Genomic DNA, 287544 nt, shown 5'->3' with positions numbered 1-287544 from the left:
TTGGAATGCCTCAGAAAATATTTGTGTGGAATTAATTTCTCCCAACAGTTTGCCTTCAAACCAGAACAGAAAGGCATAGATCAATTGGGCAATGGTCAGAAGACTAGAAGACAAGACCTGGGAGAGTATACAATGATTGTGCAATTTAAAGAGGATTCATCTGAAAAAAATGAGATGGAAAACCATTCAAAAGAAGCAAACAAACAAACCCCCAAAAAACCAAAAATAAACAAACAAACAAAAATGGCACAAGGAGAGGGACAATCAAATGGAAAACTCAGTAACTCTTGCTCAGGCCTCTGGCTGGAATTGTTGCTGGAGGCAGACTGCAGTGTTAGACAACAAGAGCATTTCTTGCAATCCTGTGTGTTCTCCACATCCACAGTGAGCAAAGACAGAATGGTGAGGCTCTGTGTTAAATCTGCACAAATGAAAAATCGGATTACCTTGAAGAAAAGCAGAATCAAAGATCTCTCTATCAAAAAGGACAATGATTCTTCTAACTGAATAGTCAAAGGAAAGGCAGGATTTGTATCAAAGGAAATTTTTACCAAAAAGACCTCTTGTCAGGGCATAATACAAATTCTGACTTTAGAGAATAAAATGGACTGGATGACTATCAGGCCTTCTCTCATCTCATGATAGGAGGATTTAATCTTGAAAGGTTGTCCACCCACCATCCTCCCTGCATAGAAAGTCTCTGGATTGGTTTGAGAGACCTGAACTAACTAGAAAACTTCTGTTTGGAGCACACCTACCATGCTAAGTATTATTTTCCCAAGGTAATAACTAAAATGTAAGAGGTAAGGAAGAGCCTATCTACCCAAGGCTGCTCCTGGGTCAGTTACTGAGCACTAACAAACATACATCTGCCAACACACTCTGTGAACCTTCTTTTCATGTTGAAAATATCTTTGCAAACTGGTTGCTAGGAGCTCTACTCCTTGACATTTACATGCTTGAGCGAAAACATGCTGTTTAGCAAAACGTCACGATAGATGTGTCAGGAGGTTGACACTGGCTAAAAGCCAGGTACCCATGAAAAAAAAAAAGATATTCACTCATTCTCCTGTGCTATAGCTGAGCAGAGGAGGGGGAAAGAACAATTGAAAGGTTTATGGGGTGAGATAAGGATTAGGAGAAAATACTCTAAGGGAAAAACAGGCTCAAAATATAAAAGATTTACAGAAAAATTTATAGACAGAATTAAAAAGAAGATAATGGGAACTAAAACAAACCTTTAGAGCACCTTCCAGCCCACCCCAGCCATTCTTTCCTTCCCACCCACAGCATGGGGAGACAAAACATGAAGTTTTTAGTGAGTTTGTCACTTCTAAAAATTTTCCTCAGTTGGCTTAGGGAGAGGAGTCTCTTTTGCTGTCCCATGGGGTCCTTCTCACAGGACACAGTTCTCTGTGAGCTTTTCTAACGTGGCTCTAATTTTCACGAGTAGCAGTTCCACCCAAGCTGGCTGCTGGGTGCCAAGGGGAAGGGTTTGAGCAGTTCATCTCCCAGGAGCTGTACATCACCTTCACAAGACAGCCTCCTAGAGACAGGAAAAGAATGCCCAGCAGGAGTGTGTTACAGGAGTTTTGGACACTTCACACCCCCACAGCTTCTGCAGTGGGACTGTGAGAACAGCACATCTGGGCAGAGCTTGCAACCTTCAGCCATTACTTCAGATAGAGAATAAGAGAGAGGAAAAGGTCTTAGATGGTCTGGGACAGTGGAGTGACTCCAGGCCATCCATTTGAAGACTGATGAGCTACCAAAATCTGTTAAATAATGCATTCCATTCCAGTTTGGCTTGACTTCAATAGCCAAAAAATCTGCACCACTGGGTGTGTGAAACTACCCATTAGCTGATCAGATCTGAATTTAGCAACATTGAAGAAACTCATCACGAGGGCCAGATTTGTCATGGTACCTCAGTTAAGGAAGCTGGAAAACCCTACTTGCTGAAACGTATTAATCTGCATCTAGACCAAGTATTGAATAGAGTATAAGCATAGAAAACTGGCTTTGTGGGAAGTCTGAGCTTGTGTTAAAACAGAAGGAGGAAAAAAATATGTCAGTTAGGGATTATGAGAAACAGAGGTGGTTACAATCCACATAAAGCTGATCTAAATATGAAATATAAAAAGCTCCTCACTTGCCACTACAGGTTCTGAGGGATCCACTGGGGATATTTTGCAATACTTGCTGCTCAGTCTTAAGATCAAGCTTTTTGAGACAGGAAAGAATTCTTGAGCCAGTGTAAGAATTTTGAATAGTTAAAATGTGGTCAAATCCCAACGAAAAGTACCCCCTGTGACCTGAAGGACATACAAAAGGAACCATAACAATCACTGTGGTGACAGAGTGCCAGTGCTGGGAGTGCAGATGCTGCTGCTCCTGAAAGGATGGGTCTGTCCCAGAATGTTCTCCAGAGGCAGAGTCACTGTCACTGGTACAACACAGGGAAACCAGCTCTGCCTGACCAAGCTCCAGGAAGGGACACTCAAGCATCATCCATACATTCCTTAGACACCACACATGGACTCCATCCACACTTACACACCTGCCAGGGTGGGCTCTCTCTGATGTCTTTTGAAATTTGTGCTTCTGAGAGATGGAAAATGAATGGCAAAAACCATCACTCTGCATGTTCAGTGGGTTGCATCTGCAAAGAAGATACTGAATTTGATGAAGGATCCTCTGTCACCCTGAGACAAGCTCCTTTTTGGTGTTTGTAAGGTGACACACCATCAATTACTCTTATAAGTGATGTATTTGCCCTGAAATCCTAAGGCTCAGGCTATAAACTAAGGAATGAAAAAACTTAATTAATAATCTAAGAAATTAACAATCCTAGCAATGAAAACTTCTACATCAGTCATAATATCAACATTTTTCCTTTTTCATCTGCTATGAATACAATATACCTCTGACAACATGCATTTATAAGCAAGACAGATAATACTAGCAGGCATTCAAATTCCTCATGTAAATTTGTGTTAACCAGAGCTACAAACACTCAGCAGAGGACGTCTGTTTCACAGCATCTGATGTTTATCCATGTTTGGGAGACTATTTTAAGAAGGCTGAAGTCAGAGTAAGGTTATTTCACAAACATTTCAACGCGTTGTTTCTCGCAAAGCCCGAGTAATTAGTGCTGAAACCTGAGTTAAAAATACAAAATAGAACTTAAATTTCTACAAGTTATTCAAGACCATGTATTCAATAACTGAGTCTGAGAGGAATGAAAAAAAGAGATTTAGGACCCAACTTTGTGTTATGTTTTCTCCCTATAGCTTTCAAAAGTAATGAGTGAAGTTTAGTCAATTATATAAAGGAAGATTGATGGTTTTGTCCATACAGTAATAGAATAAGAATGTAGTTCATGTTATATTAAGGAGTGTGCATCATGTTTGGAAGGAGGAGGACCCTCTGTAAATTTATACTGGAGTGATCTAAATATTTCCTTTTTTACAGGAAAAAAATACTAGATAGTATGAGATACACAACACCATGAAAATTAGCACTCAAACTTGAGAGAAATAAATAGGTTCTAAATTGTGCAATAACCTTCCATGAATCAAGCCACGGATCAAGAGCCACTTTAAGCACTCCTCAGAATTAATGGCAACCCTATTAACCAACATGTTTTAATTCACTCTCTTGGGGTGATTTTGTGAGGATGCTCTATTCCTGATCACCTGTGGCTGTGTAGCTTTGAGGTGGATCTGGGAGAGGGGCAGGAGCCTGGGAAGCTCAGGATGGGCTTTGTTCAAAGACCCTCTCTGGAGTGTGCTTGTCCAGTGCAGACCAGATATTATTTTGTTGCCTAGCTAGGTTATTTTTTTTTCTAGGTTAAAAGAAGGCTTTTTTTCCCTTCCCCTGGCCTGGAGGCTGCAGCAGCATCTTCCTGGTGACTTCTGCTTTTTTTTTTCTTGAACTATTCAGCTTAGTTATGGTCCAAAATCAGAAAATCACCGAGGATGACCAGGTCCTGTAAGGGGACCATCGAGGGCTGCTCCAGCCAGCCTGAAACCTTGGGAAAAGCTGAACCAACAAGGGAAAGGACACCAAAATCCAACAGCTTCATCTGCTGTGAGGAGGAGACCAATGCCAGAAATTCAACAGGTTCCCATCTCTTTTGCCTCAGCTGCTGCATAAACTCCCTTTTTCCCTTCCCTGACACAAAGGGAAGGCCACCATTCTGCCTTCCCTACCAGTGCACTTCCTTCCCTGGGCATTTTAGGGTTTTTTGGGTTTCTTTTTGTTCTGCTGGAATAGGGGATGGGATGGGATGGGGTGGGATGGGATGGGATGGGATGGGATGGGATGGGATGGGATGCAGGGGTAAGGTTCTGAAAGTTCAATTTCTAGCATTTATTCAATTCTTTTCCTGTGCTGTGCGGGCACTTTGGTCTGTCAATAAAGAGGTTTTTTTCACTTTCACCCACTGGCATTCATGTTTCTCATTGGCAAAAGGGATTAATGAAGCCCTTCTCTTTAGAGGGAACACTGATTCCAGAGTGTTTTCTCCTAAATGTGTCTCTGAATCGAGACATTCACCGTAAAGATGAGTACAATAAACCTTTCACAGTCACGTCAAAACACCCTATTCAGAGGAAGCCCTGAAGGAGCTGAACTTCATAAGGGAAGCAAACATTTGGATTGTTACCAGATGATAAATTGTCTACACCTGGTGTGCTTGTTCTACCAAATCCACTGTCCTAGGGAGCTGCACGATGCCCATTGTGTAAGAACTGGAAGCTCACCAGCCCCAGTGCCCTGCCAGCTCGAGCATGCCAGCTGTTTCACTGGGGTCTGCAAACATTCAGGACCTCCAGGACAGCAAAAATCTGTGTACAGGGAAGGAAAAACATGTTAATGATTTTGGGAAAACGATTATCGTATTCTGGGGCAATTGATGAATATGTATGGAAATACAGTGTATAAACAGAAACTTTCCTGTAGTCAGCATGGATCTGGGAGGAGGTATTCATTCCCACATGTATCCAGCCAAAGAAACAATTCCTGCTTCTTAACACTACATGGATCTGAAGGCTTTTTTTTTTATTTTACAGAATTTTTGGTAATAGGATCACATAAAAAAAAAAAAAAAGTCACACAACAAATGCATAACCCAAATGCATTTCTCAATGCAGCCCTCTGAAAATTAGCTCCATCATTTGCAATAAGAAATCCATTTTTTAGAAAGTTCAGCTTTCTGGAGTACTGATCTACCTACCATAACATCAAATCATGGTGCTTAAAATACTCCTTCAGTACAGAATCCCATGGAGGGGGACACCACCTTCATTCCACCCATTGTAGCATAAATTTAATTGTTTAACTGATGCTGATGCTCCACACCCCTGGACTATTCTGCAGACCACAAAGTTTTTTAAAAATGGAAATATGTTTCTCAAGGTTTGGTTTATGTTTTAAGCAAAAGCCCTTCATTCATTGAGGGTAATTTATTACACACATGCTGGGAAATTCCACTTTTGCATTTACTGATAAAAGAGACCTGGCACCTCTTATTCTGTGTGCAAACAGATCTTTTTAGCATAGGATTCCCCAGAAATAATTACCAGGTAGGGCTGCATCTCCCAGACATGCTGTTACTGTCCAGTTTATAAAGTTATTGGAAAATTAAGGTGTAAATGAGACAATATGACAAAGTCAATAGTATGGATTTTATTTAGTAGTGAATGTGAGTGAGGGGAAAAAAAAAAAAAAAAAACAAAAAAAAGGAAGAGAAAGAAACAGAAAAGAGGTGGGGGAACAGAAAGAGTGATGGAGACAGAATAAAGAAAGTATCACCAGATACCACCAGAGTCCAAATGATCCTTTCCAGCTGATCTTGGTGGTGAAGGTCCCAAAAAATGCATTTGGATTAACACATGCTCAGGCCAGGTGGGAATGCCCAGATAGGAGGAAATTAAAAGTGAATAAAAATTAAGTGTCCCAGGGATTTTAATATAAAAATGTTACCCTTAAAATATTTTAGATGAGTTTGTCTATCTTGAATAAACAGGTATTAGGGTAATATTTTGGGTAATATAATGCTTTAAATAAACATTTCACAAAATGTTAGAAAAATATTTTCTCCTGCCTAAGCAATTTATCTTTCTACTTCACTAAATTAAAGAATAGGTCAAATTACCAAAACCTAATTTGTAGCACTGAGATCACAGTGAGTAATCTCACTTAATGAAGCTGTAATCAATGTCTGAGCAACTCCATCATTAGTATCATTACATTATATATTTATGCATGATGAACACTTCACCAAAAACAATTTTCAACGACAAAATTTTCATATGCTGATTTATAACTCCAGAGTGTTCCAGATTTCTGTTTAAATAATTTTTTCACATTTTTAACAGCAAGAGCAGCTAAAATGGATAGAGGATGTTTCAGCAGTTGTCAGAGTGGAAATTACAGGAGCTTTCTTCAGGAGCACTTCTGCCTGCACCATTCCACAGTGATTATGAGACCATAGGATACAGCCTATCCTTTCACAAAAGATTCCACTTGTGAGCTCCACTGGAAGCAACAGAGGAAATCTCAATGACAGCAGTTAAAACATGGCCAAATGATAAAATAAAAACATGAAACAGAGGTCTCCACTGCCACCTCTGGAAACAGCTCTTTTCACATGGCTCCTATGACACATCAGCAATAACTTCAAGTCACTCAGCCACTGGAGGAACTCCTCAGATATTAAATAATTTGTGATGTCTCAGTGCACTAAGAAAACTTGTAACCCTTTTCTTCCCAGTACTGGAAGGCAGCAGTTCTGTCCTTATTATTCAAGTACCTGTCACACTTGTTTCACCTAGTGGCACCTGCAAAGACTTGGTCCAAAGCCTCTAGAACCTTTTCTAGAGCTTGTAAACCCTTAAGTCTCCCTTTACCACTTCAGAGTAGGAGTAATAATTTGTTTTATATCCTAAGATGGATGAGAAGGGAGGAAGGGAGGCAAGGCAAGGCAATGCAAGGAAGGCAAGGCAAGGCAAATCAGACAGTTTCTTTCATAAGTTTTGTTACCAAAATATTCAATAAGCTGGTCCAGGTCAAAAAAAAAAAGGCATAGCAGTCCCCTAGATCTATGGCAAACTAATTAAATGTCTTTTTTCATTAACCTCAGACACAACAGGTAGTGCTTATTTCATAAGATTCTGTTTTATGCAGTGATAGAGATACAAAGCAAGAGATAGAGATACAAAGTTTCATAATCTCAAATATATATATATATAATTATCATTATTTTATATTATATATTATATAATTATTTTAATATCATAAACTATACTCTGTCTATTCATGTAAAATTAAATTGTGTCCTATAGATATGCACTTCTTAATATCAGTGGTCTTTATGTAGGGGAATGCTAAACAAAGGCTTACAAGGTATAGAAAACTGTTTAATAGCCAGATCCCACCTATTCACCACTGGTGTGTGTGAGAGAGAAACAAATGTACACACTTAATTTCACTTATAAAAGAGCATAAGAAAGATCAGCTTTTGTTGTTGCCTAGAAGTAACTTGATGTAACTGCCTTTATTTTTACAACATGTATGATCACAAAGCTTTATGAGAATACAAATGTTCAGCATCTTTTGGAATGATAAACAGGTGATGCCTTTATAAATTCACAATATGAAGCTTTGATGTCTACAGCCATAAGATCCCATGGAGCTACAGAATACAGCCTGTGAAGTGTTTATGTGGTTTTTCTGTCTGTGGCCTGTACACAAACTTCATGTTCCTGTACAAGCCACTGAAACATGTTCTTGCTCCTTCAGACTCACATGAAAGACATCAATCACATATGGAAAATGAAGGCTTTGAAAATCAGGCAGAGCTCTGTCACCAGAGTTGAGCTCCTCCATACAAATTCCACAGTTTAGCTGTCTACAATTAAGCAATGTTTCAAGTCCACATAAAATTGCAAAACCTAAAAGGATGATTGGGCAAAGGGGAGTGGAAGTCAGCTCTACTTTATTTCCAAACAGATGATGCATAAGTAAATTTTGTGATAGTTCATGTGTTACAAATTTTGCATATATATTTACATTGAAGTTGCTGCTAGTGGCATGTGACATAATCCAATTATGGAGATGCCAAGTTTGTTCCAAACACTTTCATTCTCCAGTGTTCTGTGTGGAAAGGAGCAGACTGTGATACCAAGATCTAGCTCTGGACTAATTGAGATCTTTAGCCAAATCCTATCTTATTTGAGAAAAAGCACTGACTGCCACATCCATCCAGCTGCCACAATGATTGCACACAAGCAGAACTTCTAACTGGGAAGAACCTTTCCAAGAAAACAAAATTTATCAGTACTTGCCTTAGAAAGAAAACAGACACTTGATATCCAATTTCATTACCAGAGCTGTTCTTTATCCTTCAGAGTCTTCTCCTGCACCCCTACTTAGGCAGTAGTTTACTCAAAGAACAACTTCAGAGGATGAAGCAACAAAGTTTACTACAGCTGATGGCTGTCCCAGAAAAGGCAGAACCAAAGAAAACCTCAAATCAAATCAGAATCCTCCTGTGTAACAAAAAGCTGTTTATTTCAAGAGGTGTGGAGCTGCTTTGCACCTGCTGCTCTGGGTGGAAGTGGCACTCTTGTAGACTGACACAAATGTTATATAAACTAAGCCTAACTAATGCAATACAGCTGTACACTTGTATCTATTGATGTCAGTAACCATAGCTAGCCCAAACAGGTTGCAGTCAGATGTTAACCTCGTGCAGTGGAAATTTAAAATCACATTTTTATAACAGATGATGTTAAAAACAAAAGCAATGGTGAATGGTGAATAAGCGCCCTCTTAAGGGCATTAGGTACGAATAACATTCCTTCAATGCACTTGCATAACTTTGAAGTTCAATTCTCAACATTTCATCACACTAAAATGGCAGCTGCTAACATTTTACCCCATCACAATATTCTAAAAGTGCTGTGAAATACTTTGAAATACTAGAGTCCCAGTTATTTCTATTTCTAAACAGAATTATCAGTCACTGGGTGTACTAAGTTGGCAAAAAGTTACATAAAACTATTTATTCCAGAGTATGAAATACTCACCTGTTCCTTTCCCTAATGGGAATTAGTACCAGGATGTTTTTACCTATATGGGGTAGGAGTGGGATAAGTAGAAGAAGAATAAATGCATAAGTTTAGTCTTTGGTTGCAGTAAACCAAAATAAAAACAAGAGAGCTTCCTAAATATCCATATTTCAGACATTGTTGTTCTCCTGATCACCCCTGCCTGTAAGAGAAAAAATCAAAGTGCCATTTTGAGGTTCTAATCAGTGCCAAAGGAACACATGTCAGGCATGAAATTGGCTTTGGAAACCATAGCAAGAGACTTATAGGTAAAGACCTACTCCAAGAAAAGGCTTGGCCTTGCCACATGGGATTGTTTGGGAGAATTCCCACAAGTTTAGCTTGCTGTGGCAGGAAGACAGAACAGCAGCCTCACTTTTTCTCTTGACACTGCAGAACTGACTGCAGAAAGCAGGTTTAGGTCTTTGCCACTTTCTCCCATGATCACAGAGTGGCACTTCCAGGCTCCAAATGCAATGTGTATGAGATGAAGAATCTCCTCTCCTTTGGCAGGATGTCCTAACAGTTCATTTCCAAATCTCAGGTTAGTGAAGTGAGCATTTCAACATGCCTGTTCTTGCTTATAGTAGTGCTGCATGAACAGGTAACCAGGATACAGGCAGATTTTATTGTCACATGCATTCATTTAAAACTAGCTCAAAACCAAGAAAGCAACTTCTTCAGAGAGTTTTCCTTCTATCAGGCCCCAAAATCCAATTCAGCTCTATTCTTCACTTCTTTCATCAAGTCAGCTAACATTACATGGGCACCAAGGATTTTCTTAGGCACTGTTCTCATGTAGCTTAAGTAGGGTCAAAAAGAGGAGATAAAAGCAAGACTGTCTGTTAGGAGACACCTAAAACAAGCTGAAGTACTTACTTTGGACATTTACAGACAAAAGCTTGGTTTTGGGGTGTTCTTTCCAACAGTGTGCAGAGTTAGACAACAGAAAGAGTAGCAGTCCTTGGAAAAAACACAACCTGCTATTGACAAAAGAAAAGTGAACCTTTTCTAGCCTGCTTCTGAAAACAATTCTTTATAAATTTTCTTCAGTTTCACACACAAAGCACAAGAGCAATGGGAGACAGAAGAAGCAACTGGAAGGAGCCTGTCTTAAGGCTGACAGTAATATTCCACCAAGGGATTTTTTACCTTTTTTCTCCTGTCTGTTTAAGATTTTGAGCACTGGTTCCATAACAGAAGATTGCAACACTTGCTACGTCTGCACAGCACTACACTTTTAAATTAACACTCCTGGCTCTCCATTATTTCAGAGGACCAGGGATGAGAATAACTAAAATATTGTTCCCATTTTTCACTTCAAGAATCCTTTCAGGGGAAACCTGGCAGCAAATGAAAGATGATATGAGAGCACAGAATTCCCAAACCACAGACTGAGGCACAGCACCTACACACGCTGCCTTCCATTGTTAGCTGCCTGCAATTCCTCAGACTCTGCAGACGGGGTAAGAAATTGCCAGGTGTGTTACATAAACTTTTTTAACTTCTTTGATGAATTATTTTTCATAGGAGCATACATCCTTTTAAGGAACCCATGTGGATCAGATGAGTAATCATCAGCAGTGACACCACACTGATGGAAACTGATGTTTAACGGATTTAAAACTAATCAGTTATAGAATCACTGTGGAAATACTAAATGTTATCCTCCCATAGCTGTTGTCACTTTTAAGAACAATTGTTGCTGAACATAGCTTTTGAAGAATTGTCTTAATTTAGCCATATTCAATTGTCACAGGACATTTTCACAATGTAGTAACTAACTCCCCCTCTGATATGCTCCTGCCACTGCTAGTAACAGCCCACAAATGTTGTACTGGGTTTGTAGGACTGAGACTTACCAGCCTTCCTCTATCTGAATATACCTTGACCTGCTTGAAATTTAATTTTAGCTTAATTTAGTTCCCTGGAACAAGATTTATTTTTTTTCCCCTAATTAACTAAGTGTCTATGGCTAATTAATTTTACATTGTGTATCTTTGTATGGCACCACCGTGGTTCCACGACTAACAAACTGTGGTAGAGAGAAACACAGCCTGACAGGACACAGGCTGGGGAAGCTCAGTTACAGGATGGAGTCTGGAAGACCAGGCACAGTATGAAAGATGGGGCACAGGCTTGGCACTAGGAAATCCACAGCTATAAACAGTTAAAGAAATACAGAACAAACACGGAAAACTCTTTGCTTATAAATAACGAAGAAATATTACCCAGCATAAGGAAGATGGCCATATATATGAGATTTGAATGCAAAACAGAGCTGCAAAACACTGAAGGAAAAGTGTTGCAGAGAGATAAAAAAGAAGCCAAGCATTTCCTGGGGTAAGAAGTATAACTTAGGGTAAGGATGGAACCTGGGGGGAAGGACTCCAGATGCTAAGAGCTCATCTCAACAGCCCTCACCAACACTAGAGAGGAACCACAGGACTTGAGGGAATGGTAGAGCTGTGGCAGTGCAGCTGGCAGGTAGAAGACTGTTTTGTGTATTTGAGATGTCACTACTGCCATGCAAATATACCCAGACAGAAGTTAGGCCAAGGGGATTTCTAAGGGAACACAGCATTGCACTGAGCAGCACACATCCAGGGTGAGTTCAGCAGAATAATTCATTTAGTGCCACATCTCACTGACCTGAGATTTTAAATAATAAAGCAAGAAGGTTCTTTAATGGACCATAACTGAAACTGCCCAGAAAGGAGAGTCCACCTGGTGTTATTGTGTCACACACATATCTCCATCAATACCCAAAAGGCAAGTTACTTTTCAGCAAAAGTCATTCATGAGTTTAACTAAAAATTCTCTCTTTAGACTTGCACATAGCTATTTCTAATTACATGCAAGGCTTTTTTTCTGTTCAGACACTCCCATACATGTGAGTTTTATCTTACCAAGTGTTGGGATGATCAGGGTAATACAGAGAGGTGGGGGGCTGTGGCAGGAAGGGAGTTCTTTCCATCATATGTCTGCAATGAAAGAAATTGAGAAGAGATAGCAGTAGAGGAGACATTGGTAGCTTTGCACCTTTTCTGCCAGGTGTTTGTGACAGCTCTGAATTTACACTGATACAAAAATTAGCACTCCAAGTCTCTTTTGACTGAAATATTCAAGTTCTTCACAAATCCATTACAGTTGTTCTAACATAAAATGTATTGTTTAATGTAAAAACAGGATTAATTGGTTTATCTAAGACTGTACACCCAGTTTCTTAATTTAATTTCCCAGGAAGAGGTAGAACTGGAAAGGTCTAAAGGAAGATAGAAATCCTTTTTATAGAAAACCATGAAGAGCAATTTTTGAGAGCTAGAGTGTGCAGCTTGTGCCTTCACAAGGTAAACCATCACAGTTTTGTTAAGTACCTCTTAAAGACAATGTATTCATTACCATTACAGTCATAGTTGTGTCCATTTCTCAGACAGATCTTAGAATTTATTGCTTTAATTCTAATTAAGTGTTCTACTTCTGAACACAGCATTAGTGACAGCCTATGTTTAGCCATTTCACAATTACATTCATAAAGAAAATACATTTAGGAGATGGAAGTGAAGATGTGAAAGGCAGCTGAAAAAGCAGTAAGGGTGAGTGACTAATGGACAAGTTTTCTCTGAATATATTCACTCCTATTCCTGCTCAGATTTGTTCTATGATATGACATTCTCTCTTACTCTCCCACATCTGCATTTGCATTTCACACACACACGTCTGACCAGCAGGAGCTGGGGAAGAGAAATACTATTATAGACAGTAATGTGCAAACCTAACCTTTTCTCCAATTGGATAATGTCTTCTAAGATATTCAGAGCCTCATTTATTTTTTTTTCTCAGTTACAAGAATGTAAATCATGATGAGATTCTTCTGAGGTGAGAAAAATTGTGTTCTCACTCTTTATGCCTTCTGTTGGTTTATTGCCCAAAAGCACACACATCCTTTTGCTGAGAGGTGAGACACTTTTCTCTCTGGCACTTTGTCAGAAGGATCCAAGGTGAACTAGCCTCCTGAATTTAGCTACTGGGGAGGATCCAGCAGACATTGACTGTAAGAATTGATGTGTCCTGGAATCACCAGCAGGATGACCAGCAGCTGAACTATGGCTTGCTCTTATAGGTGGTGCAGCACACTGCAATATTGCTGTGCAAGGAAACCTTCTCATGAGGATCTGCACTCTTCAAGCCAGCTCTTGGGTCCCAAAAGCAGCAGAAAATTAAAGATTTCTGTGAGCTGATGGCCTCCAAGTCAACTGCACTGCTTAAACATGAAAGTTTATCCTTATAATCACCAGCTATAAAAACTAAATTAGCATGATGTTTTCAAACAAATATCTCACGGTTTTCACTTGGGAGGAGGCTACCTTCTGGCTATAAATCAATGGCCCACTAATAAGTGGCTTGGGAACAGCATGTAAGAATGTGAAAAAGCTCTCTTGCCAGAATTCAGAAGTAATTTTAACCTAGGAAAGAAAAAAAAAAAGGGGGGGGGGGTTCTGAAAGTGTTCCAAGTGATTCAAAGAAATCCATCAAAACAGCATTTTCAGTCAAGCATACAATAAAATCTAATATATAGGAAACCAATGTTCCCAGTTAGATACAGGAAGTGTTGCATAGCTTTGTTGAGGAGAAATGAAAGATTTTGTGGAAGCAGACATAAACTACTGAAAAATGCAGCCTGGCTAAAATCCTGGCCCACAAGCTTGAAGAATATTGAACATTAAAGCATTTTAGGGCATTGGCAAGTGAAGATGGATTTAATCAAAATAATATTTACATATGAATTACATAGCTCATGCACATTTATAGCCATCCATGAAAAATTAAATTAATTTGCAATGCAAACCAACTGGGGCAGCTAGTGAATGCCAATGAATGATGAATGCCACTAATGACAGAACTGTATTTAATTGGTTTTAATAAAGCATATTAATTTTTTCAGTGAAGTGTTATTGTGCATTATAAAGATTTTCTAAAGTCACTGTGCTGCTGGTGAAGTGTCCAGTACAGGAATCCACCAGAGCAGGTTGTGATGTTTCCATTTCCTCATATACACAAGGATTAGCTTAACTACCAAAGAAAGGAACTTGGGAAATGTGGTTAAAAACACACAGGGGCTGGGAAAAACACAATACACTTTGTTGTAGCATGTTTGTACCTGCAGGGCATGAAGGCAGTGACCTCTAGGAGCACTCAGTGACTGCACACCCAGGCTTTGATGGCACAGAAGAGTCAATGACTGAAGCTCTGAGCAGCTTCCAAGCCCATTTGATGGCAGCACTCAGTTCAGAAGGCCAGGCTAAACCCAGTCCCACAGAAACCTGACAGGCAGGGCTCAGTGTAAAGATGTAAAGGTCTCATCAGCAGGTTCTTTCATCTACTGTTTGTTCACTGCTGGTGCACCAAATTACTGGGACACACAGATACAGCCTAAAAGCAAGAGGCAAAGAAAATGAGTCCTCAAGCTGCTTCTTGTGTGTTGAAATGGTACATAAAAGCCTTAAAAGCTGGTTATTGAAACCAGTGCTAGTAAGAGCCTACATAGAGCCCAAAAGTTACACAGTCCATGAAACAATGAGCAGGTAAATATCTCCAGATGTATTTGTTCAGAATAGTAGCCTTTTTCTTTTTTTTTAAATTAACCCAAATCTCAACATGGCCCCACTTGCTCTCCAAACCCCAAAACACACAAGAGTAATTCAGCACACCTAGAACACCCCAGCTGCAAATTGTGTTACAAGCAATGTCCAATGATGGCTGCTGGTTTTGTTTATGACAATTTGTGGGGGTGGACATTCTAAAATGAGTCACCTCCCCTTAGTTTCAGCCAATCTCTCTCCACCAATAAAGAGAAAATGAGAATGAGCAAAGTGAAAAAAAAAACAAAAAACAATTTATTAACAGGTGAAAAATAACAAATAATCACTAGATACAAAATTACCAAGTCCCAAGATCATTCTTTCACTAAGGTTTATTATAAGACTAATACAATAAAAATGAATATATTCATTGATCATCAGGCCATAATTTGCATTTTTCATATTATAAAAGGGAGAACTAACAGAGGCCTGTGGTAGTCAACAATTAATTAATAGATTAGGGTTTTCAAGTCACAGCCCTCAGATTGAAACATTTCAGATTAAATCTGTCTTGAGGAATTCTTCCCAAACAAAAGAAAGTTAAAGACACAACCCCAATATGGTGCCAAGTTTTGACCCTCTTTATATTTGGTCATGAGGTGCTTTCTGGACATTTTTACAGAAAGAAACTGGTATGTTCAAGGCAATAAAAGCTAAGACTTCAAGTGCAGCTAAGGAAAAGGACTGACCACACCAAGCTCTTGAATGACACAAATGTGCCTAAGTTTCAGCTCTACCTGTCCAGAAAATATTTCATATTGTAACTTGAGTGAAATATCACTCAAAATCATTTAAAACACCTCTCCCTCTAAATAATTATACCTTTCTGTGATGTGCAGTGGTTAGGATTCACAAGAGCAGATCATGAAATTCTCATTTCTACAGTCTGCCATCTGGAAGCTTGTAATATCACACACCTCCATTCCTTTTGGTTAGGAGACCCAATAATGCTTTACTGCCATCTGTTGTTTTGGGTCTCCTCATGATTCTTTCATGATCCTGTCAGAGCGCCACTTTGCTGCTCCTGTTTCTGCTGGGGATGATCAGCAAGCTCTGGCATTGCTGTGTGTGGAGCTGCACGTCCTGTGATACCCAAGACAACTCCTCCTTCCAGAATCCCTTCTCAGAGCAATGCAGAAGATTATAAATAGGGTGTGTGACAGCAAAATGAAATACGATCCTTCGCGGTAAATTACGCGTGAACTTGATTATCCCAGCTCCATTCATCCATGGTTATTAAGAGTTGCAAGAAAGTTGCTGTGAAGCCTTGTTTGTCCAACTCTAGGACATTAAAGAAGAAATACAACACTGTTGTTGTAGTACATTAATAAATACTGTAATTTAATTCAGGTTGTGTTAATAAAGAAAAGTACTTAACAGCAGATATGATGGTTTTGTCACAGCCCTCTTTGGGCAAGTGAAGTACCACTCAAAATGATGATTCCATTTCTTCTGGTCTAAAAAAAAAGAAACATAAGCTTGGCTGAGCCAAAACAGGTAAAAGTGCAAGGAGGGTTTAATATTTCTTAGGAATCTATTGATAGAAACACTATTGCTATAACAGTAGGATGGGGGGAAGGGCCAGCAACACATAACTTTAATAACTAGAAAGATCTAGTTTCAGATTTTCTCATTACATGCTAAAGCTCATTTACCACAGGTAAGTAAGAACAGACTTTATGCAAACACGCAAAATACATTTCAAACCACAAAATATATATTTTTCTTTGCTACAGTCACCTCTGACATGCAAACACTTCAGAAAATGTTAGTCATGATAGCACCCTTGTGAGGCAAGGGGCTTTAACACAGCTGTTTGCCAGTAGAGAGCAGTGCCTCAAATTAAACTGCCTCAAGTCATATTTAGAAGCCTTCCACAGAATCAGGACTGCATTTCCTGACTGACATATCCCTGTGTGACCTTACCTTCTGGATCTCTTTCCACCAGATTAACAGATGCTCAGCCCCTTCCCCACCTTTCAGAAAAGGGTCAGAGATGGATATTTTGGTAACAGAGAAAGCTCTGTGCAGAATAACTAGTGTAGTGAGCATAAAGGATTCCTCTGCTGTTTGTTCCAATTACAAAGCAGGCTCCCCAGGTTCCAGTTAAAACCAGCTTTCTTCATTTGCACAAGCTGTACTTATAGAGAAGAGCATGTCTGGAATGGTATCTCTCTTTAAAGGAAAAATGGTCTCCAAAATGATAAAACAGATTTATCATCTGCATGACACTGCCTGGAAGAATTAGCCCTCAGGCCAAACATTGCCAAGCTACTAGCTAATGTAGTTTTTCCTTTTTTTCCTTTCCCTCCCTTCAGAGTATTCCTCTAAGGGCTGAGTTACCACAGTTCTTTATTTCCCTGGAGTTCCTAAATGTTATTCCTTGGGCACATCTGACTGAGAGCCCCACAGCTTGCTTCCTAACAGGTTTCAGCCTAGCCTATCTGAAACAGGATAGATTCTTATAAAGTCTCTATAACTGATTCATAAAGTTTTACATATTTCATGGAAGGCTGATTTTTAGCTATGACTTTAATCAGCCTTCTTCCCTCAAATATGTTTAGGATGTCACAAGGATTTCAGCAAGCTGTAGGGCTCTTTTAAATATTCTTAATAACCAATAGAAGCTTTATTTTCTGCACATCTGTCTTGTGGTCCTGAAACTAACTCCCAGAGAATGTTTAAGGTAACTTCATCATGCATTTCTGTTGCTAGCACAGATGGGGAATAGGACACTATTTGCAAGTAGCAAAATCTGGAGTTAATAGTGCCTTTTAACTCTACTATTCTACTTCTTTAAGGTGCCCTTAGGGAGAAGTATTAGTGAATGCCATGGCACATAGCTCCCAGATGCTTTTCTGCTCACATTCCCTCTTCCCATCAGAGCCATGGGCAGAGTCAAACTCCTGTTCCTCAGGAGTTTTGCCCCAGGTCTCCCATCTCCTTGCAAATGTGCCACTCTACAAGGCTTTACAAGTAGAGAGAGGGACCACAATACCTTTTCTAGGAGGATTTATGTTGTGGTGCCTCCCTTCAAAAAGATATTCTCTGTGACCAGCTTTTCTCCCCTTGAATACCAGTTTGGGTCTCTCAAGATCAAGTGGCCAGAGCTACCCCTTGACTAGCAGACAATCAGTACAGCACTACCAAAATCATGGCACACAGGATCTTTTACAGGAACAGACCTTTCTCTCAACCTTTCTCTCTGCACAGCAAGCAAGGGCAATGCCACAGAACACCATGGCCCCTCACTGTATTCAGCTCACCTTGAGCATAAGCCTTCAGATCTTAGCCTTCAGTTCGATAATAGGACAGAGTACTTTGTCTATCAGGGAAAAAGAAGAAAGAAAAAAATTACAAAACTGAAAAAAACCACTTTCCTGACTTGAAAGAAATTCTACCTAACAATTCCTAAAGGAATGTTTTCTCCTGTAAATGGCAGCAAGTCATTAACTTCTTAATTTCCCATGTCATTTACTAGGTGAATCTAGTCACTCTCTCCATTATGCTCCAGCATTACTTCACTAGTTACGTTCCCTCAAAATAGGGGAGTGCTAAATCCTCTTCTTCCCTTGGTGAGAGATCATTGAGAATCTCTAAGGGTAGGTGTAACTATCCAATCTCTTTGAAAATCTGAATGATCCACTGTCTTTGCAATACTTTTGTGCTCACTGAGACTCGCTCAAGGTCACAGAACAATGTATTGCTATAGCCAGCATGGCTTCTCTTCTCTAGACCCCTTCTCCAAAGACTTTAGAGTCCCAGCTTCAGTGTTTCTCTTTGTCACTTCTAAAAGTACACTGATTTTTTGGCTTTCTGTTTTCCCTCCATGTCAAATTTATCCCAGTGCAGTTTTCTTAGCTGTTGTTACTGCACTTGAACTTACAGCACCTGCATTCCTTTTTTTCTTAGTGATGACCAATACCACCGAGGGCCTGTGGTAGGACAGGTGTAATGCCAGAGCCTAAGTGTTTTTGTTTGCCTAAATTTCCAATCATTTTTTAATTGGAAGTTTATGGAGCACTGAGATGCTTCCTTTCCACTGAATTCTGGGATTCTTTGGAATTTGCCGTACCTGTATTTGCCAATGTGCTAAAGTAAACAAGTTGTACTTGGAAAATAGACTTTTGTTCAATGGAAAGGTCCCATTCAAATCCTTTGCAGCAGGAACCCAAGTCCAAGGACAGCAAATTGTTTATCCCTTGCTCCTTTTTCTTATGCAACATTATCCTGGAAGAACACGCATATATTGGCCAGCAACATCAGCCCTGGATCTCAGGCACAGCATGTTCCCTCTGTAGAGAACACCCTTCTCCTGACCCTGATAAGTGATTACAGAGCAGCTCTGATTCAACACTGACTTTCCTGCACTGCATCATTAAGCTGAAAAAACACAATAAAAGTCTCTCTGCCATTGTCCACAGCTCTCAGCATTCTCCACCCTGATAAAAACTAGTTTTGTGCTTAAAATTATCTCTGTGCTTCAGAAAGGCAGCACACTGGGTGCTTTATTCTCTTTGGCAGAGTCACTTTTGTGTAGAAACTGTATACATCCCCAGACAAAGAAGCTCTTGCTGTTAAGTACCCAATCTTGCGAGATTTATGCTTTTCCAGAGCAATTATCCACCTTTGTTTCATGCAGCAGTGGCTGAAGTTCCCAACAGAACCCCATCATAATCCAGAACAATTAAGTCACACATCCTTATTATGGTTTTGTACCCTCACTACCATGACTGCATCTAAACATACTGGCTTTCTGAAAAATATTCTACAAAACATCCTGCACTGTATAGAGGGAAGTTAACCATCCTTTATTATACAGAAACAGTGAGCAATTGCTACTCTCTTCCAAAGTCTCCCCAAGTGCAGCCCATAAATAGTACAATTCCTACTTGAGGAATACAATAGATCCTAAACTTCTGCACATGAGCTCTCCACGTTTACCTCCACAGCCCCACTTCTTAACAAGAATCCAACTAGAAGAGTTCGTGTAGATCACAGAAAGGTGTCAACAGACTAAATCATCTCACAGTAGTCACACCTCCTTAATTTACACCTACTCTCAGCTGGGAAAATTCAAGATTTATATATTGGGACTTACTGTAAATGTCAGTCACGAAACTGCTCAGCTTTGCTCCCAGAGTTATGCAAGTCTCAAAATCAATGGATTCCGGTCTCTTGTTTTGCCTGTATCTTCAAATGCAAAAAACTAACTGCAACACACAGTAAGGAAGCACACAAGGTCACAGGAAACTAAAAGGATGGCTTGAAATAATTGTTGGATCATTAACAAGATTTGAAAGCAGCATTAGCGTGAAAAAAACTAATTAGAAAGAACCTTTCCTTATCCTGCCAGGAGTCTGACTGCCTCTAATGTGATGAAAGCAAGCAGGGTAGTTCCATTTCGTAAACAGAGGAAGCAGAGACCAAGAAATACATGCCAAAAGGAGTGATTCTCTTAAAGAATTTGGAAGATTTGTAGAGCTGGTTCTAAGAAGAAAAGTTTCTCCTGGAATTTCAGCTTGTGGAATCCAATTCTTCACTCAGAATCCCAGCTTTCGTTTTCTCTATAGAATAAAGGTCTTTAAAGCAGGGAATACAAAGCTCAGTAAATATAGAAAGTACAGTATAGTCACAATATTTAATCATATTTCAGTCTAATATTTTCCAGCTTGCATCAAGGAGGAATGTGACACGGCAGTAGAAAACTAGAAGTGCTTCTAGTACTTTCTAGTAAAATTCCAGTTTTGTAAACAGGAACGTTGATTCAGTCTCTGACATTTTCTTCAGCATAAGAAGAACAGGCTTAAATCTCAACAAGAAAAAAACCTTTTTTTATATTATTTATAAAGATCCACAGGGAGATTCAGGAGAACAAAATAAGAAGATACAATATAACACTGTGTAGGTAAAGCTAACAAATCCCAGAATAATTGAGATTTTTCAGATACATTTACATGCTTGAACCCAACAGATTTCAGTTCCTAAATTCAAATCACCTTCCAGCTACAAAATTAACAAAACAAGAGCCAAGAATCTGACCAAAGGGCGATAGATGTCTCTTCCCTGTCCCTCTGAGGACAGGTTCTCTCTGCCCAGCTGACTTGCTCTGTTGCAAGGTCAGAAAAGGGATGTCTATGACTGGCAATCCACCCAGTGGATTCCAGTATCTTCTTACATAAACACATCTTCTATCCTATGTACCAGCAATGAAGGACAAAAAAAATAAAAATAAAAATAAAAATTTGAAAAAAATTTGCATAGAATGGGTGGAGATTTCAAGATTTCTTTGGCAAATAAGATAGCATAAGTGGATTATGAATGGAAATCCTGTCATGCAAACCCTCATTGACTGCAGGGACAGAGGTGCTCAATGCCTCTTCCTCAGCAAATGTAACAGCCTCAAGTGTTGTGCCCATTAATCAATTAATGTAGAGAGCTTTATGGAGGATTTCTTATCATAAGTGTTTTTGACAAAATCTTTTTCACTTGTGCAAAAAAAAAAACAAAAAACCAAACCCAAAACATCCATGCTATTTTACAGCTGGATAGATGAAGGCACAAAAGGGAACTCAAATCCCTGTCCCAAAGAGCTTGGGCAGGCTTCTTCCCCAGCAGGGATCACGGCAGGCCTGACAAGGCACCAGACTTTTTCTCTCTCAAAACAAACCATGAAGAGCTGAGGCAGACATTTATTAGCCCACCCAACTGTGGAGGTTGTCCAGCCCTATTCAAGCAGGGCTGACTTTCTGCAGGCACAGCCCAGGGATCTCTGAGGCACTTCTGCATCACAAATTTGATATATGAGCTTGACTTCACAAGAGGTAAGTGTCCAACATACATCTGCAAACACGGAGGAATGGCAGCGGTTTCCATGGCAATGTTCATCTAAAAAGAGCTCTCTGTTCATCCATCCTGCTCCTCTCTGCCCTGTATCCCAGAAATGCATCTCTCCCTGAGCTTATCAGCCAGCTCACAACAGGAGCACATCAACATGCAGGGCCTTCTGCTGGCAGGATCCCCATGGGTCCCTGGGAGGGCAGAGGAGCCCTTGGGGACCTGCCTGAATTTTTCACACACAATGAACAATTACATGATGAAAGCCCCAGTGGGCTTGAGAATATATTTTTATATATGTATATTTATATATTTTAACTGTGAGCAGTTCCACCTTCAGGTTCCACATTAGGATACAGAAACACAACAGTCTTAGTAGCCAGGCTAAGATCCTACTGTTACAACAGACTCAAAGTGAGGTACAATCAGTGCCCTCACCACCTAAAGGCACATCTCCACATGCCATTTCTTCACTCACACTAGTGTCCATATTCTCTTTTCCTGCATTAGCAGGCAGCTCTAGCCACATGAAAGGTAAATAGAGAAGCCCTCCAGTGCCTGGTTATCTGGAGCTGTCATACACATACCTGTAGAAAGGTAGATCTGTGCAGGCAGGAGGAGGAGAGAATCCTGCTCTGGGCTCCACCATGCACAGTGCAGCCCCTGCCATTGCACTTTTTGCAAGTTACTGATATGCTACCATGACTCTTTACAGAAAACAGGTGCCCAGGGATGAAAAATGTTGGTCTATCCCTCCTCTACAAAGTACATGGAGACCTGCAGAAGAAAATCTTGCTACATGTTATAAAGTTGATATCTTTAATGTATCTGCAACCTGAAGTGTTTGCTCCCTTTCACATAAGGAATATGTGAACCCTAAGTAGGAATTAGTGTCTTATTCATGGTATCCAAACCTATCACATTCTGCTGAACCTGTAGTCTGTTTTAAAGAAAACCTGTCTTTTTTTTTGTTGCTACTTCCATCCATGCAAGTGAAGTTTATGTCAGAGACCTCTTTCCTCCTGTAAGTCTCCTTTAACGCCTCACTTTTCTTATATTAGAAATATCTCTTGGTCTGTTCCCTGCCCAGCTCTCAGGTCTCTTGCTTTTTATTTCTAGTTATGTGAAGAACAAACACTTGGTAATAAATATTTTCTTGAGACAGGAACCAGTAATCTAACAATATAACCAACAGTAAATCACAGCTGTATGCAAATGCTAAGATACTAGTAATTAAGACAGCAAATCAGTTAGCTGGTTCCTTTTTTGAGTTGAGCACAGAGAAAATGAATAAAAATATAAAGAAAACCTCCCTCACCTTCCCATAGGACAGGATATTTACTCTAGTCAATGTTGAAACCTCTGTAAAGGTTACTGAGGAATTCAATTTGTCTCAAGAACTTCCCTTCCAAAACAAGGGCAGTACCTTTTGCAAGCACAAGTAGTGCCTGAGCTGGCACAAATCTAGGGTGCCAGATTTGGGTATATAATAATCTATACTGAGAGATAATGCTGAGTCACTTCACAATTAGCTACAAAGGTGTTGCTTGGGACTGGAAAAACAGGTACCTACTCTCAAAATAGCATACAAGATGTCAATTCCTATAAATCATTAAAACCCCACAACCTAAAATCTCTCCAATTTTACTCCTTCCTACTCATCTTATGGCACTGCAGCTCCTATCCAGTTTTGATCTTTCAGACAGTAAAACTGCAGCTATTCTGGAAAATGTCAAAACCATTTCATTTCTCCTCCACTTTAACAAGGATAGTACAGTATTTGCATTCTGTGCCATAATGACCTGAGCTTAAAACTTGCAAAAGAACAATGATAAAAAGCAATTTAAATGCTTAAAAAATATGAACCTTTTCTATAATTTGCTTTCAAGTAAAAGGAATATTTGTTCCATTACTAAGTTTAAGAGTCCTCAATTAAGGACTAGAGGAACAAAATACATGATCAATACCCACCCTGAACTAAGAAAGTAAAAAGGAGCAGAAGCAGACCTTTGCCAAAGAGTGTTAAATATTTTTGAAACCTGAGATCTACCTTTTTCTTTTGAAAAGTTTTACTGTCCACATGAAAACTGAAATGAAAAATGGATAAAAAATAGTTTTCATATATAACACTATCTATCCTTATTACTGCATTTTGAGATTTAAAATTCCTCTGAAGATACCTACTAGAGAAATTAAATGGTTTTATTTAACAGGATGAAGTTTTTCTAGGCAACATGTATGCTGCAGCAGAATCTACACTACCCTCTCCCACTCACAAACAAGCTTCCCAGCCAAAAAAAATAAAATCCCTGTATATCCCAGGCTCTCATAAACAGGCAAGCTTGGAGTAGAAAAAGAGCTGCTTCTTGGCACTGAAGAATGTACTCCATAAAGGAGCATCCACTGAAAGGCACAGGAATGGAGGGAGAGTATGTCCCTCAGTGCAAAACTTCTCCTGGCATGACAAGTATGCAGGGAAAAGAGCAAAATCTGAAATGCTACATCTTTAAAAAGGCACAAACGCTTGTCTGCCCTCAGTGTCCTCTCTGCAGCATAAAAGAGAGCCACTTATATAGAGTTTAACCACAAACTATTTGCAAGATAAAAGCTCCACATAAGGTGGGGCATGAATTACAGGGGAGAAATAGCAGCAAGAACAGCAGCAATAATCTGTGTAGGTTCAAAAAGAGTACATTGTGTAATCCTCTGAATTTTATACTTGAGGACTGTTCTATCAATACCCAGCACAAACCTTCCCAGAGCTGAACGTACCATCACGAGTTAATTTTCAGTCAGAGAACTTGCACTTCCAGAAAATAACTTCATGTTCTGCAATAGCTTGAATAACAAATTTACAGGCTCCTCAATCACCTCCACGTTACAAATTTGCATTGCATTTTGCTAAGCTGAATTTGATGACTCTGGCACAAGAGCTCCTAATGTGGTAATAACAGAAGCTTTTTATATTATGTCAGATTCTTCTGTGGTAAAAATTTGACACAGCTCACAGAGAAGCTCAGAACAGAAGGTGAATTGATTTTATTAGCAATGGACTAAGGTCTGACATTTTTCAAGACAAAACTGGAAGTCATTTTGGATGCAGAACAAAGTCTGTTGCCTGTAGTTGTCTCTCAAGCTTCCTTACTAGCTTATGTCTTTCTGCAGAGAGGTGGGAGGAACTGCACTCCTTTCAGACAAACTTGATCTTCACCTCTTTCAGAAATTGTCATAATTACTAATTATGATTGTGTGCATATCAGCATGTTTTGTTAGGAATGCTTTTTATTTAAAGAGATAGCTAGATTCCTACCTTATGCACTCGCCTGCACTCCAGTTCCATTAAGAAAGCAAACACACATTTTTCAAAACACCTGACAAAAATTTCTTGAGTCCCATTCCCTGGCAGCCAACACTTGGTAAATTGCCAGGTCATCTAAGCTTTGCATAGTCTGTTTTCTTTACTGAAAATAGTTTATTTTTACATCAGAGAAGAAAAAAAAAAAAAAAAATCTTATTAAAATAAGTAGAATATAGAACTAGACTATTGGCCCTGGGCAGAAGGTAAAAAAAAGTGCATGATATCTCTGTATTTAGATGAGATACATAATTGTTCATGGCATTTTGATTGCTGACATTCAGTTTCACGTCAGGTTATGGGGGAAAGAAGACTTTGGTACAGAAAATAAAATATCCTCTTAAAACAGCTATTCTCTGCATCTAAGGTACTGACTCACAAGTTCCCTGGGCCATTTACATCTTCACTCAACCCTGCAAATAAAATGGTGCTGTTTGCAAGGTGTCTCCTTCGTGGGTTTTCCTCAGGAACAAGAATGGATTGGCTGTGACACTGAGCTTTGAAATACTCTCATTCTCAGGGTTCTGTAAACAAAAGGCCACGCCTTGGCAGCTCCCATTTTCTCTCCTTTGTTTTATTTCAACAGTAAAGACAGACATGAGCTAATACTTGCCATGACACCCACTTGCCTGAAATTGCCTGTTCCTTCAAACTGCTGCTAAAGGGGCACATCTGGTTAGGTTCCTAGGGAAGGTGCTAAAATGTAGGGGTTTACATCTTGGAAAACGGGAACAGCACACCACATTTCTTAATGGAAAAGCTAAGGATGTATTCTGTCTTGGAAGCTTACATGAAGCACAGCATGATCAGAAAACACTTTTGGACTTCAACTTCAGTAACTTTCAAATAAAATTATGAAAATTTAAAACATTGCAGCCTACAAACAAGAGCGTGTGGCTGCCCATAAAACACTTGGATGGTGCATGTGTGTAAACCACATATTTGAACCCTAAGAGCACTACTCAAGCTTTCAACAATTTTAAGACATGAAACTTGGCAGACAATGCTGTTTACCAAAATCTCAAAATGCAGCATGATGCTAGTTAAATGGAGAAATCCATTTATTTTGCTCCTCCAAAGGAGATTGAATTGTGGTGGTTTTTATTTGATAACCCACCCACCATTTCAGAAGTCTGCATCTCTGTTCCATGTAAGCTTCAAGAAGATGAGAAATAAATAGATAGACCAAAAAGCACCTTGACTTACGAGCTTCCTTAAGAAACTCTTCTTTGCTGAGAGTTTTTAGGGCACAGAAAGAACCTGTGTTTTTTTCCACTGGCTCATCTACGCAGTGTAGCAAGGTGGGTGGTATGGACAGCACGCATGGTACGGCTAATGAACTAAATATCTCCAGTTTCCAATTATCCATCAAAATACCGGGCAAGACAACACCACTGGGTCCTCATTCTCATCTCTTCTTGGTATTATGAATAATGTCACTGGGTTGGAGTAGGCTGAGAATTAGAAAGTGAATATGAATAGGAAGAGAGCAGCTGATGGCAGAAAGTGGAGAAGATGGCAGGTGGAGCAGGAGGAGACTGATGGTAGGAAACCCATGGACAAGAACAGGGAAAAAGGTTCACTGAGTGCTGGCCAGTTTCAAACACTGCCATGGGCTGTGCAGCAGGGAGCTGGCAGAGGGAGGAACTCCCACAGCCCAAGCTAGTGCAGCAGTTCTGAAACTTCCACCAGGCCACGAATCAAAAATCCGGCTTCATTCCCACACACCTGGGCAGGGAACAATGGCTGGCACCAGCTGGCTTGTTGGGCTGTGAGGACAGCAACCCAAGATGTTTGTACCCAGGAAATGAACCTGGCAGCCTGGCTGGAAAAACAGGAGGTAGAGAAAGAAACGTGAGAGAAATCCCAGCCCTGATATTTCAAGAGCTAGAGGCTGGCACAATATTTTTTACTTCTCTGTTTTTTTTTATGGAAGAAAAGCCATCTGTCAGTTTGCTTGATAGCCTAGCTCTCCCTTAATTCAATCCTGTTAACTTCTGTCTTAAAATTCTACTGAAGGTATTTTTGGTGTTGCAGCTGATACAGAGAGGGATGGTCTTGGAGGGAGAGAGAGGATAGATTATTTTAGTCATGGGAAGAAATCCTGTATAACTTTTTCTTAAGCTACCATCACCATAACATTAGTATATTTTGTGCCTTAGCCTGCACTACTCTACAGTTTTCATAGTAAGCCACTCAGATTTCTCAGTTCCTTTCTTCTGAGATAGTAAAAATGCATCTCTCTTGTCTGTTAAAACCCATAAAGGTTTTGGTAGTCACTGAAGAGACTTTTTAACTGTGGTGTCCCTCGATGACACTATGATCAATGACATTAGCTGATCTTCACTATCTCCACTGTGTGAGTAATTGCCACAGGATTTCCCCAAGGGAATATAGGGAATATAGGATCTCTCCTGCATGGAATGATTCAGAAGGGTCTTCAGGCAGCCACTGGGAACATTTGGGGTCAGGGCTGGGAAGATCAAGCATCAGAAGGTTAGCTGGTTCATCCCAGCAGCTGCTCTGCAGAGGGCACACATCACCTTCAGCTGAAGGCATATTAAACATGTCAGAACAAACTGCTCTTTCTTTAAAAATCAAGCCATTAACTAAGAAAAACCAACGAAAAACTACCCACATGAACATCCCCTGGTGCAAGGCATACAGACACAAGGTGATAGGGATGACACTGGAGAGCCCAAGGATATAAAGAACTCAACAAGAGGCAGCTATAAGAATAGAAAAAGCCAAGAACTGGGAAAAATAGGTATTAACCATTTTAGAGGTAATAAACAAATAGTTAACCAATAAGTTAAACACTCACCATACATGTAGTTAATTTAGACATAATGTGGAAATGCAAGACAGACAAGAAAAAGCAAGGTAAGAACACTTCTTAGATAATGGTTTAAAAATATACACCATGTTCTTCCCAGTGGTGATGATTTGAGGCAGTCACAACCCATTGTAAAATTTCCACCCCTGCCTGAGGATCCAGAGAGACTAGAGGAGGGCAAACATCATATCAGAGAAAGGGTAAGCACAGGGACACCTTAACAAAACATTGCTGGCAGTCATTAGATCTCAGCTCTACCAGCTTCAATATTGTTTTGAGAAGAGGCAATACAGCAGCCATCCATTTGTCATGGATTTAAAAGCTTCATTCCTCAGCCAGCATGCAGCAGAGCTGAGAAGAATCCATTTGGGAAGAAAAACTTTATAAACCAGATGGAAAAAAACCTGAAAGGAAGTTTTGGAAATACCTTTTTCTGGATCAAAATTATACTGACAATTAAGTGTGATGTGTGAAAGGACAAAAAGTCAAATGCTAAAAAAATCCTGCAGCTATTTCTCTCAACCCAGCTAAGAGTTCACAAGAGAAGAAATCAGCTTAGACTATAAAAAACTGTAACATGTAAGATTTTTTCATCCTTTTGGAAAGAAAATTTTAAAAAAGAGCATCATGCTTTGAGCTTATGTATAACTATCTTCAGAAAATAAAGCTGTTAACAGGTGAACAACTATTAAAATAAATATCCTTTAAATGTTATATTGCCCTTTCACCATTTTATCCACACCAATAAGCTTCTCCTGTTCTAACACATTCTATTTTGCACACATTTTCTGCTGAGAACCTTAGATGACTACTAGTGTTCCCACTTTGTAGCCCACATACCCATTTTTGGCTGTTACTCCTTTATAAGTTGACCATTACTAGAGCATGAACACCTTAGCATCCTGTTTATAGAAAATGGCTTAATAACTGCAAGCAAAAACTTCAAGTCAACCTCAAATATAAAAACCTCATGTAAGTGTCATGGTGTCCTCTCAGCTTTACTAATTCCTCAGTGTATTTCTGTGAAGTTTTGTGCTGTGACTTGGTTATTTGATGGCAACATCTCCCAGTATCTTTGTTCCTCAGAACTAAAACAATAATTGCTTTTATTTACTGCACTATCTCTCTCACTGTTTATTCAAACTGTACTGAAAAAGATAAAGTGGCTAAAAAGTAGTCACAAAATCTTAATTTGTAGACATGATGAAGTGAGGAATGGGAAGATTGCCTGTTTAGAATGGGACACATTAAAAAAAATTCTAGTACATGAAGAATCAGGCACTAATAAAAATAAGGCTTATCTTAGCTCATTTAACAATGGATCTAGGCTCTGTATGCCCCTCCTTTATAGCTTAATACCTAATGTGAATCCACTAGACGTCCCTGTACTTCTACAAATCTTGGGAACTGAGGGACATTCTACAGCATCCTTCTCAAAAGAGGAGCAATTTAGGAAAGTTGGATAACAAAAATGGGGATATCTCCCCGGACATACTTGTGTTTTTCTCTAAATACAATGTTCTTCCACTCACAGAAGCATCTGTGATTCAGCTTAATCTTAGGAAAATTATAAATTGCCTGCACAAAACGAAATGATGATGCTTTTCCATCAATTAGATCCCATTTGCCTGAGCACACTGATCAGAACAAATGGCCAGATATTTACACGAGCCCCATCTGGTTTGGATTCAGTATCCAAAGACAGGTAATGCAGGTAGGATAGTATTTCTTTTCATTAACTATAAAGAGCATTATTCACCAAAATATCTGCCTAATATTTCTCTCAATGTATTTTCTTCATTCTGCTAAAACCACTTTATATTAGCTTGACATCACCACAGTTTCTACCATAGCAACCTGTTATCCTACATCATCACATCAGCCAAAGCTGAGCATGGCACTGTCCCTGTGCATATCAAGTTTTAATTTAGGCCAGCATTCAGAGCTACCAGCCAACAAAGGGTAGTCACAGGCTGCCTCTCATACCTTGAGCACAAGGAGATGTGCACAGTATGTACCAAGGCAACTTACGTAATGTAGGTGTTTCTGCAATGCCACAGGGATGGGAAAACTCTAATTATACCTCCCAATTTAAACTCTTGATCACTTTTTTTTTTGCCTTAACTCTTGTAATCATGCTGCCATTTGTAATGGAAGGATATGGATGGGCTTCATGGGGATGCCAAGGTCTTCCATGGATGTACAACTGGAAGAGTGTGGATCCTTCTCAAGGCACCTGAACGAAAGACCAAACCCTTAAACTATACTCCTGAAAATCTGGATGTCTTATTCTTCTCTTCAAGGGAAGCAGATGTTTTTTAACCTAGAAATCCAACTAAATTTATATTTTATGCCCTAAAAATCAATCTCAGTAGCATAAAACTATCACAGGAACCAGAAATCCAAATTCTGCAAATACTAAGGAGCAGTTTTGTTTATCTGGCACTTCTGTAAGATGACTTCAGTTGTCACATATTTTCAAGACTGTTGTAACAGGGGTTTTGGGGAAAAAAAGAGCTCAGCACCTACAGTTAACTACTATTGAGAAGGAGTTTGCTTGAGTCCAATGTTTCCAGTGACCTACTGCTTTTAGCTTGTCCATTGCACCACTGAAGGAGGACTGAGGAAAAACATTACCCAATGGCCAGCCACAAACTAGAGAACCCTTACCCATGAAAGATGGTAAAAGTGAAATATCCTGAAAAGAGCTGAATGGCTTGTGGGGAATTGGAAATCAAAATTATCATGTAGAAACAAAGTTATATACAATTTGTATATGTTTGTCTCTTTTTCAGCATGGAAAACAAAACCAATTCTCACATTTTCCAGAGGGTTGCTTGAAGATTCAAGATTTGAAGGCTGAAGTAAATGATCCCTAGACAGCATTTATTTGGGCCTTTCATTTCTCATAACACCCAGGGTTAGCAAAATCTTTTACTTACTTTTCCCACGTCCTCAAGAGGAAAGCAGTGCATTGATTCTGGGGTTTGGGCAAATTCTCAAAAAGCAGTCTTGGTCTACAAAACTATAAATCACTGTTGCTAGGGGAACCTATGGGCTTTTTTTGTTGTTGTTTTGTTTTTAAGCTTCATTCCCTCACCAATTTCTCCTTGATACTTTTAGTCACAGTGCAGTTAGAAAAATGGTGCAGATGAGTGCTCTCTTTTTACAGAAAAAAACTCCAACTCTTAAAACCTTCACTGAGATTTCATCCCCTGTAGCACTGCCTCCCTAGTCAGAGCACTTGGGGTGTCAAGTGAGGTTTAGTTGAACCCCAGACAAATCACAGACAGAAAACCAGCAATATCCAGCTCATATGCACTTGCTAAAAGAAGATGTGAAAGTGGGGACACTAGAAAAATATTTTAACAGTTCACAATATCTAAACACAACATTGACTCACACAGTATATGGGAGAAAAGTCAGGAACATTTCAATCTACTGAAAATTAATCTAAATTAAGAAAAGTAGCCATGAAACATCCTGCTATTTCATTGCAATGTTGACCTTCATGTCTCCATACTCCTCCAGGGAACTACAGTTAATGCAGTTTGACACAATTTTCTACTGAACTTCCTCTTCTTTTCTTGTTCCAGGGCCCTTTTACAGGTGGCCATGTGTAGAAACACATCTGGAGTTAAGTTTTTTCTTTTATTCTCAGCTACCTTTGATACTGATTTGATATTTAACCAGATTCTCAGTCATCATTTCTTCTTATGTAGTCTGCATCTGAGATGTCAATTTGAATAATTTCTAGTATTGTTAAAATATGAAACTTGCTGCCAAGAAAACAAAATTATGCTCCTTAAAAGCTGGTTGTACCCTCCTCAGAGCCTGCTGCTCATGGCAGCAAGCCAGAAACTGCAGTACTGGAGCTTTAGATCAGACTTTCCAGTCCAAAGCACAGAACAACATGATAACTTTCTCAAAGTGTGCCTGTAATGATGACTAAATCATATTATTATTTCTGCAGTTTACTTCTGTGCACACAATAATCTGCATCTCAAAAAAATATCCACTCTTCTGGTTAACTGCTTTTACAGAAATTAATGTTTCAGAATGACTGCTCAAAGTTAAAAGCAGTTTTTACCAAGGGTGGCATCACTCAAAGTAGTAAAGACAAGGCCTTTTAGCTCTTGTTAAAAGCTCACATGTTGCCAAAAATCCAGTGAGGCAAGAACAAAGCACTCTCAATAAACCTTTGAATTTCAGCTTACCTTGAAGCTTGTGCAAGAAAATTTACATCTACAGAATTCAAATGTTATGGATTTAGACTCATCTCCCCAAAGAATAATTTGAAAACATCCAAAAGATATTTTTGCCTTGTGCCAATTTCTCTCATTGAAGTCACAGTGAAAAAGGAAAACACAAGGTAAAACCTTTAAGGAGACAGCTTTTTTGAAAGCAAAAATATAATCAGAGAAAGAAATTTAAAGCATTGAGAGAAGATTAAAGCAGCAACACTCAAATGTTTTTTTCCTTGGCCAGAACTATACAGTATCAATGGCTTCAAAAATCAAAAATAAGACTAAATCTGTAGATACAGTATTGTAAAATAAGACTAACTCTGTAAATACTCGCTCTTGAGAAACATTACAAAGTTTACTTTGTCACTCAAACTCCCCAGGAGCATCAATCCACTCCTTTGTCTCACCAGAGCACATTCAGACTGCCAAACAAAGCACTGAGATGGCATTTTGGCTGAAATAAATGGATGGCTTTCTCTAGGAGTTCCTAACTTAATCTGACAGTGTAATGAAGTTTTAGCAAGGCAGACACTCTTGGGTTTAAAGTTACCACAAACACAGGCAACAACATTGATATTTTTGCAGTTCTTCAAATCTTCAGAATGCTGAAAAACTGCTCTTCATATGCTTCCCATTTAAGAAGCATCTGCACAGCTTTTGAGGATAATTGGTTTTCTTACTTTTGTAAGAAGCATCATGAATATACATCAGAGAAATGCCCAGCATTTCCCTGGTCTTTAAGAAGAAATAATGTAGCTCCAGCTCACCTATTCTTAAAAGGCACAATATTGGCAATTTATAGTCCTTTTCATTTATAGAAAACAGACAATGAAAATTTCTGCTACACAGTAATTGTGCTTCAGAGTTTCAATGCCTTTGTTTAGCCTGAGATCTCCCAAGCTACCACCCAAAACCTTATGGAAAACTCGGATTAGTACCTCATGGTAAGACATGGCATGATAGAAAATCTCCATAAGACCACAAAAAGCATTATCAACTGTCTGTATGAAGGCAAATACAAGACAAAGTGAATTTCATTGAAAATATTTACTCTCCAGTTTCCTGTCCCTTCTGTTTTGTACAAAAGGAGGCCCTTTTGCTTCACAGTGCATCAAAATACTCATCTCAAATCACAGAATCGACTAGGTTGGGAAAAAACTTTCTGATCATCAAGCCATAAATAATCCGTGCTGGCTGTGTCTGATCCCTCAGCTGTCCTGCAGGTGCTGTGTGACCACACTCAAAATGATCTGTTCCATAACCTTGCCAGGCACCAAGGTCAGGCTGACAGGCCTGGAGTTTCCCAGATCCTCCTTTCAGCCCTTTTGGGCATCACATTGGCATCTTCAATCATCTGGGACCTCCCCAGCTGGCCAGGACTGATGGTAAATCATGGAGAGTGGCTTGGCAAGCTTTTCCACCAGCTTTTTAACACCCTAGGATGGATCCCCTCTGGTCTCATAGACTCCTGAGCATCTAAGTAGCTCAGCAGGTCACTAACTTCTTCCTCCTGGATTACAGGGGGGTTATTCTGCTCCTCATCCCTGTCTACTAGCTTGGGAAGTCAGGACAACAGGAAAACTATGTTAGAAACTTTTCTCCTCAGTGCCCAGTGTTTCAGCCTGGTCTCCTCAGTGTGAGGCCAAAGCAGGGGAAGATTAAAGGCAAGAAATTCTATGGTTTCCTGACCCCCAAAATCCTTAAAAGCTACTTTAGTCCCAGCACAAGGTTAAAGACCATCTTTGTTACTCTACAGTAAGTCAATGCTCTTGATCTTTTCTTTCCTACACGGAAAGACTTCACTCTTTTGAAGATATTGGGGATACTGAGCACACAAAAGATCTTTGTATCCAAATTTCAGCTGGTCAAACGTGTGAGTTGTTTTCTTTGTCAGTTTTTTTGAGTTTTTAGTTTTGTGGGGTTTTTTGGGGGGAAGAGTGGAAGAGGGTGCATGTGTGTTTGGGTGTGTATGTGTTTTTTAAGGAGTTAATATATGTGTGGGTCTTGATTTGTTTGGTTTTTGGGTTTTTCCCCCCAGCCTTATAGGTACCAGGGACATCAATTACACAAATTGTTTTGTCAGCAGAGAAACCCCTGTGAATTATCACCCACATCAGCTGATAGATCTTTTCCCAGCATTGTCCTCATATCCTACCATTAGCAAACCTGCCATCAGAAATATATAATAATTTTTAAATGACATGAACAAGAATAGGTTAATACATGGATTTTTTTTCTATGAACATTTATGGCATACACATATGAAGAACAAATAGTGTCTGAGTAGTTTTTCTTTGGCATAGGGGGAGGAACATTTATTTGACTTGATTTTGGTAATTTTTTTAAGCCTGATCATTTCATAAATTGTGTTTCAGGAAGGGTTCATATTTGAATAATTGTAAGCAAGAAAATGGCAAGCTTTGTGAGGACAAAAGGAATGATTAGCATTACTCAGATCTGTTGTAGATAGAGCAATCTTATATAAACAAAATGAATTTTTTTTCCCCAGTTTCACAGCATCTGTGCATTTCAAAAACACACTTAATCATGCACTTGCATATATGTTGTTGAGAAAAGACAAGTTATTACTGCAGCAAAACACTGATGACAACACTGTTACACATTTTCCATATTAACAGCATTCACCAATAGTTACTAGATAATATGAAAAATGAAAATTGTACTTTAGATATTTGGTTTTCCCCAGGGGTATAGCTGGATGTGGGGACTTGAATTACACACACAGACACACAAAATGTGCATTCACCAATTTTGTAATAACAAGGTTAAAATCAGACAAATATAAAACCTGGATTTTCTGTGGATTTTTATTCAGTCATTAACAGTCCCTTAGCAATGTTCTGTCGAAATCAAGAAGTCTAAAACGAGAAAATTTGGAAGTTTTACACAAGACAAATCTGTGTTATGAAGAATGCCTGGTGTATTACTACATGTGATCAGAGATGAAATCATTCTCTCTTTCCAGTTTGTGGTAATCAATTAGCATAGAGGCTAGGTACAAGTCTTAGCTGAACACACAGTAGTCTTGGTATGACAATTTGAAGGAGAACACTCTGGAATTAGCTGTCTCCCTTCAAGGATTCCAACAATCCCTTTTCACCAGTAAGGAATGATTACTCATAGGTAAAAGTGAAAAAAAACCCAATAGTTTGTTAATAAACAGAACACCACCAGGAAGAGGAGTGAAAAAAACTAAATAACTGCTAGATATCAAACTGCTAACCCTCAGATTCCCACTGAAACAATGAGAGACCAAAGTGTTGGGAACACCCATTTCCAATATGAGTCCTGGAAGAGATGGGTCCAGGACTGTAGGACGAAAGGGACAAGAATGGTGTCAGATCCCTCTTGGGAAGGCAGGAGCCTCACAGAGCAGTTCCAGCAGCAGGCAAAGGCTCACCAAGCATGGACCTCCTCCCCATGGCAAGGCAGAGCAGCTGGGCTGGAGAACTTTGGTGTTTGCTGTCCCCAGCTTGGCACAGTCAGTGGTGAGTGGGGCTGGGGACCACTCAGCTCTGCTGCTGCCAGTGTAATGACCCCAGCTTCAGGCAACCAGCTGTGGAATTCATCCTTAAGGCAGCTCAAAGATAGCTACTCTGAGCTGAGGAAAAAAACCAAAATGCTTTGGCATTGTATATCCAAGAGCAAACAGCCAGGGAAGCAAATACCATGACAAGAAAAGTGACAAAGCCCTAGATGGGAGGATTTAAAAGATGCCAACACACAGCAAACCACCCAGACCACCCTCCCCACCACCCCACACACACAAGGTCTGCAGCTGTAGGGCCTTAATGATACAGCAACAATTTCTGGGCACAGATTGATGTGGAATGCAGTACCAATATGAATCACCCAAGACAACCCTGAAAACACATCTGATTACATTCTGCTCATAGATTTGTCAATCAAGTTACATACTGAAGCTATCCATAGGCCAGCCAACAGTCATCTGCTTGGATTAAAGACAATTTCCACTTTGATTAACAGACAATTTTGTATTCCATCAGAAAGACAATGCTTTCAACAATTTCTCCTGTTGGGAGTTAGATGTTCAACTGAAACTTTATTTAAAAGACTTGTCCTGGGTACAGGACAGTCTGAGCAGGATTTTCCCATTTTGGGTACCACTTGCTTTGCCACTTGTACCAGAAACAAGGAGTCATTGCAGGAATAAGAGCACAGAACTTCTGCCATCTCCCAAACAACCAAAGTGTTACCTTTTTACAAAATGTCTCTTCAATGCAGTCTGAAAATTTAGTTACAGTAAGGGCCCTGGAAGGAAACAGCCTTGTTCTTGATTGGTAAATGCCATAGGAAAGCTCCACTCAGGAAAGATGGTGTGTTACTTAAGATGCTGCAGAACAGATGTTTTATGGTCTAGACTGGTTGTAGGGAAACAAAGCAGAGATTTTTTTCCCAAATGCAGTAAATTTCTCTGTTGGAAAGCTGCACAGGCTGGTCAACAGTACCTCAGAAAGGAAGGGAAAGCATCTCCTCTCTTTACCATTCAAAAGTGACAGCAGGGGGATGCAGAAAAGTATGGCAGAGCTAAGCTTCACAATCTTAAGAGCTTGGAAAGAACTGGTCTCCCTGTAATGAGTAAGGTCAAGAGACATAAACCCTAGAAGAGATGTGATGGCTTTTAATTTTGCTCTGGAAACCACTCTCTGCTTTCAAGACAGTATGCACAATTTCCTGAAAATCATATGGATCATATGAGATCAGTAATGCTGTTACAAACAGCATTAAATAAATTTGGATAAGGAATTTGTAGCATCAACTACCATAAAGAGATAGAAAAACCCCTGCTAAATAGCTCAACATCTGCTACAATTCAAAGCAGGGCATCTGGGCTAGACTCAGTATAGATTTAATGTCAAATCATTTATATATCTTCCCACAGATATTTGACCAGAATTTTTTTCTTTCCAGTGGTAAGGACCTGTAGTGTAACTGCAATTACTCAGAAGATACACTGTGTTTTTGGCTGTGAATGAAACACCACTACTGAAGCTAGGCTCATCTTAGATCCTGCTGCAAGAATAATCCCCTCACCTTCCCAATAATGAAAACATTAACACAAACAGCATACTCTCTAGACTTAGCATTTCTATTTCAAAAATAAAGTAAGGCTGCCATGAGATAGTTTTCTACTCTGTTTCTACTGACTGTGTTTTAACTGATGGCAAGCATCATATTGATCCTTAGTCTCTCTTTCCCTCTCTATTTACAATAGCCAACCTCCACTCAATGCCGTGCTGCCATTTAGAGGAGTTCTCACTCACATCTTCACTGCCAGCTCTAGCTCTGAGAGACACAGATATCCTGGAGTGAGGCCAGCAGATAGCCACAAATGAGTGGGGCTTGGAGCATCAGACTTGTAGGGAGAGAATGGGAAAAGCTGGAGAAAAGGAGGCTGAGGGATATCAGTGAGGATATACAAGCAGGGCAGGACAGAGCAGGGTCAGTAAAGAGGGAGCCAGTCACTTCTCAGAGGTGCCCAGTGACTGGAAAATACGGTAATAGGTCCAGTCCATAATATTCATGGCCATAAACTCAAGCCCAGAAAATTCTATATTAAACAAGAAATGGTAAAAAAGAAAGGTTCAGGGGTAACAGAAGTTTAGAAGAGGTTGCCCAGTGGAGCTGTGGAATATCCATCCTTGGGGAGAGACAATACTCAACCTGAGACTGCCATGGAAACCTCTAATGGACCTTGTTTGGAGGGAGGGGTTTGGCCTAAATGGTCTGCAGAGCTGCCTTCCAGCCTCACCTGCTCTGTGATTCCTGCTGTAATCAATGAGGAGTTGATCTCCCATGCTTTACCACCTTCACCTTTTAATGTTAGGAACCTTAGCTCCCAGGGTGAATGACTATGCCTTTTTCTACCACCATGTAATAGCAAAAAGAAAAGTACTTTCTTTAAAGTCCATGCTGTACTCCCACCTTACACAGTCAAATTTGCCTAATTTATGTTGCTGGTCTAAGATTTTTGACTTTTCTTTCCCTTCAAGAAGAATAACATTATTTGTAACATCTTTTCTCAAAGAAACAGAGTAGAACAACAAAACAGCATGGTCTCACAAGCAGACTGAAAATGGATTTCTATAAACTACTGAGATTTTTAATGGTCCACGTGTAATACCTTATAAAAAATAATGAACCAGGTAATCTGCATCATTGCAAGCACCTTGCCCACAACAGTAATTTTCAGTTTTTAATCCAGCAGCAATCCAGAGATTGATAAAAACTTCTGTGAAACTGCTGTGTGGGAAGAACCAGCTCTTCTAGAGCTGCAAAATAATAATTTATACTAATGACATTTTTCTTTCTGTTGTTTTTTTTTCGCATGGCCCTTTTTTCCATTTATCTTCTCTCATTCTATTTCTGCAAAGAGGTAATAGAAAACCTGCTTGGTTCTTAAATAACTTCTGGAGATTTATTACTTACAATTCTTATGCCCTAAATACATATCCAAGCTGGCAGTCTCACCTGGGCTGAAAAACAAACAAGCAAAAAAAAACATAAACCAAAAAAACCCAAAGGGAGGTGTAAGATAAGAGATTTCTGGAAATTATTAGGACCTTTTTCATCTAAACTAAAAAAAAGTCGGAACAACTTTGTTTGCCATTTCTTTGGGAAAATCCTCCTCAGTTCCTTCCCTCTCTGCTAATCCCAGGGAGACCTGGCTCCTCCAGACAGGCCCCTCAAACTGATTCCTGCTCATTTGTTTCTAACATCTGCCAGCTATTTGAAGCAGCATCTGTTCATTCTAGTTGACTGGGAAAGGTCTATTTTTCCAGCATGAAGCCATGCAAGGCAGAGTTACTGCATCTGAATTAAGGCTTTAATGCACTTAGCTAAGATACGTAAATAAACTGCGTAAAGAACAAAAATAATATATTCTATGACATCTGCTGGCTGCCCTCATCAGCCAACTCATGATAAGCAGTCATCACAAACACACTTACTTCCCTCCTGTTCTCCTGCAAACATTTACCCATTCTGTATTTCTGCTCTATTGCTTTCTGATGGAAAACCATCACCTCTAAGTGAATTGTTTCTCATCAGCTTGCAAGGATATACCTGGAAATCTTTAAATGGTTTATATTCAGATGTTGCATAACCTCCACATATGCCAAGGCTGAAACTTTGCTGGTTTTTGAGACATCAGCTGTATAAATGAGCAGATTTTTGAAAAGCTGTTCATTGTTGCATACTAATCCATGCAATGTTTTGTGTTATTTAAAATACTCTACCAAAAGAAGACTTTAAGAAAATACTTAGATCATTTACATCATTACTCTTTGGCTGTGCTGAAAAGAAAGGTGAGCTGACCCTCTCAAAAAACTCAAACTTTTAACATCCAGAGTCCACCATACCTGTGAGCCACTAATATGTTACTTAGAGTACTTAGAGCAATATTTTTCAGTTTAAATGTTCTTAGGAGGAAAAAAACAAGAGTTTAAGCTGTCCCACCTGCCAGTGTTAGTGATTTTGTTTGAAACACACTGTCTGTCACCCCTCCAAAGGTTTTGTGCCAATATGCAGCTGTGAGTTTCCTCCCTCAACCTGGTAAATATTTACATATTAGCCCTCTCTGGATTTGATTAATTTTGCCTCACTTTAGGTCAGTGCTTTTTAAAAGCACTCACAGTCCATGTGGAACTTGCTCGTGGTCTCCAGTGTCCTCCATTCCCATGAGTTGAACTGGTTGCTATTTGTGTTTAGTAGAGGACCAGTTTTATCTCTGTTTTATCAAAGTTGTTTTTGTTCTTCTTTAGCTATGGCCAGTTTTGAAAAAAATTACAATGTTTTCCCCCGAGTGGAACTCCTATATATTGCTAGGTTCTTGGCCCTGGACTAGGCAGGTTTGTATTCAAGGCTTTGGAGCACTCCAAGACCCATTCCATGACTTCTCCATACTTTTCTGCAATGATATCATTTTAGTTTAACTTTGTCACTAACACATTTGAATTTTTACAGTCAGTCTTCTTGCAGTATTTCTCCTACAGAAATAAATTTCTTACAACAATCCTTAGCAAACAATTCTGAATGGTTTTCTCTTCCCTGATTCTTTGTCATTGCTTCCTGCCCCTTGCAAAGACTTGTAATAAATTTCTATATTTCCTTTCTCATGTGAAACCATACAAATCTAAGTGACATCTGGAGCTTTGTTCAAGCATAAAAAGAAGAGGTTTTCTGGAACCACCTCACTTTCATAATCCAGACCATGTTTGCACCTCCATTTCCCATTAATGTGTCATCTGCTATCACATCCCCCACGTTCCACCTTGGCTGCACAAAGCCATGACCAGCTCAGCTCTCCTTGTGGCAGCAGCAGTTGATGGGTTACTGATATTACTCATACATATGCAGACTACACCTATCTGCCATATCAATCAACAGGCTGTGCAAGTATGAGGAAAATCTGGCTTGTAAGATGAAATTTATAAAATAAGGGCTGCATCTGATACTTTTACCTCCTTTCTAAACCCTCCCACCCAAATACACTCCTATTCAGAAAAAGTCTGTGGTTTTGTTTTGTCTTTTTTTTTTCAAAATGAGCTTTGTTGCCAAGGTAAATGTTAATCATTAGCACTTCATTCATGGTTCTATTTATCATTTAAACAGGAGATGGCTTCAAACCATGCCCAAGGGAAATTACATTTCTAAAAATTACGATGCTTGTTTTAGCGTCTAAATTAAGCTGTTAGGTCACAAGAAAAATATTGGCCAGGAGGAGAACTGGATCTACATGAGAGTATCAGAGAACATCTGTGTATGTCAGGAAATATGTATCCCTTAACAGGACCACCCTGCTGTCAACACTCCATCTAGTGGGAAATCATCTTTTGAAGAATGACCTCACATCTCTTTAATAATGAGGAAGTGAGGAAGGAAAGGGAGCAAGAATCTGAGCTGGCAGTGCAAGGGGAACAGTTTTCCTGTATGAAATCCAAGTATGGGCTTCACTTTTTCTAGAGGAACACAAAAGCAGATTTCCTCTTGAATTTTTCTCTGAAACTAAAGGTGAGCTGGGACCAAGTGACAGGAATGTCATTCCACTTCCACAGCTGGAGCAACACCCCAAAGCAGAGCCATTCTTGCTGCAAAGTTCAGCTCAGCAAGGTATGTGGGAAAGAGGAAGAGAGAAATATGAGCTGAGGAAAACAATCTCAGGAAAGCTGATGGCAGAATGAGAGGGATCAGAGGCTGAAATGAAATATCTTCCTGCAAGATCAGACCAGATGCCACTGAGACAGCTGAAGCAAAATTAAAAAAGGGAACTTCCCTGGCAAGTGAAACTAACATCTTGAGCATTTCATAAAAAACTTTTCTGATTACTGTTTCTTTTGCCTCTACCAAACTGTGACAATTTGACCTGTAACAATAACCTCACTTCTTTTTCCTCATGGCCAGGCTTATCATTCCAACTCTTAGCCTCCACTAATTTATTGTCCTTGATGTGTCTTGGCCTCTAGAACACTGCAACCTTTGCCATTAAACCAATAAGAATTACAGAAAAAAGGATGTACCCTGGTTCTGAAGCAATCCTTAAGAAGGGAAGATAAGACACTTCATTTGAGGAGCAGTTTGCTTTTGCTTTCCTTATTATGGCAACATTGCTTCTCCACAGCATCCCCCATCAAATAATAATAACTCAGTAACCAAAAATCACAACAAAACACCCTTGAACAACAAGTCAAGTAGTTTCAAAATCCTTTTTATTTTGTTGAAACAACCTGTTAGATTTTGGTCAAACACTAAAAGTCAAGGATGTACCTCTAAACTCCTAATGGAAAAAAGAAAATCAGTCACCTAGTTGTTCTCCCAGACAAATCTGAACTTAAATCATGACTGAGGAACTTTCACAGTTTGTTTTCTGGGCTGCTATTTCAAGCCAAACTCTGGATATGCAAAGAGGCAAATCTTTGCTTTCTTTAGCACCTACACTTCCTAGAAAGTTTAATTTCCCCACAGGAACCCCCACATCGCTGTAGCTCACAGCAAAGAATGGAAAGTCTCAGCACAAAAACACAGGACACATAGTCACACTTTTTTTAATGGTGGGCTGTGACACAAACAAAAGTGGTGCCCAGGAAATGGCTCTTCAGATGGCATTAACTACGCTACACACTTCATTTCTCTCTATTATAGAAATATTCCTCAGCCAGCCTAACACTAAGTGTCTTGTTTGCTTGAATCACTGACAGGCAGAGCCCTTGCATTAACGTTCACCCTGTTTTTTTTTCACAGCCTACCCTTTTCACACCATTTCTGCTCTTAGGTTTTTTTAACCTTGCGAGATTAATTCTGTAAAATGATCAATGACATTTATAATGTTTAAACAAGAAAGGAAAAGCGCCTTGATGCTTCTCTCTCTGTTTGCATTTTTGCAGCTTCAGTGGAAAATCTACAACAGGCTTTGTTTGCTAATTACTTTAATTTGCAGCTTGGAGAGAAGAAGGGTTAGCACCTATCAGATAAGCTTTACTCTAAACATGAAAGGAATCACATGGGAATCAAAGCAGCAGGCCCTAGATGAATGATTTCCCTGCATTTTATGAATCAGAGAACAGTTCAGCTATAAATTACATTTCCAGAACAAGAGGAACGCACATATGTCCCAGGCTGTACCTGCAAGGAAAACATTGGCTCACTGACACTGCCCCTCGCTTTTGAAGAGTAGTTTACACCAGAAATAGCTTCAAAATGCAAAGCAAACAATAATTTTCTAGCACCCTCTTCTTTCAGTGACTTGTGCTGCCTGTGTTTCCCGTGCTATTTGGTTTCTATATGCTATCATCTACAAATATGTGTGCCTTAAAAAGGTCTTAAAATGGTGTTATTCCTGCCAAACTCACAAGCAACTGTTGTTAACCAGTCACATAGTGCCCATACCTCAGTTTTAGTTAATTAACACTTTCAGTGGAGTGAGAAAATAGATTATACATTGATGCTAAGGAAAGAATAACTGGACTTTACTACTGACATAATAACAAGTTGTCTGCTGCTTGCTTACCAGCCACTACTGTGAGGATTTCTTCATATTAACAGCTAAATGTTCACAGAGAGAATGCTGAATGGATTGCCCCATTGTAAGTTAATGGGTCAGCTTCAGCATCTCTCAAGTTATGTGCCAGGTGCTCCAGTCCACCCCAAGGCACAGAGAGAGAGCAGAATGGACAGCACTGCTCCTCCACTGTGTCCCTCACCCAGGTCACCTAGGTCTCTCATTCAGCCTCAGGCTTCACGGTGGGCACTGGTAATTTGTGGGCTCTAGACAGATGCAGAGTCCTCAAGTAATGAGCTGCAGCACAAATGTCTCTCACTATAAATCAAGCAAAAAAAAATAATTAAAACCAATCTAGCAAACTAAGCATGAAGTGAATGCACAACTGTACCTTCAGAGGAAATTCTGCTGCAACTTGGAAAATTTATTTTTTCCACTTTCTTTAAAGCCATAATCCTGAAGTGCAAATATAACTTTGCCAGAGATAGCAGAGTTCAGATTATGAGATCCTGTCACACACAAGAGGAAGATGGGAATAGTCTAGTACCTAATGGAAAAAAAAATACCAATACTCCTGTTTTCAGTACATCAGAGAAGAGGAAATAATTGGATCTCGTTTTTTTCATTTCACCTTCTTTAAAGCAGGCAATAGTTTAACTTTAGGATAAATAAGCAAAGAGGAAGGAAAAGACAAAGATTGAAAGCTTTGCTGCTTTTGGACACAGATGTTATTCCAAGTCAACCCTATAGCTGTGCATTAGATTACGCACTGCTTTCTCAATGCAGTACTTGTGTAACAATTTAAGCTGGCCAGCAGAACACTTCAGTCTGTTACCAGATCTGGAATCTTCCCTTCTCTCTGCTTTTCCAGTTCCTGGAAAATCCAGTAGAAGATAGCAGCAAGGAGCTCAGGTGCCTTTTATCTGGCCTCTTTCAGGTGGGAGCACAAACCCAGGCACTCGCTGAGCTCTCGCTGCTTAGCTCAGTCTCCTCTGCCACCCGGTGGCTTCGAGCCCATCCTGCAACCTGGCCACGGCTTCTCCTCCAGGTAAAACTCGGCAGAGTTAATGTATTTTCTCTGGACACCAAAGTCAACCCAGCAGAAAGCCAAAGCCTCCTATTCTCGTAACACAAAAAGCACTTTTGAAGTGTTTCTGATGTTCTTCACCCTAAACAAAACTTTCCTCAAAACCCATCAAATTCCAGGCATGAGTTCTACCTCATATTCAATATGAAAAGTCTAGTTAAAGTCTGAGGGTATAATCATAGCCTTGAGCATAACCACCAAGACTCTTCCATATGACCTAGATTTGTTTTAATCCTGAAACAAGAAAACCAGAGCCTTGAACTATTTTTTCAATAGTGGTAAGCAACAGAAATACTTAACATTTAGGTTTGGTGTTGGCATTGCCTCAAGGGGTTTTGGTGGTTTGTTTGGTTTTTTGTTGGGTTTGGGTTTTGGGTTTTATTCATGAAAAGCATTAGAAGATATTACTTGCATCCAAAAGTGGCTTGCAGTCTGTCAGATTCTTTGAGTTTTCAGTTTTCTTCCCCACCAGAAAATTACCAGCCAGTAAATAAAGGCAGCACCTTTGTCTCAGACTTAACTTGTACTACATTCTGATCATCTCAAGTAAGGCTGTACAGACATATACCCTATCAATTTTGGATTTGCTTGATTGTGTTTTATTCTCTTGGACGTGTCTCAGATCACAACAGATAATGCCTCTAATGTCAGGAAAGTGCTTTTACAAGTAGAAAAACTCTGGCTGTAAATAACCAATTGTTAGGACCATCTGTACCAGGACAGATTGATGTAGTTTGTTCAAGAAACATTCCTTGTGGCAAAAAACAGTAATCTGGCCTGTACATTTAATTCATATATTCAGGGAAGCTTTAAACTCCCCATTTAAAGACTCCTTTTTAAGTTCCATTCGTTTCTATCTCACCCTCCAAATAAAACCCATTATTCCTGAAATGCTATTAATAAAGCCTCATATTCTTACTTTCCCCATTGTAATTCTGAATGTTTTATACTAATGAAGTAGCTGCTTTCATACAGATACAAACACAGTTTAATAGACCTACAGAGCCCTTGAAAATGGAAGTCGGGGAAAAGGCTCCACTCTAAATTAGCATGTTGCAAATTGTCAGTAAGATTAAAATGCATGTGTAGTGCTGAAAATTACCTTACTGCTTCATGAATGAGGAGTCAATCTGCCTAAACCCTAATGAGTAGCAAAAAGGCAGCAGAGAAACAAAGGCTCAGCAATTTTGTTGAGCACTATCTACCCTGGCTCTTAAATCAGCAAGTAACATAAACTACTACAATTCACAAAGAATGAGGCAGAGCTGGCACATGAAGTTGTCCACCACCACCTAATCCATATGCATATCCCAAATAGGAAATAAATTTCACTGCATATTGGTGAATTTTGTAACTATATAAAACAACTGCTTTCCTTCTGCCAGCTACATTTTTTAAAGACCTTAAAGGAAAAAAAACAACAAAACAAGCAATGTCAGGTGTTACACAATTTTTTTGTATCTTGTAAAGACTGTATTCTCAAGGCAGATCAATCTTCCAGTTACACACAAGTTAACACCTATCAGTTACATTTGCAAAGAAATCAAGTTCCAACAGAAGAAACTTAGGCAGCATTAAGTAGTCATAATACACATATACATGTACACATATACATAATAAACATACCAACCTCATTAATATCATGCTCTGCCCATGTGTGTACTCTCTAAATCCATGTTTAGCAGGCAAATTTAGCATGTACAATTACTCAAAAATAGTTTAAATTCAGTGTGTGGCAAATTGCTCAATTTTATACAAACATGACACTGTAGCCATGTTCCCATCTCTGTAGATGCAGATAGAGAACTTAATTTCTTTTTCCTATTTTCCATGCATTACCCATTCCTAATTTTAACTACTTTCAGAAGGTGCAAGATAAGGTCACTGAATAAAGTCAGCTTGGCTCTAGGAGCAAGAATACTAAAAGCCCCTCTTGTGCTGATGACACACACCATTTAGGGGAGTGCTGTTTTAAGAAAATTGTGATGTTTAATGTATCCAAGCGCCAAAAAACTAAAATCTCTGATGTGTAACTGATGTTCTCTGATGTATTAGGAGCTATAAGAAGATAATGCATTTCAGGATAATGACCATAGTTGTTCTGTGTTTCAGAAGGCCTCAGTTTCTTCAGCAAAGTAATTTTAATTCTGTGAAATAAAACCAGCTTAATTCCCTCTGTCATTAGGTCAGTATTTAAACTTTCTCTGTACTGATATGAATACATTAGAACCAAGCTATTTATTCAAAGTCTAAATGAAATCAAACAGCTTTTAATTTCTCTTACAGTTGAGTCTTCATTTCTGTGAAGATTTTCTTGACCACTCTAAAACCAGATTAGTGGGTAACAGAAGCATTTTTGCAATAGGCCCCAATCCTTGATGAGGTCACCTTGTGAGCAAATCTAGTTTTATATCACCCTTGATTATTGTTCACTTTCCCAGTGGCAGGAAACAGAGAGCCCTTTCTGACACCACTTCTGAATTAACACTGACACTGAGTTTCATTCTGGACATGGCCAAGTCACTCAAAAACAGGCACTTTTACTGCCTGAGATTTATCTTGCCATATATACCTGAGAAAACACTTTTTAAGTCTCAGAGAACCATCTGTAAGAAATGTTACAGTTATACTCTGAGACCTGGGCACAGCCCTGTTCCCAAATTGCTTAAGTGGTACACACTGTGTTTTGCCATGCTTTGCTTTGCCTTCTCAATTCAATTCTCAGTCATGAAGTATTATCAGGTACAAGGAATCTTCCATCTTCCCTGAGAGTTACTCATATCTTACAGCACCATCTGATCTCCTTTTCTTCTGGTCAACTGAAAGCTAAATTATGCCTGATTTTAGGCAACATTCAAAAAGTAACTCCATTTTCTCCCTTCCTAACTGTTCAACTGGTTAAACAGTTAAAACAATGCTGCTTACAATCTGTGACTACAGTTTCTAAGCAAGTATCTGCTTAGGTGGGAGACAAAAATTATACCAATCTTGATGTAAAAAGAGCTAACCCAGGTTTTCAGGCAAGCAAGAACTCTCTGCCTCACAATTACTGTTTTAACCTCTCCTGCTACAAAAGAGTGAGCACAGAAGCATATGTGGGAAAGGAATTCATGCAAGGAAAATTGTGTTAAATTTAAGAAATGCTGAACTTCAGAAAACCTACACCACATTTCTTTCACCTGGACCAATGAGGAGATTTTAATTGTCATGTTTGTTTACATAAGGCTGTACAAGCTGTCAAGACCCATCAGCACTGGATGGAAAGCAACCATTCACCCTTTCAGCTCCACATTGCTGACATATTTCACTTTGCCTCCTGTTAACAGTGCTGGGCAGTCCTAGGGGCAAGAGCCTATTTTCCCCTCCTACACACAAGATGTAACTCAGAAAACAAAAATACAATCTCAGAACCAAGTGAGTTTCAAATTCATGTTTTTTCCTTGTGAGGACCATTTTAAATGTTTGTACAGAAAAGGAGACAGTCCACCACTGCCTTCAAATTACAGAGCTTTATTCACAGCTGTTGACATTGCTGTTATTTAAACTCAGATGGTTGTTAGAACACTACATTTTTCCCTATACAGTATAAGTGGGATGACACATTAAAGTCATCATAGTGACTTTGCAGCTTCTACTTTTCCCATTGTTTTTCATACTGCTTTTATTCATGTAGTCTTTTATTTTAAATTTTCCCTGGGAATGAATACATTGTCTCTTTTAGAGCTGTCTTTTCTTTTGAATCACTGGCAATTCTTATTTTTAAGGAGCAATATAAATTTGAGGATGAGTGTATTTACTGATATCCTTAATGCAGGCAGCTTACAGTTTTTCTATCACATCTCCTTGCAGAGTTTTCAAAGCACAGTGTGTGGAACATTGTGAAGATCTATTTGCATGTCAAATAATATACAAGTAAATTAAGGGTTTGCCTGACATCATTACCAACACATGCTGTACAGTATATTAAACTAGCCTGACTCTACATGACCAGTGCTAGAAATTTTAGCATTTGTAGCTTGAAGTGCTGTAATCTGCCTTAAGAGCATCCCAGGTGTCAAGGTAGCTGCATTTGGATTACAGAAAGCTGTTACTCTTTCCAAAGAGAAAACAAGAATGCATTGTCAGCTACATCACCACCAAGAAGGAACATTGGAACAGCAAACTCATATTCCACTCAGACTTTCAAAATCCTCTGAAGAGTTTTTCTTCTATAAAGCTTTCTACTGAAGAATTTCTCTGTTCTGCACCAGAAGTGAGACCTATCCCCTTCTGTCACCAATAGCTGCACCAGTAACCTTCAGAAGTGAGGGCAAGTAGGATGCACTCAGCCAGAGTTTAAACAAGGAGGAATTAGAAATAGGATTTCCCTGTATCACAGCTGAATGCCCAGCCCCTTGGACTATTGTAAATTAAGAGGAATTTTCTCCACCTCTGACTTCCAGAAAGCCTTCCTGGGACTTAAGCAATCTTCAGCAAAAAAAAAAAAAAAAATCACTGAAAACAATTGATATGTAACAGGATACTGGCTGGTGTGGCTATACTCCAACACTTCCACTAACAGATGGACTGGCAGCTCTTTGCTCCACAGTCCTGTTCCAAAGGTGTGCCATATGGGAAGAGAAAACTCTGAATAGAGCTGGGTACTACACCCCCTGACCTAGTTCATCCCTTAAGCAATTTTCTGCACTCTTCAGTAAAAATACAGTAGTGAAACCCAATTTAATTTTTTTGGAATTTCCCATCTGTTTAAAAATTGGAATTTCCCCATTAGTTTGAAAGACAGCTGCCTGCCAAGGAAGGTGGGAAAATATGGCCCCCTTCCCTCCAAATTATTATAACTGGTGCTGGGCTGGACACCACGGTGGCAGCTCATTCTCCTGTAGAACTCGACAGTTCCCCTCCCATCCCCAGAACCAGCCTGAAGCTGAGCCCAGCCTCCTCGACCTCCCAGCCAAAAATCTCACAGTATCTCTGCTCTTCTCAAGAGAAAAGCCCCCAGCTAAGAGGCCCCAGCCAACTGCATCCCCTTTCCCCACCCTGACAACTTCTTTTGTCTCTCTTAAATTCCAGTCGATATTACCTGTTGGGCAACAGGTGGGAGAAAATTCCCTGAGAGAAAGGAAAAAAAAATAAATCCTAACTTCCAACACCATCTAAAAAAAATATAAAAATCTCTCTTTAACAAATCTTAACACCACTGCCACAGTTGAGGGCCTGACCATAGGCAGTGCTTTGCTACAGCAGATATGAAAATAAGCATTACAATACCTACAGGAGAGCTGTCCTTAAGTTGCATTCTGACCACAATATCATTTAAGCCAAGTTTCACAGTTTTTGTGCTTGCTCCAAACTAATCATTCTTCCACATTTTATACTCTTCAGAGGCATTCATATCCTTGTTTAAATGGTGCTGAGAAACTCCAGTATTGCATGTATACAAATATTCAATAGTATTTACTAATCAGTCCTGCAGTTTTATTCAATACTGTATATTTTGAGCTTCTGTTTGTCATAGGCTGGCAATGTAATTTCAGTCTGAGCAGAAAGAACAATCAGTCTCACACTGGCTCCTCGTTATTTGTATTGACATAATGCTATTCATCCATCCCAAAGCAGTTTTCATCATCCACCCTGAAAAAAGCAGTCATTTAATTAGTAAAATTAAATAATTAAGATTAAAGATTGAAATTAAGATTTAATTTAAGAATCAAATTAAATAATTAAGAGAGGCCATCTTACACCAAAGCCATTTTGTTCCACCTCTGGGGCTGATGGTACAGCCATACCACTTCAAGAAAACCAAGTCGGGGTGAGAGACTGTAAGGGGAAAAACCATGCAGACAGATCAGTGTCAGCCAAGAGTAGAAAAAGCATCTCCCCTTTGCCAGAGAAGAGGAAAGAAAAACAAACTATCTTTCAGCTTAAATCAGGCATTTCTAGTAAATAAATATAAGCCAGAAATAATTAAATAACAACACCTTTAAAATTTTCATTTTAAAAATCAATGCAAGCCCCAAAGTTAAGAATTATATTCTCCAGTTATTATTTTCCTTACTTGGCTATTTCATACTAAGGCATCCTAAATTTCAAGGTTATGAGATGTCTCAGGTTCATATTAGGCAGGCATCTTCTTACAATAGCCTGCTCAAAAATTGTAGTCTGTGTGAGGGAGAATTGCAGAGCACACATTTCATCCTCTCCAACAAGCCAGCTCAGAAACCTGGTCTGCTGCTATGCAACTGGAACTTGTTAAAGAAAAAGAATCAGGGGATGGGGAGGGTCCAGAAACCTTAATAGTAGAGGCTGTGCAAGCTGCACTTCTTGAGCCTGGGAAAGAAAGAATTCCAGGGGGACACAAAGCCTCTCAGAAACTACAGGGGTTTATTGAGAAGATGGATCTGGGCTCTGTACTGAGGTGTTCTGTGGAGGAAAAGGGACATAAATTAAAAAAAAAAAAAAACAAAAAACAAACCTACAACAGATTTTAACTAAAATAATTTTCACTGTGGGAATAAATTAAGGAATAAATTATCTGGAGTTCTTGGAGGCTTTCAAGAAAAATCTGTGAGGCAAATCTATGAGGGCTCTGACGTGGATTTGGTGGATTTGGGCAGGAGACACCCAAGGGCCCTCCCAGCTGGGTTGTCCCTGTGATGTACTAACAAGTCCTTCCCAGAGCCAGGCAGAAGCCAGCCACTGGATGTCACCCTGCCCTCATCCAACACTGCTGCTCCCAGAGTGCCATGGCAGTGGAAAGGCTTTCTTACAAGCTTTTCACTTAAGGTAATGACTTAAGAGTACTACACTTCTTCAAAGACATCCTTGCTGAAAAATACACAACAGGCTGTTTGTAAAACTTCTGAATCCTTGCCCAAGGTTGAAAATTCAACATGAAGTTCAGCCAAATAGATGCCATGAGTCAAGGGTACATTTTGAGGCCACATCAAGAATGCTTGATTTGATTTAAACACCACCTTGTTTAAATGCAAACCTGGCATATGCATTCAGGTGTGTATATATTTCCCCTATGCTGGGACAAAAAGAACTGAGAGATCTTAACCAGTGTATATATTACTGAAACAATATTGCTGAAACTACTGTGATTTCCATAAAGAAACAGCAAGGACAGTAATCACTGTAGGGGGGAAAAGAAAGATTCTAGAAAATCCAAAGCACCCTTCAGTTCCTCCTGGCATAATATTGATTCTCCTCTCCTCCTGAAAGCCAGTTCCTGTTTATTTCATGGACACTGAGGGGTCTGAATGGCAAGCTGTGTTCTTCTGGAAGTGAATTTCACCTAAGAATGTGAAATGCAGGCAGCAGAAGCTCAGTGTCAAAGCTATTGATCTTTAACTGCCAATTTCACATTAACAGTGCTGTCATCTGCAAGCTCTCAAAAGTTCCCTACAGACATCCTGTGCTCTCCTGCCATTTCTCCCTTCCCAACTAATTACAGATTTCATCATACAAGTCTGGGATCATTTTGTTTACCTTTAATTTAGTGCTGTTAAAATTGCCATACTTCCTACAAATGTAAAGGGTAGAAATAGACTTTTCTCAAGATGCAAGAGAGTCTCATCTTTCCTCTTGTAGTAATCAGCATTAGCAATGGGAATTTTAAGTTAACAATTCTGAAAAAAACAAACCATTGATTCGATTCAAGTGAATAAATGATAATTGGGGCACGTAGTGCATCTTCTCTAGAGTAAGAAGATCACGTCAGACTCAGCGTCTCCACTCTTCTGAGCACACACACCATCCCTTGTGCAAAGAGAATCTACTCACATGCCTTTTCAGTAGAGCATTTACGCAGTTAGTGAGAGAATCTACTCACATGCCTTTTCAGTAGAGCATACCATCCCTTGTGCAAAGAGAATCTACTCACATGCCTTTTCAGTAGAGCATTTACGCAGTTAGTGATTGCCGTCAGATACGCCACGGACAAAGACATCAAGAACTGCTCCATTCCTTGTATAACATCCTGGCAGACTAATGGATAGAGTTACCATGCTCTATACAATTTAAAAACGTGATCCTGCCCACAAAGTTTTCAGCCTGCAGCATAGGTAATCAGTGTTTAGGTGATGACAGCTTTTACACAAGTACCTGTGACACTGTGCAGACAAAAGGTGCAATACAGCTACACTGGACTGGAGACCATCCAACAGTAGACTATTAGAGACTGAATTCAGGAGACAAGAGGCTTTGCCACTACAATGTTCCTTCACAGCCAGATGCTTTATGAATACCACAAAGTCAACCCTTATCTTACTTTCCTCACATTTTTAAGTAGCAAAGGCAGACTCTGATACCCCCTTCAAGCTTGCTGAGTTATTTCCTTGTACATAAGAGGTCATTTTGAATAGGCTCTCTGCTGGTAGACAGGGAAAAGGCAAAGAGTAATAAAAACACTGCCCACATTTTATCATGATTGCTGCCAAAGAAGTACTAGCAAGCTGTTTTTCTGTGAGACACCAAACACTGCCCTTTGTGCAACATTGAAAAGGATAATATATGTGTACCTGCTGTCTGGTGTATTCATCCTGCAATGGAAGTTGTTGTTTTGCTGTCCACATATAGTATCCACATGTATATGAAGTACCCATAGCTCATACAAGCTCCTCATTCAAATGGCAACCCCTTCCAAAGAGAGCCCATCTTACACCAATATTGGGCTTTGCAAGTGCAAGGCCATGAAAGCAAGGCAAAAACATTGCCAGAAAGTTACAGAGCTGTGAGCAAGAAACTGGATCTTGATTTGCAGGTGGAAGGCTGTGGTGCAACACTAACTCTATCTGAAACAGCTCCTTTAAGGGATATCTCTGGAGCAGGCAGCACACAGACAGCTCAAGATGTGCTATAAACTATTTTAAATGTGAACAAAGAGTCTGATCCTTAAAGTCACATTTGCAAAATAAGCTGAGATCAGTAGATGTCACTGTATCACCCATTGTTTTCATCACAGAGCAGGAATTTGTAGAAGGGAGGGTGAAAGGACTGGAAATCTGTGTCACTGGCTTTACAGAAGCCTATGTCACTGACTTCCAATTAAAGCCCAGCACTGCAGGCCAACAATGTCCCATTCTGGACACTGATTCAGCCTTCAGACTAAGACATTGCCTTAACATACCTCTACTTCCAGTTCAGCTTGCCATGCAGCAGACTAGCTGCCATAGGACTGAGAAAAGAACTTAAAATGTATTGTAGTAGTTCTTTCAAGCTCTTTGACTGATCAATTTCTGCAACACTTCTGGGCTAAATTCAGAATAACCTAAAGTAGTGTCAAGAAAACCAACCATTTAACCAAGATGTGTATTTCTTCAAATAAAGCTTGTCTGGTGCAAATCCTTGCAGCTATTAACATGACACAAAATTCTTTCTTTCTTTCATTTATTTCCACTGTGTTAATGAAACCCATCTAATAATCTGGACCTAGGACTGAAAGCTCTAGGTATGATTTCAAGGTTGAAATGCTAATTGTATTTTTCCATACACTGCAAAACAGAATACAGCTAAAAATATTGAGATGGATGAAGGCAAGTGCTTTAAACCTAACATACCATTTGGTTTTAAGCACAGAAAGAAGCTACCAGTAACTGTTGTAAGCCAAACCATGCTGGCCTCTGAGAAAGAACCCTCCTCTTCCACTCCTCTGTGAAGGGTTTCAGGGATTTAATAAAGATACTATGTTTTTGGAGTAAAATGCACTATTGTGCATTATCAGGGACAAACCTGATTTCATTCAGAAATGCAGCCCACTTACTCACAGAATGCAAATGTATTTCCAAAACCCTGTTAACTCAGTTTTTTGACACATTAGCTTTGTAATGAGAAAGCAAGCATGGTCTCACAGTAATCACAAGTTCTGTATGACAGTGTCTATCTATATACACAATTAAAAGAATTAAATACATTAGTACTTCACTGAAGTTTACAGCACAAAATCCAGGCTGTAATATCAGAAAGCTTTGGGTAAAACTTACATGACCTTAAAGGAATACTATTCAAATAAAAAGGATCAAGTCTTTATTGCAACATTTACAATGTCTGCTGTATCAGTTGTATCAATGTTAGGGATTTTATTGAGGTTATTTGCCTGTATAAAGGCCCAAAGACTGGATTCCTGAGCATCTGTGATATGCTACAATCAACTGCCACAATAATGATTTAATTTTACAGCAAATTAGCATTACATAGCCAAGTACAATTATGCTGCCAGCTGGGAATTTGTAAATTCCTTACCCTTGTAGGAACAGTCTTATTTGCTTCTTGATAGACATGTTGTTCTGACACTAAACTGCTAGAGAAATAACCAGCTGTCCCCATATGGCCTTCAAAATGTTCTCCATAAACCTTCAAGCAAGGAGATGTATAATTAGATACCTTAAAACAATCCTCATCTGCTTTGAGCTGGTTTATCACTCAGTAAAAAGGAGTTACCACTAGTGTTCTTAATCTGGTTTCACATTTCCTAGGTTCCAACCAGCTGGCACATGAAACAAACCATTGACAGAAGTTCTGATCTAGGCACACATTTTTTCAGTAAATGAATACTGCTTTTATTTTATCTGGTGCTTTTTTGTAAACACAGCTAATCTTTTTATTTGCTTCCCTTAAATTTAAGACTTAAAAGGCTCCTGTGATAAAAGCTTTCTCTTCCACTGTTTTCATAAACAGCCACAGAAATAAACTGTGGAGCCATTCTGTAAAGGTTCCCTTCATAATTACCATATAGCTATTGAAGATACTTCACTTAAAAAAAGAAAAATATTAAACTCCTTCAAGTCTCCTCAACCAGTTTAAACATCCACTTTTAAAACTAAGTTGCTGCTTTAAGCCCCACAATAGCTCAGCATTAGCATCCATTTCTTGACAGCAATGTGTGTTAATCTACTTCTAGTTTGTTCATATACACAAGGATCAACTCTTATACTTGCAGGCCAGAACTCTCCAGAGTCTTTTTCATTCATTAGTTTTGAGTAAACATAAATCAATTGACCCTTCTTAATATTAATGAATCTGCAGTCTGAAGCATTATAATCCTCTTCTGCTCTGGCAAGGGAATTGGTGTCTGTGGGAAAAGGAACAAAAGGATGAGTTAGATGAATTCAAATACATACATACTTTTACAGAAATATAAATACATGTGGCCTTGTAGTAAAACTATTCCTACATATAAAATTAGGTTATTTTGAAACAGCTAAAGTCTTCAAGAATTAGTTTTGCCATTTTTCTATCCTCCAGTAAGCAAAATAACAGCTTCAGAAGCAATTTCAGCACTGAAAGTTAAAAGCCCTCTCTACACTTTTCACTTAAGTGAAAAATGTCCCTTTAAAAAACCCATTTTTTGGTAAAACTGCATGTGACATTCTACATAGCCACTTGACAAGACAAATATATGACAGAGCTAAGCAAGCAAAGTAGTTTTCCCTTCACCCTCACCATTATTTTTAGAACTATTTTGTCCTCAAAGTTAAAGCAAATTTACTTACACAGTACATCATCAGTACACAGCTACTTGCTGGTAAGCTTCTCCATAAAAATTCCAGTTGCAAGAGGAAACATTAATCTGAGATACAAAAGATCATCAAATAAACACTTTGTGTCATTTTTCTTTGGTGCAGCACTATCTGAGGGTGTGCCAGGTCCATCTTTTATGGAAGAGGGAGACACCTGGACAAACACAGCAGGCTAATAGGAAGGGGCTGTGGCAACATTCCATCTCACCAGAGGAGCCATAGGCAGAGAGAAAACCTCAGGGCCGACTCATAAAGCTGAATCCCCTCCCAAAGCCATTCTGTGTTAAGGTTTTTATCAGCAACTGTATTATTTAAACATGCTAAGCCCTCCCAGAGTTGTCCATAGCCTGAACACTATTTCAAGCAAAGTCTGAGAATGAAAATTAAGTCAGACCCTGGTAAGAAGCAAATGAAATTACATTCTTCTTAATCCTCCTGTCCTTAATTTTCACAAATGCTCACTGACAAGTACAATCTTCCCTGGACCAAAAACCCTCGGTGCCAGATTCCCCTCATCCTGTCCACAGAAAGGTCCTACTGGCACAATAGCAGATGGATGCAATATAAACAAACAATTAGGGAGCTCCAAGGCAGTAAAAAGGCTTTTCAAGTCAGCAATTAAAATTTGAAATCTAAGAGTTCAAGCACTTCATATTTGCACAGGCAAGATCCCTTCCACAGGGAGATGCAGTCAGAGCAAAACACAGAGGTCATGCCAGGACAGCAACCATTTCACTTCTCTTTACCTAGCTGAACTCTGCTGAGGGTTTGCAGGTCCAAACAGTGCCACAGGCTGACTTACAAGGTCCTGTTTACAACCTCTTTACAACAGCACAGCTGTCAGGCTACAGCAGGCTGGTCTGAATTAGCACTTAGAAATAACCAAGGGCAAGTTTGGAAATTCCTGAATTGCACTCCAGTGAACCAGTGTTTCCTGATTCATGAGGAGGTCTGGCTGCACCAGCTTTCAGTTCCCAGAGAGGAGCAGAAATTGTCAGCTGTCATCAAAAACCCCACACTCTTTTCAAAGAAAGTGCATCATGCATCACTTCTAGCATCACCTTCCAATAACAGCTGACTTCACCACGTTCTCCTCTAGCCTTCCAGCCCATTACTCCTTCCTCCAACCTCCTTTGCAGACAGCTCCAAACCCTTTACGTTAATAAAGGTGAAAAGCAATGGTAGTCATGTGCACACAAACTAGTGGGATGAAATGACAGCATAATTATTACCTATAAATTTATGACTGCAGGAGCAAAGATCCAAGGTTATGATGGAGTAACTCTCGTTTTTGCTGTTACAGGCACATTGAAACAATTTTCATTTGCAAGTATTAGAATACCTGTGAAATCACACATACACTGAATCTTCAAAAAGAATGAAAAAATACATAAATGGAGATAGGACAGTAATTGAGATGACTGTGAAAGAGGCATTGTTTTGCAATGTATTGTGGGAGCAGGTGAAACTTCAATTTTCCACGTCTTGTGCAAAAAAAGGTGGCTCATGCTGCAGATACAAAACACTCCAACTTTTTAAAGTGATTTTTTTTTCCAAAATATTTGGAAGTTACAACTCACAATACTATATCTGATTACTTCACTGCATCCAGTGTATTTTGTGCCACACAAAACTTATGAAGCTTTTAACAAATTAGAAAAAATAAAGTAAATCAAACCTGAGAAACCCAGAAGCATTAGGACATGTATTTTGGAAAAGCCTGCCCAAAAACCAGAAATTTTTATGTTTCCTTTAGGGATTTGCTTCTACTGCCAGCCAGCAAGACAAAACTGAGTTGAATCACATTACTGCCAAACTGTAATCAATTTCTAACTATACCTGGGGAAAAAATCCATTAATGATAAGCTGTATTTCCTAAGTGAAAAACAGCTGTCCCCTTGATAATGAGGTTAAATGATGTATTTATTCTGAATATGCTGGCATTCAGCATTCCTGATCATACTTTTTGCTCTGGAAAGACAGCTAGTTTTAGCACTTACTTCTGAGAAATAAGGTTCACCTTAGAAGTTCTTAGACTGAATAAAGCACTGCAAGGCTAATGAATAATGAGACAGACTTGAGGAAAAAACATGGCTTGAAAACAGCATATTTCTATTTTATTTTATAAAAATTAGTATTTCAACAGAAGAAGTTACTGTCCAGATGATCTGTGGAAATCCTGTGTGCCTTGGTCATTGTGGCAATTCTATTTGAGTCTTATGTGTTCTGCAGAGAACAGCAAACACGCTAGCTGACTGGAGTATCAGTGTTTAAAAAACAAACACCTATCCACACAAGTCCTTTACAGGAGAATATAGTTATTTCTTTGCATAAGTGATTTTCATGGCATGAGATGGAGTGATCTTGAATCCTTGGAGAGCATCTCGAGCAGCCCCTGCTTGATTCTCATTCTCAAACTCCACGAATGCGATGTCATGGCGCCCTGGCACTAAGCGTACTTCTTTGAATCCAGGAAACCTTTAAAATAAGATGAGAGTCAACAAATACTTCTTAGCTCAATAATACATCTCTCTTCAGTAGCTTCTTACCAGAAGCATCTACTAGTGCAACAGTTATTGCTAATGAAAGATTTAAATTGCAGGATTTTACACATTCTATCCTTAGAACTATGCCTCAATTAAGGAATATTATGTGGAAGCAGTTTAATCAGTGCTGTACACATAGAGAAGCAATCTAACTAGTTTTAAAACTGCTCCTGCCGTCCTAAAGACTTTCATATTACAATCTCCAGATTAAATCCAATGCAAATTGATAGCAGATAAATTACACAATCAAAACCAGCTACAAAAAAGATGAGATTTGCTTTCTGGACTAAGTCATCAGAACTGACATCTGTTATCTTGGCAGTAAGACAAACAACTGAAATACCTTCAAAAGAAACTCTTCTAAAATAAGAGCCTGCCAACTGAGAAAACACACACAGGTTACAGAAGAATTCAAAGGAAAAATCATTTCTGTTCAAAACTTACTGATTAAATAACATGGACAGCATCATCTCGTTTGTTTCCTCAGGCAAATTATTAAGGAAAAGGATGTAGTTTGGTGGGTTGTCAGGCACCTGCAACAACAGAAGATCAAAGCTCAGAACACTATACATAGTTGCATACATTTCCTTTGCATCTCTCTGCATGATTATTTGAACCAAGACTCACATTTCTTTAGTTTTGCTCACAACATTCTATCTGGGCTTCACCACACTTTTATCAATATGCAGACAGAGCCCCTTCGTTCTTTTACACAGATATATTAATTTGGAGAGGTTCTTACTTCCACAAAAATCACAATACCATACTGTCTTAGATGTCACATTTAAACTCAGCTAGTCAAGAGCTGACACTGCAACACTCTCTGCACCCAGATGCCAAAGCAGTGTCTGCAGTGCTGTCCAAGACACCTTATGGCAGTGGTATGTAAAAGACTCACATCTTTCTGGAAAGCAGTGGGAAGCCAATCCCTGTTTACCTGCAGTACTACCAAAATACTGAATATGTCTGGGCAATCAAAACTCACAAAACCCACATGGTTTTATTACAGAGCTCAATTAAAATTTCTTAATTAGAAAATCCTTTAGATTTAGAGCTTTAATTTTTTTAACAGATTTGCCTGCTAATATGAATTTGTAGCCACCCACCACAGACAAGGCTGAGTAGTCATTTGCTGATACTGGTATCTTTAAATCATTGAGTACATTATAAAAATAAAAACAAACTGGACATCCCAACTTCAACCATCCTCAAAGCAGTGCCAAATAAAAAGCCTTAGCAGAACAATCTCTTTCTACTGTTGGAAATATTCCAGGTAGTGCCATTAGAAAATAAACTTCTGAAGTTCAAAGAAATACTCAAACACTCAGCATTGTGCTTTGATGCAAACTGATACACATGTATTGTGCCTGAAAATCCAGGGAGCAAGACCCCTTCCCCTGTTGATTATGTATGCAATGGCAATACTCAAGAAAGATGAAGGGCAGGACAAGCAAATATATTCTTCTGTGGTACTTGTTCTCCTGCAAATCCTGGCTCTTTACCACTTCTAACATGAATCATTTAGAAGGTCACTGAGCAGACAAGATGAATGAAGTGCAGGGAGTTGTTCCTACATCTCCACACAATTCTTTGGAAAATAAAGACACTTGTGAGAGAAAAAGCAAAAGTGAGCAGAGAACCCCCAAACTCCTGAAATAAAGCTTTTAGGAAGATATTTTGGCATCCTGTGTTGTCATCCTTTTCCTTATCTGCTGCTAGACTAAAGTAAGCTAAAGGGAACTTATTAGCAATAAAAAAAATTAAGAATCCTTCAACTGATACTAAGCACAGTCCAAATTTAAGAATCCAGTATTATTTGGTAATAGTGCTGTTTTCTGTATAGTGATGAGAAACTGCAGATTCTCATTTCCTGTCAACCAGATATAGTAAGAAATGAATTTGTTTTGTTTTCTGTCATGTAGCTATTAGACAAATGTCTCATAGGACAAAAACAAAGCTCCTCAAGTTTCCACATGTAACAAATTATTATTCATAGAGAATATAAACATTAATGCTTTTAGTGATAAAAATAAAAAACATTACCTGATTCTGTGGTGTAGTACCTGGGGCATTGGCTGCATTCTGTGTTGCTCCCTAGTAAATAAGTACAAAATAGTTTTACAGAGGAGTTTCATTAGAAATAAACAGGTACATGTCACCATGTTTCTCTACAATTCAAGACATATGTTAAGGGTTTTTTTGAGCTGGAATACAAGGAACATTTGGTTCCCATGAGATACTTCTCAAAGGGAACAAAGCATGTGAATTTTGCTTAGCTCCAAAACCAGGCAATCAAAAGAAATAATGTCAGTACTATCTGATCAATCTAATGGCTGAATGAAGTATTTCTCCACATTTCAGGATTTAATTTAATAGACAGAGAGTAAGTAGTTTTGAAAATGAAGGCCTAGACAGGTATCCTGGCTTCACCTGGGACAGAATTAATTTTCTCCTTAGTACAGTGTGTTTTGAATGCAGAATGAGAGTAACACTGATAACAAACAGATGTTTTGGTTGTTGATAGGTAGTGTTTGTTCACATCAAGGACTTGCAGTTTCCCATGCTCTGCTAGTGAGCAGGTGCCAAAGAAGCCAGGAAGGAGCCAGGACAGCTGACCAGAACTGGACAAAGGGATATTCCATAGTACAGAATATCATGTCCAATATAAAAACTGGGGGGATCTGGTCAGGTGCCTTGATGTTTTCTGCTATACTTCAGCACAAAAACTCCTAAATGTTGTTACTTTAGGCAGGCCAACCCTTAGTGGAGATAAATTCCAGCCTAATTCCTGTTAATCCAACATCAAACATCTAATATCTAACGTAAATGAATGAATTGTCTTGTTCTCATTTACCATTCTTCTGTCCTCATTGGGCAACATGGGATTAAAACACTGAAGAGAAAAGCTGGTTGAGCACTTGAAGCCAGTACTAAAGGTAAGCACACTCTTCTTTTTTTCCTATTCTTAAAAGAGGCTAGTTTCTGCTTTGGTTTGTTGTACCTTTGCCCTACATCTATATTTTCATCTGGTAATAGCAGGAGAAAAAAACAAAAGGAACAGCAAGGACTGCATAACCAGCCCCCTCTCCTTCAACTTCTAGTAAATGCTCAAGAGCTCTAGATAATCAACAGACCCCAATTCAGGAAACTGAAACGTAAAAAAGACAACATCAAGTCCTATAAAATTACTTAGAATAGCTTTTATGTGGGGGTATTTTTATTGTTGTTGGTTTTTTCTTTGGTTTGGGGTTTTTTGTTTGTTTTGTGTTATTTTGTTTTCATTTTTTCTAAACAGAGAAGCAGCTTACCTGGATAACCTTTTTATTTGGTGCATTTGCTGACTGCTCCAGAGTTTTGGCTTTCTTCTTTTCCTTTCTTTTTTCCTTATCAGCAAAAGTCCCACGCATTTTAGAGATTATATCAGAGTCTGTTTTTGCATACTGAATACGCTTTTTAAAAGAAAAAAGAAAACAGAGTATATTCTGCAGTTAATAATACTGAGTATTTTGCACCACTTTCATTAACTGTGTATTTGCATTTTTTTTTGCAGGAACCTTTTATATTAAAAACATTGTTATAAAGTGTAGGTACACTTACAGAGTAACCAATTCTCATAGTTACTTCTGAACACAATTACAGAAGTCTAAAAAAAACACCCTAATATGGAAGTTACTAACTTTAGCTCATTGAAATCAGAACTCCATTTATCTAACAACATCCTCTTAACATCTGTCAAGGTAGCACCTACAGAGAGATACATTTGAGCTACATATAGGAGATTTGAGAAAATTGGCACTAGCTTCTATTAAAACTTTGAGTTTTCAATCCCATTTTGGGGAGATAAAATTTGACAGTGATTTCTCAGATCTCTGCAGAAATGTAAATTCAGCAAAACTCAAACTTCTTAAACAGAAAAGACAGTTATCCACCTTAATCCCAACAGGATTGCATAAATGCTGCTGTTCTTTTGACAAAAGCCCCCACAGCTGAAGGTTGAGCGGATGCAGGTATAACTACACCAGTGTACAACATTGATATTTATGCACACAATCCTATTGTTTTTCCTATCAGAGACTACCTTAATACAAAACTACACAGCAGCTTAAGATTTTTTTTTAATGCTTTTGTTTAGTGCTTAGAGTACACAGGCTGCAGGCAATGTTCAAAGAGGGAAGTACATTTGAAAGCTTATGAAGCCTTAATCATTTTATTTCTTATTGAGTTGTACTGAGCACAAAACTGCTTAAGGATAAATGGCAGACTGAGCTTGCAAAATTCTGCAGTAAGAATTTAATTAGAGATTCTGAAGGTGTTAAGGCAAATAGCTTGTGGCTCAGCAGCACAACTGCTCTCTTCAGTGATCAAAGCCATGAGCTGAGAGCCAGCAGTAATGTACCCACCCATTGCTGAAGTCGTGGGCCATTTGCATGTATCATTACACCTCACCAATAGTTGCAGAATTAAGAGATGCCTAATTATCCAAGCAGGCAAGAACAAGGCATGTCAGTTATGCTATCCTGCATGTTATGAAGTACATTACTAAACCATGTTCTATTAGCCAGCACTGTATTTGCTTCACTCTACTGATACTGAAGTAGCTGCTTGGTTTGGTGATCTACAGTCAAGCAGAACTAGCCATCAATTTTAAAAAAAAAATAATTGGTCACGTCTGGAAAGCAAACTGGAGGTCTTCACCCTCCTCAATGTTACCTTAAAAAGGAAGCATCACATTCTAGCTATTCATTACAAATCTAAGAGTAGTTTATGTTACTCTACATAAAGTAACTGAAAACTACTCTAATTTCAATAATAAAACAGAAGTAATTTAACCAGTTCAATGGAAGACATGATGAGTAAAATGATCTTAAAAAAGATTTAAGATCTTAAAAACTTTAACCCAGCATAGAAAAACAAAGCCCCCCCATTAAGAAATCTGAACATTAAGTTCAGAGTGTGTGTGTTATAACTGCAGTCTCTTCAGGATCCTTCCAGCTTGCACAAATGCAGGTACCCATCAAGATGTGACCTGACTGAGTAATCCTTCGGTAACAACTACATATGATTGTTCATTCTCAAGGTGTAAGTAGTAAAACACTGTATCACACCATCAGGTCATTTTTCTTCTTTACAAGGTAACAAAGTAACTTACCATTGGTTTCCCATAAAACGGAAAACCTTGTAGCTGCCTCAAAGCATTGGTAGATGATCCAAGTTCTTTAAATATAACAAATGCCTGTCCTCTCATCTTCATGGTCTTTAAAGCCACGATGTCAACCACATGGCCAAACTGTGAGAATAATGCGTACAGGGACCTCTTCAGCTCTGGGGACCAAAGGAGAAAACAAATTTTAACAGGCTACATGCAAATTTTGACTTCTACTGAGTCTGCTATCTTTGGAAACAATGTTTTTTACAAGCTTTAGTTGACACAGTGAGTACTTGAGTTTGTCAAAACTGCTGCATCAGTACAAGTTCATTTGTTCAGGTTTTGTAAGAGAGTGTACAACATTTGGTCTCAAACCTCAGGGATTCAGGTAGGGAAGACATTCTAGTGCCATCCATCCTACCATTCCAAGGGAGTCACAGTTACATAAGGGTATGTAAAACCATATTTTCATACATGTATAAACACACACAGTCCCTCACACAATCAAGTATGATACATGACAGCCATCTCGGACTGATCAGAAAATCAAAACTGAAACAAGCAGCAGTAAAGAGATGTGATGTAAAACAAGAATGCAGCAAAATAGCAACTAGCTAAAGGTTAATTCAAGATGGAAATTTTGGTTGTAACTGTTTAATCAATTTTTGCATTTACATTAAGTATTTTGTCATATCCTGGATCCAAATTATTTTTGTATGATACTACTGCAGCTTACAGCAGCATTGGATTTACTTTAATTATTTACAATCACCTGAATATATGCCAAATTAAACCTTAGTCCAATCCAAATCAAGCTAAATAAATAATCTGTACTGTGTAATCATTCTAAGACAAAAACCTTATATTTGAACTATTTTAGCAATGTAAGAGCACTGCCTCTTCTTTATTGCTGTTGAGATTTGGTAATACCAGTCCACTGTCACTTTCTCCAACTTTTCTCCACCTGCTCCTGACTAACTATAGTGTAGTGGTTTTTTTATTAAAAAAAAGACTTTCTCTCAAACCACTTTCCCTAAAAATTACCCTATCACCTGTATTAAAATAGGAAGTAATTTGTAATGTTAACAGGTACTTTAATACCCTATATTTAAGCCATGGTAATCCTATGAGATGTAACAAGACCAAGTGCAAGGTGTTAAACCTGGGCAACATCCAGCATCAATCAGTCCAGGCTGGGGGATGGACAGATGGACAGCAGCACTGGGGAGAAAGACTGGGGGTGATGGTGGAGAAGGGGCTGGACATGAGCTGCACATGTGTAATCACAGCCCAGAAACCAACCATGTCCTGGGCTGCATCCAAAGCAGGGTGGGCAGCACCCTGAGAGGGATGGGACTCTGCCCCACTCAGGTGAGATCCCACCTGCAGTGCTGCATCCAGATCTGGGATCCAGCACAGAAGGACATGGACCTGTTGACGCAAGTCCAGGGGGCCACCAAGTTGATTAGAGGGATGGAGCACCTCTCCTATGAGGAAGGGCTGAGAGCTTTGGGATTGTTCAGCCTGGAAAAGAGAAGGCTTAGGAGTAATCTAAGTGTTGCCTTCCAGTACCTGAAGGGAGCCTACAAGATTGAGAGAAACTATTTACAATGGCTTGGAGTGCCAGGAAGAGAGGTAAAAGCTTCAAACTGAGAGGAGGCTTAGAAGTGATATTGGGAAAATATTTTTTACTGTTAGGGTGCTAAGGCACAGGAACCTGTTGCCCACAGAGGTTGCAGACTCCCCATCCCTGAAAATGTCCAAGACTGACCTGCAGGGAGATCTGAGCAGCCTGATCTAGTGGGAGGTGCGTTTGTTTGCTTTAGCTACCGTTTCATTTCGAGACTTTTGCCCAGAACTCTGCTCATGACCGCCTCCCGCTCGGAGACCTCCGGGAGCTCCTAAAAGCCCCTTTGTAAGACAAGTGGCAAGTGCACTGCATGACCAGGCCTCACCGGACAACCTCCCCGTTCCAGAGGAGACCGGCAGCCATCCCTACCTTCCTTCTTGATCTTGTCGTTGATGTTGTTGATGTAGATGGTGTGGTTCGGCCTGATGTCCATTCTCGGCGGTACCTATAAAGCTGCCTGCGGGCAGAACACACAGGGGAGGCGTTAGCGGCGGCCGGGGCGCTGCCAACGCCGGCGGCACCTCACGGCCCCGGGCAGCGGCACCACGAGCCTGGGGGCGGCCTGTCCGTCTGTATGTCTGCCCGCCCGCAGGCCGCACACCCGCCCCGCTCCTCCCTTTCCGGGCGGGCCGGGGCAGCAACGGCGGGACAGGAACTCAGAGAGGGAACCCCGAGGCAGCCCCTCCTTGCACCCCCTGGATCCTGGCGCCTGGACCGCGGATCCCAGGCCCCGCTCACCTCCCCTCTCCTGCCCGTCCTCAGGTCTCGATGGCAGTCTGTCCGTCCCGCCCTGCCGGGACGCAGCGCAGGCGGCAAAGCCGCTCCCAGAGCAGTGGATGCGCCGAGCGCCGATAGCGCCGATGGGGAGCGGCGGGATGAGGGGTAAAACGGGATAAAAACCAGAGAAGGATAAAAAGGGACAAAAGTTTGTTGTCGGTCGAAATGGGTATTTCTTGCCTCAGGGTTTGGCTCTTTCCTAGCCTAATAGAATCATAAGTAAAGATAAGTGTGGTGGGATTTAATTTTTTTTTTTGTTCGGTTGGTTGTCCTCTGGGGCTGTTCTGTTTCTTTGGTTTTGGGTTTTTGTTTGTTTTGTTTTGGGTTTTTTGGGTTTTTTTTTTTTTGTTTTTTTTTTTTTTTTTGGTGTGTTTTTTTTTTTTTTTTTTTTTTTTTTTTTTTTTGGGGGGTTTTTTTGTTTTTTTTTTTTTTTTTTTTTTTTTTTGTTGTTTTTTTGTTGTTGTTGTTTCGGTTTGTTTTTTGTCTCCGCAGCACCTAGAGCAGCAGCTCGGGGAAGCGTGGAATGGTTCGGGTTGTAGAAGTAAAACCACCCTGCCGTGGACATGGACACCTTGCACCAGACTGGGCTGCTCCAAGCCCAATCCATCCCAGCCGTGAGCACCCATGGCACAGCTTCTCTGGGCAACTGTGCCAGAGCCTCACCACCCTCACGGTGAAGTATTTCTGCACAATGTCTGGTCTCAACCTGCTCTCCTTCAGTCTGAATCCATCCCCCCTTGTCCTGTCACTCCATAACCTTGGAAACCATTGCTCTCCAGAGTCCCCCTTATTTATGATGCCTTATTTATTAGAAATAATAAATATTCCCCTTATAAATTAGGCCCTTTCCGAGAGGCCACAATTAGGTTGCAGCAGAGCCTCCTCCTCTCCAAGCTAAACAATCTCAATTCCCCCAGTCTCTCCTCCTAGCAGAGGACCTCCATCCTGCAAACCACCTTTGTGTCCCTTCCCCAGACTGTCCATGCAAGTCCTTCTTGTTCTGGGGATCCCAGAGCTGGATGTAGCACTGCAGGTGGGAGAATGCAAAAACTTCAAAATGTCTATAAACAATCAGTAGGTAATATTTCTTTTTAAATTCCAATATTCAAAAGGCAGTCTATTTTTTTAAAATGTAATTTCTTGAAGGTACTTTGAAAATTCCTGCAGTAGTGCTGCCTCAGAACAAATAAACAGGGCAGAGGTTGCAGCCCTTGAATTTTTGGAATAATTTTGCAGGCTGTATGCCTTCATTTCTATGAATTATTAGGCAGGCTTTTTCAGAAACAATTTGAAGTTGCTACATTTTACATATAAAAAAGGAATTCTTTCAGGGAAACTACTTCATAATCAGTGAAGTAGTTTTTGCTTAAGCTATAAATTATTTTGGGGCAGGCCATTGCTTAGTAAAGAAGCAGGAATATTAGGTGGAGTTCTTGGTTCAATAATAATTCTGGGAAAAAAACATTACTCCAGATTCCAGAGCATGTAGGAAGTATATAAAGAAAAACATAGATTAAAGGGAGTCAAAAATAAAAGCCAAAGGCAAATAAGCTGTTGACTGAGGTGTCATTCACTAGGGGAAGAAAACAGCGTGTTCTGCAGTTATTTACAGCAGACCATGGTGTGGGAAATGCTGTGCCAGTGGATGCCTTATGGAATGCATACATGTGACAAATTCAGAACATGACAGGCAGCAGTTCTGGTCAAGTTTTAGGGTTGTATTTATCTTTCTTTGTTTATTGTCTTAGAGTTAGTTGTTAAGATGAAGTAAAGCTTTGAAATCCAAGCCTGAACAATACATTAAAATTCTTTTTCAGAAAGGCTGGCTGTAGTGTTTTATACCTACATCAGCACTACAGTCCAGGTAACTTTACAATTTAGTATAAATGTTCAAAACTGCTTATTTGTTGTTGAGTCAATGCAGATAAAGAAATTGGACTCACAGAATCAAAAACCTTGACATTTTATAAATTGTTTTTAAAATAAAGTCCTTCAACTGTCCATAGAGAAGACACTAAAAAACAAATACAAAAAAAACCTGTCAACCTGACACAAAGTAAGGAAGGATTCATGGCTTCTATATTTCATCCAGCACAGCATGCCACACTTATACTTGCTCAGAGTCACTTTAAGGACAGCTGATTTACTCTTCCAGAATTTGAATGCAATAAGGCAGAAAAAAATGCATCTTTCCAGCTCCTCAGATGGGATTTCACGTCTGCCTGCCAGTTCAATAAAAGTGACATTCATTCCTCAAGTTGGCTTCCTCCTCACTTCTCTAAGGTTTATTTGAATTACTTCTGTTTCCTTGATCCCCAAACAGAGGTACAGAGCTGTTATATTCACTAAAATGGTCATTTATGTTGTTTATTTAAAAGTCCCTGAATGCTTGAAGTACTGTAAAAATTACTTCAAATTTCTTAGAGTACCTGCAGCACCTTAATAACCAATTATGATCCATCACCAAAGTGTGGGAACACAATTTCAGCTTGGACAGGTACCTGCTTCATCAGAGGTTGCCAAACAGCTCTGGAGAAACAAATCAAAGGGCACAGGGTTCTTTAAAGTATCTTTTCAGCCACCATTTCTCCCATCCTACCCTTTGCTTAAGGTCAAGGGAAACCCAGGATTTCATTGCTATTGCTGCTGTTTATTATGAAACCTATAATAAAAAGAAAGGGCTTTTTTTTCTTCATCTTACTTTTCCAAATTCAACAAAATTCTCTGAGGTGTAAATAACCAAGAACTGTGTGTGGTGGAAGCTTGATAGCTTTGTGCCCTCATGGCCTTGATTGGGTCCACACAAAGTGATGCTTCACAGTTTTCACAGCTGTTATTTCCTGTAGGAAGATGGTGAGATAAGCAAAGTTACTCTATAGAACTATATAGAATATATATTCTTATTCTATATAGAATGAATTACTATATAGAAATACTTTCATCTCAATTAAACCCACATGCTAGAAAGGAACATAATTGCAAATGTTTTGTGACCTGGCTGGATTTGACTGCAGTACTTTTGCTCTGGCCTTTACTCTGTTCTGTGTCAGGGAGAAGGTAATACAAAATCACTAAACATTGCAGCATGGACAAAGACAATGAGCAAAGTAACAGGAAATAAGGAAATTTCCTAGCAAGTACAAACTGGCTCTGTGAGCACTTGCAAAGTCAATATACATGAAGCCTCACATTGAAGATAGAAAATGTTCTTTGTTGGGTGAACAACTTTGTGATCTATATTCAGCTGGAAGGTGTGAAAGGGAAGGAATTGCTCCCTATAAATCAGGATTTGCTGAGCAGTTGGACTAGCTGCTGTTGCCCAAAGCTGAGGAGTCCACAGGGATTTACAGATCATTGTCCACAGGCTCTTCATATGTGATCTCTGCAAACTAACAAAGCAGAGAGAATGGACAATGGGATAGCAGGACAAGTTCAGTATTGATAAGAGCTTGGCAATGTGCTTGGCAAAGCTTCACTTGAACCACCTGAATTAATTGTGAGTTATTAATTGACTGTTAATAACACTCAGAGAAAGAACCTGGCTGACCCTGGTTGGGGGACAATAAAACACCCAGTAGTAGGCAGGGAGGCAAACAAAAACACCATACACAAGGGGGGAAATGTACTGCACTTCATTTAATAAGGCTGCTTCATAATCACTAAAAAGGTGTTTGAGTGTATTGCTGCTTGATCTGAAAGAAAAAAACCTCCACACATTAATCTGACATTTATTACTGGCAGTTTATACTCTTGATTATTTAATACACTGCTTGACAGACTGTAATTTAGTCAAGAGAGCTTCACTAACCAGGGGAAGAATACACTAGCATAAGGAATTATTTAGTATTGTTGTTTCAGAGGAAAATCATTATATCATGGCTAATACAACTGTTGCTTATTCTCTTGACCAGGTTGCCTTTCTCCTTTACTGAGGAAAACAATAAGCACAAGCATTTATTTCTTTGGACCCACTTCTAGTGTATGGAAACAGACAACTGTTGCATTGTTTAAAATAAATAAATTACCATTTTTTAGTAAACCAGAATTAAATTTTAGATATTTACATTTGTAGTTAACTAGTTATATCTAGCATATGCATATATATATATATAAATATATATAAATGGCAAATAAGTATATTTAATTTTTGTGTTTTATCAAGTGTGAAAAAAATGCACTTCTAGACTATGCTTTCCTTTATGATGTTCCCTCTCAGACCACTTTTTTGCTGCTGACAATTTCAGGAACCTTGCATCTCTTGCATTACCCTGCTGCCTCAGTCCCCTGTGGCAAAAGCTCATTTGAAATTTCAGGGTGCAAGTATGCAACTCCTCATATTTGTTAGATTTATCGTCATGGTGATTCCCTTACTTTGGGTATGCTAATATGCTGAAAGAGTTGAAATGTGGTTAGCATCCTTAGTTTCATACAGATGGCTTAATGTGGGAGACAAGAAACGTCTCATAGAATAAATAGAAGGCCTTTGCTCACTTTGTTCCTCTTTGCTCTCTGACAATTCATGAAAACCTCTATGGGAAACACAGCTGGCATGAAGACAGAAACAAGTCATGTAAGCTTCCTGTGGACAACGCTTCATCAGAGTGCTGGGTTGGTTAGAGGAACGAGTGGACAGTGTTTGTTTAGTTAACAAAGAATTCTAACAAGTATGGATTTTAGCCAGAGTGTTTTTAGCTATTTTAGTTAATTAAATAATTAACTAAATAATAAATAAATAATATATAAACAATAAATAATTATATAAATAAATAAAATTGTAAATAAATAATATTATATAAATAAATAATAAATAATTAGTTAATATTTAGTATTTTTAGTATTTTAGTTAATAGTATATGACTATTAACATAGTCATATAGTATATAAGGCCTTGCATGATGGTAATAAACTTGATTCTCTTTGGAAGCAAGAGGGTCTGTCTTCATTGACAACAGCTTAAAATTAGTTTAGGTTGCTGGGGTTGTACTTTTATTAGTATTAAATGGCAGTATTATTAGTATTTATTAGTATTTATTAGTATTAGTGGCAGTAACATCTGTCCACACTGCAACTCTTTGCTGGGAAGAATAGCAGCTAGCTGGTTTGATTTATTGTTGTGCAAGAACACTTGCATTCCTTTCCTTTTGCTTTCAAACTGGGTTATTTTTTGTATAGTTTTATTGGAACCAGCATACTAATGCAGTGTAAGTGATGTGATTTACACTGTGCATTTGAATTCAATACTTCTGAATCCTCATGCATGAGATACATTGCAGTATATTAAAACCAACACTTACCTACTGAGCTGTATTAAATTGCCTAGTTCTTTCCTTCCCTTCTTTGTAAAAAAATCTCACTTAGACCAGCCCTCCATTGTGAAAATCTTGAAATGATGTGCTGGGGTCCCTGATGAAAACCAGAGACATCTGGGGGTGCTGCTGAGATGTAAATGATTCTGTATCTGTGAGCTCAATAGGAGGCTGGAGCTGATGTCTGCTACAGCCTTGGAAAACTTTGGCATGGAGGTTGGTAGGAAGCTTAGCTTGCTTAAAGCAGCATTGCTGGGCTGGAAGTCAGCAAGTGGGTGGCCACAGTAGACTCAAATAACTCATGGCATCACTGAGGATCTGAGGAACACACTCCCTGGACAGGGAGGGACTACATTATGTCCTGGATCAAAGGGCACACATTCCCTGGAAAACACAGACTGATAGGAAAACAGAGACAGGTTTCCCCAGCAGGAGGACTTCAAGAGAAGAGATTTGGCAACACCAATGCTACCTGAGGAAAGAAGTCTGCCCAGTGGGGATGTCTACAGCACTTACTGGCAGCTCACCATCAGCTCTATGAACAGTAACACGCTATAAAGAAGGTCTTAGATTTCCAAATGCTTCTTTCTTAAGCCAGCACAGCTTTGAAATAGCTCAGACCCATGCCAGCATCAAGCTAAATAAGCTTATTTAATAATTAGTCTTATGGTTAATGACTGCTGCAGTTTGGGCAAACAGCAGTAGTAAGCCCCATGAACAAGTTCTGCCTAGGCTTATGTTGAGTTTCTGCTAGTTCCCTGTACAGATACTAATAAAGCTCATGAGCTTTTCGATTGTCTCATTCTTTCAAACATTTATTGATTTAAATAATTTAGTTCCCAGTCACAGTAGACATTGGGGAGCTGATAGTAAATCATACCAACTCTGGTACTTTAGATGGCTGTAAATTTACAACATCTGGTAGACTTGAGCTGGCTATAAATTCTTTTAGTGGTCCTAATGCTTGTCAGGCTTTGGAAAAAAACTGCAGGTGTTGTGCTGTCTTATGTTTGGAGCAGTGCTAGGAGTCAAAGAGCCTTTCCGGGCTTATTTTGCATTTAACCCCAGTGTGGCAGAGCCCTTTCTAATGTTAGGGTTCTCTTATGCCATCCTCTTGAAAAAATCTTACATCAAAAAAAAATAGTGTAGGTCGAGATCAAAATCAAACATAGCTTTAACTTCTCCCCACCAGAGTATCATGCAGAGCAGCTGCACATATATCAGCTTTCTAAAAGGCTTCACGATGGCTATGATTTATGCAATTGTGCCTTCAGGAATGTAAAATAAATCTCAGCTCTGTGAGATGAGACTTTACCTCTGAATGAATAAATTCCCCACCTCCACAGAGCCAAGTGAGAACAGATGCTTGGATAGATGAGCATATGAAGGCGCTGGCTTCAAATGAAACGTGCAGGTGCATTAAGTTAATCCTTTCCACCACAATTATTGTTACAATATTAAACATTCAATATCCAAAACCAAATGAATTTTTCCTGGTTTCAGACTGAAAGGCAATTATTTCACACATGGCTGGTTATAATTTTTCTAGAGAAAACTTTCTATTAAAAGGTGGCTAGGAGTGTTTTGTTGTTTGGTTTAGGATTTTCCTTTTGTTTCTTTCTCTCAGGAAATTTTATCCGATTATATTGCTAAGAGACTTTGACCAGTACTTAAGAAAGGCAAAATAAGTTGCCACAGCTCAGGGGAAGGGTGCAGCTGGCTACTCTCTCTTTACCTGGGGGTTTTTCTCTTGGAGGGGCAGAGATACCGTGAGATTTGGGCAGGGTGAAGGGTCTGGGTTCTTGCTCTCTCTCGCTCAGTGGCGTAAGAGGGGAAGGAGGCTGCGGTCGCTGTGGGGAGAATTCCCCAGCACTGCAGGGTTCTGTCTCCTGCTGCCTTCTCCTAACATGAGTGGAGCTCTGCTCCTAAGAGCGGCCAATGCACTGCGACCTTACTAACACCCATCCTCACTAAACAAAGGACCCTTCACCATCTCCTGGGGTGCCTCAGGGGAAACGACTCCAACCCTTCCCTGCCTCCAAGGGAGCCTCTCTTGGCCGTGTTTGGGAGCTGGGCAGCCGCTGCCCAGTGCTGCCGTTTCTCTGCCACTGCTCTGTGGTTTTTTACTACACTGTAGCCATGCACCCCCTGCCCGTCAGGACACTCCACGGCCCCTGCTACAGCTGTGGAGTTTCTGTTACCTCTTGCTCGCTACCCCAGGTGAGCCCACCCTGCTGTCCCAGCTCCCAGGTTCCTGCTGCTGCTGCCCATTTTTGCCACCCGGCCCTCCCGCCATTCCCGTGTGAGGGGAACGCGGCCGAGCTGGCGGCACAGCGCCCCCTGGCGGCGCGGGGGAACCATCGCACCCGCCCTGCCCGGCCGGGAGCCACCAGCGCCCCTGGCGGCTGCGAGTGGAACTGCAGCCAGGGGAAAGCGCCCGAGGCCGGGAGAGCCTGGGACTGCGTTTGTGGTTCTGCTTGTTGGCACTGCTGGCACTGCTTGTCTGCCTTGTTAGATATATTTTTATATAAATAAAATAGATTTCTTATGGCTATCACCATATTTAGCAGCTCAGTCTTCCACCATCCTTTTCCCTAGGGGTTACAGATAAAGCCTTATTAGGACAGTTGACCCATACTCCAGTCTGTTTATCTGTTGATGCTAATGTTAGCATTAAATACAACATGATTTCATGCAGTAGTGTGTTAGGACATAAATGTGCTCTGTACGTACTCAGAAAAATCCCTTTATTTCTCTTCAAATTTGCCTTATCCAAATCCTCTAAGTGCTTTCTCAGGGAACTTTATTCAAAGAATGTTATTTGTCTGCTTTTCTCTGTAGATAGTGATCAAATTGCACTGAAGTCAATACAACATTTCTCAGTGGTTTTCAGTGTTTCACCTTTGCATGAATTCGTATTTTCCCAAGTTTCTTCTAATTTTATTCTAAGCTTGATTATGTCACTTGCCTTCATTTCCATTGAAAAAAAAGGGAATAAAAAATGAAAAGAGAGGAAAAATACCAAGGAACAGACTGGGTGTAAAATACATGCAGAGATACTTTTTGTGCCCTTGAACTTCCAGTGTCCAGCCTCAAACATTCATTATTGGGTACCCTAAACCCACAGTGTAGATAACTCACTATTTCCTACCCTGAACCTCTCCGGCGAAGGGAAAGCAAATTTCTGCCATGAGAAGGAAAAGATGTAACACTAGAAATACAGAAGAAAGGTTAATTATTATTCCTTTCTTATATGCCATCAACCAAATGTTCTTTGGCCTTGAGGAAAGCTTCTTTTCATGCCACTCATGGCCTTGTTCTGCAGCCTGATGTCTTCCAAGGTTGATGAAGACTGATGAACATTTTCCTGTCTTAAATCTAGATACCCTGACAGCAAACATAGCTGAGTTCCTGGGTTTAGCACTCCTGACAGGTGCCCTTCACAGCCTTTATTGGTTGCTGGGAATGTTGGCATGATGTTTTTAAGAATGTTTTGCTTCTCCAGATGAAGGATGAAGAAATGGTGCTCAATGCTAAATTCTGTGGTCCTTCAGCACTGTGACTTGTTGAGGGGTACAAGATGGCAATGTCTAGGTACTGAGTCTCATGTCCTGCTGGAAAATCTGCAAGAGATTTCTCTGGAAGAGACTTTGCAGCCTCAAACTTCCTCTGTCTTTAGCACCAATCAAAGTGATAAAAGAGTGCTTAAATGTGGAGTAAGGGGGAATGCACTGCCTGTGTTTTAAAAAGCCAGGAGTAAATGGCAGTGCTGTATGTACACAAAGCATTTCCTTGGCCTCATGGATAAAACACTGCTGCCATACCCAAGAGCTTGTCCCTGACATAGCCTCAAAAAATACAGCTATTCTTGATCCCAAGGAGTGACATGTTAATGTGTTGTGTAAATCCCAGGCTACTGCCAAGAGAACATCTCTAAATATGGCACTGCAATAATTCATTAAATGTTATTAGATCTTTCTGCAGCTTGCTTGCTTGCTTGTCAGGCCTTTTCATGTTTTCTTTTGGACATAACAGATTGCCTTGGTGTTATTGAATGATACACCAGAAGAGAGTAAAAGAGAGCTCAGAGACTGCCACTATCCATGAATTGTAAATAATAAGAACTTGATAAGAAAAAAAAATCAGAACATCTCCCTATTATATTTAATAATGAAACAACATACTGCTATGTTCTTGGATGATTGGATGTTCTTGGATGGGAAAATTAATGAGTTGAACAATAGACAGTCTAATTTCTCTTTCCGACTGTGCAGAAATTAAATGTCAAATACAACCACTTATTCTTCATTTGCGCTTCTCTGTAGCATACTTTTCATTATCAGGGTCCTTAAGTGAAAGTGAAGCAGGAGAGGGGACAAAAACAACCTCACTTTTAAGAAGCCAGCAACACATTTAAAATGCTAGAGTGTACTCTGTGAAACCCAAAGAGTGCTCTTTGTAATGAGAAAAGTTTCTGTGTAGGGCAAACTTCTGTTGCCATCTCCCATGAATATTTTGAAATAAAAATGTACTGGCTGTGTTTTCCCAGTTAGAGTTCAAGGTGACAGTTGTGTGTCAAAGGAGTAAGTGGTATCCTACAGAATATATATCTAAATGTGAGCAATACATTTTCTCCTCTGTTGTATACATTGTTTGCTTATTTCCACATGAAGTATGTTTAAAATGCTTTGAAACTGAACAGAAGTGGAAAGCAAGAGGAAAATTAGCTCATAGAAGAGTGAATGAAGCAATTAGCAGGAGATCAAAGCAGCAGAGGCAGGCTGGTGACTTTGTAGTTCAGTTCTATCTAAGCTTTGGCTGAAGCTGTTCTGGTTCAGTTCTGGATCAAGCCCAACACAGCTTAGAAATGACGATGTACACTCAGTGGTTTGAGTCTTTGCTTGGTTGATTCCCCTAATCCAACTCAAAGGTTATTTACAAACTCATCTCTCCTGAGGCCCAGCAGGCCACAATAAACTTTTAGTGTGGATGTTGGTGTTTCTCTGTCCTGCTACAACTGCACCTTGGCAGATCCTTCCAGAGCAGAGCAAGGAGTTGTGCCTGCTTCCTCACCCCAATATTAAACCAGTATGGCTGTAAAACCTTTGCACCCTGCCTTGTAACTCAAAGGACAGTCTGTGTCAGGGGGTGCCAGTGAGGGTGCCACCTTTCAACACAGCTAGCCATCTGACCCTCTGGCCAGAAATTTGGAGGATCCCAGCACAAGTGCTATCTGCACGGCAAACAGGCCACTGTCTCCTATACCAGCCTCTCATGGTGCAATACACAAATGTTTGTGATGGGCTCTCCAGGAAGGGATGGACTTGGAAAGTCAGGCAGTGTTCACTGATCACAACATCCAGCTGCTGCATGAGCTGTGAATGGTCTCTGCCAAGCACAGGTGGAATGGTCACATCCTGGATTATATTATCACCATTATAACTGTGAATGTCAAGAAGAGGGCTGGATGAAGATGACAAAGAGGGGAGGGAAACAGAGGTAAACCAGCTACCATTTACCAGTTCACGCTAATTTCCCCAGTTGTGGCAAGCAGAGCACTGGCACACAGCCTGGCACAGCAGTGGTTGCTGCTGCTGCTGCTGCCAAAGGCACTAAGGTCCTACCTTGTCTTCTGCAATTGCTGCTGCTGCTCTCCCTGAGCTATTCCCAAGGATGGTGCTGGCAGTGCCAGCTCCAAGTGACCTTCCTGGGCTGCCCCAAATTCCTCATTTCTACCCACATCCTCCAGCAACACCCTGGCAGGAGGATTGGCTTGTTGTCCATGGCATTTCATTAAAAAGAAAAAGACAAGGGCAGGAAAGACCAAAATGGAAAATACCAAATCCCAGCACTGGTGACAGTTCATTAAAAATATGCAGCTACAAATGAGAATTTCAAGCTGATAGCTTGATGTTTATTTATTTGAAATTGTTGCTGAGAGCTGCTGGAAATGAGATAATTCTACTTGTTTGATGTGAATTTGCATAGCACTTCACTAAGTCTGTGATATAGGGATATCCTTTATTTTTCATCCATCAGGTGTCTCCATTTGGGCTTTCAATTGGGAAGCTGTAGTGAAGCCCTGGCTTCACTAGGGCCACTCATCCCTTGAGAAGTTACCCATGGCAAGCTCCTCCACTGGAATACAAGCATGAGTTCAAAAATGTACAAAAGTGATTTGTGCAAAGTGAGTATGAATACAGGCTGAAACTTGGCTTGAGAATGAACCCAGGAAAGCAGACTGTGTGCATGGACTAGAAGGACTGTGTATGTATGCCACTATGTCATGGGGTAGCTTTACCTTTAAGGCAGCTGAGGAAAGAGGAGAAGTTGAAAGTAGTGATGGCTGATGAGAGTTCTTTCTTCTGACCAATTATCAGTCATTTCCAAGAATTGACAGCAGATCTGACCATTAAAAAGTGAATTCAACTTGTAAACACCCCCTTAAGAAGTACAGACAGTGTTCTCTCGAGCTCTTTTCGCTTCAAAAGTGGTTTCGTTTAAAACCACGACACACTAGAAATCATCAATAAGGTTTATTCCTCATAATTTTGACAGACAGAAAAATCAGAACAGCCCAAGAAGGAAGTTTCTTCTGGCTGAGATAAAAGAGTTTACAGTCTGTTTCAGCAGAGACAGCAGAAATGACATCTGAGTCTTCATGGCACCTCAGGTGTAAAAAGCCCTGCAGCAGCAGGGTTGGAGGACGATGCTGAGCAAGTGTTTTCTCCTAAGGACTCCCTGGACTGGAGAGATGAATAACTTTCCTATGAATTGATCCATGACAAGATAATTCCTTCCATGGAGGACTCTCTTCATCATTTTAGCAGTGAGCATTGACCTTTCTGCATCAAATTACCGAATGCTAATTTGCCAATCTGCAAACTGATCTGGGGCTGATGACAAGCTCCAGCCCAATGGTGAGTCCCACAGGATGGGGAGATGCCAGTCCTTCTGTCCCCTCCCTGGTCTGCCAGCTGGAAGGGTATCTCAGCAAGCTCAGGCAGAGGTCCTGGATGATGTCTCCTTCTTACTGTGATAGGACAAGAGTATTAAAGCAGGTAAGAGCTAACTGTTGGGGTACTCATTAATTTCTGCCCTTCCAATCTATTTTCATGTAAATGCAGGGAAAGGCAAGTGGTCATTGTCAAGGGGAGTGTGCATCAGAAGGGCCTGAACAAAAGACTTAATATCACTCATTATTAGAAAGGTCCAGCCTGTCATCCATCTTGTGTGCTTGGAACCCGTTCTGCAATCCCAGGAAAGGATGATGGTGTTTCTGAATGTGCAGGTCCATTGCAAGGCCCCAAATAAGAGCAAGAAGGAAAGGTGGTGGTCAAAAGTCAGTCCAGGGCAGCACTTCTTGTCTTCTTGTGAGGAGGCTGGAGATTCACAGCAGTTCCAGAGATCCCACCTTAGAGTCTGAAGATTATTTCCACTGCAGGTGGAACTTGCTTTCTCAATTCCTAGTGAAGGGTAGCAGAGAAGTTTTTGGTGACAATGCAAGGAAAACCCTTGGAAATGCTTCATTAATTCTATCTGAACCACATGTTTATTAAAGATATACAAAAGGAGCAGAGGAGTGTTTGGGAATGCATGTGCCTTGACTTTGGTTAGGATCTGGGTTTGTAATTCTGCCAGGTGTTTCAGAGTGTAAAATATTTAGTATTTAGAAACTGACAGCTGTTTTTTTGGCCAGGTTTTTAGGGAAAGGAGGTTGAGGTTCTTGGTGTGGGTACATATATTTATATACCTTTATATTGATTTTTTTGAGGGTGGTTCTACTTTGATCTTGTCTTGGGGTGATTTTATGATGATCTCTATTCACTAATCATCTGCTCCATGCCCAGAAATGGTTGTTGTGGCTTAAGGTGGGTCCAGGGGTGGAGGCTGAACCTTGGAGCTCTGGCGTGGGTTTTTTGGAAAGCCACTTCTGGGCATGCTGGGTGTGGTGGGGACTGGCATTACTCTATTGCTTAGCTATCTTAGTTTTTTTTAGCTTAGGCAAGAAGTTTGTTTTTTTTCCTTTTCTCTGGCCTTGGGGGCTGTGACAGTGATCCTTTGGTGGTCTTTGTTTTTTTTCCTTGAACTGTTTGGTTTGATTTTGTTTAGAAATCAGAGAATCAATGGAAGATGCATTGGGTGTGGACCAGTGGACACCTGAGATGCCACTCTGCCTGGCCTGACCTCAGAAAATCTTGCCCAGCCAAAGAAAGGACCCTAAATCCAGCAGCTTTAGACGCTGTGAAGAGGAGAAAAAAAACAGAGATTCACCAGGTTTCCATCTGTTTTTTCCCTGACCTGCTGCGTGAACTTGTTTTCTTTCCGGAAAGAGAAAGGCCGGTGCCATTTTGTTCTTCCTGCCATGTGGCCAGCTGGTTTTTTTTCTCTTCCCTGGCAGTTTAAGTTTTCTTTTTCTGTGGTGTGGGTGTGTATGTATGTGTGGAATAAAGTTTGGACAATTCATTGTCTAGCATTTACTCTTTTTTTCCCCTATGCTCTGTGAACACTTTGTCAATAAAAAATTGGAGTTTTTTTCACTTTCATCCACTAATACTCATTTCTTATCTGTGGGAAGGGATTGCTGAAACCCTTTTCTTTAGAGAAGACACCATTCCAGAGAATTTTCTCCTAAACTGGTCTCTAAACCAAGGTAGATCTATGTCTAGAAGTCTCAAAAAGAATCCTTTCTGACAAGTTTTGTAGAAGCCAGACCGAGAACAGAGCGACTTTCCTGTCTCAATCCTTAGAACATCCACTGAGCAGCTTAACTACAGGATGCAGCCCTGGGAAAGCAGCCTTTCTTTTGAGACCTCCTCTTGTAAAACTCACTTGTCCCTGACTGAATTTGCAGGAGATGTTACCCACGGTGTGTAATAATTTCATGGGGCAGACTGAACCAGTGGGAGCTTCAAGCAAAGTTTCAGCAAACTCATTGTTGAGCCAAGGGGAAGGAGAGGAGCACTCAATGCTGGTTACATCCCATGGATAAGGCTTCATCAACACTGCTGGACCAAACCAGGTCAGGCTTTATTCTCCATAGACTGCACATAGCATTCATGTCCTGGCCTGGTGAAGGAAAGAACTTTCTGAAGTAGCAAACCATGGAGAATTTTAGGAGGATGGGAAAGCCTGGGGATATTTTGCTGCTTCATGCCAGCTGTGCTGTGGGTGCCTTAGCTGGTCCAGCTCCAATGGGCACTCATTGTGGAAGTGGAAAAGTGTTTTCTCTGAGTGTGAAGAAGCTTATATGCCCTTAGTGGCTGAATGTCTCAGAACACAGAGTGTGGTCATATATTTACTGAACAACATGTATTTCTCCAAAAGCTTTGCTGAGCAGAAACAGGGAAAGCACAACTGTTTGAGAGGAGTTATAGATGCTCTAGAGCTTAGGCTACATTTTGGTTCCCTTTCCTAAGAGCCCTGTGTAGCTTTTACCATTGCTTATGTTCTTTTATCTATTATGCATGCATGTACATGTCTATTTTTTTCTTATACAATTTTTAGCTTATTTTTGTATTTTTCTCATGTGTTTTTGTTATTCCTTGTCAGATAATTGCACATCTCCCAGAGATAAAGTTTTCAACAGGCTTTAATCAGTTTGCCCCAGGCATTGGTGAGGGTTCCCCTGCCTGAATGTTTGGCTCCTGCAGCGTGTCAGCTCCTGTGCTCACCACAGTGACCCAGTCCTTGCCTGATTTTTAACAAATATTGCTACTTCTGTGATTTCCCAACACCCCTCTTCTTTCTCTCCCTATAATACCTCTCTGTCGTGGCAGAGCTGATCTCTTTTCTTCTTTTTAGTGCTCCTGTGATCTCTGGATACATACTACATGATAATCTCACACTGGTGCCAAAACTTCTGGCTTTCCTCTTTTACCCTTGAAGTTTATCTCAGCACCACAAGCTGTCTCCCTCCTTGCATCTTTACCCTGTGTTTGTCCTTTCATATCACCTCTGGAAACCTCAGGAAAAAATCCACATTAGAAATTCACTACTTTCTTTTCCATCTCCAAAACTTCAGAAGAGTTTTTAATCTCCAACTTGCAGGTCAGAGGTCCTGTCTGGCTGTTGAAAGCCTCCTGGATCTCCAACAATGTACTCTGCTCATTGTTGCCTCTCTTGCTTATTGTTCCTTCCTCCCTCTTTCCTATATGGCCTTATATTTCTTCCTCCTTCTTCTAAGCTGCTGCACCAGTTAGACTTTCTAACCCCTTGCCCTGGCCCATTCTTGTTCTCATTCCTTCTCTTTCCTGAGAAAATTGAACATATAATAGTTTCTGGTTTGCTGTAAAACCATCCCTTGAACCTGACCTCTCTATTCAAATGTCACCTCATCTCTCAGCTGATCTGTGCACTGCTGGGGACATCACCTTTGTGCCTTCTTTCTTCATTCCTCTCCTTTCTCCAGCCCCATGGCATTTCTTTTTGACCTGGTTTTCAGCTGTCATTCAGTGTTTGATAGCTTTCCACCCCATCCAGTGTGACCACCTCCACTAGTCAATCATCCTCTAAATTTCTGCTGTCCTGGCTGTGTTTCTCTGACCCTGGTTCTTCCTGCAGACCTCTGGAGTGTAAACATGGGGTCTTTCTGTCTCTCACTTTCCTTTTTTTGCTATCCTCCTTCTCCCAGGTCAGTTGTTCATCTCTAAGGTCTCTCTTGCCATTGATACTAATTTTTTGTCAGGTGATGATTTTACTGTCACATCTCTTTTATTATTCTTTCCCCTTTTTGGAGACAATATGTTGTCAATAGGAGTCATGCTAAAGTTGAGGTGTTAGGGTCCAATATCTTCTGTGTCTTGGCAACTGGGTATTTTTGGCTTGTCAACAGCTTAGTGGCTTCAATGAAACTATGTTCATACAGCATTTTAAATGGTTTCTCCACCCTGGGTGTAATTTCCAGTCACTGACAGCACCAAATAAAATATTTGTTATATCATAGAATCAGAGAATTGCTTGGTTGGAAGGAACCTTAGAGATCATCTCCTTTCAACCCCCTGCCATTGACAGGGGCACCTTCCAGCAGACCAGGCTGCTCAGATCTGTTCAAGACCACCCAACCTGGTCATGAACACTTGCAGTGATGGGGCATCCACAGTTTCTCTGGGCACTGTTCCAGTGCCTACCCACTCTCAGAGTGAAGCATTTTTTTCTAGTATCTAACCCTGCCCTCTGTAAGTTTGAAGCCATTTTTCCTTGTCATTCCATGCCTTTGTTAAAAGTCCCTCTCCAGCCTTCCTGTAGCCTATTTAGTCATTGTTAGGCTGCAATGAAGTGTCCCTGGAGAGATGTCCCTCCTCTTCCCCAGGCTGAACAACCCCAACTCTCACCCCCTGTCTTTGTAACAGAGGTGCTCCAGCATGTTGAATTTAATGTAAATTTAAATTTAGTATTTTTATTCATTTTATTCTCTCACTTTTTGCCAAGCTGATGATAATTAGCTTTCCTTTGTTAAACTCAAAGGATGGAGTCGGTGCTGATACCTAACAGGAGAGCTGCTGTAGAAAAACAATGCAGATTTGTTGTGTTATGTATCTAAATATTGTTATTTGATTATGATGCCTATGTATTCCATTTCTGCTTCATGCAGATGTTTCTTTCCTTTGCTGAGACAGCGCTGCCTGTGTCTCTGCTTTGCCAAGCCTGTCCCTCTAGGTACTGCAGCATGTTGAGATGCTGGGTCCAGGCTTTGTCCCCAGCCCCATGGTACCAGCACGGTGGCAGCCCGACCTTGGTGGCATCTCACCATGGGCAGACTGGCAGAGAGTGACAGTGACTGCACACATGGTTTTAACACCTTCTCTTAAACACATATGTATGTACATGTATGTAGCCAAGAAGAAAAACATGTATTAATAAAAACACAGAGTGTAACCTTGCTGCCAATGATATCCTGGGGTGTATTGGGAAGAGTGTGACCAGTAGGTCCACGGAGAAGATCTTCCCCCTCTGCTTGGCCTTAATAAAGTCACATTCTGGGCTCCTCAGGACAAGAGACAAGGAGCTACTGGAGATGTTACAGCAGAGGGATCTGGAGCATCTCTCTCATGAGGAGAGACTGTGGGAGCTGAGCTTGTTTAGTCTGGAGAAGACTCAGAGGGAATCTCATCAATACAAATATCTCTGTGCCAAGAGGAGGGTGCCAGACTCTTCTCAGTGGTTCCCAGTGACAGAACAAGGAGCAATGGCCACAAACTAAAGCACAAAAAGTTCCAGCTTAACATGAAGAACTTTATTCTGAGGGTAGCAGAGCACTGGAACAGGCTGCCCAGGGTGGGCATGGAGTCTCCCTCTCTGGAGATACTCCAAATCCACCTGGATGTGTTCCTGTGTCACCTGCTCTAGGTGACCCTGCCTTGATGGGGTGGCTGAACTGGGTGATCTTCAGAGGTCCCTTCCAACCCTAACAATTCTGTGATATATGTAGAAACACATCAATACATGTAGATATAAATGACATATAGATACATAGCTAAATAGAAATACATAGCCATCTTCCCCATATATAGATATATGTGTATATAATATATATGTGCTCTCTCTATAAAATATATCTATAACCCCATGTATAAAAATTTCTATGTATAATGGGGAGATATTTCTATTTCTATTTCTATTTCTATTTCTATTTCTATTTCTATTTCTATTTCTATTTATTTCTATTTCTATTTCTATTTCTATTTCTATTTCTATTTCTATTTCTATTTCTATTTCTATTTCTATTTCTTTCTACTTCTATTTGTGTGTGTATATGTGTGCATATATGCACATATGTGCTTATATAAAACAAACTGGTTATATAACCAAGTGTACCCAGGTGAGGGTTGACCCTTTTTTAGTTTGAAACCACACCAGGGGCAGTTCATGATGGACTTCAGGAAGTTTCTTCGCAGAAGGGGTGATTACAAATTGAAATGAGCTGCCCACGAAGGTGATGGAGCCAGTGCCTCTGGAGGTGTTTAAGGAACAACTGGACATGCCCTGGTCTAATTGACATGATGGTGTTTAGTCAAAGGTTGGACTCAATGATCTCAGAATTCTTTTCCAACCTAACTGAAGCTCTGATTCTGTGATATATGTATGTATATGTATATATATGTGTGTGTGTATATATATGTATATATGTATATATGTGTATATGCGTATATGTGTATATATGTGTGTATATATTTATATATTATACATTATAATATTATAATTATATTTATATAATATATTATAACATTATATATATTTTATATTATAACATTATATATTTATAGCTATAAAATATATTTATATATATATATACATATGTTTACATATGTGTGTGTGTGCGTGTGTGTGTGTGTGAATATATATATATATGTATATATGCAGGTATAGGAGCATACGCTCCTTAAATAAATACATATATTTCTCAATTTCTATGGAGAAATTCACATACGACCATCCACAGTATCTACCCCTCCTCTCAGAGCTCCTCTTCCCGGCCTTCCTCCTCCTCCTTCTCCTCCTCCTCCTCCTCCGTGTCTGCTCCCCCGTCTCCTCCTCCTCCCTCAGCCCTGCAGCGCGGCCGGGCAGACGAGCGGCGAGGGGCGTTGTGTCCTTGCGCGGCCGCCGTAGCGCCGCTGGGCCAGGCTGGCGGTCACCACAGCGACACGGCCTAGGCTGGGGGTGGCCTCGCTCGGTCCCGGCGGCGGGCGGGGCGCGGGGAGGTGGCGGGGGACAGCTCGGCCCGGCGGGGATGAGCCATGGCCTCCGTGAAGGTGGCCGTGCGAGTGCGGCCAATGAACCGCAGGTGAGTGAGGGGCCGTCCCGGTCTTCTCCGCTCCGGAGCCGGTGTCGCTCACCAGGGGTGCGAGGAACGCCGTGTCCCGGCTCTGCGGGCTGTGACAGCCGCGGCGGAGGCGGAGCTCTGCCGGGAATTCAGGGGCTCCCGGCGCTCGGCTGAGCCTCTCTGCCTAGCAGGAACGACTGCTGGGAGCGCTTCTCCTCCCCGGGAAGTTGGGAAGTTGTTCCCGGGTGAAGCGGAGAGAATCGGGTCTTTGCCTGGGAAGTTCAGTCTGTCATGGTCTGAAGCACTGCTTTGGTCCTTCTGTAATGATGGAAAAGTTACTCTGATGAAGATACAAAACTCTCTAAGAGGAGGGACCTGCCAAGGATGTATAGTCAGGCTTCTAAAACGTGAAAGAAACCTACTTTATCTGGAAACAGCAGCCTTTTCTACCTGCTTGAGAGAGAGAGATTGTTGTCTAGCTCATTTGGAGCCATTATGGTTAAAGGTTATCAGCTTCTGCTCAAAATATGTATCTCTCTCTCTCTCCCTATATATATATATATATTTATAGGTGTATATATATAGATCAGACAGTCTGTGGCATTTACTGTATGGACAGGAGTTCATCATCCACTTCCTGAGATGTGTCTGGGAAATAAACACCGTTTTCTGTCATGTAATATGTGCATAATATACACGATATAGTTAATGGTCTAATTTAAGAACCATATGTGGAAACCCATCTGATTTTACTGCCAGTGCTCTTCCTCTTCCCTTGTTCTGAAGTGATGTAGCCAGTTCAAAAGAAAAGTGGCTTAAAGCACAGGCAGCCCATCAGATTCCCACTGTTCCTCTCACTTGATCTGATTCAGGTGTTTAAAACACACAATTTGCCACATTCTGAAACCTGCTCAATGTCTTGTTGTTTTCAGTAAGGGAGTGACAAATGTTATGAAAATAGAGCTGATGAAGGTAGGAAAGGGAAAATATTGCAGGCTGGTTTTGAATAAATTAGGTGGATGGAGCTGTGTGGTTGGAGGTCTGGGTTGGTGAATAATCTTGTCACACCCACTTGTTTCCCCCTGCCCTCTCCCTCAAGTCTAGTTCGTAAAAAATTTAAAAATTATTCTATATATACACTCCACTTTTCCTTTAAGAATCTCTGGCAACAGTTAGCATAGGTCTTTAAGGTATTAATAAGACTTGTTATGTGCAGTGTTTTGGTAGCATGGAGAAGTTTTGCAGGATTGTAGCTATGATCTGCTAAGAGACAAAAGAGACGCAGAAATGGAAAGCACATGGCAGAAGAGAGGACTGGTGGTTGTGACAGGCAGTGGTAACACAGTGACCTGTGAGTGGATGTTTGCAAGTGTTGTGGTAAAGACATATCAAAGACTGGACCTGGTGTCTCTATTGCATGTGGGAGGATAACTTGGATGGGGCTGGATCTGAACATACCAAGAAAATGATGAAAATGGTTTGTGATGCAATGGAAAGGGACAAACCTAAGAGCAGGGCAGACAGAGGCCTGGTATAGTCCAAGGGGCCAGCTGAGAAAATGGTCTTTGTCACAACTGTGTGGCAACATCCAGGCTTTCTCTGAAAACTGATATCTGACCATGTAAACTGTGAAGAGCCTGCCAGTTTAAGTTGCTAAAACCCTGGAGTTTATGGGATGATGTTAGAAGTTAATGAAACATTACAAGGAAGCTGGATTTAGTGCCCTGGAATGTTGCTTTTAAGTACTGATTTTTCCCAGAGGCACAGTTGGTGTTTGGTGTGGGACCCAGCACTGGGGTCACTGGTGTTCCTTCTCTATCTGTCACTGCTGGACTCATGCTGTGTTTTGTAAAACTGAGATCCTAAGCCTAAGAGGATCCAATAGCTTTTCCTGTTGCAATAGGAAAGGCATGGTGAACTGTAAGCTAGGAGCAGTAATCATATTTTTCTGAGTGGTTTCTCAGAATTGTTGGAGTTGGAAGTGGTCCCTGGAGATCATCTGGTCTAGCCCTCCTGCCAAGGCAGGGGCACCTTGGCAAGTGTTCCCTTGCATGTGTCTTCTCTCAGCTGTGCTCCCTTTGCCTTTTTGGGTCCCTGGAGAATTTTACAGAGGAAGAGCCTTTCTGCCCATTCAAAGGAACTTTACAACCAGGTGTTCATTCTTCAGCACTTAATTTCAAAATCCTTAACATGATACTGTATCTCTGTATGGAGTTAAATTTAATTTAGTTAAGTTTGCTTTGGTTTGTTTGAAGTTTAATAATATAATGCAGCTTATTTCATGAGTCATTTTTAATTAGAGAAGACACAGTTGATGAATGGGTATAGGAAGAATCCTTCATTATGGAGCAGTTGCACAGTGTGGTGTCACAGCACTGCTAATTGTGTAATAAGTCATGAACATGGATTTTGGAATGAAACATGATGGGGAGAGGGTTGTTTGAGGATTACTTACTGTTCCATTGCTTAGCTAACAATTTTATTTTTTTTTTAATTCTTCTGTGGTTTATTTTTAGTCTTCATTTTCTCTGACTTGACCTGGAAAAAATTCAGTGGCGGTGTTAAAGTCCTTAACCATTCTTCTCGGAGTAACATCCCAAATTGTGTTACACAGATGTTACACTGAAATATTTTGACTCTATCTCTGCATAATGTAATAAATGTATGTCTAATGGCTTTACAGTTACTGCTTTGAAACCAGTTGTAGCATGAGCTTAGAAAGTTCAGTTACTTGGTGGGTCTCCATCTGTCATTTGGTTTCCCTCATTCAACACTGAATTGCCATGACAGCCTTTAAGTCTATGCTTATAGCTGTAAGTTTCTCTAAAGGCAGCAAAAAACCTGCCAGCTGGCTGAAGCCTTGGTTTTTGTCATCAGAGAGAAATTGGCAGGGAAGTGAGCTTGGGTGTTTGATGTATTTTGCTTTGGCAAGGTAATGGATTTGGACACCATGATTTCTAAGGTTCATTTTCCAGCACAGTTGCTAGAAACATTCTGGAGATGGGATTGTTGAGAAGTGTCATCAGATTTGAGCCACTGTTTGCTCACATTCTGAACAGGTGACTTTGGGTGACTGGTTACTCGTTGCTGTCTTTTGCATAGTGTGATTCTGATAAGCCCCACCTAATTCTGGCTTTCTGTTTGTATTATACATAGCATCTGCACAGTTCAAATAAATGCACCACTTAATGTTCCTCTGTTCAAAGTCTTTAAAGAAGAAAGAGTGAGTAGTATTTTCTTACTTCCATTTCATGTCATGTTTTTAGTTTACATAAAGTAAATAGCTCTCAATTTCTTACACCTGATAGCTCTGTTCTGTTTGGCTTTTAACTCATGAAGTAACAGAGGGATTCCAGCTTTTTCAGATTTTTAACCCTTTTCATCTGTTTCTTGTACTGGCATAAACTGAATATTGTATTTAACTGGCTGAACTTACAAACTAAACATACTGTCCTTACCTGCAGAGATGGACAGGGGTCTGCACTCAGATGTTCAAAGATGCACATGGGGCTGCACTGCAGTAAATTCCTCTCTGTGCTTCCCTAGTGCTCTCAGCATTTTTAGATACTCATTTAAATGAGTTGCCTAGACTTTTTCATGGCTCTCTTATTACTTCCAATGTAATGAAATAGAAATTCTAATTTGATTTCATGTTTAAATGATCAGAGTTTTTTCTCCTGCCTGCACAGACTCCTTGGATTTGCTCTCCAAACAGAAGTGACCAATGGGGATGGCAGAAGTGCCTGCCAGACACTGTAGTGCTCTATTTGGTTATGCAGCCATTCACAATTATGGCATGAAGATTAAAAGCTTTCCTATTTGATAGTGGGGAGACAGAGAAAATATGTTCTATTGCTTAGAGACATCTTTTATGTGACTCTGGGATTTGTTTGGGATAAGATCTGATACTTTAATCCACAAATACAGTCTGTGTGATTATTCATTATGTGTAAGGTTGTCCCTCTTGGATTACTTCTTGGTTATGCCTGTAAGTCTAAGCAACTCCTCTGTGTGTAAAGCTGCAGACAGAGTACCGTGGGAAATTTACGACCAGTGTCTTGTCTTTAAAAATATCTGCTTGCACAATCCAGGCTGTAGTATCAATAGCAGACTTTTCAACAGTTCAAGTTAATAGAACAATGCAAAGACAGAGATATAAAGGAAGCTGTTTTGTTTTACAAGGAACTTATGACTGGAGTGTTTTTGTAGCAGGAAAAAGAAATAAACAGGCAAACAGTGAAGAGCCAGCTGAATTCTTAATTTCCATTCTAAATGTTTACAAGTGATTTAGGTAGGAACTTACTGGGAGTATGAAATTTATAATTAAATATCCATGCTTTAGAATTGAGAATAGAAGCAAAAAACATGCATGGAAAATGTGTTATAAGATTGTCAATGCAGGGAAGAGGAAATGAATTGGTGTCTCATAAATTACAAGTTTAAAGTATGAGTTACTGTGTATTTTTCATTTTCAAGTTGCTGCATACATTTTTAATTTTCATGAGCTTATAAAGAGAGAGTGTTTTGACAAAATGTGTGTAACATCATTGTATCACAGGTGGAATGAGGAAGGATGGAGTGATTAGAAGGAAGGACACTCATAGCTGAGTATCATATCTGTCTCTGAAGTACATGGGGAAATTTTTACTGCATCTGTTTCCTAACACTGATTGCTGGTTGTTGCTCTTAAGAGGTGTCCAGAGTGACCTCAGATACATAAGTCAGAGCTTAAATATGGCCAAATGTTGCAATACTGTCACTTTCTGAACTACTGTACCAATGAGGATAAGCCATTTATCTGCAAGCTGAGTTTGCTATTTCCTGTGGTAACTGTTGGAACTTTCAGTTTAAAAGTGGTGCTTGTAATTTGATTTATAGTCATGTACAATTTCTCTACTATAAAAAGAAGTTGAAAGATCCTTAAGCATATGGTGAGGCTCTGGGGTGCTTGGGGTGAATGTGTATCTGTCTTGCATCCATCTTTATATGTGGTTGAGTTTGAATCCAGGAAAAATTTACTTTGATGCTGAGTTGGCAAGATGAACTAACTTCTGAATGTGGCTTTTTTACTTTGCTATACATTGTGTTCAGAACCTTGAACATATTTAATAACCTCTGGCAGATTTTTCCTTTTTTTCAAAGTAAATACATTTCTCTACCTGTAAGCAAGCTATACATATTTGTACATTTAAGTCCCTTCATCAGTGTGCTGCTTCTGCTGTTAGGACTGGATCAGTGCATAACAGTGTAGACTGATCCAAGTTCCTGGATCATGTAAACTTGATACTAAGAGCACTTGAAGTCTGAAAGAAAAAGTGTTCTTAGTTTTGTATGATATATCAAGAAATGCTTTTACTTTCTATCTCTCACCTCTTGAAAAGGAATGAACGAAGATTTCTATTCTACAGTATGGTGATGAATCTTCTCAGGATAGGTTCTCTACTACAGGGAGGAGCAGAGGAGTGAACAGCCTGACAACGTCCACATCATCTCTCCTTAATAATCACTACCTAGTACTTGTTCACTTGTGGATTACAAAGTGGGAAATCTGATCTGTGTTTTACCTATAGGTGAAATGACATGATTTTTGTGTGGCCACGTGTTCAAGATGTAAAACTTGAGACAAACCACTAAAAAAATCAGGAAGGGATGGAGAACCTGCTGTCAAGCAACTGGAGTAGAAGCAACAACTTGCTCACAGCAAAGCATTGACTTGAAGGACTAGAAAATAAAATTAAAAAGCCTAGTGGTCTTACAGAAAAGTCTTGGTTGTCATATATAAGAGCTGTCAGAAATCTTATAATCAATCCATTTTAAGGCACTTTTTTTGGTGTAAGACTAGTAAATAGTGGTAGATTAATAATTCAGGTCTGTTTATGTAGGAATGGAAGAAACAGTTGGGAAGTGAGGAAAAAACCACCCAGGTTATTTTACTCAGGAGTTTAAGGTGAACATTTCAAGTGTAAAGCAGAACAGTTGCTCTTCTGAAGAACATAAATTGAAGGTGGTCTAACCATGTGTTTGGTAAGGGGTGGTAAAACACAGTACTGGACAGCTGGGTTAAGGAGCAGGGTCTGAGGAGAGTGTCCTTTGCTAAAATAAGAAGTTCAAATCAAATAAAGAAGCCATCAGCAAGGATGAGAGTTGACTGGGAATTTGGATGCCACAGGTCAGGATATTCTAGAGAAACTTGTTGGACTCTCCTTAGGCTTTTCCACAACAGCAAATGTCAGTAGTGCTCAAGGGAGCTGGAACTTAGGGGTCAGGGAAACTTAGGGAGCTGAAACAGAGGCTTAGCACTACAGAATGTCAGCACTCTCTGGTGTTTGTTTCTCTACAGTTTCTCACCTGTGCTGAAGTACATAGTCTTTGAATGTTAATTACTTGTTTTCCTCTTTTTTCTGTGTCATTTCTCTTGGTGGTTATTTTTTGAAGCTTTTCTGCTTAGAAGCAATGGATTTGAACTTAAGGAGTGTGCTGCACTCTCAGTGTAATCCTTGTTTGCAAATACATTTCAGAGCCAAACACTGAAGCTGTGGTTGGTGCTTCCCCCAGCAAGCCCCTGTGTTATTATCTCAAAATCCTGTTTCTTGAACCTTATTATCTAAATTACATTGGAAAAGATCAACAAAAATGATGTGAGTCCTTGATTCAAAGAATATCAAGCTATATGTGTACTCTGTGTGTTATGACTACCAGAATAGGTTAGGAGATGCAAATCTCAACATGTTTTCAGGGCTTAAATGCTGAAAAGATAAATTAAATTCTTAGTTATGGCTCTTTCTTAATATCTCCAAAGTAGTGGAATGAAGCTAATAATGGATCAGCTTAAATAGTATCTAAGGAATTTCTGCTGGTGAGATAGTGCAGGTTGTGTAAGAATCTCCTGAGGGGAATGAAAGCTCAGGCAGCTGGATAGAGCTAATACCTTTTAAGAAAGTAATTAGAGGAAATCTTACTTCAATGGGAAGATGAGACTAGACCTAGGTTGACTGTTAAGTAGCTCCTGTGCTTGCCATTCTATGTCAGACCTCCTCTTCAGTGGATTTTGCACAGCTTTATACACAGAAGTGAGAATAAGGGTATGCAGTCTTTAAAATTGGATCTTGCTCTTTTCATGTATCTAAGAAGATAGATCAGGAGGGAGAGTCCCCGGGGCAGAGCTTTATCCTTGTGTTGGTGAGCAGCAGACCTGGAGTGGACTTGTCTGCTGCAGGAGAAGCTCCAGTGAGTTTCAGCCAAGTACTGGATTCCCACTAACTGAAGAGTTAATAGCTTGGAGTGATTGTTAATTTTCCATAAACCATCAGAAGTCAGGATGGCCCACTTACAGCCTCTGCTTACATGTGCTTTTTTTCCTGTCCTCTATTGTGCTTTAATGCAAATACTTGGAAAGTTTTTCAAGCATGTAGATTTGTCACAATCATTCCTTGTTTTGTCTGTCTCCCTCTATGGCATTGAAGAACAAAGACTTTCCAGTGCCAGCAGGGCTGGAGCACAGTGGCAGCATGGATGGACACATGTGGGGCATCATATTTAGACTGGCCTCATTTACAGCTTGCAATCCCCAAAACTTACTAGTCTTAAGCATTTTGAACTTAAAAGCCTAGTTTTAGAATAGTGTTTTCCAAGTCCTTTATTTTAGTATTATCAAACATGTTGCCAGGTTGCCTATGCATGTTACATCACTGAAATGATAAACAAAAAAATCTTTTTAACTTCTGCTTTTTATTGACAATTCCCTGAGACCAGAAGAAAAAAAGGTGAATAAGTCTCTCTGAATTGTAGCTTTCCTGATAAATTGAAGTGAGAGATGAGTCTGTTTGTTTTTCAGGCTTTGTTTATTTGAAATTAAGATTAGTTATGAAATAAATGGGATTAGAACTCAGCTCTTCTAACCTAACTGAGCCCTTGGACTTGAAGACTCTTAGAAGTCTGAGTGTCTGAAAGGCAGGTATTGTTGGTGAGAACAGCTGATTGAAGAGCAAAGTACTCTATTTTGCAGAGACTATGAGTACAAAGCCAGGGTTATTTACTGAGGGTGTTTCAGAGTTATTTAACAGAAAGAGTGCATAGATGGCACTCAGCATCTTTATTACTGATGGGCTGAAGTTCTTATTGTTGAAGAGTCAGACACTTCAAATATTAGTTTTATGAAGACTCTTCTCCAAAGAGTTTGTATTGTAAATACAAAGCAATAGTGAGATGCAGAAACTTGGAGTACACCCATAATTCTTCTGTATACTTACACATTGGAAAGATATTTGTGCTCAGATAACTGAACTCATTTGTTGTTCAGTCCAGATGTTTCTGTGTGTCTCAGAAAAGGAAAAAAATGACAGAAGAAAAGCCTTATGGATTACTTGAGGAGCTAAAAGAGCCATGAAGTCAGGCACAATTTTTTCCCCGAGTTTCTAATTTAAGGACTTCCTACCCCAAAAGACAAAGGGCACTGCAGGGAAACAGATGTTCTGAATCATGTTTTGCTGTACACAGGAGGTTAAGACAATACTATCTTTGACTTGGGGTAGTATGGATAAAAGAACAAATTGGAAGAAACAAGATATTAAAAACAAGTACACAAAGTATCACATGGACTGAAATCCAGGAGTCCTAGATAACCTTGTAGCGGTATAATAGTTACAAGAGAATTCCCGAATGTCATTCATATCAAACAGGTTTTTTTTAGATTATATTTTATGTTGCTTTTGCCAAAGATGGGCTTTTGCTACATTTTCTTTAAGGCTGCTATCAGAAATGTGTAAGAGGAGGATTCACATGTGTTTATCTTAAGCTTTAGCTGTGCAGGAGTAGTTCCCCCTGGTAAGACCATTACTGAACCTGGTCAGTGTGCAGGCAAAGCAGGAAAGTTACTGTTGAGGTAGTCTTCTATTTGAAGATTAAACCTTTTCTAGGTTATTGGGAGATTATTGATCATGGTGTGTGTAGATACAATAACTTTAAGTTAGCTATTGTGTATGATTTAAAAATTTGCATATGTGGCCACTTACCGTTTGTGATCTGAGTTCTTGGGGGATGGAGCTACCTAAAATATTATTAAAAAAAATTTAAAATCCAGGTCAGGTACATGATTTAATATAGTGATCAATCTGTGTTACTGTGAGTGTGCATGGTTTTCCCAAGAACACTGGATATCATTTGACAGAAGACAACACAAGGACACCTGTATGTTCATATTTTAGGAGCCTTACTGCAGTATATTAAATTGCTGGCTTTCAGTGCTGCTGTTAAAATTCATACTTATGGCTAAAATCTTTTAATCTAGGCTGTCCTTCATACAAGAACCAATATGTGTGTACTAGAATAGACTTAGAGATCATTTCTGTTTCATGACATATACAAGATTTCCCTTGTGTCTGCATTCTCTGTCACTGGATTTATTGTTCTGGTTTCAGCTGCACAGTGGAGAAAGTCCTGAGACTAGCAGACTCTTTTAATTCTTTTCAAAGTTAACCTTTTTTTTTTTTTTTTTTTTTTTTTTTTTTTAAGCCACTAGAAGGGAGTGGGGGTACCATCATAAATCTGTCCCAGCAAATTATGAAGATTCTGTTGATCATAAAACCCTGTGCCCATACAAAACTTGCTTTAGGATAAAATTCTCTTTTAAAGTACCAAATAGGTACAGAGTTTCTGTTTCTTACTGAGACAAATGCAATCTGATCATTAGAAAGCTGTTTATTTTAATTTCAGTCCCCAGGAGATTTTTCTTCTGTTTTCTTGTCTGTCTGAAAGAGAGGTGAAGCTCAAGAAGCTGGCACAGCTCATCTGTCAGGCAGCCTGGGCTCATTTAGGGCTTTTGAATCTGTTTGGCAATGTCAGCTGGGTTTGACAGCATAGTAGAGGTCTTGAAGATAATGAAGATGTGCTGTCAAAGAAACTGGGCAGCTGTCAAGGAGCCTCCAGAGCTCTCCTGAGCAAGGGGGAAGCTGCCACCCTTATCAGCTGTCACTGGATGCCTGAGGACTCCTTTCAAATTGAGTCTGAAGGACTTGTGACTGTGCTTGTGCTGCTTGATGCACAATGTATAGGTGTTATCTTTAACTTGTTCGTGTAAAGATGGCTTCAACCATTTAATTATGGCCTTGTAGCCATATCAGTCAACACCATGGCGTCACTTGGAGATCAGCATCCAGAGAGATTCATTCACCTTTTTTCTCTCATGGTCTCAGGGTGCTTAGGATATGCTGTGCTATTGCTCTGCTGTGGAGACAGCTGTGGTTTTCATGCAGTGTAATCATGTAGTACCAGTAACCCAAACCACAGTGGATTTCCAGAATGGTGTGACTAGGTCAGATTGCTTGATTTGTTCTGGTTTTAGGTCTCAGCCACCATGACATTCAAAGTACTTGTTATTGATGTTTATGGGAAAAAAAACCCACAAAAAGTGATGAAGATATTTTATTTACAGACTACCAGTTTTTAACTGTGCCTAGATACAAAGCATTTTTAATAAGTGTATTTTCTACTGAATTATTTGGTAAGCATTGAAGATGTTAAAAAAACAAACAAAAAGACAGGAAAGAAAAATTGTGTGATACTTTGTATTGCAACAACTTTTCTTTTCTTGTAGTTACAGAAAGTAATGAAGAATTTCTTGTGTAGGAGGGTTTTTGCTTGGTTTTTAAAAGCATAAAGCTGAATTTGTGTTCCTCTCTTGAGTTACTGCTGACAAAGGAAAGTCCTCTTGGCCTGTGTAATTTGATGGGACATCAGGGCAAATACACAGTTACTATAGTATCAAGGTACCAGAAAATGAAAGGTTCTTTCTGTGCCACACTTTGTGCTTATTTTTCAGTTAAATTTACCTTGAATCCTCTTGGTTATGAAGCAAATCCTATGCTTTCACTTTGTGATCCTGGAAATAGACCTTAGTAGTGAACAAGAAGAGTGATAAAGAAGGAAATAACTAACATTGTGCCTAAAATGCAAACAGAAGAAGTAGAAGGAACTTTGCTGAAAAGCCACTGAGCATGAGTTGTTTTATGAACTTTCAGACTGTGTTTTTGGGTAGCTGAAAAACAAAATCACACATCTGCTTTTCAGTGTAAACCTCTTCCTGTAATTTCTACAGTCAAATGTATTTCCAAGAGTATATTTGACAGACCACCTATTTCAACAGGCACTCTGCAGGCAGTTCAGGTAGTGGCTGTGTCCTTTGCTGTGCAGCCTTGCAGGTTTGCTGAAGTGATCTTTTTTAATGCTCTCGAGGAAAACTAGCACTTTCTGTCCTGTGCTTTTAGGTTTTTCCCTACCACCCCATGGATGAAATGCATTTAATTCTTTCTGTTCTCTCCTGAGGCATGTTTGACAGGTCATCACAAACATTCCCATAAAGGAAATCATAACATCATGAATTTTTAGTGGGTTAAGCTAATAATAAATGCTCTAATGTCTGAATAGTGCAGAGTGGATTAATAATAATAAAAAAAATCATTCTTTTCCATTGAAGGACCTTAAAGGAAGTAACTTAAAAATGAACAGAAAAAAAAAGACAAAACAAATTTTGCAGGTCATCAATAAAGCTTTTTCTAAAGCTTCCTCTGTTGATTTGAGGTCACAGTACTTTTTCCTTCTGTGGGAGAATCTTCAAGAAGTTTTGGGGTGGGTAAGAGACTTAGTGAACAGGGGTCTTTGGAAGTTGCCTTGAAATCTGGAGACACTGCTGATATTTGCCTGTCTGTAGTATGGTTTCAACTAAATCCCCTTGGAGATGCAAAAACTGCTCTGGCCTTTTCTCTCAAAATAAGCAGTGAATGTAAGGGAGGGAGAGGAAGAAGCTTGACATAGAGCTATCTCTGTTGGAATTCTTCCATGACCTGCCATGTTTTGATACAGCTTCTAGATCATCTTCAGTTTAGGGCAGTTTTTCATAACCCATATTCTCCTTGTGAGGAAATTATTAAAACTTGGCACAAATAATCAACCTAGTAAGTCAATTACAGGAGAAGGATACTAGTTCTTTTAAGCATATCTGGTACTAACATTGACATTGTTTTATATTTAAATGGAGTGTCAGTATTAGCTGAAATAGTTTTTCTCATTTTTTCTCCTGCATTCCTCTTTCTTCCTTGCAATTAATTGCTGGATGACTAGCTGATTTGAGCAACAGTAGAGGGGTAATTACAGCACTGGGCTGATGTATTTTCTGGTGTCTGTGCCAAGAAACTTGCCTGCATGATCACTTTGTCATTTGGTTAGGGGTCACAGGATCACGGGTTGTAAGTTTCCTTCCCTTGTGATTCCAGAGCTCCACGTGGTGTATGAAAGAGCAGTGAGAACATCCTGGAGGCTGTCCCTGAGCACTGCTGTGTGAGCAGATTTGGCTCAGGAGGGAAGCAGGATTTCTTAAATCATCAAAGCGTTAATTGTGAATCAGTTTTGGCAGCTGGTCCCTTTATATTGCTTTGTGATGGAGGCTGGAATTTGCAGGGGCAGAATCTTTGGTTAGTGGCTGAAGCTCATCTCTGGATGAGGTAGGGCAAGTAGTTCCTGTGGATGCTGGCAGAGCCTCCATCCATAGGCTGCATTACTGCAATGCCAAGATCTATTTCCTGCAAAAAATTACCATTTCATTTCTCTGTTTATTATCTGTAGCTCTGTTTTGGTGTTTCAGTGTCTTAAATCTAGATGGAGTAGTCCTAAGACATGCCTCAAAGTTTTCCATGGTAGATCTAAATTCAGTTGTATAATTAATGCTGTAATTATTACAATTTTCTCTTTTATTAGCTTAGAAAATAACCTAATGTGTTGATATTTAATTAAGTATATTTATTTGCCTAATCTCTATTCATTAATGTTGATTTTAAAGTGGGTTTTGCTTTTCTTTACCGTTTCTGATGGAAAACTGAATATGAACAGAGTTGGGTGATCTAGTGCACCATGAGAAGAAAAACACTAAAATCCTTAACTCGGTTGACCTGTTATTGGGAAGAAGTTTCTCTTTTGCATTTTGTGCTGCTGCAAGTGAATACCCAGTAGCTGCTGAGATATTGTGTGATGAGGTGAAGCAGCACTTTATTGCTTTAAAGCCCTCTGCTTTGCTCTGCACTGGTCAGGCACACCAGTTTGTCAGGTGACTTAGCAGATGATTGTGGGACAGGTGTGTCAACATTTGAAGAGTGAGGTTTTGTGTGCTGCACATCTTTCCCTTGTGGCTCTTTTTTCCATGTGCATGTTTTCATTAGCACAGGCAGTGTCATGCTCAAGGTTGTCATTCAGGAGCAGCCTGTATTGCTCTTATGACTAACAATAGTGAAATTGCATCTCTGGCAAGCAGGTTGTTACATGCTGGCTTTAGACACCAAGCTCACAATTTTTATTTTTTTATTTATTTTTGAAAACAGTCAAAAACAATTGTGAAATAAATGTGAGTGCATGGAAACACTTTTTTGGAACTGAATTTTTTCCTTCCTGGAATCCTTGTGATTTGGGAAGCCACAAACCTATGTAATTCTTTGTTGGTTGTGCTCTCTCCTTCACTGCCATGATGCATCAGAACTCAAAACATGTTTGGTACCTGATTTCTAAGAGAGTTTTAAAATACTAGGGTTTTGTGGTGTAAACATTCAGTCCCTGTTACCATATGGATAAATGGGAACTGCTGCTACTGGAATGTTGGTGGGAAGCTGGGGCTTACCTTGTTGTGTTCTGTTTTGCCCTTCCTTAGAGCCACATATTTGACTTAACTGGGCTTTGGCTCAGAGTACTTCCAATTAAGAACAAACCACTTAATTGACTTGCAGAGTTAAATTTCTGAAGCAGATTTCCTCAAGCTTTTGCTCTGTTTCTAGATGAAGGGATTTGGAGAAGCAAGCACAAGTATTTCAAATATTTGCCACAGAAGTAAATAAACATTGGACACAAGAATTAAAAAATAAAATAAAAATTAATTAATCTGAGAATTGACTATGGCAGGCTGATGGGTGGAAGTATCACTCTGGATAACTGTGATATGTTTTATTAAACATACTCAAGTCTGGGGTTTTTTGTTGTTTTTTTTCAGGGAGAAGGATCTTAATGCAAAGTTTATTATTTCAATGGAAAAAAATAAAACAACAATCACAAACTTAAAGGTGAGTAAACATAATTTATAAAAGGAGGTTGTAACTCAATAGCTGCCAAAATATGACTGGACAAAACTGTGATGCTTGCTGCACTGTGGTCAATAACCCCTAGTTGTTAAAATAGAGTGTTAAAGTAATGCTTTGGGGAAACCAGGTTACACTGTTTACTTGCTACACTGTGATTTTCTGAAGACCACTTGATAGGCTCTATCATTTCTTCCAAGATTTATCACTCAGGTCATTAATTAGCTGGGAGATGAAAGCCAACAATAGAATAGAGGTATGTTTCTGATAGCTATTAAGTCTTTATTTCATCTCTAGAAGTCTCCTGAAATTCCCATGCAAATGAACCAAACCCAAAGTATCCATCACTTGCTATAACCTTTAGATGGTGTATTTTAACATTTTTCTCAGCAAGAGAAGCCCTGTGCAGCAAATTGTTTTTTGCAAGATAGTTTCTCATGACTAATATATGGAAAGGAATTTCAGTGTGTAGTTTCTTCAGAATGATTTGGAGCATGGTGAGGATTGCTGAAGTACAGTGTCAGCTGTCATGTCTTGAACATGATGATTCCCTTAAACAGCAGGTATGTCACACCTTTTTAATTATGACTCTACACTGAAGTGCTGTTCACAGTGCAAATGTCTCTCTGGCTCCTATAAATTATATGTGTAGGATAATCTCTGATTATAATAACAGATATATAGACCCATTTAACTGAACCTTAGTATTGTGACAAAAATGTGCTGTGGGGTTAGAAGCAGTAAGCTAAAATCCAGATAATTCCTGCTGTGCTGCTTTATGACGTGGCCGTCTTTCTTGCTGAAGGGCATACGTCCTCCTAATTTTGTCAGTGTTGTTGAAATCATAATCTGACTTGTCATTATTTCTAAATGTGTATGGCATTATGTTAGATTTACCTTCTGATTATTTATTGTCAAATACTTTTAATTACTTCATCAGGATGTGTTGTACCAGCTCTATTTTCTTTTTTTTAACAGATACCCGAGGGTGCTACTGGAGATACAGGACGAGAAAGAACGAAAACATTTACTTATGATTTTTCCTATTTCTCAGCAGACAGTAAAAGTCCCAGCTTTGTTTGTCAAGAAATGGTAGGATTTCTGAAAGTTAATAGTTGATCTTTTTCCTTTCCCTTTTCTTTGTCTTGAAAGCATTCCATGAAACTTCTTTCCATTGAAAGTGCTTCTTCTGTAATTTAGAAATTTTCTAGGTACCTGAGAGTTTGAATTTTTCTTTTTTTTTCCTTTATTTTTAAACTTATCTAGTAATGTAAGTGGTGTATTTTCTAATACAGCAGGCTGAATGCCTTCTTTCAAGTTTTTTGTCTGATTAGTGTTGTGTAAGGTTAAGTTAAACAGCATCTCTAAGCACTGAAATTGGTTTTGAAAAACTTTTAGAATAAAAACCACTTTTGAGAAACAAGAATATAACTTTAATTCACTTAAAAACATTCTTATCTGGATTTTTTTGGTGGTGTTTCTTTTTTTTTTTTTCTTTCATGGTCCAAAAGCCTTGGTACATATTGAAGATTCTTTTTTCGTCCTCCCTGGAGTATTCACTTTAGGAAAGGACAAAGCAGTTTTTCTTTCTGCATAGTCAGAACAGAAAATTAAACTTGGAGCTATAGGCATTATTCAGATGAATAGATAGACCCTCTCTGACCTTGCATTTCATGTGAACTTTTAACTTATCTGTTCTTTCTCATTCCCTAATAAATCTATTAAGTGAATCTCAAGTAAGTTGTGATTACTGAATTCTGTTTTGGTTTTGATGCTGTAAGCTTCAAGTGAGAGTAGTTCTTTCCCCTTAAAATAATGCAGTGGTTTACTGAATATCCTGTAAGCCAGGTGGGTACATAACTTCTTAGGATGTATCCCTTCTATTCAGGAATCCTTGAAATCAGGGATGCTGGAGTGGCTAATCCTAAAAAGCATCACAATTAAAACCAGTCATAAGAAACAGTAAGCTGAAGCCATTTTTAAATATTTATGAGAATGACAAGTTTTTCCATTATATATATCATAACTATAATTGATGGGGAATTTAGACTTGGAATTTTTAATTTAACCATCAGGGTGATATGTCCTCGTATTTTCTGAATACTTCTTTTATTTCAGTGAGATATTAGGGTTTCATCCAAACTTATGATCATGTATATTCTTAAACTGTATTGTTACTTCTTGATGATGTTCTTTTAAGTAACACATATTTTTGCTATGTTTTTTGAAATACTAGGAAACACTCATTTTATTTGTCCATCAGTTCAGTACTGTAGCAAATTGAAGTAGTAATGTATTTGAGAGCAATGATTTGAACCCAAGATTCTAGTAAATGGTTTTAGGCAGAGGTTACAGGCCATATGGCTTTGCTAGAATTTAGCAATGCTTTAAATTGAGGATGCAGGGTCAGTTATTTAATTTTAACTAAAGAAGCTTTGATCATGTATTTGTCTTCTCTGATTCTAAATGAAGCTTCTTCTTATGCACCAGTTGTGACTTAAATTTATGGATATTTAATTCATGGATCTTCTAGATACCTGCCTTTAGATACTTTTGGAAAGGTATTTTAGATAAGACCACTTTAGAGGAACCCCAGGAGGATATTCATGGTGTTAGTAGGCTCTTGCTGTTGCAGTGCAGGTTATTCCCAGAATCCAAATTTGCTGTGAAACAATGAAGTTAATAATTGTCAAAACAACCATTTGGAAAGTAAAGTTGAATGCATACAAATAGATACCCAGGCTGTAGTCTATATTGATGTCCAGTTTCCACATATAAGTGGTAAGTTTCCCTTCTCAAAGTTTTTCCTTCTGATGCCATTTACCTGTTTCAGAGTGGATCAGGTAAAGGCAAGATTACTGTAAGTTGCCCATGTCAAGATTCTATAGAAACAAAAATAAATTAAAATGCCCATATAGTGATGACTGCAACAGCCTTGAGCATTATTTTTTTAAGCTGTGAGTTTTATGATGGGTAATGATAGGATTAGTAATGATAGGATATTTATGGTAATAGGTAAACATGGCTTCAATGTCTGAGTTCAATATTTTGCTGTTATAGTGTGTTCCACAGCCTTGGACACCTCCTTTATCTGTGCTGGCAGGAATGTGAACTTCTCTTGCTCATCTACAAAAATACTGGTTTTCAGGTGTTGTTTTAATTACACTGTGTGCAGCACTTTGAAAATGAAAGGAATTTTTAAACTATAGGAATGCAGTTCCTAGATGTATGCTGCACAAGCTACTGTTTTGCTTGTATTAATTTCATATTTAATTGGAAGACTTTGTAGTTAAGCTTTTAGCAAGTTCCTGCAGAAATTCTAGTTTACTGCACCAATGGCATAGAAGGGCTTCTTTTTCACATTCATCTTGCCAGGGAATAAAATTGATCTTGATTGTTGGTAATGTGGTTGCCTAGTGCCCTTTGTTCATAATTGTTATATTTTCCCATTTGAAAGGCAGAAAAATAAGAAGTGGAAATCTGTCTAATACTACATACCATATTAATGTGCTTTGTAGATGCAAAAAACACTTTAGTATTCCAAAGTTGGAGTGGGGATGACAATTTGCTATCAAGCTTCTCAGTTTGTATTCCTGACTGAGAAACAGATAGAATGTTGATATTTACTGTCCTTTTGTGACAAACTGGTGTCCCATCCTAACAGTCTTCTCTTCTAACCTGTGTGTTAAGCCTTTGTGTTCAGACTAGGCTGACCTTACCTGTCCTGTGTACGACCTCAAACCACATGCAAGACATACATAAATGTTTAAAAAAGGAAAATTCCATCAAAACAGTAGTGCATAAAGACTTGGTGAGGTAAATACTTGGACACAGAGGAAAATAGAGGAAGGAATAAAGTAGCTTTGGCTGATCTTTATGTTCCTCTTTGATAAATATAAATGGTTACAGCACTGTAGCTCCTTTGCTTGAGGGAAGGTCAAGTGAAGTATTCCAAAGGCATGTTTGAAGATTAGTGATTAAAGAAATTACTCCATCCAGGGAGAAGCTGTGAGATTATACTGTGCATGTGCCATTCACTATTAAAAATGGCTTGGAGAACTTAAAGCACATAAAGTGCAGACAAGTAACCAAACTATGAGATTTTTGAAAATCATGTCTAGATGGTGAGACAGAGATTAATATTTTAACTGGGAGAAATGCTGCACCAAGCTGTTACTCCTTCCCCAGTGAGGGGTATGGATTGAAATGAGGGGTAATGATGATGAAAGGTCAGGCAAATCTGCAAGGGATGTTCCAGCCAGTATTGTAGAGGAAGGTGGTGAAGGTATGTGGTGAGAGCTGAATTTATTAGGTGAGAAAAGAGTCTCATATTATGAGATGTGGACGAGCGATCATTACTAGTTTTTACATGTTGGGGGTAAAAGAGAAGAGGTTAAATGATGAAAGAGGGTCACTTACCATATTAAAAACAAGTTTCCATGTTTGCCAGCCTAAAAAGCATTGCTACATGAAAGCCACTTAGGGGGAAAATACAGAGAAGGTTATGGGTCATGTTCTTGCACTTGATTAAAGCAAAAAACCAAAACCAACCAAACAAAACCCTCTAAAAAGACAAAGGAAGAAACTGACAGAATCACCAAAATGTTTCCTTTTGAGAGGGGACTCTATTTGTAGAATATGAAGAGTTGGTGAAGATACAAAAAGTGAGTAGATAATAACGATAATGAAAAGTGAATGGAGTAGCTGAGATTGCTGAAAGAAATTGGGGCTTTAGAAAAGAATGTAGTTATTTGACATGTCAAGTATTCTGTGACAGAGAAAGAACTAAAAAACCACTGCAGTGCTGTAAATGAAATACAGTAATAAGACTGCATTTTATTTGAAATACTAATTTCTTCTCCTATAGAAAATAACAGTGTGTTTTGCCATTGGGTTATGGTATTCTTCAATGTTTGCCACACTGGGCTGATGACAATATTCTTCCCCAAACTTCTGTTGACTTAAACATTTATTTATTTTTTAATTTTAGGTTTTCAAAAATCTTGGTATGGATGTGCTTAAATCTGCTTTTGAAGGTTATAACGCCTGTGTTTTTGCATATGGACAGACAGGATCTGGGAAGTCCTATACCATGATGGGAAATGCGGTATGTTGTGTTTTCACAGAACCATAGAACACCAGGTTGGAAGGGCCCTCAGGGGTCATCTGGTCCAACTTTCCTTGTCAAAAGCATGGTCAAGACAAGATGGCCCAGCATCCTGTTAAGATGAATCTTAAAATTTTCAGCTGTTGGGGAGTCTACCACTCCCCTGCATTATTCCAATTATTCCAAATGCTGGTTGTTCTCATGAAAAATGGTCCTCTTGTATCCAGTCCTTTTCTCTGCAGGAGTAATTTGTATCTATTACCACTGTTCTTTTGCATGTGACTCCTTGTAACTAAGAGTCTCCATCTTCTCTGTAGGCAGGCACTTGTTAAATACTGGGACATGGTTATAAGGTCTCCTCTGAGTCTTTTAGTCTCCAGGCTGAACAAATCCAGCTCCCTCTGCCTTTCCTCATATGGCAGCTTCTCAGTTCTTTTCTCATCCTTGTGGCCCTTATCTGGACCCTTTCCAGCCTGTCCACATGTTGTTTTTGTATGGCAGGGACCAAAACTGAATGCAGTGTTCCAGGTGTGACCTGACAAGTGCTGAGTAGAGTGTGATAATGACTTTTTTCTCTCTGCCCTGGTTGTTATGACACCCTTTTTATGATGCAGTCCAGCATTCTTTTGGCTTTCTTTGCTCATGTTTGGCTTTATTAGTTCATACTGTGCTTGCTGTCCACAGGACCCCCAAATCACTTTCCACAGAGCTACTCCTCAGCTTGATAGATCCCAGCCTTTGCTACACTCATGGATTGTGTTCTGTCATGTGCAAGACCTTATGTTTGTTGAACTTCATGCAGTTCTTGTTAGCTCACTGTTCCAGCTTGTCCCAGTCTTCCTCCAGGGTGGCTGTCCCTTCTGAGGTGTTGACTTCCCCACTTGTTGGACTTCGTTGTGGTACACTTGGTCTCATTGTTCAGATCACTTATGATCAATTAAACAGAATTGGGCCCACTATTGATTCCTGGGGTCCCTACTAGTGACAAGTTTCCAGTTTTACAAGGAGCTATTTTCCACCACCCTTTGAGTGCAGCCTGTAAACCAGTTCCCACCCCCCACACAGACCCCTTGTCTAGATCCTAGCATTTTAGTTTCTTTAGCAGCAGGCTGTGGGAAACCATGTTGAAAGCCTTGGAGAATTTGAGGTAGACAATGCCCAGTTCTTGTACCACACTGAGAGAGCAGGTGTATATTTTTTTTGCAATGGATTAAAATTATGCTGTTGCAGGAGCATGTTTTTATGGATTTTTTTTCTAATACTGCTTCTGTCTGTATGCTATTAACTCATCCATGTATCACACTTTCTAGTAAGAGGTTTTGGAAGCTGTTTCTTTTACAGAAAGGTATTTATAGTTGGAAGAAGTTTATTTAAGTGATGCTCAGTTGTTTTGGACAAAACCCAGTAATTTTTGTTCAGTAACAAAGCCAAAAATTTGAGATGTTACTGCTGATTTTCTATGCCCAACTTGAGACAAAAAAAAAAAAAAAAGAGATACTGATTTTGAGAAAATTAGTGATCAGCTTTTTCTGAAGATACGTGCTTTTTAAACCTTTTTTGAAGAGTCAGAAGACTAAAATAGGTCCTTAGAGAAGGCTGTCAAGTGAGAAGCAGAAATTTGGCATGATAGTAGTTCATCAAACCCTTATGAGAATATACAGTAAATTTAAGTATTATGTGCTGCTGAGCACTACAGGAAGAGGAAGGTGTGATAGGAGGTGGGAGTGGTTTCTCACAGTTTCCTCTGTGACTGTCCAAGGACAGAGAGAACAGAACCTGCTAAACTTTTGGGAGTGGAGCAGTTTAGAAAGGCTGACCTGATGAAGCATGTTGCCAGGCAGACTCTGCAGGTTTCGTTCTTTAATCCTTGGGGAAAGAAATGTATTGTGTCTTCTCCCAGTAGAAATGAAAAGGGTAATATTAACACTTATCCTCCTTTGGATAGATCCCTCTTCTGAAATGTAGTGAGATTGGGCTCTTTGCACGTCCTCTAGCTTAGGAGAGTAAATTAGCTGTAAATCTTTTTCTTTTAGCTGTCACACAATAAGTAGCTTTGTGTTTACCTCAATATCATAAGCAGAATAGGCTTTTGTAACCAGAAAAGATCTCACGACCTAGATGTGGATTTCTATTTCAGAAATTTATAAAAGTGACATTTTTATGAGACTGTCTTACTATATATAATGACTGTAATAATCAAAACAGTTTGCAAATGAATAGAAGCTGAAGTTTGTTTGACACTATTCAATAATAAAGGTCTAATCTTCTTGGCATGATACATAAATACTTTAATCTCGCTTTGTATAGAGTGCATATAAAATATACTCAGCTGGCAAGTTAAATACTTCAAAATTGATGGCCCTGTCAGAGACACTACAGTGCTATAAGAAAACTTGAATTGGAAATAAATATTCTTTTTTCCCTACTTCCCTTTAAAAAGCCTGGGTTCTGTTCTCATTTTGTTTTCAATATTTGCTGTTCTTGGCTCTGAAAGGCTTCTTCTGCAATTCTGTGTACAGCAGTCATTTCAAGAAAGGTGTGGGCCAGTTAGAATGTTGAGCAGAGATACTGAAATGAGCAGAGATCTATAAAATATGAGGAAAATCAGACTTGGGTATGCAGAGGAGGCAAGACTATGGGAGATTAAAAGTCTTCCAAGACCTGAAAGGCTCCTACAGAAAGGAAGAGAATAATTTGCTCCTTATGGTCAAGGTAGATGGGCAAAACTCAGTACATTTAAATTGCAATAAGGAGTTTCCTGGTTAGATAGCACAGAAGAAGAACAGGCTTTTAATGAGAAAATTCAGCTTTGGAGTGAACAGCCTATTTTGGTTTTTCTTTTTTCCATGTCTGGAAACTCTGTAGGCCATAAAAAAAATAGTCCAAGCTGTAGTTGATCCTGCCCTTCAGCTCTTGTGCGTGAAAAGGATACAATGTTTAAATACAGTTTCCAATAAAGAGTGTACATTCTTTAAGATGTACATTTTACTAGCATAATACTCTGGAAACTGTGTGTGCTTCCTTTCTCAACACTATATTGCTAAGGTTGAAATTACTCAATTAGAGCTTGTACTTCCTATTTTAAGCCTCTCTTTGTGGTTGCTGAATTATGTCAGACAGTAATGATTTGCCTAAAACCTTGTGATAGATCTTCCATGTTTTTTCCCCTAAGCTTTAATTAAAACTATTCAGGTGTTTCCAAGCATGAGATGAAAGAAAAGTATTTTCCCTCTTCCATTGTTAAAAAAAAATTAAAATAAAATGTGTGTAGGAATTTGTAACACTGAACCATGAAACTTTACCTGGAAATAGAGATTGATAATTGATATATATTGGGAAAGGCTGCTCCTCTGTTGCCAGAGGCAATTGTCAAAAAAAGCCTGATTAATCTGTGAGTTTCTCCCTTAATCTAGGATTTTTTATTTTTAACACAAGGTGCAGTCATGTGAAGAACTAGGAAAGATAGAAGCAGAGAATAGATTATTATTTCAAAGAATGAAGCTTGGTTTGAGAAGGATAAAGAGACGCTGAATAAGAGGAGGAAGAAGCTGGGAAAAGGCAAAATGGAGGGATAAAGGATAATTAAAAAATAGAAGTGACTGGGTGATGAATTGGGAATTTTGTCTGGGCAAAGGAACAAGGAGGTAGAGCTTGGAGGTGACACCTGGAAAAAGATTGCTGTGACAGAAAATGCAGAGGGAAGCTGAAGGATGAGGACAGAGGGACCAGTATGAGAGCAAACTCGAGTGAGCTTGGGCAAAAAGGGTTGGATTTTTGTAGGGGTCCAAGAAGAAGAGAAATCTTTGCCCATGGAGCACTTGCTCTGACAGTTTGGTGCAGGGGGTGTCCATTGGCTTTGTGTTTTTCTGCTACCAGGTATCTGTAGAATTCCACCAGGCAAACTCTAAGGTGCCTGGAGTGCCTGGGCTATGTTCACATTGAATGTGTGGTCTGTCTGGTCCTAATTTGCATCCTACTTAATTACAAGGCCCCTGACTCTAAACACAAGAGCATTTCTTGTTTCAGCTGTGAATAGTTAGTCCATCTCATTGAATCTCTTAAATGTTTTTAGACTGGAGGCAAATTGTAGCTGACAGACTGTTTTGTGAGCTGCTCCTGAGCCTGGACCTCTTACCCCAAAGCTCATCTGTATGTCCTGTCCTGTTATTCCAGGGAGCCATGGCTCTGAGGTAACTGCCATCTCCCTCAAGCAGTGGGGAGATGTACTCAGCAGGTAGTTGGTCACCTACCTAGTGAGACTTGGTGGGAATGGGGCAGCTGAGACCAGACCTGTGTGGCACTCTCCTGCTCCTCTGCTGCTGGGGAAAACCCTCACCATAGCTTACTGCTTGGCTGGAGATGGCTCTTCCTGGACCAACAAGGGAAACTGCATGCTAAGTTTCTGGCTATCTCAGTGGGATAGGTTTTATTCAGTTTGCTTTATTAAACCAACCAAGCATTTCACACATAAAAACTCTTTATCTGCAGAGACAAACATTCAGTAATTAAATATCAAATTTAATTTGGCTGGATTGTGGGATACAGTGAATGAAGGTTTAGTTTTCTCATCGTGTACTAATTTATTCAGAGGACCTGCTGCACTTTTTATCACAGGAAGGGCTGTGACTTGGGAATTGGGGGGTTGAAAGAGAATGTCCCATGGCTGTTTATAGGTGGCTCTTGTCCTGCTCTCTGCAGTTGTTGTCAAGTCCACAGTGAAATGAGATAGAAGCAGTTAAGATACTCATGAGATAAGGCAGTTCATGACTTATTCTGGGGAGCCAGTCTGTAAGCAGTTGGGATTATTCAAACTGAATGAGAGGGACAAAATGTATTCCAGTATTAAAGAAATGGAGCTGGTTGTACATTCCACACACAAAAGGGTTAAAGTGGCAAGGTGACTGCAGTTAAATAAAGGGCAAGAGAGTATTTGCTGAAAAGTTTTGATTTTTCCCCTTTCTGGAGTCTTAAACTCTCCATTGGTCATCTAGGATTTTATTTTTTGAAATCTATTGTGCATGCATATATAGCCTTGGAATTAAGAATTGTTGTTATTGCAGGGTGATGCAGGTTTGATACCTCGAATTTGTGAAGGATTATTCAGCAAAATAAGTGAAAAAACAAAGCGGAACGAGGCGTCCTTTCGAACAGAAGTCAGGTAGGTCTTGGCATGTTAAGAGTTTGCAGTTTATCAAACCTGTTTCAGTTACAACCACTCTGTTTCACTTTATCTCTGGGAAAAGTGCATATTTTTAAAAAATAACTTTTTATGCTTGGCCTCAGTCCTGTAATTGATTTTTCTTGGCACTTGTAGTTAAAATGTACGGTACTTGCACCTTCAATCCTAGAGCTGTGCTTATTGCTTCATTTATATGATAGTGCAAATGCCTTTGCTATTGGACAGTATCTTCCTTTTTTTACCCTTTATTTCAGACTAACATTAGGAGATCTCGATCTTGCTAAGGTCTGCTTTCTTTCCACTTTCTTCTTGCTTTTTTAGCTTTTTCTTTTATGATACAATACCTTATAGTCATTATTATGTTAAGCCAACTTTGGATCTATTTTCTTTCTCCAAGTGTCTTGCTTTCAAACTTGCATTAATATGGCTTTCCTTTTATAAAAGGCTCTTGAATCAGTCAGTGGCTTTCTATTCTTTTTTCTTTCAGTTATTTGGAAATTTATAATGAACGTGTGAGAGACCTTCTCCGACGGAAGTCATCAAAAACGAATAATTTACGAATACGGGAACATCCAAAAGAAGGGCCATATGTTGAGGGTAAAAGCACTTCAATCGTTTTACACTGCATATTTTATTACCTTTATATATTCTCAAATGTAGTGTCTAATTATATTTTAATTTTATCTTTTAAAATATAAATCATGATGGATGCAGTGCTTTACTTCGGTACAAAGCATTGAAGGAATAGCTTCTGATTTTGCTTGCTTTCCCAATCCTAAAATTATTACAGAGTTTTTTATCTGTGAATTTATAACACATTTTTAAGGAATATTAAGAGATGCATTTGGTTTTAATAGTTTGTTGACTATAATTTATAAATCTTAGATATTTAGGTGAAATTAAAACCTATTAGGATCTAATTGTCTTAATCTGTTCTCTACCAGGGATGGTTCTCTTGTGCAATTATATTTATGTTGTTCCCCTAAATGATTTAGTAAGATTGCATGTTTTTTTCTTTTTTTACTGTAAATGTGTAAGTTGTCCAGTGTTCATATGAGGTCTCATTCCTTTCCTTACATGATAAACAAGTATGATAATAAATGCTAATTGCAGCAATAGTTTGCAGTATTGAGGGTAATTTGAATCTTTTTGTAAAGAAAATTAAGGACATATATGAGCATACTGTAACACTCTGCTTTTCTTCAGACTTGTCTAAACATTTAGTCCAAAATTATAGTGATGTTGAGGAACTTATGGATGCCGGAAATATAAATAGGACAACAGCTGCAACTGGAATGAATGATGTTAGCAGCAGGTCACATGCCATTTTCACAATCAACTTCACTCAGGTAATGAAACAAAACTCCTTAGAGAGATTGGACTTGTTTCTTTAGAGCATAGTGATTTGTTTTCATATATGTAGTAAACACCTTTTCTAATGACTCCTGCTCTTTGTTGTTGTTTTTGGGTGCTTTTTAAAAAGCCCATGGATGACCTGCTAAATGAAGAGAACTTGGAGGTGGGGGAGAAATTGAATGTAAATTTGTCTGTGCATGCTATTATGTATTGAAAGCAATCTATAAATATAATGCAAATGTCACAAGCTTAATAAAATGAATGCAGTGCATGGTCACTGCATCACGTTGATTACAGCTCACAGTGTCACAGCTTGTCTGTAAATGGCTAAAACGTTGCACATATTACAATTTAAAGAAATAATATGGGAGTTATGCAACCATTCATTATCAAATGTCTTTCAGCAGCACCTCTAATACACCTGTATTCTCAAGATCTGCTATTGTAAACAAGTTAAATTCAGTCATGTCATGAAAAAGACCACTAAATTTGATTCAGTAAAAGTGTAGTATTTCTTAGCTTAATGTACTTTTCTTTGTTTTATTTTTTTCTTTTCTGTAGGCTAAATTTGATTCTGAAATGCCTTGTGAAACTGTTAGCAAGATTCATTTGGTAGATCTTGCTGGAAGTGAGAGAGCAGATGCCACTGGTGCCACAGGGGTTAGATTAAAGGAAGGAGGGAATATTAACAAATCTCTAGTTACTCTGGGAAACGTAATTTCTGCCTTAGGTAAGTCTCTGTTTCTTGTGCTTGTCTGTCTTAAGGTGTTTTTAGTCATTAAATACCTTTGTGTTTACTTACACAAATGATGGCCTAACACGTTTTTGAAAATGAATGAAAAGACCTGATTTTAATTTTTTTTCTACCTCCTCATCACAGCTGATTTATCTCAGGATGCAACAAATCCTCTTTCAAAGAAGAAACAAGTATTTGTGCCTTACAGGGATTCGGTGTTGACTTGGCTATTAAAAGATAGCCTAGGAGGAAACTCCAAAACCATAATGATTGCCAGTAAGTGTTTTTAATTTACGCTTTTTGAATTATGAATAGTTCATTCCTAATAGGAGTGGATGTAAATGTTTAGATTCCAGATGTTTTGTTAAGGCAGAACATGGTTTACACATATTAGTGATTTCTTCCTTTCTGAGCTTTCCAGTAACACTCTGTCTTTTACTCACACTCTGTGCAGTGTAATTAAAGCTTTGTGCCTCTGGTCTATACAAGTGTGAATCAGTTGCTGTTCCAAAGTGTTGATTTTTGTTGCATGAGTAGCAACCTGGTCTCTTTTGGCATGCTGTGGAAAAGGTGGTCACTTTTATCTAACCTTCTGAAGGCACCCAACATTTTAACTTCTTGTCTAAATTTAATTATGATCAGTTGTCTTGAAAACTCTTATGGTTTCGTTTTTACCCGTAGGAAGTTCTGCAAGCATCACTTAGTTTAAAACTGTACCTATGCCATATGTATTGCAGGTTTGTCAATAAATTGGAATGGGAATCCCATTCCCAAAAAAACAAAGTAAAGCCAGGGTGATGTTTAAGGGGAGGTGACAGTTTTGGATGTTGGAAATCATAGAATGGTTTGGGTTGGAAAGGACCTTAAATATCATGTAGTTCCATCCCTCCTGCCATGGATGGGGATCTTTTTCACTAGACCAGGTTGCTCAGAGCTCCATCCACCCTGGCCTTGTTTTGCTGGTGGGTAGGGTCAGAGACACAGATACCAAATTAAGGAACAGTGTAATTTACTATAATGTAAAACTGTAAACAATCACAAAAAGATAAGCTAAGCAAAGCACATAATAATTAACAAAGAATTTCAAAAAGATAAGCTAAGAAGTGCACCTAATCAATACTAGGAAAGAAGGCCTATAGTGATTAAGAAAGAAACATCACCAGGTTACCCTGATAAAGATACATCATCCAAGTCTGAGAGACATCAGCTGTGGGGGGGAAGCTGTCACACTGAAGGACTGGAAACCCACACCTGGTAACTGGGAGCTCCTGTGGTGCATCTTCCTCAGGTCATGAGGCTCCCCATCTTTGCTATCATGGTGGCCCAGTTTTTATACTGTTAAACAATCTGACATAATTCTTAATTTCATTCTCCTGTTGGCTTTCTCCCAAAGCCTGGCATGGGCTCAAGGAGGAACCAAGGGAGTTGTCTTTGATTGTAATACCCCCCCTTAATTAAGCCAGATGTAGCCTTGTCCAGTTTCTAGACATATAAAGGCAAATACATGTTTTACCAAAAAATGAACTTACTTTTTTATGTATATAGTATATAACTATACTCTGTTAATAACCAAATATATATATATATATATTGGAAGGTTCATCTATATGTTAACTTTGTCTCAGGGCCTGTTGTTCAGGCTTTAGTACTTCACTGTTTCAGTGTCTCATCACCTTCTGGGTAAAGAATTACATCTTAATAGCTAATCTATATCTCTCCACTTATAGCTTAAAACTGTTTGCTAGCCCAGGATGTGGCAGGTTTTCTGGGCCTTGAGCACAGACTGCTGGTTCATGTTCACCCACCAAAAAGAACCCCTGAGTTATTTTCTGAGGGGCTGCTTGCAACGAGTTCTTCTCCCAGTCTGCACTCAGATGTGGGATTGGCCCAACCCAGGTGCAGCACCTTGCACTTGGACTTATTGACCCTCACTAGGTTCCTGTGGCCCCACTTGTCAAGGTACCACTGGATGTGAAGAGAAGAGGAGCTCTGAAATTTCTCTCACTCTTTTCTGCTCAAATGAAGTGTGGTCTTAACTGGTATGGTCCATTTTTGGGAATGAGGAATAGCAGCACTGAGGAAATAAAATGTCTCAGATCAAGTTCTGGTCCTTCAGAACCAGTCAAATTCTCTGGATATTCTCAGTTCCTTTGTTGGAGGATTTTGGGGATGTTTTTGGAATTCCTGCCACTTGTTTTCCTCAGGAGAATCATAGTAGTGCCAACAGATGATTGGGGACCAGACTCTGCTTTGGTTTTCTGGCTCTTTTAAGTAAAGATGTGCTGGAAACTTCGTTCTTGCTGCTTTCTTGCAGTTCCATGGTTGAGTAACTTTTGTTTTTTTGACAGAGGGATAGGGAGGAGAAGTTTTAGAAACAGTGAGCTTTCGGTGTCCATACTAATGATTACAGAACCCAGCTTCGTTTTCAGCTTCTTCCTCATCTTTTAGTGATGCTTCTGCCAGGCAGAACCCTGATTGTTGATCTTTTCTCCAACAGTAACTCTACTTCTAATGTGGTGGAATTCCCTAACAGCCCAACAAGCTATCCAGATACATTTGTCCTGCCTTTTGTATAATTAAGCACAACGAAATGCAGGAAGATCATTTTAAACTGTAGGAAACGCTGTAGAAAAATATATCTGATATTGATTTGTCATATTTCTGTAACATATTGTAGCATTCTTCCAGAAAGAGAATAATTGAGTAGTGGAGAGGAGACAGTAGATAAGGAAAGGAAGTGAGAGGGTGAGCTAGGGGAAGTATAGGCTCTTTCCAAGTGCATCTTCTGTAGCTTAGAGAGTCTCTGCCCCAAAAAAATATTTGTTTTTGAGAGAATGAGAAAGGACAGATTATTTTAGTTGCTTAATTAGTTTTTCAGGTGTTTTCATTGTCTAATTGTCTCGATCTCTTGTTCAGTTTGATCATTAAAATTTCTGGATACTTTTCTCTTCTGTGTTTTCTACTCATCTATTTGGATGCCTTAATTATCTTTTTAATTTGGAACATCATATATATTGTTAGGAAAATTAAAGGAAGGATAGTATTAGCACTTGCATTTAAATTGCATTGTTTTTCCTGGTTAGGTTGCTTGAAAAATAATACTGGTTTCTCTTGATGCATCAGATAGCTGACAGTTCTGTGTGCTGCCAGATGCCTGCAGCTCAGGAGAACAGCTAGGTTTGTAAATTATAGAAGCTCTTCTCTTGTTTTGGTTCTCCTGTCTCGTTATTTTTTGTTTTAATTTCCATACTACGTTTTACCTGGAATGTCTTCTCTATGATTACATTGATACTTAAAAAATATTCACTGTTTTCCTGACTGTTCTTGTAAAAAATTGCAAGAAAAGTCTGTGAAGTATTCATATAGGACATTTATGTTTACTGAGGAAATATAAATGTTAAATAGATTGACAGCAAGATTTCTTTGCAATACTTGGTTGTTAGACCTGATTATCCTAATACACTTATCTCATACAGTGTTTCCTTCTGCAAAGTTATAGTGACATGAAAGTTAGAACAAATTGTATCCGTACTGGTAAATAATATATTTCTGTCTCTTCACCCACATTGAATTTATCTGACTTATAAAATATAAACTAACTTCAATAAATGAAGCATATGATACTAGATAAACTGCTTCTGATTTCATGTCCTTAGCTATTTCACCTGCTGATGTCAATTATGGAGAAACTTTAAGTACACTTCGCTATGCAAATAGAGCCAAAAACATCATCAACAAGCCTACTATTAATGAGGATCCTAACGTCAAACTGATCCGTGAGCTGAGAGCTGAAATAGCCCGATTAAAAGCCCTGCTTGCTCAAGGGAATCAGGTTAGCTTTACTTGGAATTTATGTGTAATTTTCCTTGAGTTATAACATCTATTTCTAGAATGTAATGAGATAATTATCTTTCATTATATTGATTTGAGTAAACAAGCTCTGTGAGGCTACGAATGAATATTAGTTTCCTGATGGAATCAGTTTCCATGTGGCCAGCAGATTAGCTCTTTTAACATAAGGGGGCAAAAAATTGTCATCCCAAAGCTTTTAGGTTTCTCATAATATAATCCTAGCTGGATTGCAGTGTGCTGTGGAACAGGTAGTCAATGTAGCATGAAAGACTGAGCAGGAACCTTCTGGGTCCATCCTGATGGACTGAAGAGGCACTTTGTGTAGCATCTTAAGTAAAAAGTTTAAAGTATTTAAGATGCATAAATATAAAATGTGGGATATGAATGGATTTAAACAACATGTTTTATTTGTGTTTGGCTGTACAGTACATTAGAAGGCACATAACGTGCTAAATACATAAAAATATTTTCAGTGGTTGTGTAAGGAAGCAAAAATCATGCTCTGCTTCACTTTTGTATGATTCTCTTTCTTGCTCTGTCAGTATGATCTGCTATAAACAGTCACTGCACAGGCTCAGTTAAGTTTAGTTTCTCCTGTGTTGGGTGGTGGAACCAAAGTAACAATAAAGAATATCAATTGGCTCAGGCCACTTGTCTCTTGTACATAATGTCATTCAGGACTACTAGATTTTGTACTTGGGCAAATTGGAAGTATCTGAAGTACTACTTCATATTTGATTTTAGAACTATGTAGTTCTGTTTTAGATGGTCTATGCAGTGTGAGATGTCAGTGCAGCATGGACCACTGTTAGTAGAAGGGTAGGACTTCACCTGGATTTCATGCTATAAAAATTTTGCTGAAAAAGGGGATAGGAACCACTGTTGGAAGCAGAAATGGGTGTTGTAGATTACTGGAGCAGAGAGCTTTGCTTTGTTGCAAACAATTAAAAACCTCTTTATGGGGTTGAATTACTTGCATTTCTTTCATATTCTCTAGGAGGGGAAAAATAATTTATTTTCAAATTATGGCTTGATTTAGAGTTAGTAGATGTTACTTGGACCCCCTTGAAGTTTGAGTGCTTTGACCTAGTTCCAAGCTGTAAAATAGTTGTTATTGTAAAATAAATCTGGTTCAGTGGTAGGATATGGTAGATGGCTGTGTGGGAGACAATAGAGAACTTAAGTTTAAGTTAATTGAATTTGTGATGGTTGGTAAAACAGCAGGTGGTGTGTTATGTATGCACAGTGGTATAAATCTCTGCATAATTTCTTTCATGGTTTTCTCTTGCATCACCAGAACACTGTATTGCAAATGCTTCTGTAGATCTGAAGATACTGATTACCAAAATATGGTGCAGGATTCAGTATAGGTCACATACAATGAGTATTGCCTGTGTGTTTGTGTTGTTTAGTAATTTTCATCTTTTAAGGCCAGCTATCTTAAAATATAGTTATTAAAGATAAAACAGTATACACATGTATTAAAGCAAAATGGATAACTATTCATGCTTAATAAATTTTCATGTTTTTTAGAAATATAAAGAAAGCTGTATTAGGAGTTACCTGTTATAAATGTGTCTGGTTCCATGTGTGAGACTGTGCATATGTAGCGAGTGAAAATAGTATTCTCAAAACCAATTTGTGTTTGAAATACCTTCTTTGACAGGATTTTGATTATTCTGTTTACAGAATTCCAAGGTAAAATGATATATATTAAAGTTCAAAGGAGTTTATGTTAAAGACTGAGAAAAATTGAACAATTGCATTTCATTTTGTTCCCCCAGAAATTGTGACTATTTTCTTTTTGAAATGGTGTTTACTTTTTACGGTTTTAGATTGCACTCTTGGATTCTCCAACAGCTTTAAGTATGGAAGAAAAGCTTCAGCAGAATGAAGCAAGGGTGAGTTAAAATTTCATAAAGCAGTTTTTAAACATCAAAGAAGAGGAAATATGGGTGGTCTGGATGTAAGAGTGTTTGTAATTTTCAGGATGTTTTTTTATGTGCAACTAAGTTTTGTCCTACCAGCATCATTGCCTTGATGCTATAAAGAAAAAACAAATCAGAAAGTGTGTGAATTAGTAATTTTGTTATCTTACTAATATGACATTGTAACCAAGAGCAAAATATATCTTTGATACTGATGTAGCAGTTCTGTTTATGAAAATGAAAAGACTTGTTCCCTGACCAGCTTGCCTTACTAAAAAAGCATGTTTGTAAATAGGCTAGAGAGGGAAGAAAAGCCACAAGATCACAGTAATAAGTAGCAACTAATCACAGCAACAAAACATGCAGTGTGCAGAAAAACAGCAAAAAATTTTTGGGGAGAATGGTCACCTCTTCTGTGTTTTTCAAATAATTTATAACTTGTGGTGTAGGGTAGGTCTTTTAGAAAATTTCAGTATTTAAATCTGGTGTGTACAAATGTGTTAAGTACCTAATTAGGAATCTTTTTGGAGGAGGGTCTTAGATCTAGACCTTGACAGTGTGCTTCTCACCAAGTTTTTTCAATAATCCAGCCAAGTGTTGAGACTGGAAAAATTTTCCAGACAGTTTGGATAACTCACAGCATCCAGAAGAATCTAGATATAATGGTACTGTCATTTCTTTAACTAGCAATCTTTCAGTCTTTATTGTATCATTCTGTATTAATTCTTTTCTATATATTAGCTTGCTTTGAAAGCTGTTGCAAATTGGTTTAAAAAAAAAAGAGTAAAAGTCATACTTTGGAAGAGTCGAGAGGGAATTAGTCAACTACATGGCAGCAAATATTTAGTTCTGAATACTGTCAAAAGGTGCCAATCAAATGTAGATATGATGCCTTTAAAAAAAGGGGATCCTTAGCTGGTTTAAATGGTAGGGTTTACCTACTCTTTAGTGCTGCTTGGACCTTTAGGACTAGAAAATTAACATCTTGCTTTGGAAATCCTGTTTTATTTATATCCTTAGTCTTATTTTTTGAGTACAAACAAAAAGCTTTTCTATAAGAGTAAGCTCAGTAATATAAATTGCTGACTACAGGCTAATTAGAATATGTTATTCATGTTCTGACAGTAACTGTTGCTTTCCCTGCTCAGAAGTGTTGGCCCTGCTGTGTGGGGTGTATATCAAGCATATTTTATTACCTTTGTCAGCCTCGTTAAAAGGTTATGTGATTACTATTCGTGATAATTACAATAGACATAATTACTGAAACTTCTTGGTAGATGTTGCAGTGCTTATAGCTTTTTCCTAATTGAATGAGTGCAGTAGCTAATTTGTTTGTATAGATTTAAAGACTTTATCACTATATTTATATTGCCTGACAAGTATATGGTGACTTTCTTTAATGAGTTGATTTTCCTTATATAAGAATAATTTGGAATAGTTTAATTTAAAAATGTTTCATTTTAAAAAAAATAATTAAAAATGAAATTAAGTGTTTCTGAGCAATACAAATTGTTCTGGTATGGTGAATAGAGCTGGGATAGACTTTCTTCTTGTCTTTCTTTAAGCTTTTGAAATTTACTTTGTTTTAATGTTCCAGTTAGCAACACTAGGAATTATAGTGATGCATTGAAAAGTATGCTTACTTGTCTTTGTTGAAATCTTGAGATGCAGGTAGAGATGGGAGAAGTTTCTGTATCTGTTATTGATTAATTTGGAGCTAATCTGCAAAGACCAAAAAAAAATGCAGGTGGCAAATGGGGAGATATCTGGAGCAACTGCATTGAAGACTTCTTTCTTTGTACAGTGGCATTATATGAAAGTTAGCTAAAGAGGTGGACAGCTGCTTGATTAGGAAAGGAAGGACAAATCCTAAGCATTCTGTTGGCCTGACCTCAGTTTGGGGGAAGGTCATGGAGTGGCTCATCTTGAGTCCAGTCACACGGCATGTACAGAGCAACCGGGGAATCAGGCCCCATCAGCGTGGGTTTAGGAAAGGCAGATCCTGCCTGACCAACATAATCTCTTTCTCTGAGAGGATTACCTGGTTTGTGGATGAGGAAAAGGCTTGAATATTGTTTACCTGGACTTTAGGAAAGCCTCTGATGCTCTCTCCCACAGCATTATCTTGGAGGAACTGTCCGCTCATGGCTTGCACAGGTGCATTGTTTCAGGAAACTGTCTGGATGGCTGAGCCAATAAAAATGGTGAAGTTAAATCCAGTTGGCAGCCAACCAGTTGGTGTTCCTCAGGGCTCAGTATTTGGGCTTGTCCTGTTTAATATCTTTGTTGATGATCTGGATGAGGGGAGCCTCTCTGTCACCCTCAGTCAGGTTGCAGATGGCACTAAGGTGTGTGGGAGTGTTGATCAGCTGGAGGGTGGGAGGGCTCTGCAGAGGGATCTGGACAGGCTGGATCGATGGGCCGAGGCCAATGGCATTGGGTTCAGTAAGTGAAGTGGGGTCCTGCCCTTGGCTCACAACACCAGGCAGCACCACAGTCTGGAGGAAAAGGACCTGGGGGTGCTGGTTGACAGTGGCTAAACATGAGCGAGCATGTGCCCAGGTGGCCAAGAAAGCCAACAGCACCTGGCCTGTATCAGCAGTGGTGTGGCCAGCAGCATCAGGGAAATGATTCTTCCTCTGCACTTGGTACTGGTGAGGCCACACCTCAAGTGCTGTGTTCAGTTCTGGTCCCCTCACTTCAGAAAGGACACTGACATGCTGGAGTGAGTCCAGAGAAGGACAGTGAGAGCTGGGGAAGTATCTGGAGCACAACTGTGAGGGCAGAGTGGCTGAGGGAGCTGTGGTTGTTTAACCTGGAAAAAGGGAGGCTCAGGGTTGACCTCATTTTCTACAGTTACGTAAAAGGAGGTTGTAGCCAGGTGGGGTTCAGATTTCTCCTAGGTAAAAAGCAACAGGACAAGAGGAAATGGCCTCAGGTTGCTTCAGGCGAGGTTTAGATTGGATATTAGGAAAAATTTCTTAATGGAAAGGGTTGTCGAGCATTGGAAAAAGCTGCCCAGGGAAGCGATTGATACACCATCATCTCTAGAGAGATTTAAAAGACTTATAAATGTGGCACTTGAGAGGGATGTGGTGCAGTAGTGGCTTGGCAGTGCTGGGTTAACCATTGGACTTGATGATCTTAAGGTCTTTTCTAACCTAAATCTATACACAGTGTTCTCCCTGTCTGTAATGCCTTCACAAGCATCTTCTCACTTCTGTGCTGATGACAATGAAGTGGGTAGTCTCTAAGTTTCAGTAAATTTTCTCTAGTTTGCTCCTGAGGGCTACTGGTGTGCCTCTCCCTCTGCATGCCATCCCCTGAAGAGGATTTTTGCCTTAACATTCTTATCTGTACCGTGGGAAAAGAGCTGTCCTGTTATAGCTAAGGAATCAGTCTGTGGCAGTAGACTTTGTAGACCTGAAGCACTTCATGAAACTATTTGAAGGTAGACAATTACTTGCAGTAATTATCCCAGAATTTCATTTCATCTTACAGTGTAAATAAGAATTTTGTGTCTTGAGGGAGAAGTATTGTAGGTATGGCAACTTATTGCACGAGCATCAATGCTCTTCTGTATGTTTAAATATTAAACTTCACAAAGAATTGCACAAATACTTAGTACTTCTTTGAGAATGCATTTATCAAGAACTTTGGAAGAGATGTGATTTTCTTCAATATTTGTTTTCTTTCATAGGTACAAGAACTGACCAAAGAGTGGACTAACAAGTGGAACGAAACTCAAGATATTCTGAAAGTAAGGCAAATAAATGAATTTTCCTCTTGGCATTTGACCTAGCCTTAGTGTTTTTCCTTAAAAAAATACTATATTTCTAAGTCATCTCCTCTGGCTCAACTCTTTCTGTTACTCACCATAGTGACCACACAGTGCAAAGCATCTTATTTTTAACAAGTCTTTAAACTGATGAATGGTTTTATTGAGTTACAAATGCAGAAAACCTGGGCTAGGGACAAGTGATTCCCTCATATCCTTGGTATTTGTGTGGTACCAACAAGACCTGTGAATAATCACATCCTGTCTTACATCGGGTATCTCAGTGGATGTGGTGCACAGTAGATATGGATTTTCCATTGTCCTGGGGAGATTTTATATTGGTATTTGGTGCATGATTAAGGTGGCAGTCTGAGGTTATATTTTAATGGGCTACTTGATGATTCCATGCATTTGTACAAGCACACACATGCATTTGCATGCACACACACACAGAGAAATAATTCCCACAATTTGTTTTTTAACATGTCAACTAATATTCTTGTTGCCAAGTGTTTTAACTGTTCTGTTAAATAAAAATTTTAAAAACAAAGCTTAAACTTTCATGATTTGCTGAACATAATTTGTTTGTAGTGCAATTCAAGCAAGCATTTAGAAGTAATTATAAAATTCTCCATATCACTGATATCAAACTTGATTTTTCTTCTTTCTTGAAATCACTTTTTGATTTCTTTAATTTTTTCTTCAAGTCCACCACTTTCTTTGATCTGACTTCCACATGAGTTGAATGGCTTTGTGCTTAAAACTAAAATAAAATATAATAAAGTACAAATAGCAGAGAGAATGGAGCAGGGTTGGTAACTACTTAGCAGTTTACATGACAGAATGGACTGCTTAATATCTGTCTAGATACTGAACTGGGAATTATCAATTGCATATTCATCAGATATGTTTAGGCTTCAACTTTATATTATTTCTGTTATTTTATTTTGAAGCATCTATACATACATAATGCTTTGTTAATTCTCTCTTTATTCACTGTGGATTGGGACATCCATTGTCACATGCAGCATTTGTGAATTTTGGTCAATTGTGGAACTGAACATTATGTTTTATATGGGAAGTTTTGAAAGCTCTGTGTTGGAAATGCACTGATTCATGCACAGAAATTACAGGATCAGAGGAAGTGTTAACTGAACAATACATATAAACAAGGGAGAGCTGCATTTAAATACTGAATCTAAAGGACTTAAAGAAGCTGTAATTTCTGATTTTTTAGTACTGAGCTTTTTTACCATAATTCTTGCAGCTTCTGTATGAACTGCACTCCCACAGGATGATATCTGAGTGTATGAATATAGCTTATATTCCATTTTTGGGTTAAAGGCAGTTGATTAAACTTTCTTTGTCCCAAGCCCCCTGAAAATCTGCAAAAGATCTTAGTTGTACTGTTTTATTTTACACCATTTCACTGAAGGTATCCGTATTTTTATTCACTTCTTGTTTAATGATTTGTGAAATTACTGACAGCATATGAGTGGGAAAGGGCTTTTGGAAGTTTGCCAGGCTGAGTCACTGGAAAGCAGATTTTAAACTTTAGAGAGCAGTGGTGTTTTTTGTTATAAATTCTCTGTGAGTTCACTGGGTTTTTTGTTTGGTCATTCACATCCCTCCCTTGCACACAGAGACCATACATGTTGTAATCTGTAAAAACAGATTGTCTTGGCACTCTGAGAAATGAGGCCATCTTTATATGTCCACATCACTGAAGTCACAGCTGCCACTTTCCCCATGCCATAATTCAGTAACTTTCATGACATTCTTCATTAAGGTACTTAGAACTTCATGTTTGTATTATATTTAAAACCTTTCCCTTACTTCCCCCTGGCTATGCTGTCCTGAGATAGTTGGTGCCTTCCAATTCCTGCCCTGCAACAGGCTTGGAGAACTAAAAATCATTTGCTTTTCACTTTCTAGCACTTTTTGCTCCAGATCTTTAAGGCATATGCTTCCAAGATGGAAGTGCACTTGTTTGTAGCTGAATGGGATTCCCTATTTTATTGTATGTGGTTATGCTTTTTTGTACTAAGTTCTAAATATTGAAGTTCACATGATTTTGAATTATTCTCACAGGCTGATGGGAAAATCTGTTAATGTTTAAATCCAAAATAATTGAAATGATTTTGCATAAGCCTTGTAAAATACAAGTAAGAATCACAGGGCATGCTGGTGTGTTCCACTAGATCCACAGATATTGCTGGAAGGAGTTACCTGGCTTTTGATGAGTACAGTGCTTCCATCAGGCAAAGATGCCTCACAAAGAAACCATGTTTTGCAGGGAAGATGTTCCTTAAATTTTTTCACCCCTGCCAGTTACTTTGAACCTTGTTTAAAATTAGACCAGCAGCATCTAAATGCTACCTTGAAAATAATTCATAGAGAATGGAAAATACTATCCAGCTAGGAAGTACCAAGGAACAGAAAATACCGTGTGAAGGTAAGCTTTTGATAAAAAGTATTTGGCAGCTTAAAATTCAATTATTCTACTCAGCAGTGTGCCATATGTGCAGCTGACATGTGCATCCCAGTATTCTTCCTTATTTCTGTTGGTAGCTTTTATCCCCTTTGACATTTGTGTGAGTTAACCCAAAGTTATGTTTTTCCATCTTAAGACTGAGTATGTTGAAGTATCCCATCTGCAAATGTTGTCAGTTTTGGATTTGGGGTAGTGTGCAGTGGCTGAATGCCACTATCAGCTGTGAGCATCTTGTGTAGTCCTTCATTCTGTTGATGACTGATGGACATATCCTGGGCTGGGGATGGTAGCACTGGTAGTGGGCTCTCTTTCTTTTGTGCTTTTGGCAGAATCCTTTTGGAGGGTGACTGTGTGGCTTCCTGTGGAGTCTGAATTATTGTCAGCTCACACCTAAAGCCCAGATCTTCTCATTTTCTATATTCAAAGCTTAGGGCACTGCATACCTCAGAGTTTGAGTTTGTGTTGATTCTGTATGAAGGATTCTTTATTGTGTAGCATGGCAGGCTCTTGGTGCTGTTGATCTGTATGAAGTGCCAAGCATTGTTTCTAATTGTGAAGTTTGTTTTCATCCTTTATCTTCTCATTGTAATACAAACTGACACTCTTAAACTTGCTTAGCATTGCAATCTGTCACCTGTCTTTTTTAATAAAAAGCAAAGATATTTTAATGCTTAATAGTTTTAATAAATATGTGGATGATGCTTCAGCATTGGGTAAAATACTGCATTGGAACCCAAAGTGATAGTGTTTGGTTCCACAGGCTTTGGGTTATTTCTTTAAATGTCACTGAAGGATTGAACCTTACAGAACAGTGTAGCTTTACATTGCTTCTCTGTCTTCAGATGTCTTGCAACCTCAGCACTTAACTGAAGGATTTAGCTTTCATCTCAAGCTTGTTGGATCTTTGTGTGAATTTTATTTTTTTTTGCTTTCTTGAAATGTTCTTTCATATACATTTCCAAAAAGAAGAGGAGGAGGAGGAGGGAAAAAATCTTGTTTGCTCTTTTCCTTAGTTTAGTGCTTTTTATACTGTTCTGCTGAAGATCAGTCATTGGGTCTGAGATGTTAGGATAACCTATCCAGCTTTTGATTTTTCTCTTGCCTTGAGGCATTAATTGGTACAAAACTTCTTTTGATGTGTCTGCTTTATTTGACTGCATATGTTGTCATTCTCCTAGAGATCTTTTTTTTTTTTTCTGTGTCACCTTTTTTTTGTCATCCTTTGTGCATGTTTCAATTTTTTTCTCTAACCTTTAGCAGCTTTTAGATTAATCTTTTTAAAATCTGCACTCCTTTATATAATTCTCTGTTGGTTTTTCTTCCCAATTCTCTTTTAAATGTCTTTCCTTTTTTCTGTTTGTGTAGAAACTGGTATGACTTTGAGCTGTTGCTTTTTAATGTATGTCATTTGTAGCTAGTGTAAAGGTGTTTAAATGCTCTTCTTTTATTATTTTTAGTTTGAAGTAGATTTAAAGTTCCCTTTTATTTGCTTATCCTGATATTTGATTCTAATCATGTCATTAGCTTTGTGTGTTGATGGTCAACTGATGTCAAAGGATGTAGAGAGATCTATCTTGGGAGTCTGTTAAAGGACAGGGTTTTTTGTGTGCATGTCTAATTCTTGTGATCAATAGTTTAACTAGTCACTACTTCAGCTGGCTTTGTCCTGTTGGATTTAGTGACACCACCTCACTTGCATCAATAATACTAATTCTGCTGCAGCACTTTACCACATGGTGTGTAAATATGTTATTGAACACTGTTTATTGATGATTTATTTGATTATTCTTTTTCTTTCTTGTGCTCTTTGGTTGACTACTGTTTAATAGTGATATTTATCCTTTAACAAGTGTTGTTACTTGAGGAAGACAACTATGAAAACTACTTATCTTCAAGCATTAACATCTACTGTTTGTTTATGTCATGCCTCTTTTTGGGGGATATTAAATACCCTTGACTCACCATGATAAATAAATACAAACTAATACCAAAAATTATTTTGGTGGATATACTCATCTAAGCAGAGGAATTTTCTTTCATTAGGCTTTCTTGGCTATATGCAGCAAGGACACTAGGAGACCAAAACTCAGAGCAGTTTTGTTGCTCATTATGAGGTGTAGATTAGGTTGGCACAAGCAAATATATTTAATTTTAACAATTTGCTTTCCATGGTGGCTTGCATACCATAGTGAGCTCCCTCAAGAGCAGTTTGTTATATTCTATGTAAATGCTGCATTTGTCTACATTTATTTGCATCTTTAAACCACAGTTGCTGAATGATATTTAAACGCTATTGTCTCGGTTCTTCTGCCTGAAATGCTGGGCATATATCACCATTTTGCTGGTTTTTGCCTTTTTGTTACTACCTATTAACTGTGACCCACTTGTCAGCTTTTCCTCATCTCACTTGTGTTGTGTTCTGCCTATGTTGCCCTTTGATGAGCATTAGTTTTCTTCATTCTTTCATGTCATTGCTTTAACAAGCTCAGTCCTCAGGTGGGAAGTGCTCTCAATTAGCACCTTCTGCTTTCACCTAAAATTCTACTCCTAAAAGTGTCTACTTCCACTTTTGATGGTGGCAGAGGAGTTGTGCAAGTTCTTGTCTCCTGAAAAACAAACTGTAGAACTCCTAAAAAGTAAACAGGCTTTAATCCTGCCCTTAAAAAGTGCCTGCGAATTTTAAAGACCTCTGTTCACATGCCTGTCAAGAACAGACTCTAAAATTGGTTCTATTTACAGGTCAAATGAAAATAATGGAGTTACAAGACTGGTATGCATTTGTATGTAAAGCAATGTCTACATGATACTGTACTTGAACTATTTGCAGCTTTAGCATATGTGTTTATTTGTATGTTTGGCAGGAATTATTTCTAAGGTTTTTTTCATATTTCAGTAAGTGAATAATTTTTGTAAACTTGTTGTTAGTTAGAGATATTGATGTTGCATTTTGGTTATAATCTGTTGTTGGCTGTGTTCAAAGAATATCTGTTTGTTTCCAAAGGGAGAACTACATCTGTACTTCGACTTGAATAAATCTTATTTGATGTTTTGTAACTTCTTTTATCATCTGTTTGTATTTGAAAACTCTTATTGCATGCTTCCAGTTTTTGTTTCCTCTCTAAAAGCTATGTCATCTGCTTGAATTTTTAAGAGATTTAAAAATCTCTGCAAAATTAACACAGGATTGCACAGCTATGAAGCTCGCAGAAAGAATTTAAGTCAGATGTTGCTGCTGAATTTGTTTTCTTTTAGAAAAGTTCATAGAATAAATAGAGTAGCAGCTCTGTTCCTATGGATGTTGGCTTTCTCAACAACAGTTTGTCTTCCAACCATTATGTAATATATGTTAATTTATCAAACTGAATTTGTATGGAAAAGAAAAATGCACATTCACAATAAGTATTCTCTTATTAACATATTATATTTAATAGAATTGCCTTGACATGTCTTGTGAGCTCTGTGCAGAGGGAAAGATACTATGAAAGTTTTAAGAGGGCTGATGTTGGCTATTCTTGTTTATCTTGACCAGTAATCACTCAATAAATGAAAATAGCATCTTTTCTTTAGAAGCCTGTTCAACTGTGGTTTTGATTTCTTGCACTAGATGTCACTGCAGATACAATAATCAGGTTCTTCTGCATGCTTAATTTGGATTTAATTCAAATATTTTAAAGGAAAATGATTTGCAATATCTTGAATTTCATTGCTGTTCACATTCACTGAAGTAAGTTTATGAGAATGCCAAAACATTGCCTTAGGAGCAAGTCCTGAAGAACCTGAGTAACTGTTCTGACAAAACCACTTCTGAACAACAATTCACAGTTGTAATGCACTGCAAAGTGATTATGTACATTAAGATTTATTGCAGTTGTTTTTCAGTGCATTTTTCAACCCTCTTTTTCAACTGACAGTATATCTAGAATGTTTGACAAATTTGGCTAAAGCTTTTAAAATATATTTATTTTCTTAAATTTGTATCCTTGATATTTTAGAGATGTAAGAAATCAGTTTCAGAGAGAGGCAGTATCTTTTATTTTATCAGGTAATACAGAAGAAGGCAAACAGGCTTTTGGACATAGAGGTCTTCAACCAGGCCACTTCTGCTAATTACTTTCAATGAATTTTGCAGTTGAAACACCAGTGGCAATGGTATGAAGTTCATATTTATAACTGCTTCTTTCAACATTTTTCCCTTGATTAATTACTTTTGTAGATTTATAATTGAGTTTCAGTGCATGAAAATTTAATAAATTTGTTCCGTTTTTTCCATCATTTTTAAGAAAGTTGCCTGATAACAAGGGAATGTTTACTGCTCTTGGTCCTTCTACATTATTTAACCACAGCTCCTGCCTTCTGAGCAGTGATGAGTAATATCAAGTTTAGCTCTCAGTTTTATTAGAATTTGTTTTCTTATACCTGGCCTTGTGCATTATGTATTTATTTCCCTAGTGTAGCAGTTGCTAGCAGTGGTTGTAGTTTATAACATCATCTATTCTGGTCAGAAGAATTCTCCTTTGGAATTTGAGTTTGGACAGAGATTATCCAAATATGATTGGTTTTACATTGAAGAGACATTGTTTTTTTCATACTACATGACTGAACAGATGCCACTATTAAGTGATGATTATTACTTTACCTAATAATCCTCTTTTCTTCAGTCTGGTAAGTATACCTAGGCTAATGCAAACCAAGAAGAAAGAAAAGAGAATGGAGAGAATTTTCTATAAAAGCAAACAGACAGGAACTTTTTAAGGGGTTATATGGTTTTTCTGAGATACAAATTGCTTTTTCTTCAGAGGAGCAGCTCTCATTGCTCTTCACTCACCAATTATTTTTTTCAGTGCTTTGTCCGTCTCAGCCTTGGCTTGCTGTTGTCAGAGCATGAAAAAAGTACTGAATTGGGAACTGGTACTACTCATCTACTGTAGCTCTTTTCCTAATAGAAGCAGTATTGAAAGGGTCCCAGCCACCTGAGGAATGCTGAGTGCAGCAGTCAAAAGTAGATTTCAAAAGGAATAATTGTCTGCTTTCAAGTCTTTCTGCCACCTGTGTTCATCTGATTAAGAAATCTCCTTTTTCTCTTGCAGATGCTATAGCTGCTTGTGATGCCTTTGTGGTGGGCTGACCACTTTTAACTTTCAGTTTCTGCTAGAAAGTTGTGATCAAGAGATGCCTAATGCTACTGATTGTTTCTTATTTCAATTTTAAACTGTTTTTCCTCTTGGAACCAGCTGGGCCATAAGAGAAGCACAACTGGGGACTACCATTTCTGAGCTCACCTACCACTGATTAAGCCAGGGTTGAATAGTTGAGTTGATAAGGCTGTGCATTTTAAAAGAGGCCCTCCAGTGTCTAGGAGTAACCACACTGCCAAATATTTCACTGCCCTCCTCCTTGCAAGTGAGGTCCTGCATTTGTAGATTATTCAGGCCATGCTTAGCTTTAATGCATTGCTAGAGCTTGTAGGCGGTTTTCAAATGAAAGGAGTCAGGCAGAATGGGTTGCTCTTGAAATCCTTTCTACAGCTCTGATGCCACTTGTTCAACAGTTCCTCCTGGGCATTTGTTCTGCTTTCCTATTAATTATCTTGTGCCAGGAAGGTGGTCTAAATTGAAATCAGTGGAAGCTCCTGAAAGAAAAAATATATGCTAAAAACTGTTTCTCCCAAAGGATCAGCAGAGAAGTATTAAGAGAGAGAGAGAGACAAAATGTGTATTTCTCTTTGGATTTGGCTATGGGAAGAGGAAGAAGCATTTCAACATCAGCATTTTAGATGACCCCCAAATTTATATCTGCCTCACAAATGAGCTGTTTCTAAAGACAATGTGATATGAAATGCTGGAACCATTTTATTCTGCTGGTGTTTTTAGCAGTATATTTAGGACTTTGTTGCTGTGTGATTTTGATACCTTTGTGTGCATGGTAGTGTTGTGTACCTGACTTTTCATCTTAAATGGCAGCTGGGCATTAGCCTTAATTCATACAGTCTTAAACACCAGTGTCAGCACAGACTGTGTCTGTTGCAACCAGTCAAGAATGTTCATCTAACTATGCATATTCCTTTGCCAAGTCTTCACTGTTGTGTTGCTAGTCCTGAAGTCTGTTTTTTCTCCTTGGTGCTTGTTGCTTGCTAGTATGCACAGTCCTTCTTCCTCAATTTCATTCAGTAGGATGGCTTACATGTTGATCCAGAGGAAGAAATTCACAGATTCAAAGAAATTTATTACTTTTGATTAATCTCTACAGAAGTAGAGATGAATATCTAGGTAAACAGTAACAGAACTCTAGATAAGTGAAACAATTCTCCCATTGCCCTAGAAACATGCAAACCCCAAAATAGCCTTTAAAATTAATAAATGTATTTGCTATGAGCCTAGGTTTTTTTTCTCTCTATAATTCCCTGTCTCATTTATCATCCAGCTTTAGCAACAAATGAGGTAGGAGTCCTGTAGCTAATAGTCTACTGCCTTCTCAATTCATTCCCAGAATAAAGTCTATGAAATGAATTATTTACAGGTCCTGTAGAAAATATGTTATAATGTAATTAAAGGCTGTTTTGTAATGCATATGGAAGAGGAGACGAATGAAAATAGCCTGTCTTCCAGCCAGGCCTTTTCCCCTTTTTAGCATCAGGATGAAGAATACTGAGGGTGGAGTTGCTGTCTCCGAGCTGGGAGGTACAATATCTCCTGCTTGGTAGCATCAGTAATGGCAAGAAAAGTCTTGTTCTGTGCCCTGAATGTCAGTGTTGCTATATGTAGGTTTAATTGCCCTTTGAGGCTAGTGTGTGCTCTGTGTGTTTGCACATAGGAGACTCTGAAGCCTCCTCCACTTGGGACAAACCAAATTTGCTCTGGGTGCCTTACTTCTTGAAACAACAATAGTTTTTCTTCAGGCCAGGCTAACGGGGACAGGAACCAGCCTGCAGCAGATGCTCCAGAATGGAAAACAGCAGCTTTGATGGTTTAAGTTTTATAAGCCACTGGAAAACAGGATTTTACAGGCTAGTGTCCAGAAAGCCAAAATAGGAACCTCTGCTTACAATTAGCCAAATCCTGCAGCTCTATTTGGGGGACTTTCCTCAGATGTCAGTAGTTCTGTCTGTATGAAGTGTGAGGTGCCATTTGGTGAAGTGGGAGCAGGCATTTCAGCTTAAGTTGGTTGTTGGAATTCTAGGAATGAGGGCCAAATTTCCTGAAAAATAACTTTGAAAGTGCCAAGGCTTCTGATGGAAATCCTTGAAGCACATTAAATGTAGAGGTGCTTTGGGGCACTACCACAATAGTGGGGTTTCCATGTATTAGTAGCCAGCTCTGTGTTGGCAATGAGCTCCTGACAATCTGTTCCAAGAGGGAAAGAGAAATAATGAAAAATGGAAAAGGTGAGCTGACCTCATGAGACTGAGAACTGCTCCTGTAATTTCCTTATTCTTTACAGGAATTGCATCATTAATTTTCCATCATTTTAGCTTCACTGTCTTAGCAGTTGCTCATTTAAGTGGTTTTACATTCTGCATCTGCCTTTTTGACTGGCCTTCGTTGCAGACAGCTATTGATGCTTCTCTGGGCTGATGCAGGAGCACCTGCATTTTCACAGTAAGCTGTTCACAACAAAACTGCAGTTTTCTGATCTTGCCTTTTGCTGACTCTTTAATTGGCTTTTCTTGCTTGATAAGGGTGCTACGATCTAATGCTCTGGAAAATGGGGGAAAAACTGCTTAGGAAGTTTCTGCAGTGGTGGTTTTCCTTGTGGTTTTGGATAGTAGAAGTTTCTTCATCTCAAAAGAATGAAGTGTCTTACTTCTACTAAACTTCTTGTTTTAAATGCACTGAAACCAATACAACCAACAGTATAGTGTTAATTCTTTGTTCCATTATCTAGGAGAAGACATAGTTTGTGCCTTATCCATATGCACAAGGAAATCAATATCCCCTTTCATAGTTGATGGCTATATAAATTATTGATTCACTGCTTATAAAAGAAGAACATTATTTTTAATTTTCAAAAATGTTATTTAAAGTCCCAGGATAGTCCCAAACATAACTTTGGCATGTGCACAAAAGATAAAGCATACCCATCCACTGATGGTGTGTTCCCTGTCTCCTCTTCTGTTTGCATTGTCTCCCAAATAGCATGTACTACTTTTGAGGCTAGTGATTCAAAATTTATTTTGCTATTCCAGAAGCCATACCCATGTCATAACGAAATAAAACATGGGATAGAAATTTGATATTGTACATGCAGCTTTACAAAAACCAAAAGCTTTTTAAACAGACACCCACTAAGAAGAGGAGCTGCTTCATTGATGCAATACAGAGCAAAAGAGATTTTCCTACTTTAATGTGTAGGCTGTCACTTCAGTGAGAATCTCAGACATTTCAGAGTTGTTTGCTTGGAACAGTGTGGACATGATTTTCTGAACCTGAGACAATATTCAAGCTCTCAGACGCTAACTATTCCCAAGGGAAAATCTTGGGAACCATTCTCACTCAAGGATTATTTGTGTGAATAAGGAATTACTTTCCCAAAACAAGGCACAGATGTTCTGAGCATGTTTTTCTCTCTTATCCCATCAATGGGATGAGAGGGGTGTTGTTCCTTTTACCAATCAGGGTGGCCTGGTCGGAGAAGGATATAAGGGTTGAGAAAACCCCGCAATAAAGGCTTTTTGGCCTCACAAAGTGGCTGCTGTGTGTCTGATTGTCTGGGGAGTCCTCAATACGTCATGTCCTTGTTTTAACCCAGGGATTTTCTTGTCAGTCACAATTAGACACAATTTTTTTTCAGCTGTTAGTTTTTTGTCTTATCTGATCTGTTTATGATAAGTAGTTTTAAGGGAGCCAGCCTATAGAAAAAGAATGGTGTTTATGTAACCAGTTTTCATCCAAAACACAGCAAGCTAAATACTCAGCTGTGCTTATTCCTTCACCTTTTAAGGAAATGTTACTAGTAAGCCCAAACCAGATTTCAATCTTCTCAAATATTTTTTTTACTCCTCTCCTATCTCTTGTTCCTCTTGTCCACACAGTAAATGTTCTTTCATACTTTGAAGTGAAATTTCCTGTTTCCCCTTTAGATTCTTTGAGCAATATTATGCATAGAGAAATCTTCTTCCATTTTCAACCACCTTATCAATAACTTCCCTAATGCTGTCATTTCTAGTGTTTCTTGACATCCATTTCTAGTATTTTCTTTTATTGGGAGATTACTGTATATATGCTAGTTTTCTGGAAAACTATTGATGAAGTGTCTTCTGGATGGCAATGCAGCCTTCAAAAGTAGGCAGTGTGTCTGTTCCATCTCTTTGGCCTTTGGTAGTTTAAGCCCTCAATGCAAGCATGAGAAGCTCTTGACCACAAAAATCAGATGTGTTACCTGATGTGCAACAAACCAATAATTAAACACTAGAGAGAGAGACACTGAACATTTATTTCTGAGTTGAACAGCCCTGGGTACCTGGTGGTATTCCACAAATCAAGCACACCAGCTGTTAGAACTTTTTACTATTTATGCATTTTTATACATTTTAACAAACAAAGGAATTAGTGTACCTTGGGTGCAAGTCACCTAGGTCTCTTATTAATTGGTATTCCCTCTTCTGTTGGTTAATGATTCTCTCACTTCCCATGTGAATTATTCTGCCTGATCAGGCTTTCTCTTCTTTTGGGTCTGTGGATTTCTAGGGTTGGTGGTTGTGATCTGCCCCTGCCAAAATAATCTTTTACCCAGTCAAAGCTGATTTCAGCACAGTTGGTGAGTTGGGTTTATTAGTTTCTTTCTTATCTTGGAATTTCTGCTGTATGTCCTTGTGACCCATAAATTCTGCATTCTCTGGGCCCACTATAAATGGAACTTCTTTCTTCCCAAGGTTTGTTAGCTTTCCCTTAGGTCTGAGATCACTGAAGCATGTCCAGCCCTAAACCTTAACTAGGCAATTTTACCAATGAGAACTTCGTTTTTCTAACACCTGGACATCACTTAGAGCTTGTTTGCTGCTCTCTGATTTAGGGGTTAAATCTCCCTTCTTGTTGATTAGGCTTGAAAGTGTAACAAAGATTGGACATCAAAGAACATACTTTCTTAAGAAAATTTTACACATTCCACATTTTGCAACACTCTGAACATATCTCTACTGCTTCCAGATAATTTTTTGACTCTTGTAGGTTTTTCCAGCTGGTCCATAGAAAGATTGCTTTATTATGCAGAATTTTTAGTTCTGCTACACTTATATATTTTTCCCTCTGAGTATGAAAATGTTACTGAGACATACTGAACACTGACAGTCTAATGTAACTTAATATCCTTCTCTTTCCACTACAATCTTCCTAGAAGGACAGAAATATCTTGTCAGCAGTGATTGACTCATCCAGTAAGAGTCTTGTTAAAGAGAGTGCTGATTTAGTTTTATTTTTTGGAGGGTAATGGGCTAGTGTTTCAGGTTATCCCTGTTTTAGGTACTGAAGTATCAGTGCTTGAAGGTATTTTAGGTGTCTAATTCCCATATGTTTTGAAGTGAATTTGGCTGTATGAATACTTTAAAAACACAAGGTTTAGACAGAATTCTATGGGGTACTTAATTTCTTTTTTCCCCAAGCACAACTTCCTTCTCTGTGAATCAGTCTCATTGTTTTGCAGGAACTTTTTCAGCAAAAGGCTTGTGGTTTCAGGCAGCTTCTGGCCTAGTAATAGTTCATCCATGAATATCAGCATTTCTATGTCTGGAGTTTTTGCCCTTTTGTAAATACAGAAAACATAATTAGGACTAATTAATCCACAACAGATGAGACAAGGACTAAATAATCTTCAAAATGTCAACTTCTGTAGAACTTTTTGTTAAATATTCATATTTAATTTCTTTCAAAATCCTGTTTTCAATATCTGGACAAACTGTTGCTGAAGGATTTGTTCTGAATGTGTTTAATTCAATTATCAGACTTTCTCTATGGTACATGTCTGTTAAAAAGTATCTTCCTGAACAGATGCTGCTCTAAACCCTTGATTGTCAAAGGTTGACAAGTTTATTTTTGTTTTCAACTGTTTTTCATTGCCCCTTGTTGTTTTTATTTTGTTGTTGTGTTCACAGAGCATAAGGAAACAAATCTGAGATGGATTCTATTTCAAAACATCAAGAAAAGTGTTTTAACTTTTTTGTTGCAATCCAAAGGTGCTCAGACCTTTGATTATCTGAAGAAGCATTTTGACACTATAAGGAGTGAAATTGGTTTTTTATCTGCTCTTGGAAGTTTCTTAGCATCTTCCATCATTTGCATTCCTCTGCTCAGGCTATAGTATCAGACTTACACTTTTGACTAGATAATGTCATGGCCAGCACAAGGATTTGACAAGGTGATGGGTGGAGCTCTGAGCAACCTGGTCTAGTTGAAGGTGTCCTGTGAGGGTCCCTTTCAACCCAAATGCTTCTATGATTCTATGATAGTAGGCCAAAAAAGCTGCTGAACATGACTCATGAAAAGAACATATTTTAATCTTCCAAAAAGCAATGATTTGTCTTTTTTCCATTCGAATGTGGAAATGTTTGTTTTCAAGAAGAATTTCTGGTCAAGGGAAGCAATTCAAAATCCCATCTTCCAGGCATCATACAAAGTTTGATTGCTCTAAGGACCAAGATAAGCTATCCAAAAACTAAAATTCAGTCAGGATACTGGATTGTGCATTATGTTTTGCATGAAGAAATGGCATGTCCATAGTTGTCTGGATTGTTTGCCTTTTGTTTATTTCTTTGCTTGTCTGTGTTTTGTGTGTGTGGTTTTTGTGTTTGATTTCTTTTTCCCCCAGTGGGATCCTCCTGTTATTTGTGCTTCTGCAGCTTCTGTGGTGACAGCTTTCTGATGAGAACTGAGCAAACCAGACTTTGAAATACTGATTTGCCAATTGATCTTCAGAATTTGTTAATTTACTAGTTATGTGCTGCAGGGATACTCTGCATTTTGGGGAAAACAGTAAATCTTACACTCAGTCAGACTGTCAGATAACCAAGAGTTATCTGTGTGAAAGAAGAGAAGCAAATAGTTTCAGGTTTCTGGTGTTCATTTGACTTGTTAATTGGCCCTTAAAAAAAAGCACAGATCCATTTGTGTTGCATATCCCAACATTGCAAGGAAACCTTTTTCCATTGAGAAGTGCAATATATATGAGATAATGTGGTAAGTATTAAGCCACTCTTTAGAGCAGCTGAAATGTATATGTTTGAAGTGCCCAGCTGGATTGCAATAGTCTGCCTCTGTTAACAGTCTTTAATTATGTGATCACCTTGCTGTCTCTTATTATTTCTTTCTCTGGTTTCAGTCAGTGGAGAGATGGCAGCAAAATCCAACGTGGACTTGAGTAAGGAAGGAAGGAGACCATGGTCTGATTGACCTTGATGGATTCCAGAGTTACAATCATATGTAGGGAACATAAGAGAAAAGCAAAGGAGGATTTTAAGGTTAAGATTCTATTAACCCATGGAAATTGTATCTTACAGTATCCCTAAGCCAGGGAAATTTTAGAGGGTTTCCTCTTGAGGAATTTTCATTTGGCCATTTTCCTTTAAAGTTGTTAGTCTCCTAAGACCTAAATTGATTAGCTGAATTTAAACAGTCATTAATACTCTTAATTGAAATATGCCTATACTCTTAATTGAAATATGCCTGGGAGAGAATTTGGTTATATTTGGTTTTTATGTTTAAATCTCTGTAGTTTTGTCTAAGTATAAGCTGCTTTACACAGTAAATCTGAAAGTTTTCACTATTAATAAAATAACATATTTAAAAGTTTAATGCCATAGATTGCTTTTGGTAAAGCAATATCAAAGTTTTTCCTGGTTTCAACAAGTAGCTTTTGTTTACCAGTGCTCTTGTTGGTCTTTATATGCCTGTCACTTTGTTTTCATTAGGAAAGGATGTGTTGTACATGTTAAATTCAAGGTTACTTCTGTGTCCCCTAGTCCTTTTCGGCAGCATTTTTGAAAGAGATTTTTCGTGTGCTTCTGATAGTTTATGATATTGAAGCATTTAAATGAATATTTCAGACATCTAATCTGCTTTTTGTTCAAATTGTTAGATTTAGACCCATTGTAAGGTCATCTTTAACTTCTGAAATAATGAAACTTGATGTCATGTATGCTTCAAAGGCTTAGGAACGAAAGAGGGGATTTGCTCTCCATTTGTTATGGCTGGTGATATTCATTTGCCAGTCTTTATAAGCCATTAAAAAGTGCTCTATTTTGCACCATATCAGTGCATGAATCCTTTATTTTGGAGTAATTTAGGTAGTGGAATGAATCATCTCCAGTAGATCTATAGTTTTGAGGTGCTGTAGTACCTGTCACTGAGAATTCAGGTGAGAGACAAGGCTGCCATAATACACAGCATTTGCACACTCGTGTTTTCAAATCTCAGTAAAGTTTTAAAAATAATATAAAGCTTTTCCACTGAAGAAATAAAACTTGCTTCATTTCTTACAGTATATAAATACAACAAATGCCATACCTCCTCTGGAGAACACTAATTCCTCTTTTATTAGTTTATATTAGCTAACAAAAAGAATTTCCCTGAAGGTTTTTGCCAGAATGCAAAAAAGGTGACAGCTATCCAAGTTAAGGTTCAGATCAGTTAGCAAAATGCAATTGTCTGTGGTTGTTTCTTGAACATTGGGTAGATTGCTTTGCATTTTTTCCCTAAAAGTACAGCAGGTTTGCATCTTTCAAGGAAGCTTTACTTTCTGTTAGTAGTTGGCAAAGCTGTGCTAATTCCTTTTCATTGACTAAATTTAAAAAATACTCAAATGTGGCAAAACTGCAATCTGCCAAGAATGCCATAATGTATTGTAGTTTAGATTACATAGTACAGTGCAAGAGATTCATCCCTTCTGAATTTTTCTATTTCATTTCTGCTGAACATACCAAAAAAAGTGATGGGAACTTTACCCTTCAGTCAATATTTGGGATGTCTGTCTTGGCTATGAAATATTATTTCAGTATTCTTGTTTTTTATTAGATATGATAATTCTTTTGACATTTATATTAGGAACTGGTGCCAGATTGAAGATATCTCAGTAAAGGTTGCTTTTATTTAATTTATTTTTAAGGAACACTTCCCTTTGATTCATATGGTACCTATTTCCTGACTATATTTCTGGATTTATACTCTTATCATCTTGTCCTTTCCCCTTATTTTGTGTTTATCCTCTTTTTCAACCTACCTTTTTAAAGGCTGCTGTGATCTTCTTTGGCATCTGTATGTGTGATTCATTATTGTGTATAATTGAAATTGAAGCCATTGTATTGCAATTAGAGTTGAAGCATTTGGTGTCCTCTTAAGTTGTCCTTTAAAGAAGTTTAATTACTGTACTGGGCTGTTTCAAGTTAGAATGACTTGTTCATTTTAATTTCATTATTGAAATTGTGAAATGAACTGTAGTTCCATTACATGTAATATAAGGATGTGGGCATTTCCTGTGTATCTTCTGTCTTTCAATCATTTTACTAGAAATTATTCAATTTAGAGAATTCAAGCCAATTGACAGTATACTATGTATAATTATACAGTTTTTCTATCTGTATTTTATATGCTTATCTTGTATAGTATTAATGATAGAATTGGAGTATATTTTAAGATGAGATCTATTTCACTGGAATTAGAATAAAGGGAAGACGTTTTCATAAGAAAAGTTCTGTTTCCCCAACTGAGTTTACCTGCTTTACAAAAGTATAGTATCAAAAATCCTAGTCACTTTATGATGGACAGCCAATTGCTAATGCCATTTGTGCCAGCTTAACACACCAATTATTTTGTGCTTTGGGTACACAAAACCAAACTGATAGTTTTTAAAGGGCACTTTATCCTGTCTTTTTTTAACATCCTCAAATGTTTGCCTTGACATCAACTGGAATATATTTTTTATGATTTCTGACCTTTTAATAGGCCTTGAATTTGCATTAAAAGTATCTCATAAGTGACAACTTGTATTTTCTTTTACTGACCTAGTAAAACCTAGCACATAATGTCTGGGAAAGAAGGTATGGTATTATACCTTCATCTGTTTCCAGAAAAGTAATTAAAACTTTGTTCCCAGAATTAAACAAATAAAAAATAACTTGCTAAAATATACACTGTGGAATTAAGCATTTAAAGCGAAATGCAAATATTAAATTCAGAACTGTTGCTCTAGATTATGGTTGTTATGCTTAAGTGAGTTGTGGAAGGACTCAAAAATTTGAGTGATACTGCCTTCTGAACAGCTTATATTTGCTGGACTAGTGAAGAAAATTTAATTTGCTTTTCTTGAGAAGACTTTTTTGAAATGGTGTCTTTTATTCTGCCATGTCTTTCAAAATTACAGTCATAACTCCCTGTAAATCTCTTGGGTTTTAAATAGTAATTTCCTATTTCATGAATATTTGTCATGTTGTCTGTAGTCTGTGACTTTTTCTTGAGCTGGCTGATCCTGGTTTGTTCAGCATGTGCTGGATTTAGGTCTGTTTAGCAGTGATCCCTGCTACAAACAGCATGGGACTGGTTCTCACTTTGGTGGATGTTGGTGGAGCATTTGACCCTGGGATGTATAGGAAACTATTTTCTTATTTATTTAGTGTGGAAGTGAGGGTTTAAATATAATAAAATAAAAGGATTTAAATATCATAAAAATGCTTTTACAAAGGATGTGATGGAAGCAGTGGTACTGGAAGGAGAGGGAAGTTTGTAGTTGTGGGGGCTTTGTGGAGGTGTTCGTGGAGCACGTTTTTGGGCTTAATCACATTTAATGGTTTCTTTAAATGTGTTAACTGGTGAAGTTTGCTGGTCTTAAAGCTAATTTTTCCAGCAGAGCATCAGAGAGGATTGGGTGAGTCTAAGGATAACAGAAGAGTGGTTGATGGTAAATAGTATACAATGTGTAGAACTTAATACACTGTGGAGGAGGAGGAGGAGGATGGCACGAGACTTTACTGTCACAAGATGGTCCATCCACATGAAAGACACACAAATCTGGGAGGATCAGATAGATATTGTGTGCAGTGAGTGGAAAAGAGGAGTGTACATGGTACTGGTAAAGTTGTATACACACTGGGAACACAGCATGGAAGCTGGCAAGGAAGAAGACCTTGAAAAAGGATGTGCTGGTATATGGTGAGCCTGGTCATCTCCTGGGGGGAATTGCTCAGAGTTTGGCATAGTATAACCACAGTAAGGAGAACTGATAGCACTGCTGCCAGTATCAATGAATAAAGGCTGGAGAAGGAAAATTATTATTTCATCTGAGTGTCTATAGTGGTGCAAAGTGTATGAGTGTAAACTGGCTGCTACCAAGTTCAGACCAAATATTTGAAATAATTTTGCATTACATAATGGATGAGAGCTTGAGTGTAATCTATAAAATTACTTGTTATGGTGTTTGGGCACAGCACTTGTGACACAGAAGGTCACTTTTCAGCTGTTTCTCCTCAGGCAGGAGAAATGATGCTGGCATTTCAAGCAGAGGTAAAATTCCTCAAGTTTTCCTTTAATTACAGAACCAATCAAATCAGCTTTCTTGTGTTTTGTGGGGCTTACTGGCAGCTTTAGTAATTTTTTTGCTGTGCTTGCTTCTTAGTACTGTGAGTGCAACTTTAGTAGTTATATTATAAATATAATAATAATCATGCAATGCAGTTGAAAATTCAGAAGAGTAGTCAATCTGTTTATGTAGCATTTTGAGAAGAATTATGTCTAGAATTATTCAGGTAATTTATAATTTATTTATTAAACAGAAACAGAGGTCTGTCTGCAGTATATTCCTCTTATATCCTGTTATTTTTAATCCACTCAAAGCCTGCACTAGGACTATACCACGCAAATGGTGGGTATAAGCTCCATGTAGGTGAGTTGTGGTTTATTCAGCTGTACTCAATTTTGGAGTATAAAATAGGGCAAGCAGATAGCAATCCTTCTCCAGAAAACTCTCCATGTTTTCTGTCTGTGATTCTTGAAGGTAGGGAACCCCAGGCAATGGATACTTTGAGCCTTTGTCCACAAGTACCTCTTTTCCTTTTCTTACCTTCTTTACAGGTAATTTCTTGCAGCCATGTAAATTATTGGTGTCCGTGGTGTCCTTGTATTTAGAACAAGGGGTTGCTTTTTTGCTTTGAACTCCTGATAATAAATTTTCTTTTCTACTTCTCCATATAAGAAGCATCAAGTGAGCACTGCTTGTTTGGGAATTTCCCCCATGGGTTTTTTGCAGTTCTGCCCACACTTTTATCTCATTTTTTCTTTTTGTGGAAGGGTTAACTCTGGAAACTCAAACAGTGTAGCTCTCTTAGTGCACACATGTATGAACCGGGTTTGCCTATATTGCCATATATTCCTTGTTGTAATCCAGCAGTACAGCCCTCAGCTTCCTGTGTTTGTCCAGAACCTCTGTAAAGGAACTGTGATTTTAAGTCACTAATCTTCTGTAGTCCTGTGATGGTGAATATAAAAATTTCTGACTTCAGCAAGAGAAGTTTTGGATTTTCACCCATGCTGATTATGGCATGACCAGCTGAGGCTGCTTCACCCTATTTCCTCTCTCTGTTTATGCAGTCTCTTTAATGCCACATATCTGCTGGGTTTGGAAATCAACTTTTTCAGGAACATTTGAATTCTGAACACTGTGGAATATTTTTTTCTCTAGGTGTGGAACATTTGTTTCCAGTGATTTAAAGGAAATGCTAAGTATATTGAATACATAGTTGGAGTAAAACCAATTAAGAATTAAGAACTTTGCTTGTGTGCAGATTAGGTCTGTACATTTTACAGAGGACTTAATGTTAGTACCAGGCCAGTGAGTATAGTCAGACATTTTTGTGAATTTGGGATATAATAGTGTTTTCAATAAAATTAAATGCATCCAAAGTACCTGTTAGCATAAGAATTTTCTCATATATCATCTGGTTAAATATTAATCCCAAGACCTTTGCCATTGCACATTTTTTCACATATTTTTTAAAATTTGGTATAATGTGGGTTTTTTTCATAATTTAAATGTAGAAATCTGAACATCATGCTGGCTAAGTAAATTGTCATGTTTTACTGAAAGTGTCTGTACAGTGTATTCTCAGGACTGTGTGCCAACAGCTGTCTGTTCAATATTTAAATAAAGGAATTGTATTTTTTTTGTATTGGAAAGCATGACAAAAATTGAACTCTCCTGCGAGGTTCTGTTCACTGCAGTGCACTAAATACATGCACTCTTTAATATATGCTGGGACAATAGCAGCATAATGTTTTCCTCTACTATTAGATTGGCAAAGGAATGTTAGAAATGCCTTTTGGACCTACTTTCTTTTTTAATTGAATTCAATATTTTGTTGGCCAAATGAAGTAGAGCTGTGTGTTTCTAGTTTTGTGTGTGCATTTGAAGAGATCTACTTCAAGATATCCTGTGTGTCAGAGCAGTGGTCTTTATAATGGATAGTTGTATGTGATGATGGTGAACTTTTCAGCTCAAGTGAGTACTTTAGTCATAGATTTGTTCTTAAACTACCAGATCATATCTCAGTTTAGAGGTGCCATTGTATCAGTTAATACAGTAAACTTTAATACATCAGTACAGAAGAAATGAGATTTCACAAAAGATTTTATATCTCTCTCTATAAATGTAAATGAATTTACTGTATCAAGATATTTCTGACAGCTGAGTCAGAGCTGAAGTCAAGGTGAGGAGAATTTAAATATACAATGTGATCCCTTTATTTTAGCTTTGACTTAAAGATGTGATTTTTGTATACTGTCTCAGAATTACTAAGTTTCTACTCTTCAAGTGAGTCCATTTGATCTAGCAGCTCCCAAAGAAGAAAAGCTTTTTCTGCTCTTAGAAAGTAGCCACTTGTACCAGCCAGAGTGCTCCTTTGTGGATAAGACTTGGATTGCTTTATTTTGCACAACTTGTGAATGCATCTTAAATACTGAAGGAGTATGTGTAGACTTTTGTGTTCAAGGATAATTCAAGCTAAGAAGCGTGTGGGTACATTCAGCTTTCTTCAACTGCATCTTGAGGTTTTCATAAATTTACTGAATTAGTAATTTTTAATAGGGACAGTGACCTTTCATGCCCTTGTCATTTGAGTTACGGATTCTCCACTTAAAATTATGTAGCACAAATGAAAGTGAATCAAATAGTGGATTAAACCTAATAATTTCTCTGCCTTGTAATAGCTTAGAGACTTTCAATTTATTTCAAAAGATGTCTGTCCCTCTTCAGAAACATTCTTCCTATGCTGTTGAGGATGAAAGAGGGGCAGTTTGATTACTTCTTTTTGGACTTTTTCTTTTCCTTCTCTCACTGTTAAAGAACAGAGTAATAAAGATTTGTTGTTGGTGATGTTTCTGTGATTTCATTTTGGGGCAAGAGTGCACAGTTTGGCATTTGGAGGATTCCTGCAGAAGCTTATGAATTTGGAATTAAATTTTAAGCCAAGCATTTAAATTCAGGAGTTACTCCAGGTATCTGATTAAGATTCAGGTTGTTTTAGTAAACTGTATCTGAAGATAAAAGCTTATTTTCAGCCTGTATTAACCTAAAAAATATTATAGTTAATCACAGCTACTGTCTGCTGCATTTCTTATAAAATTTCCATTAACAGGATGCATTCTGTGTGTTAATGGTAGTTGTTTACAAAATATAACTCTAGAAATTAATTTCTGTTCTTTAATTTTAGATCTGAATAAAAAAGCAATCCATCTGTTTTAAATCACAGTTATACATGATTAATTTCTTATTATAGTAAGAATGTGTTGAATATTGAAAGTCTGGGAAATAAAGAATTATAGTGTTTCTTTATTCTTAATTATTTGTGAGCTGTTTTTCTCACACAGTGATAATTTTTTTGTCTCCTGGGATATTTATTTTTTTCCTCTGTCAGGGATGCTGGCAAATGCTTTGTTGTGCTGTGGAAAAAATATTCAGCTTTTAATATTTTATCAATTTCACTGGGCCAAAGGTGCTAACAGTAACCAGTCACCAGTCCTCAGGGTCTTGTCTTCATCCTTGTCATATGGGAACATTATAAATTATGTATAACAGTAGATGCTACTCAGTAAATATCTAATATGTGATAGGTATTTTAGACTGAAATTACTTTTCCTCTTGGAACAATTAATTAAGCTGTATATTTTAGTTTTATCCTGTGACTCTTTCATAATATGAACGAGTATCTGGCTGCATTGTGAATGTCTGAGCTGCACGTGAATTACAGTTTATTTTTTTATTTCTGAATGCTGGAGAACTTTTTAATTCATCTATGACCAGAGCAACATTTCCCAGTTTTGTTTTGCAGAGTCTTATATGATGTGTCATCATCTCATCTTGCCCAGATGTATCCATACTTGGAATTTTTAGACAGTATCAATATTGACAATGCTTTTTTTCTACATTCAGAATACATTCTGCATTTCATGAGGAAAATGAGATTATACATCTGCTTTCTTCTTTAGACTTGCAAGTTGCTGTACTTGGGAAAATACATATAGCAATCTACGTGTTGTTTGTTCTTACAAACAGTGTGGTGTCTTTTTGGCTCTGTAGAAGACATTTGATGGCTTGGAAAAGGAGCAGTCATGAAGCTGTCAGAAAACTTTTTTTTCATTTTTATTAGCACCTGGAGAAAAGTGTGTTCCTTGTAATACACAGGAATACTTTCTGACTTTGCCTCTGCTTCATGGATTTTCGAGGCTTAGCTCTTTTACACAGAAAAACACGTTAGTCTTGAAAGACTAACTTGTGTGTGTGTGTCTGTGTGCGCGTGCAAATTCACAGTCTCTATTGTTGTTATCTTCCAGGCCTAGAATCCAATAGGATTCTGTTTCTTGAAACTTGAAAATTGAATTTTTTAAATACTAAAACTTATTTCAAAGGTATAATTATTTTTTTATTTATTGCATAGACTGTTGTGTACTACACCATACATTACTTTGTGCAAGGCTGAAATCTCCCACTTGAAGGCCTGCTGATTAATCCTTCAGCCTGTGGATGGATGTACAATGTGGCCCAAAGGAATTTTGAAGAATTTAAACTATGTGCTGTGAATATTTCTTAGATTTATTTACTACTGGCAATGCTTTTCTTACATTGCATGGTATTTCAACTACTTGGGTTTACTGAATTGTCAGGAGTCTGGGGTTTTTAATTGTGCAAGGTTAAGCTTCTTTAAAGGACTACTGAAAAGTTTTCAGTTTTCTGTTCTTTAGCTGTAGTAAATGCTGAGGAGTTTGAAATTCTCCATACCATTGTGAAAGGTGGCACACAGCTTGCTTTCAGACAATGTTGCTTTGTTACACTCTTGATTGATGTTCCTTCTCTGGTGTAATTCAGCTGTTTGTCTGGTTTCCTTCAAATAACACCTTCACAGATTTCCTCAACAGGAAGCTTGGAATGCTTAACAAAAGTAAAGAAGTTACATTTAAAATGTAAAATCAAAAAATACTAAAAAATTTCTCTTTCTTTTGTGTGATATTACAGAGAAGAAGTTACATTAAATGTGGTTTAGTAAGAGAAGGAAGAGGGGTATTGCTTGCACATCCTAATAAATAGACTTTTGTCCTTTTTAGGAGCAAACTTTGGCTCTGAGGAAAGAAGGGATAGGTGTTGTGTTAGATTCTGAACTGCCTCATCTCATTGGCATTGATGATGATCTTCTCAGTACTGGTATCATCTTGTACCACTTGAAGGTAAATAGACATCTGTGTTTCCACAGCCTTTTTATGCCTTGTGATTTTTTTCAGTAGAAAAATTACAGTATTGATTTGCTATCTATATATAGTGCTGATTATTACTATGGTAAGAAAAGCTCTTTATGCTTCTGTTGTAGTAAGAAAAACTCTTAAAAGGCTGGAAATTAAGAAATTAATATACCTGTTTAGGTTTATCCTGAGTGTCAACTGGTTAGCCAGATAGAGATGTTTCATATTTTTATCTGTGTGTATTGGTTTGTTATTCATGTAGTTATAAAGCTTGACCTTAAAATCTAAATCTAGATTGTCTCAAAACTACAAAGGTGGTTCTGCACTGGAAAGTTGAAACTTGAATTTGCTGATAATATTGTAAAATAAAGACCATGATAGCATTCTGAAAATGCTAAATGATTCCTTTTTTTCATGTATGTTTAAATAAATATTTCATTCAGGTTACCCTGAGAAAGTAGAAGGATAAATTACATTCTTGTGGGGGAGATAAGGAGATTCCAACTGGAAATAATGTGTTTTTCTCTCTTAATTAGGAGGGCCAAACATATGTTGGCCGAGAAGATGCTATAACAGAACAGGATATTGGTATGGAATTTGGCATTTTTATATTCTTTCTTCTTCCAGTATCCTAATATGTGAACTAAGATTCATATGTTTTTTTTTCCTGTTTTCAGTTAATTTTTCTGTGTTTTGCATATTTTAATTTTTAGAAAATCTGAAAGCGGAATTGCATGGGATTTGCTTCAAAGAGCACGACTTCTAACATAGCTTGCAGTCTTTAAGTATATTCATATGCTTGTTACCAATTTATTTCTTGCTTCTCTTGAAATAGCATCCTGTAAAAATACTGTCCTTTTTCATATAGCACCTTTTACAATTACTCCAAAATAATTCTCTTAACCTTTATATGATGATAGTACTGTTATGCTATACTATTATACCTAAGATATATACCTCAGAACTTTAGATTTGAGTTTAAAAAAATCCCGAAAATTGGTAAAAATCTACTGATAGGTTTTCCTATTAGGTTTCCTATTGGTTTTCCTATTGATTTCTTACCAACACAACTAACTGCCAGATATGGACTGTCATGTCACATGAGTTTTGCAGAAGTTCCTGGAAGACAGTTTCATTAAGTAAACTGCATCCTTTAATTATTGGGTGAGAATTTGAGAGTCTAATAACTTAGTTTGGTATGTCATGGGTCAAATGTTGCCTGGATTTAAATTACTCTAATAAATGCCATGAAACTACCAAACTTGTGATGCTTTGTGTTATTAAACAGTACACATAATCACACATTACTTGAAGAAAAAATGGAAAGTAGCATAGCTGATTGATAAAAGCCTTGAATGTCTTAGGACATAAGAACTTTATTTCAGCCATACTTTTGTCTACAGTGGCGTCTTATATTCTGTCTTTTCAGATTTAACCATGGTTGCCTTAAGGTTTAGAAGTTTTCATTAATTCCTTGTGAAACTGGTCAAAGGATCTCTCTCTACAAATATGTGAATAGCATGGAAATAAAGGCCATTACACAAAAAAAAAAATGCAAAACCATCCCAGCACGCTTCTTTCCACTAGAATGAAACAATAAATATTTAAGGCATACGGATGTGATAAAGGAAGGAAGAAAACATTGTCCAGAATAAAGAGAAAATATACTCTCCAATATGTAGTGCAATGCGTTCTTAAATTATTATTAGTATATTAATCTTACTAATTGTGAGGAGTCTAATTATGTTACCTTATTTTTTTGTGTTTAGTTCTTCATGGCCTTGATCTTGAAAGTGAGCATTGCATCTTTGAAAATCTCAATGGTACTGTGAACCTGGTCCCACTGAATGGAGCGCAGTGTTCTGTGAATGGTATTCAGATTACAGAACCCACCCACCTCAACCAAGGTATTACCTAGCCTAATGCCATTTTTCAGGCAGCCTCTTTGTTTCTTCCTGGCAACATCACTGAAAAAAATCTGTGGGTATATAAAGGGATTATTGCTTAATTAGTTTTTTGTGTCTTCTCAACTACAATCCAAAACCACCAGGAAAATCCCATGGTGCTTTTGTTGTCGAAGAATTACCATGTGGTGAAAAGAGAATTCTTTATTAATTTGAACCACTTATGTCTTGATATGAAAGACACTTGTCTGCCAAGGGAGGCAGGACCCTCCCTTGAAATGGAAAATATGATCCCCTTCCCTCTGAATTATAATAACTTGACATAAAGGGGCTTTCAGGCACAGGAATAACAGTTCTTTACCTGAATGTGTTTGTGTAACAAGGCAAACAAACAGCAGCAATGCTAACAACAACAAACAAGAACAGAAAGTCCAGTGAAGTCTCTGCCCGCTCTTCAGGCGCTTTCCCCTGGCTGCAGTTCCGCTCGCAGCCGCCAGGGGCGCTGGTGGCTCCCGGCCGGGCAGGGCGGGTGCGATGGTTCCCCCGCGCCGCCAGGGGGCGCTGTGCCGCCAGCTCGGCCGCGTTCCCTCACACGGGAATGGCGGGAGGGCCGGGTGGCAAAAATGGGCAGCAGCAGCAGGAACCTGGGAGCTGGGACAGCAGGGTGGGCTCACCTGGGGTAACGAGCAAGAGGTAACAGAAACTCCGCAGCTGTAGCAGGGGCTGTGGAGTGTCCTGGCGGGCAGGGGGTGATTAGAGTGCAGTGAAAGCCCGAGGCAGCGGCAGAAAGCAGTGGATCTGGCGGTGGCAGTCACGCTCCTCTGCCGCGCGTACCCGGAAAGATGCCCTTTCTCATAAGGGGTTTGGAGTCCCGGTCTTTTCCCCTGGGGCACCCCAAAGAGTTGGCAAGGGTCCTTTTCAAGTAAGGCAGGGTGCCAATAACGTCCAAGTTCAATGGCTGCTCTCAGGAGCAAAGGCTCACCCTCAGCAGGAGAAACCAGGCACGGCTGGGCTCCAGCAACAGCAGCAAAGCCTAACAGAAGAAGAATGCAGTGTTAAACAAATGGAGTCTTGCATCCTTTCTGAACTCTTAACAAATGCTTCTATAAAGGTTGCTTGCAGAAAGCAAGGAATTTTGGTGTAGAGAGATGTCAATGACTCACTATTTTTTAGTGCCTATTTCTTCATGCAAAATGAGAGGCATATGTCCTTGTTTCTATTACAGATGGGAAATAGAAAAAAAAAAAAGCCCAGCCCCCTTGGTCTTAGGTTTGAGTAAATCTAATGCATAAATTGTTAACAAGACAAACATTGACATTAATAGCAAATAACACTGTAAATAATAAAAATTGGGTTGTGATGAATCATCTTTTCTTTATCCTGCTGTATTTCAAAGGCAGAAAATGTTCAGTGTGCCTCATAAGAAAGTAGGAGTTCAGATGCTATTTCCCTCTTTTGAATGCATATTATAACTTGATTTTTGTACTGCTAAAAGTGGAAACATGACTTTTTTCCCCTCACAAATTTCTTTAGTCAAAAATTTGCAGCTCAAAGGGGAAAGGGTTTCTAGGGTTGCTAAGTTGTAAAAAACTGCTGCCTAAGTTAACCTTTTGTGTGTGTAAGGAGACTGAGTCTGAGAGGAAGATAGCAACCGTGACATTAGGTGTGCAAAACTGATGAATTCAGTAGTTTGAGGACTTGTGTGCCATCCATTTATCCCAGCTGTGTTAGCATTTAGTCTCACAGCATGAAGTGCCAGCATCCTTAAATACCCACTTTTAGGTAACATTGATTAACTGCTGATATATTTAAACGTTTCCGTTCATCATTAATAGCTGTTCATTAGAAAATGTATTAAATTTTTAGACCATCATAGGGCTTAATAAGAGGCATGGGAATTAACTGCCACTTCTTTCTATGGATTTCTTCTATCATTTGCAAATGCTGGCTAATGTGGTGTTTTTGTAAATGTAACCGGACTACCAAATTTTTTTAGTCATAAGAACATATGGTAGGATTTCTGAAGGTAACTGCGTTAATATTCACAATTACAGTTTGTCATTTACCTTAAATATATTCTTACCTTATAACTAGTTTTCAGGATTTCAGGCCAAACTGTCAGCCCTGCTGTACTTAAAAGAGAAACCTATGAGTTATTCAAATGACCCATCATATAGGACTGACTCTCATGTGCTTCCTGTTAAGTCTCTATCTCCTGTCTTCCTTGAAATTTATAAAGTTACAGATACATATCTATAGCTGTTAATTCTGAAAAATTAATTAATTACTTTATGTTGGTTTCACCTAGTGAAGTGGTCATAAATGTTTACAATTAATTATTTTTATCTTCACTTGAAAGTAACTGGAGGAACTTCATACAGATTTATGAAAGGTAATTATTTTTGAGATTTGACTGAGGTAAACTGCAAATGTGATCTGAAACTGAGGTGTTGTGTAGACAGCAAGAAGTGATTGTAGTGTTTTTTGCCATTTATTTGCTAAGACAGGATCACCTAGTTTGAATTGATATTCCTAATTAAGCTGATTTTAGGAGAAGCTTTCCTTGCTAAAGACATCATGTCAGTATCACATGGTAAGAATTTGTAGTGATGAGTTTAAGTACAGTTTTTTCATACTGTGAGTGTAATGGAGTCCTTTTTCTTTTTAAAAATGCTTCGTACCGACTGGCAGATAAATGCTTGATTCTGAGGTGGTGAACTTGGAAGACTTCCATGTTATGACAGTAGTGAGACATCACTGACAATGTACTTCTTAGTAGGGAAGTATTAATCTTGGTACCATTGTCTTTAAAATGTGATAAGAATTGCTCAGAATCTCTTTATTTGTGACCTATACCTTAACTGATTAAATACAATAATAGATGTGCATTGAGCAATATGAATTATTCAAGGTTCTTCCATCAGAAAATAGCTATTGGGTATTAAAGTCCAATAATCCTGCTTTGAATAACTAAACTTCAGTGTTCCACGTGGAGAAGAAAAATGTGAGAGCACAAATAATGGAGATCTAGAGCTTTTAGTATAAAAAAAAACCTGACCAGTGATCAGTAGTGGATGGAGAAGTTTGTTCTTGGTCACATTTATGGATGTTCCTGTTGAATCTGCATCTGTTGGTGACTTCCAAAGTAGCACTGTTAAAGAGTACATAGATCAAATTGGGGCAGCAGCTTCCTCTGCCTGTGTTTATTCTTTAACTGAACTCCATTGACGTGATTGACCTTGAGTCAGTCATATTCATGCAGTGTTTGAACACGCGTGGGTTTCATTTTTGTTTAAGTAGGAAGAGGAAGGAATACACTGTATGCATCAGTTAAGGTAGCTGTGACTATGCATGGTTATACTCTTGTGAAAATGCATTTTCATTTTGCTCTTGCTTAATGGAAGTCTTTGCTTACACGTTGTGTGTCTGAGGAATCACATGGTATTTTCAGCTGCAGAATGTTGTCAGTGAGTGGTGTGTGTTTTTCTCATCAGGTGCTGTTATATTACTTGGAAGAACCAACATGTTTCGCTTTAACCACCCTAAAGAAGCCGCTAAGCTCAGGGAGAAAAGAAAGGTGAGATTAATTCAGTGTTTGGTAAATTTAAACCTTTTCACAGTTTTATTTCTAATATAGACATGCCTTGATTGTTGTATGATGTCTTTTTGCATTTGCCTCATGTACTTTAGGTAATATTTCATCAAAGTAAGAGTTTGTAAGCTTGTCTAATACTTTTATTTTATGGTCTGTTGTTAGAGTGGACTGCTATCTTCCTTCAGCTTGTCTATGACTGATCTTTCTAAATCTTGTGAGAATCTGTCAGCAGTTATGCTTTATAATCCAGGGTGAGTATATTCTCAAATACAGTGGTTATAATTACAATCATTTTTCATTTTTGCTGTTTGAAATGTTCCAGAAGCATTATGACTAAAGCAGTTCAGCAGAATAATGACATGGCAAATTTTATGTTTGTATTTTCTTAAGAATTACATGTTAACTATTTTTCCTGAGAAAAATGCATTTTGAACTGACAATTATGATTTCTTGAGTTCATATAATACCACTACAAGCATAAAAAGGCTGATAAATGAATGTCTTGTGTTCTCTGCCAGTACCTCTGAGTAAGTGGCCAAATTAAAATATGGAGGAAAGCTTTATTGTGCAGTTACAATGACATAGAATGCTTATGGTAGAGAAGCTGTTTTTAGTGATTTTTCCACTGTTCCTAAAGTGACTTACAGAGAACTGATGGTGTTTTGGTCTAATTTTTTTTTTCCATAGCTAGGGCCTGTGTTTTGAGTATGAGATAAGGCAATTTAACCACCTATGTGCTTTTGAAAAATTGACTATAAATTGAATTATATCCTTGGATAGTGCAGCTTTATTCCCAAGTTTTACTTGGGAATATCTCTTTATCCTTTAGAATTTAGGAAGATTGGACAGGTAATAATAACTTATAGTTAAATGATGTCTGAAATACAGGGAGTGTGTTTAACACTGCTTCAAATGTGACTGTTATTCTTGCTACTGAGCTATTTACAGAGATCTCAAGACTGTGAACTGGTTGCTAATAAATTGCATTCTATTTTCAGAAAGGGGTGATAAAGAAGATTCAAAAAAGCGTAGTATAAGTATACTTTTCTATTTCTTCAGCTTTTCAAATAATTGAAGGTTGCACTGCTGTTTACCTGAGCCCTACAAATCAGTACAAGAAAGCACCTTCCATAATTGTTACATCTTTATGGACAGCAATTAGGCAAAAGCAGCTTTTCAGCTTAGCCTGGGGTACCCTGACAATTTTAAATTTATTTATGTTGATGCTAATGCTGTTTTTTTAACATCTCCTCTTCAAATAGCACAGGAATTTTTCTGATTGTGTGGTGAGGTTGTCTCAAAGAGATAATTGTTCAGAAGGTGTTATTTTAAGGGTAACGGGGGACTGGGATAAATGCAAGTTAAATATATTTTGAATAAAGAAGACTTCAATCTCTCTACTTTCAGCTAAGAATACTGCCAAGCAAGTGCTGTGCTACAATGGTTATTCTTCTTAGTGGTGACTATGTTCAGCCTGGATGAAACATTCAATAAATCATATCTCTGATTATCAAAGGCAGGGTAATTATACCCAAGAAGGGGGGTGGAGCATCTTGCATTCTGGAAAAATGCAGAATGGAAAAGAATATCCTACACTAAATTTAGTTTGTTTGGGATTGTTTGTTTCTTTGTTTGTTTTAGCAGGAGCAACGCTCTGATCCTTTCCTACAATAGATTGGAGTATCAGTTTCTCTCAATGTCATGTTATACTGCCAACCACCAGTGCTGGCTAAGATTCAGTAGCTGGCCCTTTGGGGTTTTTTCTGTGCAGCTTTCATGGCTACCATTCTGCCTGTTAATTCAGCCTTTTCTTCCTGATTCAGTATTAATAACCAGAAGAGGTAGCTAAATTTTCAATTCTTGTAGGCTGAAATAAAGATTCTGGTAAGATCCAGCATCTTTAGCAATCAATGGCAGAAGAGCCTGTGGGGTTTTACCTTTAGTTGTGAAAGCAACATAATGGATCTTGCTTACTGTTGTAGTCCTCCTGTATTTGTATCTTTTCCATGTGAAAAACAGCATTGTGCTTAATAGTGTTTTCAGAGGGATGGTCTTGTGTGTGCTTTTTTTTGGCTGTTGATTTCCCATATGTGGGAAACTATCTTGTTGCATATAATTTTGGATTAATGTGCAAAATTCTTTGTTCTACTTCTTCTCAGTCTTTGCCTTTAATCTAGTGTCATGGAACACTGCTTCAGACAATAAGCTTTGGATAAAATAGAATTTTGTGTGTAGATTTATGCAGAAGATTTAATTTGTGGACCTTTTCTTAGCTATGTGATACTGTAACTGTAAAACTACTGATGAGAAACCTTGATATTTTCATGGGTTTATGTCATGAACCAGTTACTAAACTTGTTAGAAATAGTTGTGCCTGAATTAGGGTGCAAACGAAACGGTAGGCCAGTGACAGCAGTATGGGTTTTATTTGATAGTAAATATGAGAGAGTGAGAGAAAGGGAAAGAAAGAAAGAGAAAATAGGGGAGGGACAGGAAGGGATTGACAGAGACAGAATAAGGAAAATATCACCACTCCATGGATCCCAGCGATGCTGTGTAGATCCTTTCCAGCTGGTCTTCTTGGAAGTGAAGGTCCCCCCTAAAGCATAGAATCCAATGGGTTAATATACACTCAGGCTAGGTAGGATAACCCAGGCATGTCCCTGGTGAGGGGGAGGAGGTTTGCCATTGTCTTTGTTGCATCATGTGCAGTCCTGTGGTGCAAGGCTTCAGGAATGACACTGGGGGGTGGCACTTCAGGGGGTCTCTGATGGATTATGACACTTCTTCTGCTGCCTGCCTTGTGAATGTCCTTTGGATGTGGTCTGTGGGGTTGGGGGTTCCACAGCAGGGCCAGTTTGTGTAAAGGAGGATGGATGTTCACTGCCTCTGACCAGAGGGTGCACCTGAAACCTCCTCCACCCACCCACATCATTTTGGGGAGGGGAATCTGTGTAAACCCGGCTTCTGCAGACTGTGGTCTCTCCCACCCCAAACTCAGCCAAGGAAGAATCTCTGCTGCATTTGGTTTTCTTGTGGATGCATTCCTCTCCCTCAGCTTTGTTTGTTTTTCCTAGGTCAGACATGATTAAAGATTGGGTTTTCCCTTTATCTAATCTTAGTGGTTTAATTTACAGTCCAGAGTCACAGTCAGGTATCTTCAGGGAGATTTCTTTGTTTTTAGCTCCTTTATACAGTTTTTGTTATAATGAGCAAAACCATGTGTCAGTGTTAGTGGCATGAACTACTTGAGTCTCTGAAGTTTAGTAGGGGTGGGTTTGATTTGTTATCTTTTTTTAAAATTAATCTCATTAATTGGGGTACTGAACAGCATTGTGACATCTCTGTTGTCCTCCCAGTACTCAGTCTTTCGTAGCAGATGTAGTATCAGATTGCACTTTTGTGCTGTGCAAATTAAGCTGCTATAGTCCTGTGCTAGTAGAACTGACTTCCTTTCTCTGCAGCTTATCTACACTGCTCCTATCACTAGATAAGACACACTTTCCAGGAAAATGGTGTCTATTTAATTCAACACTGATCAGATTAAGTTCCTTTGTGGTAGATCTACAAAAGAAGAATAGTAGATTCTTGTCTTTAATATCTGTGTGTTTCTTTTTAATTTCAAGCTAATATGCTTTTTTCTATTCACAGTAGTGCTCACATGAATAAAGGGAATACAGGTTATGTGAAAAAGATTTTTATTAGGATAGACTAAACATGAAAACATCAGTCTTGCATATGTGCTTTGTAAAGCTGACAGTGATCTATTATAGCCTTGTGATTTTCGTTTTTTTCTTTTGTGATGCTGAGATTTTTTTGGTAGTAGCTTTTTAAAGAAGCAAGGTTACTTGAGTCAGGCCTGTCCAGCATTCCCAGATTCTCTCCTGTCCTGAAATAACTTTGAGCCCACAATAGGTTTGAAGCAAATATTCCAGAGTAATATTAGTTACCATTTTTATACTTATATAAAATACATCTGCCAAATTGTGTGTTTTATAGGATAGTCAAAACACCAAAAGCCCAAAGGAAACCTGCATTTCCACAAACCATAGCAGTATTCCCCAGGGTCTGTATTATTTTGGACTGAAATAATTATGGCTTTTTTTCAGCCAAGCTCTAGGTAAGAAGTGATAGCTGAAAGCTCTGAACTTCAGATAGCAGATCATAGCCAAAGGGAGAAATTCTGAGATACAGCTTTAATGAAAAAAAGGAGCACATGTTAACCACTGGATTAAGTTTTTGCTTCCTGAAAGCCCCCAAGATGTCTGCTTGTTCCCTTTCAGCACTCTGTGAATTTTGAATCCACTTTGTGGATTTCTGCAGCGTTGCTGCACCTTAGTGCCCACCTTAGTTTAATGCAAATGTGATGGGACTCTTAGTGAGACAGTTACATGAAAGCTTGAATGCCTGGGTCTGGCTATAAAAATCTACATTGGCTAATTGCTTAGGGATTGTAGAAGACATTTTTTGGAATGAATTTGTGAGAAATAAGGAAAACTGAAATACAGACTTTGTGAAAGTAGTCATTTTCCCTTATGGCAACCATTAGAAAGATGCTTCTTGAACATGCAGGAATCACAGTTTGTTACAATAGCTTTATAAATGTAAGATTATTAGTGAACTATTAGCATATTTCCAAGGGCAATTTCTTTTTGTTGCATGCATTTCTATGACTTTAAAAAGAAATATTAAAAATTCCTTATTTTTAGAAATCTATCTATATAATTGGGGTGATGATGTCTTAAACTGCAGTTTATCAAAAACTTGAAGTTAATTTGTGGTGAAGTCTTGCATTTTTTTCAGTATTTATGGACTGTTTCACTAACCTGCAAATCCTTACACTGTAACAAGCCTGGAACAACTGAACATGTGTATATTTGGTTGAGTAATTTAATCCATATATAAGTGCTTTCTGCCTCTTCAATATTTGTTATTAAAAAGGTCCTTAAATAAAAGATAAATCTTCCAAGTGAAATCAAAATAAGAAAAATACTTGTGTACAACTGTAATAAAAGCTGATATTAAAAAATTACACAAAATGCTCTCCCATGCTTATTTAGAGCCTTCTCAAACTAAATGCATTAAAATCTTAAAAATATTTTAAATTAATGGGTTTGAATTGTGTTCTGTGCTTGAATATGCACTGTGGGGATTTTCAACCCCTCTCATTACATCCTAGTAATGTTTGGGATTTTTCCTTTTTCTTGGGAGGAAATGGCAGAAGTATTAGCACACACTGTTTTAGTTTTGCAGCCCTTTCCCTTCTCAGAAGTGACTAAGTTAATAAACCATAGGATGAAGAGAATTACTTTAGCTGTCATTGGCATTTGAAAAAAATGTGTTTAAAAAGAATAATTGTTTGAATTCTTCTTCTGAGATGTAATATGATAAATGTTCTATGGATCTAACCAATTTGACCTCCAATAAAACAAAGTGCTGTTGATTTTAAAGTATTCTGTACTGCTAATATTTTTTTTCTATCAATTCCTTTCTCAATTGATCGCTCTGTTTCCCCCTGCCTCCCATGGCAGTCTTTTCCCTGTAAAAGGACCGATCTGTCTAAGGTAGAGAAATTAAATTTCTATGTACTGATTGCCATGTCTGCATGTAGTTAACTCACAGAGGCTATGCTAATCATCTATATGTCTTGCTTTACTTTTTAAATACTTTTTCCCCAGAAATTATTTTTTTTTCTATTTATAGTCATGTCAGCATGATACCTAATTTGTAACCTTAATGAACTATTTTCTGTTCTTGTAGAAAGTAGTCTTATAAAACTTCATTTGTATCATTATCATCTAAACAGACAGAAAATTGCATCATGTCTTCCTATTCTTGTGATATTCAGAAAACAATCTTTTTGCTGTATTCTTTATTTTTTTTTTTAATCAGGCTAGAATTCGAGAGGCAGCAACGAGAGGAGCTTGAAAAACTGGAAAGTAAAAGGTAACATTGTTCTCTGTGGTATTTATGTGTTTATGTCTGTCTATATATACAACTTATAGACTCTTTTAAATCATTCATTTGGAATCTCAGGGTTTCTCAGCAAGCAGATGATCCTGAGTAGCTGAATTGGAGCTAACTGATATTTAAAAAAGAAACTGGATAGATTATACAGATACAATATTACCCTTGCTCTTAATATTCATGGTTTTACTTTAAAAGATGACAAATTACATTCTTAATTCATATCTCTTTTTTGTACTTTATTTGTCTGTGGATTGAATCATTATAGGAAAAACTCACATGTTACTTTCTGCTTCTCTTATATCAAACTGTGGTGTGGAATGGGCATACTAATCTTGCTTTTCAGAACATTATGTGGAAATTGGTTTGAAATACAAAAGAATGCATTGTTATTAGCTGGCAAACTGAGTTGGTTGTTTTGGCTCATCATACCTGCTAAGACTGTGGAAGTGATAACTGTGCCTTGTTGCAGATCTCAGCACTGATTAGAGTCACAAGCTGAAAACCTTCCTGTCTTCTCAGCTTTAGATGGTGTGCTCCATTTTGATAGAGCTCTTTGTGCAGTTGGACTAAGTGAAGTAAACTCAGAAAAATCCTGAAGCTCTGAAGCCCTGAAAGATACTATTCAGCAACTAATGCTACATAGGATCACTGATATTTATCCTTCTTTGTTATGGAGGTGGAATTTGAGTTCAGGTTGTGCAGAAGTTGATTTGCTTGTACTTTAATTCTTCTGACTTCTGGCAAAATAACCAGTCAACTTGCAGGTTGTCTCTACTTGTATTATGGGGATGATGGTAACCCTCAACCAAGAGAAATTACACAGGACATAATAATTTGTTTTAAGTATTATAATCCTGTTTATCAGTAATTCAGTTGGAATTATCTAAAGTGAAAGCATTGCTTTAATTCATCTGTTGTCTTAAATTTGGTGAGGCTAATCAAGTCTTTCTATACAAGTTTTTGTGCATGAGAATATGTGTTTGTAAAAAGATACATATTTACTCTGCAGTGTGTGCATGGATATGCTCTATTAATATTTTTATTTGACTTTACAAAACTAATATAGTCTAATTTTTTAATAGCATAAGTGGTATATAACATGTCTTCCTATAATTTTATGTATCTACAGCTTTTTATACTAACACAGCCTATATGAGTCTCTTTTTGATTTGTCTCATGCATTGAGTTATTTCCAAGGAATGAAGGATCTTAACTTGTAACAAAATAAAACTATTAAAAAAAAATAGTTATATATAGTAAAAAATCTTAGTCCAAACCTTTTTAACTTCATGTAAATGTTTTACTGTAGGAAACAAATAGAAGAGATGGAAGAAAAACAAAAATCTGACAAAGCAGAACTTGTAAGAATGCAGCAAGAAGTAGAGTCACAGCGCAAAGAGACAGAAATAGTTCAGCTGCAAATACGAAAACAGGAGGAGAGTCTGAAACGGAGAAGTGTTCACATTGAAAGCAGGTTAAAGGATTTGCTGGCTGAAAAAGAAAAATTTGAAGAAGAGAGATTACGGGAACAACAGGAGATAGAACTTCAAAAGAAAAAGCAGCAGGAAGAAATTTTTGCCCGGGTCAAAGAGGAGTTGCAGCGACTGCAAGAACTTAATCATAATGAAAAAGCAGAGAAAATGCAGATTTTTCGTGAACTAGAAAAACTGAAAAAGGAAAAAGATGAGCAGTATCTTAAGCTGGAATCAGAAAAAAAGAGACTTGAAGAACAGGAAAGAGAGCAGGTGATGCTGGTGGCTCACCTAGAGGAACAGCTTCGAGAGAAGCAGGTCATGATAGAGCTCCTGAAGAGAGGGGATGTGCAGAGAGTAGAAGAAGAGAGAAGAGATCTTGAGGAGATCAGAGAATCTCTTTTGAAAGTCAAGGAAGCCCGATCTGAAGGTGATGAAAACTGTGAAGAATTAGAAAAAGCACAGCATGATTTTGTAGAGTTTAAAAGGAAACAGCTGGAACAGTTGGCTATTTTGGAAAAAGATTTAATTCAACAAATGGATCACCTAGAAAAGGAAATAGCAGATGAAGAAAAAGCTCTGGAGCACTTAAAATTTGCACATGAAGAACATTTAAATCTCAAGAGAGATGATGAAAACTTTATGGATGCCATACTTAAGGCTGAAGAAGTTGACAAGATAAAGCCAGTGGAATACAGGCTCCAATCTAAGGTACGCCAGCTTGAGTACCTGAAGAGTAATCATTTGCCAGCTCTGCTGGAGGAAAAACAAAGAGCTTCTGAAGTCCTTGACAGGGGCTTGTTAGGGTTAGATAATACTCTCTATCAAATAGAGAAAGAAATAGAAGAAAAAGAAGAACAGCTTTCCCAGTATAGGGCTAGCACAAATCAGCTGCAGCAGCTTCAAGAAACCTTTGAATTCACAGCCAATGTAGCTCGGCAGGAAGGAAAGGTTCGGAAAAAGGAAAAAGAAATCCTTGAATCAAGGGAAAAGCAGCAGAGAGAGGCACTGGAGCAAGCTGTTGCAAAGTTGGAAAGGAGGCATTCTGCTTTGCAGCGTCGCTCCACCATAGACTTAGAAATTGAAGAGCAGAAACAGAAGCTGGCCACCTTGAACAACAGCTGTGGTGAACAGGCAGGGCTGCAGGCAAGTCTGGAAGCTGAACAGAAAGCTCTTGAGCAAGACCGAGAACGGTGAGTGCTGCAGTATCTTCCATTTATCAGAACCTATCCACAAAAGGGGAATAATTTTATACCTTGGATGTTTGAGAGCACAGCTTGTTCAGTGTCCCTGTACTTGAGTTTCTTCATGAGTTTCAAGTAGTTTGTCCAGAATTGATGAATTCTGCTGCTTTTTAAAGGATTCTGCTCACTTATTAAGTTCTGGTATGTTTGGATACTTATCCTATCCTCAGCGGGATATTATTTGCATTAGTCATCACAGTACTTAAATAGTTTCACCTATGTAGAAAGCTCAGACATCCTTATGTTCTGCCCTTAGACCAAATGTACCATCTAACAACTTTTTTCTCTTAAATTATTTCTGTATAACATTTTTTTTCCTCTATTAGTAACAAGTTAGATGTTCGTTCAAGATTTGGAGACTGTTACGGTAAACCTGACAGCTGTCTCTCTCAACTGATGATGTACTGAACCCTTCTGGTAATAAAATAAAAGTAAATGGGGTAAATGTTTAATTTGTTAATAGCCATGGTTTCAAGGCTAAATAAAAATAAAATAGCCATATATCCATGTAAAATTTGATTTTGCTTTTTAAGCTTATTGGAAAATATACAGAGGCCTTAATACTGCCCATTGTGGTGACAATCCCTGTTAGGCACAGAAGCAATGTCATTGGTTTTACTCAAGATGTCTTGTAGCATAACATTTAGTCTAAGTATGGGAGCCTCAGAGAAAAGTCAGTCAGGTAGGGAAGGATCTTTCTTTGTGGAAGAAGAGGAAGAAACCTTTTGGGTTTTTTTTTTTTTTGACCTGAGCAAAAATTTACTAAGATGAGTATGTTCAATCCCTGCAGTATGGAAAAAGTGCAGAATTGCCATTTTTAAATTAGCTACCTTTGCTTATGCTGGAGCTTTAAAACCTGTAACTATCAGTAAAAAAATTAGGTTTTTTTTCTTGGGGTTGTATTTGTCATCTATTTTTTAAATATTTCACTAATTTATCTGAATAGTTTTTCATAAGCCCTTTAAACAGATGTGGAAAAACCACCTATATGAAGAAACTTGCCTGTAGCCAAATTGAAGAGCTCTTCTGTATTCTGTTCCTTTTCACCATTATCAGAAGAGTTGCTTTATATAGACTGTGTAGAGGTCACTTTTTCAACATTTATAGCTACATTGTTTGGCTTTTAGTTAAGCATTTTCCGTACTGATTCATCATTTTGTGAACATTGCCATTATTTCCATAAATGTCATGAACATAAAATCTCATTTTCTATCCTGAGCATCTCACTTGACAAAACTAAAGTGAGCTATAAACAACTGGAGGTTCCACAAAAAAAGTGAAAAAATATGTTGTCAGCCGGAAAACTGAGATTTGGAGAAGATACTAAGGAAGTAAAAAGATCTCTTTTTTTCTTCTCTCTTTTTTCCCTTGTTTACTTCAAAGTCCACTTGCACAGACTAAATAAAACTTTGAAGTCTTTCAGTGAATAGCCCATGGGTCTGAACAATTCAATTCAGAGTGTTTTTGTGACTGTTGAGGCAAGAGAAAGATCTAAAGATACATGAGAGTATGTTAAACATTTCAGGCTACTTAATGCTCTTGTTTTTGGGTTTACATTTCACAATACATGATGCCAATATAAGCATATGAATTATATATGTTTCTTATTGTTTATCTAGATCCCATTATGTAATGATGTGCTCTGGTTCAGATCGGTGTTAACTCTCTGAAAATGTTTAAATGCAACATTCGTTTGAAGTGCTATACAAGTGAAAGTCCATCATAACTAGATACAATGTTTTTATTTCTTTCAATCATATGGAAGCTCAAAATTCTTTCATCTATAGGTGTCTTAGTTTGAGATAATTTTAAGGAGAATGCTATGGAATGAGTTATCTCCTTTAAGAGTTCCAACAATCCCTTTCCATCAATAAGAAACTAATACTAATAGGTGAAAGTGAGAAAGCAATGCTTTATTAAGAACGAGAATGCCAATAGGCAGGGGGGGGAAGAAAGTAAATAACTGCTAGGTATTGAACTGCTAGACCTCCCCACCCCACTGAAACAAAGACAGACCCAAAATGCTGGAAAAACCCCGTTCCCAGTATGGGCCTGTTGGGATGGCTTGGCAGTGAGCAGTGAGCAGATGGTGCCAGATCCGTCTCAGGAAGGCAGGAACCTCACAGAGCAGTTCCAGCAGCAGATGAAGAGCTTCCCCAGTGCAAGGCACAGCAGAGCAGGCATGGCAGCTGGGCTGAAGCCACCAAATGTGTCCTGTCCAAGGCTTGGCGTTGGTTAGCAGTGCCTTGGGCTGGAGCAGGGAAGCTCTGCTCGCTTCTGCCGGCGGGATGCCCCCTGTTATCAGACAAGGAGCTGCAGAATTTGTCTTTAAGGCAGCTCAAACATTGGTACTGAAGTTTCTGTTCCAGGAAAAAAAAACAAACTAAAAAGGAAAGGAAAGGCTTTGCCTAAACAAAGACCAGGCAGCCAGTGATGCAAATACCGTGCTGGGAAAAGCTGTGAAGAAACTTGGGCAGGGAGCTTTTAAAATGCCCCCACCACCCCTGATCCCACCAGAAACTCAAAGTCTGCAGCATCAGGATCTTAAAGATACCATAACAGTTTTTGGCCACAGATAATTATGGGATTAAATATCATTATGAATCACCCCATGACAACAGGGATGACCCTCAAAATGATTATTTGAAGTTAACTTAAACTGGGATTTATACACACATTTTGGCTTTGCTGGCAGAGGTTTGGGACACTAGAATGAGCATAAAGCAACTTCAGAGCCTTCTTAGAGGCAAGTGGCAGGTTACAGTTCAATATATTTATTGGTGGATACATCACAAGGCTAGGTTTGTAGTTATATAAATGATATCTTCTCATAGTAGGATGTTTACAAACCAAGAGCTAAGTGTTGGTCCTTTAATGTAAATCTGATTTTTGTAGTTAAATTGATTTTCCATGGATGCAAACACTTTTCTATATACATCAGCCATCTTTCATCTACTTATCCTCAGGACACAAGATTGTTTTGCTGCTAATCAGAAGAAATAGATGGCTTCTGGCAGTGCTGCAAAAAACACTCTAAAACTGAAGTAACAATTCAGCCTAAGCCTCAACATTATTCATTTCTCTAATTTTCTCATTTAACCCCCAGGATGGAATATAGAATTGCACTTCAATTTAGATATATACAATTGTAGGAGAAGTGGTAGAATCTCAGCTTTGCATAATTTCCCCTGTTTTTGCAAGAACTTATTTTCTTTTATTATTTGATTTCTAAGTAACCTCTAGAAAAACAATTACTTTTAGAGACAGATATTGTAATGAAAATGGGGAAGATTATAACTGTGTTACTAATCTAATCTCAGCTACATTACAAGGGAAAAAAGTGTTCTGCAGATTACTTTGTTCTAATATGATGAATATTGCAATAAGTAGTTCTTATTTCATACAAAATGCCTCAGGCATTTTTAGTCAGAAACACAGTACCCAATTTTACATATTGTATTCTGTGCATAAATCTGTGTGGAATTAAATTTGTTAAAGAAAGCAAGGAGGTTTCAAAAGATTTCTTAGCTGTATATATACAATAACTACTTTATGTTCATTTTGTAAATGAATTTTCAAAAACATATATACAGATGGAACAACTGGAAAATGTACATGTGTACTACACAAAGATTTTCTTATAGAGAAGTTTTGCCACATCAATGTTTTTGGTTTTCTTTGGGACTTTTTTGTATTAGTGCTGTATTTTGAGGTTTTCTTTTCCCCCTACCCCCATTTCAGACCAAATATGTTCAGTGAAGCAAGTAGAGGACTTTCTTAAAGGTAGTTTCTGTACTTTTCCCCCTTTCTTCATTTACTTTCACACCAGAAGATAATACCTGAGGTCATTGACAGAGTTCTGTAAAAATGATTTGAGTGATTGAATAGATAGGTTAAGTATTAGGAGTTAATATTTAATTTACAGATTTAGATACCTCTAGTGATGGAAGTTATTGAAGTTGTTTTATTTGACTTAATGCTACTGTTGGAATGTGGTTTTGAGCTGTCTCTACTTTCCTATCTAAATATGCTTAAGGAACAGTTATGATTTTTAAACCTTCATAAATATTAGTATCTGAAGTCTTACATAGCTGTATACCAGTGTAGGCACATTACCTCCCATCAAAACTATGTAAATCAACTCTAAACCAAAATTACATGTTACAATATCTTTATAGCTTGGACCAGGAAATTCAGCAGCTGAAGCAAAAAATATATGAGGGTGATGGAGCTCAGAAAGGAAACCATGGAATATCAGATGAGAGACTCTCCCATAGCACTTCCCCTGCCAGCCCAACAAAGCCACAGCCACCTGCTGCCCCACTGGTTGATGATAGGTAGGTAACCTGCATTCCTGAAATGGAATGCAAACAAGAGCTTTAGAAAATAAGTATTTTGAAAGACCATTCTGCCAGGATTTGATTTGATTTAAATGCTGTGATTGTTCTGTCTGGAAGACTGGTCTGGAAATAAAATTGATGCTCTACTGTAAGTAACCAATAGCCTCACCTGTTGCTCCTGTGCAGTTTGTTTTAGAATACAGGGTTGGGAAACAGTAGGTTGAAAGGTATTTAAATAGTTTTTGAGTTTACAGTTACTTGTCTATATGATTTTGCTTCATATACACTTAAGGCAACAAAGTCAATTTAATTGTCTTAAACCTTTTTTAATAGGATAGCTGCCTGGCATCACTAAAATCTTTAATCTCTGCCCTTGTTATGCTTACACATGGCAGTCAGTATCATCTCTTGGAACATTACTTCTGTTTGAAGACCAAACCTTTGCTAGCTCAAGTCGCTGATACCACAGCAGCAATGAAGGCAAACTGTTAAGTTACTGAAGATGCAACCACACCCTTCTTTCTGCTTCATCACTTGTACCCTCACTGCCTCTTGTGTGTAGAGCTGCTCTCAACAGCAGTGACTGAACCTGTGGTCCAGTAATTTGTTCAATTAATAACAAATTTTTAACCTTTGCCTGTTAGATGAACACTCACTCAAAAGTCAGTGTTCCTTCCTTAAGGAGGGATAAAACTGGTCTAACATTAAGCCTCCCAATTAAGAGCTGTGCAGTTCTTAGGGTTTAAAACATTTCAAAGAGCCTTGTAGTCTATCTTGATTTGTATGTAAAAATACACTATTTTTCCATACACACACACACACACACTTTTCTGTATCTTAAAGGATTAATGCCTTTATTGAACAAGAAGTGCAGAGAAGGCTCCAGAATATTCATCACAACGCTGAGGATAATCATGTTAGTGCGTCCTGGTCTACAGAAAGTTTCAAGGTGAGCAGAAATGGGTGGAACATCCTGACCTTCAATGGAGCATGTCTAAGCACTGATTTAATTTTGACATTCAGTAATTTTCATGTTTTCCTGTGTTTACATACTTTTAATTTACCAAAAAATGTAAACAGTAAATGAAGTATGGTATCAGTTTTTAAGTTTTAATCATCTTTTTATTTCCAGTGGCATTTTTATGTTGTACTCTAGAAATTCTTTGGCAGGAAAGAGTGTGTAAATGGCAACAAGAAGTTTGCAGATAAAAAAAAATCTTCATATTATGTCAGAAAGATTTAATTGATGAAAATTAATGTTCTTGATGGAATTTCATACTTTCATAACAAATGCCTATTCAAACACTGGTGATCTAATAGATCCAAAGAGTGGATTGATTGACTTCTAAGCCAGTGGGTTAATAAATATTGATAGTTATTCTTGTCTATTACAAAGAATGTCTCTTCCTCTTTATACTTTTAAATTAATATATACAAGAAAGGCACTTTTTAATAACCTCCTGTACCTTTTTTATGCTTAGGATAATGAGAGGCATAATAACAGCACTATTCAACGCAAGTTGAAGTATGAGGTAGGTCATAATTTGTCAGAATGAAATGGTTGTCTTACATTATGGCATGCCCTGTCACTAAATTTCATAATGTTTAGCTGCATAATTAGAATTTTGAATTCACAACAAGATTAATGGCTGACAGAGATGGTGGCACATCTTACCAGCTGGAATCAAAGTGATTTTGTTTCAGATTGGACCTAGTTCTTCCTTGTTTGAAAGGTGTGGTGTTAAGGTGGATCTTTCTTCATTGTTTTGCCATGATTCTTAACTTGGAACAGTATAATTTTCATTATTTTTAGAGGAGAAAAGCATTTAATGAGCATTTAATGATTGTCTGAATTCAGAATACATGTAACATTTTGACTCACAGTGAACTCTGTAAGGGTGTCTATAAGTTAGCAAGAAAATCCAGGCCAGTTAGTGTGTCCTGAAGGATTCATATATGTATTTATGTATTTTTAAAGGCTTTTAAACTGATCCCTCCCACCATTTTTAGTTGTCTTAACTGCTGCTTGAAACACAGTTATGGTCTTGGTGAATAAATCCTAAATACCTTCATGGATTTAAACTGTAACAATAGGAGGGCTGAAACACCTCAAATTTGCACTTTTCTGACTTTTACACTGTTGTTTTTCATCTGTGTTGGACTTTTTGCACTCTCTTGGCTGGTATGGGATTACTTTTTTGTGCTTGTGTGGGAAAAAAAATAAGGGCTTATAAGTTTCTGCATTGCCTGTTGACTTTCCTGGATTCTTTTGAGTAAAGCAAATATAGACCAAGAGAAATGGATACTGTACATAGAAAAAGCAAGGGGGGGTTGAAAAGATCAACTATTCCCTTACCTGATATCAGTCACATCTGTTGAGTTTTCTCTTTCTCATTTTGGGAGATTGTACTGATTCTGAATGATTGTATAAATCTAATCAAAAGCAATCCTCAGTTTAAGAAATGTTCAGGTCAGAAGATTTTACAAAGACATTTTTATCTTCTTCTTTTGGAATTTTTAACAGAAAAGTCAACAGTGGCAGCCACACTATGGCTTTCCATTTGTCTAAAGATAGCAATTGTGCTTCTGAATTGTGTGGAGAAAATGCAGAAGAGACCATAAGAGACAGAAGGCATATACAGAGATGCTGGATTTATTTTCCAGTTTTGGAAGACTCTCCTCCCCCTGTACATCAGAGAAGGCATTTCAGAAAGAAAGGAGTAACTCAGAGCAGGAGAGCTTTGCTTGTCATTGTGACATTAAAAGTATTTTAATTCACTCTAAATGTACTAATACTTTAAAGAATACAAATGTTCTGTATCAGAATGTTTTGTCTACTTCATTACATATTTCTGACTTTAACAGTGTGGCTTATTCACTCCACAAGGTTGAAAATTTCAATCATTTTGATGATAAAATAATTACTTCTCCAGACAGTGACAGCTCAAGAACTGAATCTGATTGTTCCCACTTGAAACAGATGTCTCATGCAGGATCCTTAATAGGTGCTAATGAGCAAACTGGCTTTAGCATATTGTGCCTTCTTTTCTCAGTCTAATGTACATTCTGAAACAACAACTTATAAAGATAACAGCCCATTAAAGACAGTGCATCCCATAGTTGAAGACCAGTCTAGTAATTCTCAGCTTCCAACAAAATGCCTTCATTTGGTTCCTTTTAAGTTAATAGCTTCTTGTTTTGATGTAAGACCAGAACATGCTTCCAGTTTGGGGTATCTTTCCAGTAAGCTTTCCTGCTTTTACAAAGATACCTGTAGTCAGCTGGTCAGCAGTGCAGTGGTTTCTAAACAAATTAAGGAGTAGGGAAGTCAGTGTGATGGAAGTGAGAGATGTGCCCAAGCAATATCATTAATAAAAAATCTGCCATTTATGAGAAATTTGCAAGTAAATGTGTTCCTCTAGTCAGGCATGAATCAAGACATATCCCACACTAGTAATGGTGCTAAAGCTCATACTGAACAGCCTGAATCCCCTGTGCAAAAGGCTGTCACAACGTGCATGAGCACAGAGATCTCTGATGCCATTGTGAGAAAGCCCTCTGAAGAATTTGCCTGCCGTTGGAAAAGCAAAAAGCTAGAAAACAGTTCAGTGTTAAGACACTAAACAGTTTAGTATTAAGATGTATTTCTAAAATTTCAGGTCTGTTCTCTGGAAAAAGTCCTGGATTTTTTCATCTGTGCATTACCTCAAATTTCTGTTAGGGTGGAGGAGTTGAAAGGTATCTGTTGGCTCGTCTTTGGCAGTTGCTGAAAACTGGACCCAGAACCTGCTTGCTTGCTTTTGTTCAGTTCCATTCTGTATGTTGTTCTTTTGTCAGCTGAACAAGGCACCTGCCAAAGTTCCTTGGCAGTGTTTAATGAAGTTCCTATCAGCAGTATAAAGGAAATTCAAGTTGGCTTTGCTGGACAGAATATTCGACTTCTGTATTCTGCTGAAGATGGTTTACTCACAATATTTACCTATAACAAACATTTCACTTAAAGAATTTACAGCGACATAATGAGAAGTTTGATTGTTACAGTTTGACTGTTTGGATGATGATGTTTATTTAAATTACCATCTTCTGAAAGATTTGCTGCAGATTTCACTGGAATTGACTTCAGATATAAATGAATTAGTTTTTTCAAATGGAGCATGATTGTCCTGTTAATTTCAAACTGAGTTAACTGACCTGGTTTACTTTATGAAAATATGGGAGCTATTAAACCTTCATTAGGTGATATTCATGTACTGCTGTATGCATCAGTGAAAGTAGGCTATGATAGGAGTGATAGACTAGTGATAAGCAGACTATGTATAGGAGTCTTGTTCTTACAACTACTCATAGAGGTCTCTTAAAGGAAAACAATGTCTTTTTTTCTGCACCTAACATTCTTGACATAACATTGCTTCATCCCAGCAATCACAATTAGACAGCCTTTTGGTACTATTTGAATGATATCCGTTGTGCAGTTTTGCCAGACAAAGAGAAGTGCACAAAAATTGAGCTTGTATTTTCTAAAAGGAGCAAGGTTGGACCTGATTCAGGAATTGTTTTTTTCCTAAATACTGTGAAAAAGAAATAAATACTCAGCTGACAGTCATCCCATCAATTCTTCAAAGCAGTTTGCATATCCCTTTGGAAATCTGGAAATTAACATTCAGTTCAAGTGAAGAAGCCATTTGGCTAATTATGCATTTGACTAGGTGTTGAAATCCAAATACGTTTAGATACATTCAAAACAAAAGTCTAATAAATATTGATAAAATCCTTCCCCATCCCACCTCCCCCCCTTTTTTTTAATCAATAGAGAAGAGGAGTCTTTGAGCTGTAAGGGAATACCAGAGACTGTGTACACACATCTAAGCAATAATAATTATTAATTGAGTACTTGCATTTTGTATATCTCTGATATGATGTACATACAATTCCGTGGGAAAGTGAGGAAATTAAATGTTTCTATGTTATATGGTAGGTGGATGAAAATTATAATTACAGCTCTGTCTTAGGATTTCCATTTTGGCAGTGTTTTCTAGCTCCTTCTGTATACTATCTATCCTCATTAATGTGTTCTCTATTCCTCCTTGATTGTCTTTTCCTTAATCTTCTTGATTATCTTTGTTTGTCATGCTCCTCATTTACTTCATGCCCTTGATCTCAATATTTCAAAACATCTCCAGATTTTTTAATCTTATTTTCACTGAATGCTCTTAATACTACAGATGTTTACAGCTTTTATACATACAATTTTGTGAATATTATCATTGACAATTCTTTTCTTCTTCTTCAGAGTTTTAAATTTAAGGTTTATTTCAGTTTCATATCAAAATTTGTCACAAGTGCTAAAGTGGTTGTGCTTTAAATAGCATTTCAACCTTTGGTTGTGCTACTGTGGCAGGACAGATGTTTTGGGGTCTGTCATCTGTGTGCATGTTTTGCATGCTCCAGCTAGGTAGCTGACAACTGGGGACACTGCCTGACAGATGGAGTGAGTTTAACTCTAGAGTTCTGTCCATGTAATGTTCTTGACCTTACTTTCATCATTCTCTGCTTGCTTACTGATGGGGTTTTTGATGCTATGAGATTGCATCTCTTACAGTCTTTTTATTACTACATCCCAAGAAAAAATGGAGCTATTGGACATTAGTAGAATATTTCCATCAGTTGAGGCTTTCCTCTTGCTTAGGACAGGGGGTATTTATTTTACCACTTACCTCTGTCAGATGTTCAAATAATAAATAAGCTGTTGTCTCCTATCTTTTGTTTCTTCCTTTGTAAGGGGAGCTGAACATCTTTAGAATCCTGTTGCTTGAATATGCCATCTGCCTTGTTTGAGGAAGATGGTTCTTGGCAGAAAAAACTGGTATCTAATCTGAAATTCTAAATTCTGTAAGCATATTGCCAAGCAGAGGTGAAATCTACTAGACAGAGTTAGACTTCAGTCTCTCTCCTAGTGTAAGAATATTTCCCATTTGTTTTTACCATATGTTAGGACATGATAATGTAACTCACATGTGATTTAAAAAGAAGTAGGGAAGTTATGTCTGGAAGGATGAACACTTGTTTGGATAGAGAATTATGGGGGTTTTTATCGTTACATTTCTAATTCCTTAAGGAAATCTAAAAATGAACAAAATATGTCGTGTTATTTTGAGGTGTTGTGGGATTTTTTTAACAAAGAATGTGTTCTCAAATGAGTACAGAGTGGTATCATCATATCAGTCCTGCTCAGGAGTGGCTCCCTCATTGACACCACTATGGCATTTCTTCTGGGCCTTGCCCAAAGTCAGCATTGAGTGGCACTATCTGAGAGGACTGTCTTGATCAAGGCTGTTAAAGGAAATCAGTCTCTGCAACCAATTCCTTTTCTGATTGTACTCCAAAGTTAAATGTTTGTGCATTTTATGTTTCCCATTAGCACTTTTTGTCTTCTGTGCTTTTTTAAAAATCTAACTTAATGAATACTCTGCACTTTCATGAAAAAGAACTTCAGAGCAATATATTTTGTTCTAATATTGCTACTATTTTTACTATGTAAAGTAAACATAAAGATCATTGATTATGAATAGCAAACATTATTTAATGTATTAGGGTGCATTTTCCACAACACTTTGTGTCTGAGTTTGTTTTCCTCTCTATTAGCTGTTTTTAAGAGTTCTCTGAAAATGACTGCCAATAAATTACACGTTGACAGAGGTGACTTTAAGAGTGGCTTTATGGTTTTATTGCTGTTTTAAAACAGATGATGTTGTTTTCAGGGGAATGAACTTCTCTCTTTTCCCCCAAGGAAAGAGCAGCTTACATTTCAGTGCTCCAGAAATGAGTTTTAGCTGAAAAGCCAGTAATGTGGGCAGTAATTACAGAAGAGCAAAATAGACAGGAGACAATATTTGTTGTAAAACAAAGATGGCTAAAAATATTTTTCCATTCAAACATAAACTTCTTTTATGGTTTCTTGAAATAAAAGAAAAAGAAAATGTTTGTGGTAAATATACTCAAACTAACTCAGTGGAATAAAAATTCACTTCCTTCATATTTTCTTTTTCGCTCTTATTAATGCTAATATTAGGGGAAATTGTCATTTATAATTGACTGGCAATGAAATAACAGCCTCCTCTTCTTGAGAGCCATGATGATGTCAAAAGGCTCTCTGTAACAGGCAGAGGTGTTTATGAATGAGTTTTAAATTCTTCTCCAACTCCTACACAGTCTTATGTGTACAGGAAGTCACCAGGAGTTGCTCCAAAGATGAATGTTGAGTATACAGTTAGAGCTCAAGTGATGGATAGCAGTGCTAAATACAAATATATAACACAGTCATAACTTTAAAGTGATAGTTTTTCAATCTTTTTGGTTGTTAACTTATGTTTGTCATGCTGCTGTTATTTTTTTGCCAGTTCTTTAAGGTTTTCAGACCAAATATGTTCAATGGAGCAAGTAGAGGACTTCCTTAAAGGCAGTTTCTGTACTTTATCACTCTAAATTCTTTTGCTACTTTTGGGCAGAGTGACTGCAAAACATTAATCTTTTCAGTGGCAAAAATGTTTTATTTTTGATGTAATTTCAGAGTTACATATTCCATCTGGCTGTCAGAGGAATGAGGGCTCATTGGAAATAATTTTTTAGATTGTTTTGTCCAGACTGTAAAAATTTATCATAACTGAGTTTTCTGGGGCTCAGGTATGATTAAAAAGAATAGTAGAGAACTGTTCTGACAGTGGATTGTTTATTTAATTATAAAATAGGTTTGAACTTTTAAAATTTAAGAGCTTTTTGAATTGCCTAGACCCCTGCAGCTTAGCATGATATTGTAAAATTTATTATAAAAGATAGAGACATACATAAAGAGTTAATTGTGAAAGCTTGATTAATGCACTGATTTTTTTTTTTGAAGGGGAGGTAATAAAGTCTTCTACTTCCCCTTGTTTTTGATATCTAAGCTGAAAATACCTTTTCAACTAAAGGGATATTTTTTAATACACTTTACCTTAATTTTTGTATGCATAAAAATATGCTAGGGCTTGCCTATAGGACAAGATCCACTTTGTTTTCAAAGAATTCCTTCATTTTAGAAGTAATTTCTACCTCCTCTTTTCCTGCTTCTCTGACCAAGAACACTTTCTCATTTTCAGTGAAGTTCTTTTCTTTTTTTCCTTATGTAGTGATTTTGGTTTTCCTTTCTTCTCCCTCTTTGGTATGTACATGAAAGCGGATGGTCTGTCGTTCACTGGGAGCAAGTCCAGACAACCTGAAGGACCCAATTAAAATCAGTATTCCACGGTATGTCCTGTGTGGGCAGGGAAAGGATGAACACTATGAGTTTGAAATAAAGGTGAGTGCTTATCATTTGCTTTTCTTTAATGCTTTTGTTCCACTAAATGCAATTTCTGGTTCTCTTTCTCTTAAGTAAGTGGCCTTGATACTGTTAAATAAGAGAGGTGAGAAGAATGCACAGTATAGGACGCTATAAAGACAAGCATTTTCCAAGTGGGTTGATTGTACAGAGGAGGCTAGTGGCCAAACTCCAGGGGTGAGCAGTTCCAGAGACAATGTCAGTTCAATTTGAGGAGTTCCAGAGATGTGGATTAAATGCCTATAGGTTATAGGAAAGGCCTTTATTGAGATGCAAGTGTCAGGTACAGAAAAGGCCTAGACTTGAAATATTTACCTGAAATAATGAAAGCGTGAAAATATTATTAAAGTATTTTTCACATATGCATGACAAAGGCTTGTTTCATTTCAGGCTGTCTTTATTGTTCTTATTCTTCCCACTCTGCATTTCCAAGGTGTTACTTCTCCAAACTTCCAGTTGATTTTCTGCACAGAAATGCTGGGGAGGAAAAAGCATATTAATTTTGTTTCCTCTGGTACACAGCCAGTGTTTTTTCAAAGCAACATCTAAAGTCTAATTGGAAATGTGTTCTCAGTGTGTGTGGACATATGTGTAGCATAACTGATATACATGGCATCAGAGGCAGAACTGGCAGCCTCCTTTACTGAATGTGCTGCCAGATGCTTTGTTAGCTGCTGTGAGGTGGAGGAGTGACCTTCCTCACAGTGTAATGGACCATTTTGGAGTTGCTCTCTCTTTTGAAAAGGTTTTTATTAAGATGGGCAGTCTCCGCTTTGTTTGTGATAATTAAATTTTCGTTTTGAAACATACCATGCCATTTGTGGGTGGAATACCTCCTTTTACGTGTTGAACTTTGATTTTCTTGGGGCTAGTGAAAGCCCAGACCCAGAGAGATGCTGAGAGATGTGTAAGTGCACATGAAACTCCACCAAGGACTCTTCTACTCAGTTTTCAGCACATGAGAATTACTGGATTAGGTAATGGTTAGTGAAGATGGCTAAAGTAAAGAGGTAGCTTCTGTTCTGATTATGTTGATGGATTTCTTTTCCAAGTATTTTTCCTTCACTGGTAAAACCCATGTAAGCCTCTACAAGATCTTATCATGAGGGAGCAGTTGAAAGAGTCTGTGCAGTTTGGCAGTTTTGGGGATGTTTTTTATAGTCATTCCCTCATATGAATCAATCAACTGCTAATGCTTTTTCCTTTCCCTCCAGGTCTGTGTCTCACAGGGGATTGCTTCTGCTGTAGTCAGGATTTAGCTCCATGCTACAATCCACAGACCTTCCACAAACTTTTCTATTTTAAACCTTTTCCATGCAGAGCTCCCAGCTCTACTTTGATCTGTATTAATCTTCAGAAGCTCCTACAGTTATTCTGTAGAAAATTAGAACACATGGAATAGCAGCTTTGTATTTTTTTTTTCCTTAAAAATCAGGAAAATGTGGCAGAGGGGGGAGATTAAATATACCTATTAATTTAATCTTTTCCTCATAGGTCAGAATACCATGTCTGCTGTCAAAATAATTCCTGATTTCAACCTTACTTCCCTTAGTTAAAGTTTATTTTCAGGTCATCCGAAATATATGTCAGTTGTGGGAAAGGACTGAGGTGTTGCTAATCTCATTTCCTTTGCTAGGTCCTAAATAAGCTTTCTTCCACAAGGTTCCTCTTTCAGGAAAATTGGTAGCTGACCTATCTGCATGTTACAGCACTTTGGAACCTGACAAAATGACAAGTGATAATTGAGTTGAATTTTAAGACAGTGCCCAAAACTGTGAATCCTAGGTATCTCAGAGGTATTTGCTTCAACAGACATTTCTAGTCTTTGTGTTTGTAATTAAATCCTGCATAGTTATATAGAGGAACAAACATAATAAATTTCTGTATATAAAAAGTACATAAAATTCTTCTTACTGCATGCAGTAATAAAGATTGTTTTGTTTATATGCCAGAAGAGAGAGAATGAGTTCCACTTTCCCTGGCAGCTTCATGGTCAATTCATAAGTCTTTCAGCTCTAACATAGTAACCAACAATATTTTGTTTTAGTGCAGGTTCAGCATCCTGTCACCATAGACAAGTATGGGAATAGGCCAGCGGGATGTTCTGTCCACTCAGGTTCTTTATCTTGATACAGAACAGAATTAAAGATGTTGAGTGGGTCTCACAAGAACTGACTGGAGAGAATTCAAAACAGGAAGAAACTGATAATTTATTAGAGTTAAGACAGCACCTTCTTTTGCAGCAGGAATATGTCATGGAGCTGTTTGTGCTAGTCTGCTATTAAGTATTCTGTATGAATTGATTCATTTCCAAAAAAGCTTCCGTTTGAGTGACAATTTTATGTGTTGTCTTTAAAGACATGATGAAACAGTAATAGCTTAATCAGGTCTAAACACATTTATGTTAGAGCTGAATTAGTATGCCAGAGAACTCCCCTTCCTTTCATGTTGTGTCAGGATATTCAGACGAGGCTGTGCTAGAAACAGTGTGGGAAGAGCTTTTGCATCAATAAAACCAGAGGCATCTGTTATGGACAGTGCCCATGGTTGCAAACAGTACCTATGGTTGGCAGAAGGAGCAACAAAGCAGCAGGGAAGGTGGAACTCCAGCTCTCATAAAGACATGCAGGGTCTCCTGAGAGGTGATGGAAACAAGGTCTGGAATCAAGCAGAGCTCTGCAGGGATCCTTTGTCAATAGTGAAAGTTGTAGATAAGCCTTCTCATTCAGCTTTCCCTCATTGTTCTGAGTTCCCTCCTTTTATTTATGCTGTTTGATATTCTTTCAAAAGTGGTTTTCCTGTGTTTCAAAGCCTTTTAGTGGTGTCTGACAAGTAGTCTAGTCTATAAGAAAAGATCCAGGCAGATGCACCCTAAGCCAGTGCTCTCTTTCAGATCCAGTTGCATTTCTGTTCAGCCAGATGCTGTGTTGGATTTGCTCAAAAAGTCCACATTTCTAGTCTAATTGAGTTGAATTTTAAGACAAATTTAAATTTAAGTCTAAATTTAATTCTGAGTTTGGTGAAGTGTTGCAGAGTGGCCATAAAGGCAGAGGCAGTTCTCATTGATACATAGTTCTTTAAGAAAATGATGCCTAAACTCCCCATAACTGCCTAAATAAAGAAAAAGTCTAATATTCTGTCGACCTTATCAGATTAATACTCTCAATAATAAAATAGAAAAAGGTTCTAAGAAATTTTTTAGAAAACTTCTGGCTTTTCAGATGCTGTTTTCATAGTGTGAGAACAGTTTAAACAAGGTCCACTTGAAGAAATATGAGTTCTCATGATGACTGTATACAATTTATCCAGCCCAGATAAAGACAGTCAGCATTTCCTGTTTTTTTTTCTAATTGCTTTCAGAATCAAGTGGAATATTGTTTTTTTTTCTCCTCCAGTCATGGTGTTACTTCTGTTGCTATGGGGCAGAAAGAGGACAAGTTCTGTGATGTGCTGTACAGTGGAATTGATTGAAAATGCCTCCTTGGTTATTTTCTATCAGTCATGATGAGAAGAAAAGATAAGGAGACAGGACTGTGATATCTCCTTTCAGATTTATAGGTTTTACATAGGAAATGGTGCATTTGAATGAGAAAAACAAAACAACCCACAATTCTGAGGCAAATCTAGGATCACAGTAGTGCCTAGAGAAGACTATTCCAAAATCTGTCTTGCAGATGTACTTAACCATATGGTTTTTGTTTTAAAATACTTTTCACTTTATTAGCAAATTATGTAAAAAGCAAAGGGCTTTTCAGAATTTCTTTGCTTGTTAAAAACATCTCCATATCTCCCTGTCCCATTCCTACAGTGTATAGTCTGTCATAGAGTTGTTTTTTTTAAATGGGGGAAAACACTCCCAACCCAGACTTGTTGGATCAGTTGTAGGAGTAAAAGGTTGTGTTGTAGAAATGCTATTGCTATGCCAGGTGCAGTGTAATTCTCTTTACACAAATGGAGTTTGATTCTGTCTGACCTAATAACATTATTGCTGTGCTTTGGGGACCAGTTAAGAGTTTGTTTAGCATTGCAACTTCTTTTTCAATCTTACCAGCTATAACAATAAAATTCAGCAATTACCTGCTAGTCTCATTACAAGAATTTTGAAAGTGAACAAAGCAAAGTAAACAAAGAGGGTGACAGGGACCAAGTCAGGTCAAACCAAGCCACCAAAAAGCAGTTCTCAAGCAGCACAGATGCATGGCTCTGCTGTTTTCCTTCCTGTCCATCTCTAACATGTTATTAAACTTTGAAGAAGAAAGCTAATAAATAATTGTCTGCAGGCAATTTGGTTTGGGTAGGTTTAGTGCCACCCTATCACCTGGACAGGTATCTGATGCCTGCTCTTCCCCAGGCTGTGTGTCTGGAGGAGTCCAGGATGCCTTGTGCTGGGTTACTCCTCTTCTGTGAAAACCCCTGGGAAAAAAAAGAGGTCCCTTTTGAATAAAGATCATACGCAAATGAAATTATCACAGCAAAATTTTACAACTCTAAAATATAAAATTAAAGCAAAAAGAATTAGAGCAAAAAGAATGCAGTGATGAGTAACATTGTTTTATGAATAGCTGTTACACTTGACCGTTGTCTACTTGAACATTGAAATCACACAGTCCTCTGCCTTAATTATTCAGAACAGGATGGTTAATTGGTTAATTGAGATCAGTGTAACATGCATATTCCTGACAGTTATTAATTGTTTTTAGTTAAACCTGCCTATGAATGTTTAATCTGTTCACCTGACTTGTAAAGTTTGAGACACTGTTAACAGTATGTTGAGGGAATGTAGTCCTTTGTGTAGGTGTCTTAAAATGACAGAATTGTGAAGGTTGGAAAAAATTTTTAAGCTCCTTAAGTTCAAATATCAACCCTGCTAGCAACATAAACATGTTCACCATTAAATCATGTCCTCAAGAGCCATATCCACCCTTTTTTGAACACTTCCAGGGATAGTAGTAGTAGAGTCAGAGATGACTTGTAGTAGCATTGAATCTTGATATGAAAGACAAATTTTTAAAGAAAGAATGAGTTTTCATTGTGGTTACATGCTAGAAGAACCTATGTTATAATGTTTGTGAAAAGTTTTGAGAAGGCCAGTTTTGTTTACTTTCATCTTTAGTTTAAAATTGAGGTAAAAATAAGAAAAAGCCCACCATAAACCTCTTTCCTCTTGTCATAAAATATGCAATAATTTCTGGTTTTCAAGACATTTCCCCTAATTTCCCTGCTCCATATACAGCAGCAAAGGCAGCTGCTGTATGAGGAGGAGGATGGAGAAGGAGTGGACCAGAAATGGGTTTGTTGCAAGCATGGGGTAGCAGCATTTGTGCTTGGTTTCTTCTGGCTTTCTTTCTTTGATTTCTGTTTCTCTTACTTATCCTACTCCATTGCAACTTTCTTTGCCTCTGGAACTTTTTAATTCACTCATGTGAGAGAACTACTTGTTAATTTTAGGAGTTACTTTAAGATTAAAAAGCCTGTGTCTTTGTGAGATGTCTTTTGTGAAGTGGCTTTGTTTTTATCTTCCTGCATAAAGTCATAGCTGGGCAGGAGTAATGCCACATATTGGGCCTGTTTGTTTCAAAACACAGCAGTGTTCAGTTTCAAGCAATGCTGGTTGGCTCTTTGCAACTCTGCTCATCAGTGCAGAATAATGTTCACTCACCCTGCAGCTTGGCTACTTGGTAGCCTTTGATCACTTGAGCTGCACAAAGACTTTTGACTGTAGAGTTAAATGCTCTAGTCACAACACTTCCATGACCCACTTAGAAGTGTCCTTAGTTAATGTCACCTAATTTCAGACAGTGTTTAGTATCTCAGTGCTAGTGAGAATTTTCCAAATGACTGATGGTAAGGTTGGTTTGCTCTCCCTCTTTGCTCCTCTTGTTATGCACTCTATTCACAGGGGTAATTATGTTGATTTTAAGAAAACTTCCTATATAAATGGAATGTTCATCACTATTTTGAAGACACAGACCAAGAGTGTCTTAAAGAAATATCTTCTACTAAAAGCTGGTATAATATTTTACCCTACAAACTGGAATCCCATTCTATGTGGTAATGAACTTTATGTGTCCAAGAAATGTGTATTTATTAATTGTCAGTTTCTATGTGTAAGAATATACATTTCTATGAATATTTCAAGAGGCTGCACTGCACTTACTCTGGATGTTATTTATTCATTAATGGAACACCCACTGATTGTAATACTGAGAGTCAAATAGCTGCACCAAGAAGTGATTGGTGACTGGGGATGTTTTAATGTGTTTACAGTCTTGTCAAACCACTGTGGATTAAGGAATGAATGTGTTCAGGTGTTTTTTTGCTTTGCAATAAGTGCTCCTTATTAAATACAGTTCTGTCACTGTAATTAAAGAAAAATTAAATAAACTTATAAAAGTTTTTAGATTTAAGACAGCTAAGAGCTGTCTATTTTAATCTTATAACTTTGTATACTGAATGGGTTTTAGTGTTGTACACTGTGTGGGTTTACTTCTGTTTCTTCTTTTTATATCGTGTGTTCTAGATAACAGTCTTGGATGAGACGTGGACAGTATTTCGACGGTACAGCCGCTTCCGAGAATTGCATAAAACTTTAAAATTGAAGTACCCAGAGGTAAGTTTTGGTAAAATTTCTTTTACAAAAAAGGGTAGAGACTTGGAAAAAAGTGCTTTGAAATATGTTTACTCAAAAAGGGAGGTGATTTCAGACAGCCAGCACAATTTCACCAACACAGTTCCTGCCTGATCAATCTAGTGACCTTTTATGATGGAGTGGCTATATTGGTGCACATGGGAAGAGCTGTGGTGTCATCTCTTTTCATCTGAAAGGCCTTTGATACAGTGTCTTGGTTTGAAACAGTTTAAACAGATGGGCACTCTGAAATGAGTAACCTTCCCCTTCATTCCAATCCCTTCCCACCAATAAGGAATCAGATATGAGTAGATATAAGTGAAAAAATAACACATTACTAACAAACAGAATGCCAACAGACAAGAAGAAAAAGGCAATAATTTCTACGTAACAAACTGCAAAAATCTCACAACCCAACTGGAGCAAAATGAGATCCAAAGTGCCAGAAATAGCCTTCCTTGAAATGGCACAGGGCAGAAACAACCTCAGTCTTGTAGGACAAAGGGACAAGATGCCATCACACCCCTCTTGGGAAGGCAGGGGCTTTACAGAGCAGTTCTAGCTGCAGGTGGAGACTTGCCAGCTCATGTAGGGTCTGCTGCTGCTTCCTCCAGCTGCTTGCAGGCTCTGCTGCTGTTGCTGTGCTCTGCACTCACAGCTGTGGGATGGGGGGAAATGACCAGCCTGTCAGTGCTGGCATGGGGTGGCCTGGCCCAGGAGTTCTCCGGCTTGTTTTGCTGCCAGCAGCATTTGCAAACTCACTTCGAAACAGTTTCTAACTGCAAAATGCAGTCTATATGGATGGCTGTGGTTGTGAAGCCAGAGCTGCCAGGAAGAGAGAGGCTCTGGTCCTGTAGTCTTGTGTCCTGGAGCAGGCAGCCGATGGATTTGGACCGCCTTGCTGGAGCCCAGGGCGACCGGCAGACACCCGCAGAACTCACCCCGAGGCAACTCAAACGCACTAACTGCACTCTCTCTGAGATGAGGGAAAAAAAACAAAAATGAAAAGAGTTCCCAAAAAGGGAGGAAAAACCTTTGCCTGAGCAAACACCGTTTAACAGCCCACAAAACAAATACCCTGCAGCAAAGAACCGGAAGATGCCAGGAGGCCGATTTTAAAAATACCCACAATAGCACCGCCCTCCCACACACACAAGGTTCCTGGCTGCAGTTGTAAGGAGACTAACAATTCTTGGGCACAAATAGATATGGAATACAGTGACATTATGGATCATCCCAGAACACATGGTCCCCACAACATCCTTTCCTCTAAATTGAAAGGAGATGGATTTGATGGGTGAACTGTTTTGGTGAATGAGGAATTGCTTGGATGATCACATCCAGTGGATGTTGGTCAGTGGCTTAAGGTCCACACATTCATCAGTGAAAAGTGGTGTCCCTCAGGATTCCATATTGGGACCAGTGCTGTTAAGTATCTCCATTAGCTGGCACAGAAGAAACAAGCATACCCTTAGCAGATGACGCCGAGCTGAGTGTGGCTCAGGAGCATGAGGGATGGGATGGGATGCCATCCAGAGGGACCTAGATGAATTTGAGGAATAGGTCCATGGGAATCTTAAGAGGTTCAACAAGGCCAAGTGCACCTGGGTGCAGGCAGTTCCCAGTATGAGTACAGGATGTGGAATGAGGGGATTCAGAGCAGCCCCACCAGGAAGGATTTGGGTGTGCTGTGGATGAGAGGCTGGGCATGACCCAGCAATGTGTACTTGCAGCCCTGAAAGCCGGTCGTGTTCTGGGCTGCATCAAAAGAGTAACCTGCAGGAATAGTGAGGTTATTATCCACCTTTGCTCTGGTGAGACCCAACCATCCAACTGGAATCCTCAGCACAGGAGGGTCATGGAACTCTTGGAGTGGATCCAGAAACGACATACTAAGATGATCAGATGGCTGGAGCATCTCTCCTTTGGGGAGAGGCTGAAAGAGTTGGGTTGTTCAGCCTGGACAAGGCTCTGGGTAGACCTTATAGCAGCCTTTTAGTTCTTGAAGGGGGGTTATTAGAGAGATGGGAACAGATTTTGCATCAGGGCTGTTGCAGTAGGACAGGGAGTAATGGTTTTAAACTGCAGGAGACAGATTCAGAGTAGAATGTAAGAAAGAAAATTTTTTTACAATGGCACAATTTTTACAAAGTGTAGAGGAGTAGTGGATGCTTCATTGCGCAGTATATTCAAGGACAGGTTAGCTGGAGCTTTGAGCAACCTGATCTAGTTGAAGATGTCCCTGCTCATGACAGAGGGTTAGACTCAATAGCCTTTAAAGGTCTCTTCCAACCCAAATGATTTTATGATTCTATAACTCCTCTCAGACGTAGGTGTCCAGTAAGACTGACAAGCCCTTCAGCACTTCAGAGATCCAAGGGTGCTTGATACAGGATGGATGTTGCAGTGAAACTGTGACTCTGTGTGTTGCTTCTGGCCATAAATTCCCTTTACTGCTGACTGGCACCCTTCTCTGGAGGTTGCTGTTTTGTTCATTGCATGATACTTGCAGTCAGATCGTGTTGTCCTGACAACTTCTCATTTGAAAGAAGAGCGTTGCTCCACAGATACCCTTTTGTAATAGTGGCTTTCAAGTTTCTGTAAAATGAAAAATTGATCTGACCACTTCAGAGACTCTGGGCATTCAGGATGAGGAGCTGTGCCTGATAGAGCTTTAGTTCATTGGAGTGAGCATTTATGGAATTAGTTTTTAGTTTTTACATATAACTTTTAATTATTAACATTTTTCTTCTTTCCTACATGTTCCCTTGGATATTAGAAGAAGTAAATCATTCAAGCAATGAAAGTGACCCTGATTTGAGAGTTAGCACAAGTAAAGAAGCTTGGGCCATATATTCATGGGCAGTATATTAAAAAATATCATTATGTTCAAGGAGAGACATGAAATAGTGTGCAAATGCTTTCTTGGTCTTTGTTAACATACTCTTCAAGCTAAAAATGAAATGAGCATGGAACAGTCCTTGAGTCTGGGGCTCAAGATTGTTCCCATTCCAAAACAGTATGAGAACCTGGAATGGAGACTACTGTGCACCAAATATCTAAGAAAAAGTTTTTTAAAAAAAAGGAGTGAGAGAAAATAAAATAAAGTCATTTTTTTTAAATGACAGAATTTTTTAAGGTAAAGTTGAGTTTTTAATAGGAAATTGAAATGTTCTCTGTATACAAATGCTTTAAAAATATTACTTGTGAGTGTCCATATCATATTTTTATTTTAATAAATTGCCATTTCCTCCTGGATTTTAGAGTTATAGTCTGTCAGCAGGAATATCCTAATTGCATCTAACTCTAGAAAAAAGAGCCAGGCAGCTATCCAGTTGACATGGAAAAGAATGGAAAAGAATCCCTGTGCAGACTGATTTTCTCCATTTAGGAAAATGTGCTGGAGTAGTCTTCTTCAGAGTTGGTTATTGGTCCTGACAGTACATTGTGGAACAACTGAATTCTTTAACAGTTGCATCAGAGGGAGATCAGCTTCGTTCTTGTTGGTAGTAATTGGATTCAGGAGGAATCTGATGTTCTTAAAGCCACTATTACAGTGTCCTGTGTGCTGCAGCATATTAATTTCACCTTTTTTCATCAACCATTTGTGACTGACAGTACAAATTCAGGCTTTTTTTGATGTTACAGGAGAAATTGGTTGTTTTTCTATTTTTATTTATTTGTTTGTTTTGAAGAACAATGACAACATGAGTAGTAATATTTGATTAAAAGAAAGAACAGCATCCAAGAGTGTACAAAGGGAAAAGATGCCAGCCTAGAGTACAGGTACATTGTTTTCTTCATCTTGGAGTTTTCCCAGCTGAGGTTGTTTTTATTGTCATTAACAGTTCATGGTATTTTTCATGTGGATTTTATCTGTATTTTAAATTCTCTACACTGCTCACTTTGTAAGTATCTTATAGAGGCAATTTTCTTTTGCAGCTTATTTTCTTTTATCATCTTCTCTCTTGTTTGTGGTTTTGCTTGCAAGGTCAAAACATTTGCTAATTTAATATGCCAGTTTGTTCCTTATTGACACTTCTGTGTTGCCATATGCTTGTGTCTTAGGTAAACTTACTGGGATTCACATTTAATGCATTAACGAAATGATTGGTTTAGTTATGCCAAAGCATAAATCTAATTTCCCATGTAGGGAACACGTTATAATTTATTAAGCTATCTGTTCCTTTGTGAAGAAGTTTTGTAAGTCACTGCAAATATCAAGTCTTACAAGGGTGCCTATAGTATCTTTTTCCAGCCTTGAATGGGCTTTCACTTCACAACAGCTTTCATTAAATTATCAGAGAAGTTCAAATATACCCATGTTTGCTAAATACCAAGCCTGCTGAAGATTAGGAGAAGCCAGATAAGCATTTGATCATGTCAGCTAGTGGTTTTAGATAGGTACTGGCACACAAGTACCTGATTTGGAAACCCTTGCAGCACCGATGATGTCTTCTGTTTTACACAGCACAGGCTGTTGTGTTGTGTCCATTCCTGCTTTGAGACTTGGAGCATCACAAGGGAATGGCAGGTTTGTGGGCAGAAAAGACCTATATAATATGCAATGGGCTTTTTCTACTCATCAGCATTTCTACAAACTACTGTGTTCTTGTTTATCAGAGGGGAAGAGCATGTTGTGATGGATGAAACAAAATATTGTATGCTGCAGTAAAGATCTGGCATTTGTTTTCTTTGAAGGAATTTCATTAACAGTGTTGTATATGTGAATGATTGATGGCTTTCCATATTTTTACCTTTATTTAAAATAGCTTTAATTAATGGTAATTTTGGATTCATTTTGCAATGTAAGTAGTAGTTCAGTTTGTTTGGTAAATTGAAACTCATCTGTCTGCTTCTGCTTATCTGTCATTGAACTAATTTAGGATTTACCATGATGCTAAAATGCATTTTAATACCAAACTTGGCAGAGTTGTGTCTTTAGTCACTATGTATTATTCCAAAGAAACTTGATCTTTAAAAGGATCTATCAGAATCTATCAGAGTTGAGTTTTATTTTGCACAGTTCACCTTCCCACTCTAAATTAATATTTATAATGAACAGCAAAAATACTGTGGGCATGTTTAATATATGAGTGTCCTGCTTTTAGAAGTGAACTTTACAGCTCATTAGTTGCTCAGCTCTGAGTTACTATATCAGTATTTTAATAATTTGCTGATCTTGCATTTCATGTTTCTGCCACTGAATTCCCAAAGGGATATCTTGGCAAACTGATTTATTAGGAAGGTTTTAAAAAGAAGTATCTCTTTCAAAAGCAGAAACTTATCTAGTATCTTCCAGTCTTACAAGATGTCATATAAATCTGCACATTTCTTCTAATGTAATTAAGGGGCTGCTGACAACTGCATATCTAACTAAAATATGTCACATGCAAATTTTGAAAGACTGAAGAAGCTGCAGCAGGGTGGGACTGAGCAAGTGGCAGATAACTACCAAGCATTTAACAGTGTCTATTTTTTGGGGGGCCCTACATGACTGTCATCTGCCCAGCTCCAGCTTCTTACACTGCTAGATTGTTAATGACCATTTTATTACTTTATTACAAGACCATACTTGGCTTTCAGTTGCAGAAGTCTTTCTAATGAATGCACTTTTTGTTTATTAGTCAGAGAGCCAATGGACTCTACATTCTCAATAGAGAAGTGAGAACTTCCATAGTTAGATTCTCCTGGTTTTCCCTCTGTCTTCATCTTTTCTTGCCAGTTACTGATTTTGGAATAGTTCCAGAGTGTTGGTTTCTACAGAAAACTTTTCTTTCTATCCACATCTTGCTGCAAGGCAAATCTCACTCTCCTAACACTTTCTTGTCTCTACCCTCTTTCAAAGGAGAGCAGAGAAACAGTTCCTATTTGTCTTTCTCCTAACCAAATCCAAGGTTTATGAAGTCCCTCCTTCATGTGGGAGTCCTTAAGTCCCACTTGAATCCAGGTTTTGTGGGGTTTTCACTGTAGGCTCTGCTTATGGGATTCCCTGTCAGTCATCTTGAACACAGTGTGCATAAACATCTCTACTTGTTGTTAAGGAAAGCACCTTCCATAGAGGCATTTTTATTGCTAATAGTGATTCTTGACTTAAAATATTAGAAAATCCCTGGAGAGTTGCCAAGGAGAAGCTACAAGGTGTGCCTGTGTTTGTAGATTCATTCATGGACATAAGGACATATGTCTCTCCTGTTCAGCATGAATGCCAAAGCTATTGACTTCTTTAATTAATTCTGATATTTAACAGAATGCAATAATTTCTGTAATATCTGTATTTAATTTATGGAGGTCTGTATAGAAGTATGTCTTTGTGTTTTTTGGGGTCTAAGGCACAAAGGAACTGTTTATAGTTTAAAAATAATATGGTATTACCTATAAGAATTGCATGAAACTCAAAGAGCAGAAAATATTTCTCAGATTTTTCAGAAGCACTAAGTAAATGTTTTCAGAAATATGCTGAAATCAAAGCAATTGTTGCAAGCTTAGTTTAAAAACACCTTTAAATAATTTGAAATATTTCAGATTTTTCAAAACTCAAAAAGTAGTCTGTTTTTCTTCCTAAGTATTTTGCATCTCAGTGAAGAAAGGCAAGTGTTTGCATCTCAGTGATGGCAGTACCTTTTTAATCCATCCATACTTAAAACCACCCCATACATAATGTGTATGTTTGCTATTAAAATAGAGCAGACACCAGTTTTTTAATTGTTTAAGTTCATTTTAGACACTTTTCTACTACTGCTTATTGTTCAGGTGTAGTTCAGCTATGTAATGATTAATGAAGAGTCATGGACTGTTTATGGAGTCACCACTGACTGCTCTCACTGTCCTTTCCTTTTGACTCTGTTCTCCTCTTTTGGGTGACTGCCAGGGAGGGATCTCTGTTTCCTTTGTAAGTGGTCCATACATCTGGTGCTCTTGGTAAGCAATCAGTGGAAGAAATCTTGAACATGAACTGCTGGTACAGATAATGGAGAGGAGATGAATTTGAGGTGAAGTCATCAATTTTAGGAGAACATCCTTGGATTCTGGAAGAGATCACTGTCAGAGAAATGCAATATTTTAACATGGTTGGTGTGAATTTCAGGATTTTTATTCTCCCCCCACCGCCCTGAATGATCTCAAGGATAATTAGGCACTTTCTGTGTACTTATGTAATGATTAAATTAATTTTTAATGTCTTATCAGACATGCAGAATTCTCCCATCCAATGAAGAATGAAAACAAAAATCAAACCAGGAGTGGAGCAATAAGGCAGCAGACTTGTGCAGAGCAGTGTTTGGGCTGTGATCTTGGCTGTCTGACTACTCCAGTTCTGCTTTATAACTCTGCAGCTGTAGAGTTTTATTGAATGCAACATTTAGGTTAATATTCTGTGATCAAGGTACTTGGCTTGCAGGACTGACAAGCCTGTTGCCGTGCAACTGGTGAGCTCCTGGAGCTTAGGAGCTAATTTGGCAGCAGAAGTCAGAAGCTTATTGCATCAGAACTGGTTGGCCTGGAACTGCTGATTTTACCACTGGATTTTTTACTGGAATTTGTAACTGTATATTTAGTTAGTATGTAAGCTTTAGGTAGTATGCTCACATTGAATGCAAAATTCTGGACATTTGGATTTTTCCAGTGTTCAATTTTAAACAGCATAGAGTAGTACATTTGTAAATAATGGAACTTTCCTAAGATGATGTTGAAAATTATTTTGTTCTGAATCCTGCTGTGCTTATGCCAAAGTCATGATCCTGGTGTAACTGAAGTCCCAATCTATTCACAAATGCATTCATTGTTGACATTGATGTTTAGAAACTCTTGATATCAAGAAACAATTTAAAATCAGGGGTTTCATGCACTAGAGAGAGCAGGGTATGGCATCTAATACTGAACATGAGTGTACATATCTTGCTACAGATTCTATATCATCATTTTAGAAAGTTCATGTTTATCTGGATATGGATTTGCAGTTCAGGTTCTTTCATGGTGCCCTATGACCCTTTGTAAAACATAGTCTCTAACAATATTTTAAGATTTGTCTATTTCTTTGAAAATTTGATCCAGTGAAGAAATAAGCTTGTGGATGTGTTTTGGCTGAACTAGAAGGATATTTCTGGGTGTCTGGATATGAAGTAGCAAATTTGGTTTGTTTTTTTTTTTTCCACATATTCAAGACAAATGTACTGCACTTTTGGTTTTAAACAATGGTAAAATATAATAGGACTCACAGATTTAATATGAGAACTATAGGACAAACACCAAGCACCAAGAAAAAAAATAGTCTAAAGGCCTTTTTTTTTTTTTTTTGTTAATGGAAATTGTCTATTAGGGCACAGGTAAAAATGAAAATTATTTGCAACATTGATGTGCTTGGAAATAGCAAATGCCATGATGTTTATTCTGGCAGAATTATATGTCATAAAGCATTTAGAAAATAGTTTTTGAAGTATGAATCTTAAATTAAGGACAGACCTTAATTTTTGCTTTCTAGCCTGGGAATTTAGTAGCCATGGTAATACATCTTTCCATAAATATTGAAAAAAAAAAAAAGTAGTAAGTTTTAGAACACATATTTGTGTGTAAACCTTTTCTAAGTATATGATTATAGCCTTCGGCTTCTTTCAGTACAAATTACGGTAATTATGATATAGTTAAATGTAACATTCATACTCTTGTCACCCAGAACAGCCAGGAAGTGCATACACAGGAAGCATATTTTATCACATGCACGTTTCCAGCTCCCATTCCTAATTACATTATGTTCAGATCATTCTGCAACCCTGCAGGTTTATATATGTAGTACTCCCATCTCAGCCCTAGTTTGACACTATTTATATATGGGATTTAAGTGGTAGATCCTTAGAAGCTTCACCTGGCCTTTCTTTCTGCAGCATGAGACTGCTGAAATTTTTTAAAGATTTTTTTTGCATATTTCTCAGTACATCTATCTGCAAATGAACCGGAGAATTCATTCCAGTAAGTGTGGAAAACATCGCTGCTAACCATATCATATAGTTCAGTGAACACTTGAATACAGGGAAATGTATTTATTTCAAAAGGTCACTCTGAATTCATAGTTGTTAACCAGGACTGGAGAATCACAGACAACAGCAAACCCTCCAGCATATTTGCTTCCAGCATAATACACAATTCTCAATCTATTTCTAGTTGGTAAATGAAATCAGTGTATGAATTTCTTGTCATAAAACAGAATCTGAATGTCTAAGAGCCTTTAAAAAACCCAATTTTCAGATTAATTAGTGTTTGTTCTTGCTTTGGGTGCTAGATTAGTGCAGCAAGATTTTCTTGGCTTGGTACATAAAATTCTACAGAAATACAGCTTCTCTCTATCTCTTCTCCCTTCCTTTCTTTTCTTTCCCTCTGGGGTTGTTGATGAGACCTGGTCATTTTTGGTCTTTCCCTAGCAGCAGCTGAAACCTGTGAGCTTCCAAACAGTGAGCTTTATCAGAGTTCTGATAGATTCAGAATGAAACAAGTTTAATCAAATGCCAGGTTTCATTGATTGTGCTGTGCAAAAGTCTTGTACATGAGTAACATAGAAATTGAAAAAAAAAAACACTTAGAGAAGTGTGAGTCTGTCATCTCATAATTGATGAACCATTTGACAGAATAATTCCTTTGATTATTTGATCATCTGATTTTCAAGGTTCTCTTCAATTACCTACTGAATTTGCATAATATCAAAATATTCATATTGTTTTATCAGTAAAGCAGTTTTGTATGGATAACAGCTATCTCTGAGAGAGGAATGCCTCTGAGAAGGATTCCTAGACAATATAGCTGGAGGTTTAGGTGCTCATTGAAACTGAGCCACTTTTTAGCTATTTCTGGCTGTTGATTCACTTGGGGATTGCCACAGGCTGCAACCCTGTGTCTCTGTCTTCGTGCTGCTTTATGAAAAGCAGGGGGGAGGATTGGAGGTTTTGCTGGGGTTTTTTTGGTTTTTTTGTTTTTTTTTATTATTACCTTCCTTCAGGAGACTTTTGGACATGTACACCATTAATCATGAGCTGCTAGTGACAGTCTCATTGTCTTCCACGGAGTTTGTGAAGAACAGCTTCTTCTTGTTGGGTTTGTCAGGAATATGCTGCCAGATTAAGTAGGTCTTTCAAGTAGAATCTTTTCCTATCAATTGGTAATAGTGACCCAACTCAAACTAGTTTTTGTGAAAATACCCTGGTTAATTTTGAACAAATAGCATAGACAGTAACAAAAATTGTCAGGCTCCAACTGTACTGCCTGTTGTGTTTTTTTCTTACACATTTAGATGGTATTACTGGCACAACTGCATATGTTTGCTAAACTTTATTCACTCTGTAATCTGAAAAATTATACCATGCCTCTCTTGTGCTTCATGAGGCATCTTTTGCATAGGATATTTCAGGTTTTTCCTCTCTTTGAAACCACTAGGAGAATGAATAGGGAAATACAGATTGCAGATTTTGCAGCACAGTAAGAATATTTAGCTGTTTGTTTTGGCATTGCTGTATTCATCAAATGAGCGATTCATTAACTAAATGGTATTGAGATACAGGTGACTCTTATCTGATGTAATCTGCAACAAAGGAAAGCTTCTGAAAAATTTCCCCCTCTGTATCTAGTAACAATTGTTACACATTTTAATCTACATTTATGGCTTATAGTTTCTCTAGCTACTCTAGAGTAAAAGAGCAGAAGTGCTATGCTGAGCCTTGTGCTCCCTAGCAAAGAGGGGCATGTTTGCCAGTGACACCAGTGTGATGCAGGAACGTGTGCTTGTAGCTTGGAAAGCCAGCTGCATCCCAGGCTGCATCTAGAGCAGTGTGGACAGTAGCTGGACTTGTGGGAGAGAGTCCAGAGGAAGGTTGGAAAGATGCTCAGAGTTCTGGAGTGCCTCTCCCATGAAGACAGACTGAGGGAGCTGCCTTGGGATGAGAGGACTCTGGGGACACCTTTGGCACCTTCCAGTACCTAAAGGGGCTCCAAGAGATCTGGACAGGGACTTTTTGCAATGGCATGGAGTGACAGGACAAGGGGGAATGGCTTTAAATTGACAGAGGGTAGGTTTAGGTTAGATCCTAGGAAGAAATTCTTCTCTGTGAGGTTGGTGAGGCATTGGCACAGGTTGCCTAGGGAGGCTGGGGCTGCATCACCCCAGAAGTGTTCAAGGCCAGGTTGTACAGGGCTTGGAGAAGCCTGGTCTGATGGAAGACATCCCTTCCATGGCAGAGAGGTGGAATGAGATGGGCTTTAAGGTCCTTCCCAAACCAAACCATTCCATGATTCTAAAACCAACCTTAAGGTTAGCGATTTTACAAACTACAAGAGGCATTTTTTGTTTAAGGGTTTTTTTAAGTATTCATTTATCATGTTCCTGCTAATGATCTTTCAGACTCAATATGGTGAAAATAATACTGTGTTTCTCAGTTAAAAATGATTTGGCTTTAGAAGAAAGGAAGGAAACAATTTCTCTGGCCTGTGCACCTGGTAGTACAGGTACTAAATATGTTTCTAATGCCTTGTTTGGTATTCACAGTGAGATCTTGCTGTAAAGCTCTCTTCACTGCTGTAATATAAATATATTAAAAAAAAAAAAAAGTGGGAGGGCCTTTTTACCATCTGTCTCTGCAAAACAACATAGAGAAAGCTCCATCTTACAAAAGAGAATTGTCAATCCCTCTAGAAAGCCTAAAGCAAGAAAGCCCAAGCCAAAAAAAAAAATAAAAATTAGACATGCCTATATCACAAAAATCAATAAAATACAATCTCTTGTGGTTTAATATGAAAATAAACACAAAGAAGTGGCTTTCAGGAAAAATATTGAGTTGCAGGTTTAGAATTGAAGATGTCAAGAGAAGACTGAAAGCAGAGGATGTTGTCCGGTTTACTATAGGACATATTTCAGAACCAAAGTCAGGAATAATAGTGTTGGAGGGTAAGCTGTCTGGCCATGTCTGAAAACCAAAATTCAATATGAGAATGTTAGTGATGTGAGGGAGAGTGAGATGAAAAAGCACTCTTCTCATGGGTGCCAAACTTTGGGACACGTTGTTAAAACATTTGATTAATTGAAGGTTATCTATAATTGGTTAAAATGCTGCAAATAACAAAAAGCATTAAAATAACAAAAATAATGGTTTTGTTTATCTACTTTCTTATTTATTGATTTTATTATTTTCTGTCATACTTACCTGTAGGTACTATTGGGTATTAATATTATTAATATTGATTAATATTAATTAATATAATTAATATAATTAATATTGGGTATTAATGATGCTTTGATATTTCTTTAAAACTGCTGCTGAACACTGCATGTCCTAGTCTTGTTATGTCTTCTCTGGAAAAAAAAAAAAAAATTGAAACAGAGCTTTAGCAGTATTTTAAATCCTTTAATTAATCACCATACATTCAAATTTAACTACATTTTTTTTTTTTTTTTAAATCAGGGAATAAATAAGTTCAGTTTTTTTATAGTAACAGTAATGTAAAGTAATTGCAAATTAATGTACTGCAGGGATTTATTTGAATAGGTAGAACAGCATAATTTCCTGGTTTGTACTTCTGGTAGAATTTCTGATTGTACCTGAAGGCTCATATGTACTGTAACTCATTGTAAAGTTGTTGTAAAAAAAAAAAAAAAAAAGAAAAATATAATGTGCTTTTTTAGCTTTCCCCTGTTTTTCTGGGTTACTAAAATGTAGTAAATGTGGTAAATGTGTGGGTGGAGCAGCATGACTTTTACACAGACTCAGTGAAGCAGTGTTTGTTGGGGAAAAACATTGTTGTAGAAAGCATCTGATAGGTGGGAATTACAAAATTACTGACATGTAATCTACACCCAAATTCTTACAACTGTGAAACACATCCCTGTTTTTTCCCCTGCCCTAAGTAATGATGTTGGTTCAATACCTTATTGGCTTTTTCATGAGTGTGTCTTTGAGATTTCCATGTCTGTGTGGGTCTCACAAAGCATTTAGTTTTAAGTGCTTGATCAAGAAATTTTATTATACTTGGAAACAAATATCTATTCTTACCCACTATCCTGACTCTCAAGAGCAGTACTAAATATGGCATTGCTCATGAAACTGATAGTAACAGTGATCTTTCTGTACCCAGAGTTGCTTTTCTGCCCTGCACATTCAAAATCCTTTGTGAAGCAAGCTCCTGAAAATATACCTGTTAAGTTTATTACAGTTATTTTTAGTTACCTGTCATTTTAAGCTTTACCTAGTGGCAACAGCATTAGTGAAAGGAAAATTTGTATGAGGCTTACAGCTAGTTTTTAAGTCTGTGATAAAGCAGCTAGTTCTTAAGTGTCTATACAAATAGACACAAGTGAAAATGAATGTATAACCTGTGTGACTATCAATCACTCTTACTTTTGGAGGGACTAAATAATTCCTTTTAAGCTTCCCATTTGCATGCCTGCACTCCCTTTTCTCTAGTGTTACCACTTTAAATGATGCAGAAGGCTGTCTAACTTCTCCTTATAATCAGTCCAGTTTGTTGTGAGAGTTAGCACTTTATATCTTCTAACAAATCACACTGGAAGGCATACTGCATGTTTGTTTGCAGGTGTATTTCTCTGTGACAGCTGTTCTTTAAGACCTTGAGATCTGCCATTAATTTTGAGTAGTCAGAAAAGCATCCATCTAGTCAGCAGTACAAATCATTGCTGCTTGTTGATGAGTTTTCATTATTAACATTTCTCAAAGGCAAGGGTGACTGAAATTTACAGCATCAGTCAGCCACATGAGATGGGGTTGTGTCATTAAATGCTGCCAGATGTCACTGAGATGAGTTCATGTGCAACAAGCAGATCTTAGGGAGAGCTGTAAAAACTACTGTGGCAAATCCCCTTCTCTGACCCTGTTTCTATTGCTTAAATCAATTGGTATTGTGACTTCTCAGTGTGGAGTCCAAGTGGCCTGATAGGATCAGCAGGAATGTGATGCAGAGCTGGGGCAAGGTTGTATGCAGCTGTGGTGAAGTAGGGGTTGATGCATGGCCCACCTTGTGCTATTGCAGGTACGGCCTTGACCTTGCTGGAAATCCCAGCAGGAAGATAATGAATCAAATCCCAAACTGTTTTTGAAAGAAAAATAAACCCTACAGAGATCTCCAGAAAATAACTTTATAACCTTTTTGAGAAGTGGGGTTTGAGTCATACCTTTATAAAGATTGATGTGTTGAACTCTGAAGACACAACCTCGCTAAACCAGTAAATGTTTCTTTAAAGAACTAACCAAGACCTGAGACTGCATGAAGAAAGATTAATGTTTAGTTGGAAAAATCATGACCTAAGAGCATGAGAGAGTAGGTATTAAACTTGTCCATTTAATCTCTAGGTCAGCACATACCCTTGTCTTAGATGATGGTCTTCCACGCTATGCTGGTATTTTTCTCCCAGAGACTTCTCTCTTGGGGCAAGGGATAGATGAACAAGGGAGCAGAAGCAAGGTTGCAAAGACATGGTATGTTAGGAATTTTTCATGCTGATTTTCCAAACACATCTACAACTCAAATTTATTTTTTTTTTTTAATTTGGTTTTGACTGGTTTACCTCTAAGGCAGTTGTATTATTTTGTTGATGTATTCTGCTTCTGCACTATCTTATTCTGCCTTTTTACAGCCTGTATATGAAACTTAAAATATTTTCTTTGCCATTTGGGCCAATTTTTGTCTGCCTCTCCTTCACTATACAGGTATTGTTTTCTATTTAGAAAGATGCCCTGGCTATATTAGTTTCTGATTTTTATAAAAGATTAAAATCCCCAAACTGCATAATTGTATAGAAATATGCTAGGTTTGCATGAACTTTGTTACATCCTATTGCTCATTTTCATGGGTGTTCTGTATTTAAATGTTATTGTACTACTTATAATGGACCAAACAATGAAGTAATTTGTCAAGTATTATATAGACTCTCGTTTATGGCTCTATTTTGGTATGCTGTTATTCTGAGTAGTCTAGAATTGCTTTAAGGAAAATACTCCTGTAGTTCCAGATAATCTCTTTGGCTGCAGTTAATTTGATTTTGCTCGATAGCAGGAGGCAAACTAAATGGAGTTAAATTTACATGGATTAAAACACAGCCTCCCCATCTCACCATAGCTCCAAAACTGCAGATTAAGTCTAGGTCATCTTGCTGGTTTAAAGGAGAAACATGGATATGAGAGCTCTCAAACCGTTTTCATAATTACAAATGATTGATGGGCAGGTAGACATGATTCAAAGCGAGAAATCTTTGAATGACCAAATCCTATTTGGTCATTTTGCATCATCATAGGGAGGTTTCAGGGTGGTTGAGAGGAGAATTTCTCTTTTGGTTTTCTTGTCCCTCTTAAGTGGGACAGAGAAAGTTGAAATGTTCTTTGGAGAAACAATTGTACCTGTGAGAGGAAGGAAAATGATCTTGAAAATTCAAAGAGAATTGCTCAGAACTAAAGGCAGAGATGTGAGAGCTTGTGTGTCCTGAGAAGATGCTCATTTGTTGTTGAATGCCAATTTATTAGGGGTTAGTCACAGCATCCTGACTTGAAACAGAACTGCATATATTTATGGGAGGAGATGTAAGTGCTTGTGCTTCTTGGAACTAAGATATATACATACATACATACATACATACACACACACACACACACACATATATATATATATATATATATGTGCATGGTGTTCCATTGAGTAGGAAAAAAGCAATGAATTGTAATTGGAAGAAGTTGCCAAATTGCCTGCTTGGCAGGTTAACCCTTGGAAGGTCTCCAGTGCACTCTGACCTCAGTGCGATGTGTGCTGGAGGGAATAAAACACACCTGGCTCACTGGGCTGTTGGCATTAGGGGCTGAGCAAAAAGCACCATGTAAACCAGGAGTTGCTCCTAGCCAGAAATGAAAAGGTTAAAACAGCTCTGTGGTTAGGTAAACCTTTGGCATGCAGCAAAAAGATGGACAGCAGAAGGAAAATAATGTTCTTGTGTACATGGAGCAGCTTCTTTGAAGACAAAAGGCTGTGCTGTGAGGGAGCTAGGAAGAAAATTGTGGCATAAATTGTGTACAGAAAATACCCGGGGGCAAAAACAACCAAAAAACCCAAACCCCAAAACTCCAGTACATTGCTGCAATCTCATGCATTTGTCAGAAGGGAAGTATTTGCCAACCAATTTATTTAGGATTTTTCAGAGTAGACTACCCAAGAAAGGTAGTCTCATTCCCTTGTGTGTGTTTGAGTGAGATCCAGGCCCTGATGCCTGAAGCAGCAAGGAGAGAAAACGATGGAGAGCTGTAAGCCTGGGAGCTGAGACACAGCAGGGATGAGCCTAAAGCAGCTCTCAGCTCTCAGAAACACTACAAAGACCTTGGGTGCAGAGTTTGCTCCCCTCAGTGACCATGAAAGATTGACTGTTGGGCTGGTACTGGGGACCCTTCCTGCAGGAGGAAGATTGCTTACACCCTTTTTCCTGTTCCTTTCCTGGTCATTTGAGTTTTCCTCAGTTTAGGAGGTTAATTACCCTTGTTTGTTATGATAAATAGTGACTTTTGTTGCTGCTGTTTAGCCATCTCCAGGGAGTTCACTCATTAGAATGCTGATATGGGTCCACCTCAGAGCTTTGGCTAATCCTTGGATATGCTGCCTCTTGAGAATATCAATTCCCTCTCCCCTTCTGGCAGATAGTAGGGGGGATTGCAAAGGACCCAGGGGAATAAGGAAAAGAATTAGGTAGGTCATGCAGGAATGGAGGAAAGCACAGTGTTGAAACAGAGACGAGTTGGGAAGCTGGCAAGTGGGGAAAGAGCATGTTGGGATAGATGAAAAAAATAAAGTATTAGAAATGGAAGAGGAAAAGTAGTGACAAGCTGAATATCCAGAAAGTAATTCCCTGGATATTCTCTCTCCCTGATTAATTGATAATGGAAAATAATGTCTTTGTTCCTTCTGTCCTCTGACATCATGACTTGCCTGCAGCATACATGTTGGGAGAGCACTGAAGGGTTTACACAGTGGAGGACTCTGTTCCTCTTTTGTTCAAAGGAGAATAAGTTTAGAGATTTCTTCACACAACTTCATATAGATTGAGATATATCAGCTGAAAATATGACTTAGGTGGTATTATATGTTATTTTATTGTTTTCATTTTTAATGGATAGTATATCAAATTATTTCTCTTTGTTCTCCATTTGATTGTTTTCAGAATTTATAAAGCAACCTTTACATGTCTAGTAAGTGTTAACTTTTGACCTTTGCCTACTGCTTTCTTATGAGATTGTGTAGAAAAGGTAATTTATCTCAAACAAATTATATATAAAAATATAGAAAATAAGCTTCTGATAGTTTGGGTTTTGTTTTTTCACTTTGAAAAATCCATAAATACTTGGTGCAAGTTCCTAGTTACAAATACAGCTTCTGGCTAGTTTCTTTATAGTCTGTGAGTCTTAGCACACCTTGAAAAATTGAGGCTTAAGTTACTTTGTTTAAACTTCAAAAACTAAAGGTAGGAGTTTTTTCTTTCATTACTCCCTGCAAAATCAAGTCAGCTGCAGCCACAGTGGCTGCAAAATCGTGCCACATTCTTTTCTTTGATTTTTCTCATCTGTGACAGAGATTTCTGGTACAAAGGATCAAAAGTCAGACCTACTTTTTGAAAAATGAGAAAATTCAGAGTTGTAAAAGTAACATGAGAATTAAAGATGACTGACTTTTTAATTTAAATAGTTAGCATTTCCTTAATTTTCTTTTTTCCCCTTTCCCCCCTCCATTTAAATATATCAAAACATTGAAGTACAAAGAGAATTTGGGATGAAAGGTTAAAGATGACTCAGCCTCCATCAATGTCTGCCCTGTTTTTCTTTTTTAAAAGTCTTTTACCTTATTGTAGGCACTAAGGCATAGACTGTACCAGCCAAAGATAATGAGATGTTTCAATCTGCAGATTTTTGCTTGATGTCAGAATTTTTTTTTTAATGTTTAGGAAGCATAACACTTGGAACAATTTCATGTTTCAGAAGTGACAAGCCTACCTGGCTGTATTATGTGGTATTTTACTTTGGTTCATTGTATGTTGAAATATCTGCAAAGTATTGTACAAGAGTTTTCATTAACATGTTCTGTTCTGCTGTACCATAAAACCCCTGAACTGAATTAAATCCAGCAGGTCCCCAAGCTGACATAACATCAGTGAAAAGTCTCCAACAGATGATAGTAGAAATTAAAGGACACCCTTCAGATGCTGATGACTACTTTTCATAAAGGTTCTGCAATGAGAGTACACCCCATCCCAGGCAGAGCATTTCATGGTACTGGAGCCTTCATTTTCACTCTCTTGGTTTCCAAAAGGCCAATCTCCAAATTTGCATCTCTCCCTGGGGCTCAGTAGTTGAAGACTATGAAGTAGTCATAGTTTCATTTTAAAAGGGTTTGCTTCCATATAGATGTTGTTAGGTATGTGCTGTTTCCAGGATCTTAAGGTCAGAGCTGTATGTAAGATAGAACAGGTGCCATCTGCTCTTACCAGCATTAAACAGCTGCTAAAACGTCTCCTGACTGCAATGTGGGAGAAGTGGAATCCATTCAGCTCTTCAAAGTTTACTAGAATAATGTGTACTGGGTACAAAGCACCTTCTGCTTAAGGACTGAAGCTAATACTGTCTAAATTTGATTGTACTGACCCACAAATACTCCATTGTGGCAGGCAAGTGTTTTTTCTTACAGATAATATTGCAGAGACAGACAAATAACATGCCTCTAACTAGACCCTGAAATAAGACATGGTCTTTATTTATTGTAAAGTAATTAAGGGGTAAATTGCAAATGACTGTTTGCCTCTTTCTACAACTGCTACTGCCTAGCAATGATTGCCAGGTAGGATAAACATCATTAACTGTAAAAAGTTTAATGTCTTAAAGACATCAGGGGTGCTGATATGTAGTCTTGAGGTCTCTCTGTACTACTTTAAAATATATCATCTGGATTTGCCTTTTGGGCCTAAGGATAGTCCCAGCCTTGCCCATGGTACAAACATGCACGTGTGTGCGCACTCCTGTGGATATAATGAAATTTGGATTGCAGTGATGCAGTGATTAATTTTAGTAGGGAGATGCTTCTGCTGTCAAAATAAAAATTAGAATCTTGCACGCTACATACAGAAGCTTCTCAGGAAATCATTCAAGCCCTCTCTTCCTATCAGGCTGGGGAATATGCCTCTTAATTTCCCCTGACAGAAAATACATCACCTCATCAGCAGCCCTAGAAAATGACAAAACAACCCTGCCAAAAAGGACTGCCTGCCAAATGCTTCCATTGCCACTACAGGAAGTGAGACGTGGAAGGGAGGGGTGTGCTTCAGAAATTCCATGGAAGGAGAATAATTTACCTTGCTACCTGTCGAGTTCCAGTGTTACACCTTACATAGTCACAAAGCGTTCATCTCATAGTCAAGGTGAGACCCTTGAAGAATTAATTTGAGCCAGAGGGCACACAAACATTCAATTCTGAAAGAATAATTCATACTCCTGAATCTGGATAGTGTGAAAGTCCCTCACAGTGTTTGAGCCAAGGCAAACATCTTGATGCAAAATCCATACCTGCAAGATCTCTTACATATTTCAGTGCCAGAACAAATGCTGCACAGTCACACACTGTACTGTGTGCATTAAGCTGTACCAGTGATTATCTCCACTGAAGTTACTCTGCAGTTTTATAAAGGTGCTGTAGCACTACTAATAGCAAAGTTTGAATTTATTGAAATATATGCTGCTGCACTTCGGCTTAAATGAGTAATGTATTTTAAATAAACCCCAAAATTCTACTGAATCTCGCTTTGCTGAATCTCACATAATTACATTTAGAGTCTGTATATCAAATAGTACATTAGGACAGAGGATTTTTATAGACAGTTATTGTAACACATCATTACTTCAGTGTATTTGTGTTGCTGACCTTTTTTTAATTAATTTATTTGCAAACCAAAATTATGATGAGATAAGAATATTTATCATCACTGTATATTTATGGGGCTCTTGCCATACACACACACACACACACACACACACACACACACACATATATATATATATATATGTGTGTGTGTGTGTGTGTGTGTATATATATATATATGTATGTATGATAAGCACACTATCTCTGGTAAAAGTACCAATAGTGTATTTTTATATAAATATAGTACAACAGACTGTCTTCCTATTACAATTATTATTCCTATTATGATGAAATTTGTGGCTGGAGCCTTTTCTGTCATGTAGATGGGTGGTCATTTGTTGTGTGACAGAAATGGTCTTTGTACTTTATTTGAGATAGCTATCTGCCAATCATTTAGCTAAAAGAGGAGCCAGGGGACCGATGGAAAAGTGTGGGACACAGAAATGTTGCAGCAGGCCTGAGGTTTGTGTAACTTGTGTATCTATCCCTGTAGAGATGCAATCTGCAGTAACTGATTAATCCTTTATAACATATCTCTTCAGGATGAAAAATCCTTCCAAGTGACATATATGTATAAATTAGTATATTCTGTACACATACTGGCAACACTGGCACATTACAAACATATTAACTTTATATCTGTATGTCAAGAATAGTTTGGCACGTTGACATCCTGGTGGCTTTTATAATGTACAAAGTATTCAGATCCCCACTTCTTGACCAGCAATAAACTCATGATTTTTATATAGGTACATGTTATGACTTTAAACACTGCAGAGCAAAAGTTTACTTGCTAAGACCTTTGTCTTGCATATGACTGCAGTAATGGACTTTGATTGGTTTGCTTTCAGAGATACCTGCGTGGTAATGATTAGGGAATTAAGAAATGTTAAAACTGTGAGTAGCTACTTCTGTATGAAAGTGTTCAACAAAACACATGGGTTTTATGAAATACAACTGGTTTTCTTCTAAGATACATCCAGAAAGCTTAGGAAAACAACTTGCTTATCCCGAAGTTATGTAGTTATAGTCCCCAAATTCCTGTTCAGATGGAACTTAATTTGGATAAAGAAATAATTCCTGATTTTAGCTGTAAGACCTTGCTTTGACTCCACAGAGTAGGTCTGAAGATGCTGTAGTGTAAGGGTCATTGTGAAAATTGTTTTTTAATAGATACTGTTTTAAAATTCTATAATGGAAGTATTTATTAGCAAATAAATATTAAAAAAAAAATCTCCCTATGGCCAGGAGGGGATTATGGTGGTAGTTGTTTTGCTTATTCCGGGTAGTGACTTGATGCAGTACTATTTAATAAAATACAATTTCTGCATATGTGGAGTTTTGAAGTCCTTGAAAATATGAGCACTTATAATTGTGTACAGGTAAAGAAGTGAGTAATGCAGTGATAATAAGTCCCCAGGACATTATTACACGATACAATGTTTGGTTGTGTACTGTTTGTCCTGCCAACATGAAGAAGCAGGAACACTGAGAAGAATATGGTTGGAGAAATTTGAGGAATATAATTGGGTCATACTGGCAAGACTGATGGAGAGCAGACATCTCTTCCCTCTCCTCTGGTGCCCCACATCACTTTTATAATTTTAAGATGTCTAGACATTCCTTCAAAATTATTGAAGTTGGAGATGAACCAGAGAGTGGGAATAAATTATTTGTATTGCAGAATTCCTCTGTATTTTAAACATGCTTACATTCAATGTTAATAATGGAGCTCCTCATTTAAATCAGTATATGTCTGCTCCTTGTAACCAGCTGTAAATTCTCTAGTCTTGTATGTACTGATAGACTAGAAAATTATGCATCTTTTTTATTGGTTCAATATCTTCAGCCAACCTGGGGAGGCAGTTTTACACAGAGATTTCACCTGCAAAACAACTCCAGCAATACCAATGGGAGGTTGTGTTATTCTATCTCATCATGTGAGTGCTGGGGGAAAAATGGGTTTGATTTACCTTCAAGTGCAAGCACAAATTATGGGGAGAGGACCTGCTTTCTCCTGCATTGTTCCCAGCAGTGGCTTAGCAGACCAAGTTCAGTGGTACTTGTTACCAGCTCTTGAGTCTTCTGTGTGTTTTCCAGATACAGCTGGTTATAATTAGTTCAAGCATTTTATTTATTGGTATACAAAAAGGGGAGGCAGTTCCCTCACTCTCTGCTTCTCTCTCTCCCTGCCCCCACTTCCCCTGTAGGATGGGAAAAGAAATGAGGAGATAGCTTTGAACACCTCTCTGGAAGAACTCAAAGTAGAGATCTGAGTAATTATTTTTAGCAGTTGTGCCACTGCCTTGTTCTCATTTTCAGTGTGATAAAGCAGGATTTTGCCTGCATGTGTGAATTCTCTTCAGAAATTAAAGCTGTCAGCTTCCAGCATGGACACACATTTGAATGGCATTGAGCTACAGCTGAGTTACAAGAAGTGGTAGTCCAGGGCACAGCAAAAGCTCCAAGTCAGGTGTTGGCTGGAGTCCAGCAATGCATCTCCAAGAGCTTGACTCCAGTGATAGTTCTTTGTTCCAGTGATAGAACATAAGTAAAACCAAACAAATTACACTAGCATACAGTTGGAGATCATGGATTTTAAGAGACTAAATGCAGTCTTTTTAAACGCGCTTTCCTGCAGAAATTGTTCTTTCTGATTGATACTATCACATCACATTTGGATTGCAAAGTTTTAATATTTATATGGGCAAGCAATGATTCCTAAATTTTCTTCTAGTCACTCTCTAATGACAAAATGCATTGTTATCTTAGCAATACTACAGAGCAGATCACAATAACCTCGGCAGAAATGTATAATGTGATATAATGTGATAAATGATAATGTGATAGCATATAGCGTAGCTCATGAATGTTTGGTAGTTGCTTTGTAGTTTAAAGAGAATTTTCTCATTTGAGCTTATCACTTCTGATGCTGATTCATCCTTTAATGTCTTCCAGGTTGCCACTTTAGAATTCCCTCCGAAGAAACTCTTTGGAAACAAGGATGAGCGAGTGATTGCAGAGCGACGGTGTCACTTAGAGGTATTACCAACTTTTTAACAGGTTTCTGCTGTGTGTTTAGGTACTCCCTGCTTGACCAACAGAAGCCATTCCCATATTATCAACATTAAATAGCCTGTTTGTAAGTATCAAGTTACTTGCTGCCTTGTTTGACACAGGAGATGGCAGCAGTAAATTGCAAAGTAAGAAAACATCTCTTAAAAAATAAATTACTCCTGGTCTAGAAAAAAAAAGGGAACTCTTAGAGATGTTCATAGGAGACAGATTTATTTAAGGGAGAAAGGTGGTGGGTGAGGTGTTCACTGTAGATAACTGGTCTCCGTGCAAGACAAGATTAAAAAAAAAATACTGCTACTTTAAATGCAATGTGTTATTTGGAGATTTACTATTTTATCATAGTATATCCAAATATCTCATGACAGAAGTAAAGTGATATTGAGGCATCTTTGAGTTTTATTTTGTAACCCAGCTTTGCAAACATACTCTTTTTCTTTCAATTAATTTTAAAATTTAATTTTATTGTGGACAGGGTTATTGAGTTTGAGGATTGAGTTGTTTTGGTAGTTCTGCAGGGCTGTGTGGATGGCATGATTTTTAACTCCTATCACACATTAGGTCCTTATATTTCCATGTTAATGCATATTTTACTTCAGCTCAGGAGCAGGAAGTGGGGTTTTGAGGAAGAGGAAGAGGCATAATCAAAGACTAAACTGCACCCTGGAACTATATTGTAGCAACATGGAGATTACTTGATCATGCAAGTCATTAAGACTTATATTCTTTGTTGAGCTAAAATAGTATTAGGTAGAGTTTTAGAGAAATTAGTATAAAAATAGATTGCTTACAACTGGAATCTTTTCTTAGGTGGTTTGAATTTTTTCTATGGACTTCACATTCTCTTTGATCTACCAACAAAACATCCTCCCACTGACTTCTGATGTGAGGCTGTCTTACATGAAGCACAAAATGAATTTTCTTTTTCTTTCACATCCTTGATAGATAGCAAAAAGGCATGCCCATATTCCAGTCTAGTACTCAATTTGCATACTTTTGTACCAGTAAAAATATTAATCCTGTAATCTTTCTGACCTTCCATTGGTTTACTAACAGATTTTATTGTAATGATTCTAATGTTAAAATTGCAGTGTATAGCAATGCTTTGATTGTGGCCATGTAATACTTACAGCTCTATAGCCAGGTTTTAACTTAAAATTATATTGTATCTATTTTAACTAAATTAGGTCATTAAAACTTTATTACCTATATATTTTTCAAGCATAAGAATATATGACAACTGTTCACATGAATATGTTTTGGCATATGCCCCTTGGCCATTCCACTCAGTAGTCCTGACAACTCACAGTGTTGATAAACTGAAGATGCCCTGTGGCTAAAGGAAAGTTAGATAAAGAGGACAAGGAGCCAAGCAAATGTTACTATCCCTGCCATGAGGAATTCAATGCAACAAGCTAATCATGGTATTTTCACTACATATGTTGCAGTGGTTTGCTCTGGCTTTGCCAACAGCTGGAGAGCTCACACAGCTGCAGCCTTCTTGGTGAAGAGTGAGAGAAACCACCTAAGCAGTGATGGTTTCCAAGGTCATGTAATGCTTTGAAGGCTCAAAGAACATCTGAGTTGTGCTGTGAAAGTGGCAATTACACTGCAGAAGTAGCAGATGGCCCAGGCACCAGTTCTGTTTCAAATACTGGGTGTTCATGCCTTGTGGCTTTCAATCCGGTGTGAGCCTTGAGCATGCATCAGTGTATAATGAGAAAGTAGTAAATGGAGGGATTTTCTCTGTGAGGGACTTGGGTCCTTGGCTTTTTGACTGCAGTGTGTTTCTCATATGGGAGTTTGGTCAGGTGGGAGGTGGTGAGAGGGTTAGACCTTGGTATCAAGTAGAAACATGGCCTGTATTCAGTTGACTTTCACACCTGATCCTTTTTCATTATTTGCTGGAAACACTTTGCAATCTCTTTCAAGCTTCATAGGTGTTGTAGGTGATAGCTGTAGTAGGATATAAAAGCTTGTTTGGTTTTCTGCTTGCTTAGTCAAGAGCTAATGGCTAATTTAGCATTATTAGAAAGGGCAAAGCACAGCTAGCAGACCAACACAAATGTATATTTTTATTCAGCATCTAAGCTGATTTGATTGACTGAAAATAAATGACAGCCTGAAATACCAGTCCAATAATTGTTCTGAACAAATATTCTGTTATGTAAGATTACTAGTGGAGAGGTCATCTTAGTGATGGTGATAAAGAAATTGCTCTGCTCTTCCAGTTTTTACATTAGGTATTCATGCATCTTGAATAGGGTGGAACTCCATATCATTTTTCCTGAACTTCTTGCACTGAAATAGCTTTGGGTAGTTCAGTGCTCCCCACAGGTCATCTCTTAGCAACTGCAGTTCCTTATGCCTAATTAGATTTGTCCCTTTGCAAGATGGTTTAGGAAGAATTTATTTTTTCCTACACATCATCTCTAGGATTCTTGCCACAATAGAAGTACTGAGAAGAGCAGTGGTGGTTTTGGTACTTTTCCAGACAACTAGAATCAGGGGGGCTGCCTTTTGCAGAGTTTGCTTTGTTTGAAGATTGAGATGTAGTGTTACCTTATTTCAGCCTGGGTTTAGAAGTGGGAATATTTAATCATAATGGAGGTGAAATTACTTAGAGTAAAAGAATCCAGAGAGCCCCAAATTATTAGGATTGTGATTTTTAAATCACAGTAAGTTCAAGGTTTGTGTATAACATTAAGTTCTTTTATTTATCCTAGCTGGTACAAATGCTAACTAACCAAAAGCTTCACAATGCCTTGTTTGTAGGAAAGCACATTACATGAAGTATTTTTGTATGAGATGAACTTGAGGACTCAACTTTGATCTCCAGCATGATATTTAGTTGCCCTGTAAACACTTTTGCTTTGGCATTTGTTGGTATCAAGTCTTTTGAATTGTATTTGACATTACCATAGAGTTTTGGAAAATAATGTGCAAGTTTTTGCCTATACATATTAAGAGAAAACATCTAAATTATATTTAAAATTATCAACCCAAAATACCCTATTGCAATCTATTAATTTAGCTTTTCATCAGGGACCTGTTGCAGGGCAAAACTCTAAATTAATTGTTTTGCTTTTTAAAGACCGTAATTTCACTTCAGAGCCAACCTTGCTTGATTAAAACCACCTTAAATGAAACAGCCAAGAAGTCTTTTGAGTAAAGTTAATGAACAGAAGTTAGTGTGCATCTATCCTTTTTTGCAAATAGAAATCAGTAGATAAGAGTATAGGATCCATTTTTAAAGTGAATTCAGATGATGTGTATTCATTTTTTCATATTTTTTTAAGGAAAAGCTTGTAAAGGAAGTACTTACCACAAGAAATACTTGAGTCAGTGAATGTATCTATTCCTGTTTTAACTGCAAAGTATCTTTTATTCCTTAGTGAGTTGCTAGGTCTGTGAATGACACTAAAAAGAAATTGTCCTGAAATCCCAGCTTCTGTGGATACTGTGTTTCTGTATCATATAATTCCCCTGATTATTCTTTTTTCTTCTTCTCTTAGTCTCATGCTTTGTTGTAGTAATGAGGATTACTTTTAGCCCTGTTTTCCCATTGTGCAGCAGAGAAACTGGGCAGGGGTCTAAGCTGACAAAGCAGATTGAGCTGTTTTTCTTGACTCTTTAGTCAGAAGCTTTGCATTCATGGACTCACTAGGCTTTCTTTCCTGCCCTTGCTGCCATCAGTGTGTTTAGGAAAAAACTGTTGTTATGCCAACAAAATCCAAATGGGTTGTTGCTTAAAGGAAAACAAAAACTCTCAGAAGCCTTAGTGTATCTCCTTGTCTCTGTTCACTGTTTTCTCTTCCCTGTTCTCAGGGCTGCATTTCCTCAGGTTGGTTTGCAGACAGCTAAGGGAGAAACAAACAAAATCCCTGATGGAATTTTTAGGGATCAACAGTTGGTTAGAGTGTGGTGCTGGCAACACCGAGGTTGTTGGTTCCATCCCCAGACTGGCCATTCCATTAAGAGCTGGACTTGATCCTTGTGAGGCCCTTTCAACTCAGAATATCCTGTGGTCTGTTATCTAGAAATAAAGCTCAGCAGTTAGTAGGAGTCATGTGTTGTCTTTTGCTGCCACTTACAGAACTCAGGGAACAAAAGCCAACCTGCTAACAGTATGGCAATGTGAGCCTGTGTCATGATCTGTGGAAGCATATGCACCTTCCTGGCCTTGGCTCTGCTCTTTTTCTTGGTACTTTGAACCTCTTTAAAAGATAGACATGCTCAATTTATTTTAAATTAATAATATAATTGTCCTTAACCTCCTCACTTCCTGATGTCTGCTGATGAGTATTTCCATCATAGGTGTTAATGCAAGAGGCAGAAATAAATCTTGAATGAGCTGCATAATTCAATTTTGTCATCCAGTCTGTAGAACTGTCTGGGGAAAGTATTGTAGACACTGGACTGGCTGAAATATTGCTGTTACCTTTAGCCAAAATTAACCTTCCAAAATTAGACTAACTTAGAAGTCAAATCCTTTGTTTAGGTTTTTAGTTTGTATTTTTACTTGAGTTCCTTTGTAGGGTGATGATTTCTAGGGTTGGGTTTTTTTTTCAGTAAGTCTCTAACTTTAGCCATGCCATGTTTCCCCTTTAAAAGTCACATTATGCTGAGATGGCTCCAGGAATCTGGTTCTTAAGGAAAAGGTGAAATAATGGAAATAGCACATTTTTCTTGAACTTGGATTGATTCTTGTTATTTAAGTGTCTTACTAGTTTTTGAATTAACACCTTGGTGGAAGCCAGCAGTAGAAACATCTGAGAAGAAAAACACCCTCAAAATATTTGTCAACAAATTTGAGCAAACAGAATGTTTGAATCTGCCTCAGACCTTGAGGTTTTCCTTGAAGTCACGAGGACAGAAACATTTTACTGAGATTTTAGATTATTCATCACCTGAATATTCAGTGTGAACTTCAGTAGTGCTCCCCACAAGTCTTTGTTTCACTGCCCTATTCCTAAATATATTTAACTGAGAGAATCTGTGCTAGCTATAGGTGAATTGATGTTTATATTGCAAAAATCCTATCCAGTTGGGTTAGAGTTACCAATTCTGTTTTATTTTTTCCTGTCTGACACGAGTCATGAAGACCTTTCAAAGCTACTGTATACATGTTTGCTCAAAGTGATTACTAAAAGGAAATTATTAGACACAGGCGTCAGTTTGCAACATCCCTAATACCAAAACTTTCTAAAAGGAGCTTTATGCAGCTGCTCAGCAGCCTGACTCTTGAAGAATGAATGTTTGCCCCTGACTTTGTGGTGATAAATACTGTTCTTAGCAGAAGCTAGATAAGATGGACTTCAGAACACATTCAGAATACATTTGATACTTATTGGAAAATAAAAGGAAACACTTCTCTTTTTTCCCAGGTATGAATGCACACCGGTAGCACTACTGGTGCAAAAGCAAACTGCTGCAAATGTTGGTGTTTGATAATCCTAGAAAGGATTGTCTCATACCCATAGTCTGAACTACAGAACACACTCTTTTGGAGTGATGGCTTTAATTTCTCACTAGATAAATTAAATAAAAGGGTTGCAGTGGTATCAGGGAAGGAGAGGGTATAGATGCCTCCACAAAGACAAGAGAACATGTGTGGCTGGGCCATACTGTGAATATCAGTTATATGAAATCCATGTCATAGATAATTTTCTAACTTAGATACAATCAGTCTGCACCAGGTGCCTTTCATAACCTCTATTAACCACTGAAAAAATTAAGAACAAAAATAACTGCTTTTCCACAACAGCACTGAAGTCTTGCTGGCAGGCAGTAAGATTTTGCAGTTAGCCATCTGAGAGCAAGTTCACATATCAGGTTCCCATCTGTCAATAGGGCAGCCCAAGGCACATGGCTTTTCTGGTTTTGAAGCATCAACCCTCAAAGAGGAGCTGCAGCAGCTCTCAGCAGCAAAGCATTTAATCTTTTTTTGAGTGGTTCTGCTTCTTGTGTGAGACCCTGTTGGCTCCAAAAAATTAATAAATACAATTAATTTTACTTATTGGCTACAGTCACTAGATACAAAGAAGCAGAACTTCACATAGGTAAGCTGCTGAAGCCATACCAATGAAACGTTACTTTGATTAAATACTGTAGACCTTCAGGTAGCCTGCAACAATGCAAGACATTATTCTTGTAATAGAAACACATGATAAAGATGGTCATTTAGAAGGAACAATAGCCTGAGGTTATTTTGTGGATGAGTTCATTTTAAGCTCTGGTTCGACAGGCTACTGGATGCAAAAGGAATGGTAAGTTTGGTTTCATTTGCTCAAACTCTGGGCCCAATTCAAAATCAGGTCTGAAGCCCTCTGCAGAGTTTACTAGAGAAAATGTGGCATAATATATGTATCTCTTTAGAAGAATTTTGGTGTTTCTTTAAGTGTATAGCTTCAGGTCCCTACCTCAAAAATTATCTTTTGTGATCTGATGTTTATCTCCATTACAACCAAATAACTAAATAGGATTTGCAATTTGAAGGCCTTTTTATTTTTCCCTTTCCTTTTTAGATATTTAGATATTTAGAGTATCAGAAAAATAAGGAGGTATGTGTATCATGATTTAGTAGGTTTAGAAAATAGGACAATATATAGTTTGAGCTGCAGTTTAGCTCCACATCCTAATGTGTTTTGCTGTCAGGATGGAATAAATTTCCCAACATATTCCTACAAATCAAGTTTTGAAGATGTGTACCTTCATTGCAGTCTCTATTAAAGGCTCTGCACATCCAGGTGTAGGCAGATACAGAATAAAAGGAATGCTCAGTGAAGGACACTGGGTTGAATTCGGTGTTACCCCTTTCCAAAGCAACTGTATCAGTCATCCTCCAGCCTGGGATTTCCCCAGAGGAAGCAGAGGCTGATGCATGTCAAGTTGTTTGGTAGGTGTTTGCCAAGCCCACTCCAGCAGATGACGACGCACTGTCACTACCGGCCCTGGGATGTGTGCTAAATTCAGTCCTGTCGTTCTTTCTAAATGAATTTTGACAGGACTTGTTTTGACTTGTGGACTGGAGAAAAGATTGGTTTCCTTCACTAGTCAGGTCTGTTTTGATCCTTTTCAGTATGGCCATTCACTTCCCAAACAAGGCTCACACTGATAGACCACCTGTAAATCATAGCCCTTGCTGCCTTTTTTTTGCTTCCCTGCCAGCCTACAATTCAGTTTCCATTGGAGCTGCCTAAAGCCAATAAATGTAAGCTTTTAGCATGCAGACATTGTAAGAAATAATAAGTCCTGTGGATTTGAAACAAATTTTAGGCAGAGTAAGATTGTAATTTGGGACGTAGACTGATTTCAGACGTTAATTCAATTGATGTGGCTTTATAGTAATTCAGTATAATGTGCTCATACCATTAGACTTGCACAGAAAAATGCTCCAAATAGCTATAATGAATAGTTTGGGTTTTGAAAACCTGAGAGAGCAGTTTTACCTTGAATCATAACTGGCATCTCTCAGAATGCTTGCACATTAAGAAAATTCAAAAAGGTATATGAATTTGAGTAAATTTCAGTACCACCTTGGGTAAAATGAAATTTTAGTGTCAGTCAAGCACTTCTGGAGATACAGAGGTAAAATATGCTTCACCTGTACAGTTTTGGAGGAAACTAACTCTGATTCAAGAAACATGCATTATTCTGTGCGTGAAAAACATAGAGAGACTTTTCCAAGAGGCTGAAAACGTCAGTCCCAGTATTTTTTTAGTGCAATTTAGCTGCTTAAAGAAGCTTGATTCTTACCTGCTTAGTTCCAAAGTCATTTAGGTACCTCTGAACATGCCCAAAGGAGTGTTTTATGGAGGGCACCTGTGGAGTTCACCCCAAGGCAGCTCAAAACTCCTAACTCTCTGAGCTGAGGAAAAAAAATGAAAAGAGAACCCAAAAAGAAAAGGAAAGCCTTTGCCTAAACAAAGACAAGATAGCCCACAAAGTGAATACCCTGTGGCAAAAAAAAGCTGGAAGCTGCCTGAGAGTGACAGTTTTAAAAGCACCCAAGATAACAACCCCTCCACACACAAGGTTCTAATTTTGGTAGAGTCTTATGATACAACACTGGAGGGTGCAGATAGTTATGGAATACAATAACATTATGGACTACCCCAGGACATTCCACCCCTTATCCCATATTGTCTGATTAATGCCCAAATTAATACATTTCAACTGTAAACACATATATCTATACATATCTACATATAACTATATACAAATACAATTTCAGTGGTCACTGACCATCCCCCAGATATGGACAGAGTTCATTTGGTCCATGACTCATATGTCTGTAGAAGTTTCTCTTGGGAAACTGGAGCTACATTCATTCTGGTGGAACTCTCTCTGTTAATAGTTTTCTCCTTTAGTTTATGTACCTGTGCTGCCAGGACAGAAGTCCCCCTAGAATTTCTATCCCGTTTTCTCATGTCTTCCTCGTGCTCATATGGAAAGAACCACAAGTCAGCTTGTGGGGTGCACCCCCTCTCCCTACATCCTGGGGGATGTTTGCTGCTGATGAAAGGGGCTCAGGGTATGTACTGACAAGACTTGAAGAAGGCCCTCCTTAAGTTCCTTGCTGAATTTCTGATGAGTCTCTGCAATCCTGTCTTCCAATTTCCACATATGCTCTGTCAGGTCTGTTTCCACAGATGACATTTGTGCTTCTGTCGGGCTGTCTACAGGGTCTTCATATACTCAAAACCTCCTTTTCATACATTGTCTCATCCTCCTCAATCCACTGCAGTGGTGTTAGGGCATAGGCTTGTGTCCCTAGTTATGAGAGTTTGAGCCATATCAGTGTTGTACATTTTACCAGTTCTGGACTCTTAGTGGTTTGGTTGTCATCTGAAAGAAGGGTCTCTATCACAGCCAATTCTCACAAGCATTGGGTTCCTTGCTCCATGGTCTTCCAAAGGCCTTGCTGCAGCTGGAGATCTTCTGGGCAAAGGTATCTCTCCTTCATACTTATTAAAAGCTGTGTCCAGAGTCTGAGAGGTTCAGGCCTCCCTTAGATTCCTGCAGATCATATGGCAGGAATCCCAAGTGCCTTGCTTCAGTGCTGTCCAAAACTGTACCATCGCCTGTGGTGTTCCAGACTCAGATCAACCAACTTAATAATGACTTGTCAGGCCATCAGGTGAGATTTTTCTCAGATAGTGAAGACTTTCTAAGCACAAAGACTCAGTGATTATTTCTGTTTCTGATTCCTCTGCTGGCTGTGAGGGTCCTGGCTCCCCATCATTCATCAGGCAAACGGATTTGGTTTTAGATTTCCTTCTCTGGACAGGGGAAGTTGCTATTGGCTGAGGCTGCCCTTCTGGTTTAACTGCAGACTGAGTGACCAAGGTGTCTGCTGATTTGTTCTCCTGCCCCTCTGGCTGTACCTGCTGCTGTATGAGCAGTGTGTGATAAGCATTAACCAGGGCTCAGCACATTTCAATAACCTTCTCTTTACACCTCTCATTACAATTTTTTTTCAGATATTTCTTCCCCTCAGCTGGATTCTGAATTTATTCAGGAGGAAAGTTCCAAATTATTAGGGCAGAGAATTTCTTCAGGGCTTGGCCTATATCTTCCCACATCCCACACCACTCAGAATTTTCCACTACTGTGGTGGACCTCTGGACAACCTCTCTGGAAATCTCATCTCTGATTCTAAACATGCTGTAGGCTATATAAAGGAAAGTTAACATAATTAAAAACAAAAATGTGATGTCTTTAACATTCAGAGGCTACTGAATATTCTCAAATGTGACATGTCAGACCTGAAGGGAGAGAAGGAGGTAAAAGGCTGGGAAAAATTATCTTCTACTTTTCCCCCACAGCTGGCTGGGTGCAATTATTAATAAACCCCAAAAGAAGCAGCTGAGACCTGGACAGAGAAAAAGAGCAGAGAATGCACATCCCAAAGAGTAATTCTCATTACCTCTGATGTTAATCTTTTCATACATTATTGTCACAGAGTATATCAACACAGCAATTCTGGTTTGTGTCCCTGATGTGGGCAGAATTGTCAATATCAATGGATAAGTATACATACCTAAGTGCCAGAAAGCCATTATTAAAGTGGGTATCATGGTGACAGTGAGTGTTGTACCCAATACAAGGAATTTGGGACAAGAGTGTTATTTTTTCACTTTCTTTTTTTTCCCTGTTAAGTTGGGCACTAGATTTGACTTGGTTTGAGACAATTTTAATTACAGCACTCTGGAATGACTTGTCTCCCCTTAAGGGTTCAAACAATCCCTTCTCACCAATAAGGAACAAGATACTATTAGATAAGTGAAGAAATAACAGTTTAGTAACAAGCAGAAGAGCAACAGACAAAAAATAATGGTAGATTAATGCTACATACAAAATTGCTAAATCTTGTGGACCCCCCAAGAATGAATAGAGATTTGAAAATGCTGAGGGGACATCCTCTGTCCCCCAAGCTGGTGCTCTGCAGCCAAGAGCATGGTTCGAAGGACAAAGGGAAAGGTGGTGAGTCTTCCTCCCATGCCCATCCCCACTCTGCTTATTTCCCCAAAAAACTGGAGGTCCAACTGGTATTCTCCAGATCGAGGGCTGGAATTCATGGAGGGACTTCAGATTCCTTGTGGCAAGAGATGACAGGGCAGGCAAGGCAAGGTGTCTGGGCTTGGATGACTTGTGGTCCTCTCTCTGGTCAGGCATCATTGACGAGTTGGGGCAGCTTGGAGTGGAGTGGCAACAGGTGGGTGCCTGTGGAATTTGCCCCAGGGCAGGTCAAAATGGCTAACTCTATGAGCCAAGGAAAAAAAACTGAAAAGAGAACCCAGAAAGTGAAGGAAAGCCTTTGCCTGAGCAAAGACCAGGTAGCCCACAAAGCAAATACCACATTGCAAAATAACTGGAAGCTGCCTAAGAGTGACAATTTTAAAAGCATTCACAATAACAACCCCTCTACACATAGGGTTCTCGTTTGTAAGGTCTTAAAGGTACAGTAACAATTTTGGAGGGGGGCTGCAGATAGATAAGGAATAAAATAAAATTATGGATTACCCCAGGACAGAGCTATATTACATTTTTGGTAGCAGCTTTCAATCTCATCTATTCCCATGTAGCTTTTTAGCTAACAGCTTCAGTCTATAAAAAGTAAAGAGTTTGACTCTGTCATAGTCAAATGGGCAAGATGTTTACTAGTAAATTTTTTTTTAAAAAAGTGATCTAGCATAATGTCCTACTTGCATTATTTCTGTTAAGGGAAACTCACAATGTAGAATTTGTCTTAGAGGAAAATTGGTGTGGGTGTTGGAGTTGTATGTAGACTTGTAAAGACATGCAAGCGCAGGGTACGGTGATACTGATTGGGATGTTCTCAGTCTATTTATTTATTTATTTGCTGGCTACTAGGCATTACCTGTAAAAAGCCTTGCTTCTGATTAGACCTAATCAAAATGAGCAGGAAGGGTTTGATTAAAATGAGCCAATCCTTTAATCTTGATTTGTGTTCATGCTGCCTTGAGGCTAATTAATGCCTGCCAAGCAAGCAAATAACTCCTCCCTCTATTGCTACAATGTTGATGCCTTAAGAACCTATAAATGAAACAACACACACTTTTGAGGTAGTATTAGTGTAGGAGGTAGTATAAAGCCTGATCTTTATTGGAGGCCTGTAGGGGCAGATATGAAAAATGTCCACAAAAGCCCACCCTCACTGGGTGAATACCATTTTTGTAAATTTAGAAAATCAGCATAATTGATAAAAATCACCAATTAGGAGCACAAGTGGTGATGCAATTCCCCGCCAGTTCAAGCCCCTTCTAAATCATCCCCTCTTAGATGGAAACTGAACTAGTTTATGAAAAAATATGTCCTGAAGAGCTGTTTTTGGCCTTGGTTCCTATGAGGAACCAAGATAGGATAGGGGCTTTGGAATGTGTTTTTTGCTTATTAAGGCAGGAAAGAGTACTGGGAAAACTACCTATGAATCCAATAATAGGCTACAAATATATATGTAATACAGAAAATATATAAAAGAAAAAAAATTAGCCAGCATCAATGTGACTATTGTGGTGGTGACTTGCCATTTTCAGACATATGGATCTGTCTCTATTCTCCTAAAAAGTGTGAACACAAATCGTCTGCAACTTGAGCAAGGTCTCTGGCAGCAGGGACAGTAACATTCTGGAGGCAGTTGTCAGATTTAGCTCTTCAAGGAAGCTTTGCAGAGCTTTGACAGTGTCTAATTCTGCAGGGTTTTTTGTAAGGAGAACCCAGCCATCCTTGTCTTTAAGCAAAAGATAATGGGCCAGGTGATCCCATCATCATTATTGATGTTTTCTCTCCAAGTTTTTCCACAGAAATAAGATCCTTCAGGCACCAGCTAGTCTCCCTGGCAGTAAGTGTTTTTCCCATTGCACTGAAATCATAACTGCATAGAATGACCTTAGGATATGTGCAGGAGATAAATGTGTTCCACCTGATACACAGGTGACATTAGGTACTTCCTGAGGGTCCTAAAATACTTGGGATATTGAATGTCACATGCTGTTCTGCTCACATACTTTACTCAAATCTGCTTTGTAATATCTTGCAATATATGTCAAGGTGCTGGGGGAAAGAATTGAAGCTTCATGTTTTCTTTATTAGAAAAAGCCCACGAAAGACCAAAATGTTTCTGAGCAAGTTATATCTGGTGAATGGAGAATTGACCTGAATCTGGAATTGGTGGAGGTGAAGATAATAGTTGTAATCTGGTATGGTCCCCCATCCTTTTGAACTGCTATCCTCCAATGCAGTGGTACCTCATATTCTATAGTCTTGCTATCTGCAAATTCTTCCCTTGCTTGCTCAAATTTAATAAATCCAGAAATGGATCTGAAACTACTTAAGCTAGCCCTTACTCAGTCCTAATGCCTCAGTGTCTTGGTTTAAAAGCCAGGTGTCTGCCAAGGAAGGTGGGAACCTTCCTTTTTCTCCAGATGGTTATTACTTTGAAATTACAGGGCTTTCAGGCAAAGATATGGGAAAAAGAATAACAGTTCTTTACTAGAGTATGCATATATATATATATATATGTATGTATATATATAGTATATAGTAAAATACATAACTGGGCAAACAACAAGCAGAACCACAAACGCAGTCCCAGGCTCTCCCGGCCGCGGGCGCTTTCCCCTGGCTGCAGTTCCGCTCGCAGCCGCCAGGGGCGCTGGTGGCTCCCGGCCGGGCAGGGCGGGTGCGATGGTTCCCCCGCGCCGCCAGGGGGCGCTGTGCCGCCAGCTCGGCCGCGTTCCCCTCACACGGGAATGGCGGCTCCAGCGACAGAGAAAAGGGGAGTTGGCTCCCTTTACAAAACCCACAGGGAGCAGCCGGTCCCAGAGCCATTCCGTGTGGTGAGCTGGACTGTAGCAGGGACTTCTGAGCAGTGGACTGGAACTGCAGAGGCAAGCAGACCCAGGGTGGCAAACAAAATGTAGCAAAAACCTTGAAGCAGTGGCAGGAGCAGCAGGTCTGGGCAGACATGGGGTGTCGAGTTAAAGTGTAGCACAAAAAAACCCCAAAGCAGCAGAAAGCATGGCACTGAGCAGTGGCAGCCAGGCTCCTGCAAACAGCCAGAAGATATTCCCTCCGGAGAGGGGGAGAGTCACGGGTTTCCCCTGAGGCACCTAAGCAGGTGGTAAGGGAGAGACCCAGTGAGGTTGGGTAGTGAAAAGGTCTCAGTTCAATGGCCCTCTTGTGGGCAGAGGCTTATGCAAGGTAAGGAGAAGCAGTGAAGGGCAAAACTCAGCAGTAGCATTGAATTCTTCCTGTAGCTGCAGTCCAGCACCAAGACCACAACCATCTCTCCTTTGCTCTGAGAGAGAGAGAGAAAGAGAGAGAGCTGAAGCTCTGAAGCTAGCCCCAGGCTTAGTCAAGTCTCAAAGTATCTCTGCACTTCCCAAGAGAAAACCCCCCAGCTAAGAGACTGCAGCCAACTGCACACCTTCCCCCCTCCTCCCCATTGTGGCCACATCTTTTGTCTCTCTTAAGTATCATCATTCCCATCTTTTAGGCAACAAATGGGAGAAAAGTTCCCTGTGTCTTAGGTAGGCCCCAGAGGGAAAGGTAGATGGTTTGAGAGGAAGACATAAGGGGGAAGCTTAACTGTGGTGAACTGACTTGTGACCTGCAGGGCTGAGCTGTACTTGCAGACTGTAGGAGGAGCCTGCTGGGATCACTGCCTCCAGAACACCTCAGTTTGGATAGCTTGAATATGTCTTGGCATGTAATATTTCACATAAGAAAACCTGCTCCCTTGGAACTCAGTTTGTAAATGAATTTTCTGTGTTGTGGCTAATGGCTGTCCTTGTCTTCCATACCCGACCCAGATAATCCAGTCCTGGGTGGTGATTGAGATGTGATGCATGTCCTGGGTAAGGCAGAGCTGACTTAGCTTGCAGTCCTTTTCCTAAGAGTTTCCATCTTCTGCATTCCAATACTAACTTATCTCTCTGTAAAGTGTCTTAATTCTTCTTTGCCAGTAAAAAACCAAAAAAAAAATCAAAAAAGGAAAAAAAAAAATCTCAAGGAAGAAGCAGATCCAATGAAAAGTTTGAATCCTGTTTTTCTTGGTAACTTGGATATTTTCTAACCGCGTTCTGTACAAAACACATCTCTAGACAGGGCCTTTTGCCAACCTGAAGTCTCTGTGGGACACCACCATTTGTCAGTGCCATTTCAGCCCAGCTTTATTTTTGGCAGTAGGATGTAGTTAGACACAATAGCCAGCATTTCTGCAGTATTTGGTATTTTGCAGAAACACCTTGGAAAGTATTTTTTTTCTTTTCAACACATCAATGGAAATGTCTGAAACAGAGAAAGTTGATTAATTCGGAGAAGGATCTCCAAGTGTCGATTTTCCTTTGCATATGCCCAACAATTTCTTTTTAGGAACAGATGCAGGAGGACATGCCCTCCCATTTCTGCATCCCAGCAGGTTGTCTTTGCATGCCTTGTCTTTTAAACAGATCCTTGTTTTTGTGATCACAGATTGGAACCGAATCATGTGCCTCTTAGCTTGCTTTGGGGGAGAGTCTTTCCTGGGAAGAGCTGACTTTGCAAATACCTAATTACGACATAATGTGATCTTTTAGAGTCAGGGAATATGCTTCAATCTGTCTGGCTTTGGGGGTTTTTTTGGTTATCAGATTTGTATCCTATAGAAAGACCTGTGATACCTGTGTATATTTTGTTCTGTGGATAATTCAAACCAAGATGTGATTTCAAGCCTGCAGCACTTAACACTAGTCAACAGAATAATTATGTGATAGGTGCTGGGAGGAACTAGCATCTATATTAAAGGGAAAGAGGAGACTATGTTAGAAGTTAGATGAGCAAGTTAATTAGCCCTGCCTCTGTCACCAGTGACCTTCTGTGACCTTGTGGTAAAGCTTTTGATTGTCAGATTGACATGTATGTCTTGAAAAGGTGGTATTGCTTCACAGAAAAGAAGCTATTGCCTAAAAAAGTCCCCAAAGCCTTGTAAGGTTTATCTTATTAAACTTTCTGGTGCTTTCAGCTCTGGCATGTATTAGCAGGTGGTATTTCTAATGCCGATTTAAAAATGTAACTTCTGAAGTATTTTAAGCACTGACTTTTTTCAGGAAATTGCTAGAAATAGTAGTATGAAAGTAAAAGCTTGAAGTGTTTTCACTTTCTGAAAGTACCAGAGTTGATGAGTTTTTAAACACACCACATTTTAATGAAAAAATCCAATTCTTGCTAAGCTCTGCTATTGGTCTCTGAGGCTATCACTGTTAGTAATGGATTAGGGGAACAATGTCACTGAACTGAATTCCCCTTTAATATGCCACAATTGAAAGGATGATAAGAAGACTTTCACATTTCAGAAAGCTTTTTGATTGTAGTAACTTTAATAACTTTAAATTAAGTTATGGCTTTACATTAAAATGTATAAAATTATGAAGTCCCCACATCACAAAGTAGTGCAGAAATGGTTAGAATGACTTTGTTGTGCTGATGAATTGAGCACGAGATGAACACTGGCCTACTTCTAAAAAGGTGAACCCTATTAAAAGGATGTTTAATAAGCTTTTTAAATGGTTTCCATTTTGCTATTTGCATAATTAAAAGGGAGGGAAAACTACTCAGACTAGGTAAAGAAAGAAGAGCCTTTGTGCCTCATACCACTTTTTCCAGTTTAGTTTCTTTTGCAAAGTTAAAACTTGAAGGTACAGCCATCATAAATTTTAAGTTAGAGGGCTTGAAGTTTGTATTGCCTTCGGAGAGGGCAAACACCACTGCTTTTCCTATTCTGGATTAGTTTTTAACCTGGCTTTCTATCCTTGTTTTGTACATGCAGAGTATTTTCATTCTCTAAACTGGTGTTCCTGAGTGTGTGTTTAGCCAGAACAACCAACATGATTGATGTGTAAGTTTCCCATTTTACATCTCTGCTACAGTGCCACAGACTTGTGCCCTCACACAGAGACGTTTACAAACATATAATTAGGATATTCTGCAGCAAACCAGCAGCATAGCAGGTCAAATGCTATTAGTGAAATGAAACTCCAAAGTGCATTTGGAAGAACACTGATTACCAGACTAAATAATCCAGAACAAATGGCCAGAGTCTAACAAACAAAAATGAGTAATAAAACCAAGCACGTTGGAATATTTTGGCAGTTAACTAGTTTTTCCTTTCCAAGATAATCATGCAAACCTAGTAGCTGTTACACAATGCTTTGCATGCCAGGGATAATGTTGCTATCAGTAGGAAATCACATCATTAATTTGTATAAAATTTGGACCTGTGAAGGTATCCTGAACTCTCCAGTCTCTCCTAAGAAATTTTTTTTCAAGGACACATCAAAAGAGTTCTGTAAATGGACAGAAATTGTATGTGATGCAGGAAATGGATTTTAATACAAAAGATTTGAAAACATCTCTCCTCCTATCCACTGAGTGCTGGCAAAAGAGACCCCTTCATGCAGCCTTGCTGGCCAGTCAGTGGCTTCCTGGGCTGCAATGAAGTCCATGCTGAATCCCTTCTGTATCTCTAAAGAGCTTTTTGACATTTCTGGCACTTGGTGTTGATGTGCTGCTGCCCTCCCAGCTTGCTGTGACCCTAGTCCTCTCCTTGTCACATCTGAATTTGGGAAGCATCTTTCCATACATTGCAAGGAGCACTCTTTTTCTCCTCTTCCACTTTGCTGTCCATTGCACCCAACAGGACAGAACAGCCTTGTCCTGTAGTGCCCTGCCACAGCTCTTTGATCAATGCTTGTGATGTGAGCGCTTCTGCCAACAGTCACTGTTTCCTCATTACAGGGGAACACTCCCAGCCAGCATCTTTGGGCAGAGCAGCCTGTATTTCAATGAAGCAAGAGCTTCTTTGTGTCAAGGGCACAGCAGCTCTGGGCTATATTAACATATCAGCATTGCAAACAGGGTAAATGCAGATCTGGGTTTTAATAGAGGGCTAATTTGTTCAGAGGTGGTTGTTGAAGAGCACATTATGTCAAGCCATATGGCAGGAAACCTTCATACAAAATTAATTCCATCATTATCTGGTAGGGTCTGCTTGTTTCCATTTTCCCAAGGATCTTTTTTGTGTTCAAAGAAAGAACCTGTGATATTCACTCATCAGCTTGGAGCACAGATGTAGAAAAGAAGTTTACCTGCTGTTCGTAGTGTGTCACATAAGTGTATGCTTAGAGCAAAGGGATTTTTTACTTTGCCATTAGAGCTATCATGCCAAAACAATGAGTAATGGATTTACAGAAAAGGCATGACAGACAATTATCTGGCCATACATATCAAGGTGAATGCAATAGGTCTTGTGAAGTGTCCAGTGAGATATTTTGGTACCTTTGAGCCTTTGGTAGTCATAAACTAGAATTATTGCAGTAACTTTTCAGCACAGTGCTAAAATGCTAACAGAATGCTATGTTTTACATTTGATTTTCTACCATATTCATCCTTCAGGAATTACTGGTTTGGGACTTTTTGTAAAGAACTCTCCTTTGAGAACTAATTATGAAAAATGTTTCTCTGTTTCTCACTTTCAATTGCCTGTTAGTCTACTGCAGTTCATCTTGAAGGCATTTTTGTAATGAGTTTTTTTTCATGAACTTTAATACAACCTGTGGCAGATCTGAATGAAATAGAAAATGTAACTGCCAAGAAAATAGTTTTTGTCTCCGCTGCTTTTTTTGTTTGCTTTTTAAAATTTGTTTTCCTTTTCTGTGTAATATTGAAACAACTGGTTTCTTAAATAGATAGTTGTTGTAGTTTGGAGGAATAATTCTTGAGAAATGAGTGAATAATTAGGACAGTTTCCTGAACAAACCACTTCCTTGACCCCATAGCTGCTGCATTCAAATAACTAAATGTTGTGTTCTTCAGAGGAGAATGTACTTCCCACAGAATCCAAGACTAGTGAATGATTTTAAAGTTATCTCTTTCTGTGTGTAGAAAAGGAATCTATCCCTGTGCTCCAGATGAGATTTCCTTTGCAGATGTTTGGGTGACACTGGATGCATTTGTGGTATCTCTCTGATCAAACCTAGAGTGCTTTGTTCAAAAGTTATATTTATAAGTTATTAAGTCACGCTAAATGAACCCACATATGACGGAAGCTTCATCAGGTTTGTAAAAACTGTGTTAATGTACCTCCCCCAGTTTCTCTAGGTACAAATGTGACTGCAATTTGCACAGTGGATATATCACAGTGGTGAATATTAACTTATGGGAAGGGAAGGAGGTGTCTCCCACATGCTTCTCATTAGTAAGACTTAAAAAAAAAAAAAAAGGAAATTTTGGGAGCAATTCAATGAAAAGATTCTGGTAGGTTCTGACATAATATGGAATTCATGCAAATCTTTCTGCAGATAGCCTTCATCAAAACAAACCCAAATCAAGGGAAGCATTGTGGAAGCTTCATGAGGGAAATATTTTTGAAGTCCTTTTGTGTCCATATGTAGTGAATATCCTGCAGAATGGAACACAGTACCTGCTGTGCTCAGTAATGCTAGACAGTAGTATTAGCATGTCATGATTAGCAGAAAGCATTACATGACTGCAGAGTAAATCAGGAAGCATCACACAACCACAGGAAAAAAAAGAGTTGCCAAGCTGGGCATAAGAAGGAAGTGGGAAATACTTCTTATCTGCTTTTCCTGAGCTTAATATTTTAAGACATTTCAGAAGACTGTTTTATAAATGCATAAATGCTTATGGTTATTGAAAGGACTATTCACAGCCCATGGAAATATTTTGGGGGTTTTTTGCTGTTCATTTAATTTTTCAAAATGGTTGTAATCAATTTGATCAAGCATACCTTATGACATTTTACATTTCATTCCACAGAAATACCTCAGGAGCTTTTTCTCTGCAATGCTGAAATCTCCATCATCTCCACTGAACATTGATAAAGTGGGGCTAACATTGTCAAAATACACCATCTGTGAATTCTCACCCTTCTTCAGGAAAGGTGTTTTTGACTACAGCAGCCATGGGACCAGCTAAGTTTTGGGCCAGGATCCTTATGCTGGAGGAGTACATTTGGAATGGTGCCTTCACTTTTGTGCAAGAGGAATGAAGAAAAGAAAAACAAAATGTGTCTCCTCCATAACTGGAAAGTTGAATCCAAACAGCGCCAATTAGAGATAGCTACACCCCCATGCTAACCTGTGTCCAGCTCTCAAGGTAGTGCCTGCATTCTCCTGGCATGGGGTATACAGACATTTTTGTGTTTGGTTTGTTAATACTGTACAAAGATTCTGACTCTTGTGATGACTTTGGATCCCCTTCTTGGCAGCAGTGCTTTCTTCTCATTTGCTCAGATAATTTGTTCTGGCTGTTTGAGAGCATTTCATGTTTACCATGGCCGTGTGTCATGCTGACAGAGGGTTTCTGAGCAGTCTTTTGGCTATTCCTTAAAGAATCCTATCCTTTGTTTCCTTATAGCATAGTGTCATGTTTAAGGTAATGATCATACTCCACTGTTGTTTCATTTTCTTTCCCTTCCAGATACACTGTTTAACTATTTGACTGTATAATTGTATAGTTTTTCTCAGAAGAATTAAAGGGCCTGGGTAACTTGAATGCTTACAAAAATATATGCAGCAGAAATAATATAATTTAAACCCTGTCAGAGTCCTCCATGCTTGATTGTTTGGAGGCAGAACAAATCACTCACCAAAAAAGAAGCAAAGGAAGCAATTGTTGTCAAACAACATGGTCAGCGTCTTTTCAGATTTCGTAATCATTCAGACTGTAAATGGAAACTCTGCACTGTACAGAGCTTACAGCTATGCACAAAGCTGATGCAAAGTGCTATATATTGTTTTTTAAATAGCTTCTTCACAATAGTTGTAAAACCTGAGGTTTATTTGCATCAGTTAAAATTTATAGGATTTAAATAATACTACTTTAAAATGACTCAGGACTTACTCAGACTTGCACATGTATATACAGGTAGAGCTCCTTTTATATTGCTGCAAATTCAAAAATATGTATACACTGTGACTGGAATTATGTGTACATGTTAATGTATTATTGGTTGTATAAAAATCAGAATTTAATAACTTCCAGTTATTAAAATGCATAATGAAAGGTAAGTTTTGTGTGCCATTTGTTCAGAGTGTGAATGATTTTTTCTGAGTTGACATCACTGACCACTGGTATGTTGTGGTAATCAAAGTATTTCATGTCATTAAAAATTAAGTTAAAGTAACAACACTGGTGGCATTTTTATTTCACGGCCTAAATTATAGGAACAGCAGTGTTCTAGATTTAATATGATACATACATCCATGGTGCTGAGGGAGCTGGCCAAGGAAGTGTCTAAGGCACTATCCATCATATTTAAGAAGTGGTGGCACTCTGGTGAAGTTCCCACTGACTGGAGAAGGGGAAACATAACCCTCATTTTAAAAAGGGAAATGAGGAGGACCCAGGGAACCACAGGCCAGTTGGTTTTACCTTGGTGCCTGGCACAATTATGGAGCAGGTCCTTTTGGAAACTGTGCTAAGGCTCATGGTAAATAATGTGGTAATCGGTGATTGCTAATATGCCTTCACTAAAGGCAAATCATGCCTGACAAATTTGGTGGCCTGGGAATACCTTCTAGAGCCCCTTCCCATACTTACAGGGAGCTTGCAGGAAGGCTGGAGAGGGACAAGGGCATGCAGGAATAGTGGTAATGGCCTTAAGCTGTTTTTATTAGATATTAGGAAGAAATTCTTGACTATAAAGGTGGTGACACACAGGAACAAGTTGCACAAAAAGCTGTGGGAAGCCCCTTCACTGGAGGTGTTCAAGGCCAGGCTGGATGGGACTGTGAGAAACCTGATGAGAAACACCAAGGGAAGTGTCCCTGCCTGTGGCAGAGGCATTGGAACTAGAGGACTTTTAAGGTCCTTTCAAAACCAGGCCCTTCTGTGATTCTGTAATGGTGTTTAAAAATAACTGGGTTCCATTAATAAGCATCTCTAAATGAAATATAAAAAGAAAATGAAAAAAATATTGGAATTAATGATTTAAATTTTCAGAGTATTTTTATAATTTTGATTCATTTCAGGGAAAACAAAAGGTAAAATTTCTAAGCCCTATCAGCAGGGTAGGATTTATTGCCTTTGACTATGTCTGACTTATCTGACTCTAACTGACTTAGGTATCTTAATACCTTTGACTGGGAAGCTAAGCATTCCAATCAAACCTGTTGATTCTCAAACTTTTTTTTCTCTAGGTTCTGGATGTTCCTGAACTCTCTCATGCACTGCACCATTAACTGCCTGTGCTTGATCACTGACAGGGACCTGACCTTGTGATCCTTGCTCTGCCCAGTACCTTTATTACACCCTCCACGCTCTCCCAGGGCTCGCTGTGCACATTTCATCCTCCTGACCACAAGGCTGTGTCTTCCCTTCCTTCTTCACTCTGCCATTTGGCTTTGTTTGTGCTTCCCAGATCAGAAAGTGGAGGTTGAGTGCTTGCTGGGTTCCTGTGTTGAGCTGAGTAACTGGAGTTTGGTGTTGCAGCAGGTTAATGGTAAGTACACGTGTCTCTTGCTCTGATGCCCATATGAGTGCTTCAGAGGCAGAAATTGGGGGTGATAAATATATGATCCTAAATCTCACTTCAAAGCCAGTGACTATTCTCTTTCTCCTTCTCCCTTGGCCTGTTCCCATTACCATATAATAAAGAATTAATGCTTCAGAGTCTATAGGAAAATGATTTTGCATAACTGTATAACATTATTTCCTGTGTGCCACTTCTATGAAAGGACCTAGCAGGCCAAAAAATGGTAAACTGCTTTATCTGTTGCACAGTTAAACCCATTTCCTGGAGTTGTCTTGTTGAAAAACTACCAGTGTGCCAAGCAGATCTCCATTGCATCCCATGGTGAATGCTGGTTATGAAAAGGCAAAAGAAAAAACTGGACTCCTAGAGGTATTTTATGTCACTTTGGATTTGGAGAACCTGTTTAAGAAAAGCTCAACTTGATAAAGAGTTAAGTCAAGTGAAAAATTTGAATATTCTTTTTTTTTCACTTGAATTTAAAAAAAGATTTGTACTGAATTCTTGTCTACAGTACAGATTGATTCAGAGAGGACTAGATGCTCCAGTTGTGTAAACCTGCCTATAAAGTGGTTAATTTGTCTAGTTTGTCTAACTTACTGTGTTAAATGTGTACATTGCAAATAACAAAGGTCTGTTAATCACTCTATTTACAATGTCATCAAGTTAAAAGCTACAGTGTTGAGAATGTAAGCATGAGATTAGGACCACAGCCCCAGGCTACCAGCTTTTCCCACCATCTTACGTATCTTTCACTCATATCCAGAGTTTAATCAATGATGGCATGCTCAGGCTGAGCTAGGAGGCATCTTTGAATAATTACATCGGTAAAAAATATGATGGCTGTTTATAACCTACAGTCTTTAAACCCAGACTTCATGAGAAGTTTTCAATAGAAGCTGAAATGCATGTCGAAATTGCTAGCCATTTTAAAGATGTTCCAATTGCATTTCTCTGTTAAATATCCTCAGGCTCTAAAATTATCCATTAATTTTATTTTCAACATATTGACACTTTCAACAACATTGTGAAAGTTATTTTCAAGCCTGGTATGGGAGGTACTTTTTCAAAGTGCCTCGGTAATTGAGATATGTCCTTAAGTAAAACCTAACTTATGTATCAGTCTATATATATTTGAGGCAAAGTCTGTTTTTAAGTACTTTACTATAATGGGGCTATCACACTTACCCATGCAACTGAAATCATGCCTCCATTAAAGTCACCAAAACACTTGGCTCATATCCTTGCTGAGCCTACAGCAGTTTTTCATCAACAGGATTGCACAAAAAAAGGCCAAAAAGCACACTGGAGATGGTGTTTGGCCTTTTTTTTTTCCTGCATAACATAATCAAAATGCAAAAAACTTTGAGGAAAGCATTCTTGTTGGTCTTGACCCTGCTGTCCCTTAACTGGAAGTGCTTTTCCCCTGAATATGCTGCTGCTCATAGGCAGGAGGTTGAGCAGTTCTCAAAGCACTGCTGATAAATGTCTCCTGGCAATCTCCTCGCTCCTGTAGGTGGGAATAAGAAATAGGTTTGTATTAGACTCTGATAAAGCTTGAAATTGTATATGGTCCCAGCTCACCAAAGCCCCAAAATTGGAAAAAATAAATTATTTTTAACTTTGCAAGTTTCTTATGTCCACCCCTGGGTTTATTTTCTCTGTGTTTCATTAGATTCTGGGGGGGAAAAAAATGTTAGATAAGCTAAAGAGCAAAAACTTTCTGTCTTCCAGCCTCATAATGGGAAATAGAAGATACTCCTTTGCAGGACAGGCTTCATGAGCAATTAAAGTCTATGCTGTTGTGCATGCCCTGAACCAGTTAAAGGCTTAAAGTCTGGATATATTATCTTGGCAAAACTGTTGAGTGAATTTTTAATATACTGGGTCCTGCCACTTTTTTCAAATTGTTGTTTTAGTATTTTAAGAGAGTGCTTTGTTATTATTCTGGTGGCAGACCAGAATGCTGTTTTAGATATACCTTTTTATTCCTAATACAATGTAAACAAAGTTGATAAGGAACAAAAATATCATAGAACATAATCAGTTAAGGCTGGAAAAGGCCTCTAAGATCATCAAGTCCAGCCATTAACCCAGTGCTACTGTGTCACCAATAAACCAAACCATGTGCCACATCCACACATTGAACATTTCAAAGGTTGGTGATTCCACCACTTCCCTGGGCAGCCTTTCCAAATGCCAGACTACCCTTTCACCAAAGAAATCTTTCTTAATATCTAATCTTGACCTCCCCTGGTGCAACTGGAGAAAGAAACAGGTAGGGAAAGTGAACTGTGACCTGAAAATGAATTTTGTGGGAAGCAGGTAAACTTCCTTATGCCACCTGTCTACGGTGGTTAAATCCATAAAAGACCTCATCCAACTTGCTGGAAATACCCAATCACAAACGATACTGTTCTTTTGGTTTTCTGAGATTGAGTTTTAAAAGGAATGTGTGGGGAAGCCATATTAAGGATGAACATTAATGTTTGACAAAATGGAGGCAAGATTCTGCCAATGGAGGCAGAAGCTTTAGCCTCACGTTTGCAGTGTGTAACAAGCCTTAGAAACCAAAATGCAAGTGGCAGCATGGGAAACCCCGTATCCTTTTTCTTCTTTACAATTTCATTTTCTTTATGAATACTGATGATTTTCCCCAAAGTTGTGCTGACATTGGAGCATGTAGCACAACTTTTGCACTCACAGAGTTTTGGCAGCAGTTTGGTGATTGTTTTTTGAAACTGGTCTCAGAAAAAGAAATAGGTCTATGAAAAAGGTTTACAGACTCTTTCAAAGTTCTTCTCAGTTTGTTTTGCTATCTTCTTCTGTATTCTCATGACAGTTTTTTCCAGGTGGCTTGTTCTCATTTTTTAAGTTTTCAATTGCTTCCTGTCTGTAGTCTTGTTTTACAGATGGTTTATAAGAATATGTGTTATATAAAAGTGGGAAGAGTTGAAGAGAAAGCAAATCCTTTATTGTATGACAAATGGTAGTTATCATCTGATAACTTGTTCAGATCTCCTGTTGCAAAGTGCAACATGCAGTTTTGATCTTTTTAGATCTGAGCCTTCAAAGGTCTTGCACACTACAGCTTTTTTGGGTGTTATTGCACTTTTTCATAATCATTCCTATTATTTTCCATTGTAGTCAATGTCTGGCATGAGCCTTTCTTAAAACAAGATTTTTGGGGGAAGAGAGCCTTCTACTTAATGTAGATGTAATGTACTACTGCCTTATTTAGGTCTTTCTGGGACTCTGCCTTTTTCACCATCCTTGCCCAAGAGTGTATTTTCTCCACATTAACCTGTTTTAATGTTACCTTGGGACATTATCTGTTTTTCTGTTTCCTTAAAGGTATGGATCAGAGATTGTCAAATGAAACCACATTTTGGTTGTGTTCTGCAAAAATCAGTGTCCTTGATTTTTGATACTGGGAATTACAACAGAAATCAGAATCTCAGAAATGAGCAGGTAAAAATTGTTAACGGTGTTGTTGTTGTTGTTCTGCCTGGGAAATCAGTGTGTTTTCAGGACTTCTGCATAATGGTTGGTTTTTTTCCCAAAATGTGAATACCTTGGAGATGTATGGGTTGCAGATTACTCCTTTCCATGGTGCCAAGTAGCATGCTGATAATAGGTGCAAAATGAATCTACTGATAATGAGAGCTTCAAGAATTGTTCTATGGAAGCTAATGACATGTGTATAAAATCACCTGTTTTTCTCACTGAGTTCAACAGGAGAGAAGGCAAAGCTCTACTGCTGAAAAAAACTGGCACATTTTCATCCATAACCACCTCCAATTCTCATTATTTTAGTAGCTGAGCAACAGAAGAAGGAGTGCTGGACAATGCAGAGGCAGCGGAACCCTCTGAAAATTAGCATAAGAGAATGTGAACAATTAAATACATATCTCAGTCTGTCCTGTGTTCAGATCTGTCCTGTTCTGAGCTTGGGAGTGTTCATTAATGCAGTGTGGATAAAAGAAAATGCCTGTTCTGGGAAGCAAGTGCTTCCAGGAGGTACAGCAGACACCCACTGGGCTCCAGCACAGAAAGGTTGTTCAGCAGTGTGTGAAACCTTGGACAAGTTTCCAAGCTGCCTGAGCTTATTGATTCTGGCACCTGCTTTCATACGCAGGTGCTCAGGTTTATGTACACAGATGAAGTTACCTCTTAACATCTTAATTACATGCCAGACTTTAGTTGTATCTATTATGTGAATAGTTTTAGGTGTTATTATGAAAGGCAATGGAGAATGGAGGTATGCAAAAAAAGTTGCAGGAAAACAAAAAAAAAAAAACAACCCCAGACCAAACAAGCAAAGCAAAACCAAGTGCTTGTTCAAAAAACAAAGGTATCACAAACTTCTTAATCTGTGGTAACTTAACATTTGCATAACATTACTTACTGAATGGGACCAGAATTGCTCAAATTTGTCAAGTCTATCAGAAATAAGAGCATCTCTCAGCACAGCTCATTTAATATGCAAGGGGATTTCACTACCCCTGTTCTTTTGTAATGGTGGAACTGGGTTTTAGGGGACTGGCACTATGCTGAGTGCATTGGCAACATGTATTGCAACCTATGTGAATTAAATCAAGTGTTGAATTTAAAAAGTCATATTGAGTAATCTGGCCTTTAGAAGCATGATGAGATTTTACAGGGCAAATTCCAGCCTGTTTATTAGCACTCATCTGGTATCCTGCACACCGCAGGACAAAAGGCACATCATAATTTTCACTATAGCATTATAAAGACTGTTGAATTACCTTTGACAAGGCTGCTAAATGAGACTGCCTTGATGATACTCTGGAAGATCAGCAACAACAGGAATTTCTTTAAGTCCTTTAAGGTTAAGTGATTTATTATCCAGGCATGAAGGCTTGGGCTGTGATTATTAAGGCTGCGCAGATCTCTCTGCAAGAAATTTCTTGGTCAGTATCTGTCCCGGTTTAAAGGACCAGGTGTCTGCCAGGGAAGGTGGGAAGCTCCCTTGGAATGGAAAATGTGATCGCCTTCCCTCCAGTTTATTACAACTTTGAAATTCATATAAGGCAGACAAACAAGCGGAACCACAAACGCAGTCCCAGGCTCTCCTGGCTGCGGGAGCTTTCCCCTGGCTGCAGTTCCGCTCGCAGCCGCCAGGGGCGCTGCTGGCTCCCGGCCGGGCAGGGCGGGTGCGATGGTTCCCCCGCGCCGCCAGGGGGCGCTGTGCCGCCAGCTCGGCCGTGTTCCCCTCACACGGGAATGGCGGGAGGGCGGAAGGGATGGAAAAGGAGCTTCCTTTGCAAAAACCCAGGGACAGCCGGTCAAGGTGCCAATCCTGACAGCAAGATAGACAGTAGCAGGGACTTTGGAGCAGCAGGCTGGAACTGCAGATGTGAGCATACTCCAGGGTGGCAAATAAAGCGTAGCAAAAATACCAAAGTGGTATCAGGAGCTGGGGGGAGTGAAGGAAGGAGAGGGGGGGGGTAGGAATGGGGGACATGGGGTGTCGGATTAAAATGTAGAAAAACCTTGAAGCAGCAGCAGAAAAAAATGAGCAGGGCTGGGCAGTGGCAGCCAGGCTCCTGAAAACAGCCAGGAGATGCTCTCTCTGGAGGGGGGAAAGGGTTGGGATACAGGGCTTTTCTCTGAGGCACACAGATAGTGAGGGACCTTCACAGTGAGGTTGTGTGTTGAAAAGGTCCCAGTTCAATGGCCGCTCTTAAGAGCAAAGCCTCAGTCACTGTAGGAGAAGCAGTGAAGGATGGAACTCTGCAGTGGCAGCAAATTGTCCCCACATCAACAGCAGCACTGTCTCACCTCCAGTCCCAAGAGCAAGAGTGAGAGAGGAGCTGAGCCCAACCCCTCACCCCCCTGCCAAAATATCGTGGTATCTCTGCCCTTCCCAAAAGTCCCCAGCTAAGAGAGTGCAGACTGCTGAACCCCTTACCCCCATCTTGGCCACATCTTTTGTCTCTCTTAAGTATCATTCCCATCTCTTGGGCAATAAGTGCGAGAAAATTCCCTGAGAGAAAGCAAAAAGAAAAAGGAAAAATCCTATCCTCCACCAGTCTCTCTGGGAAGGCGCTGTTGTAGTTTAACTGGAGAGATAAGTAAATACCACACAGGAGCTCATTCACTTCCCACCCCTTGTGTGATGGTGGAGAGAACTGAGGAAAAAAGTAAAAAATTGTGGATTCAAGTAGGACAGAAATGGAAGGGATATTAATAATAATAATGAAAAAGTAATTAGGACATACAAAGCAAGTGATGTACAGTGCAGTTGCTCACTGCCTGCTGAGTGCTGCCCCACCAATTCCCAAGCAGAGGTTCCCGAGCAGCTTTTCCCCAGTTTTATGCTGGACCAGGTGTTCTGGGAATATCCTTTTGACCAGCTGGAGTCAGCTGTCCCAGCACTTGTGCCCCTCCCAGCCTCTTCCATGGTGGTGTGGTTTGAGAAGCAGAGAAGTTCTTGCCTTAGTGTAAACACTGCTTCAGCTAATTAGCATCAGCTAATTGGTGTGTTATCAACATTTTCTTGTCCTAATCCAAAGCAAGACACTGTACCAACCTGTAGGAAGAAAAGTAGCTCTACCCTAGCAAAAACCAGGACAAGATACATTGAACTTACTTAAAATAATTTATTTGTTTTGTGAGCCTTTGATTTGTCTGTGCTTTGGCCAATATTCACCATTCAAGCAGACACTTTTCTGTCCTTGGCAGATACCCATTCAAAATGCAAGAAACTAGTGGTGGCAGGATGGTAGAGGCAAAAGGGGACCAAGAAAGGTGATGGTGTCACTTGGGTACCTCAACAGCCAAATTTAACACCTCTTCCCCAGGTTTTCCTGCTTGATGAAACTCAGAACTCACTGCTAATTTCCTACCACTTCCCACAAGTCATGGTAAAGGAGCTACTCTGTGGTTTCTCTGCAGGTTACCTGTATAAGGTTACCTGTTACTGCCATATAAGCAGATGGGATTCTTGATTCTTCATGCAGAAAAGCTGAATCTTTATTGCACAGCTCACATTTTTATAGGAGTATCAGAAGGCACCATGTTGAATCTAACTGGTTAACAATACACTGATGCTCAGTTTATTGGTTGGTAAATGGCCTGGGTGTATGTATATCAAATCTCACTGTTTTTGATTAGTTTATGCATTTTCTTCACAGATTATCATGGGACAGATTTTTTGTTGTTACAGGTACAACCTATTTTTCTTTACAGGAACAGATTGTTATGCAACCTGATTCTCATTCCTCTGATTCTTTCTCATGGGAACTTAAAGGCTAGCTATTAATTCAGCTAAGCAAGGTGGGATTTTGTAAGGTTGTTCTTTTACCTATGTGCAACAGTTTCCAATGATGTTCCATTCCTCTGGTTCCTTTGCTCAAGCCCTGTTTAAAGTAAATCACTTTCCATTTGCATTTGTTTTGTTGATTAAATGCATGTGTCATTTTGATCCTTTTTCACAGTCTTGTGCAATTTTGCTGTTCCCTTACATATTGCAGAGATGGGGAGGGGAAAAAGGAAGCTGAACTACCTTTTTTTTTTTCTTTTTTTTTTTGTATTTCCTCTCTCTTCCTCCAGCTTTATGGTGTGAACCCCTTGTTTTCACCTTCATGCAGAAATACACCTTCAAGGACAATTTTATACTTAAAATTGGTCTCCTGGTTGGTTTCCAGGTAACCTAAAGCTTTCATTCCCTTACTAATAAACCTAAACTTGTAACTGAAACTGAACTCTCATCCCTTTTCAAATTAGCCCCGTGGTGCTAAGTGTCAACAGTTTTCCAACTCCATCAGGTGGAAGTCACTGAAGCTGGAAACTTATTGACACACCAAGGGATTAAATCTACAGCTAATGTTGTAGATTACGTTAATTTACTAACCCCATCACAAAACTGTCCAAGAATTGATGTTAGATCCTTTATTCAGGGACAGACTTGAGAGAAAACCAAACAAATTCACAGCTGTAAAGAGGAAAAAGAATAAAGGGCCTGGGAGTGGAAACCAGCAGAAGTGTATCCCACATTAACAGGCCATAGGCCAAATCCAACTGCTAGTTATGAAAACTTCCTCCTCTTGTCTAATCTCAGTGCAGCTGCAGGGGGATGGTGCTAGTGGCACCACAGGGGTCTGGAGTGGACTGGGCAGACTGGTCTGGAGTGGCTGGCTGCAGGAGGGCTCTTGGGTTTAGCCAAGCTCTCCTGCACATCTCCCAGCTCTGGGCACGTCCCCTTGCAGCCAGTCTGGCCGTGTGACTGTGCACAGGTGGGACCAGCTCTGGTGCCGGGCTACATGAGGGCACATCTATGCTCCAGAGGGCCATGCCAGGACACGAGAGCAGTGAAAGGCTCCAAGGCATCCCCCTGCCCATGCTCCCAGTGTGACAGATGGTTTGCATGTTTGAGAAATCAGACAGGATTTCTGCAGCCATGCAGGGTACCCCAGAGAGACCCTCTTTGCCAGCCATTAGCTCAGGTAACACAAACAAGGCCAGGAAAAGCAGAAAAACAAACTTTCCTTCCAGCTCTGTTGCCAAATTCTCCTTCACTGCATAGCGTGGAAAGAAGAGTCCTGGCCAGATGGTGAGGAGGACCCCAAGGGTGCAGGAAGCCCTGGGATGAGTGCTTCTCACCTCTGCTCCCAGCTCTGCCCTGTGATTTGCCACTTTTCCTGCACTGCTATGATATGGTTTGGGGACACAGCATCATTTTCTGGCTGCACAGATCACACATTAGTTTGAAAAGCAAACTCTGGATGTGATTTAGCACGGGGAGATGGAAAGCAAAGAGAATGTGGCAGTGAGTTTGGATTTTCAGAGGATGGTAAATCTTTGGGCATCCAGGTTTTTGGAGGAGTGGGCTCAAAAAAGATTTGTATGTATTGTCTTTTGCTCAGTGAAACACAGATTACATGTAGTTCTAGGGTCTGTAAGGCTGGAGACTGGCTGTCTCACCTTATGTTACTCAAAATATGTTGTTTTCCTCTTACTCCTGCCTGGTTTTTTGCTTCTACAGAAATTTCATGACAAGACATTGCAGCAATTTTCCCAACAGATATAATAGTCCATCTCTGGAGGCTTTAGAAAGTATTTGCTCAAAGAGGAAGCATTCACTGTACCACCAATTCTGTGAAAGTACAAAATGAGGATATCAGTTATTACATCTTACTACACAAATTGCCAGTTATATAATTGTAAGTCTGTCTCTACTGAGCAACCACTTTTATGGTGATGATCTTGGTATTTACATAAAAATTGCAATACACAAGGTAAATTGTGTATTCTAACCTACAATTTTTGACAAGAATTTACACATGCACAAAAACTTATTTTTTCTTCTTAAGCAGCAGTAATCATAAGTAATGTGCAGAAACACTCATAACCATGGTCTTGCATGAGAGCTACATTTTTCCTTCCGTATCCTGCTGTAATTACAGTGTACATCAATTCCACCATAGGTAGATACACCAGATTTTGTTTTCCCTTTATCCTCATACAATTTTAATGACTATTCCTGCTTAGAATACAACATTTTAAATTAAAAAATTAAAAATTTAGAAGAAGTTTGTTTCCGTGACAACAGTGACAGCAACATTTAATTCCCCTCTGTGTGATTTGTAGATAAATATATACAGTTGCTGATACTAGTGAGATAACATGCCTGGGGCTAATTGTGCCATTACAAATATTTGAAGCCTGAGCTTGATAATGCAGGTCATGGTACTTAAATATGTATGAACTGAACTAATTTAACTTTCTTGCTGCTTGCCAGTGTATTGACAGAACCTTTGGTAACGGAGCTATGTGATTGTCACAAAGCAGCTGAATTGTGCTGGGCACAGTTGATCACATATTGATAGGGCATTGTGGGGCTTTGTGTTTATTTGGATTTGTGGTGGCAGCTCAAAGGAAGAGGCTCACATGGGATCATGGGGCTGTGAAGCAGATCCTGCTGTTTTCCTTCAACCCCAAGGATGTCTTCTCCAAGGTTCCAGTTATGGGACACCCCAGTTCGGCACATGAGGTATGTAACAGAGCTTTGCCTAAGTAAGCCTTGCATAAAGATAGCAGCCTTGATTCTGATTGACCAGTCTCCAGGATTGGTCCTGAGAAGAACTGTGTGTGTCTGGGTTTTGCTCAGGACCATGAACAGGAGTGCCCCATGGTTGTGTTTGTAGTTTGGGGCTCTGCAGAGCAGCCATAGTGTCATGTTGTGGTCATCCCATGATGGTAAGGCTGGCCTGGATGTAGCCAGAGATGGGGTCCCCTCAGAGTAGCTGACAGAAGTCCAGAGTGGCCTTCTAGACTCTTGCATTTCACATTATTGATTTATTAAGATAGAAAAGATGAGGAAAAATACCAAGCTGTTTGGTATAATTATTGTGTCTTGCCCTATGGCTGTATGAGAAATCACTGAAATTTATAAGTTCCCTGCATGCAGAGTTGTTCTGCTTACAGTGATCCCAAGCTCTCAGTTTTGTCCTATCGAGCATCAAGCCCAGTTCTAGTGGAAGAAAACCCTTTATATACCCATCAATAAGCATTATTTTTAAGCTCAGGACTCCTGGTTTAGCCTGTAAAGTGCTTTGGCCAGGCTCAGGGGTGCTTTACCTCTCACAGTAGATTGCAGCTGGGGGAAACCTGATTCCTTGGCTCTGCTCCTCTGATCTCCAGGTAGAGCCTTGTTGGGGAGCAATTCCTTCAGCTCTGACTCAGAGTTGGTCCCTTGGGCTGGTGGCAAATGAACACTTGCAGCATTGCTGAGTGCTGAGTTTGGGTGTGGACAGAGTGACATGTTTAAGGTTATTTTAGTTTCTCATCTCCACTTTTCATATTCTTTCATAGCTAATGAGGCAGGTGCTGAACCTAGTGAAAATTTATTTACAGGTGGTGAAGCTAACGCTAATCCAAGTCAGGGGTGGAATTGTGGTCTTCTCCCTTTTGGAGTGGCACCAGCCCTTCATCCATAAGCCTGTGTCACCTGATGGCTGCACCAGCAGAGCATACATGAATTTTCAGGGAGGCTTTGGTAGATGGAGAGGTTTGTTGTCCTCATTGCATCAGCAAAATCTTAAACAGGACTGTTGAAGCTGGCTTCAATCCTCAGCATGTGCCTGCTCCTGGGCCTTGGATGAAATCAGTGGTGTTACAGTGTTTTATAGAGTGTGAGGCACTCACCATGAGCTGTGGGGAAATATAATCACAAAAGTGGCATATTTTAGGGGGATGCAATTTCAGCAGCACAGAACACTGCTCCTGCAGGGCTCTTAGCTGGGAAATGGGCTGCCACAAGTCACCTAATAAAGTTCAGGGTAACGTGCTGTGATGAATTATGTTGGAAAGTAGGAAAAGCAGACATAAAGGGAGAAGATGTAATGAGAAAGAAAAGGCTTGAAAACCCAAGCATCATGGTTCAGATCACATTAAAAGGATTATTTAGATGTGAGTAACGGGGTCAGAAATTCTATATCTAACTGGACGAACCATGTGCTGTTCTATTACAGCAAGTTCTGCTTAAAACTTTTTAGATTTAACATGCTGAAATGATGTTACACATAGCCAGCCTTGGTCTGTGCCAGTAATTAATTTGAGTGCAATTAATCTGAGTGAAGATGACATCTTTTGTCAGCAACAGGTAATCCTTCCTAGCAAAGGTAAAGCTGAGCAAGCAGTTGAAAGGGAAATCATTAGCAACATTCTCCTTCTCCTGCAATTTGTCTTCACATCCTGTTACTTCCCTGGATGGATGAGCTAAACACAGAGAATAACAAAACAACAACAAAAAAAAGTCCTTTGTGAGCTTCTGCAGCTGGGCTTCCTGATTGAAAGGAAATCTTTCCTTTGTGTATGTTGATATCTCTTAAATTAGATGCTTTGATGGTCCCTTAGGGATTTAGCTTGTCTCAAAATGAATCTGGAAATTAAAGGAAATATGCAACATGTAAGACAATCATATTGGTTGAAGAAAGATTAGTTACAAGTGTCTTTGCTCAGATTTAACACGTTTAGATATATTTATGTCCATGACTTCTTTGCTGGAGTCCCTGTCAGAAATAAGGCCCCCTTTTGGGTACCACACAGGAAGCAGCATTAGACAGTTTTCCGTGGCTCAGCCATCCAGTGCTACCGGAGACTGTCTGGGGACCTCTGCAGTAATGTCAATTAGCCATAAAAGTTCTGCAAACAAGCATTATGCCACCTCCTTATGCATCCCCTGCTGCTCACAGTGACACAGTAATGCTCAGAGCTAAAAACCATGTCAGAGCATCACTATCTTTTGCAGCTCCTCTGGTGATCTAAGTGGTGTTTCACTGGACAGTCTCACATGGAAGTTGGGATTGTCAAACTGAAAAAAGAGGATTTAGGCTGTGGTATCCTTTCTCAGGATATGCTTTTCAAATTGAAATGCCAGTAGTTTGCATCTAATTCCTCTTGAGCCAAATATATTTGCTTTCAGTTCCTGTCTGTGTTTTTCTCTCAGATAGTGTTTCTGCAGGTGATTGGGGAATCCCTTAACTCCAGAGGATCAGCAGGCATTATTTGCTTTTTCTGTCCTCAATTCCTCCACAGTTTTATTTATTTACTGCAATTTCCTTGACTTTAAAAAGGAAAAGCCCAGATGTCTGAGGAGTATCTGCCTTTTCTGGGCTGTAATTAATTATGTATAATCTATTCAGGGTCCTGCATCGATTGCTCCATCAAGGGCTGTAACTCAGGGAGGAGTTTCCCAAATGGAAATCCCTTCTCTGACCTCCCTGGGGTGCATGAAGTATGGATCTGTCCTACCTGTGTGAGATGGAAGGAGAAGCTCAAAAGCTCCTAGCACTGCAATCATGCAAATGGAGCTGGGTGCAGGAAAAGGATGCAGCAACAATTACCACATTGGTGACAGCCTTGTAATGGAGATAAGAATTAGCACAGAACTTAAATTTAGGGACCAGAGAATGCACCTGATCCCTTCTCTGCAGCACCACCTGGAAAATAAGTCCTGGTATTGAGGGATAAGACAATGAATTTCTTCCTCTGGACAAATGTTTTTGTACCAGATCTTGTATTTTCCATATAGCATCCATGAGTCCATCTTTAGGTGCCTTTTTCCTAACCACAAACGATGCATCTCTTAACCCAGGGCTAGAAATCCAATGCATGCCATGCATGTGGAACTGAGTTTGTTGGATCACACACCGTTTGGTGTTTGGTTTCCTGCTCACATGGGCTTTTCTGAGCACTGTCAGCAGCTGGGGGCATTCAGATCTGTATCTAATGCTCCTTTCCACAGAAGTACCTCCTCCCTTTTGAAATGCTCTGGGTGCTCCACAGATGAAGGGTGCTCAGGGCACATCTATGCATTTAACTTAGCTTAACTCATTTGTTCTTTAATCGTTCATTATCCAGATGGGAGCAACTTCAAAGTGCTGTTCTCAGCAAGACACATTCCTCCCTATCACTTGAAAATGCCCAAAGCCTGTTTCCTGAAGAACAGACATTTTTCCAAATGTATAGTATTTCAAAGTCACTTGATGATTAGACTAGGATCGCCAGCAGTTAAATCCATCACCATCCAAAAGTGTTTGAGGGTATATTTTACCTAAGTCATATTGTAGGCATAAAGGGCTCAGCTTCACAAGGCCTCCTAGTGTGCCCTGACTCCACATAAAAGAAAAATAATGGATATTTCATTAATAAAAGTGCAGACCATCATATGCACTCATAATCTCAGAGTAATTAAACAGCTGGAGAGAATGATGATTCATACCAAGACTCACTGTGCTCAAAAGTCTTTTTTCTGTATGTTTGAATGTGTTGCTAAGTAATCTTGTCAATAGTGTATTATTCTCTTGTTAAAAAGTTGCCTTCTGGGGATAAAGCAAATAGCATTTTATTTGTTATTGCGTATCGTGATATATAACATAATCTGGTGAACTTTCAAAGGGAACGGTGTGAGATCTTGCAGAGGAGCATTTCTGGGAGAAGTAATCCAATGATGAGGGCTCAAACTGTGATGGAGGCACAGCCCGGCAGAGGTTTAACTGTTGTGAGCTCCCACCATGTGTCTCGTGGTGTTTGGGGGTTACAAGCACCCCAGGTAGTGGGAATGTTTTGGTTCCTTCTGAGTATCAGCTTTCATCAAAAAAGTGTTTTATTTTTTACTTCAGTCCTCATGACGTGAGAAAAATGGTCACAAATGTGGCAGTGCAGGCTGAAAAATCCAACAAAAAGAACTCAGGTTGACTTAACATCTTGTGATTAATATTGTGGCTGAGTTGCCAATTTATACTATTTGAAAGGCCAGATTAAATAACCTGTAACATTTTTATGTTACCCTTCAGATGTGGACTGAAAAGCCCTTTCAGATGTGAAACTGTCTCTTGTGATATACTTGTGATAGAGTGTTTCTGTGAATTTGGGTTAATTTGGTCTTATTTTCCTACAGTGATTTTTCTTAATTCTGTCTCACTTTTCCATGAGTGATGGTCTGTACATATGTACTGCTCTCAATGGGACCTATAGAGCCCTGGACTATCCAGTTATTTTCCCACAAAATTATCTGGGGATTTCACCTACCTGAAAGTTAATCTGAAGAAGGGCATGTGTAAGAAAAGATTGAAAATTGAGAAGTGATATCAAGAAAACCGTGCCAGGAAATCCCCCAGGAAGAAGAGCAGCTCCATGAATTCCCCAGCTGAATTGGCTCACAGGTCTTCAAGAAAATATCCAGCCTGAGAGCAAAAGAGAGTGCCTTTCTCCTGCTAGCTTTTAAAAATGATAAGCTCCTTTGAGGTAAATAGGTACAGGAATAAAATCATCAAATGAACACAGAACTCTAGAACCGATTGGGCTCATTTAGTTCCAACCCCTTCAACATGGGCAAGGATGTCCCTCACTGGATCAGTTTGCTCATGACCCCTGGCCTTGACCACTTCCAAGGATATCTGTGATCATTTTATGATTTCTGTGTATAAATAAGCACCTACTGGGAGAGGTTGTGGTGGTCATCATGAATTACTCAGCCCAGGAAGGCTTGGAAATGATCAAACACAATCTCCAAGCAAATCCTGTGGCTAGATTCACTCAGCATCTCATCCCATAGTCCTCCTTCCCCCCCTTGCTCAGAAATAATAGGCCTATTTTTTCACCAAAATACAATTTATATGACAAACAAAATCACAGCAGCAATAAGCAGCACACTCCAGGAAGCTCACTGCTGTGTAAAAGTAAATTATGGCTGTGCACCGATATTGGCATCTCTGGCTCCACTGTAAATATTTGTTCATACCACCATTTAGGAGGAAATTTTCTGTGAGCTGATGGTGGTTCAGCCCAGCTCCCTTGTCAAAATCTTGTCATTTTTTGCTTTACATTACCACCCCTCAATACACACTCATCTTTTGCATCCCAAAACAGGGCAAATGTTTTGTTAAACCTCAAGTGCCTGACCATCTCCTTGCAATACAGAGCTTCTTTCTGCTTCAACTTTTCCCAGTTCCTCAAGGTTTTCTAGTTCTTCCCATTTTATGCTGTGATCCACAACTGTGCTGATAAAGCCTTTGATTTGCAGTTGATAACCTACTCTCCTACAGATATTTTATGTCTGTTTGAGCAAACTCGGTTGCCTCCACCTGTCCTTCAAATGTCCCGGATAGAGGTGCTGTGGAAGGGTTAAGGGGAATATGCTCTGGAGAGATGCCAGAGGATTTATGTGGTGATGCTCTGAGGATGTGCTTGAGAAGTATAAAGTGTGCTTGTCAGGTTTCATGACTGTGCTTAAAATCAACTCATTGCAGAACTTGTGAAAAGTAAAAGGCTTTGGATGAGCATGGGATGTTTCCCTTGGTAGCCCAACATAAGTCCTACTGTAATCAGCTGTGAATGCTCCCCACATCCACCTGGTAAAGAGTGTGCTTGGGGAAGAGGTGATATTTACTTCATGCAGAGGCATAATTAAAGCAGATTTGATCTGCAAAATCAGCTCAGTAAAGGGCTCCAAGGAACCCCTTTCTGCTGCTTCCTGAACCTCCTCCTGGATAAATGATAGCAATCCCTCCATCTGCTGAGATTCAGGTGCTACTTGTGCCTGCATCTGAGGTGATCAGCATCACTCACCAAATCAGACTAAACCGAGAGCGGCGGAGCTGAGGGAAAGGTGGGATCAGGGGACTTCTGAAGGCTGAAGTTCTCTCAGGGAGTGAATGGGACAAGACAAAAGGATGAGATCACTGACAGGATGAAGCACAGAAGTTGATAAAATCCTCAGACTTTGGAAGATTTATGACAGCCTAATAAAATGAAGCAGGTTTCCCTCACCAGGTCCATAAGAATGAAAGCACGATTGACAGCACAGGCAAGCCTTTCACCTGAAGGCAAAATTAGGAAGACATGGAAAATAAGCAATCCTAAGGCTTGGAAAGCCTATGCAAATGATACTGAGGAAAGAACAGGAGGAGGGTTGTTTCTGTGCTGGTCAAATCAGCCAAATGGATTATTCACTACCTGGGTAGTAAAAGGCCTTGCTATCCTGGTCAAAGCTGAATGCTGTGGTCGGCATTTTCCTCATCACACAACCCTCAGATCTGGGAGGTGTTAAGAGAACAGCGATGTTTAGCACTTAATGACTTTGTCAGAAGCCTGACTCAGACTTACAGAGGCACTCTGAATCCCTTCCTCGACCTGCAGACAAGAGCCAAGTCTTCACAGCTGAGATATCAATCTTTCTCACCTCTGGGTATGTAACCATGTTTTTGCTCTGTATGGCAGGTCTGTAAATCACTTCAGTGCATTCACACTGACAGAACTGGAAAACATCACAGCCCCTTGTATTGTCTTCAGTCCTGTTGTATCTTTATGCTGTTCTTAAAAGATATTTTCAATTTATTAGGCCATCTTGTTATTGCAGGAAGTACATTTCACTCAAAAATAATACTTTGGAATTAGTGTCAAGAATGTTAACCGCTCTTTCACAAGAAGATTATTTACATGCAGAGTGAGGAATCATGGGGACTGATAAAAATAAGAAGTCAGAGAGCTCTGGAGGAGAGACCTCATTAGCCTTTGAGGTTTTCTTTTAAAATTCTTAAAAATTTGCAGATAACTTTCATTTGTGTCAGTTTGATCTAAATTTTGTCCATGTTATATCTCAGAGAGATTGCAACTTTGAGTACAAGTAGGCCTGGAAGATGAAGATTCACCTTGATCTTGGAATGTGAATCTTTCAAGAAGTTGATTCAACTCCAAAGCCATATGGTCATAATCCCTCTTGCAGGAATAGGGAGGCTTTGATACCAAGTTCTTGTTTTAGGACTTCTAAAAGGAGGCTTTGCTCCACCACATAGCTGAACCTGCTGAGGATAAACAAGGAAGACTAAATGCTGCTTTCCCAAGCTTACACTTTGAGGGTGATTTAACTGGAGGCTGCAGATGAAAATCTAGATTTGCTTAGTCTTTTGAGAAATTACCTGAGTCTTTGAGGAATACTGCAATCCTCTAGGCTTGTTGTCCCTCTGGACAATTGGCAAATTGGCTTTTTAGAATTTTAGGTTGTACCTAAGAATATAAATAGGAGAAAATTGTGTTTATGAGAATGTAATGCTTACTCAGAGCGTGGGGGTAGCCAAGCCAGGGGGTGAACACCAGCCAGGGGAGTGAACAGGAAAACACCTAGAGCCTTTTAGTATTAGAAACATTTTCTTTCTTATTTTGTGTGCAAGTAAATTACTTAACCAAACTGCTGTGCAATTTGGTACAGTAAGATAATGGAAGAGGAGGCATGGATTTTTCTTGCTATCAGTATTTACATTGCATTTCTTTGCTGTGTTTTGATTTCCAAACCCAAAAAAGTAAAGTTTTCTCATGTCCCATGGCAGGGACCAGCCAGAGAGTAGCAACTCACATTGAGGGAAGGCAGCACTCATGTCATCACAGAATGGTTTGAGTTGGAAGGGATCTTAAAGTTCATCTACTGCCAGCTTCTGTGCCATGATGAGGCACATATTTCACCAGATCAGGTTGCCCATTTTTGTCGGAGGGGCCAGCAGAAAGAAGCAGTAATTGTGGATGGTGACCTAAATAAAAACAAAATCTATTTTATTTTTACTCTAGCTCTTTGAAACTGAGGAAGGAGATAATAATGGTGTCTGCTGTTGGTTTGCCCTGTATTTTGTGTCCTTTTTCCTGTTCACTGAGTTAGTCACTGTCCATGTGACAACCAGAAGTGTTTTAGTGAATAAAAGCCTGCAGCTGACAGCAATATGTCATATATGAGCTGTAGAGTCACAGCTTCTCCTGGCCTTCAGGTACTTTCTTATCCAGCTCTGACCTCGAGCCAGCTGTGCACATCTGCTCCCAGATCCACAGTTACATGAGACAGGGCTGCACCAGGCTGATGAAAGCTGTGGAAGGATGAAGTGGTGTCAAGTTGAGTCAGCAAACAGAGAGCTGATTTGGGAATGGTGAAGGAGCCCACATCCAGCTACCTTCCATCAAAAGCACCTCCCAGCTCTTCAGAAATCTTCATTATTCTCTGGTACAGATTCCCTCTGTTTGTGCCACAGGCTAGTAGTGCCTCACAGTTTTCTTAGGTATTATGTTGTTTTAAGCATCTTTTAATATCTTTGACTATCTCTTAACTGGCTCCATAAGAGTTTAAAAAAAAAAAAAAAAAAGCTTAAAATAATCTCACCCATCTAATGGATGAAATAGAAAGTTCATTGACTGATGAGTGAGAGATGTGTGAAACTTATCATACTTAAATCAAATTATATTTTGACCACATTTCCTTTGAGCACTGTCATTTTCCTACAAGAGTTGTATAAATTGCTTTTTAATTTTATTTTATGTGGAAAAGTAAGGACTAGGATCCTATCATGCTGCAAATCCTGAGCAGTGGTGATGGGTCAAAGCAGTATAACATGAAGGTTATTATCACCAAGCATGTGGATTAGCATGAGTGAAGAAAAGAATGTATTTGCCTAAGTGCATCTTGACACAGAAAGTCTGGTCTCTTAAGCCTTTTTTTTTCATATAGAAACTTCTTCTTCCTTAATTATTTCAGTCCTTGATTTCCCATGAGTGACACAGAAGGCAAATTAGGTTTATGGCAGAAAGTCTTCTAAAGATTGCTTAAATCTTTATACTAATTCTTTTAATGAAATAGGTACAGCTATTTAATTTAATGAGCCTGTACGTACTGGTGAAAGTAAGTCAAACCAGAAAAAGTAAAAAACCAAAAGAGTAAGGAATGGATTTTGACTCTCTTATAAAAACTTGAACGCTATCATTGGAATTTGTTTTGCTCCCAGTCCAAGTATGTGGAAGAAAAATGCTGATCCATTATTTCCATGGTGACCAAAGCTCCTGCATCACAGGCATTGTGTCAAGTGACTCAGTAGTGCCATGCTCCAGATCCACCCCAGCAACCCTGTGCTCTCCCAGTGCCACAGCTTTGCAGGGCACCCTGCTGGAGCCAGTTTATCACAGTGACCCTTAGTTTTATCTCTCTGAGGGTAGCCAGCAGCCAGGACACATGGTAAAAATCCCCTTTGCACAGCCTCTTTGTGCATGGCAGCAGCCACATGGGCTGAAGTGACTCAGCAATGAGAGTTGTTGCCCTGTCTGTGCTCACATTGCACCCCAAACTGCTCTTCTACATCTTCCCAAGCCATCAGAGCACAGAACTGCGTGGGTGTGTGGCCAAGCCAACGCTGAGAGGGAGGAAAAAGAGGCAAGAGATTATATTGTTGCTTAGTGTTGCTCCCATCTGGATGCCATCCTGCTCCCAGGATGGACACACCTACATTTGTGAGCCATGGGGAGGCAACAAGATAAACTCAGGGCTCACTCAATAAATGGGTGGTTAGTAATGATCCATTTGCCCCTTAGGACAAATTGAGAAGAAAATCATAAAAAAATCATAGATTTTTAATAAAATAGAGCTTTGACTAGTTAGTTAGGCTTTTAGTTTCTTTTGTTCTTTTGTACATACATATCCATATATATAACTCCCATAGGAATCTGACATACTAAGAAGCTGGGACCTTATCTTTTGAGCTGAAAGAGGTGAAATTTACAGAAATGCAAATTGTTCCTGAGAGCCAGGCATTTTTCATGATACTATTTTGTGGTTAACACAGACTTACATCTTTTAAAGCACTGAAACTACTACTAGTCCCCATAAGAGCTGTGAAGAGAGTGAGCATTATTGCCCTACTGTTGTTTAAAATTAATGGATTTTTCTTGGCTTTTTTATGGCTTTCTATGTGGACAAAAAATGGACAGGATATGTTATAGATGTCTGAACAGATCTTTGGAGTGAGAAGATGACAAATTACTCCAGAGCCTTGGATCAGACTTGGAAATAATTTGTGTGGCAGTTCAATCCCATTTATGTTATGTTGCTTCCTGGTTTGTGAGGGGTTTTTTTGAGTCAGCAAAGGAATATGATGAGAGCTGGGCTAAGGTTACTCATTCATATTTGAATCCTCACTCCTGGCCAAGTGTTTGCCTATTGCAGGGCAAAGATTTTGCTGAAGTTGGAAAGCTGCACTGGCTGTGTGAATCTGCTCCCTCATGGATTGTTCTTGATCTCAGCGTAGATTCCCTGTGACTCCAGGTCTTGGTTCTTCAAATGTGTTGTCTTATCCTCTCTCTCTGCATCACCTTACAGACATCAGCAGCAAATAAATCCATATGAATTGTCTCTTACAACATCAACAGCCTGAATGTACTATTCATTTTCAGACCAGTGCTTGCCACCTGCCACAGGGTTTTATGGTGTGCATGGAGCTGGTGGACAGCCTGTGACTTTTCTGGTCAGTTTTGAAGAACTGTGAATTTTGTGACTTCTCTTTCACATTTTCCCGCCTCTCTCTGGCAAGCTTTTCCAAGGCTGGCTGTAGAGTGTAAGGAGTGTGGGGAGATCTTCCTGGTTTACCTTAATTTTTAGCTAATCAGTGATATTTCTTCCTGGCCTGGGTTCTTTCTAGCATCAATTCTGCCATCTCATTAATTGCAGCCAATTAGCACCATGGTGATGCAGCCAAGTGTCAGCTGGTGTGGGCCTTTCTATGTCTCTTTTTTCAGCATAATTAGAGAATATTCACCGACTGTCATGTTGCCTATATGTCTTTGTGGTGTTTCCTTTGTTGTACAGCTGTGTCTTATGGTTCTCTAGCTGAACTTTGGCTTCTGCACAGGGAAGGGTAGCTGGGAGCAGAGTTTGTTCTTAGTGCTAAATAAAAATATGTCTTGAGATGTGAAAGAGAAGGATTGAATATATGAGATTGTTGCTGGGAAGGATTTGAAGGGAGATGACAGGTGTCCAGGACATGCACAGCACCCAGTTTCATGGCCACAGCAAACACATTGTCCTGATGCAGAGTGGGGCTGGGGCATTTGGGTATATTATCAGTGCCCAGGGCTGGTTAGGGACCAGCTGAGCATTGGGAGGTGCAGAAAGAACTTCCATGGGGCTGAGCATCACAGGAGAAAACCCTAATCCTGTTTGTGACTCCACAGCAGCTTCCCTTTGCCTTTGTTGAGAAATGAGCTGGGAATGGCCAGCCAGGAGGGACTGGCCAGGAGCCCTTTCACACAAGTATCATGCTCCCAGAGATGGTGAATAATTGTCATGATGTTTCCCAAAGTCTCAAAGACTTTTTTCTCATTGCATGAAATATCTCATTCAAATTATTTATGCAGCTAAATTAAACAAAGGAGAGCTTTCTTAGGTAGCCTGTGACTTGTCAAAATGCTGGTATTTAAGCATAGATTCAGTCCCATTGCTTCCCTTAATCTGTTACATGAGGCAAGAGCAACTGCTACCTGCTATAAACCAAAAGTGAGACAAAAGAAAATGCAAACCACCAAAGCTTTTCCCTTTTCCAGCACGAAATCATCAAGCTCATAGGAAGCTCATGGGCTGCCCATGTCCATCTGCCCTGCCAGGCATCTGCTTGCCACTGCAAACTCTACTGTTAATAAGCACTCCTATTTTTTCCCTGTTCTTCCCTTAATTTGGAAATGGAGTCTCATGCAGAGTATAAGTTATGGTTCACTTCCACTATGTGCTTCTCTCTATTCTCTCTGTGATCAGAGGGAACAGATGGAAAACTTTACAAAAAGAACAGACATCTCTGGTCCCTGGCTGCAAGGCCAGAGGGGCCTCAGATGTTATCCCTCATATTCTTATTGCAGTTAACTGAACTTGTCCAGGGGATTTAGAAGGAAAAGCTGCTGTTGCCAGGCATCTTTGGGAATTTTTCTTGATATGTTTTCACTGTTAATGATGAGAAAGGAAGAAAATGCTTAATTAGGGAATTAACTGCCTTTTAGAAAATTAAGTTTTCCGCAAACATATTTACCAAAAATATTGTTGCAAAGCCTGACAAAAATCTCTTTTCTCAATGTGAATGAAAAGATGAACAGTCAGACTAAAAGATTAGTATAATTGCTTGATAGACCTAGGACTAATTTTGCTCTAGGGAAATACTTCTTTCCCTCCTCTGCTGATCCTCTTTTCTCCTCAGATATCCTGGGAAAGGGAGGCCCATGTAGTTAATTCTGATTTTGCCCCATAAGTTCACTCAGTGTTTGGCTTTGCTCCAAAAGTCCTCTCTTATCCAATACCTGTTCACTGGAGTAATGCAGACTATAAAGCTGGGAATTCCAAGTACTTTGGGGGGAAAATGGGACTTTGAGCATATGCAGCTATGAAGGATGTTGCAGATATCTCAGGGTGACATGGAAAGCATTTGTCTGATCCAGTGCTACTTCTCACAGGCACAGACCAATTTACATCACGAGTCCTGAGGCCAATGAAAAGTTAATTCATAATATTCCAGTTTGGTATATGAGAGAGGAATGACCATTTTTGGTGAGATGAGCAGCAGGACCTGGTACCCCTGTGTGCATTCCTCTGCTTGAGATTTAGTTTTGAAGGTGGTTAGGAATGTTTACCTTTTATGACTGGAAAAGAGCACTGAATAAAGTGTGGCAATTTTTTTCCCCTTTATGAGCTAAATTGCTAAATTCCTGCCTAGCACTTTGTGGGGAGTCTCTAATCCAAATTGTACTCATGGAAAATGGCTGGTTCTGCTGGTAAAGTGGGGCTAAGGCAAGTCAGACCATCTGTCCCCACACATAGACCAGAGAAGGGAGAAACTAAAGGTGTTTGAGTGATAGCTGATCTGTCCTTTTGAGTGAGCCCTCCCCACTGGCTGCAAGCTCATTCTCACTCCAACATCAGCAGAAGGCTACTCCCAATCTTTTCCCCATGAAGGAAAACAAAAATCAGTGAGACAGATTTATCAGATGCCTATTCTGTGGCAGTGATCCCTGCTCCAAGCTTGGTGTTCTCTCTGGGCAATACAATAATGAGTAATAAAAGATCCCCTACCCTTCCTATTAAAGTTTCCAAAGTGCTTGCTAAGCATGAGTTACAGTAAGGCTAGCTATGAGGGACAGACAGCAAACTGTAAGGCAAGAAAAACTCAGTTTGTCAAAGGAATTTGATTCAAAAATCAGCGTGAAAACTATCACCCCTTGCAAATCAGTATTCAAAACACCTGAAGTTCAGTAGGACCAAGTTTGCACCTCAGGGATCCCCTGTGACCTGTAACAATTGCAAACAAAAGTCCAGTCCCAAAAGTGAAGTAAAAAAAAAAAAAGTTATTACTTGCTTAACCCTTTTGAATAATTTTCCAGTAAATAGCAATGAGGCACTGTAATTAATGTGTAAGTTTAATTTAGAGTAGGTATTTACCAATCAAATTATGTCTGACAGAGGTCTTAAATAGATGGAAGTTATCTTAAAAAAACCCTTCAGTATGTTTATCAGCAATATTCCAAAAATCAATGTTGTCATCAAGCCACATTGACCTTCTTAGAAGCTGTGATTTTTTAAATTACATCTCTGAAATAAGAATAAAACTTTTCATTATGCTTGTAGGGTTTCCTTAAAATAAATAAGAATCACTAAAGAATTTCTTATTGATCATGAGTCTCATAATAAAAGTCTTTAAATCTGAACAAATCCAAATGAAGAAACCCAAACCCGACAATCCCCATAATCCTCCTCCATTATCTTGTGCATCAGGGGAAGTTAAAATTAAACACATATTTTGTAAATGTTTAATTAATGGTGGGATTTTTTTTTTGTTTCTCCTTTTGGTGTGCCAGCTGCAGAATCCACCTTTGAGCTCTTGAGGCCTCAGCAGAGATGGTTAATAAATGCTATTTTGGCACTAGATACAGCGAGTAATGCCACTCCATTAACACAGTCCCAGACACCTCTTGCTCATGAATTGCTGTTCTTCATTAGAATGCATAGCTAAGAATTTGTTTAAGTAAAAGAAAAAACTATTGGCAGTGGGAGAAGGATGTAGAAGGAAGGTTTCAGATCTACAAGGAAGAAGGAACATCCATGTGCTGAGCTCTGCCCTGAGCTCTTACAAAAGTCCACCCTTACACAGTGCCCAAGGCATTTATGACAGTGTCCAGAGAAAGCAGGCAAAGAGAAAAGAAATGATCCAATAAAATTTACCTGGTTTGCAGGTTTTCTTTGGGGGTCTTAGCTACTCTGGACAAATCTGGCTGTTGAGGTTTCTCTGTGCTGAGATCTCTCCAGGCTGCCCTGGGGCAGACCATAGGTGTAATGTTGCTCCTCTGTGTTGAGCACTGTAGTTGGTAAAGCTATAAACATAAAAGACATGATGTTAAAATAAATCATATGAAGTAGATATATTTGTCTGGTTTTTCCCTCCAGGGTGATATATTCAGGAACACTGAAAATACTCACTTTCAGTAGGCAATTGACAAATAGATGGGGAAGAATAAAGGGTTAAATTTTTTTCTTAAAAAAGTTTGTTTTTTTTCAAAAAAGCTTTTTTTTTCTGCTTAAATATCAACTTTAAATCTGTTCTCTGATACTAACTTTAAAAGAGTGTATACAGGTTAAATGAAGGACAGAGCATAGGGGAAATGGAGGTAATTAAAAATGTGTGGAAAGCCTTAGTGGTGGACTTAGCCCCCGAACCTTTTTTCTCATGGTATCACCTCCAACCCACCCCCCAGCCAGGGCTATTTCAATGGAATATTATGACACCCAGCTACATCTTTTGTCTTCTGATTGCCCCCATTGTCTGCCAGGCAGTGCATTGCCCTTCTTCCAGATAGCAGGTAGGAGAAAATTCACTGATAAACCAAACCCAGAACAATGGTTCAAGACTTGAAGTCTTGAACCAGGAGTGTTCTCAAAATGTCACTGTGCTGGCACAAGCCTTAGCCAGGGTGGCATAAGACTAACACCAAGATTTTATTGTGGCAACTGTGAAGCACGAGGAGTGAAAACGGGAGCCTTCAGTTAAAAAAATTCATTTATCTGGTAGAGAAGGATGCTTTGAGACATCTCACCAGAAAGCTGTGTAGAAATTGCTGCTTGTGTTGTCCACTTACCTAGATCAGCAGGGCCACATTGATGCCTGCAGAAGAAAGGAGAAAGTATGATATTTTATTCTTTGTACTCTTCACCACAGCTCATCAGCCACAGAGATTTCTGCAAGCACTGCACAGTTTTCTCTCTGGCTCTCCTGCCACATGCTGAACTTTGTATTCTCTTTACATTCCTTTTGGGAATTTGCTGATCAAAGCATTGGTTCATGCTTCAGAAAAAGCACACTTGATAGCAAAATTCATCCTGCTCCAAGGTGTTGAAGCATCTGGGACATGGGATTTCAATCCCACTGTAAACTCCTTGCAGCTGGGATAATATTATAAGGATTAGGGTACTATCAGTAGGAGAGTGTCACATAACAAAATCCTGCTTCTTGGGGCTTAAAAATACTGAAACAACACAAATGCAATTAATAGGGAATAATCAGTGAGCTCCTGTGAGAAAAATCACTTGTACTTTATGGTCTCATCTTCAGGAAATGAGATGTGAAATGAATTATAGAAAGTATGGAGTGCGTAGTCTCTGCTCAACAGCCTTGTCCCGCTCCATTGCCCCATCACATCTGGCACAGCACTTGCAAAACTGAGATTCATCTCCAGCCACAGAATTTCTGGGTGTGGGTCTGAGATCCCTTGCACCTGGAATTGTACCTGTGGTTTCTTAGGATGCTGCAGCAGCCCCATCACGTAGCTCTTGGCTGGTTTGCTCCCTCACCGTGGCACTATAGCCAATACCAGGTAGCTTTCCTGCAAGCAGCAGAAGAAGTTAGGCAACTTCATTTCCCCTCCACAGAAGAAAACACACACCTCCTAGCTGTATTTAAGCACTCTATAGTGAGCTCAATGCAACATTCCTCTCCCAGCTGGTGCATGCATGAGGACAAGCAGACACTGTCTTCATATGGAGGTTGGGCAGAGGTCTCAGGGGTGCTGCAAGGCCCAGCAGAGTGGCTGAGAAAAACAGATTCAATGGCCAGCACCACAGGAGCAAAGTTCATCTGCAGAGAAGTCAACACTGACTTCTCTGGGATCACCCCTCTCAAAATCACAGAGGCACATACACACAAGAAGAATACAGATCTGCTGAAAATGAATGGTGAGCGGGCAAGTGCCAAATGTTCCTGACAAAGGTTGATGTCATGACATTATGTAAGCTAGAAATTGATTCTTATCCCACAGTTTTGTTTTGCCAGTATTCAAATTTGCATAACAGCTTTTAATCACATAGACAATTTAATAATTTTGGCTTTGCAGAGAGATTGTAAAGTTTCTCAGGAGGCATTCTAACCCCTTCTCTCTACAAAGGCTGCTTTTCTCCTTAGACATTCCGGCAGTGGTTCCAGTAGTAATCTCTGTGTTTTCATTCTTGCAAATATATATCCTCTCATAATTTCCTTTTCCCAGTTTTTCACAAATACCTCTGCCCTCAGACCTGGACACCCATCTTGTTTCCCTGCAGCTGCTTTAGCATTTTGTTTTCTTCCTCCTTTTTCTCATATGGATGTAATCCCATGAATTGCTGGAGGACACCATTAGTGTCCTCTGCTTTACAGCAGCATAAAACTAGACAAGATCTTGAAATGTACTGAACACAGCTTAAAAGCCAATACATTGTGTTCTTTTCTTACCTCTGCCCCTCATGTCTACTTTGGTGTTTGATGTTTTCAAACAGGCCAGATCTGCACCAAAAAAAGTTTTATTTTCCTAGAGAAGGTAAATGGTTCACAAAAGTCAACATTTTTCTGAGAAGACATTCTGCACTAAAGACATTATATAATCAATGGAGACACAAAAAAGCATGCAAAATTTGCAAAGACCTATAGCAGCTCTAAGAACATCAAAACATGTTTGGTTTGGTTCCCAAGAGGAGCCCTTATTTGTGTGAAAGGGGATCCTGTAATTTGATTATCTCCCAGGAATTTTCCTGTCTTCCATGTCATACCTTTAGAAAGGTAGGAGGATATTAGCAAATCTGTTTGTTTGCAGTTATGTTTTGTTTTGGTAGTTTTATTTAAATGGCACTGAAACACCAATTGAAATTAGTATGAAAATGCTGTAGCATTGTAGAGAGAGTTTTGAACAGGAAAAAGTCCTTTCCACATTGCTAACTTCACTGGAGAATTTCCTTTTTTGTTCTGAGATAATCTTTGCATTATGCCTCCATTGTTAAATATTTAAGGACCCAGGCTGCAAAGAATTGATTAAAAAATTCAGCAATTTATCTGTGCCATTAAACTTCATCTTTTGCTGTAACATAGTTTGCTAATTTGTTATGATTTAGTAGGCATTGCCAGGAGTGTTAGAGGAAAAGGTAATCTTGAAGCTTGTTGACTTGATTACTAAGTTTATTCCTTCTTTTGACAAGTTTACAGAAATAATTATAGCAAGAGCTATAACTGCTATGCAGTCAATACTTCATTTTCCCCTGTACTAGGAAATACTTTAAGTCAGACATTTTTGTGACCAAAGCTTTCTGAACAAATGCTGCAGCACTATAACAATTTCCTCAATTTTATTTTTTAAAATTAATTCAGTACTTGTGAGCTACTTTACAGAAACAATCACACACATTAGGTCCATATCAATAATTTATTCTCCTTATTAGAAAATATCAGGGCCTTAGAGAGAATTGTAGATATCAGGGTTTAAAATCTACCATTCCCTCAGAGAGACCATGGGGAGGGCACACTTACTGTGCACAAGGCTTGGGGGAAAAGGACCTATTTTTATACACATAGAATTAGGTGTATACAGCTGGAAATTCCCTCTTTGCCTAAAGTAAAAATAGAATTGTTTGCAGTTTTTCACATATGTAAGAGTAATTGAGTCTGGAAGAGAGAATTTCAGAATTCAATATTTATGAATTTTAAATATGCATCTAGAAGTGCTCCTAATAGACATGGTGGGGTTTTTTCTCCAGCAAAAATTGTAACAAATTACTGCATGATTGCGTTTATAAGTGTTTTACAGAAGGCTAATTGTTCATAGGATTTTTTTATGCCACAGGTGCTGCAAGCAATCTAGCCAGTGAAAACCCACTGTGGGGCAAAAAGACCCAAACTCCTCTGGATTTAAGGACAGGTCACTGAATGACTGTGGATTCACTGTGTCTTGCAGAACCACAAAGGAAAAACTGAATCATTTTGGTTTTTGCCCAGGACATTGTTAGCACCTATATGAGACTGTAATTCTTCAATATAATACCAGGTTTTTTTGTTATGTTTTATATGTATGTTTAGCCTATCATATATATATATATTTGTTTCATTTTTTGTAGTAATAACTATATGACCATTAGAAAAGTGGAGATTGATAAATGTGCTGGAGTTGGTGAGAGGGGAAAACTGTGAATTGGATCTAATGCAGGCATCCAACTTGCAATTTGAAGTACCTGTGAGAAAGACACTACCAGATGTTTCCACACAAAAGGATATGCAAATCATTCTGACTTGCTGATCTGGGTCTATAAAAGCTGGAGCCTCTTGCAGCAGCTTTGGAGGTCTCACTCAGGAGTGGACCTCCCAGTTCCTGGGAAGGTTCTCCAAATTATTGTTGCAACAGGGGCTCCCCAGAAAGTGTGGATCTGGATGATGGTAATGTATTAGAACAATTGGTGATGTATCTTCCTCAATCACTATTCTCTTTCTTTTAATGGCCAGGTATCTTGCTTATTTTGTTTGTTGCTGAAATCGTGGTATTTTGAAGGTGTGTAGACTTAGAGCCTAATTTAGGCATTTAACATGCAGATGACAGGCTGGCTCTTTGGTGTACACATTTCTCTCTGTGGACTAGCTAAGGCCCTGCTTCTCTATATCACAGGAGATTTTCCTCCACTGACATGGTACTTCTCATCACTGGCCCTTTCACTTGTTGCTATAGCTGGGTGGGAGGTGTATAATCCATTTTAAAAAATGAACAAACCAGGCTCTGCTGCAAATCTGCTTTGGTGACTTGTTCTAGGGGTATCCCAGTCCTGGTTGAGGGCAGATGCTCCCTGAGATGCCAGGGTATATCATATCCCTCTGCAAACAGCCCTTTTATATACAGGAGATTCATTAAGTTAATTTTCTTAAATGGGTAAATGGTTGCAGAATCAGAATACCTGTACTGAAGAAAATCAAAAAAATAACCCAAACCTGCTTGAAACTTGAAACTTCCCCCATGGCCCTCAGATCCTGAAACACCAATTTCACTTCATGACCCTGAGTGTGCTGCAGAGAGTAACTGTCTCTGTGGGCTCCTCACTTCTATTTATATTCTGGAATTCCATTGCTTTTTCAGAGCTGCTGTGTTTCAAATGCAGCTGATTCAGATGTTCTTGTCCTAGTGAACCTTTTCTTTTCCCTGTGTCAGCATCCAGAAGATGTTGAAGATATTTCTGGCCATATGTGAATACTCCTTGAATTGATGGGGGTCCCAAGGGCCACAGGGCCAGAGGCATAAATGGGTGAGTTTTAGACTGGATATTAGGGAGATCAGAAGAGAGAAACACTGGAAAAGGCTTCCTAGAGGGATGCCCCAAGGCTGTAATTTATGAAGCATTTGAATAATGACATTAATAACATGCTTGAATTTGTAATCAGACCTGAAGTCAGTTGGACTGGATGATCATTGTTAGGTCACTTGCAACTGAAAATACTCTGTTCCATTCCATTCCACTGCACTCCATGCATGGCCTGCCATGGATGATGTTAGGGAAAGCATTATTTGCACCTTTTCTTTCTCTCAGTTCTGGTGCAGTGTTTCCAAAGAGCCGGTGTATTATATTCCTACCAGTTACTGCCCAGGGCCTCAGGTTTCCCACTGGCAGGATTTAGGGTATTCTGCCAACAACCTGTTGAAGAACTCTGGGATGCAGAGTCCTTTCCAGACCCATTCTCCCAGGCTCTCAGAGAGAATTACAAAATTATTATTGCATTGATGACTCCTTGGCCATGTTTAATTTTTTTTTTTGCTTAACTCAGTAAAGACTGAAAAATCATTTCTGTTAACACTTTGTTGAGTCTCCCTGACATTTTCTTTATTTATATATGCAATTTGTTCTTACAGATGCATATGTTTGTCTGGTATTAATCTTTTCTCATTCTTACACCCTGATGTTCTGCTCACTGTCACTGCTGTCTGGTGATGACTGAGTGTGTTCACTGGCACCAGGAGCTTGATGCATTCAGCAGTTGACAGAAGGTAAACATGAAAGCATTTCAGACACACCTTAAAAGCTGAACGTGGTCCTCCATTCCAACCTCAGAAGGGAGGCAGGGGAGTCTTTAAATCTTAGTGAATAAGATGGAAGCAAACAAGCAATTACCAAAACCACAGAGTGTGAGAGCACGGTGCTGAGCAGGCTGTGCTAGCGGCAAGGAAGGCTTTGGGGGAATCACCCTCCTCCCTTGGAAGTGCAGACTCCTGCCAGCAGTCTTAGCTAGAGCTAAGTTTGAAAGAAACCAGTCAGAATAAGCATCACAAAAGAGCAGATAGACTTGATGTTGCCATCCTTAATAAAGTGAAAAAGCAGCCTGGAGAAGAAATCAGATTTTTGACCTCTTCTAACAGAAGTGAGAGAGGAGTAAAGATGGCTGAGAAATATCATAAAAGCCCTAGAAAACAATGGCTAGATCACCCCTCCTAATCCTGACTATTCTTATCTTCCAGGTGCCAAAAAATAAGTGTCCCCATCTCCTGCTCCATCCAGTTTTATACCCTTCATGTTTACAGAAAAAGACTGGGAAAAAATACTAAAATAAATCGTAAAAATCCAAAACTATATGGCAGAAATAATCACCACTGTATTTTTTTAGATAATCTTTTGGTGGTTTGGATATCTAGCTCTTAGGATTTTATGTGTGCTTGGAATTAGCAATACGCCATTAGACAGTATAAAAGCAACCCACAGAGAACTACTCAGTTTTCTTGTGCACAAAATATTTGTGAGAAAACACACATATTTGTTTGTTTTCAGACATAATTTGTTTTCAAAAAGAATATTTAGTTAAGAATGCTGATTTTTTTAATCCAAAGCCAAGGTATGACTTTCCCTCACAAAGATTTTTTAAAAGCTGAAAACATCCTTCATAAAACTAGATAAAGCTATACTGTTTTCTAGCATATTTGTGTTTAAAAGAAAAAACCCAAGGTCCTTTCAGGCTGACCCTGGAGATATATGCCAAGTTCTCTAGGGAATCTGGAAACTTCTGTTATGATTAGTTTTTAAAATGGGGGTTTTGAAGTGCCAGGGTCTGGACAACAGGTCTGAGCCAGGGCTGACTTACAGGTGAATCTTGTACAATACATTACTAATACCACCTATGCTAGGTATTTAAAAATAGATAAACCTTGTTTGCAGACTTATCAAACTGCTTATGCTAGCTGTTTTAATACCAGACAGGATGCTTTAGAGATTTTTGCATGACCTTGTGTAGTTGTCTGTGTGATATGTTAAGAATCTCCCCCAGCTGGTATCACCAAATGTTTGTCTGTGAGATATTTGAAGAAATCCTCCCATCCATGGCCTGGGCTCTGGCCAAGCCTTGGTCTGGGGAGTTTGGGAAGTGTACCACCAGATATTTCTGCACAGAATGATGTGCAAGTCACTCTGACTTGATGATTTGGGTCTGTAAAAGCTGGACCCTCTTGCAGCAACTTAGGAGTGCTAGGATCTCCCAGTTCCTGGGAAAGTTCTCCTAATCATCGCTGCAACAGGGGCTCCCCAGCAGCTTGTGGGTCTGGGTGGTGATAACATATTAGAGCAATTGGTGATGTATCTTTCTCAGTCACTATTCTCTTTCTCACATAGTAATGATTTGATATCTTGCTTACTTTGTATTTTGCTGGAAATGAGTGCATAGTAAGCTTATTGTTTTACTAAATATATCATTTTATGTCTGTGTTGCCTTGATACTAGTAGTAAAAAAAGAGAATTCTTTCCATTGTCTGTGTCCTTTCTGTTGCACCCCTCAATTGGCAAAACTGGTATGTGTTATTGAAGGCTTTTGCTTAAATTCAATGTCTTATTCACCCCTTTTTGGCAGACCAAAACTGAAGAAGCTTTGCAGGGACATATAATACAATGCAGAGAGAGTGATAGATCTCTCTGAGGAAAAAGGAGATCAAGGTAAAAAAAACCTGGGAGGACAAGGAGCAGCATCCACTGCCCCAAACACTGCTGTAAAATTTTACTGACACCTTTTTTTTGTGGACTGCTTGTGTTCACAGCCTGGCTGGACCATCACTCCTATCCCACCAATCTATGACACTGCTGCATACCCCCTGTACAGCTAGGACTGTACTTCAATTCTGGTTCTCTCCCCAGCAAGCTGCCAGTGTTGCTGTGGCAATTATTCTGTGTCTTATTGAAAAGGGAAGAGTCACAATTAATTTAAGGAAAATGAATATTTGAAACATTCACATCTGACTTTTGTTTTTGCTAATAATTTTTTGTTTTGTTTTTCCTTATAAGCAGCAAACAAAATGCTCTGTTTGTGAAAGAACAGATTGGATTTCCATGTCAGGGCTGCTTTATAGAATTAATTCGTAGTCATAGGGAAAAAAAACATTTATAAATCCAACCTCCACAAAAGAACAACACAGAGGATCAGCTGAAGCCAAACATATATGAGATTTTGCATTATGTAATAGTAAAATGCTCCTACTAAAATGTTTTATTGATTGCTTAATAATGAAGGAACAAGACTAAGCTTCCAAAAACGCAGCACCAAATCTATACAGACTGATAGATATAATTGATTCCTTTTATTGTGGAGTGTTAACATAGAAAAATATTAGGTTATCTGCAAGGAGCAGTCTGAATGTTCAGATTGGTATTCAGTAAAGGCTTTGTATGGTACCAGCACTTCAAGGTGGCTGTTTAATATTTTCAGTCTTATCTGTCAACAGCTCAGCATAATCCTCAATGGGTGGATCAATAAGAGCCAAAGGTATTGTGTTATAGTGTGATAATTCCTCAGAAAAGGTGGTGTGTGTTTAGGCTTCTTTGGTAGCATTGATATCAGTGGGCAAACTAAGAGCTAGTGATTATCCCTCCCTCAAACAATGATTATTTAAAAGTTCTCATGGATTGGCAATATGCAGACCTTGTGGAGGTGGTGAGTGGCTGAGGAGCAGGTACCTGGCACAGTCCCTTTGGCTCCAACATGCCCTGTCACTGCCAGAGAGACTTCTGGTGTGCATCGTCACAATTCCCCATGGAGGGGGAAGAAACCTCACTACACACTGATTTTTGATGTGTGTCACATCAGAGGTTCATGTGCTGCTTCAAGGACCATCACCAAGCACATTGTAATGCCCAGCACCAAGGGTTTGATCTGCATCCTCTGGGCTCTCAGTCTTCAGAGCTGGCATGGCAGTGCATAATAGGGGAAGTGAGTTCATGCTTGGCCTGCCGTGCACAAGTGTTTTTGTGGGCCAGGAAACACTGCTGCCAGTGGTTTGTCATCTGACTATTGGTTTTCAACCCTGGAAAGTGAACCAACTGTGTCTGAACTCATGCCCCTGTAACCATGAAGATCAGCAAACCAACCCTGAAATTAAGAGATTCTCCTCTGAAAATCCTTATTCCATATACTTCTGCCAGTATCTTAGATAACCTTCCCCAATAGTCAGGCACCATGAGCTGGGGTGGATGATGCTTTGTGCCTTTTGCAGGGGTGAAATATTCACTTGCATTGATCCACCCATTGATTTTTTAGGCTTGTCTCAAACAGTCATGTGACAAAACCCTCTCATGAGGAATCATGAAATCCTCAGGTTCACTTGGGAGCTTCAGTGTGCTGTAGTGTAAAGCATAGAGTTTGCTGCTGAATGCTAGATATTGTGAAATAAAGAGAATTCACATTTGAATGTGTCTGCTCATTTTATGATATGAGACTTTATTTTGAAGAACTTTCAGGTTCCCCATCACTTACTTAAGCAAAGGAGGCAGCTTTTCAGATAAAAAAAAGAGCTGACCATAAAAAATAATGAAATTAACAGCAAAGCCAGTGCCTAAATTTTTCAGATTGAGGTTCCAAACAAGAGCAGAGCAAGAGGGTCCAACTTCAGACAGTAAGCAGGGAAAGGACAGCAAAATCCTGGTGCCAAGCAAAATATCACAACACTGTCCAGAGAAGCCTGGGGAAAATGATACAATCTGGACAGAGTTGAGTTGTGCTGTCTGAAAGGAGACAGTTTAAAGAAAAATCCATTTCTGTACTCTCCAGAATACAAAATGGAGTGATTCTGGCATCTTGCTCCCAGCCAAGCCAAGGCAGCACCAGAAGACCTGGCCATCAGCCAGTGCTGGTGCAGTGAGAGGAAAGCCAGCTTCCAAACTGTGTGATTTCTCCCTCTTCCAACTAGAGGAATCCCTTCTGGCACACTGCTTCCTCATCCTTCAGGGTGAGATCTTTTAATCCTAAATCAGCTGATAGGGAGGATGAGGAGTTGGGCATTCTGCAACAGCAGGGGAGGATTTCATCCCTGGTGAGATTTCAGGAGAGGGTTTATATTAATAACTCATTGACACTGCACATTTTTAATCCATTTTTTTGCTATCCTTTTTTGCCAGCTGTTTAGTTTAATTAAAGCTCCCCAGCATGGGTTTCCCCCCTGAAAGTGTTCAGTGATGCCTTGAGGTCTTTTGGTGAGCCAAGTATTAATTTTTCTAAATTATGCTGTGTGCCTGCCTGCTCTTTTACCTCAGGGAATGGGGGGTTTCTGTGCTCCCCCTGTCCCATCATTCACTCCCTATCCCTCTGCAGGCAGACATGGCAACATAAAACCTTCATCTGTTCCTTGGTGCCCAAGGGCTGCACCCACAGGTGCCAAGGGAGAAGCTTCAAGTTTTTCAGCAGAGAGAAGACATTTTAATATGCAAATCTCTTCCTAAGAAGCTGTGATGTGGGCCAAACACCCAAGGGATAATCTGGTTTGTCTACGATTTTATTTTAGAAGGCAAACACACAAAAGAGAAACCTTGCTCTGGATATATACATCTATTTACAGATTTAATAGCAGCAAAACTAGTGAAGAAGTGAACACCCATCCCAAGGTCAGAGCCAGCCTGTTCACTTCTCCCTGCCTCTTCTTTCTGAAGTTTTCTGTATGCCCATATTTATAGATTCCACTGAAGAAGAACAGAGCTGTCTCCCTCTGTGATTGAAATTCCAGGAAATGCCTTTGGTTCCTCAAAAATCTAATAACTAATATGCTGGGATTGATTCCCTCCTCCTTCCTCAACAGTACATTAAAGAGAGGTCACCAGGTGCAGTACATAAAAGAGACGTGCACCTTGTGTGCACCAACAGGACACACAAGGATAAGGGGTGACTATTTGGAATTTAGCAAAACTGAGGGAGAAGGAAAAATAAATGAGTGGAGGAGCTAGTCAAGATCTGATACCAGGATTTGTTGGAGACAATTGGCCTCTCAGCAGCAAGCTGAACCAGAGCCTTAGAGGCACTTGAGTTGGGGGTCTTGAGTTTAATCTTTGATGAAGGCTGGACCTTGTATGCCAGAGGAATATACTCTCTCTAGACAGAAATCACAGATGAGAGGGTGTCTTGGTTTAAAAGACAAGTATCTCCCAAGGAAGGTGGGAACCTTCCTGGAATGGAAAGAAGACCCCTTCCTCCAAATTGTTATAACTTTGAAAATTATGTGGCTTCCAAGCAAAAACGTAGGAAAAGGAGTAACGGTTCTTTACTATAAAATACACCTGTAACAGAAGAGGAGAACGGAGCAGACAGTGACAGACTCCTCCCAAGGACCGAGCAGGGTTTCCCCGTGGGTGTAGCTGTGACCGCAGCAGGCAGGGGGCGCTGGCCGCCCCAGGGAGGCCTGCACTCGCCTCCAGCAGGGGGCGCTGTGGGGCGGGCCCGCGTGAGGGGCGCTGGCGGCCTGGGACAAGATGGAGGGGTGGCAATTGCCCTGAAACTCAGGCAGGAGGCACCCATCGCCCTCAGTGCTGCCTGTGGCCAGCCTCAGTCAGTGGAGGGTGGTTGGGACCTCCCTCTGTCTTGTAAGCAGCGGTCACAGGCAAGAAAGTCCAGGACAAAACTGTGTTGTAGCTGTGTTTCTTGTTAATGGTATGTTCTGTTATTGCCTAAGTTGGTGGTTTGGTCCAAATGAGACCCTCCCACCCCACGTTGTGAATCTACCCTGGGTCTCCTGTCAATCCTGTCTTAGGCCCACTGCATGCTTGGAATTCCGTTTTGGAAATCCCCTCAACTTTGACTCTTGATTAGTTCATGTAACCAAATTTCCCCTCCTACCTCCCTCATTGGTTGGTGATTTTGTGAACCCTGCTTTTTACCCTCCCCAGGATATCTCTGATTATCTGATACTTTGTACCCTCCCTTTGAACTGCCTCCCTATTTCAGCTGTTGCATGCTCGCATTTTCTGTCTTTTGCCCCCAAGACTCCCTAGAGCAGTAAATCCTCTGTTATCCCATGCAAAAGACCTCCCTCTCATCCTTGTCTCCTCAGAGCACAGACTGACAGTCAAAAGCTATAGTGTTGCTCCAGTCACACCTTGGGTCATCCTGCTCCTGGGGTGTGACACACTCCTGGCACGGGCTGAAGTGGTAAAGTCAGATAAGCTCTGGCCCAATACAACAAAACTGCAAGATGACTGCCCTCACTCCTAGCATGGACAGACTGCACACACACAGCTAAAAACTGCCACTCACTTCCCCTCCCGTCCCCCAAACCATTCTGGTGGTGTGCCAGATCTGCTGGATCAGCTAATCTTTTGTTAACTCAGTTAACCTTGCCATCCATCCCTGAGGCATCGTCCCCTCTTCCCAGTGTCTTTCCAGGTGACAAATGGGAAACAATGCACTGAGAAACCTGACCCACAACAGGGGACCAGCTGTTGAACTGCAGAAAGGGAACTGAGAGCAACTGTGTTGCTGGGTGAGTGCCACCTCTGGGAAATAGTCTGTAGGGATCATCTTCAAAACTCCAAACAGGCCTCTGCTCCCGTCCCAAGGATTAAAGCAACAGGTCTAAACAAAAGAAAGAATGAATGAATGAATGAATGAATAAATGAATGAATGAATGAATAAATGAATGAATGAATGAATGAATGAATGAATGAATGAATGTATAATCAGGTTGCATCCCTGGCTGGAAAGTACATAGAAGGATTGATTAGCTGTTGATTTGAAATGCTCTGATTGTGATCTAATTGAGAGTTGGGGGGAAGACGTATTTTTGGCCACAAGAAGATGTAGTCTTATTCTTAAATGGCAATCACTCTGCTTGTGTCCATGAGAGGCTATGGATTTGCTGTAATGCAGCTGTAATATAGAAGGTCTAATCTACTCTACATGTGCGTTTAGGACTTATAATTTCTGAGGCCTCTCTTTGTGAACTCTAGCTCATCTCCAGAAAACCAGAGATGGGAGCAGCTTCATCACAAACTAATAACAGTAAGGGGATTGTCCTGAGATATTAGGTCAAAGTCTTCTGAGATGCTCCAGATGACTAGGCCATTGCACTGTCCCAGGGGCAAAATTAATTTACTGCTGTGGTTGCATACATGGCAAGGGAAGGCTGTTGTGGCAGTGGTGACCTCCTGGTGCCTCACTCGACTGCTCGGACTCTTGTGTTTAAGGACCTTGGCATCCATGTAGGGTAACACTGAGAGGTTCCACTGTGAAAACAAGGGTTTGCTGAAAACTGTCTCTACCTTCAGCTATAGCTTTTTACTCTTCTGTCCACACAGTGCAAATTCATTAACAGTCCCATATATGGTTTTTCCTGAAGCCGTGACATCATTGTCGCCAAGCCATTAGCAGTTTTTGAACTTTGTTGGGGTGCTGACATTCAAAGTGAGGCTTATGGTTACGCCTATGAAACTCAAGGGTGTTTTGCCCAGCCCATAGGCACCTGCTGGCTGGAGCAATCTGTGTACAAGCTTTCCTCACTCTTAAATTTCTTTTTTGGCTTAATTTAGACTGATGGCTCGAGTAATGGCCTTCTCGGGAAGCCTTGAAAAGCTCTGTGAGCAATGACAGCACAGGGGGGAGAGAGCCCTAAAGAAAGGTACGTAGTACAGAAAACCTAAAAGCAAAAAGTGTCACAGCTCTACCTCTTTATAATGAAGAAAATGTTAATTAAAATACTTGTAAGCCTAGAAAGAGCAGTGTCAAAATGAGTGACCTATTTTGCCATAAAATGAGGTGCATGAAGCAATATTTTGCAAAGGCTAAAGAGCTGTGTAGACATCTGTTTACTGGATATGTGGCAATCTTTTTTGAAAACAGAAGGCATATTCCTCTAATACTGTGTTACATGAGAGAGATTTCTGCCTGTTTTTATTTACTGCTGCTGCTGGGATTCCATTATTTTAAGGCATCCTGCGGTGCAGTAGAAAAAAAACCGGCTCAGATTTGTCAAGGTGGTGATGGCAAAGCCTAATGTGGCCATGCTGCAGCCTATTTGTGCTCCTTAATGCTTCAGAGGTTTCCACATGAAGAGAATCATGCCGGAATAATAATGCCACATCTTGCAATTCATTCTCATCAGTTTTAATGAAGATAAAGGGTCTCACTTTTTGAATCCATTTGTGCTTAACAAATTAAACATGCTGCTGAGTGGTGCATGTGTACAGAATATTTGTCCATATAATGTTCATTTAGGTAGCAAAGTTAACTAACCTTATTCCATATATTTTATTTTTTTCTTTCTGCCTTAAGAAGGCCACACAGCTATACAGTTGGTTCTGATCTTGTTCCCTATTATTTGAAGTTATTGTTAATCATGTTACAAGTATTCTTGATGTTGCAGCTTCACTTTGCTTTGAGAAAGAAATTTTTGGAATCCAGCAACCAGAAGAAGTGAGCGAGAGGGAATGGAGGATAGGCAAAAGCTTCATAGGAAAATCTCCCTTATTTTCTGCAGCAACAAAATCCACCACCAATCAACAGGTCCCACCTACAGGCAGTTCTCCATCTCCTTCCTCAAGTTTCATTTCATGGCCATGTATCTACTGATTGCTACCAGAGTGCAGCAGCCACTTGGGAGATTGCAAACTTCCCACTGTGCCAGGGAAGTTGGCAGGCTGCTCAGGGTTGTTATGAGGAAATACTATGGACAAACTTAGGGATTACACCACCTTTGCCTCGAGTAATGCAAAGAAAAGTAACAAGATCTGTTACATTAAACACCTTCATTCTGTAAACCACTGGAAATAAAAAGTTAATAAATACAAGAAAGGAGGTCAATTAACATTTTGCCAAGATTTGTTTCCATGATAAACTATCTCCAGCAAATAGCCAGGGAAGGGTTCCAAATACTTGATTGTCTGGACCTGTGACTTTGGATAAAACACAAAGCAGAAGTAAAGGAACCAATGGGCAAGAACTTCTGAGCTGTGCTAGGAAATAGTATTTGGTACTGCAATCTGGGCAGCAAAGCAGGCTGCACACAGGCAGTACCAGGAGGACTATCCAGATGTGTCCCTGGAGAAGCTGTGCAGTGGAACATGTACAGTTGTCATGATGTCATTCCCCACTTGCTTTTTTCTGCCACAGGCAATAAACGACTATAGGAAATACAGGGTGATAACTTGGTTTTGGCACGAAGCAATGCCATGAAAGCCAACATGGATCTCTTTATGATACCTTTTGACTTCTATAGACACTCAGTGGCATCAAAAATGCTTTTTTCTTTCTTCTTCTTTAAAGAAAAGGAGAAGCCCCTGACTTAGCTGTCTGTTAACTTGAAGAGTGACCTAAATATCTTCCAGAAGACAGGAAAGAAAGAGAGAACTATAGAATATCCTGAGTTGAAAGGGATCCACAGGGGTGATCCATCTCCTGACTCTGTGCAGGGAACAAGCCCAAAACCCCACCATAGGCCTGAGAGTTTTGTCCAAAACTTCTGAAAATCTGTCAGACTTGGTGTGAAGAGTTGTGTGAACTGTTGTGAGCAGTTCCCTGGGGAGCCTCTTTCAGTGCTGGAACACCCTCTGAGGGAAAAACCTTTCCCTGATTTTTAAACCAAACATCACCTGACTCAGCTTCAGGCCATTCCCTTGAGTCCTGTCATTGGTGCCCAGGAAGAAGAGTTCAGTGCCCCTCCTCTTCCCTTTATGGGAAAGCTGTAGACTGCAACCATGTCTCCTGTCAGTGTCCTCCAGGCTGAAGAAGTGGCCTCAGCTGCTCCACTTACAGCTTCTCTTCCAGACCTTTCACCATCCTCATGCACCTCCTTTGGATGCTCAAAACACTTGAACAGCTCAACTTTCAGTTTCTTTTGTTATGAAGGGCACATCCTATATTCTTGAAGACAAAACAGTATGTGCAAATGTCAAAAAGGAGAAATTAGAACACTGACTTCAGAAAATGCAGTTTTCCCCTCTGCTTCCGTCTTTTTCTTGTAGCTTTGTTGCTGAAGAAAGGTAAGCACAGTGGTAATAACAATCACTCAAAACCTTGCACCAGGTGTATAATCATCTGTCTGTTCAAAATATTTCAAGGTTTGTTTTAGTCATGGACTCACAGCAGCTGATAAAAAAAGAAAAGCCCTGGTTGTGCTGGCAGACATAGGAGCTACTGAGAAAACTCAGAAAAGGAGAAACAAGAAGACAAGAGGGCAGACAGGTCATCAACAGGATCACAAGTGTCTCACAAATTGACTTCAAATACTGAAAGGTATTCAAGGGCGCTGGCTTACAGCAATTTACACTTATTTGTAGGGGATACCTTGAAACACCATTCATTAGCAGCACAGACAGCACCTGCAATTAGGATACAGAGGTGGGCACTCTGGCACCACAGGGTGAATTTTATAAATAGAATCAACACCCTGTTAAACAAGGACGGATTTGTGTGGCCACAAGGAATCTTTAGCCTGCTCTTTTCTTTTTTTCTTAATTACTCCATAAAAATTGTGAATATCTTATTTCATTCACAGATATATATTTTTATTCCCACTGTGAGAGCCCAAATTCATGAATCCTAGCAGCCTTTTCTGTCCTTGTGCTGCTTTGTGTTGCCATTATAATATCACTGACAATTTACCTTTTTAAATCCCAAAGCTGTATGTCTTGAAAAAAAACTGTCCTAACTTTGTCTGGGAGGAGGCACAAGTCAGAGTCATCTAAGAAAAGTCTGTTAATCCCTTCTTTCTCCAGAGATAAATCCACAACAATTGAACTGCATTGCCACCTGCACTTCTCCCTCTGTTTTGATGCAGTTTACAGTAATGCTGTCAACGATAACACAATTAGAACAGCTATTTGCTGCCAGATCCTCGGCTCTCCTGACAACAGTTTGCCAGTGTGGACACTGAAGGGCATCTCTCAAATCAGCTTTCACACATTCATAGTTCCATCTCCTGGAAGCTCTGGGACAGCTCAGGACAACCTTTCTAGGATGTGCTATGGACACAACTAATTCAGTAGAGATGTCTCTAGGAAGAGAAGCCATGGAAGAGGAGTATTTGATGAGAATTTTGGAGTAAAAATACTCTCCTATATTTTCACTTAAAAAAAATAAATCTTAAAAACCAGTATGAAATGTAGTTGTTGTAAATGTTAAGAGAGGGAAGTTAGGAAAGAGGGAGCATGACATAGATATTCCCTACAGGTAACCAAACAGTGCACTGGCTCTATCTTGTGAAGAAGAGTGTTTAAAATAAAAACAATTTCTGTATTTGTTTAATACAGAGCAGGTGTTAGCACTGTGATTGGGCTAAAGAAAAAAAGCAAAATTTAAGTAAATTTACAGGTGAATACAGCAGACTTTTGTGGGCAAGAGCTGCTCTTCAAAGTCAGTGATAAATAAGTCCTGTCTGGAAGATAACAAGAGAACATGTGGGACTGGAAATGAAATTCAATTTTGGACAGAAGCTGACACATCAAGCCCATATGAGTATTACAAAATAATGGTAAGAATGAGGACTGTGTTTGTCCATCATCCCTGGGGAGAAAAAATTGGAGAAAAAAATATCAAAGCCAAGATGTCTCTTTGTAATGCAAGAGCTGCCATTACAGACCCTCTGCCATCCACAGTCTTTGTTTTGGCAGAGGAAGACCAGGACTCATCATGGAAAAAACTTTCCTATTGATTTATCTGTCCAGAGAGTCAGTTGTTCATCTACTGAATATGTGAGAGCCTGAAGGGGCAGGGAGGTCTTCAGGATGAGAGGAAGATCTATCACTTAAAGGTGAGCATTGCCCTGAAGATGGTGTAAGGACATGAGACATTAGCAGAAGAAAACAAAAGGAGAACATTGGAATATATGTGAAAACAAATGTTTTAGACAGATTGGGAAGATCAAGAAGAGAAGACAAAGTGAAAAATGCAATTGTGGTGGAGATGATGGGGCATAGACGGCTGTCAGAGAATAGGAAGCTCTAGTGGGTAGATCAGATGGTCATGACAGAAAAGTAAAAACAGCTAAAACAAGTGATGAAGGGGCAGCTTAGATATTCAAAGAGCACCAGGCTATTCACCAGAGGACTGAGAGGTTTTGAACAAAGACTACAGTCAGAAAAGTGTTGAAAAGGGACAAAAAGGAGGTAGAGATGAAGTCAAAGGCCAAAGAAAAATGACACACAGTATGGTGCCGGGGGAGACCGAAGGGAGATGTGTTTCATGTGGAGGGAATTGCCACCAAAGCAAGGAGTGGCAAATTTTAACATACCCATGTACAACTTAGATGGGGGAAAGGGCAATGCCTCAAGTCTTGGATTTACTCTCTTCTGGTCCTCTGTTTTCCCAAGCAATGGGAGCCATGACAGGTTTTCCAGGAGGCCTGACATTACTGCACTCTTTATAGCCACTGCAATGAAAAACTGCTGGAGTTTTCAAGCTGTCCTACCATCATCCTGCAATGAGACATTTTTCAAAGTGTTGATTTTCTGTCTGCTAATTTTACCCAGGCTTAATTAAAAGCAACCAGAGAGAGCAAGAGACTCAGAGTGAAGACAAGAGGGAGGAAAAATAAAATTATTTGGCTTCACATTCCAGGGACCCGAGCACAATTTGGCAACTAACTGAAGCTCATGAGAGATTTTAAATTTTTTTTTCTTTCTAAATTATATATACTGAGTTTATAATTACAGAGATCCAGATCTTTGGCATTGTCATTTCCAGCAAGTCTCATTACATATCTTGCAGTAAGTACATGGCCGTTAATGCTAATTCCATAATGACAGTGGAGCAGTGAAGTCAAATTTAATAGTTCCTCAGTTAATCATTAAAATTAGCCTATCTCTGTGGATACTGGATCTTCTAATATTTCCATGCAATGCCATATTGGGTAATAAATGAGATGGCAAAAGGGACTTTTTAATGTGTTATCATCCCATGGAGGCCAATAAGGCTACCTCAGTCCTGGCTCAGAAATGCTGGAGTGGGCTGTGCAAGCTAATTCCTTTCTGCTAGAGTTCGCTGGGCAAAAGCTGTTTTGACATAACCATGAGATATTGAAAGGTCAAAGATGGTGAAGCAAATACAAGATAGCCAGAGCACATGGCTTATTCTCAGTTCAGAGACAAATTTAGGAGAAAAACACTTTGATATGATTGTTTTCTCTAAAGAGAGGGGCTTCAGCAATCCCCTTTTTCTGCAAATGAAAGAAATAAATAATAGTAGGTGAAAGTGAAAAAAACCCCAACTGTTTATTAACAAAACAAATTTTTCTTTACAAAATTTTTATTAACAAAACAGATCTTTATTAACAAAACAAGGTGCCTGCACAGCACATAAAAAAGATAGAATAAATTCTAAATATTGAACTTTCAGAACCTTACCTCTCCTGCCCCCCACACACAGCAGAACCAAGAACTAAAAATGTCCCTGGAAGAAAAACGCACTGACTGCCGAGTGGTGGGAAAGGCAGAATGGTGGCCTTCCCTTTGTTTTAAGGAAGTGAAAGAGAGTTCATGCAGCAGCTCAGGCAAAAGAGATGGGAACCTGTTGAATTTCTGGAGTTGGTCTCCTCCTCACAGCAGACAAATCTCTTGGATTTTGGTGTTCTTTCTCTTGTTGGTTCAGCTTTTCCTCAGGTCTCCCCACCGGGACCCCTGCAGGTCCTGGTCAACCGCCTTGGCGATCGCCCGACTTCAGACTAAAACCAAGGCAAGCAGCTGAAAACAAAACAGAAGCCACCAAAAGGATTGCCAGCACAGCCTCCAAAACAGGGAAAGGAAAAAAGGAGACTTCTTGCTTAAGTCAGCAAAATCTAATCTAGCAAAGCAACAATCTATTGTGCGGCCGGTGCTGCACCCAGCACGCTCTGGAGTGAGTCCTTGAAGAAAGCCCACACCTCACCAGGACCCACCTGAAAGCTCTGCAGGATCTATAAAGCAGATGATTAGGGAATAGAGTATCCTCATAAAATCACCCCAGAACAGCATGCCAATCGTTATGTGGTAGGGAGAAGAGGAAAGGTATCACAATGGTCAGGTTGAGCTGCACTATGGTGAACTCCACCAGGCAATGATTCTTGTGAATTCTTTCTACCTTCAGTCAGATTTATTTTTTTTTAAAGTATTATTATTCAATATTTTTAATTTTCTTATTCCTGAATTCAATAGTTTTACCTTCAAGATTAAATATTTTGACATGACCTAGAGATTGAAACCACCTCAGAACTTGGGCAGGGACATTTGGAATGGTTCAGTAAATTCCCTTAATGAGGGAATTCTTGCTCATGAAGGCTTTCACCAGAAAAAAGAACTGAAAAGAAGTATTTATTAATTGAAGAAACTGGATGGGTAGTATAAATGAAAATTTAATTCTTATTTATGAGTAGATGACTGGTGAGAGATCACAGATTTAAAAAAATTATCAGCATCATCTCTTCTCAAATGTTGATCCTTAAAAACTGCAGACAGGTTTTCTTGAATAATGGGCTCAAAATCTTTGCTGCTTCCTAGAAGAAAACCTAAATGTGCTAAATGACTGCTCATTTACTAAGTACTCTGCCTTTTAGTTTGGTTGCTTCTTTATGAGCTCCTGGCTTTAATACCATTGTCTTGATAAGGAGTAGTGAAGGAAGGGACAGAGAAAAGAGAGGGCTCTTAATGTGGGAAGAGATGGGATGGAGTTGAGCTTAAAGCATACAATAAAGTTGAACCCAGGCAGTGTGTCACTGAGGCTGCTGTAGAGCTGAGCAGAGAAGGTAGTGCCAAGAAAGACCCAGGCAAATTGGCAGCTGTCAAATACGAGAGGGTCCCGGGAAATGAAGAATAGAGTGGTTGTATATCCCATGACTCCAAAAATCCAGGGATCTCCTACAGCATGTCTAGCCCCAGACATCTGATATTGGGATTGCTCTGCCTTCAGTGTCAACAGCGCCAAGATTTCCCCTCTGGACTCTGGGTGCCTGAAGCCAACAATCTCATCACTAAATTTCGTATTCTCAGACACCTTGACTCCATAGCAACATCTGGAAGAAAGTGTCTTTCATTGTTCATTTGTGCACTTTTTGTCTCTGAAGGATCCATATCAATTCAGGCCATCCAAATGGTCTGTGTTGCTAAATCTGATGTCCTTTGCACAGAAGATAGCAGGAGAGATAAAATTCAGTTAATATAATTGATCCAAACTGGAACTCCAAATATTTTTTTAATGCATTGACAGCAATTTCTGCAGGAGCAGATGAGTCAGTTTATAGTCTGAGGATGAATATCTTTGTAGTGAGATATGTGGTGATGCCTTTGGGGTTGAGACAAAACCTCCCTACTCAAAGCTCCCACTGGGTAAGGCTCCACAAAGCTTTGGCCTCAAACAATAAATAAAGGCGTTTTCTTTTGTGGCAAATTGCTATATCTTGTTCAAAATCAGGCAGTTAAGGGAAGGAATAGAAATGATGTGTGAATCTCTTTGTAAAGACTACAAAATACAGACAGTACTTTAAATACAAACTTTACTTCTTGCTCTTTCATATTTTTATTTGAAGATTTACTTTTTCAACATTCAATCATTCTTTAAATAGTTTCAGGATGTCTTGTTTCAGCACACCAATAGCTATACCCTTTTTTAAATGAAAATCTTGGAGAGCTTTCTAGGAACATAAAAGTTTTCTGGAACTTGATGTTTTCAAGAAGTTTTCTGGAACTTGATGTTTTCAAGAAGTTTTCTCAGGGACTTTATCCAGAAGAGGCAAAGTGCAGATAAGTCTGACAGTTGCTTTAAGATGTTCTGAATTAGTTTTGTCTTGCAGGACAGCTTCCAACACATCTCAAGCTTGGTGAGAATTTCTGGGCTGTGTAGTCAGTGCATCCAAAATATTTCTTTTAAAATAAGCAAATGTATCCAATTCTTTTTCCCCCTGTAGGTTTCTTGATTGCATGTTGCTTGGATCTTGCTCTTTGTTAGCATTGCAGGCCTCTGGAACCTTCAGCCCACACTTCTCCAGCCCCTTGTCCCCTACTAGCATGAGCCCAAGGGCTTTATAGAGAGGAGTATCTTTGGGGAGTGCCATTTCATCATTTGGCCAAAATGATGACAAAAAAAATGACAGTGAAGGAGAGAAAGAAGCAAAAACAACCAAAGAAAAGAGAAGAGGAAGTTGGTAGCCTGACAAGCAGAACAACTCTGCTCTCGTCCAAGCTAGTGGGAAAGAGATTGGCCCATCTGTGAACAAAGGCCAAGCTCTGGGAGCTGTTCTCTTCCCATTCTCTTTTCTTTCATTGTTTATTTTCTTCTTCTCCTTCACTATCATTTTTTTAAAATTCCCAACAGCCTTTCTGTAAGAGAGTGCAGAAAGCATGACTGGATTTAAAGCATTTCCACTATCTGCTTCTGATTGATTTTTTTTTATATTTCATAACTCATTGCAAACATGACTCTTACCCCCCTCAGCCTGCCCCCCCCCAAATAATAAAAAATAATAAAAATAATAAAAAATTAATAATAAAAAATTAATAATAAAATAAATAAAAAAATCCACTCTTCAGTTCCCAGCTTTTAATGAATGGGACATGACATACTCACTGCAAGCAAAATATTTACTTCTTCTCCATACAGTTTAATTACAGCTTTTTCTCTTCATTGTCCAAGACTCCCAAACTACTGTTGCAAGCTTCTCACCAAAGCCTGCAACTGAGAAAATAACTTTTTGTATTCACTAAGTTAAATCATAACATGTTGCTCATCTTTCTAAACCCCAAGTCTTGTGTATTGCTGGTGCATTATAGCATGCACTTGTGATTGATAAGACTGAGGAGTCCTGGGAAATTAGCTAGATAAGTGGTGAATGCTACATTTCTGGAAATGTTGACTGGAGGGAGCTTTGAGCATGTTGACCTGGGGAGCTTCCAACTAGGGGAAGGTGTGGCTGGGGTGTGGAAATGGACCTTTAAAGGATTTTTAAGATTCCTTCCAACCCAACCATTCTATGACTCTCTGAATGGTTCCAAATGGTAAATTATTTCTTGCCAGAAATACCAGAAAGGGCTGGGGTTTTCTTTGTTATTACCTACCAACAATTTCAGAACAAGGAGTTAATACCTTCACCACCAAATTAGGTCAAGTGGCCTAAAATGGTTAAACAGAGTGTTTCACTTTTTATTTTCTTTCCTGTCTGATGACTGCTGTGCTAACACAGCTTGAGAGGAAGCACATCTTCTCCAGCAGCATGGGTACCAAATGTCTCCTGAGAGGTGATAGCTGCTGTTTCTTTCTTCCAGACCACAGACTCAGATGATATGAGAACTGTGACCATGCGTCTCCTCTTTGACCCCCACGCTGGGTAAAAGGGGTTTTCTCATCACATGCAGTGTGACCTCCCCTAGCCTGTGCCCAGGGCATGCTGTGACCTATCTTCCCATTTAAACTTGAGCTAGAAGGGAAAAGGTACATGTGTGCCAGTTCTTTATGCCCAGTAGGTCTTTTTCAAATAATGGGAATTTGGGGAGGAAGGGGGAAATCAGTTAGATGGGAAACTCTGGGATTATTTTGTTGTTTTTTTCCTCACTCCAGAGCATGTCTGTCTGTCTGGATAAATAGGATGAGTGTGTGTTTTAAGCTCTCCAGGAAATAAGGCCCAATGGATTGAAATATAAATTCACTTGATTAAGGGCTAATTTAAAAATTTTTTAAAAAGCAGATTAAAAATGAAACAAATCCCTTTTTGAGAGCTGATCCACTGCTTACAGATTCCTTTCCAATATTTAAAAATGCATTTAAGTGCCAGTCAAGCATCCACAGAGACCAGCAGTGATACTTTGGTTTTGTCACCACATTTCTGGCTGATACAGCATTGAGTGCATTGCATATTCCCCAAAAGAATACACTGCACATGCCCCAAAATAAGGAGAGCAAGAAGGATGAGAAGAGAGATGTGGTGTTAAAAGACTAGGATGATGGGTTTGAAATCTTTCTGGGTGTTTGAAGAGGGTGCGAAGTTACCCATAGCAATCAGGAAACATTGGCTATGTTTGATGCTTTATTTATGGTTCAATATCTAAAATGGAGAGACTGGTTGGTTTCAGAGCACGTTGTAATCAATATGGCATATTTGATGAATATTGCAGCCCTAATTAGCTATGACTGGGTTGTTTAGTGTTTCAAATGAGGAAAATGATCATGTCAACGCTCTAATTTCATAAGAAGAGAATTATTGCCTTATTTTCTGATATTTGTTTTGGTTTATGCATATGCATCTTTATTTCTGTGTTTGCATATGCTCTTTGCTTTAGTGAATATGTGTTTTTGCAAGCCATGTTGACCAGAATTTGTCTCTGAGCTGAAATTGACAGAAGAAGCTTACTCTGCAGCAAAAACTCTTGTACTTGTTTTTTTGGTTTTTGTTTTCTTGCAGGGTTTTAAAAGGAGAACAGAATAATTGCACAGTATGGCCATCATACTCCAGTGGCAGGGAGTAGTGCTGTTAGTTTGCTTTCAGCACCATCTTTGCAAGAGTCTGTGCAGCCTCCAGCCCTCACACTGTCTGTTGACATCCCCAATGTACACAGACAATGCCTCAAAGCCCAAACTAACCATTACTTAGGACTTTTTATGTGCTACAATATTTTAATGCCACTATAAAGTGCTCTACATGGTTGATGAACACATGCTTCGTGCCCTGAGTGGTCCTGTCTCTCCTGAGGCTGTTAGAGGAGCAGGGAGTGTCTTGTGGCCTCTCCAATTAGCTGAGCCACACACCAAGGGTTCCCCAAGGAGACCTGTGCCCACTAGAGATGTTAACTCTCCCTGCAGGGAGGTATGCTGATGAAATAGCATGAAGGACTGAAGTACACCCTGTCATCATGGGTGCTATCAGGGTTAGGAGCAGAGTTAGATGCCCCAAATCATAACTTTCACAAATTTCAATTGCTAAACCCCAAATAATCCTGATCAGGACAATGTGATCTAGAATCAGAAGACCACAGTATTTCTGATCCTCCCAATTGGACATCAACAATGCTGGGTCCCTCCTAAATATCATCCACATTTAGAGATGCGTCTGTCATCTCTAAAGAAAGGGGTAGACCTGCCTCTCCATTGTAGATTTCACGGAGAGGAGAGTGAGTTCCAGCCCAGAGGATTAGTCAAGGCCATGTGCCATACCACCTAATCAGGTTATCATGCAGTCTGGAGTATGATGCCTGTCTTGCAGAGCTGAAACTGGAGAGGGTTGTAGATGCCTGAGGTGAGCTTTGCTTGCACTGTGGGATGAAGGTGCCTTAAGCCTCACCCTGGATGCACTCACTATCTACCTATGTGGATGACCCTCTGGGTCCTACTTCACCACAGTTACTGGGATCCAGAGGGTCCTGGAGTGGCCAACAATCACCTCACCCAGGCTCAGAGATTGGTATGGCTTTGCCTTGCATGAATGCCAGTAGCATTTGTAGGGACACTGCAAGAGACCAAGTGGAGAATGAAGCCAGGGAGATGTACAAAGATAAATGAGCCCCTTAATCCTTGACCTTGTCCATCCTTCTAGTCTTTAAAAAACGCTGCACAGGAGGTTGATCTGCCTCAAATGCCTCCAGCAGCAACCTGACCATGCTGAGACACCCTGTCTTATAGCATACCTTGTCTCAGGTTTTTTTCCTGTCACAAAGTTATTTATGTTTGGTGCCTGGCAATTAGTTGCCACTGAGTTAAAATACATACAAACCTAGTGCAGTCTTCCTCCCTGCATCTGTGTTTGGCAATGTCCAATAGCTGTCCCCTGGCAATGAGTACTTGCAGAGCATCTTCTAATGTTTCCAAATCCTCAGAAAGGCCTATTTCCCCCAAAGAGAATAAAAAAAAGGGCAATAATCCTGGCTAACATGTAACATGAGCCTGCCTGGGGTCACTCAGCAGCAGCCAGCATAAATGCCTGAACAAGCATTCTGAGCTTCCCGCCAGTGTCTTGTCTTTGGTTTCACAGCTGACAGTCCTTCACAAACTCTACCCTGTAAGAAGACTCAGGAAAGGGAAGTGTAGAGTAGTAAAGAAAATGCCAAAAGAGTTTGTAATGATTTAAATGTCAAAATTTGGGATAGTCCAATTACTCCTCAGCAGAACATCGGAGCTTTTGAGTGTCTCCTGTTGTTATTTAAATGTGCATCAGGCTAGTGAGGGATTTAACTGGGGGCTTTCTAGTTGTGATGATGTTGCCCCGAGAAGCAGCAGTCTCTCAGAAACCACAACAATCTTTGAGGTAAGGGAAAAGAGAAACTTGCAAAAAGAAAGAGGTTGTCATCACTTCCTCAGAAACAGATGAAATTAGACTTTCCCTCCTTTCAAAATGTGATTCTTTCACCCACAGGCGACCAGGATGGAGCCTGAAAGTGGTGAACAGTGCAGAGAGGCCCTGATGAGATGATGGCCACTTCCAAATATTGTTTTCATTGTAATGGCTTGAAAATACTGTGAAGCTGTGGAAGGTTTTTTTTCCCTCTGACAGATTCAGACTTTTTGAAGAGGATTTTTTTTATACAATTGTTTGTTTAAGGTTGGTTTTAGTTTCAGCTGACTGGAGACAGTGAGTGTTGGGTTGTGTCAACTGAGTGTCTGAAAGACAGGCTTTTCATATTGGCTTGAACAAGATGCCAGCTACCAGAGGCTCAGGCTCACAATGAGGACCAGAGTATTGTGGCAGCCCAGGATTTGCAGATGTCTTTGGGACATCATCTCTTCCAAGCAGGTCTCAGGATAGGGGGCTTAAGAGAGGTGTGTGCTATGTAGCAGTGCTGCACCAAAACAGGCATTTGCTGCCTACAACCCCTTCCTAACTCCCCATGGGAGCTTCTGCTTTCCTATGACACTATTATTCTTTTAGCCATTTTTGGGAAGCCACCAAGTCCAAAAGCATAACCCATCTTTAAGTCTTCTTTTCCTTGGGGTTCAGCAATGCAAGTCAGAGTTTTAGCAGAAGTAGTTTCAATTATGCTGTCTCTCTTGCTTGACATACAAGGCCAGTCATTGCAGGGAAGGTGTAGCAGGTTGTCTCTACCAGCAGAAAAAATGGCTCATGAAATGGGTAACTCTGCTGAAGCAAAGGAGGCAATGCTTTATCTCAGGTCTGTTCTCTCCACCCACAGCAAGGCTAAAACAACAGGAAGCATTTTCATTGCTCACAGCTCCATATCTCTTTTCTCTTTTTGGCAAAATAAAAGTGTTTTGTTTTCTTGCTTGTGGGGTTTTCTTTTCCCTCTTTGGGGTCACACTGCTGGGGCTGCCATGTGCTCTCTACGGCTGGATCAAAGTCTCTGTCTGCCACTGTCTACCACTGCCTCCCGTTCCCAAGCACACAGGTGTATGCTCATCTCCATCCCCTTCCAATTCTGCAGCATCCTGCTGAAATGTTGGCCTGAACTTTGGGCAGTGGCTGTTCTTTCAGAGTCCTCAGCTGTGAGACAGGATTGGTGGCTGGCTAGCTCAAGCTCCTGAGCTGCTGCGGTGCTCACTGGGCTAAAAAAATTTCGTTTGCCCCACATCCAACTGCATTTTAATGTAGTCAAGCAGATAAAAACAAACCAAAACATGATCCAGGGACCCCTTTGTGTCCAGAAAAGAAACAAGTGTGCAAGTCTGTCAGAATGCTTTCTCTTTAGAAGTTTTGTCAGCCTTCCAGTGACAAAGGATAAAAGCAAAGTGATTTCAGCCTTTATATTCTTTTCTGAAATTAAATTCTACTTTTTTCTCTTTTATAGTTTTTACTAGGCTTGACTGGAAACAGCAACAAAGCAGCACTCAGAAGTGCTTTTTGTTAACATGTTTTTTAACACTTCTGTTTCTGTTTTTAGCTCATGATAGAAATCAACTTCATCACAGAGTCGTCTTTGTTCTCTGACTCCTGCTCTCATGTCATAATATTCTTCTGATGAAAAGTTCCTCAGTAGCATCTAGTGTACATTATTACATATTCTATGTAATACATGGGGATTGCATATAAAGCTATCCTGGGAGTTGTCTTTGGGACATGATAGATCCTACATAAGACATTTTATATAGAATTTTGTTCAATTTTATTAAGTAGATATGCTGCAAAAAAAAAATAAATCTACAATGACATAATATATGTGCAATGGATACATACAAGATATAAAATACAGTCTATACTAAAACCTGTCTAATTACTGCATCATTTATCATATCATATAAACATATAATGTGTTGTATTTACAATAAATAATAGTAAATCCTATGTGTAGTGTAAGATTTATAATAGTTCATTATGATGAGATTTATTATGTTTCATAATGTAATGTATTGTATCTTGCTAATGACATTTACTAAACAAACCATGTAGTATGATATAATTCCTATATGGTAAGACACAAATATAATATATAAAGGAGTAGTACACAATGGAATAGTATAGCATAGGGGTTATACACTACATTATAAAGAGTGTTCTGTTGGGTGCAGTTATATCCCAAGTTACATTTATCTACATTTATATAGTTTATATGTTGTCTATAATATGTGGTCTAAACCACATATTTGTAGTAGATTGGAGATATCATCTCCATGTTAGATGATATTGGATGCTTTAGTTTATTTAATACAAAATACTTTGTATGCAAATACTGACATTATGTTACAGCTTTTTCCTGTGTTTAGGGATTATATAAACCCAAGTTTGAGCTAATGCATTTTCTATAGAGCATGCATTTTATCTAACTAAATTAGGTGTAGTACACATACAGGATATAATAATATACACTACATGGTGTGAAATACATTAACTACCCATCACCTGCTATATATAATTTTATATATATATATATATATAGTTTATAGTAAATACAGAATATATAATGCATAAAAATTGCTTTGACTAGGGGAAAGAGACAATCAATGTCTCCTCAGCACCTGGCCTCTCATTTCCCTTTTCTGCAGAAAATAATAAACACACCCTGCTCTGGTGTGGGGGTGCTGTGAAGGGCACACCAGGCACAGAAGGGATTTTTAATTTCATGATGGCCATTTGTGTGCCTCTGGATTTGTGTGTCTCTGCTGCTTGTTTCAACTGTCTTGTGATTTGATCTCTCCTCCTCTGTTTCTGCTTCTATTTAAAAACAATTTCCTGACTTGCTGTTGCTATATAGTTTAAAAATGTATTAAAATCTTATAATTTAGGCTTACATGTCCTATCCAGAAGGACGTTTCTACCAAGCAGGTGCTTGGAAAGTGGTGTGAAATCAGTAGGACTTGGAAGTACAGGGCAAAGGCCAAAGAGGCTCCCTGGCCTCTGCAGCAGCTGGTGGCAGCACTGCTACCCAGACTTGCACTGAAAATTATTTATAAAAGCTTGTTCCATTTCTTTCCTGGGGAAAGCCAGGAAGAGCTTGGTGATTTTAAATGTTTATAGGTAATTTTCATAGGTGAGGTGTGTCTAGTGGCCAGTGCCAACCAAGTTTTCCAACATCAACCAAGTGCATGGATTCATGCTCTTCTGCCAAGGAGGGGATGATGCTTAACAGGGTTAAACTGGAGGACAATTTCACCTGTGTGTAATGCAAATAGAGGCACCCCCCACCCCAAACCACGAGTCCTGAGCTGCCACCAGATGGAGCAGCCTCCCCAAGTACCTCCTCCACTGTCTGTATTTTCATCAGGAATCTTTTTAGTTTTCTTTTTTTTTTTGGAAGGAATTCATGATGATAAATATTTTATCGGTCAATTCTGAAACAATTAATAGTGATTTGACATTTACTTTAAGGAGCTGCTGATAATTCTAGTAGAATGAGAAATTAGGGTATTTAAATGTCTCTGGACACTTTTTTGTTCAGTTAAATAAATAAATAAAATAAATAAATAAATAAATGAATGAATAAAGAAATAAAGCCTAACCCCAAGTCTAATTAAAATCCCCAAAGCACAGTTCTTACCTTACAAATAAGTCAAGGTCATAATGACCCCTTCAGAAGCTGCTGTGTGAGGGCGCTAAGGAGAGGAATCAAAGCCAATTTAAAGCATGCACATAACCCTCTGAGGAGATTCACATGGAAATCCTGAAAGGTAACCCAATTTCTTTTGGAGACTCTCTCTGAGAAGCTGCTTAGGGAAATGGGTAATAGGGCCCATGTTTCTGTAGACACAGATTGACACCAAATGTAATCATCTCCACAGAAGACTTTCCCAGACACAAATCCATCACTTTAACACCTTCCTTTTCAGACTTTGTTTAGAAATCTGTCAAGAAGACTCTCCTAATCCAGATCATGCGGAAAAACATCTCTGTGGAGGACCTGTGCCACTTCTAACACATGCCCTTCTTCATACTCCAACAATGGCATGGAGTTCTTCCTCTTGACATTGTGCTAGTCAAATGGGTGGGATGGACAATACTTTCTTCTAGCTAAGAAGACAATTTATTTTCTCTCTCTTTAAACACACACTGTTGCAGCAGAAACAGGCACAGTGTGGGTAAAGTAGGAGCTTCCACTGCTGTACAGCTCTGGAGATACAGTGAAAAGAGCTGAAGCCAGTGAGAAGCAGAGCTATTGCTGGTATTTGTGTCTCTCAGGTTAGCTCAGACCATACACACATTTGTGGTCTGCACACAGCAAAAAGGCAGATGTTCCCCACTGCCATGCATCTCCTCTTCCATCTGGCAGCCCAAGGGCTGCACACAAGGAAAGGTGAAACTTCAGAGAAGGAAGCCATTTGCTGGGGAGTGTTGAGCCCACACAGCCTGCCCCCTCACTTCAGTTATTGATGATTAAAGCCTTGGCTGAGAAGAGTAAGGCTGGGTTGGTACACAAAATTTCACCTACATCGATGACATGGAAGAAGAAAAATCACTTTGGCAATCTTTGAAGTATCCTCTGCCTATCCATTTTTTAAATAAGTCATGGTAGAAAGGAAAGACAACATCTAGCATACATAATTCTCTATTATACCTGTGAGTTGCATATATATGGAGTATTCTTTGACAGGTACAGATGCTGGGATTTAGTGCAACAGGACAGGTTTTGTAACATCTCTTGTGGAACAATGGGACCAAAATGCCTTTTCCCCTTTGAGCTGCAAAATCTTCTAAAAATCCCCCCTGCCAGGAGGTATCTGGTTCTTACAAGAATCTGCCAGGTGATAAATTTTAATGAGGATCCAGCTGCATGTGTTGCTGATGGCACATCCAAACTAAAATGTCCTTCATGGAAAGCCAAATTGACCTCTGCACCATGGGCACAAACACACGAGTGGCATTGCCTTGTCTTCAGGACAAGCTTTATTAACGATTTGCTTTAACAAGATAGTTATGAAGGCATTGGTTCTTTAAGTTACAAGGAAAGTAACGAGACTCAGGTTAAGCATGTAAATGACAAAGTAACAAAAAAGGCATATGTTAACCCATATAACTACTAGACCATCTATTAGAAGACATTTTTCAAGCAACATTCTACATTTCTTTGCATTGAAGTAAAAACATAATTTTTTTGGTCAAGAAAATTACCTTTTTCAATTTTTACACTTTTTTAAAACTTATATCACAAATGTCAGGGTAAGGCAAATCCTGGATGAATAATATGATAAAAATCCCTATTCCCCAAGAAAATAGATCCACATACTCTGTTAAATTTTGTAATTTTAAAAGCAAAGCCGGCATGCACTGCATATAGAGAAAACTCTTTTTTTTTTTCTTTTTTTTTTTAATATAATTTCATTCAAGTCCTAAAGCAGAACAGTGTTAATTCCAAGAGAGGCTTTCTCAGTGCTTTATAGAGAGTGACAATTAGCTGCAGTGACCCATTATGACAGACTAAGTATCACCTTTGGATGTCATCACGGGAGCAGTCACCAGCCTGAGGAATATTGTGCCTAATGGTAGGGGTGAGCACTTTCAGACACAGGAGAAACAACAATCAAGCACAGCCTCTTATGTTGAATGCAAACATCAGCACCCAAAGGCTGCTACTCCCTTTACACCACCTACTGTGAATACATTTTGTTTAAATCAAAATCCTTGATGTAAATACCAGTATGGTGATTCTCCATTTAACACTTGTTCTTCCACAACCTCAGCTCCTTACCTTTCTCCATCTCCAGAAGAACATCAGAGGCTGACTGCATCAACTATTACTAACACAGCTGAGAACTCATGCTGCCAAAGTATACTCACTTCATGAGTGGTGAAAAATGCCAACAACTCAAATCAAAACCCACCCAAAGGAAGACAGATATAAACAAGGCTGCAAACAGTACAGTAAGGACTTAATCTACTCATAGGTTTCCTTGCTTTATGCTTTCTGGACTTTATGCTTTGCCAGCACATCATTGGGCAAATGGTTGTTTCAACTTTCTATGAAGGTTAAATAAAAAGCAAAATGAAATTACTTTCAGGGGCTAGAGAGTGTCTAATATGATGCATTCTGAAGCTTACTTTTTTTCTTTAACTGCCAGTCAGTCTTCACAAGACATTTAAGGAATCTTTATCTCCTTCTGAATGACCACACCTCAGCATCCAGCCTCCTGTGGGGCCGTCCCTTTGGCTCCTTTGCTAAAACCAAAGTTGGTGAAAACAGAGGGACATCTGATTCATGGCTAATGTTAATGCTGCCCATGGGGAAGCACAAACAGAACTACATTTAGGGGACTGGATAGGCTGTTGCAGTTATCACAGTTATGCCATCCTCCTGATGTATTTATCCACTCCTGACCTACCTAATATGACAGCCTGTTTCAATCATAGTAATGCAGTATGGAAAATACACAGAAACATAAGGGAGCATGCAGAAAAGTCCACATCCCAAAAAACATCTTCTGTCAAGCATGACCCCAAAGCTGGGAAAGGAAAGCATCAGAGGCACCTCAAAGGGAACAAGGAGTCCCTTCAAGAGTATTTGGAGAGAACAAAATCCAGAGGAACTGTAGTTACCAAATATAGGTAATCTTAGCAGAATTCTCAAACCAATTAACAGATGAACATTAGCTCATTTACTCCTACAATTGATCCAATTTGGAGTAGTCCATCCACTCCAGGTGATGAAGCAGGTCCTTGAGAGCCTCTCCCGGCGCTAGTCACAGCCAGGTGAATGTACCACTGGAGGCAGCACACAGAAATAAATACCTTGTGATCCAAACATGCTGGAGTCCCACAGAGAAAGGAGGTGTGGGGGGGATGCCTTTCTAGGGGCTGTACTCTCGGTATATAATCTGATGCTTTTCCTGTTTTACTTTCCAATCCCTGTTTTTCCTTGGCACCCTTCTGAATTAACAACAATCACTGACTGTCCTAGCCCCTATTAGGTATGCTTGGGTCACCCTTGACTTGGTGTTGTTACTCCAGCACAGGATTTATCATTGAAACTGCTCTAGCTGGGATGAACCCAGATCACAGGAGGATAGAGATATGTCTCACCTTTTTATTTTACTTTTTTTTTTTTCTGGACAGATATTAAATACCTATTCTGTGATTAAGGAATATTTTGGGTGAAAAAAAAAATAGAACAGAACCAATTATTTTCTTACAAATATCAAATTAGAATCAATTACTTTGCTAAAGTCACCAGATTATTCTTAGCAGCACTTCAAAATACAGTTTGTAGCACATCCCACTAGGGACACTGGTCTCGTGCTCTTCCATCCAGTGTATTTTCTGTCAGTTTCGGTTACAGTACAGTTGGGAAATGTACATGAAAACCTTTTGTTCCTTTTCTACGAATTTCAGTGCAGCATTTGCTGGCAGAACAATTGACATATGGAGAGACATTCTTATCCAAATAACTGTTAATTGCTTTAAAAAAAAAATTAAAAAAATTCATGCATATGCAGTGGAAAATGTAATGAGGGCTCACAAAAGCTACTGTGTGAAGCTGTTAAAGCTGGGAGCTGTATTTAAAGATGCCACGAATGCACAGCCTTTCCAGCATTGAGGAAATGTCTGTTGCCTGCCTGTACCCAAAGGTCATACAGCACTGGTTTTGAGATGTGCAGAACTAACTGGAAAAAGCAGGGTGGATTTGGGGTGTGGGCTGTTTGAGGCCACATGTGTCATTCACATGTAAGGACATGGCACAGCATAGGCTGATCATGGGGAAGAAGATAAAGATGCTAGAAAAGGGGTGGGCCTGGAAACAGGTGTGATGGTATGATGCAGGAGGAAAAAAGACCCAGTGTAAGAGAGGGACTCACATTTCAGAATAAACTGTTGTAAATGCAGGGTTAATTGAAAGACACTGTTAGACCTGGGATGTTATGATTGTTTCCAACAGGCTTACAGAACGAAATGGAATGAAGAACAAAGAGAAATTAAAAGCAGACTCATTCCCCCAAAAGCTCCCCCCCTCCCAACCCGCTGATCATCTCCGTGTGCTCTTTTCAGCCAAGAATGATGCTGTAGGATGTCAGCGCCTGCCCGTAGGGTTTCCTTGGGTCTCTCCTCTCCTGCATCCTTCCTTCGCCACAGCAGTAGAGAGAAAAGTGGAAAGAAAAAAGTGAATTTTTCAAATGTCTGCAAAGAATCCAGGTCTCATGTTTCCAGCAACAGATACCTATGGTTTATTTTTCTTGTCCAATATGGGTGTGTGACACAGCTTACAAATAACAGCTAATACTGGTGAGCAAATTACCTCTGCTTATCCAGGGTGCCTTGGTTTTCCAGAGCACCATCAAGCAACAGATGATAACAGATAATCCCAGCTCTGGCAGGTGCTTTGGTGACAAACAACACATTACAGTACTAAAAACAGGAAGCAAATGGACCTCCATGGCTTGAAAACAACCCTTGTGAGATTCTGTGAGATTTAACAGGATGATCAATCCTCCCTGGGGATCACTCCTAGTAATTAAAACAGTAGCAATGGAGTTTGGAAGACTTTGACAGAGAGCTGCAATGAATTTGATGCCTGCTTCTAATCCTGTGCATACCACTGAACTGCTGAGCAAGACATGGTGTGCCCAGGATCTGGCCCCTTTGTATCAGAAAGATGGCTGCAAAGCCACATCTTGCAGTGGAACTGGAGAGATTTATTAATTGATTGCTAATCCATGAGCAAAAATTACTCCAGCCCTAAACATTCACAGATAATAATTTCTCTGGGAAAATGCAGCATGAGAAACAGACTTCTTAAGGGCCACATGAAAACTGTAATATTCAAACACCTTTTTTTAAACAGATTAATGGTATTAACATATTGATGTATTTTTAAGTTAAGGATTTTATTATTTCCTCTTTTTCATTGGAGCAAGAAGCTAAAGGAGGGAGAGGAAGAGTTATGGATGCTGTATTTTAATTAATATTTTGAGGGTGCATCCTATTTTTACTTCAGTACTCTTTAAATGGGACACCATCAGGGAGACCTCTCACTCCAGCAGTACAGTAACACATCACCTGCAAGCAGGTAAGGACCAAGAGTTATGTTCAGTAATAAATAAATAAAATAAATCTCTGTGTTATAGCTGCTGCCATTGTACAGCTTGCCCTTGTGCTACATGAAACCCCATTACAAGGGTAAATATGGCATGTTGCTGTTGATAATATTGGAATTTCTCAAAAACCCAACACCAAGGGAAGCAGTGTGCAGTGAAAATCACTTCTGAGAGAGAAATGGCTACTGCATCTTTTTGTTAGGGATGAGTCTTGGACTTCTGTCTTCCCACTACATTATTCATTTTAGTCTAGAAGAAATGCTGCTTATGCCTATGAAAAACAATGTCTCAACAGCCACTGCTGCTCCAGCAACAGCACTGTCATTTAGTGTGGAAAGCCAAAAAAAAAGCTCCAAAAGGCAGCTGTCTGGATTTGCCTTGTTTTTCAGTGGTATTGCTGAAGAGACATCAGGTACTGGAGAGCCAAGGGCAACAAACCCCTTACAATGTGAACCCTTTGTTCCCAGAATACAGCTCATACAGAGCTGAGCTTCATTCCAACCAGTGTAAGTTGCCTGTCATTTTCCAAAGCAATGCCAAAAATTGTTTGCTCATTTATTCTTCTGTGGGTTATCTCAGTGCTGTTTTGCCTTCTGATGATGTTAGACCATGCACTACCCAAACCCATTACAGCTGCAGATTGCTGCTATATCTGCTTGACAAATTAAATCTTTCTTTTTATGATGTAATACAGGCCATCTGAGACAGTTACTTCTTTGTATTCTGTCTTCCTATTTTTATATATTTTTTTATTTTTTTATTTTTTTTTTGGTAAATTTTAATTCAGATGTTTTCAAAGCAAGTTTTCATATAGAAACTGTATGGAAAATAGGGGAGAAAAAAATAGTTGTGAAGGTCCTACCTGTTACTTAAGCTTTCCGCTCTGTTTCCATTGGATCGTTTATACTTTCAACTTGACTATTCATTTCAGCTGAAAAAGAAATGAGATGGTCATTAAACTCTATTAATGATACTCATTAAGTTTATCATGTGGAGTAATAACTGCTTTTAAACCAAAAGGGACATTTATTGCATTAAGAAATCTCTTTAGTCATCAGATAGGTCTCTTAGGGGACCCATCCTGAAGTTCCCCGGACACTATGACAAACAGTCCTGCAAGGAAGGAAGGAAGGAAGGAAGGAAGGAAGGAAGGAAGGAAGGCTTTAGCATCACTAGAAATGCAAGCCTCTGGTTCCAGATTTCCTCTTTGGTGCACATCCATCCAGTCTGGATGCAGCAGACCAAGGAGTCCAGCTCAAGGTGCAAAGGACCTTCATCTCTTTCTGTAGGCCACAGGCAGAGAAACAGGTGATAGAAAGAGTTATCTGGAGTTTCACTGGACCAAGTGGTCTTGACCCTCAGATTCAAACATTGGCTTCTGACAAAGTCCCTGGTAAGACTCAGGGTTGAGCCACAGGATGAACACAGATCCATTTCCATAGACAAACAGAATCATTTAGGTTGGAAAAGACCCTTAAGATCACTGGGTCCAACCAAAAATCTAACACTACCAAGTCCCATTAACCATGGCCCTAAATTGCAGGAGTCAAGCTGTGACACTTTTGATCCTGTCTCTGTTTGACAGATGCTGCTTCCAGAAGTTCTTGAACTGTAAATTGCTGGAACCTAGGGAAGGATTCAGAGGCAATGCCACTATAGTCCTACAATAATAGTTTGTTAGTGTAAGATCCATTTAAAAGCCAACCTTATTTTCATTTAAAATTACAGAAAAAAAAATAAAATAGAAGGCTTAAACTAATTTCACCATGACATTTGTGAAAACTACCATCTAAACTATGGCAGGTGTGATTGGTTGTAGCAAGGCTAAACATAAATACCTGCAGTTTTTAGACTAGTATCTAGTATTTGTTCTGCACTGAAATGGAATTAAGCCATTTATATTAAAACAGTTTTTCATTTTTTTCTTTCTTTACCCCAGCTTTGTGTTGTGTTATCACTTGGAGGTTATGAGGCATTTAACATGGGTGACAGGGAAAAACCTCAAACATGACTAGGGGATTTGGAAACTAAGATAAGATGGGAGAGAGGAAGGAAAAAAAACCCCAAATCAGTAATGATGCTACTTCCAGCCAGGCAGTATGAAGTCTTTTCTGTCAATGTACCTGTTATGGTTTTGATGAATTATTTGTAAATTATTTATCTTCCATATGCAGAGAAGATACTGTAATGGCTTCCTGGATGTAAGTGATGAATAATACAAAAAACTATCCAATACTGATTACAGAGCTCTGATGCACATCACATTTAGCAGGCTTGCCTTCTTTAACTATATTTGCATAGCAAAGACAGGATGCTTAATAAAAAGATCACTGAAGGAAGGCTGCTGCACACTGCCAACAGCATCCACTCCCAGCATCATTACACTGGACAGCTCCACTGGCAGTATTTGTTGAAAATACCATCAGCCTTCACTCACTTTCTACAGAAACCTCCTGCAAAATAAATCTGGACTTGAAACCTGTGGTTAGGCTCTGTCAGCATCCCAGATGAACCTTCTCCTACGAGCTTTGCATGAGCTCTGCTAGGGACAGGGAGGGCTTCTGCAGACCACTGAGTGCACCCCAACATATGCTGCCATGAGGACAGCCACACAATTCTCTCTGTTTGGCTGGAAAACAGCCCAGCAGTGAAGCACATAGCACAAGAACACATGGAAGAACTGCCACCAGCTATGGTGGGGATGTGGCTCACAGTCCTGGGTTCCTCCCAGCACGAGGTGGTGTCAGAAAGGCAGCATTAGCCCTGGGTGTTCTACATCCAATCACATGGCAAGCTGAAACAGGGCTTCTCCCTGATAAGCAAGGTTTTTAGAGGTTTTAAACTGCTAACTCACTTCAGCAGTTTTGCTGCACCTCCCCATAATATGCTATATCAGCCAACAGCTCAGAGAAGCACCTGGAGTGCAAAGAGGTGCCTGTCTCCTAAGTTCAGTTTTACCTGCACCTCCTTCTGCACCTTCACAGATGGTTTTTATGCCAGAAATGGACATCTCTGTGTGATGTGGACATTCTCTGTTTCATCTTTGACCCATTGGGGGCCAAAATTATCAGCTCAAATGATGATCAGGCAGCGATTTCTGCCCCAAAAGCATGAAAGTTCCTTGCAAGAGGAGAAGAAATAACCCAGGAAATAATTGCCATCCATCACAGCCCTGTGGTTGTTGCTGACCTGAGGGATGTACTTTGGCAGTGCAACATTATTCCTCATCCCTGCAAGAGAGTTATGTGCTCAAAGGTTAGCTAGCCAGGAGTGACAGCCCAGCACCTAAGTGGAGAAGACAGGTAAATGGGAGACTTGAGAGCCAAGTTAAAGTCATCTGTGAGAGAGAGTGAATTTCTTTAGCCTAGGGTATTATGCCATAGACCTGGACAGGAGATGACAACAAATTATTAATGTTTTGATTTAAATCAGGATTCAGCTTTCCACAGGCTTGAAACAAAAAGAGATGATCGAGCAATCCCATTGTGAAAAGTTTGATCTAATACCAGCTGGAAAAACTGCCTTAGTAGTCTCTACAGCTTTGGTAGAAGAGAGAAAGAAGGAAAGAAAAGAAGGAAAGAAAAGGAGAAAAGAAAGGATGTAAGGACGTAAGGAAGGACAGAAGAAAAGATAGAAAGAAAGATAGAAAGAAAAGAAAGAAAGATAGAAAGAAAGAAAGATAGAAAGA

At 39.0% G+C, this 287544-nt stretch overlaps 4 protein-coding genes and 2 long non-coding RNA genes across 13 annotated transcripts in view; 3 read left to right on the top strand and 3 right to left on the bottom strand.

The window, feature by feature from the left end:
* Positions 1 to 54167: 54167 nt before the first annotated feature.
* Positions 54168 to 57652, bottom strand: OTOR (otoraplin). The gene is given in 4 exon segments (XM_015623065.3): positions 54168 to 54511; positions 55084 to 55229; positions 55651 to 55726; positions 55729 to 57652. Coding segments are annotated over 4 exon segments (483 nt in total). The 5' UTR covers positions 55810 to 57652; the 3' UTR covers positions 54168 to 54331.
* A 120-nt stretch (positions 57653 to 57772) lies between these two features.
* On the bottom strand, positions 57773 to 65819 carry SNRPB2 (small nuclear ribonucleoprotein polypeptide B2). The gene is made up of 7 exons (XM_015623064.3): positions 65738 to 65819; positions 65369 to 65456; positions 63373 to 63545; positions 61532 to 61672; positions 60267 to 60317; positions 58668 to 58756; positions 57773 to 58155 (listed from the first exon to the last, which is right to left on the bottom strand). The coding sequence occupies exons 2-7, from the start codon at positions 65430 to 65432 to the stop codon at positions 57996 to 57998; spliced, it is 678 nt and encodes a 225-aa protein (XP_015478550.1). The 5' UTR covers positions 65433 to 65456; positions 65738 to 65819; the 3' UTR covers positions 57773 to 57995.
* A 396-nt stretch (positions 65820 to 66215) lies between these two features.
* LOC117244134 lies at positions 66216 to 70520 on the top strand. Its single transcript, XR_004496642.1, has 3 exons — positions 66216 to 66449; positions 67594 to 67640; positions 69688 to 70520. It is a non-coding gene; the product is annotated as an uncharacterized LOC117244134 (long non-coding RNA).
* A 14254-nt stretch (positions 70521 to 84774) lies between these two features.
* On the top strand, positions 84775 to 222294 carry KIF16B (kinesin family member 16B). Of its 4 annotated transcripts, XM_015620838.3 has the most exons (27): positions 84776 to 84865; positions 98868 to 98937; positions 99931 to 100044; positions 103943 to 104059; positions 109120 to 109217; positions 109726 to 109835; positions 110445 to 110587; positions 111156 to 111324; positions 111475 to 111606; positions 114987 to 115162; positions 117018 to 117083; positions 120811 to 120870; positions 144949 to 145068; positions 145617 to 145668; positions 146850 to 146987; positions 150479 to 150561; positions 150742 to 150830; positions 156111 to 156143; positions 156472 to 156525; positions 157859 to 159214; positions 163444 to 163602; positions 164449 to 164554; positions 165087 to 165137; positions 171815 to 171937; positions 178479 to 178568; positions 201468 to 201551; positions 220926 to 222294. In XM_015620838.3, the coding sequence occupies exons 1-27, from the start codon at positions 84819 to 84821 to the stop codon at positions 221082 to 221084; spliced, it is 3999 nt and encodes a 1332-aa protein (XP_015476324.1). In that variant the 5' UTR covers positions 84776 to 84818; the 3' UTR covers positions 221085 to 222294. The 4 variants fall into 4 exon arrangements, with proteins under 4 accessions (XP_015476329.1, XP_015476327.1, XP_015476324.1 ...); XM_015620839.3 differs by lacking the exon at positions 156111 to 156143; XM_015620843.3 differs by lacking the exons at positions 178479 to 178568; positions 201468 to 201551; positions 220926 to 222294 and having other exon boundaries at positions 84775 to 84865; positions 171768 to 171835.
* A 38361-nt stretch (positions 222295 to 260655) lies between these two features.
* On the top strand, positions 260656 to 263730 carry LOC117244102. The gene is made up of 3 exons (XR_004496559.1): positions 260656 to 260988; positions 262034 to 262122; positions 262867 to 263730. It is a non-coding gene; the product is annotated as an uncharacterized LOC117244102 (long non-coding RNA).
* Positions 263731 to 279689: 15959 nt separating this feature from the next.
* The window catches only part of MACROD2 (mono-ADP ribosylhydrolase 2), an 850223-nt gene continuing 842368 nt past the window's right edge, over positions 279690 to 287544 (bottom strand). For 4 of the 5 annotated variants that reach the window (XM_015620850.3, XM_015620848.3, XM_015620846.3 and 1 more), the window contains 2 exons: positions 284719 to 284787; positions 279690 to 282883 (listed from right to left, as the gene is read on the bottom strand). In XM_015620850.3, the coding sequence (XP_015476336.1) occupies positions 284726 to 284787 (62 nt within the window). In that variant the 3' untranslated portion in view covers positions 279690 to 282883; positions 284719 to 284725. The remainder of the gene's footprint in view (positions 282884 to 284718; positions 284788 to 287544) is intronic. The other variant, XM_015620847.3, reaches the window with a different exon arrangement.

Source organism: Parus major, chromosome 3, assembly GCF_001522545.3.
Source record: "Parus major isolate Abel chromosome 3, Parus_major1.1, whole genome shotgun sequence".
NCBI lineage: Eukaryota > Metazoa > Chordata > Aves > Passeriformes > Paridae > Parus > Parus major.
Note: the sequence above shows the minus strand (reverse complement) of the source record. Positions and strands in the feature narration are given on the sequence as shown.

Coding starts and splice junctions, on each gene's coding strand:
- SNRPB2 (XM_015623064.3), bottom strand. CDS start 65,432: ATGGACATCAGGCCGAACCACACCATCTACATCAACAACATCAACGAC. Junction 61,673..63,372: donor CGTTTTATGGGAAACCAATG/GTAAGTTACTTT, acceptor TCTTTTAAAAAG/CGTATTCAGTATGCAAAAAC. Junction 58,156..58,667: donor CTGTCCATGTTATTTAATCA/GTAAGTTTTGAA, acceptor CTTATTTTAAAG/GTTTCCTGGATTCAAAGAAG.
- KIF16B (XM_015620838.3), top strand. CDS start 84,819: ATGGCCTCCGTGAAGGTGGCCGTGCGAGTGCGGCCAATGAACCGCAG. Junction 98,938..99,930: donor CAACAATCACAAACTTAAAG/GTGAGTAAACAT, acceptor TTTTTTTAACAG/ATACCCGAGGGTGCTACTGG. Junction 164,555..165,086: donor GGTCTACAGAAAGTTTCAAG/GTGAGCAGAAAT, acceptor TTTTATGCTTAG/GATAATGAGAGGCATAATAA.